Here is a 259,303-nt window from a genome sequence, read left to right as displayed (position 1 = left end):
GTTTCTTCACCAAAAATAGTTGTTAGATTTATAGGTGATTTTGTGTTTTTTTATTAGTAGGGTACACATAAAACCTGTATAAATTTGCTCTGGATGAATGAAAAGTTCTGATGAAGTGCAGCAAATAAAAATGCTTTTCCTTTCCTTTAATTAGAAGAAGTGCATGTACATATTTTGAGTTATGAAAGATCATTTCTGTTTCATACCAAAACTTTATTCAAAAATTTGTTAAAAGAATTCTCCCATTAATTTTAAATGTAAGCATCCAGTGTTAATAAAAAAATATTTGAAATCACATCCGAAAAAATTGTTTTCTTAGAAAAAAATCTTCTTGCTATATTTATTTTATCTTATGTATGTAAATAGAATCGTTATTATGTTTATGATACATGGTGAATTCTGTGATTGGTTAATTTTTTGTTGTTGTTTAGTTATTTTCCCTTATTTGATTTTTTTTATGTATATTCTTTTATTAATACTTTGAATTTTATTTGATGATTTATTGATTTTGTGTATTAGTGCTTTGTGATAATGGGAAGACTTCTTCATGTAAACAAGATTTGTGTGTAAATATTTGTTGTTCAGTGGTTTTGTGAAAATTTTAACCCATGAGGTCTGATTGAAATTAGACACAATTAGCAATTATAACATGTAATACAAATATTTATGTTGTTTATCAGTTTATTTTACAGTTAGTATAGTGCACAATATTAATCAGTTTGATAATTTTCAGACAGATCACTCTTTTATAACCCTGTTGTTTAAATCTGAGATAGAAATTTTAGAATAAGCTATTTAAAAAATTACTTATAATTTGTGAACTCTTGAGTATGTTGTAAATGAGATATATTCATTTTATTTTATAGAGGAGCTTTTCTTATCTTAGGTTAAAAATATTTGTCAGTTTGAAAATGTATGTTTTTTGGGTTAATTTTTTCAAAACAATATGTTTTATATACTGTTAATTCTGAAAATGTACATGTATTGTGTGATATTGAGGAATAGACAGCCTTAAGAGATTCATTTCAATTTCAGGAAAAGCTATTTAAAAAAATAATTAAAATTTTGCAAAATATATCACTTTGCAATTATTGCAGTATTAAAAACACAGCAAAAATTTCTGAATTAACAGCACTGTTGATTTTTGAAAGACATGCATGTATTTATCCATATACATGTAGATAGTCATGTAATGATGGAAAGTCATATTAATGTACAATATAAACTTTTGAAAATTATTTGTCTGGAAATTTGTATCAAAATTTATTTCAAAGTTACAAAGAATTACATTTCCTACTAAAAAAGTCTGTCATGATATTTCAAATTTTTCATTTATTGGTTACTAAGGAAACATGATTTTATTAGTCTATTGTTTCTTTGGATTACCTCCCCTGCACTGAAAGTTGGTAGTTTAATAAGCTTTGTCTGAAATGGCATGTAAACTGACTAACAATATGTCTTAGGTTCAAATGAATAACAAATATCTGCTTTATAAATATCAATTCACCTTTGTCTTAAGTCTTTTGGCCTTGGCCAATAAAACTACCATTGTATATGAAATGTTTAATATTTTAAAACATATGCATAAATGAAAAAAACCCATTTTATTCTAATTTTTATGCAAATCTAGAATTTTCAAAGCTTATGAAAAGAAGTAACTAACTCTGTTAAAATGATTGTATTTTTCGAAAATGTATATGCAAAATTTAAAATTTACAGAGCTTATGAAACCTTAATAGTGAAGGAAATAAGTTAGTGAAAATGACCTTATTTTAAAGAACAATTTTATTTGCATCTAAAAGCGAGAACAGTAATGTAAAACATGCCAAGTTTTTAAAACAATAATTTTCTCTTGTATGAATACACTAAGTATTGAAAATGATAGAAATATGTAACTGTGAAGAAATGGCTAAATGCGAAAAAAAAGTATCCTAAAAAATACTCTGGTTTACAATATGTTGATCATAAATCAGTTTATGAATTTTAAAGGTATTTTTAAATGCAGTGTAATGGTATCAATAGTAAAATATGTTTTCTTATCTAGTGGAGAATTGCCCAATATGGCATTGATTTTTCAGACTTCAAAAAAAGTTTTGTTAATTAATAGAGTATGTTAGCAAAGCATATCTAGAATTTATAGCAGGTTCACATAGTCTTTCTGTTTAATTAAATGTTTACAATGTCTTTCATAACAATAAACATTATTGCATATATCTACAGGTGTTTTTTTTATGCCTCCACCCATAGCAAAAGAGACATTTAGCTAAAAACTTGTCTTTCTGTAGATAGAACTATACAACTTTCCAGAAATTTGTGTTCAACTCTAAATTCAAGTATGTGTTAAAACAAATGTTATGATACTTATTACCAAAATACAAATATCAAGATCTTATTAGGGTAGCATCACTTTAACCATTCTCAAGTTATGTACCTTTACAAATGGATCAATACCTCAACTTGCCTTTTGGGATTAAGTTTCAAAGAAACTGACTTGCAATTTTTGGACACATTTGTCTTTTATTTATTTTAATTTATAAACATACTGACATACATATATTGTCTATCATCAGTATCTGCATCTTGTAAGGAGACATAGTTTTGAATTGTTATTAGATGATGATCTTGAGTTTTTTTTTGTATAGTTTATTTAACAGTGATGGCATTTTCCCTACCACTATCTATATGTTATGCCTTAATGTTAAAATGTGTATAAAGGGTAGAAAATAAACTTGAATTAAGGTCATTTCAAGTAGTAAAAATCATGATTTATAATTAACAGGCTTTAGTTCTGTTTTTTTAAAAATCAAAATTCATATCTTTGGTGATACATGTATGTAAACTTGCATATCACCAAAATGATATTTGAACCCCCTTATGATAAAATTTGGATGCATGCAATAACTTGATTCAAATTTTAATGTTGTTACTGATGAAAAAATTTGATATTGAAGATTTTCCATCTTGCTGTTGTGGAGTTATGATTCGTGATAGATTAAAAAAGCCCAGTGTGTATTGATTCTATGAAATACATTCTGAACTATATTCAGCCAATGCTTTTCAAATTGTAATATTAGGTTGCGGATGCAAAATGGAGTTGAATTTGAAATGATTTTTGTCAAGCCTGTGACTTTTGTCGCAGAAAGCTTGACATTGGGATAGTGATCTGGTAGCTGCGTTTTCTAACTTTCTAAAAGCTTTATATTTTAGAAAGTGGAAGATCTGCTTGCTTCATACTTTGTATATAGATGCCTTATGTTACGAAGTTTTGGTCTGTCAAAGGGCCAATGTCTTTGACCCCATTTTCATGGTTAAGGGACTAAAAAAAAGATATTATTTTTTGTAATGTTAATTTATCTCTTATTATTAGTAAGAGGATAACTATATTTGGTATGTGCATACCTTGCAAGCTCCTCATGCCCATTAGACAGTTTTCACTTGACCTCAGACAAATTTTATGGATCAGTCAGCAGGTTAAGTTTTGGTGGTCAAGTCCATATCTCAGATACTACAAGCAATAGGTCTAGTATATTTGGAATGATTGTAAGGTGTACATGTCCAACTGGCAGATGTTATCCGACCTTAACCTCATTTTCATGAATCTGTGGTTATAGTTTAATTTTTATGCCCCACCTACGATAGTAAGGGGGCATTATGTTTTCTGGTCTGTGCGTCCGTCCGTCTGTCCGTTCGTTCGTCCGTCTGTCCCGCTTCAGGTTAAAGTTTTTGGTCAAGGTAGTTTTTGATGAAGCTGAAGTCCAATCAACTTGAAACTTAGTACACATGTTCCTTATGATATGATCTGTCTAATTTTACAACCAAATTAAACTTTTGACCCCAATTTCACGGTCCACTGAACATAGAAAATGAAAGTGTGAGTTTCAGGTTAAAGTTTTTGGTCAAGGTAGTTTTTGATGAAGCTGAAGTCCAATCAACTTGAAACTTAGTACACATGTTCCTTATGATATGATCTTTCTAATTTTACAGCCAAGTTAAATTTTTTACCCCAATTTCACGGTCCACTGAACATAGAAAATTAAAGTGTGAGTTTCAGGTTAAAGTTTTTGGTCAAGGTAGTTTTTGATGAAGTTGTAGTCCAATCAACTTGAAACTTAGTACACATGTTCCCTATGGTGTGATCTTTCTAATTTAATGCCAAATTAGATTTTTTACCCAATTTCACGGTCTATTGAACATGTAAATTAATAGTGCAAGTGGGGCATCCATGTACTTTGGACACATTCTTGTTATACGATTGCAAAAATTGAAATTTTTTTCGTCGTATATTGCTATCCCGTTGGCGTCGTCGTATTCATCTTCGTCGTCGTCATCGTCTGAATACTTTTAGTTTTCGCACTCTGACTTTAGTAAAAGTGAATAGAAATCTATGAAATTTCAACACAAGGTTTATGACCACAAAAGGAAGGTTGGGATTGGTTTTTGGAATTTTGGTCCCAAAATTTTAGGAGTTAGGGGCCAAAAAGGGCCAAAATAAGCATTTTCTTGGTTTTGGCACTATAACTTTAGTTTAAGTATATAGAAATCTATGAAATTTTTAAACAAGGTTTATGACCACAAAAGGAAGGTTGGGATTAATTTTGGGAGTTTTGGTTCCAACAGTTTAGGAATTAGGGGCCAAAAAAGGGCCTAAATAAGCATTATTCTTGGTTTTCGCACAATAACTTTAGTATAAGTAAATAAAAATCAATGAAATGTAAACACAAGGTTTATGACCACAAAAGGAAGGTTGGGATTGATTTTGGGAGTTTTGTTCGTAACAGTTTAGGAATAAGGGGCCCAAAGGGCCCAAAATTAAACTTTGTTTGATTTCATCAAAAATTGAATAATTGGGGTTCTTTGATATGCCGAATCTAACTGTGTATGTAGATTCTTAATTTTTGGTCCCGTTTTCAAATTGGTCTACATTAAGGTCCAAAGGGTCCAAAATTAAACTTAGTTTGATTTTAACAAAAATTGAATCTTTGGGGTTCTTTGATATGCTGAATCTAAAAATGTACTTAGATTTTTGATTATTGGCCCAGTTTTCAAGTTGGTCCAAATCGGGGTCCAAAATTAAACTTTGTTTGATTTCATCAAAAATTGAATAATTGGGGTTCTTTAATATGCTTACTCTAACTGTGTATGTAGATTCTTAATTTTTGGTCCCGTTTTCAAATTGATCTACATTAAGGTCCAATGGGTCCAAAATTAAACTAAGTTTGATTTTAACAAAAATTGAATCCTTGGGGTTCTTTGATATGCTGAATCTAAACATGTACTTAGATTTTTGATTATTGGCCCAGTTTTAAAGTTGGTTCAAATCGGGGTAAAAAATTAAACTTTGTTTGATTTCAACAAAAATTGAATTCTTGGGGTTCTTTGATATGCTGAATGTAAACATGTACTTACATTTTTTTATAATGGGCCCAGTTTTCAAGTTGGTCCAAATTGTGGTCCAAAATTAAACTTTGTTTGATATCAACAAAAATTGAATTCTTGTGGTTCTTTAATATGCTGAATCTAAACATGTATTTAGATTTTTGATTATAGGCCCAGTTTTCAAATTGGTCCAAATTGGGGTCCAAAATTAAACTTTGTTTGATTTCAACAAAAATTGTATATTTAGGGTTTGCTTAATCTAACCATGTATTTAGATTTTTATACGACCGCAAAAATTTTAATTTTTTGGTCGTATATTGCTATCACGTTGGCGTCTTCGTCTGCGTCGTCATCGTCGTCGTCGTCGTCCGAATACTTCTAGTTTTCGCACTCTAACTTTAGTAAAAGTGAATAGAAATCAATGAAATTATAACACAAGGTTTATGACCACAAAAGGAAGGTTGGGATTGATTTTGGGAGTTTTGGTCCCAACATTTTAGGAATTAGGGGCCAAAAAGGGCCCAAATAAGCATTTTCTTGGTTTTCGCACTATAACTTTAGTTTAAGTGAATAGAAATCTATGAAATTTTGACACAAGGTTTATGACCACAAAAGGAAGGTTGGGATTGATTTTGGGAGTTTTGGTTCCAACAGTTTAGGAATTAAGGGCCAAAAAAGGGCCCAAATAAGCATTATTCTTAGTTTTCGCACAATAACTTTAGTATAAGTAAATAGAAATCAATGAAATTTTAACACAAGGTTTATGACCACAAAAGGAAGGTTGGGATTGATTTTTGGAGTTGAGGTCACAACAGTTTAGGAATTAGGGGCCAAAAAGGGGCCCAAATAAGCATTATTTTTGGTTTTTGCACCATAACTTTAGTATAAGTAAATAGAAATCTATGAAATTTAAACACAAGGTTTATGACCATGAAAGGAGGGTTGGGTTTGATTTTGGGAGTTTTGGTCCTAACAGTTTAGGAATAAGGGGCCCAAAGGGTCCAAAATTGAACTTTTTTTTTTGTGTGATTTCTTCAAAAATTGAATAATTGGGGTTCTTTGATATGCCGAATCTAACTATGTATGTAGATTCTTAATTTTTGGTCCCGTTTTCAAATTGGTCTACATTAAGGTCCAAAGGGTCCAAAATTAAACTTAGTTTGATTTTAACAAAAATTGAATCCTTGGGGTTCTTTGATATGCTGAATTTAAAAATGTACTTAGATTTTTAATTATTGGCCTAGTTTTCAAGTTGGTCCAAATGGGGGTCCAAAATTAAACTTTGTTTGATTTCATCAAAAATTGAATAAATGGGTTCTTTGATATGCCAAATCTAACTGTGTATGTAGATTCTTAATTTTTGGTCCAGTTTTCAATTTGGTCTACATTAAGGTCCAAAGCGTCCAAAATTAAACTAAGTTTGATTTTAACAAAAATTAAATTCTTGGGCTTATTTGATATGCTTTATCTAAATATGTACTTTGATTTTTGATTATGGGCCCAGTTTTCAAGTTGGTCCAAATCAGGATTCCATATCAAGTATTGTGCAATAGCAAGAAATTTTCAATTGCACAGTATTGCACAATAGCAAGAAATATCTAATTGCACAATATTGTGCAATAGCAATTAATTTTCAATTGGAGTTATCTTTCTTTGTATAGAATAGTAGTTGATAATATATGTTTGAAATTTGCCAGACATGACTATGATGTCATTTTCTATTTTTATTTGCCAATAACTTTATTTAAATAACTTCATTGGAAATTTGCCAATATAAAATGTTGCTGATGAAGCTTTTTTTCCTTATCTTATCTAAAATGTTTTTAGATAATGTATGTTGGACATTTGCCAGACATGACTATGATGTCATTTTCTATTTTTATTTGCCAATAACTTTATGTAAATAACTTCATTTGAAATTTGCCAATATAAAATGTTGCTGATGAAGTTTGTTTTATTGTTTTATACAATAAACAATGTATATTCACTTTTACTACCAACCAATCTTTACCATTCAGTGATAACAAGCACTTTATTTTACATTTTAATATTTTATGATGTATTTAAAAGAGTAGTTATTGTTGCAAACTCCATTAGAAATATGAATTGATATCAGTTTTGGAAAAAGGGAAACAGGGATGTGAAAAAAAAGGGGGGGGTAAATTTTTCTCATTTCAGATTTCATAAATAAAAAGAAAATTTCTTCAAACATTTTTTTGAGAGGATTAATATTCAACAGCATAGTGAATTGCTCAAAGGCAAAAAAAAAAAAGTTCATTAGACCACATTCATTCTGTGTCAGAAACCTATGCTGTGTCAACTATTGAATTTTAGATTTAAAAAGTTTGAAGAAGAAATCTTTAATTGATTTGTAAAATCTTGACATTTGTTTTGTGTGAAAAAAAACCATGTAATGTCAAAAATTTGATCACAATCCAAATTCAGAGCTGTATTACGCTTGAATGTTTTGTCCATACTTGCCCCAACTGTTCAGGGTTCGACCTCTGCGGTCGTATAAAGCTGCGCTCTGCGGAGCACCTGGTTCATGTTTGGGCCCGGTCATTAAATTGGTCCACATTGAGGTCTAAAGGGTCCAAAATTGAACTTTATTTGATTTCATAAAAAAATGAATTCTTGGGGTTCTTTGATATGCTGAATCTAACCATGTATTTGATTTTGATATTGGACCAAAATAGGTAATGTCCAATTTAAAATTTAAAGTTTTTAAGTTTAAGTTCTGAGACCACATTCACTATGTGTCAGAAACCTTTGTTGTGTCAACTATTTAATCAAAATCCAAATTCAGAACTGTATCAAGCGTGAATGTTGTGTCCATACTTGCCCCAATGTTCAGGGTTCGGACTCTGCGGTCGTATAAAGCTGCGCCCTGCGGAGCATCTGGTTCTGAAACTAGAAGCAATAGGTCAACTATATTTGTTTTATGAAAGAATTGTAAGCTGTACAAGTCTGCCAAGCATGGTTCATCTGATCTTTACTAAATTTTCATGGTTCGTTGGTCAATGTTTTGTTTTATTGGTTAAGTGTGTTTCTTAGAAACTAAAGCAATGGGTCAACTTTATTTAGTGTATTAAATGATTATTAGGTGTACATGTATTTTTCGTTTGGTTATGACCATGACCTCATTTTCTTGGATCATGTTAAGTTGAAGTGATAGTTTTAGTAAAGCTTTATATTTAGGACTATCAACATAAAATCAATGGTAAGTAAAGAAGGCGATACATTTCAGCGTGTACACTCTTGTTTCTTCATTTTCCTGTTCAGAACATATGATTCTTAATAGATTGGAAAAAGGGAAATAACGTTTGTTATGTAGATGTATAATCATGTATCAAGATTTGCAATGAGTTGTTTCATGGTAAACGGGGAATAGTTCCATTAAAATAAGTTCATCCTGAGATCCTTCATATATATAAATATATTTTGTTATTGACAATGGCAACACAACTCAGATGATTTGTTAAAATCTTAATGTGTACGTTATATATATAAACCATACAAATAAGGCAACAGTAGTATACCGCTGTTGAAAATTTATCAACCGATTGAGAAAAAAACCCAAATCCAGGTTGCAAACTAAAACAGAGGGGAACACATCAATATCAGCTTCAACAATATCAGCACTGTATAACAATATAAATGTTACAAAATGTTCATTATATGACCACCAGTTTTACTTGCAAATTTAATAGTACCCGAAGCCCCTGAATAAAATGTTGATAAGAACAAAGACCATTTTCCTTTCTCGTTGTGCGTTAACTAAACGAGAAGAAGATAACACTTTGTCAGAATGCGTCAAAACAATCAGGTCTGTGATAAAACGTCGCATTCATAAGTTGAAAAACTGTGAATGATCGACCAAAGTCCGTTTACAGAGAAAAAGAGGCTGTGAAATGTATATCATCTCTTCATATTAAGTATGTTGTTTAATATAACAATATTGTCTTTGTTTGTAAAAACCTATTACTACGAGTGTCTTGTGGCTTCATGGCTTCACTGAACAACCGGGTGCCACACTTGGAGCAGGATCTGCTTAACCTTCCGGAACACCTGCGATCGTCCCCAGTTTTTGGTGGGGATCGTGTTGCTTAGTTTAAACATATTTATTTTTAGTGGATTGGGAAACAAATTTTGCAACTTATATTAATCCCTTTCAACTTTGCGGGTTGCTGCTCACAAGGAATCTATTAAACCAAGAGTTCCAAATGGTGAAGTTGAAATCATTCCACCGTAAATTTTACGGACGCCATCACGAGTTGGTTGACCGTTACGGAATAACCGTTTCACAAATGATATCGGATATGTTCCTTACGTCGTAACTACAATCCCCTTCCCTTTCATGAATGCGACCTACCGAATTAGACTATTTACCGGATTTGTTATCACATAAGCAACACGACGGGTGCAACATGTGGAGCAGGATCTGCTTACCCTTCCGGAGCACCTGAGATCACCCCTAGTTTTTGGTGGGGTTCTTGTTGTTTATTCTTTAGTTTTCTATGTTGTGTTATGTGTAATATTGTTTGTCTGTTTGTCTTTTTTTATTTTCAGCCATGGCGTTGTCAGTTTATTTTAGAATTATGAGTTTGACTGTCCCCTTGGTATCTTCCGTCCCTCTTTTATAGCGGCATTAGCCTGCTCTTTTTCGAAATCTATAAGGGTGTTTTAAACGTGCAAGAGATATGACTCTCTCTTAACACGGATCAGCCATTTATCGTCCCCTTCCGACGGACTATCATCGTTTCCTCGAGACCATACTCGCAAATGGTGTCAAGGGAGAGCCGAAAATTCAGTTCCTGAAATTTTCATCCCAGACGGGAATCGAACCAGGAACCTTTGTGTTAGTAGTCCGATGCACTAACCACTACACCACGGCTCTCTCACGTGTTGCTTAGTCTTTAGTTTTCTATGTTGTGTCTTCTGTCCTGTTATTTGTCTGTTCGTCTTTTTATTTTTGGCCATGGCGTTGTCAGTTTGTTTTCGATCTATTGGTTTGACTGTCCCTTTGGTATCTTTCGTCCCTGTTGCATTGAACAACAAATCGGAAGACTTACCTCGTTTGTATTGGATACGATATACATGTTATAATAACATAACATTTTAAATATAATTGTAGACAAGACTACAAAGTATAAGTCATTCAAATGATTGTCATATAAATTTCATATCTGTGACGTATTTTACATATTTTCATAAATTAGACAATTGCTTTACATTCTTTGTTGACAATTACTGAACAAATTTAAAAACAGATGAATTTGTATAAAATACCTTTGAATATACAATTTGCTGGAAGTTATAGTTTGGACATTTTAAAATAAATGAAATTAATCATTATTATCGCCATGGTTACTTTAAATACATAATATTTAATTTAATGCTCTTGTTGTGAATCTGAAATTTTTAATATTTAAAACAGCTTGTGTGAAAAAAGTTTAAAATTTAATACATTGTGGAGATACGACTTTTGTCAAATAAAACTTAGGTTTGATCTACTTACCCTTCCGGATCACCCCTAGTTTTTGGTGGGGTTCGTGTTGTTTATTTTTTAATTTTCTATGTTGTGTCATATGTACTACTGTTTGTCTGTTTGTCTTTTTCATTTTTAGCCATGGCGTTGTCAGTTTGTTTTAGATTTATGGGTTTGACTGTCCCTTTTGGTATCTTTCGTCCTTCTCTTGGGACGGTTTCTAAAAGCTATCCTGTTTGGACTATCCAAGACCTCGCCTCAAACCTGACGTAGGTTGATCTTAGCAAAGAAACATGTCGCATGTTCTTTTAATTTAAACAAATAGTAACCTGGATTTATGGAAAATTCATGTAAATGTAGAATGTGTTTCCTATATATTACTAATTAATTAATATTTCAAATTTTCAAAGATGGCCTCAAAATATAGCAGTTTTACAAAATTGTGAAATAGTAATCTTTTAGTTATATATTGGAAAGTAGAATGCTTCTGCTACATAAGTATAGGCTGTTTTTTACAATACAATGAACATATATTGGATACTGGTATTATTAAGTCATGCTAAATTACTTAAATGTTCACAAATTTAGCATTCGCGTTTTCGCGTTTCCGACTTCGCGTTTTTGCGTTTTCGACTTCGCCCTTTCGCGTTTTCGCCCTATAGAATATGAAAGGCGAAAACGCGAACACGTGATATGGCCTCAACCGGCCACCATAGTATACCACCATTTCCCATGTGAAATTGAAAAATCGTCTAAAAGAAAGTTTCCCCAAGATATTAAAACATTTATCAAAAAAATAAATAAATACAATTACAAGGAAAGCATTCCGAATTTTTACCGACCTTCACACCTTTTAACATTTGAAGTTTACTCCTATTGCTGTTACACTTCAATCTAAAGTCTATAAACATTTTAAAGAAAACCTAGTAGATGTTTTGACTTCTAACTTAATAACTAACGTAATACATCCTTCCTTGTTATTTATGTATTATTGTCATTTTATTTATTTCCTATGCTTACATCTTCTGACATCAGACTCGGACGTCTCTTGAACTGAATTTTGAATGTGCGTATTGTTATGCGTTTATTTTTCTACATTGGCTAGAGGTATAGGGGAGGGTTGAGATCTCATAAACATGTTTAACCCCGCCGCATTTTGCGCCTGTCCCAAGTCAGGAGCATCTGGCCTTTGTTAGTCTTGTATTATTTTAATTTTAGTTTCTTGTGTACAATTTGGAAATTAGTATGGCGTTCATTATCACTGAACTAGTATATTTTTGTTTAGGGGCCAGCTGAAGGACGCCTCCGGGTGCGGGAATTTCTCGCTACATTGAAAACCTGTTGATGACCTTCTGCTGTTGTTTTTTCTATGGTCGGGTTGTTGTCTCTTTGACACATTCCCCATTTCCATTCTCAATTTTATTCAAAGTTCATTGAATTTCGGTCTCTAGTCGATGTTCTGCAGTTAAAATGGATATATTTGGTTTCAATTATTACAAATAACTGAACGTTTTGCTCCCTTGAATATCTTGATAGCTGAATTCTTTGTATGGTTCCAGAAAGACGCACATTTTAGGCTAGACATAAAATTGACTCTAACAAATACCACGAATTAACTGCAAACAAAGTCAGATGACATTTCATATTGTTGTTTGATGAATTATAAATCAATAATGAAATATTTCCTGTTTATATATATTTCCGAAAACTATTGTAATATATAACATGTATAAGTAGGAGTGTCACAGTGATCTCTAATGTCTGATTTATGACAGTGTTTTTAATGTATTGCATATTGTATATAGTAGTTTTCAATGACTAGGAAGGTAAGATAATCATCGTTACTTATTTGAATCTTTAAAATTTACTTATGGGAAAACAATTGATCCACCCACAAAAAGTCATATTCATACAAACAGATGACAAACTTTCTCCAAGTTAAAAATTCACAATATATTTAATTTTTAGTGACCAAAAGGTGGCTGATAACCTGAACATTAGCTTGATATGCTGTTGCTTCAACTGATACATCATTAAACATGATGATTATTAAATAAAGAAAACAGTAGTATACCGCTGTTCGAGAAAGTCATAAATCGATTGAAAGAAAACAAATTCCGGGTAACAAATTTAAACCGAGGGTAACACATCAACTTTAAGAGGAAAACAACGAAACAACAAAAACACTGAAGTGCAACAAAAATAACTAAACGTGGTTTTTGAATGAAATTCGAAGAGCTTGGATTCATAAGCCTGTTCGCCTCAATAAAAAGTCTTAAATAAATGATCTTATATTGCTTCTTTTGTATATGCTCTGATATATAAAAATAAACCGTCTTGTCAAGTCGATGTACGAATGTCGCTCTTTGATGAGGTAATGCGATTTCCTCAGTTTCGTTTGTTTGCTTGATTTGTCCTCTATATTTTCTTAATCAATTTATGAGATTTTAACATATGTTGTCAAAATTGATATGATGTGGAATACCAACACAAAAATCCATAGCAATTGAAATGTCTCACTTTCATCTTGCATTTTCAACAAAAAATTTGGTCTTACAAGTTCAGACCTAAATGTTCGTATGTTCTATTGTCACTGGTATTAAAGAGATAATAGTAACTGCAATTACGATTATCCCAATATGGCGACGGTAGATATAGGTAAAATCTTTACACTCATTTTTCTTAAATGTAGCATGCTTTTGTCAATAGTTACTCAGCTGCAAGGTTTATCTATACCAGTACATCATATTTGAATCGTAAAGGTGCACTGGATTAGTCTAAGCGCTTTGAAAATTGCCGTCGAAAAATTCGGGATGATAATCGTAACTCGGAAAAAAAGATAATCGTAATTATGGTATTTAAAAATGGAAAGATAATCGTAACTGGAAAGTGTTTTATTGATATTGACACTTAAAACATATATCTAATAGCATATAATGAAGTTATGTCGATGAATTATTTACGAAACGTTCCAACATCTTATGACATTTCTTTTTATGCATATATTATTAACAGTTCTTAGGAAAACCGCTACATATGTGTATTAATTTATGTTTTTTGATTGAGTTAAGTCTGCCAATTGATATTTTAACGTGTGTTTTTCTATGTTGTGATGTTATGCTATTTCTTTTTTCACTAGTAATTTTGGGGCCCTTTATAGCTTGTTGTTCGGTGTGAGCCAAGGCTCCGTGTTGAAGGCCGTACATTGACCTATAATGGTTTACCTTTTTATAAATTGTTATTTGGATAGAGAGTTGCATGTCTCATTGGCACTCACACCACATCTTCCTATATCTACATACTAGTATATCATAACATTTAGTTTTTTTAATAAATAATGCCGTTGGTTTTCTTGTCTAAAGTGTTTTACATTGTCATTTTAGAGCCTTTTATAGCTGTCTATGCCGTATGGGCTTTGCTCATAGTTGAAGGCCGTACGGTGACCTATTTTTGTGAATATCTGAGTCATGTTGGTCTCTTTTGGAAAGTTGCCTCGTTGTTAATCATACCATATTTTTTTCGCATTTTAGCTACTTCATGACTGTCATTGAAATTTTGATATCTCAGAAAATAACTATAAACAACACAAATTTAATTTTGAATTATAACAATATGACATCCTTTAAACAGTTAATGCTATATAAGAATAGAGAAAGGTTGGGATTTTTTGTGTATTATGAAATTAAGTAACGTGGAGTTCTTTGACAAACGTGGATTTGTGTTCTCTTATAGTTTGGCCAAAAGCCCGAAAATGAAGAATTGAAGTTGATGTGGCTTTAAATTGTCTTACAATGAATACTTATTCAAAGAATGACTGCAAAGTGGAAAATAAAATAACGCATATTCCGCAATATTAGAAACAAACTAATTCAAAAATTCATAAATACTCGGTATATGAAAAGTATGATGCATACATATGCATGGAAGATATTGTAGAGACAAATATTGAAGGTACTAAAATAGGAACATTTTTGTATTTGCATACTTGCCATACAATAAGTTATTTTCTATTAAATGAAAACAAAAATTAGCCTAACCTAATTGTCATGTATTTTTCTGAAGCACAAAATATTTGTTGTAAAATCTATAAAAATCTTTGTAATTAAACAAGTTCCGACTGTGATGATGTACATGTTATGCCTTCTGATGTAATTTATCAATATACATATTTGTGTGTGTTTTTTTCAGTCCGTCAAGTGCTTCGTATTAAGACTATAGGTAAGGCTAAAAAAAAACAAAAAAAAAAAGTAACTATAAACAAAAGTAACAATAAACAAAAGTAACAATAAACAATAGTAACAATAAACAATAGTAACAATAAACAATAGTAACAATAAACAATAGTAACAATAAACAAAAGTAACAATAAACAATAGTAACAATAAAATGTAACTATTTTAGATCTTTGTTTAAAGAAACGTCCTAAAATACATGGGTATTTGATCAAAACATTTGAAGTAAATTTTTAAAATCATATATTATATCAGGATAAACTTGAAAAAAGGGAATCAAAGGGGAAAAACTGGACGGCTATATTTATTGAATTATAAGGAAAAGGGAAATATGAACACTCATATCTACCGATAAAGGTATCAACTGTTAAATCCGATAATGCAGTTATAAAGTTATTGACGGAAACTTTTGTTCATTTCGCGCAGAATTTTAATATAAATGTGATATTGGAGGCAAAACATATATATGACATATGAAAATGTGGTATACGTGACTTTCATTTTGAGCAATGAATTGAAAGGATTGCACTTTTGGGATATGGGATATAGCTAATCCCCCCTCCCCCTCCCCCTAAAAAAAACCAAACAAAAACGGACTTAAACGCGCACACAACATTGAAACTTTGAAAAAAATCAAAATATCTACTTACCACAATAGCTGTCTCGACAGCTGCTTCATTTTCCGTATCTTTAACAGGTACATGTATATATCAAAAGGTTCACCAGCTAATAGAAATTTATTATAGGATATGCATGTCACTTGATGATCGCTGTATAACATCTCTTATATTATGTGATACCTCGAAAGCTTTTGATAGGGTATGGCATAGTGGCCTATTAATAAAACTAAAAGCGTATGGTATTGATGGAAATCTGTATAAATGGTTTGAAAGTTATATTTCAAATAGAAAACAAAGCGTTTTCGTTTCAAATGCCTATTCGCCTTTTGATAATACTAATGCAGGAGTTCCGCAAGGCTCTGTATTAGGTCCCCTACTATTTCTTATTTATGTAAATGACATAGCTGATAATTTGACAAGTCTAACTCGATTGTTTGCTGATGATACATCTCTTTCTTATTCCAGCAATAACCCTTACACTGTAGAGGATGTCTTAAACAGCGATTTAGAACAAATTTCAGTATGGTCTAAAGATTGGCTTATTAACTTTAACCCTAATAAGACAAAGGCTATAATATTCTCCTGCCATACTTCCCCAGATGATATTGAAATAGAATTTCAAAACCAATTAGTAGAATTTGTCTCCTGTCATAAACACTTAGGGATTACTTTTGATTCCAATGATAAATTCCATACACATATAGAAAATATTTTAAAGTGTGCAAGCACGAGATTAAATGTTCTTAAAAAATTGAAATATGTATTGAATAGAAATTATCTTGCTCGTATATATTTAACTTTTATAAGACCCGTTATGGAATATGCATATGAGTTATGGGATGGTTGTACTCAACAAGAAGCCGACAATTTAGAACATGTTCAGTTAGAAGCAGGGAGGTTAGTAACTGGGTTGCCCGTGTTTGCTAGTCGGGAAGCTATATATTTTGAAACTGGCTGGCAATTGCTTGTGAACAGAAGAAAATCCAGAATGCTCAATATGTTCTATTCTATACATAATGAGACTGCCTCTGATTATCTCTGTGATTTAATGCCCCCGCTTGTTGGTCAAGTATCTAACTACGATTTGCGAAACAGTAATAATTATGTAGTACCCGGTTATAGACTAGACATAACTAGAAAATCCTTTTTCCCATCCACTACTTTTGAATGGAATAGCCTTCCCCCCGACATACGTACGTCCAAAACATAAATATTTTTTAACGAAAGATGAAGTCCAAATTGATACAGCCACCTTCCTATTTTAGTTGTGGGGATAGAAAATTAATATCATTCATACTCGTTTGAGAAATATGTGCAGTTCTTTAAATTCAGATTTACATCGTGTTAATATTAAACCCAGTCCCGCATGCAGCTGTGGCCACCCTGTTGAGGATAGTATACACTATGTTTTACAGTGCGCTCTTCACAACGAAGCCAGAGAAATACTGTTTTCAAAATTAGAAAGTTATGCTATATCCATTGAGCTTCTTTTAGCTGGTGACGGTGACCTTTCTTTTCAGCAAAACAAAGACATTTTGAGTCCGTACAATCTTATATCAGAATAACACAAAGATTTAAAGCAGTCAATTAACATTCTAAATTTCTACTTTACAACCTTTCACTTCAGTCTAGTTGTTTCATTATTATTCCTTATTATATTGTATTTTTTTTTCTTTTTTCTTTTTATTTCTAATTTTTTTTTGAAGTATGTATTACATGCATTACTACTATGTTGTGTTTTTTTTTCGCCATTATCTAATGTACTTTGTGTTTATATTTATATTGGGAGAGGACGTCTCTAATGTTGTTATAACTTGTGTCCAATCCCTTTTGCTACTTTTGCAAGTAAAATATGTTTTATTAAACTAAAAGGTTATGCATATTGTTGTCAGTTATAAATAGATATACAAGTTGAAATGTCCTAGATATTAACCTGTAAGTTTCTTCATTTATTTTTATATATGCGTTTATGTCATCGTTAAACTTGACATTTGCATTTTTAACACACAAAATACCATTGAAATGCTGAAAGACACATTTATTATGTTTCAGTTACTATTATCCGATAAAGAAAATTACGATTATCAAAGAAGAAAAATACCATAGAGTTACGATTATCATACCGAATTTTTCAACGGCAATTTTCAAAGCGCTCAGACGATTCCAGTGTACCGTTTACGATTCAAATATGATGTAATGGTATAGATAAACCTTGCAGCTGAGTAACTATTGACAAAAGCATGCTACATTTAAGAAAAATGAGTGTAAAGATTTTACCTATATCTACCGTCGCCATATTGGGATAATCGTAATTGCAGTTACTATTATCTCTTTAATACCACTGTATGTCTAACTTAGATATAAGAAATGCGACTTTAAAGTCGATTAGTATCAAGTTATACGTGAACACATTTCAAGTTGTACCTGGAAAATGTTAAGTTGTAACTGAGAAATGTCAGGTTGTAACTGTGCAATATCAAGTTGTCCCTGAGAAATGTCAACATGGTAAGGTTGTACAGGAGAAATGTAAGGCTGATAATCAGAAATGTCAATTTGTAACTAAGTAATGTCAACTGGAAGTACAAAGTGCGAAATATCAACTTAGAAATTATAGTCAAATTGGAACTGAGAAACGTCTACTTTTAAATACAAAATTTAAGTTCGAAATGAAAATATTAAGCTACAGAATTTCACTGCTGGTATTTCATTTTTTTTTATTTCGTAGTACTCTCCTTATTCAAAATGAATAACACTAAATAAATGATATGTGTCTGAAAAAAGTAAAATCAATTCGGAAAGTCCATAATCACATGACAAAATCAAACAACAAAAACGCATCAAAAACGAATGGACAAGAACTGTCATATTCCTGACTTGGTACAGGCATTTTCAAATGTAGAAAATGAAGCATTTGTCTGGATTTACCTTCATCGGGAACGCTCATAATGCAAAATTGAAAGACAAGACAAATGGCAACATCCATATGACAAATTAAAGGATCTAAAATATTAGCCAAATCATCTCGAACATATCTTATTTTTGAGACACTGTTTCAAAATACAATTACATGTACTCTGAACATAAAACTTTTCCATGCTGTAGTGTAGATTTGCCAAGGGAATTGATAAGATCAATGACAATAAAACCACCACATTATAATATAAATGAGGTGTTGCTGTGTCAAAGTAGACAAACGCTATTTGTCCACGTTTATTGTTTACTGGCAATATAAAGCTATTTGCCAATCCCGTCAATTGACCCTGTTATTAGATATCCCTTTAAGTTGTCTCCCTTATGCCCGCGTCACACTGTCCCGATTTTTATATACGATGGACACCCGAATGCGAAAATTGTAAGTTCGTACGAAGTTGGTCCCGATCTCGTTAAAATACCCAAAAGTGACCGAAGCAAGTACGATGAATAACGAAGTCTATACGAGGGTGCCGAAAGTATATACGATACCAAAAGATGGACATACGAAGGTTAATCGAAGACGGTATTTAAGCTTCATATCTCAGCCGAAGTCTACAAGATGGATCACGAAGGCTACACGATGGATTACCATGATGGCGCGATGGCCATATGATGTCTTAAAGACGTCGTGTTCAGCTTACGATGCCTTTAAATTATATGCCGAAGGCATCACGCGTTTTAAATTGTTTGATCAATATTGAATATATATTATATGGGTATTTCCAGTTACTGAATAATTTGGTTGATTTCTAAAAAATAGTTTATGTATCAAATATGCGTATTCAATTTACCATTTTCTGCATGTGTTAATACAAATATAGTGTCCATATTTGTCCCCAATATGTTACATACGAGGGGATGCCACGCTCGGCATTCCCTTGTTTGAACTGTAAAATGTGTGCACTAGTCTGAATAATCACCCATAATTATGCCCATGTTTTACTGATCTATCTTAAAGGTAAGGTAAGGTAATGGGTTCGTTGATCCCTTTTATTCAAAAAGAGCTTTTTCCAGGAGAATATCATAATAATATAGACTAAAGGAAGGATGTGGGGAAAGCAACTAATGCGGCAAAATATGACATATAGAAAACAAAATGTTTATGGAGTAAACATTTGTGTGACAACAACTCAGACGATATATAAAAATCAGAATAATGAAGAAAAAATTGGTTTCCCTATATACGTGTACCTGCAGTGTTGGTATACGGAGGCGCGTTTATGATTTTTATTATGTTATTTGATATGAAAAATTGACAAAAAATAATATTTTATTTGTAAAAGTAAATCATGAGCATGTAATACCTGCTCTTCTTGTTCCATTTTAATTAATAGAAACAACGCTGTCGCCTTTCTTGTTCTCATAGAATCATATGATATGAGGTCCATGTTTTGTGAACGTCTTTCTTAACTGTCGTATTAGACTGACCAGTGCATATCGCGCATGGCACTTTGAATGTATTTAAGCGCGAAAATTAACTTACATTTAGCTGGATTTATTGCCGTCGTAGTTCCATCTTGTCACCTTCGTACTTTTATTCGATGGCATCACGACGGGATTAGGAGGTCTTCACGAAGCGTGTTGCCATCGTAAGGCCTTCGGTTAGCTTCGTGATTCATTCGTGTAGACATCGTAATGTCAAAACTGCCCGATGGAAACGATGGAAACACGAATGCAATACGATATTCAAAGATGCATTCCCGGTGACATTACGATGTTGAGGATGGTAATACGAACTCAATACGAACCCTAAGCATCGGACGCACCTTCGGGGATTTTTTAACATGTTAAAAAATTTAGAACCTCCCCGAAGTTGTCCCCGAAGGCTAGAAAAAGTGGCCGATGGTTAAAGATGGTTAAAGATGGCACTACGAATAGCCCGATCTGGATACGATCAGTCCCGATTTTGAAAATTTCCATAATCGTCTTGCCATCGGCGTAAAAATCGGGACAGTGTGACGCGGGCATTATGAGGGACATTCATTTTTATTTACAATGGGGAGCTAGCAGAAAGAGCAAATTTACCTGTGCGTAATGTGTGTAATCTTTAAGGTTTTCAAATCTTTTAATTGCATTAATTTGTTGTTACGGTAAATACATTTGACAACAGAAATTGTTTTTCTTAAAAAATAGTTGAACCGCCGATACACCACTTTCAATTTGCTTTGCTTTGCATTAGCAAAAGCCAATTTTGTCCGGTATGGAACCAGTCTACGATTCACAAAGGGAAGTAATTCTTTTAAAAAGTGTATAATATCAGAATCACATCGGGAATTGGCAAATGGACAATTGTCGTAACAAAGATTGACAAATGTCACACTAATTAAACAAATAGTTTAAAACCGATTGATTTGTCCAATTAAAACATTTTTCTTAAGTGTTATTTATCCCTATTGATGAATATGATAAAAGGGTACATGTTCAGCCTTTGTCACGAATTAATCTGATATTTTTGTGACGTATTATCCAAAGTATATGTACAAGAATAATAAAAACTTGTATAACATTTTTAAAAGTTTACATATACGGAAAAAGAAACAAGTGGGAAAATATATGATAATGTAAATCACATCTCTCAAAAGGAAATATCACTAATGGTCGGATATAAGTACTTATTCGATACGATCTTATAACAATTCGTTTAATCTCTAGGGAAAACGGTACTATTTATTCAGTCATAGACGACAATACTAACATTTTTTAAATTTACCACTTTTTTATAATAAAAACCTGGACAAAATAGTTATGTGTGGTCTTAGTACTTTATTATTCTGTTTAGAAAATGAAGCAAAATAGTATCATGACAACTTCCAACGGAGCTTGTTATCCATGCCCACCGTCATTTTTTACTAGATTTATAAAATCTTGGAAGTCTTTTTGAATAATTCTGTAGAAAATATTTCAATGGATTTCAGAATTTATATTGTAAATATACACACTGCAGTTATTCATAGATATATATATATATGGTTAAAGATGGCACTACGAATAGCCCGATCTGGATACGATCAGTCCCGATTTTGAAAATTTCCATAATCGTCTTGCCATCGGCGTAAAAATCGGGACAGTGTGACGCGGGCATTATGAGGGACATTCATTTTTATTTACAATGGGGAGCTAGCAGAAAGATCAAATTTACCTGTGCGTAATGTGTGTAATCTTTAAGGTTTTCAAATCTTTTAATTGCATTAATTTGTTGTTACGGTAAATACATTTGACAACAGAAATTGTTTTTCTTAAAAAATAGTTGAACCGCCGATACACCACTTTCAATTTGCTTTGCTTTGCATTAGCAAAAGCCAATTTTGTCCGGTATGGAACCAGTCTACGATTCACAAAGGGAAGTAATTCTTTTAAAAAGTGTATAATATCAGAATCACATCGGGAATTGGCAAATGGACAATTGTCGTAACAAAGATTGACAAATGTCACACTAATTAAACAAATAGTTTAAAACCGATTGATTTGTCCAATTAAAACATTTTTCTTAAGTGTTATTTATCCCTATTGATGAATATGATAAAAGGGTACATGTTCAGCCTTTGTCACGAATTAATCTGATATTTTTGTGACGTATTATCCAAAGTATATGTACAAGAAATAATAAAAACTTGTATAACATTTTTAAAAGTTTACATATACGGAAAAAGAAACAAGTGGGAAAATATATGATAATGTAAATCACATCTCTCAAAAGGAAATATCACTAATGGTCGGATATAAGTACTTATTCGATACGATCTTATAACAATTCGTTTAATCTTTAGACGAGTTGTATATATGTTCCAGACCATATGAGTATTTGGACCGTACGCGTACGGTCCGGACCGTATACGTATACTCGTACGGTCCGACCATACGCGTACGGTCCAGCTGATGTTTTGGGATCATATTGGTTAAATTTAAACAAATATTTATCAAAATCATTATTTTTAGTTATACAAATTGATTTTATTACATGTATATGGATGAAATGATTAAGCGAACAATTGAAATTAAATATGTGTTTATTTTTATATCCGTGATTCCTATTTTGGTACTCAAGGTGACACTGACTTCCACAAAGAACGTCATATTTTTTTTACAGTAACATAATTTGTTCATGAACGTTGCTTTGCATTCTTTTGTAAAGTTCCTTAATATTCTAAAACGATTGTCCTCCCACTCTAAGTTTACTTCCGATAACTTCAATTTTAATTAGCATACTTGGCTTCAATATATGAATTACTGACATGCTAAATACAGGAGATTAACAGACTAAATCAACGTGATTTTTTAAAATAGTTATAACATTATTTTGTTTTATTTCAATTACTATTGAACTTTTTACATTAATTTGAGATGTAAGCTATGTACATTTGCATCTGATAAACGTGACCAACTTCTTAATATTAGTCAGACCGTACGCGTACGGTCCGACCGTATGCGTATTTTGAAAATATACGCATACGGTCCAGACCGTACGCGTACGGTCCAAATACTCATACGGTCTGGAACATATATATATATATATATATATAAGTACGTCTGAGTCAGTGACAACCCTACAACAGATGTATCCATCGGATCGCCATCAATGATGGTGATACATGGCTGTGTACATAATGTATATACAACTCATCTAGAAACATCAACCCAACAATGTTAGATCTGTAAATTTGCTTTCGCAAATTTTTGGTTCTTCCCTCGCCGGGATTCGAACCCATGCTACTGTGATATCGTGACACCAATTCGCCTGCACTGCAGCCGTCCCGCTAGACCACACGACCACCTGGGCTCTCAAAAAAGAGCTTTCGGTGGGCATGTGTTACCTTTCCACGTCAGTTTTAATCTAGCGGCGTACTACAGTACATGATATATAAGGCATGAAGATGTTATTGTTACAGATCAGCTAAATTATCTATAGTAAAGGATCCTACAAATTAATGTAAGATACAGTCACAGAAAATAATTATATTCATAAGTACGTCTGAGTCAGTGACAACCCTACAACAGATGTATCCATCGGATCGCCATCAATGATGGTGATACATGGCTGTGTACATAATGTATATACAACTCATCTAGAAACATCAACCCAACAATGTTAGATCTGTAAATTTGCTTTCGCAAATTTTTGGTTCTTCCCTCGCCGGGATTCGAACCCATGCTACTGTGATATCGTGACACCAATTCGCCTGCACTGCAGCCGTCCCGCTAGACCACACGACCACCTGGGCTCTCAAAAAAGAGCTTTCGGTGGGCATGTGTTACCTTTCCACGTCAGTTTTAATCTAGCGGCGTACTACAGTACATGATATATAGGGCATGAAGATGTTATTGTTACAGATCAGCTAAATTATCTATAGTAAAGGATCCTACAAATTAATGTAAGATACAGTCACAGAAAATAATTATATTCATAAGTACGTCTGAGTCAGTGACAACCCTACAACAGATGTATCCATCGGATCGCCATCAATGATGGTGATACATGGCTGTGTACATAATGTATATACAACTCATCTAGAAACATCAACCCAACAATGTTAGATCTGTAAATTTGCTTTCGCAAATTTTTGGTTCTTCCCTCGCCGGGATTCGAACCCATGCTACTGTGATATCGTGACACCAATTCGCCTGCACTGCAGCCGTCCCGCTAGACCACACGACCACCTGGGCTCTCAAAAAAGAGCTTTCGGTGGGCATGTGTTACCTTTCCACGTCAGTTTTAATCTAGCGGCGTACTACAGTACATGATATATAAGGCATGAAGATGTTATTGTTACAGATCAGCTAAATTATCTATAGTAAAGGATCCTACAAATTAATGTAAGATACAGTCACAGAAAATAATTATATTAATAACTTATTAATATAATTATTTTCTGTGACTGTATCTTACATTAATTTGTAGGATCCTTTACTATAGATAATTTAGCTGATCTGTAACAATAACATCTTCATGCCTTATATATCATGTACTGTAGTACGCCGCTAGATTAAAACTGACGTGGAAAGGTAACACATGCCCACCGAAAGCTCTTTTTTGAGAGCCCAGGTGGTCGTGTGGTCTAGCGGGACGGCTGCAGTGCAGGCGAATTGGTGTCACGATATCACAGTAGCATGGGTTCGAATCCCGGCTAGGGAAGAACCAAAAATTTGCGAAAGCAAATTTACAGATCTAACATTGTTGGGTTGATGTTTCTAGATGAGTTGTATATATATATATATATATATACATATAATATATTGTACTCTTACGTCCAATCACAGCGCGCCTAAGTTGACATCCTTCATCTGCCTTGAATACACCAAAAGGCCAACCTAATGCTGGGAAAATGTAATAGTACTGTTTTCCCTCTATGTTTAACAGAGGATGTTATGTTTAGATATGTAAGAAGAATGTGCCCATTAAATGCATATATAGTTTTTAAATGATTTTTGAAAATTAAAACTTATTCAAAAGAATAAAACAATGACTTTTAAATAAATTTTATCCTTTAATAAAAAGGAAAAAATAAATCTAATTAAGTCTTCTTCTTATTTATATGCTAATACAAAAAGGATTCTAAGATTCTAAAAAATAATCGGCAATATAAATAATCAGTAATCACCTTCAAATAGATGACAAATCTGGAGGATTCCCATTACCATCACCCCTTGAAAAATTTAAATGCCAGGATGTCCGGATCTGAGAATCTGAAGCCGTTATAAATTTATTGTTTTCTTTTAAAACATTAAATTCAACGTTCTTGCTAGTACATATCGCATTTTGTGATATATATATATATATATATATATATTTGGTTTCACTCTGATGATAATAAAACTTCCTCTTCAGTTTCAACCAAATTTACATAAAACACTTGATACATTATTACTCTTAAAGGAATAACAAACATGGTGAAACATCCTGTTTCAAGGGCGTGTGGTATAGAGCCGTACAGAAGTTGAGTAAATGTCCACATTGGTCTCTAAAACTTTGGATTTTCAAATAATAGCTTGGTTGAAGATACTTTACAGGTAACATGGAACAACGTAACGAGGTAAGTGTCCTTAATTAAACGTGAATATTAAGAATGTATTGAGTTTTTACTGTTCCAAAATTTAAGATAGCTAAATAAGTTAACTTTTACACCCTTTATGTTTAAGAAAGAATATTTGCCTTTTTGTATTTCTTTTTGATGTTGCATCTTTTAAATTTTATGAAATACTTAGGCTTTTCTACCTCAGGAATAGATTACCTTAGCTGTATTTGGCAAAACTTTCAGGAATTTTGGTCCTCAATGCTCTTCAACTTCGTACTTTATTTGGCCTTTTTAACTTTTTTGTATTTAAGCGTCCCTGATGAGTCTTTTGTAGACGAAACGCGCGTCTTATGTTATAAAAACAAAACCCTGGTATCTATCACGTGTTTAAAGCTACACACTACACAAAGGGGCAGATATATTTGACCGCCTGAGTTTGAAAATCAAAAAGTATAACGAATCGTAGAAATATTTCCTTCTTGTGTTCTTCAAAAGCGTCTGGTAAACTCTGTTGCATTACATACTAGCTTTACTTTGAAAGGATGTATATGAACATGATTAAAAATAATGTTATTTCTTTTAAAATACCAGGTACGTAACACCAGACTGCATTATTTGATACAATTTTTCCAAAGGTTTGTTATACAATTACAACTAGTTTCCTGTTTTACGCTTTTTAATTGTGATTCACAAAACCGTTACAAATGACAAAAATATAAAAGAACTTATAATGGACAAGATCTACTTTGTTTTAACATACCTTTTTTTACAGAGGATTTGTTATATTACGAATGTCTGTACTTCTATACTATTTAAAAGTGATTGGTGACTACAGTTTGTTATCTCATAGGAACTTTTTCGGGCTGTAAAAGACGGAAGACTGCAAAGTGTCATTCGGTGTTTAAAATACGGAGCTGATATAAACTGCCAAACACAGGTAACGTTATATATGTTACAAACGCGAGAGAAAATTGAAGTACCTTGTACATGAAATTGAATGGAAAGACGTTTAATCCTACATGAGAGATGATTGATAGCAGTATTTTAACTTTCAACGTGTAACAGTATTTGAAACAATTTAAATACCATTGTTTACTAAAAGGATTAAATATATTATCCTTTCTAAGCGCACAGTTTATAGTTTAAGTACTAATTTATGAAGTTTAATTAGGAACCTGCTAAAAATATTTCAAGATAAAGATCGCAGCAGTTATCCAGGTTAAATCCAGGTGGGAGTATTCTACAAGGCATGTCTGATACTAATATATTGTAGATTTTTTTGCGCTTACCTACACCTACCAAAACTTGCTAACTCCATCTTTTGAGAAATACGTACTCTTTTCCGTTCAACAGTCACGTCGATACCATTTTAAGTTATCACGAATTTACCCCAAAAAAAGTGTTTATTCCAAGTAAAATTCTGTTATTCAATTACATTTTAATAAATTCTCAAGAAGTTCTTCCCAGTGACAAGCAGAGGCGTTCAATTTCACAAATAGCGTATTTTTATTCTTTGAGTGAAATTTTGCAATTCCAATTGGAGTCAATCAATTTTTTTTTATACTCCGATATATTAACTATATAGGTGCGAAATTGCCAATGGAGAAATCAAATACAACAAGTTAAAGGACCGAATAGAAGACGACAGAGGAACAGTCCACAAAACACTTTACCCAAAAAATTAAACACAAAACTAAAGATCGAGCAACACATATTCACATACCTGGGGTAAACTGAAGTGATCAAGAACTATGAACAGTTCCTGCTTCACTAGTGACACCCGTAGTGTTGATTATGAGAAATAATAGTTCGATGATAAATAAAGACAACAGAAGTAAACCGCTATTCGATAGTCATAAATCAATTAAGCGATTTTTCAAAAAAACAAATTATGCATTCAATCTCTCTAATGTTTAGCATTCTTTGAAAGCTACTGTCTTTATAACATCCAACCGAAATTCTTTCAAAATATAGTTTATGATTTGAATTCTACTAGTTCTAGAAGTGTTATTATTTAGAGCTTCAAATCAAGTTCATTTGCAAAAATTCTAAAATGTAATATGAACAGAAGCACTCATTTATTTTAGCCGAAGGGGTTTTAATATTTCTAAATTCTGTTTTCTTAATTTACCAATCAGTGGAAAAGGCAACGAAAATTATTAAATTTATTTATTGACACAGCTACAAAATCTATATGTCGATCGATAAAGGTTAAATTTTAGCCTTGCATTTCAGGATGGAGACTATCCTATACATATAGCCGCTGCTGAGGGATACACGGAAATAGTCCAGCTCCTATTGGATCGAGGCATTGATTGCAATCTAAAGGCCAGGGTCTGTTATTATTTGTTGTACAACGATAAAAATGGCATTGTCAATTAAACCATGTCCAATGCCAAAAATATTTTACCATAGCTAGTAAAATGCATATCTTACATCAAATAGTCATGGTAATTAGATAACAACATACCGTATTGCATTGTGGCAGTTCCTAAAATAAGGACGGAGAATAAATATTTCTCCCGAATGGGATAAAAAAAAAGTTCGTTACGAATCAATATTTTGATTTTAGGGTATACTCTTTAAAGCGCAATTGATTAGTTAAAAGGTAATTACTTTTAGGTAGCAATTTTTTGAAAAGTATTTTTGTTAATAAGACGAATCATTTGGACACTTTAGGGATTTCAGATGAAACAACAGTTTCTGGAAGAAAGGCGACAGATACCGAAGGGACACTCACACTCATAAGTAAAAAATCAACTGACAATCCCCATGGCTAAAAGAGGTAAAAAAAAACAACAGATAAACAATAGTACACAAAACCTAGTATAAAAAAAAACCTAAAATCTGAGCAACATAACCTCTTAAAAATCTGGGTATGATCTCAGGTGTTCCAGAATGGTAAGTATGTCATGCTCCACATGTGACACCCATCATGTTACTCCTATAAAATACGTTGATAATTTATATCAAGTTATTAAACATCACGCAAAAGCGGATTAATTATCGACTCTTATCTGATCCTAAGGCATCACCACGTTCTGAAAAACATTGGAAAAATGATTAACCAAAAGTTTCGTGTACTTATCTATTGTAATACGAATGCAATTTTGAATATGTTTCTGAAATCCAAAATTGAAATTATGTTTGTACCTATTTTGAACAGTATATTCAAACTGGCTACTATGTCCCTTGTGCTGATTGGTTCTCACATATGAAACTCGATGAAAAAGTACTTATCCCCTATTTTCATGATCTATGAAATTATAAAATGAATAGATCGAGTAAAACGCACGATTTAAAAGCAAACAGAAAGACCTAGTCAATGATATTTTTTTTCGAATGTCGCTTTCGTTTGTGGTAGTAAAATAATAAGTTCCAGTCATTTGTGATCACTTTTCAAAAGGACATTTCCATAAGCGATGTCATTTTGGATTTTTACAATATTTTCAAATGTTTTCTGAGTTGAAAAGCAAGCTTTTTCATTAGATCTTTCACAAAGTTTCACAAAAAAAGGCATAATTATTTTTATTACAGCATACAAAAAGCTCTCCATTACATTTAGCTGCTGAAAGAGGACACTTGAAAACAACAGAATTACTACTTATGGGAGGCGGTAATCCAAATAATAAAAATTGGGTATGTGACAACTTAATAAATATAACTTGTTCAAGCATTGATTTTCTCGATGTTCGTGCACATATTTTTTTGCTGAAAAGAGCTTTCTTTGCAACTTGCATACCATTGCAGTTACCCTTTCATGGGTCCTCCTCACTAGCTAAAGTATGATTTTAATATCAGTAGTTAGTGCTGCTAGCAATATGCGCTCAGTCATTCCAAACATCTGAATTGTTGACCTCGCATTACATGCAAATTCACATAATTTGTACAGCTTAAAGATGCATAAGAAATAAAATTATAACACATCATATTCGAAAATCATGAAAATATATCTGCTATCCTCAAATATTTATTTGGTTATTCCTAAATTAAGATGACGTAGTTTGGTCTGGGCATTACACAATATCTGTGTAAAATCGTCTTCATAAACAATACACGATGTTATTTTGCATGATTGATGATTTCATATAACCTGTGTAAATGAGGCCCTCCTTTGGGGGTGTCCAAGTAATCATATAACCACAATTATTGTGTCAATATAATCACATAATCATTAATTATTTTTCTATACAAGTTATCAAATAATCAAAAATACAGTTCTAAATTATCAAATAACCAAATAATCATGAAATATTTGGTCTGGTAATCAAATAATCACTATAAAAACGGCCAAGTAAGCAGATAATTATAATCCCTTTGAGGAGGCTTATAAATACTTTGGATCGTTCTCTGTAACTGTAAGCAGTCTTTAAAGAAGGAATAGTTTTTGTTTTTTTTTAATTGTACATGGTGTTCTTGTAGATTTACCAATAAACAAATAATTTGAGTTTAGGTTTTCCGTGTTCTGATTTTACTTTGAAAAGGAGATATATGTGATCTTAACAATTTATGTTATCCTTTTTACCGGGTCTGTTAACTGTGTTAGACCTTTAAAAAAAACCTATTTGATTCGTGAATTAATAAATAAGAAACAATTACAGATCTGCATTCAACACCCTGATCTTTAAATATCTTATGAATTATAGCATACGGCAACTACTCTCGAGATACCTGCCTTATGATAGCAACTTGAATAGGCAATTGGGTTTAACCATTTTTTTGTGCTTTCAACCTTCCCCGCTCTCAATTTCCCCCTCACTTCAATCAGTAGATTAGGAAAACAATACAAACCTGTACAAGAAAAGGACTAAGAAACCGGTGTGCTATATAATTAAAACATAAAATAAATAACAGGTTATACCGTATTAAAGAATGTCTACAGTTACCGAAACAAGCTCAACATAATTATTCAAGGATGTTCGTTCTGTTTCAAAATAACAAGATTGTTTGAAAGATTGTTTTAAATTGATTAAGAAATAATTCTTGCATGCCATGCTCTATGCTCATTTTAACATGGGTAGGCATTATATTTGTTAATATTTTTATACCGAGAGTTAGCGAGGTATTAAATGTTTACAAATATAATGCCTACCCATGTTAAAATGAGCATAGAGCATGGCATGATATAATTATTTCGATTCTAATAGAAATATTTTGAACTTTTGTACTTCGAAGCGGACCTATAGTAGACGCTCGAAATGTCGCAATTTTGATTTGATGAACAAAAACGTTATAGAAAAACAGTTTATCAATAAAAAAAGAAGAGAAACATTTAAACTTACTTTAAGAATGTTTTTATTAAATTTCCGAGCGAGCAACACCAAACAGTGTCCATTTTGATCTCTGGTGTTGTTCAAAATTCTTCTGACGTTGCAATTTCAATTGTGACGTCAATCACGTGCAGCCCATGTTCTTTTCGAATTAAAACATGGACTTGTACCCAAAGCTAAAGATGAACGCCATATTAAAATATTATATATATAACGGAACTTAAAAAGCAGAAAAAAATTAAAGATCCGTGTCTTTGTTTATTGAGAGAAAACCTTTTGAAAGTTTAGTGGAAAATGGGTCTCTCCAGATTTATCATGCATTTAACATTGGCATGTTTTTTCTTTCAAAATCTATGAACAAATAACAATGATTTTTTTAAGAATTTTAAACCATATGTAATAAAATCATGAAAAGATAAGTGTGGTAAATGGGCAAAATTGTTGTTGAAACTACAGGAATAAACTGTGAGGATTTTGATCATCTGACAAAAATTCTAAAACTGACAGATTTGAAAGATAATCCAAAAAGTTAATCGAATGATAATGTTGACCTCTAAATGTCTTTTAATTATCTATTTCGTAAAGACACATGTCCAAGTTGACCTTCTTTGATGTGTTTGTCTTTCAGTGACGTAATCCCGATTTTCATTGAAGTCGTATTTGAACATACATTTTTGAATATTACGCAGAACTCAAATTCCCTTTCATCTACCTTATAAACCTTACAAAATAAAAATATTTAACGAAACAATTTAAATATATCAATTATTGGTGTTTTTCTTATACGGTGTGTGGTTTGTTATTAATTGTTGAAGCTTTATTAATTTCTGTTAGGTTAATTAATTGTCGTTGTTTTAATATCCTTTGCCAAACAAAGTTTAAATCATCTTGTTACTGCTCCAGTTGTTTTGTTTTCGGAATTTACTGCGGCGTCCATTTTGATAAACTAGCATGCATTATTATTTAAGGGTCAACGGAAGCGGTATTTTCTTGCTGCGTTGAAGACACATTAGTAGCCTTGGGCTGTTTTTTGCTTTTTGATCGGTTTGTTGTCTCTTTGATACATACCATGTTTCAATTCTCTGACTCTTTTCCATTTGATGAATACATGTCTTATTGAATGTATTTATTGATTGATAAATTGACGCATACCTGGTTTAAAAGATGACTTAATATCTGTTTGTATGATGGGAGCATGAAGTAATTGCAGTGATGGGTTGAAATAGAACAACTAAATAAAAACTCAGCTTATTGATGTATGCTACTCTTGTTTTTGAATTTTTGTCAGACACTCGGAATCCTGTAGTTTTATTCACGATGTGATAAGTACAGTTTTGTCCATTAACCTCTACTTTTCTTTTCGTAATTTTGTTACACACAGTTAAAAAAAGCACTTTTTGAAAATCTTATAAAATCTTTGTACTTTTTTCATAGTTTTTGAATGAAATCTTACCAATGTTAAATGAACAATCTAAAGAAAAAAAAATTCCATTCAGATTTTTAATTGATTATATATATATATATGTATATAAAAAAAACAAGGACAAGGATCTTTTCTTTTTTTCGTTTGTTTTTAGGTCTGTTATACAAATTAACTATCAATATATAACAGTCATAACAAAACATCATTTATCATTATACCTTACGTATATTTCAAACAATTCTATTTGTTGAAACGTAATCACGTGACATGGAATAAATCAGTTAATTTTCATTCATGTGAGTACGTGGTGTAGTGGTTAAGACCGATGGCTATAGTGCTGAAGGTCCTGAGTTCGATTCTCACTTGGGGAGCTAAAAATATCAGTACATCAGAAGGGTAATTTTCAACCTCTCACATACATCTCTGGTACCCAGACCGGAGTTTAAACTAGAATGGGTACTTTGGGGGCCTCGGTTGTTCAAAGTTGTCCCCTACTTTGACATGGAGATCAATCTTCTGATATCTCTCTGGTTTGTCTGTTTCCACCGAGTGGCCCGGTGGTTCTCTCCGAGTAATTCGGCTTCCTCCACCATAATAACAGACTTCCCGGTGTCCTACACGCTCCCTTGGGCGGTGTTGGGTGGGGATTGTTCTAGTGGTGGGATAATATACACCTTATCGCTATTTGTCCGCCATTACTGAAAATCACATAGGTTCCCGTAAAATTTTAACGTCATAAAACAAAATATCTGACGCCACAATGGAAAAGTGATTGTTGTATGTGTAAAACGTTCAAGCGGTCGGGTAAGCCGGGTTTAGCGATAAGGTGTATTGTAAAGGACACTTCTCCATTAATCCCTAGGGAGTGTACATGGACCCGCTGTACCCTTGCAGTCAATCAAGGGGTGCGTCTAAATTGGCGGAATCTCGAAGTACATACAAACATTCAATTGCGAGGAAGGACGAATAACCCTATTATTCACCGGTGAATAACCTTTTGAGTTTATTTATTTGTACTTGAGTTGCCTCCCATGAAAATGACGTCACAGACGTAAATAAACAAAATGGCAGCGTTCACGTACACTGGAAGACCATCGAAACGAGGAAATATGGCATTGGACATAAATAGAGTTGAGAGTGCCAGCAGCCGATGATATTCTTCTAAACGGTCCTTTTCAGGGCCATCAATATTTGACAAAAAGGTTCTATTGTTGTTGTAAATTCGAGAAAATCGAACACAAATGTATTTTCAAAGGTGTGTTATGTTAGAATAGACTAGTAAGTGTTCGAAATGCCTTTCCACTGTAAGTTTGGTATAATAAAACAATTGTGGCCCGTTAGAATCGATGAATATCAAAAATTGTCAACCCTCAAAAGTTATTTCACTTCGGACTGCGCCCTCAATGAAATAACCTTCTCGTGTTGACAAATTTGGATATTCACCTCTTCAACGGGCCATGATTGTATAATGTTAACTTTATATTTTCCAGAGAGGAGAGTCACCATTACACAGACCTGCAGGTGATGGACACTTAAATGTCGTAGTATTGCTACTAGACGCAAACAGTGATCATAATATGGCAGCTAAGGTGTGTAAAGTGTGTCACCCGGTAACATCATAGTATTTTAAAAATCTCTACAGTAAAACAATATTTTTTACGTTTTTTATCCGCCAGTCAATATTCATTTTTATAATTTTTCTAAAATATAAAAAAATAAAGACAGCCTCATGTAGATAAACATGCAGTTTATACTGTAAAAATACAAATTAATTGATTTGTTTCTAATTATTTTGTATTACAGTATGGTAGAACCCCATTGTTTTATGCTGTTGAAAGTGGCAGACTAAACACAACATCAGTATTATTAGAGCGAGGCAGTGATTCAAATTTGAAGAACATAGTAAGATCTTTCGTGCTAGATTTTGTGTTCTAAACTTCTAAAATGGGGGTATGCGAGACTTGAACCAAACATCATCATGAAGCTAACACAACATACAACAATAACTTATTTAAAAAGCACAACTTCTCATGTAAGATTCGTGTTACTAGTAATTTGTAAACAAAAAATTGTCAAAATTGCTATCACTACCATATCGTGTTCTCTGATGACCTTCATTTTTTCTACGAGTTTTGTATCCTGAGTTTCTATATTTTGTATAAATACGTTCATTTAGATACCAATTACGGCGTTTACAAAGCACGATTAAAGCAGAAATTTGTTACCAATTGCGAGGAGTCGCTGTCTTGAGAGTGTTACATGGAAATCAACTGAAATTGACACTGCATCAGTTTCATTATCATCATCACGAATTGTTGGAATAATAAGATGTCTTAACTGACTATTGACATATTTTCGTGGTCTTAGATTTTTGGGAACAAGTCTGATCTGTGATTCTGCCGACTTGTTCTTAATCCTGATTGTGCCATTTGTACTGAATGTTTATTCGCATGGCGTTCATAGTGCGAAGCAGAAGAAGACTGATATCATTATTTGATATTTCCCATAAGTATGCCTTTTTATCCTTAATGTTGCGTTCTTATATGGTTGATTTGTTTCTTTTATTTTAACATTAGTTGTTTTGTGCTTTATACCGATCTATTTAGTTAAGACATTTGCAACAGTTTTTTTTTATAGTTTGTACTTATGTTGTGCTGTTACATCACGATCACGGATAGAAGGTAGGATTGAGCGATCCCAAACATGTGTAACCCCGCCACATTCTAGATGTGTCTGTTAGGATTCTACAATTCAGTGGTTGTCTTTAGTTCATGTCTGTGTTAGTTTTTCATAACCTGAACGTTTTAAATTTTGACCTTAATTTTTTTTTTTCATTTGTTTCATATTTTGTCATGTCGGGGATGATTGATTGTTGAAGACCACACAGTTTCAAATAATGGCTTACATTCACATTATATGAACTCTAGTGGATAGTTGTTTAATTGGTAATCATAAGAAAAGTTTTATATGATATCATATTCCCTTTTTTATTTTAAGACTAACACAAGCTTTTTATTTACCAGTTTGGTGATACTGTATTACATTTAGCTGCAGAGTGTAAACATCCGGATATATTCAGAATATTGTTGACTTCCGGAAGTGATCCAAGGATTAAAAATAAATCGGTATGTTTTTGTTGTTACTACGGTACACGATGATTTAATCTATATCTATATTTTTATCTATATCTACAAAAAGCAAACTAATAATATGTATACATGTATGTTAATATTCACAATGCATAATTATTTAATTTGATATTATATTAAGTTACATATTGGTAGTATAGTATATTTAGTAAAAATTCAGAAAGGATAAAACTGTATATCACATTATAAACACAATGTATTTTAAAGCCGGTGACTATTAAAATGTTTCACATTTTCATCGATAACACGTTTGTTGAGATAAAGGGAATGTTATTTCAAATTGATACGTATTTGCACACCTACAGGACGACTGGTATTTGTACTCATATACAACTTAATTCATAGAAAACATTGTAAAAGACAGAAAGAAAAAGCATCTTGCAAAGTTCTTTCATTTCACTTACAGATGTCAGAAAAATTGCCCGATTGCGGAATTCGAACTACTTATTATTTGCTTTAAAGGCTTCCATTGTTCCAAGTTCTATGAAAAAATATCACATAATCATATAGAAAGAAATATTTTTTTTTCGTGTTACAGTGGAAATTACATATGCGTGAAAAAAAAAAGAAATAGCTCTGATGCACTCTGACGTCTAACGGCTCAGCAAGCCTTTGAAAAGGCCGAAAAACGTCAGAGCAATAAAGCATACTTTGAAACGAAATATTGAAAATTATAAGATTCATGGGAAAACAAATTAAATTACAGGAAAAAACACAGAAGAGTAATAAAACTTTGAGGAAAAATTTATAACACGACAAGAAAACATTATCAACATTTTTTGTTTTACCAAAGACTAACAAAAATTAAAGATCGGCTGTCAACTGTATCACATAATTGTACAAAGTTAACAATGGACTGAGAAATATTAACCAAACTATAACGTGAAATCATTGAGATGCTCTGGAAATCTGGACAGTATATGGTCCCCTTGGAACATCCGTCGTAACGCTCATTACAATTAAAACTTCAACATAAACGACAACAGGTTGAATACTTTGAAATATGTCAATTCATGTAGTGTGTTACAGGGTGAGCCACCATATGATAGTTTTAAGAGAGTGTTTAGTGATTCAGTTGAGACTAGAAAACTAAATTTAACAGTGCTGGAAATGCTAGGACTAATACAGGTACATACCTTAGTTTCTGTTTTATTTTTATATTCATGCGTGATTGTTACACATTTGTCAATGAGAAAGTATGATTGCTAAAATCTGCTACTACAAATACTATGTTGAAACTGAAGCTGCCGCAAAACAACGCATACAGGGAAACATTTCAGAAAATACACTTTTTCTACAACAATTTTTCTACAACATTTTATTTATGTATAAGCTTGTTATTTCAGTTAAAACATAGCTGACAATAGGTGTGAAAAACCGTAATGTGGATTGAATTGATTTGGTTTTGATATGATCGTTATACGAGAAAAATTAGACTACACAAATATTGATTTAGACGTAAATTTTGATTAAAGAGAGACAACTCAATATGATTAGACCTTAAAATTACTCTTTTAATTTTTTACGTGTTTAAATACAGCGACAAACACATAATTTAATTATCCTTTATTATTTCGTTAATGGTACCAATTTGATGCAGAATTTAGTTATCTTCCCTTTCCCGCCAAACAATGGTTAATGCGTGTGAAATTCGTTGTCCGTATAATGTTTGGACATTATTTGTTCAGCCCCAAAAGGTGAACGATTAAAATTTGAGAAGATCGGCCATCTTAACAAGATCTTAGTCACATAATGTAACCAATGAATTAAAAGAAAATACGACTAAACCTTTTTTTCCAACGACAAGTTTGGCATAGGACAAAATTCTAGAATATAGCAAAAGAAAGACACAGAAGAAGAGCATGACATCGACTATGCAAATTATATTATGAATAACAATAACATTAAATTTGAATTGAAGGTATATTCGAAAATTCATCATTAATTGATATTGATTTAGATCCGAGCCATTATTTAATTTCATTGAATAAACAAATTGAAATGTTTTTATATTTTCTAAGGCAAAAGAAAGAGAAAAAGAAGAAGAAGGTAAATTTTATCTAAGTTACGCAACTCCGGCACTCCATTTCTGATCAACCTTCTAACAGCTAGAAATGTATTTTTTTTGTAATCTGACACATAATTTTCCTAACACATCTAGTTAACCTGTTGTTGTAAATACTGTGCCTATCTGTACAACTGATTTGTCAAGTTCTTTCTTCAATGTTCATGGAAATCATCTCGTCTCATTCGTTACTGATCTAAGTTTAATCTCACGTTAGGGGCAATATTTACCTTTGTCAGTATTGAACAATATTTCAATTTGTGTGTAGCGTTTTGTGGACTTATTATTTTTTTTTCGTTTTGGTCATAGTAATGTCTGCGTGTCTTCTTTGATTTTCCCAATCAATGTATTACAGGGTTGTTTGCATTGTCTATTATAATTTGCAGAAAAGATGTTGCATCAATTATAAAGATGAAATAAAAAATCTCTTTAAACGTTTGGAAGAGGCCGTCGTGATTATGAAGACCGATACAGAAAACTTTTAACACATATCATGCATGTTCCGTTTGTAATTCACTAAGGCGGTCTTTCTTTCCTTGTTATTGATCAAATACGACATTTCATCGTTTTTTGGGAATCAAAATCGATATGCAGATAGCATGATAACATCGATTGTCCTTTGTTCGTCGATTTATGGTTTCTGATTTTTGTCTTGGTGTATTCTTGAATTTTATAATCGTTGTCCATATGATTTACTTATTTTATATCTGTAAAACAATAAAGATAATTAACGCTTTCCGTTGATATTGATTTTTCTTTGCATGTATGATCCGATTGATTTTTAATTTAAAAGGAACAAATAACGAAAAAACCCACACCACAACTCAACTGCTAACGAGGATAAGTAAAGGATGACAAGAAGTGTTTTCAAATTTCGATTTAATCTATGGAATAAAGAACAATTATACATCATCATTCAAATGGTTTAAGTGCTACCAAATTGTGTAACAAAAATAATATATTTATTTAAGGATGTTGTCTCTCTGTGAAAGTGTTCTATATATATAAAAATTAATTTTCAACTTTTTCAATGGCGAGGATCTTGAAGGAATTGAGAGGACTTGGTTTGGAGACAGCTTCCGATATGCTGGAAGTTATCAAACTTGGTTATTATAAATGCTACTGGAATAGGGTGTATCTTGTCGGACCTTATTACTCAGGCAAGAGCTGTCTTGCAAAAATTCTAGTCGGTGAACCAATTCCAAAAGAACGAGAATCAACAGATGGAATATGGATATACATGGGAAAGGCTGGCATGGACATAGAAGAAACAAAATGGAAATGTTTCCCGAAAGGTAAGTATAATCAATTATATGGTTTAAAAATATCATGTTTCAAATAAATTTTTTGAAAGTAACCAAGGAGCAACAGTTTGAGAAATACAGTAGCATGGCGAAAAAGTAGAAAAGATGAAAGGTAAAACAGCGATCAACAAACATCAAACAAACAACTTTACATTCGCAACCAGTTCTTCTCCCCACCACCAAAATCCAGTGATAAATTAAGGTGTTGAGAAAAGGAATGGTTCTGATCTACTGATTGCACCCCTTTGTTGCTCATGTAAAGTTAAAAGTAGACAATCAGTCTTTGCTGTGCGATATGGGTTTTCTCATTGGAGACCGTAATGCGACCTATATTATTTAGTTAATTTCTGTGTCATTTAGTGAAAGTTGTCTCAATTACAATCATATCAATTATTAACAATTTACAATCATATTGTATTGTATTATGATACAACATGTACAAACATTTATACAATATTTAGTTTAAAACACACAAATGTTCCAAGACATTGACAAATTTTACCCATATTAATTATCATGTAGATCTATCAATAGTTACATTACATGTTTCATGTGTATGTTTCCTTAAGATCTATACTATTCGTTTGTTGACAGCAATCGTGACGCATTCCCGTATTAGATTGATATTTTTCAATAAAATACAGCATTAATGATAGCACGTGCTTCCCGTGAAAACGTCTTGTCAATACATAAGAAAGCACACACAGATTTGATATAATTCTTTATTTCATAGTTGTGGCATAATCATGTATTAATCAGTATTAGGAAGTCTTTTAATGGTATTACGTGTCAAATTAGGGGTTTCGATTGAAAATAAACACTAGTGTATTTAAGATATTTGATTGCAGGTGATGCTATTAAGGAAGTTCTGACGAGTATGCTAATGTCCATTTCTAAACCAGAAAATATAGAGGCGCCAGTGTCTCATTTCCATACTTCACAAACTGATTTAACATTGGTATCTACAATAGAAAGATGTAAAAAACATGTTACTAAAGTGGACATGGAATTTGAAGATAAAATAAGTCACATGAACCCGGTTGTTTTAAACAAATCATTTGACACCCCAATTTTGAAAAGCGATATTCAACATTTTCAAGATGATAAAAACAATATATCTGATTTCCCTTGTAACACAAGTTGTTGGTAGGATACCCAACCAATCACATCACCCGTTGATATAGACAGCACTGTCCACGAATGTTATGTTGCTTCGAAAATTATTGAACGAAACGATTTTGGAGGTTTACCAGTCAATCAAAATGCTTCCGATGATTTAAACAATGAAAAAAAGGAATATAGAGGATTACCTATCGACAAAATCAATACTTCCGATGTCTTAGACGAAGAACCAAATAATTTCGGGGGATTGCCATTCGACTGCAACGCTACCAATCTGATCGACAATTCACAATTAGATTTCGGAGGATTGTCAGTTGATTGCAGTGCTTCCCATGCCGTAGACAATGAACAAAAGAAATATGCAAGATTACCAGTCGACATTAGTGCTTCCCATATGCAAGCTGTAGACAATAAATCAAAGAATTTCGGGGAATTACCAGTCTACCACAATGCTTTCTATCATTCAAACGAAGAATCTAAGTTTAATGCTTCTTCATATAATTCTTTAGAAGAATCAAATATTAGTAATTTGGATATCAATGTGCAGGATAATTCTGCTAAAGAAAAATATATGCTAAAGGTTCCTGATGCTGTGAAAGGTAGTTTTATAGGAGTTCCTACTTCGGCAAGTAGTTTGTCAACGGCTACAAGTCAAACCAGAACACTACCCATTATACATCTTTCTGACAATGATCCAAATGATTTTCGAGAAGCACCAATCAACCACAGTGTGTCACGTGTTTCAACTGAGAAAAAGAGGTTGTCTTCTTCTTCAAATACATCAGAGTTTGTCCAATATAAAGAAAAATTAATGGAAAAGATAACAAGTGAATTGTCACACAAAAATATTCACCAACTGGTGGTCCAAGCTATCGCAGATGGGAAGTATAAACAAACTGTAATACCTATAGATATCTGGGATTTTGGTGGACAGAAAGACTATTATATGACCCATCAACTCTTTATAACAAGCAGAGGGATTTTTGTATTGATATTTAATGGTAGCATTGGTCTACATAAGACGAGAAGAGATTTAGCTTTTTTACCAGGACATTTTGGTAAACCTACAGTGGCAGGTTTGTTTTAGTTTTGTCTTTTATTAGCTCTTTTAACTTTTGTTTCCTTGTTCTTTATGTCAATGAAAGGATTTCAATAATACTCCAACAAAAGACTTATTTACAGATTTCGCTTACAGTAAATTGTTACTAACTAGTTAAATCGCCGTCAACTCTTTTTACAACCTAATTAATGTATAATATTATATAAATTCACACGGAAATGTTATCGAATAAAAGAGATGTTTCACCATGATGAAATGGAGAGTAGTTTAAATTTTTGTGAAAATCTTGTTGCTAATAATTGCTTGAACATGTTTAAAAAAACAAACAAAAATAGATATAGCCTTTTCAAATTTGAACATTGGTAGCAGGTCTCTAAAATTTATTCTTACACAAAATATATAGAGAATATGGAATGGATTTTTTTTATATTACTCATCGTATCAACCCTTTACCAATATAAATTCGGATTATATTGGAGTCTCAGGTTTATAAATGTATTTATAGTTTGTAGAATAAAAAAAAAAACATTGAAAATATGATATACCCGATATACATATTCTTGAATTCTTTTAGAATACACAAACTAAGAGAATGTCCATCAGACAATATGATGAAAGGGCAATAATTACTGCTTTGCATGTGTTAGTTGCCGTTTAACATGTTGAGTATAGATACTTTAGGATTTTTGTTGAAAGACGAAACAAAGGGCTCATTTAAACATGGTTTTCAGTGTTTGTGAATCTGTTGTTTTGAACTTTTGTTATATCTAGAATCACCATTTATATATAACCAAAAGGTGCTTATACATGTGTCATATTTCTGTTCTTTTCAGTTTATCTTATTCACTGGGTGAATTCCATATTAACATATTCCAAAAGATTAGACGAAGGATTTCCAAGAATACTTTTTGTAGCTACGCACAAGGATAAAATTTCAGAGGTATTTTTTACCGGATGATGTTGAAATCTGTATTTAATAGTACTATTACAGCCTTAATTTAATTATTAAATTGGTCATTTACTCACTATATAAGGCCTTACAGTGATCTAGGCCTTAATTTGCTTACTTCTACGTCCAGTTTTCATGTGGATAAATGTTACGTTTTCAATTTATACTACATCTTTTTGTCTTTTTTAATTCTTTTAATATTTTAAGTATTGAGGATAGAATCCGTGTGAATCATTTCTTTATTGCATAATCTTGTTTAAGTTTGACGCCAGTGTGTTACAATTAATAAAAATGTAAAGGGGCACTAGCTACGAGCAGCCAGTATGTTTCAATTTTGTCAATTTTAGAAGAAGCATTGATAATGAATTATATTCGTCTAAACTTCAATTCAACCTCTTACCTAGAAATGGATAACGCTTGCCATGCACGTACAAGTAAATATCAATCTATAATATGAAATTAAACAGACCTAGAAAATCAAATTTGTACGTGTTCACTTTGTATTTGAATTTGTATTTATATCTTTATTTATGTTTATATCGTTTATATGACCATCGCAGATCTTCGGAGGTCTACTCGATAGTAAATTAGATGGCGTCACGACTAAATAACACACGAAACGAAACTACATATTATCGAGCTTATGTCCTGTAAATTGTTTTTTTTAGACTTTCTATTATTTTGATAAATGTTTTTTCATGGTTAAAAAGTAAATATGAGAATTTGAGTCAAATTGGTTTGCATGAATTTGACAGCTAATGCCTCTTTAAAGATTACAATGTTAATATTTATCAGATTAGTAGGAATATAACTGTAAATTTTGTGAACGTTCCAAATATTAAATTTAGATATATTTCCAACTAGAATCTCCTAAACTTTATATTGGTATATTTGAATTTATATATGATTATATATTTCTGGATTAACTGTAATATCATGAAAATGATAGTACGGTTTGTAAATTAAAAAATAAATAAATAATCGAATGAATAATCGAATAAAACAAAATACAATTGGTTGTTCATAAGATAAACATGATATAAGTACTGTATATCAATGTTTGCATCGTTTACTCCTCTAACTGTAAAGTATTATTACCAAAAAGGGGAAATAACAAAAAGTAAAATAAAAAAATACCAAACTCTAAAATTCTAAATGAGAAGTCCGTAGTAAAATTGCAAAATCATAAGCTCAAACGCACCAAAACGAATGGATAACAACTTTCATATTCCTGACTTAGTACAGTCATTTGTTAATGTAGACAATGGTATATTTATAAACCTGCTTTTAAAACTCAGTATGGCTAAACTTCTCACTTGTATAACAGTCGCATAAAATTTCAATATATTGACAATGATGTATGAACGCAAAACAGACGTAATAGATAATATGTCAAACATAGGGGAACAGCAGTCTTTAACATTTAAAACATATAACTTAATAAAACATTGTAAAATTTGTGAATATTTTTTTAACAACGAATATAAATACATTTTTCTTTTATTCAATACTTCAGAAAAAACTTGAATCACACAGAAATAAACTTATGGATCAAATCGAGGATTTATTTAAATCGCATGCAGGTCGGGCACATCTTGAATTCAATCCACTTCTATTCATTAATGCTATAAATGAAATCGACCCCGAAATTGAAGCTCTCCGAATGCGTCTGATGAACAGAGCTGTTGAACATCCTCGATGGGGCGAACTAATGCCAACAACATGGGTTCCATTAGAATTGCAGCTTTTAATGGAGGTAGAAAACGGCGTAAATATTATGTCAAAAGCAAAGCTAAAAATGTTAAATTCACAAAATGAACCAATGGTACTTACCGAAAAGCAGTTGGAGACATTCCTCAGAGTTCAGCACTCTCTTGGAAAACTACTTTACTTTAATACGACAACGCTTCGTAACTATGTTATCATTAAACCAGCTTACCTAGTTGAAGTACTTCGATCAATTGTCACAGAAAAACAGTTTTGGATTAAAGGAAAACGGTTTTCTCGTGTCCTGCAAACTTTGAGGGATACAGGATTTATTGATCGATGGGATATCTATTCAATATGGAACCAGGTTTCGTTTAAACAAATTCTTCCATATAAAGTATTTATGATTGAGGTTTTGGTTCATCTCGACGTTTTAGTTGCTCCACAAACTGAAAATGAGGATCTACATCACAACATCGAACGCGTGTCAAGGTTTCTTGTTCCATGTATGATAACAAGGCATAATAAAACCAAGTACATGAAAAAATTTTGTACTTCAAAAACGTCTATTATTATGTCATATTCATTCATTGAAGAAGTGATTCCTCCAGCGCTGACATATAGATTTCTAGGGTCGTTCGTCACCATGTGGGGTGTAAAAAATTACAAAGGAAAAAAGAGAATGTTATTCAGCGATCTTGCCGTTGTAGAAGTGGATAAAAGTCACGATGTTGCAGTTCAGGCAATGCAAAATAGAGTGGTAGTTTATCTTATTCATTCAGAGAGGAAGGAACATATTGTACCAACACTAGCATCTTCCGTGCAAGAATGTTTGACTGCAGCAGTTTACAGAATTTCTGAATTTTATTCCACGCTTTCGGAGGACAGCAATATATTGCAACAGAAGTCTCATATGGTCATGCCATTTAATATCGAGTTTGGTGTTCATTGCCAAAAAACTTTATGCTTCTTCCAACCTAAAGATATGCCAGCATCCGGTCAGGATCAAGGATGGCGGTGCAGCTGCCACAACCAGAGTCATGATGTCAATTGTCTTAGATTGTGGTTTTCTGAAAAAGTACGTATTTTTTCTATGTTTTACCTAAGCTCTGATAGAGTGGATGAATCTATACTGTTTTACGTCCGTCCACGTTTAATTCCTACTGTTGGCCGCGTCTAATAAACTATTGACATCGCACTTTTTCTCAGGAACTTCACAGAAGAGCTCCCTTCAATTAAATAACACGCTTTATATGAGCTAAATTTTGTGTGATTCCTTAACGGATTCATCGCGGATCCATTTCCTGTTTACGGAATACATGCATTTATTCCTTCTCCTTATGCAACAGTTTGTCATCGTAAATACTCTGAACCTACACAACAGAATTTCATGAAATGCTGTAGATAATTAGAACATACTAGGTAGATATGTTACTCGCTTTTTTACAAAACTGTCCTCTGATCTTACTGGTCCATCATTTCATTTCTCAACACAGTACAATGATGTATAAATTTATCGCTAGAAACTAAGGATCGCACGTGCCGTTGTCTAGTTGTCAATGTAAAGATCAACGTCGTCATTGGCTAATTAGTGATAAACCGATCATCGTTGGTCATTTTAACTCAATTGCTTTTCTCACTTTCGCCGTATCGGATTAAGCGAAAAATCAATCCCGTTGTGATAACCAACAATTATCGACAGGAAATAATGATTAATTTTTTCCTATGAGTTATGCTCCTAAGAAGTTTTTTCTAAATTTGCAACTGCAACATTGATGCTCTGAAACCACATAATAAAATGTCATGAAACTCTGTAGAAACTAAGGACATAGTATGTAGATGTGCACATTCACCATTTATTTTATTAGCTGACCTTTATAGCAGTCTTTATAATTAGGAAACATGTTAGATTTTGTTTGCCGATTGATAATGTAGGGATGTGTGGTCTGTGAGTGTGCTCAAAAAAGTTCTTTGGTGTATTTGACTACCAAGCTATTTTGATATAAGCATAACTGCTGAATTTTGTGTAAAGGAAATGCACGTCTTGTATTTAAAACATAAGTCTAGTACCTATGATAAGTTTATATTTCTAACCTTCTCTTTTCAATATTTTACAGATTTATTGTGAGAGATGTGACGAGTCTTGCAATGGTAGGTTTGAAACCTTTAACCCGTTTTTCCATATGAAAATAAAAAGTTTACCAAACAAATTGACCAGATAAAATAGGCGGAAGATACCGAAGTGAAACCAAATGTATATGTCGGAAAGAAACCCGCAAAGCATTACAAATGTCCCCCCCCCCCGTAAACGATTAAAAGTCGGGAAAAAATCCGAAAAAATCTGCAATGAATACTTGAGACTAAGCAAAAAAATCCAATCAAACAAAACCGGGAGTGATTACAAGTTCTTCGTTTAAAGTTGATAAAGAAATGACAATCAATGCATATGACAATTAACAGTTATCTCTAAGTGTAAGAGCAATGTGTGAATGCATTTTATGTACATATATTTAAACAATGTTTTTTGATTCATCAGAACGACTATTTATTATACCTTTATTTGAAAGATCAAAAGAAATCGAACACAAAACATCAAAGATTAATGTCATGTACTCAATAAAGGCAACAGTAGTATACCGCTGTTCAAAACTCCATAAATCCATGGACAAAAAACAAAATCAAACCACGTTCAAATCAAATAATGTTTGAAATAAGATTTTGTTTTTCTGAAAACCGTATCTTTTTAAGACATATTCAAATGTAACACATTCTGAAATGTTACACTTATTTCGCAAAACAAAAGAAACATTAGCTCACAATTCATTATATCACAACAGGTCTTGGTGAAATAGAAATAGAGCAATGTCCCGAAGAAAAACACTTACGCAGATTGGTGGCAAGACTTACGCATGATTGTTGTCGTAAGCTCTTCATTGAACTGAAGATGGAAACCAGTATTTGGGAAGATATCAGTCAACAGTTCCAACATCTTCATCCTGACGATTTAAAATTCACTTCTTTAATAAGATGGAAAGAAGGAAGGGAAAATCCTACATTTCAAGATATTATTGATGCCTTAGGAAAATGCAACCTGGATAAACATCTACTTTGTCAGGTATGGAAAATAGCAGCTTAAATTGAAGAGAAGTACAAGTATAAGTAAAGATATTCAATTAGATTGTGCATTATTCGTTACATTCAGGTGATTATCTCCTTAGTGGGTAAAACAAAATACTTCTCCATGAATATTTGTTACGTTTTTTCGACAGGAGAGGATTGAATTCTGATTATAGATCAAGAAAAATTCTTGCAATTAGAATAATTATATTCATTCTAATATCTTTTCTTTTTAACTATTGATATCTGATTTCAGGTTTTTAGAGATGTAGTTCCGGTTACATCAGGCAAGTTTTTAATACCACTAATCACATAAGATATAACTAAGATGCAACGTCAGCAAAATTACTATATCTTCATTGTCTAGTTGTTTTTTGTTTTTTTATCTATCTCTCTCTCTCAAGAACACTATACGCACACTGCGAGAGACTTACATTGTAATGCCATTATCACAAATTTACACATTAAAAAAGAAACCCTGCAAATTAAAAAGATTATGTCTGTAGCATAATTGCCTAGCAGTAATTTTTTTTTTACAGTTAAAGCTGTTGGTAATACTGACAACGTGAAGTTAACGTTGATTCAACATGAAGTGAGAGTTTCGTATACGATTGGTCATGGCCGTATGGTTTTTTTTTTTTAATCTTTTAAGCTTATTTTCATCGACAATTCTTGTTCAATACTGAATCAACATTTATTTTGACCTCGGGCGTCACTGACATGACATTTATTGTCGAAAATCTCTCATGTTGCAGTAAATTTGTTGTCGTAATTGTTCTTTAGGAGGAACAGGGACTAAAGGTGACTGGTTTTTTCTCCAGGGTTACGACTTGTCCCCATAATATTTTCAGGGGACCAGTTGAAATTTGTATACTAATGAAATAAAGCTAAATGTTCTAACCTTGTTAGGTAATCCTATAAAAATTATGTAGTTTTCGATTCCGGTGAATATTTATCAGAAGAACTTAATACTATTTGGATTACAGAAATATATCTCAGATTTAACAATACTGATTTGAGTACATTTGATTTTCCCACTAATACTGTCTCCCTTCAATTTGAACATCTATAATACTAAAATTACGAGGTCCAATTTGTCAGCCGTCATCGGGTAAAAACGACAAATAAAAAAATTCAACTCTATATATAACTAATATAGGACAATGGTGTAGATTAAAAATTACACCACTCCAGACCCTTTTGTTTTCAGCATAATTAATATTGCCAATAATTAACAAGTTCCGGGTCGAATCCGATACCGATACAAATAGTATATTCAGCTATTACCTTATCTGTACGTTCCGCATTTGACAGGCGCACCACCAAACGGTGTATTTAGGATTTTGCTATATACACGGGTCATAATCAAAGGACTGACACTACTAAATTCAATAATTGTCAAATTGTTCCCTATTGTAGTTTTATTCAGCAATCAGCAAGACTTTCTAAGATAACTAATATAGGACAATGCTGTTGATTAAAAAATACTCCATTCCTGGACAGCCAGGACCTTTTGTTTTACAAATAATTAATATTTCCAATAACTGATAAGTTCCAGGTCGACGGGTTTTAACAGAAAGATTTGAAAGCAGAGAAAACTGTGTATCTTATTATCGACATGACTTATCAGATGACAATACCAATTACTAAAATAAGGTTTAGGCATAGTTATATACTTTAATTCAGTCACGGACCCGCGATATCACGGGTGTGTACTTGTCCTATTTATATTATATGGCTATTTCTATGAATTACTTGATGCTATTTCAAATCCAATCCATCATCTGATAGAGTTGATTTAATATATTATTCAATTACTTTTCATTAAAGATTGGATAGAAAAAATAGATATTTTTATATGTAATTCAAGATTTATAGTTTTTTTTTTTATTGAGGATTTTGTAAATATTGAAGCGTGGACAAGTTATCGTAAAATACGGACATTTAATGACTCCATGGACAACTAGAATGCATCTCTGAAGAAATGCAGATTCGACATTTTGGACGAAAACACTAACCAATAATAAAATAATCATAGAAGATTTAAAAGAGAGATAAAAACACATACGTGATTAGAGAAGGAGTATATGTCAAATCGTGACTTTGCATCGGTTATTGAAATGAACTTACTGGTTTCTGGAAATTCTCTACTTAGTTTTCCCACTTTGATTGACAATCAGGTTTCCGTTTAGGAATTGTTTTTTGTTTATATAGCAGGAGAAAAAGTAGAATGGGATACATTAAAAATATTTTACAGTCACCAGCTAGGTGATCAGGATCATAAAGTAAAATACTATATTCGCCCAAAGAGAAAATCGTGTCGCATTGGGCCACTAGGCGACCTCAAGTTTAGTCCCTACGGAATGATAAAAACGACTAAGTGTCTAGGATTAAAATCGCTACCTACCTGTCATCTATGTGTTATTTTGTATCAGTAATGATAAATGTGTAATCATACTATAATAGTAAAAATAATGTCATTCAACTCAACTGTATAAGAGAAAACTACCCTCATTTAATAAACGTTGTTTCTTTTGAACAAAAATGTGGGTCATGGCAATGTACGAGCCCAAAATGGAGAGATATTTTTTAAATATATCTTTATACTGTCCTTTAATAAGGCAACATGCAGTTAAAACCATTAGTTTTAAACGTGGATTCTAAACAATTCCGATGATTCAAATTTGAGTCAAAAATTATAAAAAAAAAATGGTTTATGTAACAAGCAATATTTGATGAATAAAATTGTTATGTAGTTAAAAAAAAAATTATAAAAAAATGAGAGAGACCCTTTAAAGTACTACTACTTATTCCCCCTCCCCCCAATGATAAGCACCAATGTGCGCATCAATTTTTGATTTTTTAGTATATGGCTTAACAGCTAGATTAAGGGTTATTTAAGTAAAATGAGACGTGGAAAGAATCGTCTATAATAAGGGGTTTTGTCAGACTTTTGATTTTGTTTGTGAAGGACCAATTGATAGAAATAACATTTACTGATAGTTCCCTTATAATCTGTTTATAAATGTTCATATAATCTACATGGGCATATACCTCCTTTTTAGGAATTCCAGATGATATCCTGATTCAAGTACCACCCTCTACTACATTGCAGTGTATATCAAACCATATCGGAAACAGCAGTATGCAGTTAGGTGTAGAACTTGGGCTGACCATGTCTGAGATACAGAACATACAGTACGAACACAAGGATAAGCTGTTGAATCAGACGAAGGAAATTTTACGGATCTGGCAGCAAAAGAAAGTCCCAAGATCAACAAATTTGTCACTGATCAAAGCCTTGCATAGGATTGGAAAAATCAACTGCATAAGCATGATAAGATGAATAACATTCTGAAACAGGCATACTGATGCAGATATGTGTACCATGTCATTTTACCTTGGGCTTTTTATGCCCCACCTACGATAGTAGAGGCACATTATGTTTTCTGGTCTGTGGCTCCGTTCGTTCGTTTGTTCGACTGTCCGTTCGTCTGTGCGTCCGCTCAGGTTAAAGTTTTTGGTCAAGGTAGTTTTTGATGAAGCTGCAGTCTAATCAACTTGAAACTTAGTACACTTATTGCTTATGATATGATCTTTCTAATTTTAAAGCCAAATTAGACTTTTGACCCAATTTTCACGGTCCACTAAACATAGAAAATGAAAGTGGGAGTTTCAGGTTAAAGTTTATGGTCAAGGTAGTTTTTGATGAAATTGAAGTCCAATCAACTTGAAACTTAGTACATATGTTCCCTATAGTATAATCTTTCTAATTTTAATGCCAAATTAGATTATTACCCAATTTCACGGTCCATGGAACATGGAAAATGATAGTGCGAGTGGGGCATCTGTGTACTTTAGACACATTCTTGTTTTGAATTGTAATTATTGTACATTTGTACATAACAAAATGTTGATAAATTTTCATTGAATAATTGTTTTTTTAACTTAATAAAAGCATACAGCAAGCAATTTGTATTTTAGTGAGAAAAACACCCCCGATAATAAATCTGTTGATAACCTGAATGATAATGTTATTAATTTGAAATAAGACAAATGCAGGTTTTGTAAAATATATAATTTACTAAATTTTTTTAAACCAAGAGTTCCAAATGGTGAAGTTGAAATCATCCCTTCGTAAATTTTACGGACGCCATCACGAGTTGGTTGACCGTTATGGAATAACCGTTTCACAAATGATATCGGACATGTTCCTTACGTCGTAACTACAATCCCCTTCCCTTTCATGGATGTAACCTACCAAATTGACTATTTACCGGATTTGTTATTACATAAGCAACACGACGGGTGCCACATGTGGAGCAGGATATGCTTACCCTTCCGGGGCACCTGAGATCACCCCTAGTTTTTGGTGTGGTTCGTGTTGTTTTATTCTTTAGTTTTCTATGTTGTGTCATGTGTACTATTCTTTGTCTGTTTGTCTTTTTCATTTTTTGCCATGGCGTTGTCAGTTTATTTTAGAGTTATGAGCTTGACTGTCCCTTTGGTATCTTTCGTCCCTCTTTTACTACCAATGGCATCAGTGTTTACAACATGTTAAGAGACAAAAATTGCAAGAGCGTCAATTCAATTAGAAAAAACCACCATTGATTACCAATGATGCTGTATTTTCAATCGGAATTTCTCTACACAGGGAATATTTTTCCTTGGTACCTTATTATGCGACAAATGCAAAACCAGAACACTCAACTCAAATCATTGTTTTGTAAAACAAAAATGACATGACAAAACGCATAGCTGTGTTATAGATCCGTAAGAATGTTTACTTAAAATAATCCAATCATACTCTTCACGGACGCCATCACTGGGTGACTGAACGTTATGGAATATCTTTTTCAAAGATGACAACGGAAACGTTTTAATAATCGTAACTGTAATTCAGTCTCATTTTCCCCGAATTTGACCTACTGAGTTAGATTTGTCATCGGATTTATACTTTTACTACCATGAGTAACACGACGGATCCCACGTGTGGTGCAGAATTTGTCAACACTCCCAAAGCACCTGTAATTACCCTTAGATTTTGTTGGGGTTCGTGTTACTCAGGTTTTTTTTCAATGTTGTGTCTTGAGACTGTTGTTTGTCTGTTGGTCTTTTGCATTTTAGTCCATTGTATTGTCAGTTTATTTTCGACTTATGATTATAAAAAAAAATGTCGTATGATTGCCAATGAAACAGTTCTCCACAAAAGAGTTTGAATGACCCTTCGGTATCTTTTGCATCTTTTTATCCACGTGCTACATGATGGGTGCCATAAGTGGATTAAGGTATGCTAACTTTTCTACGGCACTTGAGATCACTCAAGGTATAAGCGGAGTAATGCTCAATTTTATGTTTTCTATGAAGTGATTTTGGACTTGGTTGCCTTTTTATTTTTTGTTTTGAGCAATGTCAGGTTCTCATCGACTTAAAAAGTTTTTAATGTCTCCTTTAAATCTCCCGCCAATTTGTTAGACCCAAAGCACAAAAATGTGAACATATTAAGGTCAATGTACGGTCTTCAAAGATACCAAAGGGACTTTTAAATTGAAAAGTAGAATAAAAGCGACAACTCTATGGCATAAAAAAAAGACAGAAGGAAACAAATAGTTGTTTAGATATTTTAATTGGGTACCAACTCAAATTGAATTGTATCGAAAGAAGAAAAAAAAAGAAGAAAACATGCTGAAAATATCCTTTCTCCCAATGTGCAGATGTATGTACTAAGACGTGTTATGTGCATCTTGTTTTTAAAACTTTCTCATGCTTGTAGCACAGATATTACGCTAAGCCTTGCACACATTTTTTGGAGTTATTAAAATTCTTCTTAAGAACTGAATATTTAGAAATTGAATTGTGCAAACATGTGGATATTGTTTTCTTAAAGCCGCTTTCCATCGGTCTTTCTGGCATATTTGTGAAATATTCAATTATACTTCGTACCTGCAAATTTACCTACATCTGGGCAAATACCAGATTCAAAAAGTGCAACCGTTCATATCCATGTTTTCGATATAGACTAAGGGAGGGAAGAAACGGCTTAAAATCATTTTAAAAGATGTTTATGGATATCTAATGTTTTAAAATTTAAATTTAATATGAATTGAGGAATAATATCTTTAACTGTATAATTCATATGACACAATCAGACAACTATCACTTGAAACCAGGAATACAAAACGTCTCATTCTGTAATAAAAACTAATTCTGACAGAGAAAACCTTGCTTTGTGTGTAATGCTGGATGGATTTTTTCTCTGAGTTTCAACGGTATTTCGAATTCTAAATGTAATTAAAATAATACTATAAAATAAATAAAAAACAATAAATATCATTAAACTCGTTGCAACTGGCAATAAATATTCAGCAACTGGCATACGTAGTCGGCAACAGGCAATTCATAATCTGTTATTCATATAAGTCCCATGAAATTACCGTCTATTCCAGAAAGGGATAGACATCTCCCTTTTCTTGACTTTCCAACTGTAAATACAAAAAAAAATAACATATATTGGACGGTAGATTAATTGATTTATTGTTATTCAACGTCAAAGTTAGAAGTATTGGCTTCTATGTGGTAGTAAGTTTTTATTGATGTGGTCAACCGCTGTGACGTAGAGACCCAACCATCCCCGGCGGGAAAACTGACATTCATAGTCTATTCAAATAGAGTCTAACGCATCTGTCACGTTCAGGGTTAATAAACTCACATGTTCAGTGGTTAATGGCTTATGGAACAGTGAACGAACAACTAAGACTACTCGGTTACCTATACCCGACATAATTTGGATGATTCATGCAAAAGTGTATTTATATGTTTTCTTTTCTTTATTTCAGCAACAACATATATTTTTTGATGATATAGCATAATTATGTTTCACGTTCTTCGATTGGTCGATAATGAGAACACATTTCATTATTGAAATCAATTTAGACTCATCAGTGACAATCAGTTCAAAATAGAAAGAAAGCCAAACAGCTATAAAGGTGAACTGCCTTGAAGACCCAAAATTCCGAAAAAATGTGCTAAATACGGATAAGGTAATCTTAATGCCAGGGATAAGAAGCAATTCAGGTGGTTAAAGTAGAGATTTGGTTCTAATATGAATTCACAAAATGTTTCAAGTTAAGGGGGAACAGTATACCTAGAGGAGGAAACTCTTTAAAAAATTAGCTGATCGTTTTAATTACACACTATTAGAAAAGAGAAACCAGGCTACTAGCTCAATGATTAAACGGAGTGTTTTGAAAAAACTGTTATGTATCTATTGAAATTATTCCTTTGAATTGTGTGGTTCAATTTTAATGAATTTCATATTGTTGTCAACAGCTGCATGAAATCAAATATTTTGTCAAAATTTCATGTAAATTAAGTTAGTCAAATCTATTTTAGCTAAAGAGTTGGGGTACCCGTTTTAATGATAATCATACTCACACGTCAAGGGTATTCCGAAAGTAACCGTTTTCCTCCTACTTTTTAAGACAGTTTCATTTGGAAATGAGTTGTTTCTCTCTGACACTCCAGTTTTTATTGAATTATATTGCTGAATATAGTTCAGATCTTCTTCCTCTTCGTTTTTATTGGGTAACAGTAACAGTGCATCGTTACTTCCGCAGAGACTCGTTGCCGGCATCAATGATTCACTTCTCAGCCTCGTTCTCTGTATTCCAAGGTATGCATTCTCCTCTACAGTGTCTTCTCGTAGTAGTTCCGAAGTTGAACGCCATGTACTTTCTATGAAAAAAAAGCCAATTCGTTATATGAAGTATTTTAATTGCATAAGATTTAACTAAAACTAAAAACCAATAAAATTTGAAGGATGTTTTATTAAAGTGCTCAACTTTTGCTTAATTTTCGTATTTCCTGTGATAACATTAACGGTACCACATTCACTATACCAGATGCGCATTTCCAAAATGCAAGTACAAAGCCGGCTGATAAGCTCTGCCAACTATAGGTTACTGTACAGAGGCTTTTAATATTTTCTGGTCTTTTTAATAATCATGTAGTAAAAAATGAAATTTATTCATAGTTGTTTTGTTGTTATAAATCTTGGCTATCCAGAAATGTCTCGATCTAGCTATGTTTAACATTTATATATAAAGAAATAATAGTAACAAATATGGGTGTTTTCAAATAGGTCTCAATAATTATTCGACAGATGGTCGCATACTTACTGACTGGTAAGCCGAGTCGACCATGAACCGGTGTGTCTCGGCGAGGTTTTTTAATCGCAGAATCAAAGTCCTCCTCGTCGTTCCGTAAGTTAAAATAGGCTTCTCTGAACGAGTTGTTGATTGTGCATGTTGATGGCGTTTTCTTTCTGTGGACAATTATACTTGTTTTACGGGTATTTGGTGCTTTTACAGTAAATGCATTCTTCACAGAAGCTGAAAATATAAAGGGCTACAGTGTAGTGTACTTCTATTGAGACACATAATATAAAGGGCTACAGTGTAGTGTACTTCTATTGAGACACATAATATAAAGGGCTACAGTGTAGTGTACTTCTATTGAGACACATAATATCGAAATTATTGAAAAGTCTATCAGCTCAAAATATTAATATGTTAAGGGGTCTACATTTCAGTATTACAGCTTCAGACATTCTAGATTTAGACGGAAAAAAATCATTACTAACATGTAGTTTCATTCCTTTACTGTTTATATTATGCATAACATACAAAGAAATAGATTTGGAAAGTGTACGCACAAAATTTGCAAGCTACAACGAAAATCTTAGGACGATAACTGTGTCCTCGTACCAACTGCAGGATTAGCCTTCTGTAAAATACACACATATAATTATATATAATTGAATAATTTATATACTAGTAAGATAAAATTATACCAAGTGAAATTCTTTGACTGCTTGTCTCTGGACAGCTGTCATATCCAGCATCAACATTCGACTGTTTAATGAGAGATTCTAAAAATAGAAAAGGATAATTCACAGATCATGAAATGTTTTATCAAAATATGAAAACATGAGTCAGAAGGACGTCTTTAACCAACAACAAAATTTTATTGACTTTCAGATACAAGCATATTCATTTAATTGAACAGTGTTCCACGATGCATAACAAAAATAAAATTAAAATAATATAATATCTTTCGCCAAATATATATTTTCCGTTAAAGAACTACCAGTCCACCAGGAGTGGTATTAAACCGGTATTGTTATATGTTAAAGAGTTAAATCATGTCAATATAGTTCACATGCAATCATTATTAAACCAAAACATGCAACTGATTTTTTTTCATATAAATGTCAAAATCTCACTTTTTTCTGTTTTACTTTTTTGTCTTTCCTCCTTTTCTTCCGTTTTCTAAAAACAATAAAATTACAATCAATTTTGAATAAATAGTTTACGTATTATAGAAGCAAGCAGTCATTATGATCAACCAGGAAACACGAAATTCGAATATCTGATCATGATAATAGCATACTTTTACTGTGCGTATTGTTGTGCGTTTGTTTTTCTACATTGGTTAGAGGTATAGGGGGAGGGTTGAGATCTAAAAAAACATGTTTAAACCCGCCGCAATTTTGCGCCTGTCCAAAGTCAGGAGCCTCTTGCCTTTGTTAGTCTGGTATGATTTTTAATTTTAGTTTCTTGTGTATAATTCGGAGTTTAGTATGACGTCCATTATCACTGAACTAGCATGCATATTTGTTTAGGGGACAGCTGAAGGACGCCCCCGGGTGCGGGAGTTGCTCGCTACATTGAAGACCCATTGGTGGCCTTCGGCTGTTGTCTTCTCTATGGTCGGGTTGTTGTCGCTTTCACACATTCCCCATTTCCATTCTCATTTTTTTTCCATTCCGATATAAAAGCTATACAATCAGATTTATACCGAAAACTGGTACTCTCTTCAATACGTCTGTTTATCTTCGAGAGTGTGTTTAGACATACTATATCCCCACTTCTTACATTAGTTATGACAGCATTTTTAAAAAAAATCCATGTGACATTTCCATTAACTTATTTATACCGACATGCAATGTCAGAAAACTACTCTATACTCGCCACGTGTGAATATTTCAAACCCGTATTGAGAATGAAGTCAGCAATTAATGTTTTTTAAATAATTTGTGCTTGCATGGTCTAAGACATTAGGTAATAACTTGTGCGTTCTCTCTACTAATTTATACACAAATTGTGAAATCTTTAATCGACAATCATCGGCTAATTCCGGTACCATTCTTAAAATTCCGAATTGTGCCGATTGGGGTCGATTTGCACGTCTTGAATGGCTAAATATGGACCTATCTATGCCAACCTCGGCAAAGCTGTTATTAGATTGCTGTCTCTTTATCGTTTACCGAAAATTTCCTTTTCGTTTTAAACTATTTTGATAAATCGCTTGTAATACATAATTCTCCACGTTTAAGGAGGTAGACGTAAGGTAAGGGGAATAACTCATACACATAAATAAATTACATAAGTACCTGTATATATTTACGTAGTTCATATTCGTCATCTTCAGATATAATGGAATCATTGTCGATAGAGGCGCTAATCTCGAACTTTGAAAGTAATAAAAAAAAAAGTAATGTGTTATGACTGTGCATACTATTAGATATTGTTATTGATTATATATACGTTATTATGGATATCTAAAATGTCATTTACAGTTAGCAAAGATGTCAATCAATTTGAAAGTATTGATAAGCTAGCAAATCCAACTTAATTACGTTTAACATTTAGCGTTATGGACAATTATTTTCCTTTGCTTAACCTGTCTAACTTTGATTTAATTCAGTAACAATTTCCGTTGAAAAAAGTTATTTATCAAATACCTAAATTGTATCACAGTGTGGCTGTCTCATTGCTGTTTATAAATTTAACTTCAAACGTCAAATATATAGACAGGACGCTTTACGTCATTTCTGATTGGATAAAACAATATAGGTAATATTTTCAAAACCAGTTTACAAGCGTTTTGATTTGTCGCAGTGACACGTGAAACAATTGAATTTTTTGACGAATGATGGAATGTTTCTTTTTTTAACTTTTGTGTCTCATGAATTTGTCCACTATTCGATCTGATAAGGATTTTCTACCTAATAAATAGATTTGGCAATTTAGTAATTACCATTGTGGTATTTGAAAAAATCATTTGGATTTTTTGGTTCTCGATGCTCTTTAACTTCGTCCTTTATTTAAATATAATCTTTTTTTTTTATCGAACGTCACTTACAAGTCTTATGTAGACGAAACGCGTATCTGGTTTATAAAATTATAAACCTTGTATCTTTAATAAGTTTTTGTTTAAAATCTAAAATGACAATTGTTTTAAACCAGATACTAGGGAAAGAATTGAGATATTTACCTCATTTTTGTCTACTGTGCCTGTTAATGTCACATTTGCTAATAATGGGCTGTCTTCTTCAAGAATGCCATATATAGTTGTTACCCCTGTTTGTAATATTGGTGGCAGGCTCCTCGGTACTACAAGTATTGAACAATGATTGTTTTTTTTTCAAATGACGTCTAGTCTGCTTGAGGAAATTATATATGTTATAAATATATAAAATTATATCTGAATAAATAAAGCAGTTTCCTTTATAGGTGTAATACCACCATTGATTTCCCCCTATTAGTTATTGTCAAATTTGCACTTTTCAAAAAAATGTGCAGAATTTATCTTTGTTTCAAATAAAGAAATACTTGGCATGAGTAAAGTTTTATCATGTCCTGTACTATAGAAAACAATTCACATAAAATTTCATTGCATATAAGAAAATAATCATAACTGGAAGTTAACCAATCAATTTTCTCCCCTTAGTTAACATGTGTACAAGATTAAGTAACCATGAAACTTCAAGTTTACCAAATCTTCTATAGAAACCCCAAATAAAAAATAAAAAAAATAATGGTGCTTTGAAATACCCAAGACAAATGTTTATGACACAGAAATGTTTTACTGCAATAAAATATAGGATTAATTGCCTACAAAACTGTCAGATTCAAGGGAACATTTGTTTTTACCTATTTTCGTAATATAAGTTTACAGAGAAACAATAATTAATAGCCGTATCGAAAAAGACATTATTTTTTTTTCAATTATAATTCTCTGACATGAAGTTATGAACATTAGGCATGATTGCCAATGAGATAACAATCCACCAAATTTAAATAAAGTGGACACACGGAATTATCGGCGTTTTACGTTTCCGCAAATTGGCATTACTTTTCCGGAAAAAAAACATGACGTTTCCGCAAAAAAAAGTTTACGTTTCCGCAAATAAATATCTTACTTTTCCGGAAAAAAAATTACTTTTCCGGAAAAAAATAAATTATTACTTTTCCGCAAATAATTAAGGAATACCTGTTGATCGAAAGCAAAGCCATAATAAAAAATAAATATTTATTAAGTTAAAGGTCATCAAAGCATGCACATAAAATTCATTATAAAAATGTATGCAAACGTATGTTCAGCACTAATCAGATGTATCTTGATGTATAATAGTTTATAAGTCAGTTCTGGCAGAATACTTGTACCCAACACGTCTTACAAAGTCCACAGTAGTATATTGTCCGTTTGCAAGTTTTGAATTTTGCTCTAAAAGGAAGTCCATCTTTTCCTTTTCGTATTTGCGAACAGGTGCTTTGACAGTAAGAGTTCTCATCTTAATGTAAGATGTTGTTTGCAGTTTTAGTAAAACGTCGACAAAAACAAAAATGTTAGGATGGCTAGCATAAAACTGTTCGTTCAGGTGTGCATGAAAAGACTCAGCACCATTTGTCGTTCTCTTTTCCTCGGGATCAGGAGGTGATGCCCAAATGGTTGGTGGAAATCTGGAATTGCCATCTATGTAAAATTCCAAGATATAATCGGCAAACTTCATACATTTGTCGTCAGATGGAGCATCAGCTATTAACCCAACAAAGCATTCTTCGATCATGTCAGTTGACAAATAAGCCAAGCCAAAGAAATGTGTTAGCCATTTACCTAAATCCGAATCTTTGTCTTTGTAATCGGCACTTAGACCTAGCGACTGAATTTTTCTCCACCAACTTTGTCCTAAATGAAATCTACAACAACTGATTGTAGCAGCAGGAAATGTTTTCGTAATAGCAGTATGCATTACACATTCAAAGTCAATGTGAACTACCTCGGGCTGGAGAGTTAATCTTCGGGTAGTGCACACATCAATAAGCAGATCCCACATTTTGATGTAACATTCCTCGGATTTAAGTGGAAGTAACGCAAATACAAGAGGAATGTAGTTACCATTTTTACATCCATGTATCGAATACAGTTGGTAGAAGAATTTCGGACAGGATTTAAATGTGCCATCTATGAAAATATCAGTCATTTCATTACATAGACATTCCAAGTTGGCGAAACATGAAAAAATAACGATTCACGAATCCAAATCATTCACCAAAGTGAAACTTTCAGTTTTGCTAGTGTTCAAATCCATTTGTCGTAATGTCTCTTGAATTTCTAATCTACTTTTTGGTAACTTTGGAAACTGTTTTCGCCTTTCTCTGTATAAGGACATAGCAACATTTTTCAAGTCTTGATGATTTAATAGATTTTCGTCCATTTTCTGAAGCTCACCTCTAATCACTTGTGACGGTCGCTGGGAAATGTCACCAGAATTTTGTCGAACACGGACTCGAAGCTGACGTGTTTCTGCCTTGTGTTCATCTCTATCGTGGCTGTTGGTATTCTTGGTTTTCACAACAGCAGTACCTTCGGGATCAGTTGTTATAGATGCTGAGCAACCTTTAAGGGAACTACATCTGCAAAAAGAGAAAACAAATAAGAATATATCAATTCAGATTTATAATGCAATATACAATGACAATAGATTGATATGAGTGTCTGTTAACTGTCTTTCGTCCATATTTTCAATTAAGTTAGCAAACTTTAATGCAAGAATGCAGATAATAAATATGATTTTTCATTCCAAGGAACAAATTTATACAATTTTAACTTACAAATATTGATATTTTAAAAGCGTGAATTATATGTTTGCTTTTGTAAACGTTTTCAAATAAGCATTTTAAGGGGAGGTAACTCTAAAGTATTTTCTATTTTTCAATGAATCTTTCTCATATTATGCTTTTTTGCTAACCCGAATAATTCAGTCACTATATTTTCGGCTTATCTACGATTACTAAATTAACGTTTTGGCAAAGTATGAACAAATTCTACCATTTTTAATTGTATACACCCCTACAACATTAAATCAAATATTTACATTATTTTTTTCAGAGAAAAGTTAATATTTGTAGAAATGTACATACCTGTAAACTTTATCCCCATTCTTCAAAATATTTGACGATCTATAGGAAAATCCGTCGTAGATTATGCATTTTTTTCCTCTGTTCGTTTCTGTATGTACTAGGTCCATTTTTATGTGTGATCAAATGTTGAGTGTGATTACCTTTTTATGTCTACGGATAAGGTGAACACTTTTAAAACAAATAATTTTCATTGGGTTTCTCAATGAAGTTTAACTAATCCCTACCAGAGTCAACTAGTTATATCTAGTATATTGTAGATATAAGATAGATCAGAACCTTTTCTTTATTAAAAAAAATAATAATAATTTATCTTATATATGATATTCAAATATTTAAATATTTATAATTTACAATTTACCAGGTAAATTTGCGGAAAAGTAATAAATACAAATTGCGGAAACGTATACTTTAAATTTGCGGAAACGTAGTATTGGGATTTTGAAAAATTAGCGGAAATGCAATACGCCCGGAATTATAGGCAATCGAACAACCTTCGTCAATGAGTAAAATCAATACTGTATAGTCGGCTATAAAGACACAGACATGAGAAATACAAAAAACTCAATACTGTATAGTCGGCTATAAAAGACACAGACATGAGAAATACAAAATTATCAATACTGTATAGTCGGCTATAAAAGACACAGACATGAGAGATACAAAATAATCATTTAAAGAAAATGTACAGCCTATTTTATAACAAACAAAATAACAAAAAAAAAAAAAAAAAAAAAAATATGACGGACATGTACCAATTAGAACCACTGTCTGAACTACAGGCTCCTGACTTTGTTATTGATTGGTATGCTTGTCAGTTATTTTACTCAGATCTTCTTCTTCAAAATCGCACTGAACATGCATAAAATATTTGCCATTGGACATTAAGCAACCATAAATCAATAAAACATCATCATATCAAAATAATTATGAACATTATTTCCTGCTATTTTTTCGTATGTATGTATGGGTGTGTGTGCGTGTGTGCATCCATCATAATTCAAACTTTCATGTTTTTCAATAAATTAACCTTCACCTTTTCATTCATGGTGTTTCAGTAGATCCAAGGAGTGAACGTTTGACCTTCAAGTGTTAATTTCTCATTCCATTTATAAGTTTATATACTTTCAATGGAAGAAAATAGGAAAGTTATAAAAGAAAAGTCAATATCGTACGGAAGCGTATTAGGGACATAGAAAAAATTAAATTGGCAGTGAACTTTTTTTTCAAAGTCGAAATTTTGACTTTTCAAATCTCGAAATTTTGACTTTAACTTGAAATTTTGACTTTTCAAATCCCGAAATTTTGACTTAAACTTGAAATTTTGACTTTCTAAAATCTTGAAATTTCGACTTATTGAAAAGTCTAAATTTTGACTTTTTTTGAAACTCGAAATTTCGACTTATAAAAAGTCGAAATTTCCACTTTAAACTCGAAATTTCGACTTATTTAAAACTCGAAATGTCAAATTATTTTAAACTCAAAATTTAGACTTTTTTAACACTCGAAATTTTGACTTATTTTAAACTCGAAATTTCAACTTATTTTTAAACTCAAAATTTTGACTTTTTTAAAACTCGAAATTTCGACTTATTTTAAACTCGAAATTTCAACTTATTTTTAAACTCAAAATTTCGACTTTTTAAAACTCGAAATTTCGACTTATTTTAAACTCAAAATTTCAACTTATTTTAAACTCAAAATTTCAACTTTTTGTAAACTCAAAATTTCGACTTTTTTTTTAAATCGAAATTTCTAATTTTATCTCAAAATTTCGACTGTTGAAATCTCGAAATTTTGACTTTTTCTAGTACTTTTAAAACTTTGATGTTAGTATTCAAACACAGTTATTACAATTTTAGAAGGAGTAGACATGGACGCAAATTATTAAAGCGTCATCCACACATTTTGGCAATTCATATTTTGAAATTGGTTTTGTTCTTAAATTAATATATGGATTAGCATTTAATATTGAATTCGGAAAGAACATGCATGTTGACAGAAAATGAAATGTTTTCCCAAATTCCATGTTTTAGTTCCCACGACACTGTCATAGAATCGTCAGATCTGGGAACATTTAGCACCGCAGTTTTAAAGGCCTGTTTGGTTTCCCAATAGCAAGTCACTGACTTTACCTTGTTTAAACAATGGTAAATCAAGTAGCCAAAAATACAATGCATATTCAGGACAACAAATGAGCTGCTCGGTTTTCTAGTTTTGGAATTTTGAAATAATGGTTCTTTTTTCTGGAACATTGATTAAACTCCAAAAGTTTGCATTCTAATGACACAACTATTAACCCTTGTCTTTATATATTAGACTGTTGAATAAAAGTATGTCGAAATATAGGTGTGTCGGAATAATGGGGTTGTCTTGATACACATATCTGAAGTCCAGACTTGAAATATGTATTTGAACGCGAAACATATTTTATTTATTCAAGATTTTCTGTCGAAAATAAGCTTTTTAATTAAAATGGTTTAGTTTATTAAAATGTGCTTATTAAGTTTATGATGTATACGGTTCTCCGCTTGCTGAAATAAATGACTGTGAATGTGGTAATCGCAAACGTATAAATACATAGGAAAAGTCGAAATTTTGAGTTTAAACAAGTCGAAATTTTGAGTTTAAAAAAAGTCGAAATTTTGAGTTTTAAAGGAGTCGAAATTTCGAGTTTAGAAAAAGCCGAAATTTCGAGTTTTAAAAAAGTCGAAATTTCGACATTTTATAAAGGCAAAATTTCGAATTCTAAAAAAGTCAAAATTTCAACTTTTTGAAAAGTCGAAATTTCAAGATTTTAGAAAGTCAAAATTTCAAGATTTTAGAAAGTCAAAATTTCAAGATAAGAAAAGTTAAAATTTCGAGTTAAAGTGGAAATTTTAAGATTTGAAATGTCAAAATTTCGACTTTGAAAAAAAAGTACACTACTAATTTTATTTTTTCTATGTCCCTAATACGCTTCCGTAATATCGAATCTTAACTTTAGAGAGATGTTCTATTTAATCAACAACTGCCCTTCCTTTTATATAAAATATATGATCGTTGAATATTCAGATTATTGAACTTTGTGAAAAGCTCTTTGCGAGTAATGAAAAGAGTAATGTAACACAAATTCCGAACTCAATGAAAATTCAAAACATAAACATTCCTTTAGCCCAAGCAGTGGCGGATCCAGAGGGGGTTCCGGGGGTTGGACCCCCCCTTTTTTTTGGCCGATCAATGCATTTGAATGGGGACATATAGTTGGAACCCCCCCTTTATCCTGGGTTGGGACCCCCCCCCCTTTTTAAAATGGCTGGATCTGCCCCTGCCAAGCACATCAAACGAATGGAAAACAATTGTAATATTTCTATCTTGATACCATACAGTAAATCCAAAATCTTTCAAAACAAAATTAAACATTTATACTTACGCATTAACCTCTTGGCGTAGACTGCCACGTTCTAATGCATAACTATGTTTTCCGACAAATTCATATATCAGTAGATTAAAGACTAGAGTTTCAGAAGAGAGTAAAGGCATTGATAATAATAATAAGAAAAAAACACATTCCAAACGTTGACAGCTTTCACATTTTATCCCATGAATTATAATATTATTAATTACTAGTACCTTAGCTGTATTTGCCAAACATGCCAAAGCCTTTTGGGATTTTGGAATTATGGATGCGTAATATTAGCCAAAGCCTTTTGGAATTTTGGAATTTTGGATGCGTAATATTATAGCAGTACATGTACATGTATATATAACGAACATAATGAGACGTCATGACGTAGATCATAAAAGGAGTAGGTCCGGTAAGGGACGATTTTGGCCTCAAATTTCAAGCCCATCTCACAAAATATTTCGCACACATTTTAAACACTTAAGTGTCTATTTCAGTTGATTCAATAAGCTTATGTGAAAGATTTTAACTGATTTGCTCATTAAAAACGCTCCGATTCAAGCTTAAATACGCAAAATCTATCAAATATATATATATGCCAAAAAATGTCACTTTTCACATGGTTTTTGTCATACGTGAAAGTAGCCGCATCCGTGTTCCTCCTCGACGTTTATATATGTTATTTATTATCATCAAACAACTTACATTTCAATATTAAGAATGAACACAAAAGCGGCCACTTCCATTTAAGACGGAAACCGTCTAAAATTTTACTAAATTGCTAAAATTGTGACGATTTCAGTAATTAAGCAAGAATTTATGATGCTAGTACCCAATATAAGTGCATTGTATTGTCAAAAACAGCCCATATTTATGTAGCAGAAGCTTTCTCCTTTTAAATAAATAACTGAAAGTTTACATTTTAACAATTTTGTTAAAGTGCTATATTTTCGGGCCGAAAAGAGGTCTTACTAGACCTACTCTTTGTAGGTCGCTGTACGACCTTCATCAATGATTAAAACCATTAAAAAAATCCATGATAAAACGGAGAAAGGTGAGAGCGTACATTGTTGACGAACACCCCCGCTCTCGCTTTGAATCCGTCACAGCGTATCAACTACTATAGTACCTTGTTTTTGGATGCGCAGCTCTCCCCAATCCACAGATGGATCTTTAAGAACACCATGACTCTTTTTGATTGGTGAGATTTTACCATACGACGAGCTCGAGTTCTTTGTTACATCAATATTAATTTTCAAAATAGCTATGGGATTCGTTATGAAATCGCCATCGTCCGAGTTATAAATAGATCCCCTTAGTTGTATGTTGTACTTCCGCCTTTTTAAACTCAGTTTTTTGGTAATGGTGTGGATGTCAAACCAGGTACTCTGAAATGAAATGGAATTTGGTTAATTTTGAAATAAAAAAAGTTTCATACATAAAAAGAATATTGGACGTGGATGTATGTCATTTACAAAACCAGCCAAAACAAAAATAATCATAGAAAGCCATTCTGTGTAATATATATTTTTGGCTCATTTTCCCCTTTTCTTAATTGTTTTGGTAATTATTCTGTATTGCCCATCTAGATACTCAGATAAAGAGTAGATATTTGCCAGAAGACTCCTTCCTGTGCATGCAGTCTTTATGGTGGGGTTCATTGGGGTCTATGCGTTACGCGGGATGGGCCGATTTTTAAAAGCGTGACACGTGAAAGTCGAATAATTAAGCTTGAAAACGGGAAACGAAGTCCGGCGGGACACGGGAAATCACATGCGCTATTATGGCACCGAAATGCGGGATTCACACTAAACAATAAGCGGGATCCGAGATCTGATCCCCACCTCCCGAATGAGACCCACTTTTTGGAACCAGCACATTTGACAATAAGGCCTGTTTTTTAATATTAGTACGAAAACTAGTGACTGGTGTAAAGCAACCTTAAACATGTGTAAGCTTAAACCTTAAACATGTTAAAAGGGAGAAAAAATACCAAACGAAACAGTTGAGGAAAAATAACATTTAAGCTATAAACCACTTTGAAAATATCTAAAACATTTGTTTCCGGTTGAAATGGTCTAACCATTTAACCGCATAAGGGTTATGACCGACTTGTTAAATAATTGTTAACCATAAAAAGGTTTAAAACAAGCTTAATGGTTCAGAATAAAAGAAAAACAGGGCTTATTAATTGTATTACTTGTGAGTGGATTCCGCTTCGCATTTTCAATGCATTTATTATCAGAAAACTGACAGAAAAGACACACAGAAGAGAGGCAAAAATACCAAAGAGACATTCACACTCATAAGGATGGAACGTCATGACTGTCTTCTTATGTGGATTGTTCAATGTGTTTGGTGCTTTGTGCATTATGTTTAATAGTATTCATATTATGTTCAGTAGTTTTTTTTTCATATTATGTTCAAAACTACTGAACATAATGTCAAAGCTACTGAATATAATATCATGAAAACTACTGAACATAATATAAATACTACTTGTGTATAAAGCACTGAACATATTAAACATCAGAAGACAGTCATGGCGTTCCATACATAAGTCTAAAATAATTTAACAACGCCACATGTGATCAACAGACACACACAAACAACAATACACAAAACACAACACCGACAACTGAGACTGAGCAACACGATCCCAACCCAAAAGTGGGAGTGGTCTCAGGTGCTGTAGAAGGGTAGGCAGAGTATGACAAGTATGACACCTGTCATGTTTCTCATGTTAGTAAAAACCCGGTAATAATAAGTAGGTCAAAATCGGGGATTGTGGGACAGGGTTGTAGTTTATAAACCGACTCGTGATGGCTCTTGTAAAACAAAGGAAAGGATGACGTCAACTTCACGTAACTTGAAAGTCTTGGTTTAAAAGCTTTCTTGTCAGTAGCACGTTTATCAAGGAAACCATGATAGGAAATACAAGAACTGGAATATTGTATCAATTGGGAGCTATATACTCCATATGCAGGCGCTGCTGTTCGGAGAAAACAAAATCTTTTTAATGAAGAGTAATCCGTCTACTTTGTCCAGCTACGTAGTCAGCACTTTGTTGACATTGATTATCATTGATATAGTCATGCTTCTGAATTATTTGTTTACAAAATATATGTAATACAATTAAGGATTTTGTACTCCAGGAATAAATTACCTTTAGTTATCTGTATTTGCAATTATGGGTCCTGAATGTTAAATACTTCTTACTTTGTTCGTCCTTATAGTTTTTTTTTATTCGAGCGTCATTCGTGAGTCTTTTGTTGACGAAACGCTCGTTTGGCGTACACAATTGTAATCCTGGTACATGGTGTCTATGAGAAATGTATTCATTGAAACATCATTGACCATTATTTTATATAATAAGAAGTGTTTAATGTGATCATAATATTTTGGAAAATGTGTAGAAAAAACAAAAATGCATGAATAAATTTCATAAATGAATAAATTTAAAGATTATTACTCACAATCCTGTTTTCTGCAGTAGAATTTTTCAATGAGGAAATAGGAGGACTGGTTGCCTGTTGTACATCATTACCTTGAGAAACAGAAAGAGATATTGACTGATTAACATAGGCTAAAGCTACAATTTGATTTTTATTAGGGGACACTAGGTTGATTTTTTTCTTTAGATGTTATATCTGTTCTGCCTTTTTATTTTCACTTTATTTTTTATTAGATATCCTGACTTTGCACATAAATTGTACTCCTGTCTTTTTTTCTCAAAACTCCTGTGCTGCTTATTTTTCTTCAAATTTCATCCGAGACACACACCCTTCCAATAAAAATTAAATGACATCTCCCTAAGATATTTGTCACCACTATTTCCGACAACAACATTAAACAATAATAACAACAACGAGGCTCTTGACATTGGAAAACAGAAATCTCACTCAGAAATAATAAGTCACGTTAAGTTTCTTTTTGAAACCATTCGTTACACGGTACTTATTAACACACACATGCTACATTTTTTTATTATTCACAAACCAAATTGAATATGAGCTGAAAGTCGATGAATGGTGTAAACTTCTTATTTATATACTCTGTATAATACTATGGGAGTGCCTTTATATAACCGATAAACTCTGAAGGTAAATTAATAGTCATGGAAAGTGTAAATAGAAAAAAAAAATTCTTTTGTAAATGAGTGGCACTGTGGGAAAAATTGCAGCCGAATATCATATTTTTGTAAAGAAAAATAAGAAGAATTTTTCAGTAATATTAGAACAATTGTTTTTCCTTTTTAATGCTAGGATATATTTAACAAAAACTTTCAATGTTTTCGATGACACTTTAAGCCATAATTATACATATAATTTACTTAATACGTGTATGCGATATATTTTAGGTAGAATAGCGATATGTTTTCATTATGAAAAACTTATAAATGGAGTTTTTTTCCATATGGAAATATTGCAATATGCATGTCATACAAATAAGAAACATATACACGACATTTTAGATGGAAAAGCAAATAATGAAAACTAAGTAAACACAGCCATTTCTAACATGTCTTGATGTAAAATTAGGGCACTATCCTACAGAGTTCAAAATGACACGAACTTAAGCAGTTATAGGTCAATGATATCCCGTTTTTTTTAATAAGAATTCAACAGGTACAGCCACATTTCAAATTCAAATCTTTCTATTAATGAAAGAACTACCAGAATAACTATGAAAGTGTTTTAATTCCCCCAATTGTTAAGGAAACAAACAAACATTTCTTATGTAGAGTAGCGATATTTTCTAATATGAAATTGTAAATATGTGGACGCTTCATGATAAAAAAATGTATTCAGCAACGACTCTTTACGAACCACCGTCAGTACTAGAATTTACATGCAGTATTTTGATAAAAATAGAGATGCGAGGCAACTACTTTTCTTTTATTATTGAACGATGGCCTTAAAAATAAATTTGATAGTTAATATCCTATGAATAAATTATGATATTAATTATCTAGTAATTATTAATACCTAAATTCAGTCATCTGTACATAATTAAATGTTTCCTTATGTTTTTTAAGGTGTATATAGTTGTTAAAATTATACCCTATTGGTAGTGCTCCACCATTAATGGAGGCATATATATACAAGACACTGAACAGAACTGAACTGTTCGTTTGAAAGATTGATAGTTGTTTACAGTTTTCACCTTCATTCCTTCAAGTGGATAATAATTTTTTTTCTGAAAACACTCTTTATTCATAGTCATAGACACTTTCACAAAATGTTATATGATTTAAATTCAACTCACCGACAGAACTGCTGCAAGAACTGCCCATCTTCAAATAACATCTTTTTCAGTTACAGGTTTGATAACTTTACTTAATATGTTGCCATGGAAACGTTTAATTAACACTTGCTTTCAAACAAAAAGGTCACTTGACAATACCATCCATATTACGGAATAAAAATACATATTGTGTTAAATGCAATATGTATTGTGCGGCATTCAACTAGCAAAAATCGTCAGAAACATCTTCGTATACGTAGAAAACATGGTTTTTTTAAATTAAGATTTAGATTACGTATTGTCTAACCCTTTGGTCTTCTTATAAAAGACAGTTAATGTGTTTCTTCAAATTTCAATCTGTTTAATGTAAACAATATATATTCACATTGTGGCAAATAGCAGTCAGACACAAGCATCGTGTTAATATTTACTTAGGGAGCAACCATTAAAAGTTTAAAGGGAGAGGGAGGTTATGGTTTTTTGTTCGAATCTCATTTTTGGGGTGTTTTTCGACGCTATCAATCTTTTTTTTAAATTTTAAACAACAAGTTGTGGGGGAAATCTGGATTCAGAATATATTTTTTGGCCTTTTAATCAAATTGAATTGGAATCAGAATATTTGTTTAGGAAAAAACAAAAACCCCGTCTATTGAAGTTCATTAACAAGCCAAAGTAAGTCATGACAGCAAAGCAAATAAAGAGGAAAAATACAAATAATCAAGTCGAAAAGGGATTGCAAAAAAACATCTTGAAGTCCTTTATTTCCCTGTTTCTTTTTAATCATTTCTCATCTTTATATTTCAGCATACTATTTTCACTATCCTTTTTTTGCTTCTAAAAAGAAGTGAAAAAAATACTGGTGATCGAAATCGGATTTTAGCAGACCACCCCCCCTTTTTTGTGTGTAGAAAAATGGTTTATTTTGGGAATCACTTAAGCATGACTGTAGCGGGTCCCATCTTAGGCAGTCAGTAGCCCTCTTTATGATTTTTTTTGGATTCTCCACTGAAAGTATTGTTTAATCATCAGGACTGATCTAAATGTACGTGAATATTGCTAGTGAATCGATATGCATAACTAATAAAAGATAACCAATTTAAGGGTCAAATACTATATCAGAATAAGCAGATTTGGTATGATAGCCAATATGAAATTGACGTGCACACGGGGGGGGGGGGGTAACTTCGATATTTTTTTGGTAGGGGTGTGCCATTTTTGCCTCAAAAAACGTACCCATTTTAATATAACATTCAATGAAATTCAGTACCTATAGTTATATAAATATTTAAGAAAGAATGACCTATACTTATAAACAATATTTAAAATATGACCCATGCTTATCATAACCACTAACTCATCATCACTCATAATTCATAAATATACCAGCTACCCTTAAGTTTTTATATATGAATTGACATCGTTTAGTGCACATATATTTTATCGTTATATGCATCGAACTCGAAAGTTGTCTATTGGCTTTATTGTGGCGTTCAGTGTTATTTATATTAGCCGAGGAAGGCAGAATGCACGGAGAGAACCACTAACTCCCGCTTGGTTAGTACCTATATCCGCTGTACGATGATACATGGTGTAACACCTTCAGCGGGAAAACTATCAATCTTTGTCAAATTGGATTGGAGTCGAACGTAACTGCTACGTGTTGAATTCAAATTCACAACCGAAATGAGACTTTTTCCCAAAAAAACATTTTTTTTGGTACTCTTGAAAAATTTCAACATTTTGGTTCTTTTGTTGCATTCCTATGTTAGAAAAACAATTTATTAAAACTTGTTTGTGAATCATAGCTGTTACAGAAAAAAAGTAAAATCGCAAAAATACTGCACTACGTGAAAAGTCCCTAATCAAATGGCAAAATCAAAAGCTGAAACACGTCAAACGAAAGGATAACAACTGTCATATTCCTTTGAACTAGCTTTTAGTACCTGTGTACTCTCTGATAGTTCTTTTTATTGTGCTGTGAATCCTTTTGATGAGCTAACCGTTCTCTTCAACTGATTTCAATAGTTTGCTCTTATTTTGTCGTGTTACATATTTGTTCAAGCTTAGGTGGAGTTCGTCGTCAGCAAAACTGTTTAACACCACCATATTCTGTGTATACTGGTCTCTAAATCAGGATCCTGTAAAAAATAAAATAACAAAAATAACGAACTGCAAGGGAAACTCAAAACGAAATGTCCTTTAAAAAATGGAAAAATCGAAAGCTAAAACAAATCTATGGAATAGACATCATTTATCATATTCCTGACTTTGTGCAGGCATTTCCTTTTGTAAAACAATGGTTGACTAAATCAGGTTTTACAGCTAGCTAAACCTTTCCATTTGAATTGCATTATCCAAATGTATTTACAACACTATTGGAGCAAAACAACAAGACATATTAGGTAAAAACGTCAAAAAACGAGGATACAGAAGTCAACATTGTAATATAAACGTAATCACTAATTAACAAATACCTGTTTCAACAAGGAAACACAAAATTGGCCTATAGACAAACTACATAAGCAAAAATGAAAGACAATTATTCAAAATTGACCGTAGCACAATAACCCAATAGCGGGATGTATAAGTACCGAGCCACTTCATTTGTATATAATCAAAAATGGACTAAACAGTAAAGGTTAAAATATACAAGGAAAAATCAAGGACACCTCAACACGAATTAATATGACAAACAAGGTCAGTACGTATAATCTATACTTCAAGACCATCATGTATTATTTGTGAATTTAATACGGAATATTTATCAGCAAGGTCTTGGTATCTTCCAATGAACACTTTTAGACATTCTTCTACACAACCTTTGCCCATTTGCCTTCTGCTCAGACACAAGTGACGTTTACAAAGTCTGAGTAGCAGCTGCAAGCTCTTGAATACCGAATGAGTTGGGAAGTGTATATCACATATACAGATGAGTTGTTTCTAAGGTAGCCCACTGGAGGTAAACCAATAATTTTAAAAATAAAATCGTCTCGCTTGTCATCGATTCTGGTATTCAGATCGCTTATAACCAGTTCAAGGTATAAGTCTGAAAATAAGGCGGAGGAACCAATCTGCTTTATCATCCTCTCAGCTATGTGTTATTTAATTTACTATTATACTGAAAGTCCTATCGTTATTGTCTTTTACAGATTATTTTTTTCAAAAGTATTTTTAATTACATATAACAACGTTACGGGTATTAGAAAAAAAATATGGCAAGATGTTATTTTCTTTCATTTTCAGGACAGTCAAATAATAAAATCTGAGTCAGAACGTAGCACTTAAGCATTTTTTTTTAATTACTTGATGTAAATTCAATTCATTGTCCTTTAAATAATCGATTTTGGGTTGGTCTAGACTAGAGGGTGACATTAAAAAAAATTGTCACCCGCTCAGCCATGTGATAGAGTAAATTAACACCCTCGTTTAATCCAATCAAAATATGGCATTTTAACGTGAAGTATAATAAAAAAAAATGTAATATGGTATCATGCAGTGGCGGATTCAGAGGGGGCGTAGAGGGCGTAAAATGATTAATCAGACTAGACTTCGTGAACTTTGCCATTTCCCGTGTATTTAATTTTGATACTACAATTATTTACTTATAAAGATATTTTTCGCTGGTATTTACTGATTGTCAAAGTCATGTGATTTGCTATGGTGGCCTGAGTTGACCAGTGGGTTGAAAAACGTCACTCCAGTTTGAAATTCAAATTAGAGTAACAGATTGCTCAAGCTGAGGATGTCAAAAAGACGTCATGACAATCATGAAACCTTCAAAGCGACACAGGATTGAGCAAGAACGTATTGACTTCTATTTCACTATTCCACCAAACAGAAAGTAATAGTAAATACTCTATAGACTATTACACTCTTATGAAAAAAATGTTCCACAATATTATTTACCTACGAAAACATGTTTACCCCAAAATGTCCCAGCCTATTTTATAAATAATAAAGTTGAATAATGATCCCCAGTCAGTATAATCTCTAGAAAGATTTCAAGTCTCAGATACGAACCCTTTGATTTGAGGCAATCTGAGACATTTGAGAGAAAAAAAAAAGTTTGACTCTGATTCTTGCCTTAAACAAATATTCGGGCCGTATCTGGATTGAAAACAATAGTCTTGTCCACTTATTTGCTATTAGAAACGAAAATTTCCAACAAAATTATTTAGCATTAAATGAACATGATGAATAAAAACGGGCGTATTTTTTAGTGGCCGGGGTTTGCATGTCTGACCGGAATGTCTGTTTCGCCGGACTTATATATTGAATATTTTTTTCAAGACCAGACTCAGGACATTGCTTTGTTTTCTAGGGAAATTCGTTGTGGTGGAGGAATAGGAGCATTGTTTCTCTTTATTCTTTTGAGATCATAAGCATCCGATACAACATTCCTGTTCATGCCAATATAATCCTTTAATGGTGCAGTTACCTGCCTGCTGGGTGTGACCTTTATGTCTTCATTTGTCGACCGTCGTTCATAAATTCGTTGTCATTTCAGACTCTTTCGTAGCCTTTGGTTTATATGGAACCCCTCACTTCCCTTAGTTTTGTTGGGTGAAACATATCAACCACACATTTGGATAAAAACTTCTTGTTTGTCTTTATTAACTCGTGTCGGTCGTATTGTAAATTTCATCGAATAGCCCGGCGCATATCTTGTTTACAAAAAGAAATCTGTGAGGTTATGATAACTTAACTTGCAACAAACCGCGGCGAGAATTTCCACATCAAATATATCAGTACATAGCTTTGAATCCATACTATCATTTTATGATAGACAACTAATAGGGATAATACAGCATCAGACATGTCCAACCCTTACACTTTACAGCATCTATAGAACATACATGCACCACGCCAGGAACCGTTTAAATAGTGCATATTACACTTATTTTATGTTTTACTTTTAGCCAAAAGTGGTCCCTAAAAATTTTCGCCGCGCTCCGCTCGGCAAACTTTAAAACCTTCTCCCCTTTCCAAACTCCTGGATCCGCCCCTATCATGTCTCTTTCATAACAGGTTATGCACCCTCATCTCTAATAATTTGCCGTCTTTATTGTTGGTAATTAAACGGTGCATTTCTTTATTAAGGTAGCACAATACAAAGATTTTTCATCCCCAATCAGACATCTTTAAACTGATGTAATGCCACTCATCCTTCTTTAAGTTTTATAAATGATGTACCAAAAGAAAAAAGAATGAATATTCTTTCAAATTGTGATAATTTCATTATGACATAACTATTACATAATTAATTATTATGTAATTAGTTGCTATATTGTGATGTCCACACTTGAATGAATTTAGCTTCTTTGTTATTCAGAGCATCCCAAAATATTTTATAGATTCTTGCACAAAACAGTTTGACCTCCAAAACCGTGTCTCAGATTTTTCCTATTGTATTTCATTCTCTCATAAATCTTCAATGAAGTTTGCAACATCAATTCATAAGAGATCACTAAATTCTATTGGGTATAAAATTTGTTCTATTGCACGGCCGACACTCGGCTAACCGAGAGATTGGTCGGTTAATCTATATTGAGTATGCGGCTATATGGGCGATTGGTCTGTTAATCGGGTTGGTTATATACGTCTGTTAAGATTTAATGTTAAACTCTATTAAATATACAGATTTTTGGCATGTTATAAGAACCAAATCAAAAAAAAAAAAAGAAAAGTGTCTGACAAAATGATATCTATCATAGAACATTTTGCACTTGTAAAAACATTTCTTAGTCTGCGCAGTTTTCAGTAAAACTAAAAGGCGTCGCGCAAGTATGTAGTATTTATGCTTATACGCATAGCAATTTTTTTAATAAAAGGCGAAACAAACAAATTTAGATATCATTTAAAGGACAAAAAATAGTACTGTGGTTCTAAAAAATAAATTGACATTAATAAATATTTCATAATTGTAAAATAACGTGAATAATACGTTTTAGTGAACATTATAGGAATAAAGTCTGTTAATGGGTTGGACAATTGAAACTGTGTCAGTTAAGAGTTATTTAGCCACGACAATAATTTTGCTACCTTTATATTTTCCCCTTGAAAAATTTAAGAATGAGATGTTGCTGAGTAAACAAATATGACAATACGGTGCCACAGTATCCTAGAAAGAGTATTTTTATTTTGACTTTCTTTGCATTTTATTGAAGGGTGTGTCACTTCAATATAGCGTGATATGGATTGGCCTCTGGAATATGCATGAATTTTTTATTGACGTTTTCAATCAGCCTTAATTATTGTGTCTGTTTGAAGTAGCACGTTCTCAATTCCGACTGAAAGTGTCTTTTTTATACAACACAGGGTACATATAACGTGTTCTCGTTCACATATGACCATGATATTTGTCACTGGCCGTTAAACCCTAATTCGTCAGCATCATCTAATTGGTTCTTTTCTTCTATTACTTAATCATAAATTATGTTGTTTACAAATCACTAACGAAGTAAACGGAAAGGAGCGAATGCAGCTACATTTGGTTATTTTAAGTTTCAATTCATTTTATTCCGTTTAGTTCCTTTCTACATATGTGCAGAGGAGAACTACAGTTGTCTATGGTGGCCGGTGAAGTCCATTTCGCGTTTTCGCCTTTCATATTCTATAGGGCGAAAACGCGAAATCGCGAAAAGGCGAAATCGCGAAGTCGAAAATGCTAAAACGCGAAGTCGAAAACGAGAAATCGGTTTCGCGTTTTCGCCATATAGAATATGTAAGGCGAAAACGCTAAAGCGCTAAAACGCAAAATGGCATTAACCTGCCACCATAGTTGTCCGCATGTAAACTTCTAGAATTTGTCACCAATATAAGTACATCGCAATCCGTTACTGTTTCAACAGCCATCGGTGTTTCATGTGTGTATTCTTAAACAAGTATTATGTTTCTCTCGTTTTTAGCAATGTATCACTCTCTACTGTCCTTATATATTATTCTACATCATGTCTGCGTTTCCATCCAGATTCTCGTGTATACCATGAGGGTCCGGATTGGGGGTATTGTTTATTTCTGTATTCTTTAAATTGTTATGTAATTTTTTCCTACATTTTATTTATCTTACTCATTATTCTTTCTTTATTTTTCATAGTTTGTCATCCCAATATATTTTACTTACTGATGTTCAGTTACATTACGACGTTTATCTCTGATTTATATACTGGTTACTAATGTAGATGACAAATTTGTGTCATTCATGACAATTAAAGAAAATCAACATGATATATACGATCATTCTTTGATGAAATTAATATTACTTTAATATTACACTTTTTGAAACCATTTTTATCAATTTTCAATTTCATGTGTTGTTTCCGTATATGTTATGTTTCATTGCTCATGTGTTGCTTTCGCATATATTAGCCGCTCGTCTTGAGCATACTCATTTGATCCGATAACACCCCAAGCAATAAGATTATACTTTTATTGCCATTCATAACTCTTAACAGACCAATTAACAGACCGGGTTTATACATCCTAACCATTAACAGACCAGGTTTTAAATAAAAATTGATTTATGTCACCAAAAATACAGATTTTCGTGTAGATTTTTCACACAATGATATCAATATGGTTAACAAACATAATGCCTTTCTTTTTTCGATGTTCAAAATATTGAATGCAAGTAAATTTAACCAATATGTCATTTTGTGTACATTTTATGTGTGTAAAATGTCAGTGTATAAATTTATTGATGAGTAACCCGCCTTTTCATTTTATAGATCGTACATCGAAGCTAGAAAAATAATAATTTTATGCTTAACTTGGCATAAATAATTAAACAACAGTTCAAATTAATGATGTTCTATTCTTCAAAACACATCCATATCCAATCCTTACAATAAATCAAGAGAACAAGATAAACTAACATATCATACAAATACGGAATGCAATCCGCATATCAATACACCAAAGACTGGTTAAGGAGAGATAACTCTCATAAAAGTATGTTAACTTTACCAAACGACTTGACATACCAAACTGACATATAACAATAATTACACCACTGAATTCAGTACATTGAATTGTTTTGTTAGACATGAATACTTTTTATGATGAAAATATATTTAGAAAGTTATACAATGAAACATGCTGAACTTTCAATGATTTTCTCGATAACACCTGATTAACAGACTTTAGCCAACCCGATTAACAGACCAACCGCCGATATAGCCGCATACTCAATACAGATTAACCGACCAATCTCTCGGTTAGCCGAGTGTCGGCCGTGTATTGTGGCGTAATCAATTACATCTAAGATTTGATGGTCAGTTCTTAATCAATTTAATGATCTTTCATCTTGTTTAATGTGACACTTTATACGATACATTAGTTGCACAGTTGAACTGCAATAGCATTTACAAGTTTATCCAAAAAATCTAAGACCATTAAACATAAATTAAGAACATGTTTATAGCTCGATCTTGTGAGAAACTTTATGTATTGGTCAGACATATTAGAGTAGTAGCTTGAAGTAACATGTTGTTTTATATAACTGGAATTTAGTAACGTTTTGTATTGGAAGTTATAATTGTGAACCTTCAAATATATTATATATATACATGTACTTTTATAAGATTAAACATGTGAACATTAAGGAGACTTAGTTCAATTCTAACAGTGACTTTATGGTGGCATATATACAATAGCTAGTTCCCTATATTAACGGGCAAGATGGAGTTATCGTTCCCGGATTCATATTTCCGAAATAATGACTTGTAGTTAAAACACACACACACACAAGAAAGCCCCGTTATACTATTGATGTTTTTGGAAATCTGAGACACAGTTTTGGAGGTCAAGCTGTGTTGTACAAGAATCTATAAAATATTTTGGGATGCAATGAAGAACAAAGACGCTAAATTCATTCCAGTGTGGACATCACAATATGGCAACTAGTTACATAACAATTGATTATGTAATAATTATGTCATAATGAAATTATCACAATTTGAAAGATTAATCTTTCTTCTTTCTTTTGGTACCTCATTTATAAAATATAAAGAAGGATGAAATGAATTAAATCAGTTTAAAGTTGTCTGATTGGGAGTGAAAAAATCTTTGTATTGTGCTACCTTAAGTGTATCACTTTTACGACATATATTAGTCTATATAGTCCGATAATAAACTGGTTTATGTCAACAATTTTCGTATGGCTTTACCAAATCTGATTTACTGGGTCCAATGTATTTTTCATTGTTATTTGTTTTTGTCATTTGTAAAGGAGTCAAATGAAGAAAAGGGGACGGCTGGCTTCTACAAGGTACAATGACAAAATGATTTAGCACCAATTTAAATCTCTTTTCTTTTAAGTTCAAATTAATTTCAGGGTTTGTTTTTGTTTTCTATAAACCTCACACAGACCCTCATATAGAAAAGGGGACGGCTGGCTTCTACAAGGAACAATGAAAAAATGATTTAGCACCAATTTAAATCTCTATTCTTTTAAGTTCAAATTAATTTCAGGGTTTGTTTTTGTTTTCTATAAACCTCACACAGACCCTCATATACTAAAAATTATTCTCACTCAAAATTATGTGATTTACTCTATTTAATGGTTTGATCTAGGAAGACACGTGAGTTGGGTCATCATCTTTTCTAATGATTTTTCTTGCAATGGGATAGGACTAAATGAATCTGTTGTCGATTTTATTTTACTTCGACAAACTTAGATTACAGAAAACTACCGTAAAGGGGATTTCCAAGTAGAGGAGGGAAATGTTTCCATCAGTCTTAAATTCGCAAGGGTATGAATCAATAGCCGACAACAAGACTAATAAGTCGGTATATTAGTAGCGATTCTGCTGCAATAGGTGGACATCATTTGAAAGATTGAACCGATTTTTTTTTTGAATACATGATCGGTTGCCTCAACGTAAGCTACGCCAATTTTTAGCTTTACAAAAGTTATCTTCTACGAAACAATTTGAACATCACTTGTAAATTATTCAAAGAGTACAAAATTTTTAAGATAACGTATATGATGATCCGTTGTCCGCAACTGAGCGGATAATTTTAACCACACTTTTAAAATATTCAGCTGGGTATGTACACGAATATTAATAATTATAGTAAGTTTTGTCTTTTATCTTGAAAACTGCTATTTATATAGAGAAAATCAGTCAAGGACAGAAATGTTCTGAATATTATGATATTACTGATTATTACACACAGGCACTTGTCTCAATTTTTTTCCCTATATACCTATATAGGAATTTTTTTTTTAGACAAGTGTCTGTGTTATTACACCAAAACTGTCATACGATTTCCTTGTATAAGTAACTGCAATAAAATGACTATAATTTTCCAATGTTTTCCAAATCTTGCCTACTATTTAGAAACGATATTTGGCAAAAATGATCAACCAAACAAGTTCTACAAATGAGTTAAGGGAGCTACCATTTGATTTTTATGGGGGGCTAGGATGAAAAATTTTGTCCTGCATTTTTTTTTAACTGTAATCTCTGTCCTGCATTTTTATTTTTCACTCTAATCGGTCCTGCCTTTTTTTTTTAGTTTATCCTGACTTTTTTTTACCTAAATTGTCATCATGACTTTTTTTTTTGCAAGTTACACATCCTGCCTTTTTATTTACTCAAAACTCCTGTCCTGCCTATTTTTTTCAAATTTCATCCTAGCCCCCCCCCCCTAAAAATCAAATGGTAGCTCCCTAACATTACCAGAATCCTTGTTCGACTCCTGATTGAAGTAATCATTATCCCTTAATTAGCTATTTATTTTCATTTCTGCCTTTAATCTTGAAAACTATTATTCAATTAGAAAGACACATTTAATTTAAAACGCACGTGTTGCAACTATCTGTCACGGCTATATATCCATTTGAATAATAGTGCCATTAAATGCATATACTATATCATTTAATGTTTGAATCTCGTGATGGGAGCTGTGGATAGAGTCTAAAGTGGCGGAATCAAGGGTGGCGAAGAGGGCGTATCATTTATGTCTCATCTTTAATTTGATTGGAATATATATATTGTTAATTTATGTAAGATAAAATCGTGTTTCACCTCCCTAACTCACAAGTATTTCTGCAGTTTAATGGAGTTCTGTCTCCCTTTCAAAATACCTTAATCTGCCTCCGGTTGTTTTTTTAAAAGTATATGCAAGTATAGGTGCACATGCTGTTCAGTAATAAAGCCGTTTCAGTGTCGAACCACTAATCATTATTAAGTACACCATTTTGAAGCAGTTTGGGTGTTCAAGTTCAAGAAAACAATAAACAATTTATATAAAACATGACTTTCCACAAAATATAAATAGTCAGTGCGCATGCCTAAGATGAATATCCGAAATAGATACATGTAGATGACATTTCATTTAATCTACACGTATTTTGTGTTAGTCAAAAGCACAAAATGGCTTATTCATAGGATCGTTGACTTTTAAAGCTATAATTTACATTCCGCGTTTAAATATTTCATACAATCTGATGCCAGTCTATCATTGTTTACTAGCTTGTAACAAAAACAGATGTCATATTTCGAAAAAAACAAAACTTAAACTAATCCCCCTCGAACACTTCTCGAGTTTATTAACAGTTAAAAATGAATTATGTCCAAGAATACATATGGTTTGATTTTTCTTGTTTCTCATTGGTTTATTGGTCGTGTTTCCTAAAATATATTTTGTGTATTTCACGTTTTCATTCGCCCGTCAAAATTTTGACGGGAGTATCATGGTAATACACATGTACAAATGTCGTCTGTCCATCTGTCTGTCTGGCGTAAACATGTCGCACCGTAACTTGAGAACGACTTATCCAAGTTTCATGAAACTTAATATAGATGTTTCTTATAATGGTCAAATGATCTGTATACTTTTTGGTGAAAATAAGATTAAAACTTTTTGAAATACGGGACTTTGTAACTAAAACATGGGTGTGAGTTTTTTTCACATGTCGCGCCGTATCACAAAAACGATTTATGATTATTGCTTAAAACTGTACACACTTCTTAGTTACAATTATATAAAGATCTGTGTACTTTTTGGTGATGATTCAAATTTTATTTTTGAGTTATTGGGTATTTTGTAAAAAAGGGGAGTTTTTTTACATGTCGCGTCGTATCTAAAAAACGATTTATGATAATTGCATAAAACTTACACACAAGACGACGGGCGTATCATGTGCTCATGGCGCAGCTGTTTATTGATATATTGATTCGACGTCAATATTTGAGAAATGATAATGTCTCCATATTGACTAAACATACTTACATCGAGTCAATATCATTTCAAACTCACTTGTTTTACATATGTTATATACAAGTAAAGGACTTTAAATCAGTCAATACGTTATATGGCGACCTGTTAGATTAAATTGAACCTCAGACTTCGTACTCGGTCAATATAACCAGAACAGGTTCATAACGTTTTGAAACTTTCAAAATTTTATAATTGACAAATGCTGTTTAAATATATTTTGATATTTTTTTTGGACTTTTGTAATTTACAACACATATGCAGTAACGATGCATATGAATCAATTATCAATACTAGGTTAGGGGGAGGTTGGGATCTCGCTATCCCGCTAACATATTTAACCCCGCCACAATATTTATGTATGTGCCTGTCCCAAGTCAGGAGCCTGCAATTCAGTGGTTGTCGTTTGTTTATGTGTTACATATTTGTTTTTCGTTCATTTTTTTTTATATAAATAAGGCCGTTAGTTTTCTCGTTTGAATTGTTTTACATTATCGTATCGGGACCTTTTATAGCTGACTATGCGGTATGAGCTTTGCTCATTGTTGAAGGCCGTACGGTGACCTATAGTTGTTAATGTCTGTGTCATTTTGGTCTCTTGTGGACAGTTGTCTCATTGGCAATTATACCACATCTTCTTTTTTTTTTACACAAGATGAACATATAATGTTCTGCATTGAATGATTGCTGTCTCAAAACTAAATCAATTAAATACCATAAAAAAAATTAACAACACATTATTGAAGTCTTGAAAAAGTAACAACGACATAGTTCAATGGAAAATCATCAACTGTGCTCTAGTTTTTGAGATAGTGTTTGATGAAGATGATTTCAGAGTAAACAATCTTTGCATTAATTGTTTAAGGCCATACGCTGACCATTAATTGAATATACCTTCACTTATTTGAACTCTTTTTTTAATTGCCTATATTATTCAGATTAAACATAGAACTCATTCATCCTATTCAACTTTTTTCTTGTACTGATATCAAAGAAAAGAAAGGCTACGTCTCTTTTTTATTTTCATTTCTGTCAAGTCAATATTTCAAAACTTTTATTAGCTTAAAATGATATTTAAAAAACACAAAATTAAATAAACAGCTGCGCCATGAGCGCATGATACGCCCGTTGTCTTTTGTGTGAAAATTATGCAATAATCATAAAAAGTTTCTGACATACGGTGCGACATGTGAAAACCCCCCTTTTTTAACCATAAACTCAATAACTCTGAAATAAAATTTTGAATCATCATAAAAAATTATACAGATCTTTAGATTATTATAATATACATGTACCTACGAAGTGTGTAAAGTTTTAAGCAATAACCATAAATTGTTTTTGAGATACGGCGTGACATGCGAACCCCCCTTTTTTTTTACAAAAAAACTCAATATCTCTAAAACAAAATTTTGAATCAAATCCAAAAAGTATACAGATCTTTAGGATAATATAACTAAGAAGTGTGTAAAGTTTTAAATAATAATCATTAATCGTATTTGAGATACAGCGCGACATTTGAAAAAAAAACACACCCCTGTTTTAGTGAATCATCACCAAAAAGTATACAGATCTTTAGAATAATATAACTAAGAAGTGTGTAAAGTTGTCTAATTGGCATTCATACAACACCTTCTTTTTTATATTGACAACGCCATAGCTAAAAAAGAAAAAAGACAAACAAACTTGAATAATAGTACACAAGACACAACATAGAAAACTAAAGAATAAGCAACACGAACCAACCAGAAAGTGGGGTTGATCGCAGATGCTCCGAAAGGGTAAGCAGATCCGCTCTACATTTGGCACCCGTCGTGTTGCTCATATTATTACAATCCTGTAAATAGTCTATTTCGGTAGGTCACATTCTTGATAAGGGAACGGATTGTAGTTACGACATAAGGAACATATCCGATAGCATCTGCGAAACGGATATTCGAAAACAGTCAACAAACTTGTGATGGCGTCCGTAAAATTTAAGAAGTCATGATTTCAACCTCGCCATTTGGAACTCTTAGTTTAATAGCTTCCTTGTGAGAAGCAACCATCATCAAGGAAATCATGATCGGAAATACAAGTTCGGGAATATCGTATCAATTGGTAGATAAATAGTCCGTATGCAGGCGCATTTAAAATTATTTTAATCTAGGGCAACACATGACTATGTCCGCTTAAAATAATGTGAAAACAGACAGAAAAAAATGAAATTGAACAAGACTAAAATAAGCGTCCATAGAACACATGTACAATGTCCCACTGGGAATAACGCATGTCCATAGTGAAAATTTTCTTGATCAAAAGCAAAGAATAAAAATTATACTTAATTCACAATAGAACATTTTCAAAATGGCTGCAACCAACGACAACTACTGAATAACAGAAGCCTGATTGTGACAATTATTTTGTTGACCACCCAAAAGCGAGGCAAAAGACATAAAAGGACACTCAAAACCACAAGTCGAAAACAAATGGACAACAACATGGCAAAACACGAATAAGACGACCAATAGAAGAACAACACTATACAAAGACACTACATTGAAATCTAAAGACCCAGTAACACAAACCCCTTCAAATACCGGGAAAGATCTTAGATGCTAATCCTGCTCAACTATTATCGAACCATAAGACATCAAATTCATAAACCACATCGGTCATTTAAAGTTATAAACCCTGGAACTTACTAGTAACCGATGGTGGAATTTTGAAATTTAAACTACCTTTACTTGATAAAAAAGACTGTTACCGGTACATACATTTGTACAGAACATTCACTGAAAAAAATCTTAAGCACAATGAGCCACACTAAAACTAGAGCAACATCAACATGAGTGCCTAGCACTCGCACCCGCAAAGGTGGAAAGGGATAAATATAAGTTGCAAAACTTTTTTCCCAATTCACTGTAAATAAATATGTTTAAACTAAACTAAACTAATGGTGATCTCGGAAGGCTAAGAAGATCGATCCTTATTTTACACGTGGCACATGTCGTGATGCTCATGTGAGGATATGAGTGCGTTATATATGTATCAAATAGATCAAAACAGACGCTTCACTTTACCAAAAGATTTACTGCCACAACGAGAGACGTCCATAGATAACCACATTTCCATACATAAAATAACGATTTTGAAAATTTATCTCATAACCCTAACTGGAATACAGATTCCGAATTATTTGAGTTCTTATTTTGTATAAATAGTAGTATAAGTTGCAATCATGGATATTCGATATGGAATGAAATATAGCTGTAGCTTGCATTTGGAGCTAACATCATTGATATAACAGGATAATTCCTAAAAAAAATATCAACGCTCGTTCTTGATCACAAAGAAGGGGTTTATAGTTTTGTTACATAAAACACTGCACAAAAATTTCGAAATACTTATCTATTTAATAACCATTGCAGTATCATGTTGAAATTTAAGGGGAATATAACATTGAAACAACTGACTTTCCATTCAAGGAGAAATGATAAATATTGCCATCAATATTTACATTCAACGATTTGGTCTGATCTTGCTTATTTAGTATGACCACTGCGATTGTACCGTCAGGATTCTCGAACGCAACCGAACGTAAGCCGTCAACATTGTCAGTAGAGTCTATTCTCATTGATTGGGTCTGGGCTACTTTGGATAGGTGGCCGATGACGTAATACTCTACTTCTTTTCGGTAAATATTACTTCCACGTGGTACAGTGATTACTCCTCTACAGTTCTTACATCCAGAAACCTGAACTTGGGGTCCCCATTGGTCGTCAAGGGCTATATTCCAAAGAACGACTGATTTAACCCAGACTGTCGGTTGATGGATAAATAAAACGTCCAAATTCCATACTAAATTATCACGAAAATGAGGTGCGCTCGAAAAACCGGAGCATTCCGTAAAGTAATTATCAACGTTTGGAAATTTGGTGTGAAATGTAGCTGGCTCAGATTTGTCTCCTCCATAGCAAAGCCACACCGCTAATGTATTGGGCAGCATCATGGTCCTTTAAAATGTTTTCCGGATATGCATGAATGTCCCAATTATGGTCAAATATTAGAATTCTAGTATAAATATTATTACTGAGAAATAACGGTCCCATATGCCATTTAACTAAATCTCTTTGTATTTGCCAAGACATTGTCATGGTTGGGTAACCTGTCGTCTGGTAACCTGGTTCGTTTTGGATTGTAATGGCGTGAATATCTATACCCTCTGCTTTATACGCTTGAATGAATTTTACGAAATACAAGGATAACGCCTGTTGGTATTTTCCGTCATAATCCACATGAAAATCACCTCCGTAAAGTGAATTACTTGACTTCATCCAAGCTGGGGGACTCCAAGGAGATCCAAGTATTTTCAGTTTTGGATTAAGACTCAATGCCTCCTTGATGATAGGTATAAAGAACTCACGATCTTTGTCAACACTGAAATGGTCCATATTAAAATCTGTTTGGCCGTTAGGCATATCATCATAGGTGTACGGCGGTACAGCCTGTAGGTCAGATCCACCCATTGTTATTCGGACGAAAGATACTCCTGAAATAAAAACAAAATTGATATTGTTGTTAGTTATCCACCAGCATTTGAAAGAGACAGAAGACATCAAGGAGAAGTCCAGGAAGAAACAAAAAACACAAAAAAAAACCCCAACAAACTCTTAAGCCAACGAGATAATAAACAATTTCCCAAAACACTTCTAAAAAACGGCAGTCTAAGCAGCACGAACATGTGTGAAATGCTGGCATAAAAGTTATGACATAATCAAATTCATTTTGTTTGACGTTCAGAAGAATCATGACAGGTCTTTGTAAGTTTATTCTTATTTCAATTACAACTTACATTTACTATTTGTTATAAGCATAGTATATTGTATATAGACACTTGCGTCTTGTTGAATAAACTGTATCAATCAAAAATTTCTATTTTATAGGAAAAAATTAAAGTACACAGAAGTCATGCAGATGATTAAGGTGGTACCCAACACTTTCACTAAAATTAATTTGGCTCATTCAATTTGGATAAAATTTTGACAAAGTATTTACTTTGCCCATTTAACAAAAAATATAAAAATTTTAAAAATTTTGAACCAACCATTTTATCAGAAAAATTACACTGGTTATATAGCAGTTTGACAAACACCAATTTTGATCGGTATTCTGCAAATTCCATCCAGAACCATCAACTATGAAGGTTAAATAAAGGTCAATGCTATTGAACTGCTTTTGTTCACAACAGAAGTTCGGTTATTGTAAGATCGGTATGGGAATTTTGTACATTTCTTCATCAAGGAGTCACTGTTAATTTTTTAGGTAGTTTCGGGACAAAAAAGTTGCAAATAACATTTAAATTTCACTTAACAAGTTTGAGCAGGATATAATGAATCTGTTGAGTTATAGTCATTTCGCACTACCCCATTTCGTACTTTGACCATTTCGTTTCTCATGGAAAATTTATATTTATGCCATTTCGTACCTCATGATGCATAATTGCATTTCTGTTATATCTAAAAAAAACCATTAAAATCATGAAAAACTTTACATAAATATGATACGAAAAAGTTAACATGTATTAGTCCATGAGGTACGAAATGGTAAATGCATTTAGTCCATAGGGTACGAAATGGATATTATCGTGGGTACGAAATGGTAAATGTGGGTACGAAAAAGAAGAGATACGAAATGGTTAAGGTACGAAATTACTTGTTTCCAATCTGTTGATCCTACCTACATCAACTTAACATAGAAAAACATCTCCCCAATTCATTTTCTGAAAGGTGTTCAGTAAATATTTTGCGAATGACCTATAATTTCCATTTTAGATATTAAGAATCCAATAAGCAGTTTTATTTTGTGCAGATTACCTTCCAAAGAAATTGGGCTTAGTATGACAAGTCCTACCCGAGGAGTTCTAAATTTGGTTTAATCAAATATATGCAGTTTTTAGCTAGCCTTTTAAGGTGGTACCTAACACTACAGGGAGATAACTCTGTAAAAGCAGCTAAACGTTTTAATTACGTTGTGTTGTTAAGGGAATATTAAGCTTTTCAATTATCAAAATTAGCGTTTGTCAAACTACTATGTAACCATGTATTTTTTCTGATAAAATGGTTGGTTCAAATTTTTAGACATTTTTATATTTTTGTTAAAGGGTCAAAGTAAATACTTTGTCAAAAGTTTATGAAATTAAACGAGCCAAATTAATTTGAGTGAAGGTGTTTGGTACCACCTTCAAAATTGACAGTACTCTTCAATTTTCAGAGAAAAGCCAGGTAGATAGGGTAGGATTTGAGCAACACATGTTTTAATTCACTGAAATAAATCAAAGATGAGGAGATGTGATGAAAGAAAGTTTAACCTAACATATAATGATTGGTCTTTTCAAGTTAGGAATCTGGTTCATGGTTGTCCTATGTCATTTTCTATGATTTTGGTATTTTGAGGATATTTGTTGTTGAAGGCAGATCTTTGATTAGTTTCTGATTAGTTACCTGTAAAGACTCTGGATAGTTTATAGTTTAATATATTGTATAGACACCAAACTATAGTTGACGAATTGAATGCACGTTGTCTTCTAGATCACACAAGATTATTTAAGGGTTCCTCTAACTTTTGTTTAGTTGCTATTTCCTGGGAACAGTATATATGTAAAAACATATATATGTTCCTGCTATTTCATCAAAATATCATATATCAAATTAACTCCTATGATATCATGAATTCATTTATATAAATACTCTAGTTCTAGTTATGTTTGGTGAATTTTGTTTTTATTCATTTATATCAATAAAAATGTACCTATTCCGTCTGCTGGACTAAAAAGATCTCGCATAATCTCGTGTCTCTTTGGACTGTGATAAATGACGTAAGCGGCAGAGTTTGAGATCGCTGCACCAAAACCCTCCATTCTTTGATATTGTTTACTTTTGTCTACTACTATTTCCGGTCCGTTGCCATTAGTAGGACTTGGATGTAAGTCCGGTTCTTGAGACAGTAGTTTTGATTGGTCCCCTGTAGTAAGTAACACCTTTACTTTATGTTTTGTTTGAGCATCTACAAGAATCGTACATGCAGCACCAATAAAAAGCAGAAAGGCTAAAATAAATACGGTTGATTATTTTATTTATATTGAATACATATAATGAAGTTGTAAATATATATACACCGGTTTATGCGTCTAAATATGTGACACACATTTCCGACCTTCCCTGTATATACACAATATGGCTCACACTGAAACCTAAATACATCTCTTGAACATCTTTCCTTAATTGGATTTTACCAATGCTCCTCAGGCATCGTAGTAATACTGCATGCACTTTGAGCAGTTATAAAGTTTGTGCAGATTTTCATACACTGTGCAAATATTGTAGACACATATTGTATGTCAGTATACGGAAGTCTACAGAAACTATTTTTCCTCTTAAACCAGGAAAAGTATTTTTTGGGTTAAAATACATGCATGTAACCCTTCTAATTGATAGACAATGATAATATACATATCATAGGTTGATCATGACGCCAAAAGTGATAAACACTATTGCAACTAACAGTTTATAGATAAAAGAGGGATGAAAGATACCAGAGGGACATTCAAATTCATAAATCGCAAATAAACTGACAACGCCAGGATAAAAAAAAAACAAAGACAAACAAACAAACAACATAAAAAACTAAAGAGTAAGCAACACTAACCTCACCAAAAACTGGGGTGGTCTTAGGTAATCCGGAAAGGTAATCAGAACCTGCTTCAAATGTGACATCGGTCATGTTGCTCATTTCGGCATAATCTCGGTAACAAGTCTTATCCGGTAGTTCAAACTTGTGAAAAGGGGACGGAATTGTTCTGAGTAACGACATTGAGAAACTATCTGCTATAGTCTGTGAAACGGATATTTCATAACGATCAACCAACTCGTGATTGCGTCAGTAAAAGTTATGAAGGGATGAATTTAACTTCATTACTAGTATTTGGAACTCTTGGTTTTCAAATAAATTCCTTGTGCTTATGATAAAAGTGACTGCTTAATACTGCGTTGTAAATATAAGTAAATAAACTCATTATAGATGCCAGGATTAAAATTTTATATTTACGCCAGGCGCGCGTTTCGTCTACAAAAGACTCACCAGTGACGCTCGTATCAAAACATGCTTAAAAGGCCAAATAAAGTTCGAAGTTGAAGACTATTGAGGACCAACAATTCCTAAAAGTTTTGCCAATTACAATTATATGCTTAATCGTGCAATATCAGTCAACCATGATGCTACCAATATCAGTCACGGTTGTAAAAGCTTTGTTAAACGTCTTATATAAATCTTTATGACGTCACGTAATCTATATCTGTCACAGTTATAAGGGCTTTACAAAACCCTTTATATATGTTTAACGTCATGTCACGTGATAAAAATACATCTAAGTTAGTTTTACTTGATGTCCATGTATATAATAAAGTGTAAATGATATGGCTTTTTCAATATCACCCCTATATCAACCCGCAGCCAATACAATTTCTCGAGCAGAGCTCGCGGGATTATATTGACGTCGCGGGTTGATACAGTGATATTGAAAAGTCATATGAGATTCTTTATATTTTACAATACTTGTATCAGTCAATATAAGTGCAAAAAGGCTGAACGTCTTATTTTGCTAAATTTACGTAGTACGTTTATAAATGTGTGATCTCATGCTTTTTTAGGGGGCGGTGGTAATTTTCGTCTACGTCACTGTTTATGTTGATGTCTTCTTCGTTGTCCGCGTTTAACTAATGTAGACTTTATGCTTAATTTAAGAATTGAATGCTCTTTTTTGTAAATTTATTGGGGTGTAAAAGCGTTGACCGAAGTACATTTTGTATGAAGCGCGCGCTTCATACTTAAAATGTGCGTACGGTCAACGCTTTTACAACCCTATAAAGTTACAAAAAAAAGCATTCAATACTTATAATTACATTTTTACCTATAGGATCATGAAAACACGCCTTTTATCAAGTTTTATTTCATTTACCTGTGCACTTTATTGTGGGACCTCGTGTCATCATGAATGAGAAGTTTTATTGAGTGACACAACTGCTTAAGGAATAACACATGATGTGCAGTTAGCCAATCAGAATAACGTATTGTAATGAAACATACATCTAATGTAATTATAACCAAATAACATTACATTGTTTTGTCATATATACTATCAACTGCTCTGCCGGAGGGCATCACCAACCTAGTATTCAGCACTTCTGTGTTGACATGAATTGTAATGTTTATGGTCTTAATATAAATTAACTGTTAAGAAAGTAACAAATTGACAAAATTAAACGCTAGACTATTTCAACCAAGGAATTGAATGGGACACAACAGAATTACAGACTTAGTCCCTATATGTGTAAATATCAAAACTTTGAAACCATTATTCTGTTATCTAGCTATATAAACATGTTTAAACCACCATTTTGAAATGCAAAACGGAATATATCAGGTGTTTGATAGTGTTTGGTTTCGTAAGTTATAGTTATATAAATAAGAAGATGTGGTATGATTACCAATAAGACAACTTTGCACAAAAGACAACTTGACATTTTTGTTTTACGTTCATTATGTTGTGCATGTATAAATTAGGCCGTTAAATTTTTGTTTGAATTGTTTTACATCCGTCATTTCAGGGCCTTTTATAGCTGACTATAACGTCGTAACTCATTAGTGAATGTCGTACGGTGACGTATAATTGTTTAATTCTACGTCGTTTTGGTCTCTTTATTGCCTCAATGATAATCGTTTCACATCTTCTTATTTTTATATAGAATTTAATTGAAACTAATTGTTTACTTACTTAAAGTTTTTGAAGGGTCCATGTTCATGGTGTTAACTTCTAGAATTAATCCTATATCTTCACCTTGTTATCTAGACTATAAATTTTATAAATATTCACCGAGTTTATTAAGGACATTCAATCTATGATGATCAATGTATTTATCATAGTTTCGACTTTGATATATAAAGTTAGACAAAATCTTTAGAAAAATATATTATTTTCCATAAAACTCACCCAAAGGTGTAGATTCACGAATCAATAAAATTTCCAATAAAGTTTTTATATTTTTTGTTAAAAATCAGACCAAAATGTATAAAATTTTTATAAGAAGTATCGGTGATATTACAATTAATATTAAATAAATTCGTATGTCACCCCGCATTACCAATTCCAAAGATATGACCCCTTTATTATACAATGATCAATTTTGGTGCAATATTTTTATAATTTATACAAGATTGATAATAAATTACTATGGTCGACATCCCTTATCCAGGACATATTTATTTGTATGGATTCAATATTAACCTTGGCACATTTCTGTTACATATCATTTTGGATCGTAGGTTGCGGCAAAGGTTTCCATAAAGCATTTAGGTCTGAGAATGCACACAAATATCTACAAACAAAGGCAACCGCTGTTCGAAAGTCATAAATCGATTGAGAAAAAACAAATCCTGATTAAAAACTAAACCGATGGAAACACATCAACCATAAGGGGAAGACAACGAAACAACAGAAAAACTGAAGTGCAACAAAAAACGAAAAAACGACAATGCATCACACATAGAAACGAACTTTAAGATAACAAAATATGCCGAATTATGAGCCTTAAAAGTATCGTTATGAAAAAAATTGTTTTGTATAGAAGTAAGGTTTTTGAAATAGATCAATTTAAGATAAAGATTACGACCTTTTTCATATTTAATGGAATTCAGGGCATATTTTACCAAAAGTGAACCTTATCCTTTCCTGGAAACCTCATATAACCTGCATAACCTTCGAGATTTCCACGGTATTTTCTGGGGTCAATGTTCCTCATTCTTTATGTACTGTGTTGTTTTTTGAATACTTTTATTCGTCTTTATTAGTTCTTACCATGTATTTGTCGGTTGTCCTTTTATTTATGAATTTTGACTGTCCCTTTGGTGCTTTTACATAAATTGCACGTGAACAATTTGTTTAACTATATACACAAGGATCTTTTTTTAAGCATAACATTTTTATTCAGTAATTTATATTATACATGTAGATCCATGCGTGTAAGTTTATTATTATATTATTGCCTGATTCTTATCATATTAAAGGAATGACTGTAATATTTTTTCTGTCATTGAAGATATAACATAAAAAAAAATGTGGTGTACACTGAATAATGCGCGTAGCGGGTTATTTATCAGTGTGCACCACATTTTTTTTATGTTATTTCGAATAGACAGAAAAAATATTACAGTCATTTCTTATAATTTAATTCTAAATTCCATTTTAAACCGTAGAAAACCATTAAAAAACGTTGATGATGTCACGGTCACAAGACTAAATTATGTCTATAGGCTGATAACAAAATAACGTCAGCCAATCAGAAGACGCGTTACATCCAAAATTTAATTATTATCAAATATTATATATGTTTATGTAAGAAACTCAAATCAAGTTAACACACAAACAATGAAGGAATGACAGTATCTCCAAAAGGAGCCTATTTGGACGCATCAACAGCGTCAGCGTGTCCTGATATGCATGAATCATTCGCTATACGAACTCACACTACAGACCAGACTACTTATTATTTGCACATTTTCAATTATTACAGAACTTTGTCGTTACTTTGATATCGCGATATCTCAAATGTCAATGCTGTCTAAGCAAAATCCTTTTAACGGGAGTCGGTAAATATACCCCGATTGATACCATATGATGAGATATTGGTTAAAAAAACAACCATCGGTCAAACTATGAACAAGTTTATTTAGACAGTGGACAAGATATTCAAATATGAGTTAAATTTTTCGAATGATCAATTAAAAATGCCAGAGAAAAAATTCAGAATCGGAGTCAAAGTGTTACGGAAATAAACTCATCATATGTAACGGGATTAAATTTTGTAATTACGCCAGACGCGCGTTTCATCTACAAAAGACTACCAGTGACGTTCGAATCCAAAAAAGTTTAAAAGGAAAATAAAGTACGAAGTTGAAGATCACTGAGGACCAAAATTCCTAATAGTTTTGCCAATTACAGTTAAAGTAATCTATTCCTGAAATGGTCTTATATTAAGGTAGTTAAGGAGTAGAGAAAAAAATGACAGAATTTTCTTATACTTTGCCAAAATGAAGATTTAACTATTCTAGAAAAAAAAAATGATAAAAAGTAGGGGTCACCGTGCTTATTTTCAAGGTTCGAGTCGTTCAAAATTTCCCAAATTTGCTTTGATTGTTCATGAAAAAAAAAACAGATAATTGTGCATGCAAAGAAATCTATCAGACAAAATTTTGAAAATGAAAAATAGTGTCACTGAAATTGTTTTCTTGCTTCATGTACAAGTAAAAAATGAAAATTTCCCTACATTTCAAGTATAAATTTTGTACTAAAAGAGTTATCTCCTCTTAAATGACTTATTTGAAAAATGGTTACTATAAGTACAAATATTTAGTTTGTGTTAAAACATTTTCAATAATGCAATAACTAAGTTTTCTTTATATAAATAAACAGTGTAACCAATCAATTGCAAATCTGTATCTAAATTTGCAGATTTTGGCAAAGAACTAGACCAATTATTTACTGTGATTGTACATTTCAAGATGGAGGTATACCCCAAAACTACCTTAAGTTATCTTAATATGATAATTGTACTGAACCTTACTTAAAATGTAAATTGCCAACTAAATATAGGTGTGCTTTGCTAAATTTGGGTACGGTATTGCTCCCCTTATACATTTTATAATAGAAACAGGCATATATCATCCGATATGAAAGAATAGACATACATGAAAGAATATGTTTTATTTATAATAGTATTTAAGATGAGCTACATGTTTTATTAAAATGTACACTATACGAAGGTATTAGGCACATATTGTTCTATGAAGCTTCAAATTTTAATATGGAATTAACCGTTTTATGATACAATGAAAAATTAATTTTGTCATTAAATAAGGATGAAGTTTTTGAAAGAGACGTCATAATCTGCAAAACAATTTGATCAGAATTTTTTTAAGTGATATTCTTAATCAAATATTATACTATAAATGATATGTACATTATCAAATTGTTTTTCGATATTGTTTGTGAAGTCTCTCATAAATCGTTTAAGATTGGCACATACAATTTTTATTTTAAATTTCTTGTTATGCATGTATGTTTGATGTACCTGTTGAAATAAATAACTGTGTAAATATGTGTTGTTGTATGTCGTGAGACTATAATAAAATATTGAAAAAGTGAATCTGTATTTACAACATGTATAACATGATTGAAATATTAATCATCACGAAATCAATTCATGTTTTGATCTGCAAACTTTATTCTAACAATTATGAAATGAGTTTATTTTACAAGTTTTGCACACCTTTACTATTATTGATTGTGTTTAAACGAATTATTTAGTATCGTGTTTTAAAGGTTCGTCAGTATACATTTATGTGTATCATGTGATCTTTTTTCTTCCTTGTGAAAGAAGAATGGATGATTACCCCTGATTCTTTGAGCATTTTATTTAGGTAAGGCATACACAATCTTTAATATAGTTCAAATACTTTATACATAGGCTTAATGGAGAAATTTAAGACAGGTTTTTCATACATTATTTGTTTTCTTCCAAAGAATGTGTCTTAAATTTATCACCAAAATAACTAAATGAGAATAGGGTTATAACATGCCTTAAAAAATGGCACGAACAAAAAATCAAATAACCATTAAACTTACAACATTATTATATACCGGTACGCCTTATATATTTGTTTAAAACTAGGCCAAATTGATAATCATTTCAAAAGACATCTTTGTGAAAGTCGGTCAGAAATACTTTTGTGATAGTATGCTGACGAACTTTAAAAACACAACACAAGTTTTTGTGACATCAAAGCATGACTTATATTCATTGCATTGCCTATCATGCTTCCCGCACTCCTTTTTGCATAGAAAAATCAATACCTGAATTTCCTCAGACAATCAAACATAACAGAATTTTGACATCGCACGATCTTCTTGGAACGGAATAAGAAGCGCACAAATGATTTTTTTTGAAATTTTTTACTTCGTTTAACATTTCCTAGAGTTTATTGCCATGTTTAAATCAGTAATTAATTTTAATTTTCCTTTTTGTCACCACTGAGAAATGAAAATGGAAATTACATCGTTAGAAATTTACAGACAGTAGAAAAAGTGCAAGTTCTTTGAGAACAATTTCGCACTTCAAAATTACTTTTAAGTCCCTGATTGATAAGACCAGTAACGATGAGACAACCACAATGTTATTGCATACTACATAATTTAAACGTTCAGCATGTCGTAATCGATTCAACTGTTGAATTTGAAACTTACCTTAGACGACGAAGAAATTACCCATTTATCATATTTATATTGAATTTAATATTTTTTGCGTAATGTGTATCTAAAAACGAAAAATTAAAAAAAACCAACTTAATCGAGTGTTGCGTTTCTAAAGTTCGTCAATATATATAACTTGTATAAGGAGTCTTCGTAATGCGAGGCGATGTTGTCGTATGAGTGAGAAGTAAAAAAGTACAGGTTCCAGCCCCTCGGGGAGGAATTTAAGATTCAGGACTCCTCTATCATTGTTATGCAGTTAATAATATATATTTATATGTATTATGAAAAAATATGAGTCATGTATACTTAAAAACGTAGGTAATGCACCATTTAATAAGTAAAGAGTTTTTGCAAGTTGTTTTGCAAGATACCATTTTCAAGCAGTTTGGTTATTTAAACTAGCTAATTGAATATATCAAAAATAATTATTTACCCGTAACATAGATTATTTCCAGCTAAATTATAGAAAACGCCGAATTATTCACCAGGCGGGCGCACATAAGTGAGGTTTATTATTCCTTTTAAATTCAGGATTTGCCAAACAAAGTTGATGTATATTATGTAAAGTTTAAAAGCGAGTAAGAACAACTGTTTTTAAGGCTGACATGCTGAAGTATTCATTTATTTATGAAATTATATCATATACTGAATGCTGTGTAAGTCTTTTGGTTTGCATGATATATATGGTTCACTTCAAGAACTAGGATATCCAATTTTTCCCGCCGGATCGGAGATCAGTGGTTTTCTCTGGGTACTCTCGCTTCCCTAAAAATACAAATCAACCGCTACAATATAGAACATCTTTTATGCAATATCGAAGAAAAATCCGAATATCCATTTCCTATAGCTAGCTAATACGTTCTTATTGACACTGAAAACATATTACGTCTTATAAGTAAATATGTCGCTAGCACACTGTTTAACGCGTTTTTGAATTAAACATTTCCTAACGTAGGGCGTCTGTTTAAATGTGAGCGATGTATAAAGTTTCAACCATGAATTTCGAAGCATCTTGTAGTGACAATAACGAACTAATGATTGCAACATGTCTTATTTTACATTTGCATTAAAAAATATCCACTGTTCTTCTAGGTAATCCCATTCAAGACAACCTCCCGTATGTATTTATCAATTTGCTGCAGTCCATGATATGCATGAAATTGTTAATGTGTTTTGTCTTCTTTCAGAAAACCAAAATGGCAACTAACACCAGTATTTGTGGCATATGTTCACATCGACAAATAACACAAACATCTAACCACTGGTGCCCGCAATGTGAAGAAGCTCTTTGTAATGAGTGCAGAGAACATCATAAGTTACTAAAAGTCACGCGAAGTCATGAACCTATACCAATTTCGGATTACAAGTCGATTCTGTCATTTATAACTGACATACAGCAATCATGTACCTATCACGATGAACAATACCAACAGTATTGCGTTGACCATGCGTTAGCTATTTGTTTCAAATGCATCACTGACCATCGTACATGTCACGTCACTACTCTTGAGAAAGTCATCAATAACGTCAAGACCTCTGAGCAATTTCTAGACTTAGAATCAAGACTTGGCGACTTATTACAAAATATCGATCAAATCAAAAAGGACAGACATTCTAATGTGACAAAAATTGAAGAAACGAAAACGCGACTTGTTAAAGAAATTCGCCAGAAAAGAGCAGAAATTAACAAACGCTTAGACAATCTTGAGAAACAAATTATAAAAGATCTTGACGAAAAGGCAGGTCAAAATTGCAAGAGTATTCAGAAAGTTTTATCACCGGTCAAAGAGAAAGAAATAATTATCAGTAAATGTCAGGCAAATTTCCAAAAGATGAAAAAATACGCATCTGATCTTCAAACATTTCTCGTTATGAACGAAATTGAGGTCAAAGTTTATGAAAATGAACAATATCTGCAGTCATTGAAAGAAGCAAACAGTTTGGTTCAACTTGACCTAGTGTGGAAGGTTGACTCAGTTTTGGAACATATTTCAAACAGTTTAAAGAACTTTGGATCAATTGAAATGATAACTGAAACAAGCAGCCTCGAGTTCATTAGATCGAAAAACAAACAAGCACAGTTACAAGTAGTATCAACGAAGAAGACTGTTGACGATGTGAATTTGAATCTACAGATGAAGATTACAACAGACGGAAAAATAGTTAGAGGGTGTTGTATGTCAAAAGAGGGGGACCTTCTGTTCACTGATCATTGCGAAGGAAAATCGCTCACCGTATTTGCATCAGAAAATAAACTCAAATATAAAATTAAACTATTTTCTAGTATTGGGTTTGACTTAACACTGGTTGACGAAAAGACTGTTGCTATTACATCCGGGGACTCACGAGTGAAGGACGGTATTGATATCATAGATATGAAGAACAAACGCAAAATAAAGTTCATAGAACTTCCTGCTCGTCCATATGGAATCACAAGAGATCACGACTCGCTGTATGTCTGTGTAGAAGGACGCGGTATATACAAAATAAATATTTTGGACGGTACTACAGCTCGCGTGATCAGTTGTAATCTACCGATCTGTTCATACGTTTCTGTTTTCTCAGACAAGATATATTACACGAACTACGAATATAGCAGTGTAGTTTGTTGTGATAAAAACGGATCACGTGTTTGAATTTTTGAAAACAAACTTGTTTTGGATGAACCGGAAGGCATCTCTGTTGATAATAATGGTCACGTGTTTGTTGTTGGAGAAAAATCGTCAAATGTAGTCATAATATCGAACGATGGAAAGCATCACAAACAACTCTTGACCAAAGATGATGGCCTTCGTTCCCCATCTGCTATTTTCCTTGATAAAGAGAACCAGAAACTTCTTGTTGCAAATTCTTCGAAATCTGCTTTCGTTTACAATATTTTGTGAGAAATAAATTGAAAACGATGCATATCAATTTGTGTGTTATAAAAACGGGACTAATTGCATTGAGGAAGGAATGGAAACTAGCCGTTCATAAGAATGTTATGTAATTGAAAGTTGTTTGTTAAGTAATTTATTGATATTGAATTTGTGTGGAAATGAATTAAGACTGAAATATTAGCTGCCTTTTATACACATTATTTGTTCCATGAATTGGGCTTATTGAAGTGGAAATAGAAATTATGTAAAGTGTATACAGTCAGCTTTTCAGATATAGACTAAGCAACATGTATCTTATACTTTCTTTGGTATACTTACATCTTATTCAATACAATGAAATATACCCATGGGCGTTGATTATTTGTTTAAGTGTCAAAGGACGCAGATTTTACCCTTGTTAGTCATATTTACAAGAAGTTGAAACAACTTGATATTTTTAATTAAATTAATAACACTTTGCTGAAATGTTAGTATGAGGGAGAAACATTCAACTATTAGTTATCTACTTTGCCATATGTTGATTGGTTGATTGATGGTTGTTTAACTTCGAGTGGTAAATATGTTCAAGTTAATACCGTCTTCCAGCAATATAGAAAAAATATATATCAAAGTATTTGACATATGATTTTGTTCATTTGGTGTTTGAAAGAACAATATACAGCGTCAAACAATCTCTTCTACATTTAAACTGTTCGAACAAATTGAGAAATGGACAAGCAGGCGTAGTACTTATTGATTTTGTGTACAATATTGCTTTTGGAGAACTTTCCATTTTGTATTCTTGTAATGTATCATTCGGTAATGAAGACTTGCAAGGATAATTTATATTCACCTCTGATTTTTATTGTTGGTTTTAAGCGTTTTTGAAGCAAATAGTTTATTTTGAGCGTCCACGAAGCAGATTGTTGTTTTTGAGCGTCCACGAAGCAATATGTTGTTTTTGAGTGCTCCTGGCGCAGATTGTTTAAATTTGTATTTTAGACGCAGATTGGTGGTTGTAAACAGTAAAATGACAAAAATAACGCAGTCCTTGGAAAATTCAAAATGAAAAATCCGTAATCAAAAGGCAAAATCAAGATCTTAAACTCACCAAACGAAAGGTTAACAACTGTCCGTGACTTTGTAAAGGCATTTTCTTATGTAAATGGTTTAAGAATCCATGAGTGATAGATAGCAAAACCTCTTACTTGTACGATAGTCGCTTAAAACTCCATTATATTGACAACGATGTTGAACAAAACAAACATATGTCATAATATGTAAAAATGTCAAAATAAGACTATAGCAGTATACGTTGTGTTATAATCTTAATCCCTTTAAAACAAACTATTATGTAACAGAGAAACACAAAACCGCATACATACAAAGCACATTAGCGAAAATGAAACATAAGGATACAAAATTTTACCATAACACAATAACGCAATGACGGAATGTATAGGTATAGAGCAACATCATATATAACAAAAAAAAAAAAAAAAAAAAAAAAAAACCCAAAAAAAACCTATACGCAACAAGGTATATATACAAAGCACATTAGCCAATTAAAAAAAAACCAAGAATACAAAGGTTTTACCATAGAACAATATCACGTATAAGTACAAAGCCACGTCAAATTTATATCTCTAAAAACATACTTAACAGTACAGTTAAAGTAATGTTCGTAAAGACAAAGAAAAGAATACTTAAGTAACTCATCAAGATGATATACAACGTCAGTACTCATGATATATACTTCAAGATCTTCATGTATTATGTGTGAAGTTGATACGGAATATTTATCAACAAGGTTGTGGTACCTTCCGATGATTGTTTTTTTGAAAAAGGGCGAGATGCTCTTTGACATTCACCTGATTCATGAACCTTCTACTCAGCCACTGGTTCCTGAGGCAGATTGTTTGTTTTGGTCGTTTCTGCGGCAGTCTATTGATTTTGAGCATTTCTGACGCAGTCTGTTGATTTTGTGAATTTCTGACGCAGATTGTTATTTAAGCGCATTTCTGATTTATCGTTCCTTTAGCAAATTGTTGAGTTTGAGCGTTCATTCAGCTGAATGTTGTTTTGAACGTTCATGAATTGGATTGTTGATTTTAAGTGTTCTTAGCAGATAGTTGATTATGACCGTTCTAGGCGCTGATGTTTGATTTTGAGTGTTCCTTAAGGACATTCTTGCTTTAAATGTTTGTAATTCAGATTGTGAAATTTGAGCGTTCCTGGAGGAATTGGTGGATTCTGAGCATTCCTTGTACAGGCTGTCAGTGTTTTATAAAGCGGTTAACACTAAAAAATGATGCAAGCACACAGTCTTCGAATATTTCTGTCATATTTCCAAAACTATATGATACAGTCTAATAATGAGCATTGGTACTCAAACATTATAAGAACATAAAGAGACTTTTTATGGATATGAGCTGATTTATAGACAAAAAAGAATAAGAATTTAAAACATTCAGGTGTATATTTCCAATTTCAGGACAAAGAGCAGAGCACTAAATGTCAGGTTGTCATGAAGTATATATGTTTTAAATTTAAAGCATCAAACTGATACATTTTAGAAGATAAAGTTTTATCACCTGGTACAAAAAGGTATGTGTCCATAAACTTATAACGTGTAAAAAAAAATAAAAATATAGTTTGTACAAATTTAATACATCTTGTACACAACATATACAATAGATGAATTCGTCGTTTATTAATTTAACGTCATGTCCCTTTTGCCTTAGTCTTATGCAATAGCGTGGTCTATTTTTGTACACCTGTTTATTTCAAGTTTTTCTTTTTTTAAAAAGGCGTCGTTAGAAGTAAAAAGGTTTCTTTAGAACAATAAACATAGATGACGATCTTACACGTTCCTCATTAGATTGGTACTTTTCAATGCATACAATCACATTTAGATTTAATTGCAAAGAATCAGATACTTTCTATATATCAAAGAAAGGCGAGAGATTCCAAAGGGACATTCGAACTCATAAGTCGAACATAAACCGACAAAAAGAAAACTAAAGATGGAGCAAAAATTAAATATCAACAAGATATGAAGACGTGATGTGATTGCTTATGAAAAAATATACACCATACATGTACAGTATAAACGACAAAAGCTGGTCTAGACAGGAAAAATGCAAAAACAATTCACTATCCATAACTAAGGACCAAAATTAATAAACACGGGACTTGAGATAAGCACATAGAATACAAACGGTATAATCAGTTGAAATTATCTGTATTCAATAAAAAGGTAGAGGCACAAACATAAATAACGTTAAAACAGTAGAAACGTAAACATTAGGATACATTTTCCCGTTGTTGATAAGAAATCTGTAGTTACGACAACCTGTTTAAAAAAAATCTCTGTACCTATGAACGAGTTTGGTAAAGGTTTAATAAGTGAATGGTAACGAAATCCTTGACTAATTAACAATTTATCAGTTCTACATTTCATTAGGGAGAATAAAGGAAAGATACTACTGATATTCCGGGCAATTTGTACGAATAACGGACTTCATTAAAATTCAGTGCAAATTGTTTCTTTGATCTTCAGTATTCAAGACTACAACGGCAATGGTTCCAAACGGATTTTCGAACTCAACCGTTCGCAAACCATTCACGTTATCAGTTGAATCAGTTCTGACTGCTTGTGTCCTGACTTCCTTTTTCACATGACCTATGATGCAGTTTTCAACCTCCTTTTGGTGCTGGTCAGACCCTGAATACACTGTTTCCATACCTCTACAATATTTGCAACCTTGAACCTGGACCATAGGTCCGTGATTTTGATCAAGGGCAATATTCCAAAATAAACTGCTTTAGCCTATACTCTTGGTTGGTGAAGGAAAGAATGTCAAAATTCCAAACCATTAAAAGTCAGGAGAACCCGCAAAACCAGAACATTATGTAAACAATTGGTTAATGTTCGAAAATTTTGAATGATGTCTTTCCGGTTCTCATTTGTCTCCAGCGTAGCAATATCATGCCACGCCCCCTACATATTGTTTCGCATCATTGGCTCGAAGAATGTTTTTCCGGATAATCGTGAAGATCACAATTATGATCAAGAATTAGGATTTTAGTGGAAATATTATTTTGTCGAAATAATGGTCCCATATGCCACTTTATAAGATCCCTTTGTATCTGCCAAGACATTGGCATGGTCGGTTAACCACTTGTTTGTTGACGAGACTGATTTTGAATTGTTATTGAAGTCATGTCGATCCTTTCTGCTTTATATGCTTGAATACATGTTACAAAGTATAGAGATAAAGCCTGTTGGTATTTTCCGTCCAAATCTTGTTTAAAATCACCTCCGTATAAAGTATGTGTGCATTTCATCTACGCCGAAGAACTCATGGGTGTGGCTACTATTTTCAAAGACGGGTTAAGACTCAATGCTTCCTTTTTGATAGAAATAAAAAATTCGCGATCTTTTTGAATGCTGAAGTGATTCATTGTCCCTTGGATATTTCGTCGTATGTGCAGGTACAGCTTAAAGGTCAGATCCACCCATTGCTATCCTTATGTATGACACACTTACAAAGGAAAACCGCTGCAATAATTGTTCATAAACAGCAAAGTACTTAGCATATTGAGATTGTCAGCAAATTTCTTCAAGCACCATTCAAAACGTGGCATGCATATTTTGAGATTTCCTTTTTAACATTGATATTAAAATCAAAATGATTTTAACTTTGTATCTATTTTCGTTGGTTATGGCTTTCCTAGGTTTTGTGATTGTTTAATATGAAATATAATGAGATAGAAAGTAGTAGGTATTCTGATAATCCAAATACACTCTTCATGTTCTTTGACATCCGCCACGGTTGTCATAGAATAAGATATCAACGTTGATTATCTAAAATTAATATTATTTGATTCCAGTTGCTAGGATAATTAAAAGAACAAAATTATTGCATTTGTATTTAAATAATTTAAACACTTTTGAAAAACGAAACAAATAATGGATGAATGTGATATGAACTATTTTGCAGATATAAGGATTTTACATGTGATCCCTGGGCATTGTAAAACATCATGGTTGACCTTTTTGGTTCACGATTAAAAAAGTCAAGTTACGTCAATTAAGAAATAATTCTTTCATGCCATGCTCTATGCTCATTTTAACATGGGTAGGCATTAGATTTGTAAATATCTTAATACCGAGCGTTAGCGAGGTATTAAATGTTTACAAATATAATGCCTACCCATGTCAAAATGTGCATAGAGCATGGCATGATAGAATTATTTCGATTCTAATAGGAATATTTTGAATTTTTGTACTTCGAAGCGGACCTATAGTAGACGCTCGAAATGTCGCCATTTTGATTTGATGAACAAGAACGATATAGAAAAATCAACAGTTTGTCAATAAAAAAAGAACAGAAACATTTAAACTTACTCTTAGAATGTTTTTGTTTAATTTCCTAGCGAACAACACCAACAAAAATGTCTATTTTGATCTCTGGTGTTGTTCAATATTCATCTGACGTTGCAATTTCAATTGCGACGTCAATCACGTGCAGCCCTTGTTCTATTCTAATTAGAACATGGCTTTGTATCCAAAGCTAAAGAAGAACGTCATATTAGAATAGTAATTAGTCAAGTTTATAAAAGAGGGACGAAAGATACCAAAGGGACAGTCAAACTCATAAATCTAAAACAAACTGACAACGCCATGGCTAAAAATGAAAAAGACAAACAGAAAAACAATAGTACACATGACACAACATAGAAAACTAAAGAATAAACAACACGAACCCCATCAAAAACTAGGGGTGATCTCATGTGCTCCGGAAGGGTAAGCAGATCCTGCTCCACATGTGGCACCCGTCGTGTTGCTTATGTGATTACAAATCCGGTAAATAGTCTAATTCGGTAGGTCACATTCATGAAACCTATTCTGATTGGATAGAAAGGTATATAAGAACCGTGCATATCTAGAATAGTTTAGGAGTGAAGAACTTCTGTTTATATCATTGTTTAAAGCTAAGTGGTCAATTTTGTCACAAAATTGCTCTCAACCATTTTCAGAACAAAAGTTTGTCAACAATTTCAAAGGTCTTAATTCAAAAAGATCCGTTCAATAAAAGAATGGTATGCCCGAGAACAAAAGAGACGAATATACACAACTGTACAGGGGATGACCACACTTGGTTTACAGCAAGACCAAAATCAACAAATACAATAAAAAATGACACCTATTCCTTATTATGTGAATATTATGGGAGGGTCGTGGCACTTTGTGTTTGACAGTACACATACATGTATTTTCTCATAAGTACCATGAGAAAATATTTGATATTTTGAGACGCATCGCTGTTAGTATTTCTTAATCTTAAAATTAGTGAAGAGCAAAGATAAGAAATACTAACAGCGATGCGTCTCAAAATATCATAACGATTGACAGACAAGCAAGTACAGATTAATACTATGTTTGAACAAGTTTATGTTTGTAGTTATCGAACAGTTACTCGGTGGAACCCGATGTCACTTGGTTAAATGAAAACTTAAATGTGCCATTACCTTCAAGACGTAGTATATGACATTATCATTACGTCGGTTTTTTAATCAAATACTAAAGGATTAAAATGGATTCTAACAGGCGGTGTAAATGAATGGCCACCGAATTACAGGCTCCAGCGGGCTTTATAACACAGACACATACAGAATGATGCAGGGTATATTAGTATTAAAGCAGGCCAACCCATCCCTAACCTTTGACTAAGTGTACCTATACAAACAAAAAAATCAGTTAAAAAGGACTTAACTCGTCCAAAACAAAGAGGAAAAAAATCTAACAAAAACCCAAAGTGTACGTGGAGTGTAGTTATGCAATCTAGACAATACGATACTAAGAACAGATGTGAGAGTACTCGCAATATCTGAAAGCTAATTCAAAGGCAATAACAACTTGTAAAAAAAAACAGGTCTCTAATGTACAAATTACATATTGATTGATTTGTCCTGAACATGCATGCTATTTTTGCCACTGGACTATAAGAAAACAACAATCTAAAGCAAGTAGTCCAAAATATTAGGTGTCAACTCTTGTATGTCATATAAGTAAAAGGAGACTAATTCAGATTACATGTCTTTAAAACCACAATGCAGCAACAAAAAAAAAAAGAAAATATCATCGAGAGGGCAACATATATGTATAGTCTCTAACAGAAAAAAGGTGAATTATAAAAGCTATTATGTTGTAAATCGTACAGCCATTTACATCATAAATTTGTTTACATAAGATATATGGTAGGTCATGTCATTTATTTGTCACATATATGTAATGAGACGAGAATAAAATGTCAACGCCATGCAAAAAGAAAGAAAAAGAAAGAAAAAAAACCAAAAGACAAACATCTTAATACAAAACCAAAGAAAGACTGGGAAACACGGAACTCTTGACGGATGCTTGTGCAATCGATTCAATACCGATTACTCTAGTTTTTGTATGTAATCGATTGAAATTAATTACTTTATCAAAAATGATTACCTTAGTGGTCGATTATTGTCAATTACATGCTACACACTAATATGAAATAAATAAAGAACTTTAAACACAATTATGTTGCTCAACGTATTCGAAATATATAATGAGAATTTAGAACTTTACAACTACCTCTTTTACACAGATGTTTCTAGATAAGACTCAAACTCTTACCGAGGATCCGACCTATTGACAAATTATTGAGTGAGTGATTAAAAACATGCGAACATTTAAGAAGTGACAGCAGCCGTTAAATCACTCTTATACATTCTATTTTATCTGAACTTAAAAATGATGAATACAGGTAGTTATCATATTTGACTATTCTACTGAAGTTATTGAATTGTAATCCATAAGTATCTGATAATTACATCACAAGTTTTGCTGCAATCGATTAAATTACGATAACATGTAATCGAACAAATCGTAGACTACTGATTACTGTTGATCACTTCAGAATAACAATCTAATACAATCGATTCAATTAAAAATTATGATTACAGTACACTATTTCTGTTCCCGGTTGATTTTTACATTTATGATAGAAACATACCCAGAAAAACTCTACGAAAAAAGGAATATTATTTTCGATGCTTGTCTCAACTCCAACATCAACACTTGTGCTTTAAAAATGTAAATACTGCATCAAATATTCTGAAAATATCTTTTGTGAACAGTTGTCATTACATAAAAATATTCAATGTTGTCATGCCAACATGTATGAAGACATTTACAGATTTAGGTTGATGCTTACGTGGTTTCATACTTTTTGTCTTTTAACGACAATTTTAACGGTGATAATCAGCTTTGAAATATTGTTCCTCCACTACTTATTGAAGGTATCCTCACTATGTTTGGAATGAAAAACTGTTGATCAGAAATAAAAAAAGGGTCAATTTGCTATGGGAGTCATTAACCTCGAAAATTTATTATATTATGTTAAGCATTAAAGGTTTTTTTTAAAGAAGTTAGATTTGTGATAATTTGTTTATAAAATGAATATTTTCTTTTCGGAATTCGATGCGATGTATAAATTTGCAAATTGTATGGTAACATTCTATAACAAGTGACACTGTGAGCTTCTGCTCACTGATGATACCCCCGTCCAAATGTGTTCGGTAAACAGGAAGTTGTCGAGTGATGAATCTGAAAACGCATCACACGGTATAGCTGACTTATATCAAGTCTGAAACTAAATAGAATGAGATTCATAACAGTGTAGCTATGAGCATTCATTGACTGGGACAAATTAGGTGAATGTACGTCTGTAATGCCCATTGCTCACGACGTACTTATAAAAGACATTTAAACTGTGAGGTCACCAAAGGTTCTCAACGCCTAAATGAAATAATTAAAAATACTAATCAGGAATAACCTTTGTGATTTGAATATAAATAAAAATGGCCTTCAACACGGAGTATTGGCTCACACCGAACAGCAAGCTATAAAGGTTGAATACTTAAAATTCTTTACTTGATTTTTTGTTATGGTTTGACCATTAATTTTCCTAATATGATATCGCACGTTCTTTCAGATTATCTTTTTTACTATATTGGCTTTAAAAGTTACAATGCATGTTGTCGTCTGTTTATATAATTCATATGTGTTTTTCGTTTCTCGCTGGTTTTCCCGTTTGAATGGTTTTACACTAGTAGTTTTGGGGCCCTCTATAGCTTGCTGTTCGGTGTGAGCCTAGGCTCCGTGTTGCAGGTCGTACCTTGACCTATAAGGGTTTACTTTTATGAATTATTACTTGGAAGGAGAGTTGTCTCATTGGCACTCATACCACATCTTCCTATATCTATGTGTGGATTGATCATCTTTTTGCGGACGTCAAAGCGATTTAACAACTGCGGTTGTCGAATTAGGTCATCTTTAAACTTTTATCTGGTCTTAGTTTTATTTAAAACCGAGTGCATAATCCACCTTCAAAAGTTGTGCAAAAAAAAAATATAGACAGAATATACTTCTGCCCTATCTGCGTACTTGCAAGTTATTGGAAAGTCAAAAATCTATTTTGATTAAATCTTGTGAAATTTGAATTTACGTTAATGTATTGGTAATTGTATATAGAAAACTTGAAATTATTTTGTTATTTTTGTGTCATGAATTTGTATTGACGCCATCTCGTATGTTTTTTTTAATATGAATAAAGAGATAGTCAGTTTGTCCTATACGCAACGAGACACACAAAAAAAAAAAAAAAAAAATGAAAATAAATTAAAAAAAGGTGCAACATTTTTTCTTCTTCAACAAAAGAATACATCACAAGAATATAAGTTTTGTAAGAAACGTGAGAAATTGTGTTGGACTTGAAGATAAGGCAAAGTGACAAATATCTGAAAGAATGAATCGTTTTATGGTATTAAACAAAGAAATCAAATTATTTTTATAATTATCCAGAACTCTTCACAAACAAAACCCACATGTATATGCATTTAATAAATAGTAGGCCATTCTTAAATGATCACACCGTAGAAGTAGTTGTGCTCTTAATCAATGAGATATTTTGTGAATTAACCCCATCAACTTAATAGTTTTTTTTTACAATGGATAAACCAAGGATTTGTATATTTAGACTATACAAATCTTTGGATAAACCTTTTTTTTTATTATATTAAATGATATCTTCTCAGAACCTTATTATTCTTATAAATGACACGGTTGTATGTGATGATATAACAAATATTTAAAACAAATTCCTTTTAAGCTTTGTAAAAAGAAAGTTTCATTTTATGTATCGGAATGTGTAACAAGTGAATATTTCAATCCCCACTGGAAGGCCTCTGACAGACTGGGTGAGCATAAAATCATAGCCGTTGACAAACAAGTTACAACCTACAAACGTTTTACTGTCGACCACACTGTTATGAAATTAGTTCTATCAGAAATCCTGGTAGTGCAGTTCCTGAGAAAAATGTGACGAAAAATATTCCTGGGACGGACGGACTGACTGATAGACTGACGGACTGACGGAAGGACAGACAGAGGTAAAACAGTATACCGCCCTTTGTTTCAAAGGGGGATATAATTAAGGGTTCACAAAATTTGTTAAATTGTATCTCTTTCACGTACATTCCGAATCAATCGAAATGTGTCATTGTATTTTTTTAATTAACTTTTATTTGAGTAGCAAGTTATGTTGAGTTTTTACTTTCAAATAATGTTTGAAAAGTGTAGTGTACAAAAGCTATAAATATTCAGGACAATAAAGATTAAAGATGCATTCCATACTTGTTTATCAGATGTTTCCCACCCTATCTAAAGTTCAACATCAATCATATGATCAATCTATTCATACGGACGATAGTGTTAAAACGATCATCATATAGAGGTAACGTTTGCTCTATGTCTTCTATTTATTTTTATTTCTTATAATCTTTGATTCCAAAACATTCATTTTTTGTACATAAATTAGGCCGTTAGCTTTCTTGTTTGCATTGCTTTACATTTTTGTCTCATTGGCAATCATATCACACCTTTTTCTCTTATATTTACAGCTAAATTGTTACCTTTATTATATGTTTGCCACCAAATTACTTCAAAGATACTGCTCAAACTTTATAATTCCTGTGTTAAAGATTCAAACAGATAGCAAAGAGTGTTCAACTTGGATTCTTTTTATCTTGAAGCTGGTCATGGATAATAATACAAACTAACGTATACTGAACACCTTCAGGTAATGCACCATAAATTAAGTAAATTGATATTTTGCTAAACACATTTATTAACATCGGTAAATACTTCACTTGCTGATTACAAATTTAGACTACTAAAATTATTTTAACAAATCACCTACTCAGTACAGCAAACTGTAATTTGTTTAAACAGCAGACAAACACATTCTTTTAGTTAAGCTATGGTCATACCTTACCGGATAGCACAAATGGATGACTAACGGATGAAACAAAACTTTCTGTTGAAAATTTGTTATCCGTTGGTAGTCCGTGCATGTACTGACCAAATAAAACGGACGCATAACGAAAGTACAACGGACACACACATGATATAAAACGTACGAGAAACGAAAACGTACCGGACAGAACGGATTTCGAACGTACATCCAACGGACGAGTACCGCATAAAATGGACACCTAACCTATCTACTGGATAAAACGGACGAACAAGATATGTAGAAAAATAAAAAATGTAAGTCGCATAAATTTTCTAAAAGTTTCCGTTTAACTGGTTTTAATTTGTTTTTCAAGAAGCCTCCAAAGCTCATAGCTCTGGTCTGAAGAAGACCTACTTCATAGTGAAAACGTGCTCTTACTCTAAGATAATAATAAGCATTCATGACACTCAAGAAATCTAACATACCAATAATTTGCATTTCTGACGCGAAGTTTATCGGGATTTATCCGTTTCGCATTTGTTAATCATCAGTTTTATCCGCTATACGTCCGGAAGAAGTTCGTTTCACATCCGTTTATCCACATACGTCCGGTAGAAGTTCGTTGGTGAATTTTTCCACCGGACCACTAACGGATAAATAACGGACAAGTAACGGATACATATCAGAAACGGAGCGAGTACCGTAAAAGAACGGACGAGTACCGGATGTACAACGGTTACGTCATGAACATGCTCAATTTTTTCCATAGGACAGAACGGACATCAACGGATAAAACGAACGTTGAACGGACATGAAACGGAAATGAACGGACTTTTAACGGATGAGAACGTACATCTAACGGACATGAACTTATTGAAAAAAACATTATCAGTTAGGCGTCTGTTCGCGCTCTCCGTTAAGGTGTGACCGGGCTGACAGGACAAAATGCGTACAAAAATCACTTGAATATTCCAATTATTTGAAAAACGGAGAAACGGGCAAACAGTCGTAGTATTTATAGATTTGGTGTAGAAGAATATTTTTGTACAACTTAATGTCTTGTTTTCTCTCCCAGTGTTTGAATGTATCATTCAATAAATTCGATTCGCAAGGATATATTAACCTCTTACTTTTATTGTTGGTTTTTAACCTTTACCAAAGAAGACAGATAATTCATTTGAGCGTGAGGTAGAGTGCTGTTTTTGGTTCTTGAGTGATATGTTGATAGTAACACGTTCCTGGCGCAGATTGTTTGTTTTGATCGTTCCTAACACAGATTGTTGATTTTGAGCATTTCTGATGAACAATCTTGAATTTAAGCGTTCCTTTAGCAAATTTTTTTTTAAAGGTTCCTGAATCATATTGTTGATTTTGAGCGTTCTTTTAGCAGATTGTTGATTTTGAGCTTTTCTAAAGCAGATTGCAAGTGATAAGCATTCCTGAAGAAGATTGTATATTTTGAGCTTCCATGTCGATTACCCTTGATTTTTAACTTCCCTAAAGGAGATTGATTGATTTTGATCGTGCCTAACACATATTTTTTTTTTATTTAGAGCGTTCTTTTCAGAGATTTTTGCTTTGAGCTATCTTGAAGCATAATGTTTATTTTTGAGTGTTTTATGGCGCAAATTAATGATTTCGGGCGTTTCGGAAGCCGATTTTTAATTTTCAGCGATCATGACTACGATGAATTAAAAAAATCACGTCGATAATACACAGCATTGCTAAAGTGATAATATTTGGCATTATATAGCCAGGTCACAGAAGTACAAAAATGTATCAGTTAAAGTAACCATAATACACGTACTATCATTAAGTTTTTATCACAAAAAAAACCTAACATCGTTGCTAGATTGCAATTACATGTATATATATACAAAAGATGAATTATAGGTCGTTATTTATTTAACATAATGTCCCTTTTTTTGTATTTGTTTTAGACTTCTTAATTTCTAAGTGTTCCCTTAATTAAAAGGTATCGTAAGAAGCATCAAAGTCCGATAAACGTTGAACTCTGTGGCACATTGATCACAATATTACTTTCGTCATAAAAATTGCTTACTTTGAAATACATACATGTACAATGAAAGATTTAATATGGATTGCAAAGAATCAATGCTTTCAAAATATCAAAGGGAAGCGACAGATTTCAAAGGCACATTCTAACTTAAAAGTGGAAAGTAAACCGCAATAAAAAACAACAACTAAAGACGGAGTAAATAATAGCTATCAATAAAATATGAAGATGTGATGTGATTGACAATGAAAAGTATGCACCTTACAGTATAGTCGCAAATTACTGGCCCAGACATAAGAAATGAAAAAAAAATTAAAAAAACACAACTTAGCACATAATTTATAACAAAAGGCAAACATCACAAAAATACTGAACTTCAAGGAAAATTCAAAACGGAAAGCCCCAACCAAATGGCAGTTAACAATCAAACCTTATACGAAGTTAAAATTTGACGAAATGAATTAAAAAAAAACGGCAATTACTTGATTATAGGGTTTAAGAAAATGAGTGAATTATTCATTTTTTTCATTGATGCCCTCTCAGGAAACTGTCCTTAACTTTTAATCCAAAATGTTTCCCGAGCAAATCTGTCGGTCCTTGCCCATCCCACGTTGTGGTATTTTATAGTGATGGTAAGGATTTTGATTATTAAAAATAATTTGTACATTATCGAATTGGTTTTTTTTTAATATTGCTTGCTTATAAATCTTTTTTATATTTGCAAATACAGTCAGTTGATTTAAAAAAAATTGTTATGCATATATGTTTTAAGTACCTGTATGAATAAATAGCTGTGTAAATATATGTAACTGTATATCGTGAAACTATAATAAAACATTGAACCTGAAACTAAATTTACAACTTGTACAACATGATTGAAACATTAATTATCACGAAATCATTTCATTTTTTGATCTTCAAACTTTATTTAAACAATTATGAAATGATTATTTGTTTATTTTACAAGTTTTGCACACCTTTACTGGAATTGAAAAAATCTAAAATTTATTATCGTGTTTTTAAAGTCCGTCAGTATAAATCAATGTGCATCATGTGATCTTTTTTCTTCCTTTGTTAAAGAAAAAATGGATGATTACACCTGATTCGTTGGGCATTTTGTTTAGGTAAGACATACACAATGTTTAATATAGATCAACCATTTATACATACACTTTTTAAAGAAACTTGTGAGAGGGTCTTCATTCATTATGTTATTCCAAATAATGTGTTTTTCAAATTTATCTCACAGTTTACCCAAATGAATACAGGTCATAACATGCCGTAAAAAATGGTACGAAATAAAAAACAAAATAACCAATAAACCTACAAAATTATTCTATACCTGTACACTTTGTATATTTGTTTAAAATTATGCTCAATTTATAATCGCCTAAACAGACATTATCTTTCTAATTGTCGGTCAGAATTAATTATCTTGTGATAGTCTACTGACGACCTTTAAAAAGCAACACATATTTTGTTTATTTTTTCATTAAATCATCAATACCTTAATTTCCTTCGACAATCAAAAATCGCGGAATTTTAACGTTGCACGATCTTCTTTTTTTTGGTTAAGATCAGTTATAAATTGATGATCTTCCTTTTTGTCACGGCTGAGAGATGAAAATTGAAATTAAGTCATTAGAAATCATTTTCTTTGAGAACAATTTCGCGCTATAAAATTACTTTTAATTCCTTGAAGCTTCAGAGCAGGTACATGTAGTCATAACCCGTAAGTTAACTCATGTGACCACGGCCAACCTGCAGTTTCAGGTTACGTTATTTCAATCAAATTAGGCAACGTCATACAATGTATGCAGCACAGTATAACGTCTACAATGTCAGTTTTTTTTACCAAGTCGTTGGATGTCATGGTAGACAGATTAACATCAGCAATGATGTGTATATGCTAAAATGCTACATAATCAACTTAAGTATTGTAAGGTTTAACTGCGCACTACATTACTGCAAAAAACTGAAATGGGTATCATGGGTAAAATTAGAAGGAGGAAAACTTGAATTAAACTTTCCCAACATAATAATTTATCGTTCTGTATATCAATTAGGATGTTTTACATGTGTCTTTGCCTTTGATCATTGACATGACCAAAAATGATGTGAAAACCACGATTTTATTGCATACTGCATAATTTAAACGTTAATATAAAAAAAGATGTGGTATGATAGCCTACGAGATAACTCTCCACAAGAGACCAAAACGACACAGCGATTAACAACTATGGGTCACCGTACGGCCTTCAACGATGAGCAAAGCCCATACCGCATAGTCAGCTATAAAAGACACCGAAATGACAATGTAAAACAATTCAAAAGAGAAAACTAACGGCCTTATTTATGTACAAAAAATTAGCGAAAAACACACATGTAACACATAAACAAACGACAACCACTAAAGAACAGGCTCCTGACATGGGACAGGAACATACACATATAATGTGTCGGGGTTAAACATGTTAGCGGGATCCCAACCAAACCCCCTAACCTGGGACAGTGGTATAGCAGTACAGCATAAGAATGAACCACATGTATAAAAATCAGTTGAAAAGGGCTTAACTCATCAGTAGACAAAAATACAAATGGACTTAACAGGGGAATTGTATATCCCAACAACAAAAAGAACTGACAGCTAGTTCAGACCCCTAACAACTAAAAAACATGCATCTAAGACTAAATTATCAATCCGTACACATCTAACATCCAATGGATTTAGTGTAAAGAAGTCATAAATAAAGTCAGAAAAACATGACCTTGTTTGACGTAATCAATTCAACTATCGAATTTCAAACTTACCTTAGACGATGAAGAGATGACCAAATAGATATAAGAAGATGTGGTTTGGGTGCTAATGAGACAACTCTCCATACAAGTCAAAATGTATAAAAGTGAACCATTATAGGTCAGGTCAAGTATGGTTTTCAACACGGAGAATTCATTCATACCGAACAGCAAGCTATAAAGGGCCCAACCAGTTATATTGTGAAATCATTCAAACGGAAAAACCAACAGTCTAATCTATATTAAAAACGGGAAACGAGAAACACTCATGGGTCACATAAAAAACGACAACTATTGAACATCAGATTCCTGACTAAAGACAGGTGCAAACCAATTGCAGCTGTTTTAAACGCTTTAATAGAAACAAACCTTCACCCTTATCGGAAAAAATAGTGTAACATAACATCACAAAAAGACAAACTATAAAATATCAATTGAAATGGCTCGACTCAATCAAAAGACATATTAAAACACAAGTGAGCATACACTGAATGAAATGCATAGAAATGTGGTTATCTATTGGCGTCTCTCGTTATGGCATTTTAACTTTTGGTCCGTTTGGCTAAGCATGAAACACAATAACGCACTCATATATTCACATGAGCATGACGACAGTTCCTACATGTGTAGCTGAATCCATCTTCTTGCCCTCCCGGAGCTCATGAGATTTTCCGTAGTTTTGTTTAGGAGGGGCTTATATTAATCTTGCTTTAGTTATTAGTGTTGCTGGTTGTGCTTTAGATTTTTATCACTAGTAACAACAGATCAAATAAACAAGAAAGTACGATTCAAGAGTACTCGCAGTTACTGACAGGTAGTTAAAAGCCAAATACAATTAATAATAAAAATCATGCAAAACTAAAATCAACTATAACACATTTAGTATTTTAACGTCATGGCCAGTCAAGGAAGACATTTCAAATATATATGTATCGACAGGCAGTAGGATAGCTATATTCAATTCAATATTTAATTATTAATGTGTATTTTAAAATTAAAACGAAAAAAACTAATCGAGTGTTGCGTTTCTAAAGTCCGTCAGTATATTTATAAGTTTACAGGACAAAAAAGATGCAATATGGAAGAAAAATCGGAATATCTATTTCTTAATACGCGCTTATTGACACTGAAAATATATGAAGTAAATATGTCACTAGCACACTGTGTTACTAATAATGTCGTCTTATCAATACACCCCGAGTGTTGACGGCATAGAAAATTATCATTCCTCGCGTCTTTGAAGTAAAACATCTCCTAACATGGGACGTCTGTTTGGATGTGAGAAGAGTTTACATTTTAAACCATTGGCTGTCGGAAAGATATCGTTAAAGGCGAAGCCTCTTGAAGTGACAACAATGAACCGTTGATTGCAACAGTTCTTCTTTTGCATTTGCAATCAAAATTTCCAACGTTCTTCTAGGTAAACCTACTGAATATGCATGAAAAGTTGCCACTGGACGTTGATCAAACATAAATTAATCAATCAATCTTATTCAGCAAATTGTCTCAACTTTGTTAATCAATGTTGAGACTTGACAAATGGCCACTGATTTTAAGATTATGACGTCTCTATTTCGTATTATCTTGTATATTTATAGATAAAAGCTGCCGCGTTTTGCAAGCATTATGTCCATGAAAACTAGCAAGTAATATCTTTATATAGGAAACCAAGAAAACAAGTGGTAAGACAGGAGATATTAGAAAAGAAATGACCGTGTATTACCTCTTGCCCTATATGTAGTTGTACTATTACAAATATTACACACCATTATGATATAGTTACATGTAAACCACGCCATACATATATTTTTCTTTTATTCCGTAGAAATGGATAGATCAATAAAGGAATTGCGATTTATTCAAACTGTTTAATCAAGAGTTAAATATGGCACGAAGACAACCAGGCAATTGCTTTAAAGTCACAAACTCAATACACACAGCATCGGTTAAATCACTGACATTTCCGTCGTTGATACAACAAATACCGGTCGGCATTTGATGCATATAGTTAAGAAACTTGCCATAAACAAGTCAATCTCTAAACATACAAAACTTTAACAAAATAAGGTAACAAAACAGAACAGCAATTTACAATTTAAAAGTAATGTATACACTTACAAAACAACGACTATCAAAGGGCTTTCGAAAGCCGGTACACAAATTTGTAAATAGAACAAATAAGAGTGGAGCAAGGTACTTGATAAAAATTGGAAAACAATGAAATAGTAATTTTTATATGTTTTGTTCTTTCAGACATCCAAAATGGCCACTAACACCAATATATGTGGCATATGTTCACTTCGACAGATCACCCAAACATCTAACCATTGGTGCCCGCAATGTGAAGAAACTCTTTGTGATGAGTGCAGAGATTATCATAAATTACTAAAATTTACGCGAAGTCATAAACCCATACCAATATCGGATTACAAGTCAATTCCGTCATTTATAACTGACATACAGCAATCATGTATCTATCACAGTGAACAATATCAACAGTATTGCGTTGAACATGCGTTACCTATTTGTTACAAATGTATCACTGACCATCGTGAATGTAACGTAACAACTCTTGAGAAAGTCATCGATAACGTCAAGACCTCTGAGCAATTTATAGACTTAGAATCAAGGATTGAGGACTTATTACAAAATATCGATCAAATTAAAATAGACAGAAATTATAATTTGACAAAAATTGAAGAAACGAAAACGCGACTTGTTCAAGATATTAAACAGAAAAGAGCAGAAATAAACAAACGCTTAGACAATCTTGAGAAACAAATTATAAAAGATCTTGACGAAAAGGCATGTCAAAACTGCGAGAGTATTCAGAAAGTTTTATCACCGGTCAAGGAAACAGAAATCATTATCAGTAAATGTCAGCAAAATTTCCAAAAGATGAAACAATACGCATCTGATCTTCAAACATTTCTCGGAATGAACGAAATTAAGGTAAAAATTTATGAAAATGAACAATATCTGCATTCATTGAAAGATGCACAAAGTTTGGAGCGGATTGACCTCGGGTGGATGGTAGACCCATTTTTGAAAACAATTTTAAACAGTTTAATGAACTTTGGTTCCATTGAAGTTAAAACTCAAGCAAGCAACATTGAGTTTATTAGAGCGAAAGATAAACAAGCACAGTTACACATAGCTACGACGAAAAAAACTATTCACGATGTGAAGTTGATTCTACAGAGAAAAATTACAACAGTAACAACAGACATAACCGATATTCGGGGTTGTTGTATTTCAGAAGAGGGGGATATTTTATACACCGATTATCAAATCAAAAAAGCATCGCTTACGGTAATTGCATCAGATAATAAACCCAAAAATAAAATGTCACTATATCCTAGTTGGGGGTTTGACCTAACACTCATTGACGGCAACAGCGTTGCTATTACAACTGGAGGTTCAAGAGTGAATATGGGTGTGGATATCATAGATATCAAGAATCGAAGCAAACAAAAGTTCATTAGTCTGCCAGGTTATCCATTTGGAATCACTAGAAATCACGATTCGCTGTTTGTTTGTGTAAAAGATCATGGTATATACAAAATAAATATTTCGGACTTTACTGTATCTCACGTAATCATTTGTGATTTACCGTATCGTTCATACGTTTCTGTATTCACAGATAATATATATTACACTAACTATGATGACCATAGTGTAGTTTGTTGTGATTGTAATGGATCACGTGTTTGGTCCTTTGAAGATAAAGATGAATGGGTATTGAATAGACCGGTAGGCATCGCTGTTGATAATAATGGAAACTTGTATGTTGTTGGAGAAAAATCGTCGAATGTAGTCATTATATCAAACGATGGAAAGCAATACAAACAAATCCTGACAGAAAATGATGGTCTACTTTTTCCATCGGCTATTTTCTTTGATAAAGAGAACAACAAACTTATTGTTTCAAATGCATCGAACACTGCTTTCGTTTACAATATTTCATAATAATGATTAAGAACTTTTCATTTAATGTAATGTAACAAATAGAACCGTAATACTTATATTTATAGAGATAGAAAACCAAGCGATTCTCAACAATGTTAAAAAAAAGAAATTAGATTCAATAAAATCACTTGACTCTAATCTGTTTGTTGAGTTATTTACTCAATGTTTCATGTATTTGGAATCAGTTTAGCCTCAATTTCTAAAACCATTTTGATTCACTTGTTTTGAATATGAAGTAGGCAAATTGAAGCAATACAGAGACATATGTTCTTAGTGTTTGGAGCACATCATATTTAATGTCTAAAACAACCAAAACACACAGGACCATTAATATATATGTCCTATCTTCATTTCTGTGCAGATTCAATCTGTTCTAAATCTACTTTCGTCATATTTTACACGCTTAAAAACACCTTTTGACAGTTGATTATTTTTGTATGATCAAAATACGTAGACTGCACTTTTGCCAGTCATATCTACAAACAGCCGGAACAAATTTTTGACTTTCACATTAGTTGTGGTTATTATGAGAAAGAAAGATTCAAATATTGGTAACCTGCTGTGTCATGTGTTCACGTTGATTCATTGGTGGTTGATAAACTTCTAGTGCAAACATTTTATGCATGTTCATGACAATATATTAGTTTAATTTGCGCTGATATAGTTATACAATGAAGTATTATAAAGGTATCTTAGTGATGTTATTTGATCATAATAAACAGGTAAAAACACATTTTCATTCTTACCTAGGGAACAAATGGAGAAATGGGAAGTCACTAGTGGCACTTACTGATATTGTGTAAAAAAATGTTCATTTAAATAATTTTGTTTTCTTTACAGGTATCAGTCGGTCATAAAGACCCTCGGGGAATTATTCACTTTTCAATTTCACAGAGTTTCTGCCTTTTATAATCCTGGTACCTTTGATAACTGTTTACATATTGTTAATTCCAATCACTTCGGCGTTGTCGTGCTGAAAGACTGAAACTCTTGTTCCTTGTGGAATATATCCGTTCACGATAGTTTGGACACGTATTCCTTATGAAAAAATTGAAAAGGCAAAATATTATAATTTCACTTTAATTCACTATGTTGAAACATGTATAATTATAATCATCATAGAGAAGAAAAAAGCTTTTTTTTTTTTTAAAGTAAAAGCTGATGATTGAGGTATTTGATTGTAGATGCGAACCTATTGCTTAAAAAAAAGTGTTGCACATCTTGAATAGGAAAAATGAAAACGTGCATTTTGTTAGTTAAAAACATCTGCTAAATAGACGACGACGACGACGACGATGACAATGACAATATATATATCGATGACGATGAAGACGATGATGATGACCATGACCATGAAGATAATGATGAGAATAACAATGATGATGGGCCGACCAGTATTTTATCTTACTTTTATTTATGTAGAGCATATACCATATATATCTAATAGCAGAAAATACAAATTTTTGCTAGTCTTTGATTTACCGAGTTATGCATTGATGTCACGATCTCAGCAGCATTTACGCTTTCGCTATACCACTAACATGTAATGACATTAATTTAGTATTTATGTTCTAAAGACAGCGGTTTTGCTCTTTATTTGAACGAATGAGATCAATTTTCCCCTACGGTTTTAACAAGTTAATTTGGACTTTATAAGAAACATAGATCATATCATACCACCGTACCTTGTTCTGTCTTATATTCAAAGCTGGAAACAAATCAAGTTTCAATAAGTTACATCGGGGAATGAGGTGAAAGCTACCATAAGATTTGTTGATGACTTCATGGCTTCAATGGTCGTGTACAACTGAGTTGTCAACAACCTTTCGCCAATATTTTAATGTCATATAAATGAAAACAAACTACTTTTAACTTTTAGCCAGTATCCAAAGAACAGCATATAATTTATTAATGCATTAAGGTTATTACTGACCAGTAGGTATTTGCTCACTTGATCTGTTTTTTCTCGAATAAAACATGTTTGTCGTAAAATGTCATATGGACTAACAAGGTCGTTGTATTTATACGGCCGAATACATTGTCTGGATTAAGAAAATGTAAGGACTTTCCATATATTATTTAGTAACACCTAAATTCTGTTTACCATTTCAAGGATCAAAACAGCGATCAGTCATTGTAAGTGACCAACAGAATGTAGATTTAGGAATGAATTTTCAAACTTTAAGAGAATAGACAAAACATTTAAACTTTCAAATCTAGGGGGACATAATACATTTGAATAACGTATTATTATCTTTCATAAAACAGAGAGTGTTTTGTGTATTCCCAATGGAGACATGTAATTAGGACATAATACATTCGAACAACATATCATTGCCTTTCATAAAACGAAGAGGTTTTTTGTGTATCCCCAAATGAGAAATGCAAATAGAAAAGTTCTTAAAAACAGCAAAGTAGGCAAACATAAAATTTTAGAAATAATCGTGTCCATGAACCAGTCTTTTAAAAGCAAAACCTACTAATATTTTTGCCTTTAGGATATTTTATTTCTTGTCCGTATCGAATTTTTATAATTATTGTCCATGTATCGCTGTGGATAAGTTTATATACAATTTTATTTGCATTTAACTGTTTGTCTTCAATAACAGATTTATTCTGGTGATTCATATATACAGCATGTTTCGCTTATACATATTTACTATAAATTATATTTATATTTTTAACTGTTAACACCTGATTTTACATTTCTCGGTAGATTGTTCTGTGGTATTTTGTAAAATTATACACATCCATTTATATGAAAGGATTTTCTAAACGTGAATGATCTGTGGTAATCAACTGGTCGTCTTTGAATTTCTTTAATTGATGATATTACACCTTGTGTTTCGGATATCATTTAGGTCAAGTTCGAACAAGGCCGTTCATCCTCGTCAGGTGCCCTTGTCTATTTTATTTTAATTTGCTAAAACATTTGAATATAATTATGTTTAATTGTTATCAATATGTTTCTCTCGTGTAACGTATCAAATACAGTTACATTTTAGGGCACTACACCTGGTGAATCTGTAAAAACGTGATTATTTTTATGTCCTTTCTTATTTAATTATACTTGTATTATTTACAGTGGTTATAATTTTGCGAAGGTCAAGTACTCCTTCACGTTCTTATGATTCCGATAAGCAATTATATGCGGTTCGGGAAATAGATTTCTAGCAATTGTGTCATTTTAAATCAACGACCATTGTTTTCTTATTCGTCTTCCCAATCGTTTGAACGATCTATTCTTTCTATTAGACATTCTTGACGGTTAAGTCTATCCTGTACAATTTATTTTATATGTGTAACGTCGAACGTTTGTGTTCATACGAATAGGTTAAAATTGAGATGACTGTGAAGATGAGATCCAGATTGATATTAAGTTGCTGATAACCTCTCTTCTATAATGAATTTCTTTAAAATATAAAACAATCTCCTTTATTAGAAGTTTTTATTCCAATTACGATAAAAGCCTTCTTCGAGATGATATCTTTCGGTATGTCTATTCAGAATAAAATGATTGTGAATAAATCTCCTTTTAATTTTTTGAAGTTTTTTTTCTATTGCGATAAAGACCTTCTTAGATATGATATCTATTGGTATATTTATTCAGTATATTATGATTGTGAATCAATCTCACTACAAACCATTAAAGTCTGAAATGGCCTATATCTGTACTCGACTGTACTGATTTTTACTCGACCTGTCTGAATTGGTCTGACTTTTACTTGACATTACTCGACCCGAGTCTGAACCATACTTGACTGTACTGAATCGTACTTGACCCTTATCTTTGCCGTTGAAAATAGTCTGAACTATTACTCGACCAGTCTGAAACAGTCTTAACCCATTCTCGACATGTACTCGACCTATTTTTCCAGTCTAAACCATACTTAACCAAAGGTCTGAACAATACTCGACCAGTCTGAACCATACTAGACCAAAAAACCTGTACTTTTTTAACTGTTAAAATAAATTTCTTTTTAACTGACATATATAACAGCCAACAAAATTTATAAAAAAAAACTGTTAACCTTATAAAAGAAATATATCTCTGATTATATTTAGGATAAAAAAAAATATTATATATTAATTATATCAAAAAGGGATAAAATTAAATAAATAAATAAAATTGTTTTTCTGATTAGTGGTGAAATATAAAGTATAACCTCTGCTTGGGGGCAAACTCATAAATAAGATCACACCTGGTCAGAGGTATTAAATTCTAAATAACATTGATTCAAAATTGCAACATCCTGTTTAAATTAAATAACAAGGCCTTTCGAATATACATGTATGTACTAGATAAGTAATACACGAATTTAAGAAAATAGGGCTGTCTTTTTATCTGTAAAACACACATGTACTGAGGTAATTAGAACATATTAAAGTGCTTTATGCATGCCATGTTAATTTGACAAAAAAATACTTAAATTGATAGAATTTTTTTTACTGTTACTTTGGAATACATAAATTCCTTTTTTAAAAAGGTTATCAAGGATTGCTATGGAAATTCTATTATCATGATTATATTAAATTCTTGGTTTAATAAAACAAAACAATTAGGCTCTCATTTTTTAAAAATCTATTAAGTTGTTTTATATACTATTTTATATATATATCTTAATAAAAAAACATTCACTGCATTATTACCTGAACTCAACTGACACCATAAATCTATACTAGGCTTAAGTTAATGGTGAAAATAGTCCAGTTACCATAAAATACTATCGAAATATTCATAAAATTTTGAATAATATTGAAAATATTAGTCACAATTAATTTTTTTATATTATTTGATCAGCTTGTTTTATTTATATTTTAAAAGTTGATACATATTATTATCATGATTATGAAAGTGTTGATTAATATTGAGTTGAAGTTATATTATGATTGATTATTGTAAAATTTTATTTAAATACTGTATTGAATACATTTTTAATTTCAAGTTGTTGTTCAAATTTCATTTTTATTAAAAAAAAAATCCTAAATTGATCAAATTCAGTTGATAGATACAAAGAATAGGTCTAGGTTGGTTAAGACTTGGTCGAGTATGGTTCAGACTAGGTCGAGTACGGTTCAGACTAGGTCAAGTACGGTTCAGACTCGTATAAAATGGTTAATTTCTGGTCAGTACACATTCAGACTGTTAAGTATGGTTCAGACTACAGTCGAGTATTATCAAGTAAATCTCAGACGAATTCAGACTGGTCGAGTAAAAATCAGTACAGTCGAGTACAGATATAGGCCATTTCAGACTTTTAATGGTTTGTAGTGTCTACTATAAATTTTTAGAAGTTTTTATCTAATTGCGAAAAAAAGCCTTCTCAGAGATGATATCTTCAAGTATGTCTATTAGGTAGATGATGATAGTAAATCAATCTCCTTTTTTAGAAGTTTTTTTTCCAGTTACGAAAATAAATCCTCTCAGAGATTGTCTAAAACCAGTAACCTTGTCTATCTGCAATCTGTTAGGCACTATTAGCAAACTAAAGGTGACAAGAAACATGCGGTAATGTGTTTTGTCGTGATTGGCATGATTGGTTGAAAGAAAATAGGCGTAATTCGTAGAAAGACCAAACCTGGTTACGATTGAATTATGTATAAGCATCATATGTTGACCCGATGTACGTCATCAAGTATATGACGAGATTTCGATACTCAATTTATTTGTCTATTCATATAACAAGAGAATATATTTACTAAAACTTGTGATATTAGTCCTTTACTTGCTTCTTAATGGGTAGTTAAGTTACGTCCATGTGGTATCAGCAAAGATAGTGGTCATGATAAGTGAATGTTTAAGCGTTGTCTTGATAAATAAAAGGTTTCTGATTATTTGTTTTAGAACAATGGAAATTTCCTATAAGGTTTCACAGATTCCAATTAAGGTTGCACCCTTCAGTGAAAATACATTTGATACGTTGTTATGATAGTTGTAGAGAACCGTGCACGTGTATTGTTTGACTCGTGTAATAAATCGGACAGTTATTCTAATAGAATTTTAAGTAAACTAATTTATTCTTTTCAAATCCACATTTCTTGACTTTGTATTGGTTATCCAGCATATGATTTTCAAACAGTACTTTTCAATTTTTCTTAATGTAGAATATTCGAGTTCATTCGTGTTATATTAAATTATAAATGTGATTATTAATCTGGCAGTTTCGGCATAGAATTTGTATTCTCTTAGTCTGGAATGACTTGAGCTAAAGAGTGCAATATCAATGAAAGGACAAAAATGAAAGTAGGTCTACTAGGAGATTACCAATGATTACCAAGATTAACAAAATCAAGGCAATTCGGAGGTTGGACAACATGTGAAGCAAAGACTTCGAACATACATTTTATAAATAATTGTGTCCATGAACCGATCGTAGCAAAACCTACTAATACTTTTTGCCTATAGGATATCTTATTTCTTGTCCGTATCGAATTTTTATGATTATTTTCCATGTATCGCTGTGGATACGTTATATAGAAATTTATTTGCATTTAACTGTTTGTCTTCAATAACAGATTAATTCTGATGATTCATATATATACAACATTTTCGCTTATATATATTAACTTTTTAATTATTTATTATCATCTTTAACTGTCAACACCTGAATATACCTCTTCGCGGTAGATTGTTCTGTGATAATTTGTAAAATTTTACACATCTATTTATATGAATGCATTTTCCCAACATAAATGATCTGTGGTAATCAGCTGGTCGTCTATGAATTTCTTTAATTTGATGGTATTACACGTGGCGTTTGGGATATCATTTAGGTCAAGTTCGACCAAGGCCGTTCATCTTCGTCAGCTGCCCTAACCTAATTTATTTTAATTTACTAAAACATTTCATTATTATTAAAAAAAATTTTGCATAACTTTACTTGTATTAAAAAGAATAATCTTGTGTAGCGTTTTAAAGGTTCATCAGTATAAATGAATATTTATCATGTGACTTTTTTCTCCCTTGTTAAAGAATAACGGATGATTACACCTCATTGTGTGTTTGTGTATTTAATTAAGGTAAGTCGTACACAATATAAATACATTAAATACCTGTTATGCATATTGCATTTAAAAAAAGGAAATTCTCGTGACAGGTATTTCATTTCAATCAAACGATTTTGTCTCTTAATTTATCTTAATGAATACTACAAAAATGGGTCATAATAATGTCATAGAAATGGCACGAAATAAAAGAACATTTACAAAATCATTGATACTTTTATGCATTTTATTCATTCTTTATTTCTCTACAACAATACCCAGTTTATAAAGGTTATCTCATATATTATCTTTGAGAAAGTCGGTCAGATATAATGTTGTGATCCTATATACATGAGTCATATAATTATACTAAACTTCGCAAGTAATGCACACCTAAATTAGTACATATTAGTTTTTTTTGCAGTATGCTTTTGTTAAGCAGTTTGGTTAATTTAAATTGGCTGGTCAAAATGATAAAAAATACTTATTATCACCCCTAGTTTTTGGTGGGGTTCGTGTTCTTTATTCTTTGGGTTTCTATGTTGTGTCATGTGTACTATTGTTTTTCTGTTTGTCTTTTTCATTTTTAGCCATGGCGTTGTCAGTTTGTTTAGATTTATGAGTTTGACTGTCCCTTTGGTATCTTTCGTCCCTCTTTTATTAAGCCTTTACATAGTTCCTTGTCAGATGGATTATAGAAAAAATCGATTTCTTCATCAGGCCAGCGCACTTAGGTGAGGTTTATAATTCATTCAAAGTTGGAAGGCAAGTAAGTGCAACTATCCACGATTTCCCTTGATTACTTGTTTTTCGGAATTAAAAAAAGGTTTCTAACGTAGGGCGTCCGTTTGGATGTTGGTGTTTGGTCATTTTTCAAGTACATGTATGTCGAGTCGGAAAGTTTGAGTAGTGGCAATAACGGAACATTTATTGCAACACTTGCTATTTTTTATTGCCAGTCTTTGTTTTCTATTCTTTATCTATAGCATCCCACCCTTGACAGCCTACCTACAATATATATCAACATAATCCAGTTCTGGATGAGCAATAATGTGGTTGTCACTGGATGCTTATGCCAATTTATCCATCGATCTGGTAAATCAACCCATCATGTTTTCTGAAATTAAGTTTACTTTATAAAAGGATTTAAAAAAACACAAACATATTTGAGTTCCATGTCGACAAGGAACAGTATTATGTGGAAAAGATTCAAATTGTAGACTATTTTAGTGAATAAATCTATAGATACATCTGGTCTAATTAAATTTAAAGTTATGTTTATATCCGGATAATAAATATGAAAGTCGAAAGTCGTCGAATTTTTTTTCGATGATTAATTAGATGACAACTGCACATTAAAAAATTGAAAACAACACGTTTAAAAATGAGACAAATGTATTCATGTGTATTTATGAATAAAAACTGCCGCTTTTTGCAAACGATACTGTTCGTGAAATCAAATTATTTATCTCCTTATCTGCAAATGATGCCAGGAAAACTAAAGTGGTCACACAGGAGATATTAGAAAAAAAATCACAGTACTATACGAGGTTATACCCCTTTAAAGACGTATATGTAGTTGTCTTAAAAAATATTTTACACAATAATGTTATTATATAATTACATGTATCCTATACATATGCTTTTCTATCATTCTGTAGAAATGGATAGATCAATATACGAATTGCGATTTATTCAAAATTTTAAACTAGAGTTAAATATGCTATGAATCAAAGGACTTCCGAAAGCCGGTAAACAAATTTGTAATTGGAACAAATATGAGTGGAGCAGGATACTTGATAAAAAGTGGAAAACAATAGGATAGTAATTTTGATGTGTTTTCTCTTTCTTTCAGACATCCAAAATGTCCACTAACACCAGTATATGTGGCATATGTTTACTTCGACAGATAACACAAACATCTAACCACTGGTGCCTGCAATGTGAAGAAGCTCTTTGTGATGAGTGCAGAGATCATCATAAATTACTAAAAGTCACGCGAAGTCATGAACCTATACCAATTTCTGATTACAATTCAATTCCGTCATCTATAACTGACATACAGCAATCATGTGTCTACCACAATGAACAATATCAACAGTATTGCGTTGAACATGCGTTACCTATTTGTTTCAAATGTATCAATGACCATCGTAAATGTAACGTCACAACTCTTGAGAAAGTCATCGATAACGTCAAGACCTCTGAGGAATTTCTAGACTTAGAATCAAGGATTGAGGACTTATTACAAAATATCGATCAAATTAAAAAGGAATGTGACAAAAATTGAAGAAACAAAAACGCCACTTGTTCAAGAAATTCGACAGAAAAGAGCAGAAATAAACAAACGCTTAGACAGTCTTGAGAAACAAATTATAAAAGATCTTGACGAAAAGGCATGTCAAAATTGCAAGAGTATTCAGAAAGTTTTATCACCGGTCAAGGAAAACGAAATCATTATCAGTAAATGTCAGGCAAATTTCCAAAAGATGAAACAATACGCATCTGATCTTCAAACATTTCTCGGAATGAACGAAATTGAGGTAAAAATTTATGAAAATGAACAATATCTGCATTTATTAAAAGAGGCAAAAAGTTTGGAGCAGCTTGACCTAGTGTGGAAGGTAGACCCATTTGTGGAAATTATTTTGAACAGTGTAAAGAACTTTGGATCAATTGAAATGAGAACTCATACAAGCAGCATTGAGTTTACTAGAACGAAAAATAAGCAAGCGCAGTTACAAGTAGTAACAACGAAGAAGACTATTGACGATGTGAAGTTGATTCTACAGAAAGAAATTAAAACAGACGGAATTGACATTAGAGGTTGTTGTATGTCAGCAGAGGGGGACATGTTATACACTGATTATCAATTCCAGATAATCCAGGGTTCATCGCTTACTGTAATTGCATCAGATAATAAACTCAAATATAAAATGTCACTAAATCCTAGGTTAGGGTTTGACATAACACTAATTGATGAAAAAAGTGTTGCTATATCTGAAGAATCAAGGGAAAAGGTCGGTATTGATATCATAGACATTAAGAAACTAAGCAAAACAAAGTTCATAAAACTACCTAGTAGTCCATATGGAATCGCACGAGATCACAACTCGCTGTTTGTTTATGTAGAAGGACGTGGTATATACAAAATTAATATTTTGGACGGTACTACATATTGCGTGATCAGTTGTATTTTACCGGCATATTCATACGTAGCTGTATACACAGACAGGATATACTACACTAACTACGAAGACGACAGCGTAGTATGTTGTGATCGTAATGGATCACGTGTTTGGACTTTTAAAGATGACTTGGTTTTGAATGAACCGGAAGGCATCGCTGTTGATAATAATGGAAACGTGTATGTTGTTGGAGTAAAATCGTCCAATGTTGTCATTTTATCAAACGATGGAAAGCACCACAAAGAACTTCTGACCGCAGATGATGGTCTAAATTCTCCATCGGCTATTTTCCTTGATAGAGAGAACAGAAAGTTGCTTGTTGTAAATACCAAGCAAACTGCTTTTCTTTACAATATTTCGTTAGAGTAACTAGAAAAAAATGCACATACGATTTGTGTGTTAAACTGAACCGTTCTTAATTTTTTGATAGTGATTTGAAACCAGCGGTTCACAACAATGTTACAAAATTGAAAGTAGAATGAAGTAAATTTAATGTAAGCTGTTTGTTAAGTAATTAATTCGATGTTGTATTTGTGTGAAATGAAAAAGGACCTCAAATATCAGCAACCTTTGAATATAGTCTATGTGTTCAATGAATTAAGCTTAATGAAGAAGTTATAGAAATTATTTAAAGTGTATAGAGTCAGCTGTTTAGATACAGACTAATCACGACGTATCTAATACTTACATTTTGTACATTGGTATACTTACATCTTATTCAATACAATGCCTAAAATACCAATGTAAATTGATTATTTGCGTAAGGATTAAAAGACGCAGATTGTAGTCTTGTCAGTGATATGTACATGAATATGAAACAATTTTATACTGTTCATTATATTTCTGCTGAAAAGTTAACAATAGCATGAGGCAGAAACATTTAAAGTTTTGTAGCAAATATTTCATGCATGTTCAGGACGATGTTCAATTTGATACCGTCTTTCAGCAATATAGAAAAAAATATCAAAGTATTTGACATATTATTTGATGTTTGAAAGAACAATATACCGCGTCATAAAATCCCTTCTACATTCCATGTGTCCAAACAATTGGAGAGATGGACAAACAGGCGTAGTACTTATAGATTTGGTGTACAAGATTGTTTTTTTAAAACTTTCCTTTTTGTATTCTTGTTATGAATCATTCGGTAATGAAAGATAATTTATATCCACCTCTGACTTTCATAGTTCGTTTTAAGCGTTTTTAAAGCAGATCGTTGATTTTGAGGGTCCACGAAGCAGATTGTTGTTTTTGAATGTTGCTGACGCAGATTGTTTGAATTTGTATTCTTGACGCAGATTGTTGGTTGTAAAAAGTAAAATAACAAAAAAAAAAACGCACTTCTTGGGAAATTTAAAAGGGAGAGTCAGTAATCAAAAGGCAAAATTTAAAGCTCAAACTCATCAAACGAATGGTTAACAACTGTCCTATTCCTGACTTTGGCATTTTTCTCATGCCAACAATGGTAGAAGAACCCAGGTGTGATCGATAGCAAAACTTCTAACTTGTACGATAGTCGCTTAAAACTCCATTATATTGACAACGATGTTGAACAAAACAAACATATGTCGTAATATGTAAAAATGTCAAAATAAGGCTACAGCAGACAACGTTGTGTTATAATCTTAATCACGTTAAAACAAAACCAATCATGTGACAAAAAAACACAAAACCGCCTACATACAAAGCACATCAGCAGAAATGAAACATAAAATACAATTTTCACCATAACACAATAACGCAATGACGGGATGTTTAGGTAAGTATAGAGCAACATCATATATAACAACAATAAAAAACCGCATACACGCAACAAGGTATATATACAAAGCAAATTAGCAAAAATAAAAAAAAGAATACAAAGGTTTTACCATAGAACAATACCACAATGCCGTGATGTATAAGTACAAAGCCACGTCAAAAGTATATCACTAAAATCATACTAAACAGTAAAAGTAATATTCATAAAGACAAATAAAAAAATACTTTAAACAAGATGATAAACAACGTCATTACTCATGATATATACTTCAAGACCCTCATGTATTATTTGTGAAGTTGATACGGAATATTTACCAACAAGGTTTTGGTACCTTCCGATAAACTTTTTTGAAAAAAAGGGCGAGACGTTCTTTGAAATTCAACTTATTCATCAACCTTTTACTCAGACACTGGTTCCTGCGGCATATTGTTGGTTTTTTTGTTTGTTTTTTTTTTGTCGTTTCTGACCCAGTCTTTTGATTTGGAGCATTTCTGACGCAGATTGTTGACTTTGATCGTTCCTTTAGCACATGGTTGAGTTTGAACGTTCATGAATTGGATTGTTGATTTGAGTGTTCTAGACGCTGATGTTTGATTTTGAGTGTTCCTTAAGGACATTCTTGCTTTGAATGTTCCTAAATCAGATAGTTAATTGTGAGAGTTCCTTGAGCAGATGGTTGATTCTGAGCATTCCTAACGCAGATGGTTTATTTTTAGCGTTCCTAAAGCAGGTTATTGATTATGAGTGTTTCTGTAGCAGATCGTAGATTTTGAGCGTTCATAACGCTGTTTGTTGCTAGTTTGCAATTACATGTATATATATATATGTTGTGTACAAATTTTATTGTTGTACAAGTTGTCAGTGTTTTATGAACCGGTTAACACAACAAATTGATGCAAGCACACAGTCTTTTGTTTGGCATATTCCTGTCAAATTTCAAAAACTATATGATACAGTCTAATAATGAGCATTGATACTAAAATATTATAAGAACATAAAAAGTATTTTTTTTATGAATATGTGCTTGGAATATACAGATTTTTTTTTTTTAGAATTTAAACAATTCAGGTGTTTTCATTTCCAATTTGAGGACAAAGAGCAAGGCACTAAATGTTAGGTTAAATTTAAGACATCAAACTGATACATTTTAGAAGATAAAGTTATAGACCTGATGCAAGAAGGTATGTGTCAACAAACTTATAACATGTATACAAAATCTCTGTACAAATTACAGTTTTTACAAACTTACATCTTGTACACAACATATACAATAGATGAATTCGTCGTTTATTAATTTAGATTTAATTACAAAGAATCAGATGCTTTCTATATATCAAAGAGAGGCGAACGATTCCAAAGGGACATTCGAACTCATAAGTCGAACATAAACCGACAAAAAGAAAACTAAAGACGGAGCAAAAATTTACTATCAATAAAATATGAAGATGTGGTGTGATTGCTTATGAAAAAAATATACCATACAGTATAGACGACAAAAGCTGGTCTAGACATATAAAATGTATAACCAACTCAATAGACATGACTAAGGACATAATTTTTAACAAAACATTGGACTTGAGATAAGCACTTAGAATTCAAACGGTAAAATCAGTTAAAATTAGCAGTATTCAATAAAAAAGGTAGAGGCACAAGCATCAATAACGTTAAAACAGTAGAAACATAAAATTTAGGATACAATATCCCGTTTTCGACAAAGTGCTTAGTGGTAACGAAATCCTTGACTAATTAACAATGTATCAATTCTACATTTTATTAGGGAGAATAAAGGAAAGATACAACTGACTTTCCGGGCAAATTGTACGAATAACGGACTCCATTAAAATTCAGTGCAAATTGTTTGCTTTGATCTTGAGTATTCAAGACTACAACGGCAATGGTTCCAAGCGGATTTTCGAACGCAACCGATCGCAAACCATTCACGTTATCAGTTGAATCGATTCTGACTGCTTGTGTCTTGACTACCTTTGACAAATGCCCTATGATGAAGTATTCAACCTCTTTTTGGTACCGGTCAGACCCGGAATAAACTGTTACCACACCTCTACAATCTTTGCAACCTTGAACCTGGACCATAGGTCCGTGATTTTGATCAAGGGCAATATTCCAGAATAAAACTGCTTTAGCCCATACTCTTGGTTGGTGAAGGAAAAGATTGTCAAAATTCCAAACCAAGTTGCCTTTAAAATCAGGTGAAGCCGCAAAACCAGAACATTCTGTAAAATACTGGTCAATATTTGAAAATTTTGAATGAAGTCTTTCCGGTTCAGATTTGTCCCCAGCGTAGCAATGCCATGCCACGCCCCCAACATATTGTTTCGCATCATTGTCTCGAAGAATGTTTTCCGGATACTCGTGAAGATCCCAGTTATGGTCAAGAATTAGAATTTTAGTGTTAATATTATTTTGTCGAAACAGTGGTCCCATATGCCATTTAATAAGATCTCTTTGTATCTGCCAAGACATTGTCATGGTTGGGTAACCACTTGTTTGATAACGAGGCTCATTTTGAATTGTAATTGCAGTTATATCTATCCCTTCTGCTTTGTATGCTTGAATAAATTTTACAAAGTATAGAGATAAAGCCTGTTGGTATTTTCCGTCCCAATCTTGATGAAAATCGCCGCCGTATAAAGTATTGGTCGATTTCATCCATGCCGGAGGACTCCAAGGTGTAGCAACTATTTTCATAGACGGATTAAGACTCAATGCTTCCTTTATGATAGGAATAAAGAATTCGCGATCTTTTTGAATACTGAAGTGATTCATCTGGAAATCTGTTTGTCCATTGGGTATATCATTGTATGTATATGGAGGGACAGCTTGAAAGTCAGATCCGCCCATTGTTATCCTTATGTATGACACACCTACAAAAGAAAACAGCAATACTTTTACATATACAATAAAATACTAAGAACATTATGGTTAATATCAATTTTATGAAAGCAGTAATAAAAACGTGGCACACATATTTTGTGATTTGCTTGAAATTGTGTTTGTTATTACGGATAATTATCGCTACTTTAGAAATTTGTCTTTTATCTTAATAACTGATAATTTCCTTTCATATCATGGTAGAGTTAAATGAAAAATTTTCACTGGAAACTATGGCGCACACGCCGTTGTCAATGCAAACGGCGTCATAGGTAAATTAGCGATAAAAATATTATCATTTGTCATCTAAAGTGTATTGCTTTCTCTATTTCGTCGTACCGCCTTAAAGGTAGAAAATCAATTGAATTTTACTATTTAAAAGGCGAGGCTTGCCGGGCTTTTTAAATAATCTAAATGTAACTGTTGAGACTGACGATATATCGTAATACACGAGTTATCATGTTGAAATCTGTTTCTTTAAGAATTTTTATCCCTCCTTTTTAAAGGTTTGAAGACAGTTTGTATGTGACGTCATCAGGTATGGTTGCCACTTTTTATAATGTCACAATAGGACAATTCAGATAAAAAACCAAGAAAATTTCGACCAATCATTTGCAGAGATCCAATTTTTCACTAGTGAGGAGAAATATTTTTATCACACCGATCAAGAAATGTAAAAATAGCGAAAAATTAGAGAAAAGTATTTTCACACTCGGTGTAAATGTCGAACTACAGTTAATAATCATAAATGATAATACATAGTAATTGAACTTTTTTGAGTGTATACTGTAAGAAATAAGAGAAAACAGTGGTTTTCTATATGCCTTTTTTTCTGCTTCTTTGTTACATTTTTGTTTGTTGTTTAGTATTATTAAGATTATAACTATAACACAATCATGTTGACTGCTGTACACCTATATTTGATATCTATTATGTCTGTTTGCTTTGTTCACACATTGTTATCAATCTCATGGAATAGTATTCGACTGGCGTACAAGTGAGAGATTTGGCTAGCTATAAAACCAGGTTTAACCTACTATTTTATATTAAGAAACTAATTGTACCAAGTCAGGAATATTAAACTGGTTATCCATTCGGTGTGTTGTGTTTGAGCTTTTGATTATACCATATGATTAGGGACTTTACGTTTTAAATATTCTTCGGAGCTCAGTATTTTTTGTGATTTTACCTTTAACCGATAACAAAAACATGGTAAATTTGTTTTACAAATTAGAAATAAGAGACAAAAACTGTGGGTATCGCATACACTCAAAACCGAAGAAGACTTATCATATCCACAGGTTTAACGTCCGTGATATTAAAGGCCTAGCCCACCGTGTGGATGTAGTCTTAGTAAACTATACTGAAGAGAAAAATAATACTCACCAATTCCATCTGTAGGGCTAAAAAGTTGTCTCATAATTTCATGTCTTTTTGGACTGTGGTAGATTACAGAGGCAGCTGAGTTCGACAAACCGGCGCCAAAACCCTCCATCGTCTGATAACGCTGGTTCTTGTTGATATTTATTTGAGGCAAATTATTATTGTCATGCAAGGGATACAGATCTGCTTCTTGTGATAACTTCTTCGACTGGTCACCAGTAGTAAGAAGCACTTGCACCTTCGCTCTGTCCAGCGTACTGAATAGGAACGAATCGACAAAAGTGACAAAGAGAAAGGAAACTGAAATCAAAACATCAATAGATTAATGTATTACACTATTAGTTGCTTCTTTATATTATGCTACAAAAAAAAAAAAAATCAAAAATGTATTAATTCGTGTTGGCTTGTTTTAACTCATCGGTTACCTCTATTCTTTATTTTTTTCAAATAAGCTGTACTTAATTTAAAACTAAACAATCGTATAATTAAAGCGATTCATTTGACGTACGTCAATATTAGTCTCACATTTTTATTACATATATATATTTATTTTCGGAATAGATTCATTGTGATTTTGTACATACTTGACCAATAATTTTAATTTTCTCTTCCAAACTATAGGTGCCATCGAAAATCTTTAAAACTTAATTGTAATTGTAAAATACATGTGAATACAATATACATTCTCCTTTTAATGTCAACTTACAACAAATTTGTCGTCCTTCCATCTTTGTTTTATAAATGTATGTGTGTTCCTTCTTATTGACTTTTCCTTCATAGTATTGGTATATATAGTCTGAGATGTTATCTTCTACAGATGTAGGCCATACCTATTTATGTATTTGTTTAACGTCTACGTAAATTGTTAGCTTACTAGCCTATAACGCTATACTCACTATTAACCTCCATTTGGCACTTTAAGTTATTTTGATAAAAAGAAATGTGTTCAATAATTAGCTTAGCAAAACTAGAATAACACATACGATTGTTCATATTGGATATTGGATATTTCGAACCAAGTAACGATATATAGGACAAATCTTATCAAAATAACGATATCTGACTTAGATGAGAACACGAGTAAGGCTATATCTAAATTTTAATCAGATTGCATATGAATAAATTTAAAATGTCACTTTCAAGATCTTATTGTGAAACTTCAACAAATTTTCTTATTTTTTTTTTGGTTTGTGATTAATCTAAGACCATCCAAAAATTACGGGAAAACTAAGAAGAATTACAGTGTCCAGTATTTGTCGTTGGTTCATGATCATAGGACTCAACATAACAGAAGTATATATCAAATATGATTCGATTGCAAAGATCAACCACCAAAATTGGAGCTGATAAAAAATAAAATGCATCCGGTTATTGCATACATGAAACATGAAACATAACATAAAAATATAAGCAGACGTAGAATGATTGCCAATAACTCATCGTTAGATACCAAATGAATAAGAAGCTAACAAATATTGGTCACCGTACGGCCTTCATCAAATGAACAAAATGCATACCAAATAGACAAATATAAAAAAAAAACGCGAATAATAACAGCCTGATTTATTTATGAAACAATGAAAACTATATTTTTTATTAAAGCAAAATTACACCAAAAAAAAAGGCCAAAGGCATGAAAATTAACTGTATTAATAACAATGATGACATTAAAATTTACATAAAAAAAACCAAATATGATATTATAGCAACAAATCAATCACTGAATGGCTTCTAACTTGGAACATGTTCATTACTAACATAAAAGAGTAAAAAAAATATAAAGTTTACAATATTTGTTTTATTAGGAGGCATTCAGGTTTGTTTTTGGTGTTGGTTTTTTTTTTGGAGGGGACAAAATTCTATTTACATTTATTTCCATGAACATTTTCTTTTTTGTGGGGAACATATAATTTGCTAAAAAGTAAAGAATACAGAAATAAAGCACTTCTATTCAGACCCCTCTTTATGGCGGTAAGCATACGCGTGTCTTTATAAGAAATACTGTAAACTTACATTATTATATTTGCGTATGGTCATATTGCACATATTGTGTTTCGTACTGAATATGCATGAAATATTTGCAACTGAACAATAAGCAAACACCAATCAATAGTAAGTGATCCTGTATTTTAAAAGAAGTCGATCAGTTTTTTTCCTGATGAATACAAGGAGATGTTGAGAAAACATAAATGAGACAGCAACCCAACTACAAAATATAATCAAAAGTTATCTAGAGGGCAACATACATGTACATGCTAAGTCTTCAACACTCAATAGTGTCTTATTCATGCAAGCATTTTGTAAATCGTCAAGAGTCGTTAAAAGTTCAAAAATGTTGACTGAAACAATCAAACTGAGAGCTCTTTCATCCACACACAGTTGTCCTAATAGAAAAACAAAGGGACTAAACTTTTTTTTTAAATTTGATAAACTGAGAATTAGCATGAATACCATACATTGTAATACCCTTGGCCTATCTATTATAGGTCATTTGTCTACTTTTTGAAATACCTTTAGTTCTTAAACTTGTAATCTCTACATAGAAAGTGTGAGAAGTATAACGAAAAGGATAAAATATTATTTTAGAGTGCATCCGGTTCAAGTCACGGATAATGTACACACGATATTCAGATATTATACATGTAGTTGCATATTAAATAAAATATTTTTTGATAATTTTTTTAAGTTATATATTTTCAAAAAGAAAACGATAGTATCTACGTTGCGTGTACGTTAATTATAAAACGATTTCAAATGTTGATTATGCCATATTTAGCTTTTAAGGGGTCATCTGAAAGATGCCTCCGGGTGCAGGAGTTTTTCGCTGCATTGAAGACATATAATTTGTGGCCTTCGGCTGTCGTCTGCTCATCATGGTCGAGTTGTTGTCTCTTTGACACATTCTCCATTTCCGTTCTCAATTTTATTTGGGTAGACACTACATCTGTTAAGTGCATATATGAAACATTATATGTCAATAAAAAAAAGAAAGAAGGCTAAAGTGTCCAATGTGTGTTAACTTGTTTTATGCGCCTGAAATATTTGCCGCTGGACTTTAAGTAAACAGCCTTCAATGGTGACTGGCACGGAATCAATAGGAGTCGGGTATTCTATTTCATATATATCAAAATGCATGTTATTGAGCCTACTGTTCGGCAAAAAAAAATTAAACCGGCACAAAAATGTAAACCGCAAGGTCAATAATGGTGAATGCATTGACAAAAACAATCAAATCACCCAAATTCTAAACCCAATTTTCGAAAAAAGCGAAAAAAAAAACCAAAAAAAAAAAACCAACACCTGTGGTAACTTATTAAGCTCTTTTAAAAATACAAGATAAGGAGACGTGACATGATTACTGATGGGGTAACTAATCACAAGAGACCATACAACGTAAATTTTACATGTTACAACCGTAAGTCACCGTACGGCATTCAACACTTATCAGGAAGGCAATATATCATATACCAACTAGTAAGCCTGACTACCGGCCAATCTAGACTGTGTCTACTCTTCGATATAGGACTTCAACTTGCATTCACTACATAGCAGATAGAAGTAAGATGGAAATTATAAAATATTATTAATGTGCATCCTGTTCAAGTCACGGATAGTATACACACGGGGTTAAAATATCCAAGTTACATAAACGACATGTGTTTAAATGTTTTGTTTTTTTTACTTTTGAGTGAAGTTGTATAAACGTTTAAATTTTATGTACGTCACGTTTAGGTCAAATATGAAACGATTACAACTTGGGATCACTGAATTTAGAGCTATGAATTAGTAGTAGGGATATTATAATTATGATGCACTTCCCATTTGGTTAAGGTGTTGATAACTTTAATTGAAGTTCAAAAACACAAAATCATTAACATTTGACTGAGACATAACATATTATTTAGTAATCGAATTTACGTACATGAAGATTAAGTCTTTGTTTGATAGTTGTTTCATTTCAATACAAACGAAGTTGTTATCCGTTATTTTGCATTACATATTTATTGGTTACCTCTCTTTTCCTGTAAACATTTCAAATGACATTAAACTGATTTTCTAGCATAGTTTAAAAAATACAGGATAACACGTAGATAAAATGATTAATTAAGAAGAAAATGAGAAGGAAAAAACATCACAATAAATAAATACACAAAATTAATCAAAAGAATGAACAACAATTATAAGTCTAAAGAGCAAATCGGCACGCCAACAAAATACTATTTTTTTATCACACAATGGAGAAACAATACACTTGAACCAAAAATGAAGAAAAGAGAAGCAAAGGACAAGATACGAAGTGAAAATAAAAAAAATAGGTCGAAAAATGACACAGTCACATAACAATGAATATTGGTACAAAGAAAAAGTAGATGGACTTCCAACTGTCAACAATACACTTCATATACATCATTTGTGTTCATTGACATTCGTCTGTGTATATGTTTTGTTTGTTAAGAATACTTAACACATGACATGGGCAAAATCTCTTTGTTCTTACTGTACTATAATCTGGATAATGCACAGCAAATGTGTGCATTAACTACCTCAGATATACTGCACAGTTCAAATCTATTTTTACCTTTAGGGGCGGTTCCTAGATGTTGACAGGGGCGTTATTCTATCAAATTAAAAAAATATATCACCGAGTGTAGCGAGACTAAACAATATTGACGATTTTAAGGCAAAACACGATACTTTGTCCAATCCTAGGGTGAACGATATGTTCGTCCCCACCCCCGAATCCGACTTCTGCCTTGAAATCGCGACAAAAGGAGTAGGTCCGGTAAGGACCAATTTTGGCCTCAAATTTCAGGTTCATCTGACGAAAGATTTTGACCACTTTTTAAACACTTAAGTGTCTATTTCTTTTGAATCAATTAGTTTATGCGAAAGATTTTAACTGATTTAGTCATTAATAACGACCCGATTCAAGCTCAAATATGAAAAATCTACCAAATATGCCGAAAAATGTCAATTTTCAGATGTTTTTTGTCAAAAATGAAAGTGGCCGCATCCGTGTTCATTCTCAACCTTTATATATGTTATGTATTATCATAAAATACAAGTTACATTTCAATATTAAGGATGAACACGAATGCGGCCACTTTCGTTTTACACGAAAACCGTGTAAAATTTAACTAAAATACTAGAATTGTGAAGATTTCAGTAATTTAGCATTACTTTATGGTGCTAGTATCCGATATATATGCGTTGTATTGTCAAAAACAGCCCATATTTATGTAGCAGAAGCATTCTACTGTCCAATGAATAACTAAAAGTTAACATTTTAACAATTTTGTAAAACTGCAATATTTTGGGGCCAAAAAGGGGTCTTACTGGACCTACTCCTTTAACTTTGTACAAACATCGTAGTTTCAAAATAGGAAAAAAGAAAGGTTTCTCATGCGGTTTTTTTTTATCTTAGCTTGAACATAAATTTTTTATTATATTTTGCGTACAACATAAATCTAAAGTCAGAAAGAGAGTTAAAACAATGTTAGGTCATTTCCGCCAAAAAATAAATGTATCTAAGAATATCCGAATAAAAGAAATCTGATTTGGATTAGTTTTAGACTCAATGGAATTTAATATAACGACTTTTTCAATATCTATTCCCCATATTTTTGGATCGAATTTAAAGGGGTCATATTTAAGTTTGTTTTAAAACAAGGAGATTAGCTGGAGATCAATCGGACTTCATTTAGATGGACGTGTCTTAAAAATAATACAGTAGATACAAAGAAATTTGGGGGAGGGGGAGGAAAAGATTGGAAAGAGAAACGTATTTTCTGTTTATTCAACATTTAAAATTTAGGTAATATAACATCTTCCTCGGTTTATCTTTTTCTATTAAAGCACATGATCGAAAGATATTCAAAATCAATTAATATAAACTCCATAACCCTTTCAGTTATGATTTTTTTTTCATACAACGATTTGAAGGTACTCAAATTGTCAAAGTCTTAATCGTCACTTATTAAATAAATAAAATGGGAATAGATTAAACAGAAACATTAAGAAAAAATCTACCATTAAATCGCAATTTTACAAAAAGTCTAAACCCCAAAAAAGTTGTCAATTTAAAACTCACCAATGAAAGTCGTATTTCCCCCTTTCTTTGGATCCGTGGATTGCGGAAAATCGTCCTCATCTAAAACGTTCACGTAAATTAATGACGTCATGTGTTAAAACAGTTATTGGCCAATCAAATCGGTATAATATTCCTAGGTAAAGGAATTTAAAGACATCTAAAACTGATTTTTATTTAATACTCTATACAATATCTTGCAATCTAAAATAGCACAACATACAACTATCATCTGAATTAGGCAAACTGTAAAAAAAAGTTTGGCTAAAATGTACCCGAATCGGTAAAAATAGTTCTACGTAAAATTGTTCAAAATTTACTAATTTAACAAAGAGTCGTTTATCAGGTCATTCAACATCATTCATCGTGGTTGTTTCCTTGCAACGTTATCTATAATTTGTTTTATGTTTAGTTCCAAACTGTAGTGCACATGCGTCAACGCAAGTCCGTTTAAACGTTGTTCTCAGGTAAGTTTTTAAAAGTGATAACTCACTGTTGGAGCGCTCACATTTGCAACTCGTCACTCCCATGGTAGCTATGATTTTTAAGATAACAGAAATATTTGGAAAGTCTGTTTTGCAACATACTTTCAGAGCACTGGCTACAGTTTCTGGTTTTGAAAGCATTGACTCGCAAGTCTTTTCTAGTCGGCATTCTAGATGGACTCGGCAAATCAGTATGGTAAAAGTCTACAAAATGTTTAATTTCATCAAATGTTGCGCTTTGTACAAATGCCGGTACCAACTTCAGCGCTTGAATTGCTGTTGATGTAAGGCGCGAAAATCTTGCTTCCGTGCCACTCAGTACATCGTCAAGATTGGGATACCGATGACACGTCTGTAGTAAAGGAGAAGGTCCAGTAAGACCCCTTTTTGGCCCCAAAATATAGCAGTTTTACAAAATTGTTAAAATGTAAACTTTTAGTTATTTATTGGACAGTTGAATGCTTCTGCTACATAAATATGGGCTGTTTTTGACAAAACAATGCACATATGTCGGGTTCTAGTACCATTAAGTCATGCTAAATTACTGAAATCTTCACAATTCTAGCATTTTAGTTAAATTTTAGACAGTTTTCGTGTGAAACGAAAGTGGCCGCATTCGTGTTCATCCATAATATTGAAAAGTAAGTTGTATTTTATGATAATACATAACATATATAAAGGTTGAGGATGAACACGGATGCGGCCACTTTCATTTTTGACTAAAATCATCTGAAAAGTGACATTTTTCGGCATATTTGGTAGATTTTTTCATATTTGAGCTTGAATCGGGTTGTTTTTAATGACTAAATCAGTTAAAATCTTTCACGTAAATTAATTGATTCAAATGAAATAGACACTTAAGTGTTTAAAAAGAGGTCAAAATCTTTCGTAAGATGAACCTGAAATTTGAGGCCAAAATCGGTCCTTACCGGACCTACTCCTTTGTAGTGTGTCTGCAGGACAATTTTCCCGTTGGGTTTGTCGACCGCACCGTCTAGGTATTGAGGGCTCTACAGCGACGGTCTTTGCAAGTTCTTCGGTCTCTGCAAACCATTTATTAAACTGTTCGTCGATAGTTTTGCGTACATCGGTTAGAGCTTTTTTTACAACTGAGACAGATTTATAAGCTGCTACGATGTCTAAAGTCCGTACAGTTTTTCACTACGACCAGTGTAATCAAAAATTGAAAGTTAGTTATTGAGGCATGTAATGTTGAGGACTCGGATGACGTCTCTCTGTTGAAATTTTGCGACGACATCATTTCGGAGCTGTTTTGACAATCTAATTACATGTATACAGGTGAAACGCATTGATCCGTATTCTATCATTGTGACACCTCCAGGTATCCAGGTAATCCATAACCAATTAGTGCGATGACAGGATTAATCTTTAAGTGTTAATTTGTTAATTAGCTAGTTATTGAAAAAATAGACACCTTAAAAAAATGTGAGGTCCGTCATGGGGGTGGTCCGGTGCGCCGTGGGACCACCCCCTGGATCCGCCACTGTTATATAGATTTTAATCTGCACGCGCTCAGGATGACCCTTTAGCCCGAACTCCTACGTCGTTCGGGTTAATAATGGTCACCTGAGCTGTGCAGATTAAATTCTATATACCGACTTGCTTTGACCCTTTAACCCGAACTCCTACGTCGCTCGGGTTAATAAGGGTCACCTGAGCTGTGCAGATTAAATTCTATATACCGACTTGCTTTGTCAATAACTATAACTTATAATTTTGTTATCTTTGTCAATGTGTTTGGCGCGTTGCTTTAGCGCGAAAATAAAACCATGTTTGCGCGACAATACGCATGTCATTAAATGCATGTTTCGATAGGTTTCGTGTTTTAGTGTCATGAAACTTTAAAGGGCAGTACTTTGGAATGAGTTAACACTGGTATACCGTATATAAACAAGTGAAACTGCGAGCTTCTGTTCATAGTGTAAACATGTGTAAGTGTTCGGTAAACAGGAATTTGTTGAGTAATAAATCTGAAAACGCATCACACAGTATAGCTGACATATATAAACCCTGAAACCAAATTTCAGAAACCCTTGTATTGAAGTTCCAGACGAGAATGCGCTGAAAAATATTCATGTGACTGACAGACTGACGGATGGATTGACAGACAGGGGTTAAACAGTATACCCCCACTTTTTTTTTAAAGCGGGGGTATAATACAATAATTAACCAACTTGTTATGTGAAGATTCTATTTATAGTTTCAGGTTCAGGGTTCAAAATAAGAATAACACTTTTTGAATTTGATGCGCCTGAAGGACTTTTCTAAACTAACTTTCATCAGCAAGGTTCAAAGCCGAATAATTGAAAGACAAATATGTATGATCCGTCATACGTGTAGATCATATGTGTATATTCAGCCAGGATCATAAAATCATACTATATTTCTATACCTAAGTAACTACATAATATGGAGGAATGGAAGAGGGTCCCTATTTCCCACTTCCATTACTACAGTCAGTCTCCCCATCCAATTTGATTCCGTTCCATAATCTCATCCTCCTTTATCCCTGTATACTCCTTCTTATATTATCATATGCCTTTTTTAATCATTTGAAAGGATTAACGAAGTGCACCCATTTGATGTTTTCAATAGCTACATAAAATTTTGTGAAATTCAATGCTTGTTATAATGTCGTAATTTTATCTCCATAAAGTATTATAATTCTTTAATATACCAATACCTGTAGCTTTCCTATGTTGATTGCAAGTGAAGGAAATGTAGTCAAACCCTTTTTTTATTGTAAAAATATGTTCAATTGATATTTACGACGTCACTCTATATGTTCAGATACAATTAATGTCATCTAGTGCATAGCACCTATCAACCTTATTAAGTAACAACGAACAAACAGAAGAAAGAATCAGGGTGTAGGTGGGGGATAGAAGAATGGTCGATTTAACTTAACTCAAATATTCTGTAAATTAATGAACTTTTTCATACCTTTGAAACTTGCATTAGGTTTTGCACTCCTATTTTTTTTTAGACGAGTGAGATGTTAAACGTACGTAAGTGTCTGTTTACAATGAGGCATTCAGGGGCGGATCCAGCCATTTTAAAAAGGGGGGTTCCCAACCCAGTACAAAAGGGGGGTTCCAACTATATGTCCCCATTCAAATGCATTGATCAGCCAAAAAAAGGGGGTGTTCCAACCCCCGGACCTGAACATGTTTAAAACCAGAAATGTTAAGATCCAGAACACCATAATAGATATCAACCAAAAGGTCAAAGGACAACAATGATAAAATGTTATAAGTTTATTAAAACTACATCTTTTTTAAATATAATATTCGGTTGCGTGGGAGGAGAGTTGGTGTCGACCATTTGATATTCGGTGGAGAGGGTTCAGAAGATCAAAATAAGCCGCTTAACTGGAGATGTACTAGACTGCTATACAACATCTATAAAACAATCGAACAAAAATGGCCAGAACGAGGTCTATATGACATCGTCTATACAATAGCAATGCTGTATTATACTTCAAGTAAATCTCAAAGTCGTCCTGAGTCTAAAAAGGACATAAAAGGTTGAACTGTTACTAGATGCTTCAAATATTCACCATCAGCACCAAGTTATTCCAAATAACAAAAACATTAAGGTTATATTACGTACATACATTGTATGTCAAACAACCAATGATCATTAATCTAACAAGGTTCCGAACTAGAGCATTATCGCTAGCCATGATCCATGAGTTATATTATACTTTATTTGAACTTGAAAGGGAATGTGTGTACTATTAGTTACATGGTGTGTTAGCGACCTAGTACAATTTATATGTGGTCAGTAAATTTCATGAGGGATAAACCAGGCATTATAGGTAAAAAACGGTCTTCAATACGGAGCTTTGGATCACACCGACCAGAAAGCTATTAGAGGCCCAACAATTATTAGTGGTAAACAATTCAAACTGTAAAACCAAAGGCCTAATCTTTAAAAAAAATAAAAAGGAGAAACCAGAAACACTTATGAACCACATCAACACACGACAACTACTGAATATCAGATTCATAACATGTTGCAAACAAATGTGGCGGCTTCAAACGTTTTAACTTACATACATTTGTACATGTATAAGTGTGCACTTTCGATTAAAGTGTGGAATTGGAAAGGAAAGACTTTTAGTTATAAAATGGATGAATGCTCTATGATTGCCAACTCTATTAGAGTAGCATTTTTCCATGTCATCTACGTATAAAAGCAAGTGCAATAAACTTAATGAATATTCAGCAATAAACTTAATGAATATTCAATTATCACAGAACTAATACACATTTTTGTTTATGGACCAGCTGAAACACGACTCCGTATAGTTTGTCGCTGTATTGAAGTATCATTGATGGCCTTCAGCTGTTTTCTGTCTCATAGTCGGATTGTTGTTTATTTGACACATTTGTCGCTGTATTGAAGTATCATTGATGGCCTTCGGCTGTTTTCTGCCTCATAGTCGGATTGTTGTTTATTTGACACATTTGTCGCTGTATTGAAGTATCATTGATGGCCTTCGGCTGTTTTCTGCCTCATAGTCGGATTGTTGTTTATTTGACACATTCCCCATTCCCCATTTCTATTTTCAATTTCAACTATTTTGTCCGAAATAGAAATAACAAATATGAAACAGTAATACTATGAATTTGAGTGAAGATGCAAAGACATCGAAAAATCGCTCATATTATTAAAATAAAAATCTGCCTGTTGACATTTTTCTATGCGCACATAGTCAATCATTGGACTGCCTATAGTAATCCGTTAGTGTCAGTACGTCACAAATACTAGTAGCTTCCGCTCTCTAACATTTAAACACTTTAGAGGTATCGCGTACACAGAAGAAAATCCGATATTGAAAGTCGTAGTTAAAGCAAAGTCCAGCTTACCCTTGAATTTTAGACATGTACATGTATTCACATAAAGAATTTTTGTCGAGTGTATAAAGTGGTGAACATGTAAGTTGAATGTATTCTACAAGAATCACCAGTCCTTCACTTTCATTCGATAAATCAAAATATATTTTTCATAGTTTGATATTTTTACCTATGAGCAGGAGCTATTTTGATTAATACTTTTTTTACCGAGCTTGATTTGGTGTTACATCTTATAAAGTTAATCCACATTATTTTTGCAAAGAACTCCACTCAAAATGCAAGTTGATGCTAGGGACAGTCTCAAACCTGTGGTGAGGTGAGATTGCTTTGTTTTTTTGCTCAGTGTTGATGGTCTTTGTGATGAAGGACAAATACATAATTTGTTACTTTGCAGTTTGTGTAATTTTCGCTCTGCATATATTTGATTCTGTGTCATGGGTGGATATTTGATACCCTTTGTTTTTCTTTAAGACTACCCTTAAGTATACATGTTCATTTAATAATCCCAAAAGGCTCACTGTGATGTATTCCACCAATATCTTCTAGTTATATGCTTAAATCAAATTGCATTTTTATTTAATGCTACGCATAAACAACAAGTCAAAAACTAGCTTCAACATTTTAACTATCTATTTACCATTCTCGACATTGCATTTATCCCGAAAAAAGGATCAGATGCCACAATATAAAACAAATATTGGTTACACTATGTTTGATATCGTAACCATGTACAAGTGTGGGGAACTTTTTTATAAAGCCATTTATCACATGCAACCTTTAATGTTATGCACAATTCATATAAAAAACCTGTCGTGGAAGCCAACTTTCATGTAGACTTTTCATATGTATAGCATGTATATACTCTCCATGTTAAATTACTTTTCATGCTTAGCCGTGTTTGGTGTCTAGCAATCTTTCATTCTTAACCACTTTTCATTTTAGTCAACTTTCGTGTTAGCACAGTTTCATGTTTAATCATATGATGGTCAGCAACCTTTCATGTGTTCCCAAGGTTCACGTTAAGTTATCTTTGAGGTATGACCACATTTCATGTTCAGCCATTATTTATGTTTAGTCAACTCTTATGTTAAGAAACCATTCATGATTATAAGCAACTTTCTTGTATAAATATCTTTGGAGTTTGGCCACCTTAAATGATTAGTCACCTTTGATGGTTAGCCACCGTTGATGCTTAGCCAAATTTGACGTCTAGCACTGTTTTATGCTGAACCACCTTTAGTGTCGAGTCACCTTTTATGTGAGCCATATTTTATGTTTGGAAATCTTTTATGTTGAGTTATCTTTCATGTTCAGTCACCTTTAATGTTGCTGTTTAATCATATATATTTGTTAGTTAGTCACCTGTCATATTAAGCCGTTTTTAAGCTTAGCAAAATATTTAACGATGCAACCCCGGCTGTGGTGAACGTCCAGGAAGTTACTATTGTTGTCATGGTTTTCATGGTAACATTGATACTGGCAATGATATAAAGATTTTACTGTAACTTGTAGATGAATAGCAGCAATTTTTAATGTGTGTCTATACAAGAGAGTGTAAAAAAATAGTATCATTAATTGGTCATATTATCCATAACAGTTTATTCTCCAACATTTATTCAAAATGGGGCTTTGGTGGTCGAGTGGACAACGCAGTTTTGCAATAGTATCACTAGCGTGTCAACACTGAGTTTGCAAGTTCAAACCCCTCAGCGATCTTAAATTCTACGATTGACAGTTTTCCTACCTAATGTCGGTGGCTCTCTCCTGGTACTTCGGATCCCTCTACGAATAAAACTACTCACCAAGCGTGATAGACTTTTTGTACATTTCCTGTTTACAAATCTTTGAAGTTTTCGAATTTAAAACTAAAGATTTTCTTATCCCAGACATAGATTACCTTAGCCGTATTTGGCACAACTTTTTGGAATTTTGGATATAAATATTTGATATGAGCGTCACTGATGATTCTTTGTAGACGAAACGCGCGTCTGGCGTACTAAATTATAATCCTGGTACCTTTGATAACTAAATGACTAAGAGGGTTAAGATGGCTGTTTTACCCCAACTATTAATCGACATCAATATAACATAATAAAAGCAAGTCACTGTTTTCCGGAGTTTTATACTAACTTTAATGAAAAACATTTTACAGAGATGAGCGAAAGGTTAATGAAAACATAAATACTGAAAATTGTACAAAATGAGTAAAGCAAAACTGAAATGGAATGACATTTGTTGTCTAAAACATAAGTCAATCCCTGCGATTTGTTTAATTGCCAAAACCTTCATATTTTGCAAACGAAAACAACATAGTTCTTTTGCGATCAATTCTTTACTAAACTTTGAGAAATATTACTTAGGTCGAAAATAAATGACTGATATTAAAAAATCAGTTAATAAATTAATGATACGAAACTTAAATATTGAACTTATACATATTTGTTATGTTGATTCTCAGTTATTAAATTGTAAAACTGAATTACATTGTTTATAGCATTCTAAATGAAGGTTTTAAATATGACAATTATAACATTTGAATAATATCAATTTTTACTCAGAAATTTTAACATATTCCCATAAACTCGCACACGTGGGAATATTATGTTTGTAAACACCAACGCTTTAACAAGTTATTGAATTAGCAAAATCTAATTTTGGACAATTGTTTTATTTTAATGACTGTTTCTAATGTATTAAAAGATATAAATGTATATTTTGGAAATTTGATAATATGTTTTAATTACTTAATATGTGTTATGTCAGTTTATGTAAAATTGCGAATGGAAAGTGTGTTTACCTTTTTTCAAATTGTTATTACATATTTTGTAAGATAAACATGATTGTACTTAGTAGATTGTACCTCTGTGTCAGAACACAAAATGGAATGATTTGTTCTTTTAAATATGCAAAAAATAATTATAAGTATATTCAGCTATTACATACAGAAAAAAAAACATACCAACAGTAGTGTACTCATTGCATCTGGGCATAACAAATACAATTTCTTATGGCTTTGTCAAATTTAAACATATAATTTGAATTTCAACATTATAGTAATGGTTTCAAATACAATTTTAATTATTAACAAAATATAAATGCATGACAGTCAAATTATATAAGTCTATGCAGTAAATTTGAAGCAAATAAATATAATTTCAGGAGATATATGCTGCCAACCAGGGCTATAAAACTGTTTATGGTGATTCAAATGAAGATATGTTAAATCCGGAATTTCTTTTCCAGATTCGTTTCATTTTTACACTACCGCATAAGCTTCCGTAAGAGTTCCTGATAACTTACTGACCCGTCATCTAAAAATATAAAATATAATGATGAGATAACTAATTTAAGTGAGAGGTTTAGCTAAATGTAGCTATAAAATCAGGTTTAATCCACCATTTTCTACAATGGAAAAGGTATGTTCCAAGTCAAGCATGTGACAGTTGTTATCAATTCATTTGATGTGTTTGAGCTCTTGATTTTGCCATTGATTAAGGGACTTTTCATTTTTGAATTTTCGTCGGAGTAAATAATTATAAACAACAGACAACGTATTTTTAGAAAAAGAGACTTTATGGCCTGTTACTTCGAGAAGAACCAGTTTGACACGTTTCATTGGTTTTTTTTTCTAAGTTTTTCAGTAAAACAACTTATAGGAAACCAAGACACTTAGGCGAACCGTGATCACGTAACATGTACTATGGCGACTTTATCAAAATAATATCAAATACGGCGGGCTGTCGACAAATTGATATTTGTGTTTGTCTTGTTTTATGTATAGGTATATGGAGTATAGATAATACTAATATTTTCTCGCGGTTCGAAGTAAAGCGGGAAAATATTGTATTGACGTTATGGGTAATATGCGTAAGGTCCAATCAGAGGGGTTGATTTAGATCCGGGTATGTAGGTATGTTTGATTTGTTTGTCACTTTCTAGCCGTCGTTCGTACGTGCATGACTTAAACTTAAGTCATAATGTATATATATATATATATATTTTGAAGTATTTTATTTTTGTTCAAAATAGTTTGTTTGTCATCATCGAAAAATATTACAGCCCGTCGTACGTGATGGACGCCAGATATAATTGTATAATAAATCTATAATCGTGACACATAAATCAGTAATCAAATTGCATTTTCATTTACCAATCATTTCAGTATGTACAAACCACAGCAAAATATTGTATACTGTACGTTTGATAAAATTACCCCTCATTGATAGCCAAGGCCGACCAGGAAAAACCGTATTACGGAAACCTGTGCCCGAATCAATGCTCGAGCCTATCTCAGGATAATGAACGTCGGACCCCGTCATTTAAAAAAACAGTTTTCGAAAATCAACATTTTTGTTATAATGTACAAACAGATAAATATCATCATTTAGAAAAATGTAGTTTACACGGTCAATACGACGGCTAGAAGTGAAGCTACCACAGAAAAAACACCTTATATATGACCACAACTCAGTCCTCTGATTGGCTAAATTTCTTCGGCCTACCGAAAATTGACGATTCCCATATCGAGAATACAACATTTTCCAGCTATACTGATCGAAACGCGGGAAAATATTAGTATTCTCTATACTACAGACAACAGACACACAAATGACACCCTTTTCTGCCATTGACAGCACACTAACAATACCTTCTTTGTACACATGGCAGTAAAAGAAATAAAACTCAAACACAAATTCAAATTTGTCGACAGCCCGTCGTACGTGATAGAAAACCAAAGAAAGGGGTAATCTATAGGCCTAATACCTTAGATATCTTCAAACGTTTCTCAGTGGAATCTACTATGTAACCGTCTTTACTAGAGTCAGACTTCCATCTACCGTGCTTCTTTAAGCATCTGTCACTAACATCGGCGTTTGCCGCCATTGTGGCCCCGCCGGATCTGAATAAATGAAGACCTATGTTTCCCTCTGGACAAATTGTTCGAATTCTCTTTAGAATGGACTCTCTAGCCGCCGTGTAACTTAGCTTTTTATCTTTAGTAATAAGCTTGCATGTATTACGAGATCTATAAGTAGGCCGAAACAAATAAAAATTTTGCTGGCAAGAATCGCTGAAACCTGCTAACTTAGTGTACCTTAGAAACATTGTGAAAGGACAAGCAGATGAATTACCCTTAGAAATCAAGACTTCAGAACTTTGCCTATATTGGTCTGTTTTGCTTTTTTCGATACACAAAATTAAATGAGATTCGTGTACTTTTACATCACAAAAGCGTAACGAACTGACCTCATCATATCTGAGAAATCCTGAAAAACTCAAAATCATCATTGCCAAATCCCTTATAACAAGTAAATCTAAAGAATTTTTAAACATATCACATAGTTCGATTAAAGTTTCCGGAGTAATTGGATCTTTCTTTTCTGTCTTTTTTGGTGCTACTCTTTTAGATGCTTCAAGAATTGATGTTACAAAAGTGTTTGATGTAGGATCGTTTAGACCATTTGTCTCATGTGCCCATTTTATACCGTACACTGCGTTCGAAATAGGGTGACAAGTAGAATTATTGTTCAATAAATGTGTTAGATACAGTGCAACATGAACTGGCTGAGCTGGCAAAGATTTGTGTCCTGGTAAAGTAATGATACGTTCCCATCGTTTGTAAGAATTAAAATATGATTTAACAGTATTGTCACTTTTAGAGTTTATCAACAGTTCACACATCTTCGGATAAAGCTCGTACATATAACTGCCAACTTCTATACCACTGTCCTCGACTGCCTCCTTCACTGTGTTGTCTAATGTAATCCCTGTTGAAATAAATAACGTCATAAGTATATTGAAAACTAAAAATCTATTCTTAAAGCAATCAATCTAAATTTGAAACACTGTTGTCCAAATATCCCGCACTGCCCTCTGCCTCTTTTAGTCAGATTTTCACCTTGAAAAAACTTTCTGTCAACTATGAAATCCTTAAAATTTCCAAATTGATCCACCAACATAGGCCAAAATGGTGCCGATGTCCATTCCGGGATGACTAAAGTGCCATTGCATTTTTCTATTGTAATCTTATTAATAACCTTTGGAATCAAACTTGGTGGTGGAACTATCCAATTATTATATCCACCCCATACTACTGTAAACGAGTCTATCCCAGCAGTCCCGGGGCACCAAAACATTGAGTTAAAATGCTTGCACTTGGCATTGTAATCATGCGCGAACCTATCTATGTCATGTGGACCCCAAACGTGATTAAGATACAGAAAAATCTCATCTTGTATTTCCCAATCATCACAATCTGTTACCCTACTTAAAGTGTCTGCATACTGGTTTGATTCTCTAGGTAACCAAACCAAACTCAACTTAATTGCATTCTCTCTGCAAAATTCATCAACGAACAAAGCGTTCTTGTGCAAAACCATCTTCCTACTACCAATATTAAGTATATGTGTGATATTCAGATTATCTGTGAAAACTCTGATAGTCTTACCAGAGAGGATATTGACAAAATTTATCAATAATCTTTTTACAGCCTCGGGCTCTCTCCAGGTCGAACTTTCGGCCTGTTCAGCCACTGACCAACTACCAAACATTTCCAAAGGTTCGTCCTCTGAACCAGTGGTAACAAAACCACCGAAACCTGTACCAGATGCATCACTGAACACATAATAATCTTGTGGTACATTATAAGTCAACTGACTTAACCGAGATCCTATCTCGTTAAAGCTTTCAACTTTATGTTCCCAAAAAATGCACTCCTCGAATGCGTCCGTACTAACTAGTACTTTGGCGTTCCAACTTGCCCTTTGCAATATACATTGGTACAAATACCTTGTTCTTAAACGTGCCTGATCTCCTAATACAGGCTGCATTGATATGATCTGTCCTACAATACTTGCAATAAATTTCACCCGAAAAAGCCTAATTCCGTAGTGAAATTGTATCCTGAAAACTTCCAAGATTCTTAAAAGCTTCTCTATTCTTTTTTCGGTTATTCTTATAACCCCTTCTATCATATCCCAATGAAAACCCAACCAGTCTAGACCTTGAATAGGAACTCAATTGCACTTCTCTGATGCAAGAACAAACCCAAATTTCTCCAAATCGGAATGGATTTTTTCGCTCGCTAACATAGCCTCTTTCATGTTTTTGCCCCCGCCGAGCCCATCGTCTAGATACACGACAATTTTTAGACCCGTACTTCTCCAATATTTTATAACTTCCCTGACTACCTTTGTGAAAATATATCCGCTGGTTGACAACCCAAAAGGCAAAACAATATACACATAATATGCATGCTCCCATTTAAAACCTAAATATGTAGTATCTGTTTCAAAAATGCTTATATGATGATATGCGCTTTTTAAATCGTAAGAAAATACAAAATCTCCTTGATCATATAATTGTCTAGCAGGTTTTGCATCTTCATATTTGTGTTTAAATCTAACTACATGTGGATTGATATGTCTTGCATCTAACACTAATCTGAGTTTTGAACCTCTATTATGAGCTACTGTTAGAGGATTAACTACATATGGCTTACGAGACACTTGAGTAATACATCCTTTTTCTAGCAAGTTTTCAATCTCGCTCTTAACAAATTCGGGATTGTCTCTTGCTGATTTGTTATTTTGTAATTCAACCATGCATGGAATGGTACTGAAAGGAATTTTATACCCGTTTGCTATAATATCCAATACAAAATCCGTGGCACCTATTCTCTTCCATTCGCCCAAGCTCTCTTTTAAATGACCTACACCTGTACCGTTATTATTTACTATAGTAGTAGTATGTGTATTGCTCATTGACTGGACATCACGTGATGTCTGTGTTATTGACTCAACATTCCTCATTGAATAGAGTTCACCCGATGCTAGATCTGTTTTGGGTGAGTATACATTTCTACTTTATCAATTTTACATATACTATTAGTATCAATACTTATCTTATGTTTTTGCTCAGCAGCAGACTTTGGACAATTCCTAATCCACTGCCCGTACTCATTACAATAGAAACATCTACCGGGTCGTACATCAGACCTGGATCCACCACTAACGTTTACAGGGATCGAATTTGTTGTTTTTGCTGGGGCCTGTTGTGTGTATGGCATGCTCTTGCGGTCTGGGCGTCTTTTTAACTTTTCCTTTTTCAGCTTGCTTTCTGCTCTACTCTGCGCTTTATACATCTTCTTCTCGTCTTCGGAATCTTCAGCGAGTGGATGGGTAACGTATTCTTCTACCACGCGCCAACCCGCGTCTGAAGAATCGGCTAGTTTAATAAGTTTTTGACGATTTTTAATCAGGTCCATACCTTCTGAAATTTTTCTTTTGGCGCTGTTAATATTTGACTGCGTCAAGTTGTCTGTCTCAAATTCTGCATGTACTTCTCTGATTTTGGCGTACACTTTCTGGTTGTGTTTGTGTTGTTCTTCGTTCCCCCTCTTTCGGAATTTGTAACTGTCGGTCAAAGATTCGTCCATCCTAGCTATTTGTGTGTCCGACAGCATTTTCTGGTTGTCCTGTATCCTTCTTTGGAACCCTTCTAAGCGAGAATCCAGTAACGTCGTCATACTGTTCAACATCTGGTCCTGTGTGGATTGAACGGCATTCTGTACTTCTGTCTGGATAACTTGCTGTAAATCGGCGTCCATTAGTTTACACGGTCAATACGACGGCTAGGAGTGAAGCTACCACAGAAAAAACACCTTATATATGACCACAACTCAGTCCTCTGATTGGCTAAATATCTTCGGCCTACCAAAAATTGACGATTCCCATATCGAGAATACAACATTTTCCCGCTATACTGATCGAAACGCGGGAAAATATTAGTATCGCATACACTCAAAACGGAAGAAGACTGATCGTATCCATAGGTTTAACGTCCGTGATATAAAGGCCTAGCCCACCGTGTGGATGTAGTCTTAGTAAACTAAACTGAAGAGAAAAATAATACTCACCAATTCAATCTGTAGGGCTAAAAAGTTGTCTCATAGTTTCATGTCTTTTTGGACTGTGGTAGATTACAGAGGCAGCTGAGTTCGACAAACCGGCGCCAAAACCCTCCATCGTCTGATAACGCTGGTTCTTGTTGATATTTATTTGAGGCAAATTATTATTGTCATGCAAAGGGTACAGATCTGCTTCCTGTGATAACTTCTTCGACTGGTCACCAGTAGTAAGAAGCACTTGCACCTTCGCTCTGTCCAGCGTACTGAATAGGAACGAATCGACAAAAGTGATAAAGAGAAAGGAAACTGAAATCAAAACATCAATAGATTAATGTATTACGTTATTAGCTGCATTATATTATGCTACAAAAAAATCAATTAAAAATGTATTAATTCGTGTTGGCTTTTTTTTAACTCATCGGTGACCTATTTTTTTTTTCTTTTTTCAAATAAGCTGTACTTACTTTTAAACTAAACAATCGTAAAATTAAAGCGATTCATTTGACGTACGTCAATATTAGTCTCACATTTTATTACATATATATATTTATTTTCGGAATAGATTCATTGTGATTTTGTACATACTTGACCAATAATTTTAATTTTCTCTTCCAAACTATAGGTGCCATCGAAAACTTTAAAACTTAATTGTAATTGTAAAATACATTGGAATACAATATACATTCTCCTTTTAATGTCAACTTACAACAAATTTGTCGTCCTTCCATCTTTGTTTATATGTGTGTTCCTTCTTATTGACTTTTCCCTCATAGTATTGGTATATATAGTCTGAGATGTTATCTTCTACAGATGTAGGCCATACCTATTTATGTATTTGTTTAACGTCTACATAAATTTTTAACTTACTAGCCTATAAAGCTATACTCACAATTAACCTCCATTTCGCGCTTTAAGTTATTTTGATAAAAAAAAATGTGTTTAATAATTTGCTTAGCAAAACTACAATAACACATACGATTGTTCATATTGGAATTGGATATTTCGAACCAAGTAACGATATATAGGACAAATCTAAATCAAAATAACGATATCTGACTTAGATGAGAACACGAGTAAGGATACATGTACATGTATATCTAATAAAATTGAGAATGAAAATGGGGAATGTGCCAAAGAGACAACAACCCGACCATAGAAAAAACAACAGCAGAAGGTCACCAACAGGTCTTCAATGTAGCGAGAAATTCTCGCACCCGGAGGCGTCCTTCAACTGGCCCCTAAACAAATATATACTAGTTCAGTGATAATGAACGCCATACTAATTTCCAAATTGTACACAAGAAACTAAAATTAAAATAATACAAGACTAACAAAGGCCAGAGGCTCCTGACTTGGGACAGGCGCAAACATGCGGCGGGGTTAAACAAGTTTGTTTTATCTCAACCCTCCCCCTATACCTCTAGCCAATGTAGAAAAGTAAATTTTATTCAGATTGCATATGAATTAATCTAAAATGTCACTTTGAATGCAAGATCTTATTGTGAAACTTCAACAAATCTTCTTAATTTTTTTGGTTTGTGTTTAATCTAAGACCATCCAAAAATTACGGGAAAACTAAGAAGCATTACAGTGTCCAGTATTTGTCGTTGGTTCATGATCATAGGACTCAACTTCACAGAAGTATATATCAAATATGATTCGATTGCAAAGATCAATCATCAAAATTGGAGCTGATAAAAAATAAAATGCGTCCGGTTATTGCTTACATTAAACATGAAACATAACATAAAAATATAAGCAGACGTGGAATGATTGCCAATAACTCATCATTAGAGACCAAATGAATGAGAAGCTAACAAATATTGGTCACCGTACGGCCTTCAACAAATGAACAAAAGGCATACCAAATAGACAAATATAAAAAAAAAAAAAAGAACGAGAATAATAACAGCCTGATTTATTTATGAAACAATGAAAACTATATTTTTTATTAAAGCAAAATTACACCTATAAAATGGTCAAAGACAATACAATTAACTGTATTAATAACAATATAATGATGACATTACAATTTACATAAAAAAAAAAAAAAATGATATTACAGCAACAAATCAATCACTGAATGGCTCCTAACTTGGAACATGTTCATTACTAACATAAAAGAGTAAACAAATATATAAAGTTTACAATATTTGTTTTATTAGGATGCATTCAGGTTTGTTTTTGATGTTGTTTGGAGGGGACACAATTCTATTTACGTTTATTTCCATGAATATTTCCTTTTTTATTGGGAAAATATAATTTGCTAAAAAGTAAAGAATACAGAAATAAAGCACTTCTATTCAGACCCGTCTTTATGGCGGTGAGCATATGCATGTCTTTATAAAGAAATACTGTAAACTTACATTATTATATTTGCGTATGGTCATATTGCACATATTGTGTTTCGTCCTGAATATCAATGAAATATTTGCCACTGAACAATAAGCAAACACCAATCAATAGTAAGTGATCCTGTATCTTAAAAGAAGTCGATCAGTTTTTTTCCCTGATGAATACAAGGAGATGTGGAGAAAACATAAATGAGACAGCAAACCAACTACAAAAAATTATCAAAAGTCATCTAGAGGGCAACATACATGTAAATGTACATTTTTAGTCTTTAACACTCAATAGTGTCTTATTCATGCAATTCAATTCAAAAGCTTTTGCAAGCATTTTATAAATCGTCAAGAATCGTTATAAGTTCAAAAAAGTTGACTGAAACAATCAAACTGAAAGTTCTTTCATCCACACACTGTTGTCCTAATAGAAAAACAAAGGGACTAAACTTTTTTTTTAAATTTGATAAACTGAGAATTAGCATGAATACCATACATTGTAATACCCTTGGCCTATCTATTATAGGTCATTTGTCTACTTTTTGAAATACCTTTAGTTCTTAAACTTGTAATCTCTACATAGAAAGTGTGAGAAGTATAACGAAAAGGATAAAATATTATTTTAGAGTGCATCCGGTTCAAGTCACGGATAATGTACACACGATATTCAGATATTATACATGAAGTTGCATATTAAATAAAATATTTTTTGATAATTTTTTTAAGTTATATATTTTCAAAAAGAAAACGATAGTATCTACGTTGCGTGTACGTTAATTATAAAACGATTTCAAATGTTGATTATGCCATATTTAGCTTTTAAGGGGTCATCTGAAAGATGCCTCCGGGTGCAGGAGTTTTTCGCTGCATTGAAGACATATAATTTGTGGCCTTCGGCTGTCGTCTGCTCATCATGGTCGAGTTCTTGTCTCTTTGACACATTCTCCATTTCCGTTCTCAATTTTATTTGGTTAGACACTACATCTGTTAAGTGCATATATGAAACATTATATGTCAATAAAAAAAAGAAAGAAAGCTAAAGTGTCCAATGTGTGATAACTTGTTTTATGCGCCTGAAATATTTGCCACTGGACTTTAAGTAAACAGCCTTCAATGGTGACTGGCACGGAATCAATAGGAGTCGGATATTCTATTTCATATACATCAAAATGCATGTTATTGAGCCTACTGTTCGGCAAAAAAAAAATTAAACCGGCTCAAAAATGTAAACCGCAAGGTCAATAATAGTGAGTGCATTGACAAAAACAATCAAATCACCCAAATTCTAAACCCAATTTTCGAAAAAAAACCACAAGAAAACCCCAACACCAGGGGTAACTAATTAAGCTCTTTTTAAAATACAAGATAAGGAGACGTGACATGATTACTAATGGGGTAACTAGTCACAAGAGACCATACAACGTAAATTTTACATGTTACAACCGTAAGTCACCGTACGGCCTTCAACACTTACCAGGAAGGCAATATATCCTATACTAACTAGTAAGCCTGATTATCTGTGTCTACTCTTCGATATAGGACTTCAACTTGCATTCACTACATAGCACTAAGCAGATAGAAGTAAGATGGAAAGTATAAAATAGTATTAATGTGCATCCGGTTCAAGTCACGGATAGTATACACACGGGGTTAAAATATCCAAGTTACATACACGACATGTGTTTGAATGTTTTGTTTTTTACTTTTGAGTGAAGTTGTATAAACTCTTAAATTTTATCTACGTCACGTTTAGGTCAAATATGAAACGGTTACAACTTGGGAAGACTGAACTTAGAGCTATGAATTAGTAGTAGGGATATTATAATTATGATGCACTTCCCATTTGGTTAAAGTGGGGATAACTTTAATTGATGTTCAAAAAACACAAGATCATTAACATTTGACTGAGGCATAAAATATTTTGTAGTAATCGAATTTACGTACACGAAGATTAACTTTTTGTTTGATAGTTGTTTCTTAAATAAGAGAGCAATTTAAATGAATTTCCATGACATACAAACGAAGTTGTTATCCGTTATTTTGCATTAAATATTTATTGGTTACCTCTCTTTTCCTGTAAACATTTCAAATGACATTAAACTGATTTTCTAGCAGAGTTTAAAAAATACAGGATAACACGTTGATAAAATGATTATTATGAAGAAAATAAGAAGGAAAAAACATCACAAAAAATAAATACACAAAATTAATCAAAAGAATGAACAACAATTATAAGTCTAAAGAGCAAATCGGCACGCCAACAAAATACTATTTTTTTATCACACAATGGAGACACAATACACTTGAACCAAAAATGAATAAAAGAGAAGCAAAGGACAAGATACGAAGTGAAATAAAAAAAATAGGTCGAAAAATGACACACATAACAATGAATATTGGTACAAAGAAAAAGTAGATGGACTTCCAACTGTCAACAATACACATCATATACATCATTTGTGTTCATTGACAGTCGTCTGTGTATATGTTTTGTTTGTTAAGAATACTTAACACATGACATGGGCAAAATCTCTTTGTTCTTACTGTACTATAATCTGGATAATGCACAGCAAATGTGTGCATTAACTACCTCAGATATACTACACAGTTCAAATCTATTTTTACCTTTAGGGGCGGTTCCTAGATGTTGACAGGGGCGTTATTCTATCAAATTAAAAAAATATATCACCGAGTGTAGCGAGACTAAACAATATTGACGATTTTAAGGCAAAACACGATACTTTGTCCAATCCTAGGGTGAACGATATGTTCGTTTCCACCCCCGAATCCGACTTCTGCCTTGAAATCCGAGTGAAATGGAGTAGGTCCGGTAAGGACCAATTTTGGCCTCAAATTTCAGGTTCATCTGACGAAAGATTTTGACCACTTTTTAAACACTTAAGTGTCTATTTCTTTTGAATCAATTAGTTTATGCGAAAGATTTTAACTGATTTAGTCATTAATAACGACCCGATTCAAGCTCAAATATGAAAAATCTACCAAATATGCCGAAAAATTGTTTTTTGTCAAAAATGAAAGTGGCCGCATCCGTGTTCATTCTCAACCTTTATATATGTTATGTATTATCATAAAATACAAGTTACATTTCAATATTAAGGATGAACACGAATGCGGCCACTTTCGTTTTACACGAAAACCGTGTAAAATTTAACTAAAATACTAGAATTGTGAAGATTTCAGTAATTTAGCATTACTTTATGGTGCTAGTATCCGATATATATGCGTTGTATTGTCAAAAACAGCCCATATTTATGTAGCAGAAGCATTCTACTGTCCAATGAATAACTAAAAGTTAACATTTTAACAATTTTGTAAAACTGCAATATTTTGGGGCCAAAAAGGGGTCTTACTGGACCTACTCCTTTAACTTTGTACAAACATCGTAGTTTCAAAATAGGAAAAAAGAAAGGTTTCTCATGCCTTTTTTTTTTTTTTTTATCTTACTAGCTTGAACATAAATTTTTTATTATATTTTGCGTACAACATAAATCTAAAGTCAGAAAGAGAGTTAAAACAATGTTAGGTCATTTCCGCCAAAAAATAAATGTATCTAAGAATATCCGAATAAAAGAAATCTGATTTGGATTAGTTTTAGACTCAATGGAATTTAATATAACGACTTTTTCAATATCTATTCCCCATATTTTTGGATCGAATTTAAAGGGGTCATATTTAAGTTTGTTTTAAAACAAGGAGATTAGCTGGAGATCAATCGGACTTCATTTAGATGGACGTGTCTTAAAAATTAATACAGTAGATACAAATAAATTTGGGGGAGGGGGAGGAAAAGATTGGAAAGAGAAACGTATTTTCTGTTTATTCAACATTTAAAATTTAGGTAATATAACATCTTCCTCGGTTTATCTTTTTCTATTAAAGCACATGGTGGAAAGATATTCAAAATCAATTAATATAAACTCCATAACCCTTTCAGTTATGATTTTTTTTTTCATACAACGATTTGAAGGTACTCAAATTGTCAAAGTCTTAATCGTCACTTATTAAATAAATAAAATGGGAATAGATTAAACAGAAACATTAAGAAAAAATCTACCATTAAATCGCAATTTTACAAAAAGTCTAAACCCCCAAAAAGTTGTCAATTTAAACTCACCAATGAAAGTCGTATTTCCCCCTTTCTTTGGATCCGTGGATTGCGGAAAATCGTCCTCATCTAAAACGTTCACGTAAATTAATGACGTCATGTGTTAAAACAGTTATTGGCCAATCAAATCGGTATATAGATTTTAATCTGCACGCGCTCAGGATGACCCTTTAACCCGAACTCCTACGTCGTTCGGGTTAATAAGGGTCACCTGAGCTGTGCAGATTAAATTCTATATACCGACTTGCTTTGACCCTTTAACCCGAACTCCTACGTCGCTCGGGTTAATAAGGGTCACCTGAGCTGTGCAGATTAAATTCTATATACCGACTTGCTTTGTCAATAACTATAACTTATAATTTTGTTATCTTTGTCAATGTGTTTGGCGCGTTGCTTTTGCGCGAAAATAAAACCATGTTTGCGCGACAATACGCATGTCATTAAATGCATGTTTCGATAGGTTTCGTGTTTTAGTGTCATGAAACTTTAAAGGGCAGTACTTTGGAATGAGTTAACACTGGTATACCGTATATAAACAAGTGAAACTGCGAGCTTCTGTTCATAGTGTAAACATGTGTAAGTGTTCGGTAAACAGGAAGTTGTTGAGTAATAAATCTGAAAACGCATCACACAGTATAGCTGACATATATAAACCCTGAAACCAAATTTCAGAAACCCTTGTATTGAAGTTCCAGACGAGAATGCGCTGAAAAATATTCATGGGACAGACAGACTGACGGATGGATTGACAGACAGGGGTTAAACAGTATACCCCCACTTTTTTTTTAAAGCGGGGGTATAATACAATAATTAACCAACTTGTTATGTGAAGATTCTATTTATAGTTTCAGGTTCAGGGTTCAAAATAAGAATAACACTTTTTGAATTTGATGCGCCTGAAGGACTTTTCTAAACTAACTTTCATCAGCAAGGTTCAAAGCCGAATAATTGAAAGACAAATATGTATGATCCGTCATACGTGTAGATCATATGTGTATATTCAGCCAGGATCATAAAATCATACTATATTTCTATACCTAAGTAACTGCATAATATGGAGGAATGGAAGAGGGTCCCTATTTCCCACTTCCATTACTACAGTCAGTCTCCCCATCCAACTTGATTCCGTTCCATAATCTCATCCTCCTTTATCCCTGTATACTCCTTCTTATATTATCATATGCCTTTTTTAATCATTTGAAAGGATTAACGAAGTGCACCCATTTGATGTTTTCAATAGCTACATAAAATTTTGTGAAATTCAATGCTTGTTATAATGTCGTAATTTTATCTCCATAAAGAATTATAATTCTTTAATATACCAATACCTGTAGCTTTCCTATGTTGATTGCAAGTGAAGGAAATGTAGTCAAACCCTTTTTTTATTGTAAAAATATGTTCAATTGATATTTACGACGTCACTCTATATGTTCAGATACAATTAATGTCATCTAGTGCATAGCACTTATCAACCTTATTAAGTAACAACGAACAAACAAAAGAAAGAATCAGGGTGTAGGTGGGGGATAGAAGAATGGTTGATTTCAACTAAACTCAAATATTAATGAACTTTTTCATACCTTTCATACCAAACTGGCATTAGGTTTTGCACTCCTATTTTTTAGACGAGTGAGAGGTTAAACGTACATAAGTGTCTGTTTACAATGAGGCATTCAGGGGCGGATCCAACGATTTTAAAAGGGGGGGGGGGTCCCAACCCTGGACCAATGAGGAGGGGTCCAACTATATATCTCCATTCAAATGCATTGATCAGCAAAAAAAAAAGGGGGTGTTTTAACCCCCGGACCCCCCCCCCCCCTGGGTCAGCCAATGTCATTAAATGAGTTTGCATAGTCTCTGAACACAGATATGACAATGTTTATTTATTAACGTCACTCGTAGTAATTTACCTGCCAACATCTCTGTTACAGGATTCTCAGATCTCAGATTAGTTTTTAATTTCGAGGAACCTCAATTAATGATATGAAATAATATAAATCAACCAAAAGGTCAAAGGACAACTATGATAAAATGTTATAAGTTTATTAAAACTACATCTTTTTTAAATATAATATTCGGTTGCGTGGGAGGAGAGTTGGTGTCGACCATTTGATATTCGGTTGAGAGGGTTCAGAAGATCAAAATAAGCCGCTTAACTGGCGATGTAGACTGCTATACAACAACTATAAAACAATCGAACAAAAATGGCCAAAAAGAAGTCTAGATGACATCGTCTATACAATAGCAATGCTGTTTTATACTTCTTGTCAATCTCAAAGTCGTCCTGAGTCTAAAAAGGGCATAAAAGGTTGAACTGTTACTAGATGCTTCAAATATTCACCATCAGCACCAAGTTATTCCAAATAACAAAAACATTAAGGTTATATTACGTACATATTTCAAACAACCAATGATCATTAATTTATAACAAGGTTCCGAACTAGAGCATTATCGCTAGCCATGATCCATGATCCAGTCCCATTCTCCAGCCGACTGGATCGCAACCCTTGGCTAGCACAAATGGGACTAGAGAAAGGCTTATAGATAAGTGCCGATATGTAACTTTCTGATTTCATCCTTCCCCTTCATCTTTTTTATATTAAATTATAAACTATACAAAGTCATATAATGTTAAAAAGAAATGTAATTTGTTTATAATTGATAACAAACACGGCTTTGTTGATTTGACTTTTTTTTTACACTTTTTAGGCTTGATACCAGTTTGATATTGGAAGGAAGCACATGATTAACATGATTAATAACCAATAATAAAAATATTATTATGCATACACATGTGCCCTCTGCTTTCACATGCTTTGGTCAACATAAATTACAGAGTTCCGAAGTTGACTAAAACGGATTTACGGCACTTTTTGGTCATATAGCTCTTCATGTGGTTCTGTTCTATTTACTGCGTCCATCTCAGTACCAGAGTCTGGGACAAACGACACAAATTAAAACTCATACAATATCCAAAAAATTGTAGCTTACAGACTTCGGAGTAAAAAATATGATAATCCGTGGTTTTTACCAAAGAAAAATTCGTCTGGTTCTCAAAAAGGTTCATCGGAAGGTATCAAGACTTAACAGAAAAATATTCAGTGTCGACTTCACAAATAACACAGGATGGTCCTTAAATTCTAGGGGTTGACGTTTTTTTGTTGTTTATTTGCTATGCAGTTTATCACTTATTTTTCTTTGTTATACTGTTACTTTCTTTTTGGTCGTATGACTCTTACCATGGTTAGGTATTTATGCATCCGTGTTTTTATTTGCTTGTGACTATTCTGATCCGGAGGGTTCAGAGATGCGACGAGAATGCATTGTTTTATATTATCATTTTCATTTGTATACATTTGTAGTTATATTTTACTTTATTTGAACTTTAAAGGGAATGTGTGTACTATTAGTTACATGGTGTGTTAGCGACCAAGTACAATATATATGTGGTCAGTAAATTCCATAAGGGATAAACCAGGCATTATAGGTAAAATACGGTCTTCAATACGGAGCTTTGGCTCACACCGACCAGAAAGCTATTAGAGGCCCAAAAATTATTAGTGGTAAACAATTCAAACTGTAAAACCAAAGGCCTAATCTTTTTAAAAAAAGGAGAAACGAGAAACACTTATGAACCACATCAACAAACGACAACTACTGAATATCAGATTCATAACCTGGTTCAAACAAATGTGGCGGCTTGAAACGTTTTAACTTACATACATGTATAAGTGTGCACTTTCGATTAAAATGTGGAATTGGAAAGGAAAGACTTTTAGTTATAAAATGGATGAATGCTCTATGATTGCCAACTCTATTAGAGTAGCATTTTTTCATGTCATCTACGTATAAAAGCAAGTGCAATAAACTTAATGAATATTCAATTATCACAGAACGAAAAAGTGCAATAAACTTAATGAATATTCAATTATCACAGAACTAAAAAGTGCAATAAACTTAATGAATATTCAATTATCACAGAACTAATAAGTGCAATAAACTTAATGAATATTCAATTATCACAGAACTAATACACATTTTTGTTTAAGGACCAGCTGAAACACAACTCCGTATAGTTTGTCGCTGTATTGAAGTATCATTGATGGCCTTCGGCTGTTTTCTGCCTCATAGTCGGATTGTTGTTTATTTGACACATTCCCCATTTCCATTTTCAATTTCAACTATTTTGTCCGAAATAGAAATAACAAATATACAACAGTAATACTATGAATTTGAGTGAAGATGCAAAGACATCGAAAAATCGCTCATATTATTAAAATAAAAATCTGCCTGTTGATATTTTTCTATGCGCACATAATTAAGGCTGATTAGACTGCCTATAGTAATCCGTTTTCAGTACGTCACAAATACTAGTAGCTTCTGCTCTCTAACATTTAAACACTTCAGGGGTATCGCGTACACAGAAGAAAATCCTATATTGAAAGTAGTAGTTAAAGCAAAGTCCAGCTTACCCTTGAATTTTAGACATGTACATGTATTCACATAAAGAATTTTTGTCGAGTGTATAAAGTGGTGAACATGTAACTTGAATGTATTCTACAAGAATCACCAGTCCATCACTTTCATTCGATAAACCAAAATATATTTTTCATAGTTTGATATTTTTACCTATGAGCAGGAGTACATGTATTTTGATTAATACTTTTTGACCGCGCTTGATTTGGTGTTACATCTTATAAAGTTAATCCGCATTATTTTTGCAAAGATCTCCACTCAAAATGCAAGTTGATGCTAGGGACAGTCTCAAACCTGTAGTGAGGTACGCTTGCTTTGTTTTTTTGCTCAGTGTTGATGGTCTTTGAGATGAAGGACAAATACATAATTTGTTCCTTTGCAGTTTGTGTAATTTTCGCTCTGCATATATTTGATTCTGTGTCATGTGTGGATATTTGATACCCTTTGTTTTTCTACCCTGTAAGTATACATGTTCATTTAATAATCCCAAAAGGCTCACTGTCATGTCTTCCACCAATATCTTCTAGTTATATGCTTAAATCAAATTGCATTTTTATTTAATGCTACGCATAAACAACCAGTCAAAAACTAGCTTCAACATTTTAACTATTTATTTACCATTCTCGACATTGCATTTATCCCGAAAAAAGGATCAGATGCCACAATATAAAACAAATATTGGATACATTATATTTGATATCGTAACCATGTACAAGTGTGGAAAAATCGCGCATAGCAAAACATTTTAATTACTTTTTATGAAGCCATTTATCAGATGCAACCTTTAATGTTATGCACAATTCATATAAAAAACCTTTCGTGGAAGCCAACTTTCATGTAGACTTTTGTATAGCATGTATATACTTTCCATGTTAAATTACTTTTCATGATTATCCGTGTTTGGTGTCTAGCAATCTTTCATTCTTAACCACTTTTCATTTAAGTCAACTTTCGTGTTAGCACAGTTTCATGTTTAGTCAGATGATGGTCAGCAACCTTTCATGTGTTCCCAAGGTTCACGTTTAGTTATCTTTTGAGGTTTGACCACATTTCATGTTCAGCCATTATTTATGTTTAGTCAACTCTTATGTTAAGAAATCATTCATGATTATAAGCAACTTTCTTGTATAAACATCTTTGGCGTTTGGCCACCTTTAATGATTAGTCACCTTTGATGGTTAGCCACCGTTGATGCTTAGCCAAATTTGACGTTTAGCATTGTTTTATGCTGAACCACCTTTAGTGTTGAGTCACCTTTTATGTGAGCCATATTTTATGTTTGGAAATCTTTTATGTTGAGTTATCTTTCATGTTCAGTCACCTTTAATGTTGCTGTTTAATCATATATATTTGTTAGTTAGTCACCTGTCATATTAAGCCGTTTTTAAGCTTAGCAAAATATTTTACGATGAAACCGCGGCTGTGGTGAACGTCCAGGAAGTTACTATTGTTGTCATGGTTTTCATGGTAACATTGATACTGGCAATGATATAAAGACCTTACTGTAACTTGTAGATGAATAGCAGCAATTTTTAATGTGTGTCTATACAAGAGAGTGTAAAAAAATAGTACCATTAATTGGTCATATTATCCATAACAATTTTTTCTCCAACATTTATTCAAAATGGGGCTTTGGTGGTCGAGTGGACAACGCAGTTTTGCAATAGTATCACTAGCGTGTCAACACTGAGTTTGCAAGTTCAAATCCCTCAGTGATCTTAAATTCTACGATTGACAGTTGTCCTACCTAATGTCGGTGGCTCTCTCTTGGTACTTCGGATCCCTCTACGAATAAAACTACTCACCAAGCGTGATAGACTTTTTGTACATTTCCTGTTTACAAATCTTTGAAGTTTTCGAATTTAAAACTAAAGATTTTCTTATCCAAGACATAGATTACCTTAGCCGTATTTTGCACAACTTTTTGGAATTTTGGATCCTCAATGCTCTTCAACTTTGTACTTGTTTTGGCTTTATAAATATTTGATATGAGCGTCACTGATGAGTCTTTGTAGACGAAACGCGCGTCTGGCGTACTAAATTATAATCCTGGTACCTTTGATAACTAAATGACTAAGAGGGTTAAGATGGCTTTTTTACCCCAACTATTAGTCGACATCAACATAACATAATAAAAGCAAGTCACTGTTTTCCGGAGTTTTATACTAACTTTAATGAAAAACATTTTACAGAGATGAGCGAAAGGTTAATGAAAACTTAAATACTGAAAATTGTACAAAATGAGTAAAGCAAAACTTAAATAAAATGATATTTAGTGTCCGAAACAAAGATCAATCTCCGTGATGTGTTTAATTGCTTAACCTTCAGACTTGCAACCGACAGCTAACTAATTCTGTTGCGATCAATTCTTCATTTACATTTTGTAACTTTGAAAATTATTCTTTTGGTCGAAAATAAATGACTAATATTAAAAAATCAGTTTTAATAAATAAATTATACGAAACTTAAATATTGAATTTAACATATTTATTATGTTGCTTCTCAGTTATTGAATTGTAAAACTGAATTAAATTTTCATAGTTTATAGCATTCTAAATGAAGGTTTTAAGTATGACAATTATAAAATTTCAATAATATCAATTTTTACTGATAAATTTTAACATACTATCATAAACTCGTACACGTGGGAATACTATGTTTGTTAACACCAACGCTTTAACAAGTTATTGAATTAGCAAAATCTAATTTTGGACAGTAATTTTAGTTTAAAGACTGTTTCTAATGTATTAACAGATATAAATGTATATTTTGGAAATTTGATAATATTTTTGAATTGCTTAATATGTGTTATATCAGTTTATATACAATTGAGAATGGAAAGTGTGTTTTTTTTCAAATTATTATTGCATATTTCGTGAGATAAACATATACAAAATAGATTTTACCTCTGTGTCTGAATATCTAACGAAATGATTTTTTTTTTTAAATATGCAAATAATAAGTATATTCAATTATAAAATACAGGAAAAACATACCAACAGTTGAATACTCATTGCATCTGGGAATAACAAATACAATTTCTTATAGCTTCGTCAAATGTAAATATATAATATGAATTCCAACATTATAGTAATGGTTTCAAACACAATTTTAATTAGTAACAAAACATAAATGCATGATAGTCAAATTATTTTAGTCTATGCAGTAAATTTGAAGCAAATAAATATAATTTCAGGAGATATATGCTGCCAACCAGGGCTATAAAACTGTTAATGTTGATTCAAATGAAGATATGTTAAATCCGGAATTTCTTTTCCAGATTCGTTTCATTTTTACACTACCGCATAAGCTTCCGTAAGAGTTCTTGATAACTGACTGACCCGTCATCTAAAAGTATAAATTATAATGGTGTGTTAACTTATTAAAGTGTGAGGTTTAGGTACATGTAGCAATTAATCAGGTTAAACATATTTAATCTTCAATTGTTTACAGTGGAAAAGGTCTGTACCAAGTCAAGAATGTGACAGTTGTTATCTATCCATTTGAATGTTTGATGTGCTAGAGCTTCTGATTTAAGCCATTTGATTAGAGACTTTTCTTTTTTGAATTTTCTTCGGAGTTCAGTATTTTTGTGAGTTTACCTTTGATACTACTAAATATGTACATAGAGTTTTATTTTAACACGAGATAGAGTTTTGAGTACATACTGTATTTCCTGGTCAAGATAATATATACTACCTAGGAATGGTATTCTAGCATGTCACAGTTGGTATCAATTTAAGTAGATATATATTGAAATAAACAGCAGAAAAAAGCATTTATGGCCAGCTGTTATTTCGAGAGACATATTGTTTTTTATTCCAGTAGAAGAGATACCTTCAGGGAACCACAACACTCTGACGAACCGTGATCCTTAGACATGTAAGATGGGGGCTGTGTTAATCTTTCGTTTAAGAAACGTAGCGGAAAGGATATGATCTAAGAGTAACTTTTTGAAAAATCAATTTAATTTAATACCTATTTAGCTTCTTTTAATTTAAAATTGTTTCGTAAAAATTGGCCTTATAAATAAAAAGCGATGGGATATAAAATAAATACTACTACTTGATGTTAAAACATATTGTTGCGTTTTGCAATGTTTTATATAAGAATTCCATTTGTATCTCCCTCTAGTAGCTGGATTGTATCCTTTTTTATTTTTTACATAAAGTAGATTTTCAAGGCTTTTATTTCATCATTTGAAACAAAAAATAATCGTTAGATGTTAGATAAAATTGAAACCTACAACCTTTCTTCCTCCTTTCCTCCAGCGATATTGATACTTAAAGTTAATTTTGAGCAATATTTGTTTTAAATTATCTGTTTTTATCATTTGTCAACCAACAAATTGAAAACGCTGTGATTTGTTTATTGGAGAACGCACCGCAATCTACTGCATGCGACATTGATTCGCCATAAATCATGTCCGTGAGCTATTAATCTCCAATCACATACAGAGTTAGCAGTAATTTCCTTTCCATATTATTTTCGTATCGACATTTTAATCACAACTGTAAGGTTAATTAGTTACCTGTTTGATCGATGATAAAAACTGACAACTGAATCGTTTCTGTATAAAGTGAAATATGAATAAAATTTACAAAACATAACATTTCTTCCGTGTAATTAAAATTTTACATTTTACTGAGAGGTCATTATGGTTTAATTCGGTTTCAATTAATAGGGCACATATATTGCCAAAGGTAAATCCTACCGTAAAAGGCTACTGCTCATTAATTTTATTTCATTTTAGTTGTTTAATAGGACGGGTTATATCCTATGGACCATTTATAATCGTCGGAACATATCGGATATTCTTTTATCAACATCCATGAGAGGTAGTCTGAATACGAATATATTTTTTTACCTCATTGATTCCATTAAATTGTTTAAAGGATGTGTGTTTTTAATTCTTCTATGCGACAGCAGATTCCCGACACAAAAAATAGTATATTGCCGCATCGAAGAAGCAAAGATATTGGTGGCAGTAATCTGTAAATAATTATTTTTTCGAAACCACTTATTTTGCAATCCCAAATTACAGGATCAACATGACATGCACATATGTAATTTGAATTTGTTGCGACTGTCATACAAGTTAGAGGTTTAGCTAGCTTTAAAACCAGTTCAATCCACCATTTCCTACATAAGAATATGCATGTAACAAGTAAAAAATATGACTGTTGTTATCCATTTGTTTGCTGTATTTGAGCTTTTTATTTTGCCATTTGATTAAGGACTTTCCTTTTTGAATTTACCTCGGAGTTCAGTATTATTGTGATTTTACTATTTGCAAAAGAAAACATTCAATTGTCACATCCAGCTTTAAACACACTGTGTGTGCCACTCGCTGCGCATATACAGGGACAGAAGTTCGTCTTTGACTATTTGATAGCTTTTAACACCACCATGTTGGCGCCATTTATAACATTTTCTGACGTCAGACACACAAATCAATGAATGGGTTTGTAGATAGATGTTTCTGTGTTCTGTTAAATTGTTTCTTTAAAAATTGTCATACGATGATGACTGATGTACCCATATTTTGACTATTTTATTTAAATTGTCTGTTTAGTTAACGCACCAATGTAAATATAACGAAATTTGATGAGACTGTCATCAAAGTGAGAGGGTTAGCGCTATAAAACCAGGTTTAATCCACCATTTTCTACATTTGAAAATGCCTGTACCAAGTCAGGAATACGACAGTTCTTGTCCATTCGTTTTTTTATGCATTTTGTTATTTGATTTTGCCACATGTTTATGGACTTTCCGAATTGATTTTCCTCTAAGTTCAGTATTTTTGTAATTTTACTTTTTTCCACTGCTGGTGGACGTTTCGTCCCCGAGGTTATCACCAGTATAGTAGTCAACACGTCGGTGTTGACATGAATATCAATGATATGGTCATTTTTTTAATTTTCCTGCTTACAAAACAAAGGATTTTCTTATCGCAGGTAAGAGTACCTTAGCCGTATTTGGCACAGCATTTTGGAATTTTGGGTCCTTAATACTCTTTAACTTTGCACATGTTTTGCTCTGTAACTGTTTTGATCTGAGCGTCACTGATGAGTCTTATGTAGACGAAACGCGCAACTAGCATATAAAATTATACTCCTGGTACCTTTGATAACTTTTATCATGGGTTCTATTATACATACCATTGATATCAATAAATTTTCGTACTATGGCATCAGCTAACACTTCACTTTGCATAATATGTCGTACCAAATCTTCTACTGTCATTAAATCACTGAAAAAAATATAAAACATAAATAAACAGTCTATATTTATTAAATAATAGGAAGATGCGGTATTAGTGCCAATAAGACAACTATTTATCTGTATAAAAAAAACGAAAAACAATCATGTACCACATCAATATTCAACAAACAATGAACAAAAGTTTCGTGACTAAGGACAGGTGCCATTAGCGAGTTTAAATATTAAGTATTAGAGCGACATTGACTTTGACCGACCTGAACATTGCCTACAAAAGAAATCAATCATTCAGACTTCTAATACGTTCAGGTATTTCACATCCAATTTTTTATGGAAATATTCTTTATAAAGCACAAAGGTGTCAGTATTCACCTCAGAAACTTACAAAACCGTTGAATAGACTTATCAAGAAGGGATATAATTACGATACTGTTGTCAAGTCATTAAAGATTGCATATTTTGGCGTTAATATTGAGTCACTGATAAGGTCTTTGCATCGGAACTAAACACATTTATTCTAAACACAGTTGTTGGCATGACACGGGTTATGTTCTTCTCATATATGTTATGATGGTATGATACTAAACCCCTAACGGGAAGAATTGTGCCTGATGTTCATATGATGAAATCATAATCTTTCAGTCAGTTTAATTGAAGTCTGGAGCTGGCATGTCAGTTAACTGCTAGTAGTCTGTTGTTATTTATGTATTATTGTCATTTTGTTTATTTTCTTTGGTTACATCTTCTGACATCAGACTCGGACTTCTCTTGAACTGAATTTTAATGTGCGTATTGTTATGGGTTTACTTTTCTACATTGGTTAGAGGTATAGGGGGAGGGTTGAGATCTCACAAACATGTTTAACCCCGCCGCATGTTTGCGCCTGTCCCAAGTCAGGAGTCTCTGGCCTTTGTTAGTCTTGTATTATTTTAGTTTTAGTTTCTTGTGTACAATTTGGAAATTAGTATGGCGTTCATTATCACGGGACTAGTATATATTTGTTTAGGGGCCAGCTGAAGGACGCCTCCGGGTGTGGGAATTTCTCGCTACATTGAAGACCTGTTGGTGACCCTCTGCTGTTGTTTTTTATTTGGTCGGGTTGTTGTCTCTTTGACACATTCCCCATTTCCATTCTCAATTTTATTGAAAGTATTTCAAAGAATAACTGACAACATACATATTTTAGTTTTTTTTTCGATCTTGTACTTAAAAATGTTTCATTAGTAAAAAAGAAATGATGCATTTCTATGATTAAATTTCTTTTATTTTTATTCCGTCCTTAATTTAAAAGTTTTAGAAAATTTTGTCCTTCGAACGCAATTATAATCAGTTGAAAATGTTTCAAACTAAAATGATTATCGTTGAACGCCGTACGGTGACCTATAGCTATTAATAAATGTGTCATTTAGTCTTTTGTGGAGTGTTGTTTCGTTGGAAATCATACCCTTTTTAAAAAAAAATATACATGAAAAAAGAGAATCCTATCTGAGTTACATTAATGCAGTATCAGTCGATTTCAAGGCGAAGAGCTACAGTTCATTTAGAAAATTGAGACAAGCCTTTGGAATAATTTAGCCATTTCGTCATGAAATATTTATAACAATTAAATATTAATAACCAATATTGCATTTAGATTCTCAGCATGAGCAAATTTTATTAATTATTAATTCCAATCAAAAATATAAATGAAAATAATATGCAGATTTGTACAGATATAGCTTTTGATATATAATCATTCCGAAAACCTCAAATATATTTCTCTGTGTAATATAAATACATGAAAATGTTTAAATACAAGCTGTATAATTCAACCCGTTTTTATCTGTTTTATGTGATTCTCATAACCTGTAGCAGTTATGTACAAAATATGCTAAGTAGATTATCAAACAATGTAAATAAAAAAATAACACACAAACGAAATGAATTATAAATAACAAAGAGTAAAATCACAAAATATGCTGAATTTCGAGGAAAATTGAAAACGGAAAGTCCATAACCAAGTGGCAAAATCAAATAATAAAACATTTCAAACGAATGGGCAACAACTGTCATATTCCTAACTTTATAAACTAATTCAATTGAGAACTTATGTAAAAATATCCTTTTCCTTACCCTATGAATAATTTTGATGTCAATGTTCATTCAAACTAACCAACAAGTTTGCAAAAATGAAACTTACTGCGAAAGAAAAAGATAATATGACCATTTTGTGACAGAATTTACTTGTCCATGAGTTTTGCATTTGATATTGGTGCATAGTGTACTTATGACATGCAGAAATTCGTGGTCTGATTATCTCTCATATTCAACCAACTATCGGGGGATTCACCTATTGTTTTCGACTTTCATAGAGATAACTATTACACTCCTATAACAGATAACAGATATCAGAAAGAACGCAATTGATTCTCTTACATCCAAATATAATTAACTGCGTGTTTAGGTGTCAAGAAGTGAACATCAATACATAGGTTTAATTCTAATGTACAGAATGAAACAATATAGAGCCACTATGGACATCATTATAAAAACACATTGCTTAAGGTGGTATATAACACTTTCACTAAAATTAATTTGGCTCGTTTAATTTTGATAAAATTTTGACAAAGTATTGACTTTGACCCTTTAACAAAAACATAAAAATTTCAAAAATTTTGAACCAACCGTTTTGTCAGAAAAATTACACTGGTTATATAGCAGTTTGACAAACTCTTATTTTGATCATTGAGAAGCTTAATATTCCCTTAACAACACAACGTAATTAAAACGTTTAGTTGATTTTACAGAGTAATCGCCCTGTAGTGTTAGGTACCACCTTTATCTACTACTTTGTGCAAGCCTTTCAAAAATGACATATCAAAGCAATCAACGACAACCAAACAATGGATGTTACATATTAGTGGAAACTGAACTAGTAAGAGTTGAATTCAAGTATCATACTAACTTATCATTGCTAAAAATGAATAATATTGGCGATAACAATCATAATGTTTTACGGTAGCATCAATTTAGATATAACGTTCTATAAATAATAGTGTCAAAGTTACAAAATGTTTGAAAAATCATATGTGAAGCCGTCAAGTGTATTTGGCTGTCCTTCACGACAAAAGCAACAGTAGTATACCACTGTTCGAAAGTCATAAATCGATTGAGAAAAAAAAAAAATCCGGGTCACAAAGTATCTTATCAGACCCCTGTAATAAAATGGGGAATGCGCCTTTTTCAAGGGCCTTATTTCTAAATATTTCTGAACTATAAAATTATACCTTTTACTTGAGTACATGTAAAACGTTGTCTATTTTTTATGAGTAAATTTTAACACAAAAATATAGATTTTAAAAGAAATTAAGAATAAGTTATTCAAGAGAAGATGCTTAAACCACGACTTCATAGATACACTGTAAATAAGTTCCTAATTTTAACCAAACTTAGAATTGATGACATTAGCACTAGCCACACTTTTTTTAAAATTATGTTAATTTTAATATAAACAGCTTTATTACAGTGTAGACATATTTTGAATTCAGCCCTTTTGTAAGTCAAGAGGGCTTTGTTTTGAATTTTAAATATTTGCGTTAAAACACACATCTATATAACGATTAAGCGATACAAAATGTTAACGCCACCGCTTTAACCGAAAAAAATATTTATTTCCAATTACAAAAATGAATTAAAGAACTTAAGCTGTTGAATAATTTTCCAGGTGTCAACATATTATAAAGCTCTTAACCTATTGTAATCATATTAAAACAGAGTATAACATTCCAACAACTTAATATTACCCTGGAGATTTCATAAAGAGATTCTGACATGATTAAACAGGCGATTGTTTTCAGAATCTCAATCATCGCGCGCTACTAAGGATAAAGCCAATAAAGATAATATTATAACAAAACATCCCAGTGATCAGTTTATGACTTAAAACGTACAAATGATCAGATTAAAGCGTCCAACTGATCAATTTTATGACTTTCCGATAGAGATTGACACAATGTAATGAAACGATTATTTAGTTAATGTCGTTTATGGTAGTAAGAAAGTGTAACAGTAAACAAAATAGTTATTCGATATGTGGGAGATGAGGCAAGAAACCATATAAGAAATACATATATTCTAACAGCCAAAACAGCTTTTTGATATGTGGGAGATATGGGATATACAAAATAAACTTGATGACGGTTTTTTCTTATTCTAACCGCACCACACAATGTGTTTCCCCAAAATAATGTCATCTTACCAAGTCGTAAGCAATATATTGAAGTGCTTCTGTACGTATTAATTGATTCATGTAGTTCAAATGAGTTTTTTTTATCACATTATATATCGTATACAAATTATAGGGTTAAAGTTAATTAGGTTTATCAAGCTTTAAATTGTATGAAGTCTGATAGAAACAATAAATAGACACTTTCATTGATATCCTTTCTTTTGATGTGTTTGAGCTTTTGATTTTGCCATTTGATAACGGAATTTCTGTTTTGAATTTTTCTCAAAATTTTAATATTGTTGTTGTTTTACTTGTTGTTTTCAAAGATATGTACACAACACCACAGACAGAGAAAAAGAAAAAAAAAAGTAAAAAAAAAAAATACAATTGGTATTCCAGTGTGAATGTTGAATTCCTCTGTTTTAATATGTTGCAATAGGCGTAATGATAATAGTATTACATAATTGCTGTCAATAAAGATATTCAGCCGGGTTTTTTTTCAAATATTTAGCAGTGCATAATAATAGAAAGCATGATACTTTCCTAATAATATTTCTTACTTAGACTGATTGTCAGGTGGAGTACATGAGTTCAATCCTTGTTTTTGTTGTGTTCATATTGCCTTATGTTTAGTTACTTGTATAATAATCTGTTAACAGTTATATTTTTTTCATTTAACCAAGTTGTTTTTAGTTTCTTCACCGACCTTTGTTTAATTGCACATTTAGTATTAAGCAGTTATGAGTTAAATATTACAAAATCTGAACGTGTAAGGGGTAAGAGTTATTTTTACATCTAGTCACTTTTCTCTGATATTGGTTACTGCTTCAGCCAGAAAACGAACACTATCAACGGACTGGTTATACTACCACGAATTTGGCGCGCCTATCAACTAAAATGATATTCATTCTTCCCCTTTTTAGTCTTTTTTTCAGACTTTTAATTTAACCATACCAACCGCATATATATTTTGTAAAAATCATTAAAACTCGCTTAGTTAACATTCTCTTAAATTTCAATCTAAACTATGATGGCAATTTATGTAAATGCCAAAGTAATTGTTAATGTCAAATATTATAACCGAGAAGTAACTAATTCCATCACGTCTTAGTGGGCTAAATAAACATTTTTGATTGAAAACTCAATTCGAGGTTTACAATTCATCAAATCACATCATACATCATGATCACATTCACCAAGAAGCTTGATTTTGACGCCCTAGTGACCAAGCACGGATAACTATACCCAATCAATAAACGTTACAATGACCGTGATGAAAACGAAATGAAGACAATGACGGAGGAGACTTGTTACTGTCAGTGTACCCTAGAGATCACATCCGGTGATAAATAAAACAAAATGTACAAGTTTCATCCCCATTAATAGATATTGAGCTTAATTTCCACATTATTTAATAAATATGTTCGAAATTTGATGATGACATGTTTTTCGTCACAGAATTAACTATTAATCCCAACGTATTCAATGAGTCAATTTATTCCCCACCACACTTCAGTGAACCCAGTTTGGTTTATTTAATGTACAAAAATATTTCAAGAAGACGCGCTAATGGACAGTTATTGATGAAATGGAAATGGAAATTAAAGCTGACGATGTGAAACTGTAAAACTAAAAAACAAACTACCGTTGTTACAAACGATGGGTATTTTTTTTTAAATGAATACGCAATAAAATATAAATGCAAGGCTTTTAAAACCCCAAAGAGAATCCTGCTATATTTAATGTATTATTTGCTGTATTTCTATTTTCTATGTATTATCATTGTTTTTTTTTATGTTATTTTCAGTGTTGAATGGGTTGTTGCATTTACAAACTTAAATAATTTGTGGGATGTAGTAGTGTCTTTACATTTCAATCGGCAATAAAACGATAAATTACGTCTCAATAGAGATTTTCCATGTATTATTTCCTGAATAAAATACACTTGTTATTAATAATGAAATACCTCTCTATTGGCACATAATGCCTTAAATCATTGTGATATCATCTTTTTTAATACAAAGTTTTTTTATGATTTGTTTGTCATGTATTGTACGGTAAAATCAGCAAATGCATAATAACATATGTCTCGTAATCTCTTTGTACTTTTATACCCTACGGTTCAGAAAAAAATGAAAATGCATCCACGTTGACAATTGAACACGTGACGAATTCTGTTTTTGCAAGGGATATTAAAATGTTATCCCAATTATGTTCTTTTAGAATCTAAAGAAATATTGGGAATATAATACCTGGAACCTATTGAAAAATGAAAATATCCTCTCGCTGCAAGTTTTGCTTTTCAACAAACAACAATATTTCTATAGACTGAAACACTAATACACACAATACATTTGAATCTGAAATGGTGAATTAGCTTCTTAATTTTGTTTCGTTTCATAATATTGAGGGTCAATATTAGTTTCGCTTTTCACACCTACGAAACTTGTTATAAGTTACGGGAATTATAACAAAATGATGCGAAGTCAGGCCTAAATGTTTTAAATTTTGAAGTAAGCTATTGCAAGTTATTAAATACTATTAAATTATAATCCTGGTACCTTTGATAACTCTTTACACCACTGGGTCGATGCCATTGCTGGTGGACGTTTTTTTTTACATTTTTAACTATTGTGTCTGTTTGTTTTGTTCAAGCATCGGTGACAATATAATGGAATGTGATACACTGTCATACAAGTGAGAGGTTTAGCTAGCTATAAAACCAGGTTCAATCCACCATTTTCTACATTTGAAAATGCCTGTACCAAGTCAGGAATATGATTTTGCCATGTGATTATGGACTTTCCGAATTGATTTTCCTCTGAGTTCAGTATTTTTGTGATTTTACTTTTTTTCGTACCCGAGGGTATCACCAGCCCAGTAGCCAACACTTCGGTGTTGACATGAATATCAATTATGTGGTCATTTTTACAAATTTCCTTTTTACAAAACTTTGAATTTTACGAAAAACTAAGGATTTTCTTATCCCAGGCAGAGATTACCTTAGCCGTATTTGGCACAACTTTTTTGAACTTTGGATCCTCAATGCTCTTCAACTTTTGATGAGTCCTTTGTAGACGAAACGCGCGTCTGGCGTACTAAATTATAATCCTGGTACCTTTGATAACTAATTAAAATGGTTGTTTGAAAAGCAATTTTGGAGTTTAGGATGGCGTTCATTTTCACTGAACTAGTATATATATTTGTTTAGGGGCTAGCTGAAGGACGCCTACTGGTGCGGGAATTGCTTACTGCATTAAAGCCCTGTTGGTGACCTTCTGTTGTTGTCTATTCTATGGTCGAGTTGTTGTCTCTTTAGCACATTCCTCATATCCATTCTCAATTTTAACTTTATATTTGTAAGCAATAAGATAAAAGATTCAATAAGAGACGAAAGCAGAGCATGGACTATGGTGTGTTGAAATTCTAATCTGCTAAATTAAATGTAATTTAGTATACTCGTATTTGCTATAGCATATTGCCATGTTTTATGGTTAAAATCAAAGGTCCGAAAAGAAGATCTAATTACAAAAATGAAAATATTGGTAATCGTTTACAATATCCTAGTAAGTGCTTACCAGATACCACCTCATTGTATAAAATTTCTATGAACATGCTCAAAGTTCAAAGTGGTGAAATAGAGAAAGATTAATACATATTGACTCAAAACATAACGAGTGAATTAAATTAAATCTCATATCAACAATTATCATATTGATGGAAAATATTTAATTAAATGTCAGAAACAGTTATTTTCTTTTCAATTAAATACAGAAATTTTGTAAAACAAATATGGGGGAGTACATAAAATGTTCTGTTAAACGATTTATCTTTTTTTTCTTTTGAAGTAAAACAAAATGGAATACCATTAAATGATATTTTTTAAACCGTTAAATAAATAAATAAAATGTCACGGCACCAAGTTAACAATGAGTATGATAACTAGTGAACAAAATCAATTTGAAAAGTTTCTGAATATACAAATTATAAAAGATTATCTGTAACCACTCTAAAATAACCTTTAAAAATTCGATGACTAGGAAAATCAAAACGTACCAGAGAAAAATTGAGCAAAATCTGTAATGATATTTCTGTCATATGAAATCTCAACAACGATACCAGGGTTTTAGTTTTGTATGCCAATGTGCGTTTTTTTTTAAATATCAAAGGACTCATCAGTGACTAAGTTCGTAACAAAAAAGTCAAGAGTCCAAATCAAGTACGAAATCGAAGTGCATTAAAGACACGAAAATTTCCAAAGGTTTTACCACAAATAGTTTACGTAATCTATTCCTAGAGATGTTAAAAATTTATCAACGAGATAGCAAAATAGCCAAAACAAGAATGTGTCCATAGTACACGGATGCCCCTCTCGCACTATCATTTTCTGTGTTCTGTGGACCGTGAAATGGGGATACAAAAATAATTTGACCTTTAAATTGGAAAGATCATATCATAGGGAACATTTACACTAAGTTTCAAGTTGATTGGGCTTTAACTTCATCAAAAACGTTAACCTGAAGCGGAACAGACGGACGAACGGACGAACAGATGAACGGGCGAACAGACGAACAGACGAAAGGACCCACAGACCAGAAAACATAATGCCCCTCTACTATCGTAGATGGGGCATAAAAATATCAAGAATTCTAATTGTCATTTTACGGTTCTCAACAGTAGACGGATGTCTAATTTTACTGCTTTAAACTTTAAATATCTTATAGAACAAAGAAAACCGAATACAATCAACGGAGGTTCTCAAAGCCTTCACTGTAATAATGCAAAATTTCATTTTCAATTTTGAGTTAGTTCTGTAGAATTTGAGGCTTTTATGAAGTTTTGATATATTTGATTACATTTATAAAATAAGTCAACATTTAGAACTAGTTTCGAACATTCTAATAAAAGTTCACAACTGTCAAAGACCCTAACACAACATAATCTTAAAACAGTGGACTGATATCGCAAAGGAAGGTGTGCATTTGCAGACAAGATGAAAAAAAATTGTATATTATATTCATTACTGTTCAACGTATCTTTTAGGTTGATCTTGATGGCTGATATCCCTATTTCTTTAACCGTAACCGTTCATTTTTACGTTAGACGGAGATATCTTAATGCAATCAATATGGATGTTACACTATAGTATAATGCATTGCCAATATCCAGTTTTCAGGTCTATAGTAAACAATAAGGTAGTTAAAATTTTTTTAAAAAAGGTCTTCACCAGTAAAACAATCCTCATTTAAATGTCGAGTTGTATTCCACGATTAAGCCATGACACAAACGAATTCACAGTTATGCAATGAAATTATAAAGTAACCTATTATATCAGCCAATACGGTAATAGGTAAATTTGGTATAAATTGACCGTGAAGAATTGTTACAATTTTCAGAAATCAGCAGAACATTTGGTAATTGAATAAGGTGAATATCATTCTCAAATCAGAGAAAGGGAAGATGTTGAAAAATAATATTGAAAACTGATTAAAGGATGCTATGCCATGCGTTATTTTCTAGAAAAAAAATGTTTAAATATATGTACACGATTTTGTAATCAATTAGATGATATATGATAATGTGGGATGAAGTTACTGAAATACACAGAACAAGGAAATACATGCCAGTAAATACATATCTGTAACATTAGCTCGATATTGTTAATTATCTGTACATGTATATCACCATTTGATATGATTACAGTTCAGCAGTAATTAAAGTTACATGTATACATGATGAGGGGTTTCCTACTCAAACATAGATTTACTAGCTATGAAACGAGGTTCCACAAATCATCTGTTTCAGTAAATGCCTTTTACCAAGTCAGAAATATGAGCCTTATGAGTCTTATGGTTTAAACACAAACTTTCAATCCTGGTAACTATGATGAGTTTACCTCCACTAATTTCGTTGGTTTATAACGTTTGGTTATGTCAATTTTTATGGACTTAATCTCTTGAAGTTAACATCAGAGTTCGATATTTGGTATACTCTGACATCAGACTCGGACTTCATTGGCTAGAGGTATAGGAGGAGGGTTGAGATCTCATAAATATGTTTAACCCCGCCGCAGTTTTGCGCCTGTCCCAAGTCAGGGGTCTCTGGCCTTTGTTAGTCTTGTATTATTTCAATTTTAGTTTCGTGTGTACAATTTGGAAGTTAGTATGGCGTTCATTATCACTGAACTAGTATATATTTGTTTAGGGGCCAGCTGAAGGACGCCTTCGGGTGCGGGAATTTCTCCTACATTGAGGACCTGTTGGTGACCTTCTGCTGTTGTTTTATTCTATAGTCGGATTGTTATCTCTTTGACCCATTCCCCATTTCCATTCTCAATTTTATTTATCTTTTATGTGTTTGTGTTCTCCTAAACACTGGCAATGATTTAATATATACTTGTATGTAATCATGGTTTGTTGTTATTTATGGCCACTGTAATCTCTGTTTATATTGCTTATGGAATTTTGAATGACTTCTTTATAACTTGTTAAAATTCACAAGTATAGTACAACATGTACAAGCTATCAATCATTGATAACAGTGAATTTCATGGATTCATAATTAAATTATGCAAAGGATTTTGGCAGCGCTAGTATTTGTTCCTCAACCATAAATGAAAAGCTGCTAATATTGTTTTTAGGGGTACAGTTTTCACAGCCAAATCTATCAAGTTTGAGAAGATATACATCGGAAATATTTATTACGAATACAAATTATATCTTAGCATTTGTTTGTTACATTTGTTTTCTTTACTTGTGGAAAGGCTAAGTAATATAATTCAGAAACCAAAAATAAAGGAATCTAAATATATATCTGTTATATCATTCTTTCACAAAACTTTTATTTTACATATACGTTTATAATATGTCTTGTTTATTATCATATGGTGGGCATTTGCAGATATTATTTGAATGCTACGTTTTATTTATTTATGTATGACTGGTATCGATGCTACTATTTCCTCTAATTGTATATTCAGTATCACAGTATTACAGTCTTTGATAATTGCCCATTAATGCAAACCTCAATTCTTCTGCATGCGTTATGACAACACATTAATAATCTCTTTTGACCATGTGTATGCATATATTTTGAAAGGACACTACGTTTCGTCTAGGAATTTAGTATCGAAAGTGTCAAAGTCATATCATAGACAAATTGTAGACAGTACTGGAAGAGATAAGAAGATTCAAGGTTCGAGATTTATTATCATACGTTTAAAATTCCAGACTTAATTGCCTCGCGTATGGCTTTTTCAAAAAGGGCTCATAATAAAATATATAACTAATTATCTTGCTGCATTAAAGACCTGTTGGTGACCTTCTGCTGTTGTCTGCTCTATGGTCGGTTTGTTGTCTATTAACACATTCCCCATTTCCATTTTCAATTTTATTTCATTATGAATTAGCTCTACCACTGAGTAAGGTAGAGCACTGCGATTCTCAACCGAAGACAGTTGAGTCGTCAAAATAAAACTCGAGCATATTGAACGTTTTGATTATTTGGAGAGGTTAGACTTATCAACCTGCATACGAACGATTTATGGAGTTATATTTCGAAAGAAAAATTGTGAACGTTCTATGAAACGTCATCAGACATGGTTGCCTTTTCCGGAATGTCAGAAAAGTCAAAATAAATTACACTTTAATTGAATTTTGATCGACAGTGAACTCAGAATAAAAATACTTTAATTGATTCAATATTCATTAAATCAATAAAAGCTGTACTTTTAAATTCGCACTTAGACATAAATCCTCATTTAGTTCCTAAGTTGACATGTGCCATGTATTTGACAATTTGACAATCTTTTCTATAAAAAACGGGTTAATGGGTATTTAAATTTTAATACATTTATTAATATTTATGTTGTTAGTAAGATGAAAAGTACTTGTTTCAAATATAATCATTAAACAAGCAAACCCCTTGGGTAAAATTACAATCATTCAGTCTATTTATTGTTTTTGTCCATCTCTTTTATCTCTGATTGTCAATTTCGAATTAACTTTTGACAACCACTCTGATATAAAAAAAAAAAGAAGATGTGGTATAATTGCCAATGAGATAACTGTCCACAAGAGACCAAAATGACAAGATGTGGTATAATTGCCAATGAGATAACTGTCCACAAGAGACCAAAATGACACAAACATTAACAACTATAGGTCAACGTACGGCCTTCAACAACGAGCAAAGCCCATACTGCATAGTCAGCTATAATAGGCCCCTAAATGACAATGTAAAACAATTCAAAAGAGAAAACTAACGGCCTCATTTATATTAAAAAAAAAAAAACGATAAACAAATATGTAACACATAAACAAACGACAACCACTGAATTACAGGCTCCTGACTTGGGACAGGCACATACATAAATAATGTGGCGGGATTAAACATGTTAGCGGGACCTAAACCCTCCCCGTAACCTGGGACAGTGGTATAACAGTACAACATAAGAACAAATTCAATTGTCGATGCATTAAAATTATCTATCAATCGTTGTTTTAAATACTTTCTGAAAATATTCAATGTGCATCTTGTTACTATAACGATTCAAGCATCCAGTTTGTAAGTAAAATGAAATCCGAGCATTTTAAGCGGTACCCATCACTTTGATTAAAATAGATTTGGCTGGTTTGTTTTTCTTCAAATTTTGACAAAATATTGAATTATGACCTTTGATACTTCAAATGGAGATTTTTGAACGTGGCGTATTCTAGAAACATATTCCTCTTTCTGTCAAAAAAAGCGGTTAAGATATGATTTCTACTACACTTTTGTACGTCTAGACAATCTTTGCATTATCTAACATGTAAATTTCTCGAAAATGATATCTGATTCCAATGGATTTTTATATTGAAATGAATTTGAATTTAACAAATACAGAAATGCACCATTAAAGTTGATTCTCGAATTTCACATACAAATGTGATTTTCTTTGCACACGGAGGAAAGTCATGATTTCGAACAAAATTATCTATATGTAGTGTTACGTCAATATTACAAAAGTTGTTCATACAAAATTAGAAGGTTATGAAGAACAACATTAATAAAATCAAAATCAGGAATAATCACAAAACTTGATTGTACGATTTCGTTGATTGGGTCTGTAGCCATATTATAAGCAGTAAACAGAATATGACATCACAGTTGTAATATATCATAATACAGGTATTTCCTTTTATGCTTTGACAAACAATCTTACTAAACAACAGAGATAACAAAGGAATTCATCAAAGTTACCAGGCCTTTAACATGTTTAATGTAAGACACATGTTTCGACTAAATAAGGTTCATCAGTGACGATCGAACCAAAACAGTATAAAGCCAAATGAAATTCGATGAAGAACAGCATTTCTAAACCAAAAAAAAAGATTTAAAAGAAAAGTGAAATAAGGCTATGACAATGTGTATCCTGGGATAGAAAATCCTTAGAGTTTATTATAATTCAACGTCACTTTTAAAGGGGAAATGAGCATTAAGACAATTGGAAGAATAAAAGTAGTACAGAATTGTACTTCATAATAGTATTTATTTGCTATTTAAAAACTTATTATTTACAATTAACAAACACTTTAATTACGTCAGTCTTTTATAGTATGTATAACTGGTAGAATGGGGGTGTCTGGTTCATACTGGATCACTCGACTTCACGTTTACTTTTTAGTCAATTCAGTACCGTTCATTGGCCATTCAGATAATTCAGTATATTTACGGATAGAAATCGACCTTATGCAAGTGCTTGTATACTGGTATATCTATGATTGATTTTGAAACATTTTGTGGTTGATATTGGAACAATCAAATACAGACAAGAGTTAAATGTTGTAAGGGTCTTGTAACAGTTCAATTTTCAAACAGTATCAGGTTTCCCATTCGGAAGTTTTCAATCCGGAATAGGAAATCAGATGTATTGACTGAATTGCATACATCTGATTTGCATACGGTCTATTTTTATCAGACGCAGCTCTGCTGGTAGAGATCTATTTCCCCGAGGGTATCACCAGCCCAGTAGTCAGCACTTTTTGTGCTGACATGAATTATCGTTGATATGGTTATATTTATAAATTAACTGTTAACAAAATTTTAAATTTTTGAAATACTAAGGCTGTTCTACCTCAGGCATAGATTACCTTAGCTGAATTTGGCAAAACTTTTAAGAATTTTGGTCCTTAATGCTCTTCAACTACGTACTTTATTTGGTCTTTCAAACATTTTTTTGATTCGAGCGTCACTGATGAGTCTTTTGTAGACGAAACGCGTGTCTGGCGTATATACATAATTTAGTCCTGATATCTATGATGAGTTTATCTACTACTACAGATCTTCATTTCGCATATCTTCACCGGAATTTAGCACATGACTCTTAAATAATTGGTGCAATCATAAAAAAGGTTAAGCCAATCAAACAAATAGCAGAACATACATGTCTTTTAATAAGCAACACAAAAACGAACGCTGAAAAACACCAAAACGTTTCATACGTTTGAAGCGTGTTTTATTTTTATTTACTTTCATTTTGAATGCTCGAAACCGAATATTTAGAAGCGAAGGATGTATAAGAATCCTAACTATTGAAAAGTTATATGATTAAAAAAAAGGACATAAAAAATTAATGCAAAAATATCATAAAAAGCTATCATCTAAGTATCATAGTAGTTTAAGTTAAATATAAGAGTAATGGTATACATAGTATTCCGATAACGTTTGTAACAGAAGACCTATCAACCTTCAAGTCCCTGATTTCTTTAATAAAAACGTATCCTTAAGATATCTATTAATTTCTATTAAGATCTATTTTAAAAGTAATTAAGAAGAAGCTTGTTTATATCGATTTTAACATTTTTAATGAAAAATAGTTTGCACTTTAGGATATTTTTGCTTCTCGCTGTAGTATATTGTAGAATAAGACAGTTGTTCATCATATAAACTTGTAATATAATCTGCTTGGCATAAAAAGAACAAGTTCACATTAAATCAACATGACAACTCAGTTTTCACCTCGATTTAAAAAATTATTATATAATGTTCATCTAAATCCGTACCTGTTCTTTCATTTCTAGTAGCTTGATGCATAAACATTTAATTAACACAAATCTCAACAGTAACACATGTTAAAAGCTAGAAGAAAGTAAACCATTAAGTCAAAAGGACCTACTCAGAAAAATAGATATTCTGAGAGCATTTCGCAACATTTTTTTTTTGTAATCAAATCATTCTTACTACCGAAAATTTTGAATAGAATATATCTGTAGTACGTGACTCTTACACATCGTTGGCTTATAAATTTTCGACTATGAGCTTTCTTAATGAAGGTAGATTACATGTATGAAAAAAAACCTTTGGGTGTATGAAATTGTTTTCAAATTGTTTTCATTTTTACTAGACAATCATGGTAGTGAGTAGCTCCTCAATATGTATTCTCTATTTTATTTGGTACTAATCGGTATTAATTTCCAAGTGGAGTGATGGTTGCATGCAAACCCTGAGTGCAGGATGTGGGGTGCTTTATTCCAGACCGGGTCAAAGCTAAGACTTATAAATAATTAATAATTTTCCTCCTTAGAGTTTCATATTCATTTATGGAATGACTGTAATATTTTTTTCTGTCTATGAAGAAATAACAAAAAAATGTGGTGACGGGTTATTACGAGTGTGCACCACATTTTTATCTTATTTCAAACAAACTGACAAAATATTACAGTCATTTCTTATAATATAATTCTTAATTACATTTAAAACCAGAGTAACTCTTGAAAAAACGTCGATGACGTCACGGTCACATGACAAAATTGTGTCTATGGAGTGATTAACAAAACGACGTCAGCCAATCAAAAGACGCGTTACATCCAACGTGAAATTATATCGCAATAGTGTTATATTTTTTTTAATATACTGTTGACTTTGAACACAAATCCAACGATGCATGATTCCTTAATTTGTGTGTTCACAGATTGTCTGTCATGTCTGTCATTTTTTTTTTGCAAATTGTTTTATAGGCGGTTAATTTTAAATTCTTACATTTGTCATTTGGGTTCTTTCATAGATGACTATGAAGTATGGGTTTTACTCATTCTTGAAGGTCGTAAGATGACATATAGTTGTTAACTTCTATGTTAATTGTCATAAGTGTCCAATTGTCTCATTGGCAACCATAACATCTCTTCTGTTTTTCATAATAGCCAGTAGCAGCGAAAACAACTTAGTTTACATATACTGAATGAAGAAATAGTAGTTTATCGTTGTTAAAAAGTAATAAATCGATAGAAAGAAAACAAATCGGGGTTACAAACTAAAACCGAGTGAAACACATAAACTATTATTAATAGGAAAACAAAGGAACATTAGGGACACCGAAGTGCAACAAAAGCAGATGCCAACATACATAGAAACGAACTATTTGATCGCAACAGCCATATTACTAAATAAACATGTTTTAACTATTTAAAGAATCATATGGTTTGTCTTGATATATGTTATTTCTTTTTATTTGGTGATTCTACATAATATCACGTGTAGTTGTAGTTTTCGTAATGTGTCCCAAAGTTGCGAGTTTACATGTCCTTAAATGCTTGAACGATATTCTATTGAGTTCAATTGCCTTCGGGATCGATTATAAATAATATAACCTTTTTAACTCTAATTATCATCAGAATAACCAGGAGAATAATTTTGTCCCAATGATCTTTTTGTATCGAACTTTAAATGGTAACCGTTGTTTTCTATGTGATTACTTTTATTATATAGGTCATGAGAAACACAATAGTAATCTTAAATGCGGTGCTGTGCATCATCTAGGTCAAGGTAAATCCAATGATATTTTTAAACGCGGTGTAGTGTATTGCTAGGGTAAGGTAAATCGAACGCTATTTCTAAACTTTGAAGAGTGTATTTTTTAACAGATAGGTTAATGGCGACTGAAATTCAGTTGTAAATGCGGTAGAAAGTACAAAAGAGGAACGAAAGATACCAGACGGACAGTAAAACTCATAAGTTGAAAGTACACGCCATGGCTAAAATACAAAAGACAAACAAACAAACAATAGTATACAACATAGAAAACTAAAGAATAAACAACACGAACAAGTGGCGACAGGGTTATTTCTACTCAACTCTGATCAATGTCACGTTATACGTAAAATTTCTACAATACGATACATTAAAAAAGCAGTAAGTTTAGAAGTAATCTTTAATTTATTGATACATTTGACGTATGGTAACAAGACAACAAAACAAAAAAAAAAAAAACAAAAAAAAGCCAAATCACTTTGCGCATTTAAAAAACTGTCAACATTATTTCTAAGTTACTTACTCTTTATCAACGTCATCTACATAGCTTGAAAGTATTGGGTCTGTTCGTTTACCAAAACCATGTCCCATTCGATCATGTACTCCGGCTAGAAATCCTCGTTTATGCCGACTAAGTGCAGGCGAACTGTCAACAATCACAATAGATACACTAATTAAGGCAAGCAGTCCACACAATCTCATGTCGAATTTTCTTTGTATGTATATCTGAAATAAAAAAAAGGAAGTTAAATTTTGAATATTCGACTCCGGGTGCGGGATTTTCTCGCTGTGTTAACGACACATTTGGTGTCAGGCATACGGTTGTTTTCTGCTCTCTGGTAATGTTGTAATCTATTTGACGCATGCCCTATGTTTATTCCCAGTTTTATCATCTACATTATTGAAAATCGTAAATTTAGTCTGATACCTCGACATACAAGCGCTAAACTCGAAATTTAATGTTAAATAATAAAAGCAACGACATTCCCCCTTCCATTTTCAAACAAAAATAAATAAATAAAACACTTATTTTGATCTGCAAATGAAAAAAAAAATAATACAGCAACACCAAATGTTTCTCCTTACTCTGCATGGAATATATCTAATTGCCAATCATCAGTTAATCCTATCAAAGTAAACAAACATCCGTATTTTTCTCCATAAGTGTCATGAAAACAAGTTTCTGAATGAACTCAATATTAATCATACCCAACTATAACATTTCAACTCATTCTGGAAAATATACGATATTAATTCCCCCTAAGCCAGTACGTATCAGAAGATCAAAGTCAATATATAAGATTAAATAAAATATTAACTTTTTTATATGGATACATAACATATTTGATATACATAAATACATATCTATTTTTAAAGTTAACTATAAACTATTCTATTATGTTTTTATAAATGTACGATGAAGATTTTTAGTCACAAACTTGTTTTCAGTTTTAAATTGTTTTTTTTGGGGGGGGGTTTATTTTGTCGTTGGTCAGTATTTTTGTGGTACATAACTTTCAAAATTCGCATTTATTTATTCCTTTACTTTGAAAGCTATTTAACGACACTTAGATACAGAAAGTTCTGTGTATATTCAATTTGTAATTCCGGTATTGGTCTTTTGGTCTTTGAAACAGCAACTGAATAGAATAAAATTATTAAAAATACCTTGAAGCTTGAAAAATCACAATTAAATATATTTAAGTCTACGAAGCTTAAATAAAGGCAACAATAGTATACCGCTGTTTTAAACTCATAAATCTATGAACAAAAAACAAAATCGGGGTAACAAACTAAAACTGAGGGAACCGCATTAAATATTAGAGGAGAACAACGACACAACATTAAAATGTAACACACACAGCAACGGACTAAGCATTAGACAACATCCGATTAGAACAACCAATATAACATCAAAACCAAATACATGAATTTGGGATAGAAAAGTACCGTGACACGTCTTATAGTAATGTGAATGCACACTCAAAAATAGGAGAAAACAAACGACACAACGGAAACACAACGTAAAAATGTTACACACACAGAAACGAACTATGATATAACAATGGCCATTTTCCTGACTTGGTACAGGACAGTTTTAAAGAAAAAAATGGTGGGTTGAACCTGGTTTTGTGGCATGCCAAACCTCGCACTTTGATGGCATTGTTAAATATAACATTTAAATGACAACATAATAATACAGGACTACAATACAAATAAATAGCAGAACGTATTAGGCATAGAAACACATGAATAATAGATAACAAAAGGCATCAGGTTTAAAATTCATTACGTCAAAAACGCGCCTCGTACAAACAAGACTTACCAGTGACGCCCAGGTATAAAAGTTCGAAAGTCAAAAAAAGGGGGACAAAGTTGTACAGCTCTGAGGATCAAAAGTTGAAAAAGGTTGTGCCAAATACGGCTAGGGTTTTTTGCTTGTGATAAGAACATTCTTATTATATAGAACAATTTATGCTGTTGCAAACAGTAAATTTTATCAAATGAATATAAAAGATTTACATGATCAAACTGACATTAACTAATTACAGAAAACAAAACCCTAATACATAATGCATTGAAGACCAACACAGAAAATAGACACACCCGACTCAGTGACAAACCAGGCCTGAACGCAAAAAGTCATAACCATGACGTCACATACGAAGTGTTGAAAATCACATAAGTTCACATCGGCAGATTCCGTAACAACGACAGGGGCAGCGGATTCGCCCGATGTTTGCCGATTGCACATAAATTATAACTGAATATTTACCAAACATTTACTTTTATACCATCAGGGTAAATTATTAATATTGTGGCAAATTTTTCATTACATTATGTCAATAAGTATTATAACTGGTCGTACAGAACAAAACCATAAAAAATTTGCAAATTAAAAGCAAACAATTCTCACCGTGTGACTCAGTCATAGTTTTCACTCCCAAGTTATTTAACATTAATTTTAATTGGTGGGAAAACATAACGATTATCCATATTATCTATAATTATATTATTATTATCTCATACCGTATCTTTCAAGGTGAAGTGTGGGTGTAAAAACACTTGTTTTCTCTAATGTAGGTGTTAAGAGTAGAGGTGCTCTATTAGCCAAAAGTATGGCATAATTACATGTACTTTAACCTGAATAATTCAATCACTCTCCGTCATTGACTCTCCCTTTTGCAATGTTAATGTAGTCATCGTAGTGCAGTTGAATGTAATGATTGAATTATTTGGGTGTCATGTACTTTTGATTGTGGTTACTTTTCTTACTTGGGAGAAAAATATTTCTGCAGAGTTTTTTCATGTTGTTTATTCTATATTATTTAACATTTTCAATTTTAAGTTAAGGGGGTAGACCTTGGTTCAGGAAGATAACTCTTTAAATCATTTAAGCGTTTGTAAAAGTCAAGTTCATCAATGTATTTTAAGCATTTACCTGAAACAGATTGAAAATAATCTATGTAACCTAGAAGCTTAGAATATATTCTTAAAAAACGGTTGACACAAACGTACTGATGATTTTAAGAGTTACTTCCCTTAACCTAGGTATACCTCCTTAAGGGTTAAATAACCAGGACATATATATGTGATTGACAATTATTTGAAATAAAGACGTTATTTTTTTAACGGTAAACACAGTGACTTTTTTAATGATTTGAGTTATCTGTAGTTACGTTTTCACAATTATTGTTTAGAGTCCTATTTAAAGAATGAACAATTATTTAAAGAGTAGCTATACAGATTTTGTTTTTAATATATAATCACATGTTTTGTGTATCTCATTTTTCAATTTAAATCTTGCAACAGTATCGAAAGTAAGTAATATCGTTTTTTGTCCTTTTGATTTTAAGAAAACCTTTTCTCTCCATCAGGTTAAAACAGCTTATCCTTGCTTTGAACTGTTACACTACGGTCACTGTTTAGGGTTATAAATATTGAGAGCTCACAAACGAATTTAGGTACACAACATTCTGTATGTGCTTGTCCGAAGTCAGTATCCTGTAAATCAGTGATTGTCGCTGGTTACTGTATGCCGCTTTTACGTTTAGCTTGGTTATTTGTTATTGGTTTAAGGTGTCAATTTAGACAGAAAGCCTACTCGTACAAAAAATAGTGCATTTGATGTCATTGTTTACTTTTAAAAACTAACCAACAAATTTGCAGAAATGAAGCTTTTGGTGAAAGAGAGATATATTTAGACCATTTTGAGCCAAAATTCACTTGTCTATGAGTTTGCATTAAAAACTCAGAATTAATGGGCTACATAGTACACTAATTTAAGATTTAAGAGTTATTTTGGTAGTACCTGTGTTTTCAAGATCAGAAATTTCTTGTAAGACTTTAAACAATGGTTGAAAATTGGCATGTTGAAAGATGATACATGTACAATTCAGGATATACCTGGTTTCCTTGAAGTTAAACTTAAGGTAAAATATTTAGAAAGCTGTGAAAATTGCAAAATTTGGTTGAACAGAGAGGGATTTTTAATTGGTGGTCCGACACCTTAAGGTCATACGGATTCCTATAGTTGGTTGAATCCACAACTTCCGGATTCTGTTTGATAGTTGACCCATTGGCAATCATAAAACTGTTGACCCTTATTAAATATTGAAATTATAAATATAACCATGCATTTCAAACAGTAAAGATTTGTTGTAAGTTTTTATTTACAAATATGCATTTCAGAGCGTCTTCGTCTGTGTTTTCTTCACGATTAAAGCTACTTTCTCTATTTTATATTTCTCTCATATATTGTGTAGTATTATTATTTGTACTATTGTATAATATTCGTTACTCTACAAACTCGTACTTACCCTGATGTAAGTTTGACATTTACCTTAGTCCGAGAAGTTTAATTAAAATCAAAATTATAGATCTGTTATTTATTTCAGTTGCTTATCTTAGCACTTTATTATAGAATATGGGGCTATAATGATAAATATCTGTAAGAGAAATTCAGCGAATTTATTTTCATAATTCATATAAAAAAAGAGATAGAATAAAACATAAACATAAAAAATACATAAAAAACATGTGTTTGATAAGAAATAAAAACAAAAATATTAATAAGTCATATAAATCTTGAACTAAAGGTTACATGAAATAGATCACATTGACATTTAAAAAATATGAAATTGCTGAACAAAATAAAAAAAATTATCTAATACAATAACGGGGAGAATGATTATAAAACAGATGAAACAAAATAACACAGAGAGGGCATAGACAAAACAAGATACCCCCATACATATCCTATAAACAAACTAAAGACGGAGCAACGAGAATCCCACAAAAAGTGGTGCTCCTGAATGAGAACGATAGGCATATGTTAGTGTTCGTATGTACCTGGTATAGGGAAGTTTATAAACTGCCATCTCACACAAATTAAACGAGACAGATAAACAGATTGTGTGTAATTTTTTCCTATAATTCAACATGTTCAAATAACGTGTTAATTTTAACAATATGCTGTCAATGGGGAAATCAATATACATAGAGATTTGTGAGGACATGCGAGCGTCATGTGAATAGCAGAACATTTTACAAATTGAGGGGTAAATGACTAATTCGATGAAATTCCCTCCACTTAGCAAAATATGCCTTCAATGAATGATTTAATTGGAAAAAATTGCTTTCAATGGTGTAAAACAAGTTAGTGTTATCTAACTATTACTTATTGTTTGAAATGAACTTGCTAAACGATGGTGACTGCATAGTGGTGTACTACTGAAAAATGCACTTTAACAATTATGTTCAACGTTTTTAAATGTCTTCTTAATTTTTTTTATTCATCCCCGTTAAAAAAAAATCTAAAATAGTTTAAATCATGCTTTCCTTTTAACTGATACGGACTAGCTTTAAAATTTCGATCAGATTTATCTATCGAAAAATCAACATTTTCACCTTTCAGTGAAATATGCAATTTTGTGATTAAAATTTAAATTTTTAATTACGGTTATTTGATCCGCTATTTTTTATTTAATAGATATTCGATATCAATTAAATAAATTATACAATGTAAACGTGAAGTTTGATCACAATTCTTTCATTTAAGGGGGAAATGCAATGCCACGAATCAAATGTATGTGTCCGTGTAGGATGACATGACGTCGTGCGCGAAATAACTATCTGTTGCACGTGCAAAATTACGTTGGCCTCATACAAATACGGGTTCATAATTATTTCTAATACAATAGCCTGTTCTCATTTTAAAAAAATAGTACGCATTTAACTTGTCACTGGACGTTGAATAAGTCCATCATCATCATCTTTCATTTTCAGTCTGCGTGTAAGACGTGCTCAAGAGAATTTCATCTAAAGTATAAATGTACAGAGGCAATAACATTAAGAAACATTCGCATTGTTTGACGAACTTGGATACTGACAGCCTCGTTTTCAATTTTATCATTATGTCCCAGATTATAACATGAGTGTCATTAAACGAAATACTTTAACTACTGAAATTTAGGGATACAAAGAAACTAAAACACATTACTCTGATTCTTTATTGCACTTTCTTTAATGAATGTGAGTTTGAAGAGCAAACAAATGGGTCTAAATGGGGCTTATAGAATAGAAAATAATGGACAAAACTAGCAGAATAGAACACCTTTCTCCCTGAAAAAATAGAAAGAAAATCAGGGCAAACAAAACACAGAATAGAGAATAAAGAAGTATTAAAGTATACAATAGAGTAAACAATCATCGGACCACGAAAGATCTCCTAACCATACCCTCTTTAAGAGCACAAAAAGCAAACCAACAAATGATAAATTAAGGGATAACAAAAATCCGATAAAACACGAACAATACAAAATAGCCTTTAGGTTTACCCAATGTACGAACTAAATGAGTTGTTTTTATTACATTTTAACGTGCCTAAAGATTCCCCGGAGTGTACCGGAGATTTACTTGTACTACAATCATGGCGGTGTTAATTCTACCACAATGGAATGAAGGTAAAGGAAGAAAGAAAGGATTTAACTTTTCTAGTGAAATCTTTGTGTTTATTATAATCATGGCGGTGTTCTATCACAAATGTAACGACAACGGAGTAAAGTTAAAGTAAGGGAGAAACTATTTAGCGATTCCAGTGTAAATATAAAAAAGAAGAGGTGGTATGATTGCCAATGAGACAACTATCCACAAAAGACCAAAATGAAACAGACATTAACAACTATAGGTCACCGTACGGCCTTCAACAATGAACAAAGCCCATACCGCATAGTCAGCTATAAAAGACCCCGATAAGACAATGTAAAACAATTCAAACAAGAAAACTAACGGCCTCATTTATGTAAAAAAAAATGAACGAAAAAGCATTGATAATCTAAAATGAAAAAAAGTTATGGTTTTGTATTTGCCTGTGTTAAACAGATTGATTGTATTGTTGCTTAACGTCCAGTGGCAAATATTTCCTGCACGATCAAGACGACCCCTTGTAAACACTACATAATTTCTATATTACTTTCAAACATCTTAAAACGTCATTTCAATTGTGGGTTAAACATAGAAGATAAATTCCTCCTACTGACTGGATTTTTTTTATATATTTTAGGATTTTTAAGTCAATTAGGTTTAAAAAGTTCAACACAAAATTACGTACAATTTTTAAAGTACCTACACTTTATTCAATGGGTTTCTCCTATATACTAATTAATTCAACATCAAGTTATTTATTTATACTGCATGTCATCAACACAATGATCAACGGCCTCAATCAGAGACACATGAAAAGAAAAATTTGAATCACGCTAATAGTGCCGTCACATTCAGATGAATAAAATGCAGATTTAACAAAATGTAAAAAAATTAAAGAAAGTTAACGTTAAATTAGTGGTTTAATGACAATATGTATTACATTTTTCTGATAAAACTCACATTAAATTTATAAAGTAAGAACTAAATACTTTGGTATACCAAGTATTCATTTCATTGTGTTATAATTATTTACTACAATTTGAGGAAACACACGAACTTCATGATACATAAACTTCATCTTTCAATTAAATTCTGCATACAGGTTATTACAGAAAATTTAGTCTTGGATGCATGAATTTATTTTATAAGTTGTTAGTGGCTTTAAACTAGCTGTCAGATATTTTGAAAACAAAATCATATACTTTTGAAGTGGGCCGATTTTGACCCTTTTTTGTCACTACTCATTTGCCAGGCAGGCGAGCGTGTCCGTGTTTATATAGCACGGAATTAAACAGAGGACGTCTTCTTGAAATTGAGTTATCAAGTAACTATTACAGAAACAAAATAAAAAAAAAGAAGTTTGAAACCAATTCGTTGTATTTTCCCTTTATCGAACATTTCATTCACAAACGTTAAAAAAAAGAAAATAGGCACACCAATCAAAAAAGAAATAGGGGACTCTTATTTTGAATATCCTTTAGATGTAAGAAGACGTGGCATGAGCGCCAATCAGACAACTCCCCGTCTCAGTCATTATTTATCAAAGTATGGTCTTTAACACAGATCCTTCAATTGGCTCACATCGTACAGCAAGCTATAAAGGGCCCAAAAAATGACTTTTGTCAAACCATTCAAACGGGAAAACCAACCGTCTAATATATATAAAAATCGAGAATCACTTCTGAACCACAACAACAAACGACAAGTACTGAACATCATTTTCCTGACTTAGGACAGGTGCAACCAAATACACGTTTGCTATCGTCGTTTGCTCATCTTTCAATAAAAAAAAAATGTAGCTCGATCCTTTACATTATACTAATTTGAATTCCTCTTGATCACAAAAATCATGCATGTTATTCATATAAATTTTTCAATAGACTTGTCTACAGTATCAAATTTTCTATGAATCAATTCAAATGTTCCAACAACAAGGTCAAACAAAAAAGTACCAAGAGAGCTCAATAATTCAAAATGAATAATAAAAGAGAATTTCTATTCGCCGTGAAAGCTTGTGACTGTTAGCACTAGTAACATAACACCAAGTACTAATATGCTTTTAAAGTGCATACAAATATCAGAGCATAAGTTTGACGGAAGGCAAACGTCTAAAGTTACAAAATTCACAAGAGAATTGTTCTATATTTATTGATAAAGCGTCTAACTATTTACAACATAATTAAATAAAATTCATTCAATGCATTCCATATGAATAATGCAATTTTACTGTTGCAAGTACATTTACCCATCCAATGTTGCACATATTTGCATTGCAATCTTCAAACGGTTTTTGCTTTAACTCTCTTATTAGATGACAGATTATATTACTCACTGCTGTAGATTTAATCTTTGTTGTTTGTCTATGCGTCTGATTTTGTTTGTTCATGCGCGTGTTTCGTTACCTGAACTTCCTTTCGAGTATTGCGCTGTTGATTTGTATTCCAATGCAGGTTTTACTCATTGTATGATTAAAAAAGTGATAGGGGGTCTATCAAAAGACTTCTTTATTACATTGTAACTTACAATTTTGTATTACTTGTTAAACTTATAATTTGTTATGTTTTTATTTTAAATTGTCAGCATAGCTTTAGAAACTATTTCTCAATTCCTAGAACAATTCGTACTTATAGGAAGTGCTAGAATTTTCCGTTTTTAAGTACAAATGCTTACTTACAACATTCGGCGAAATTCAGACCCGAGCTTTCCTTTATTGGCAAGCCACAGGATTATGTGCCTATCACAAACTAAAGACCTAGTCTTTTTAGTTAACTTAAAAAAGCTATTCGTTTTTTCAATAGTTTGGTTTCAATGGCTAATCTTCGATTATTTCTGATAAATCCTATGCATCCTAGATACAAATGTAGTTATTATAGCTTGGCATAGCATAAACAATAATGCAGTTTGTACCCATATAGACTGTTGATATTTTTTTTGCAAAAACGTCCTCCAAACGTAACAAATATGTTCTCAACAAAAATATCTAGCATTCTGAAGATGCCAGTTTCATAGAAATATTTGTTGAATAGAACATTTAAAAATGAGCGTTTGAAATTCAATAAATTGCTTGATTATACTTTAATTCCTTTTTTATCGAATATTATAAGTACAAATCAGCATGCTTTTGGGTGGAATTAATTCAATTTGAAAATTTCTAGCAAATTTATCAAATTGTTGAAAAATTGAACACGCAAACTAATTAGGTTTTAGAAAAAACATATTAAATCGTCATAAAGTATCTTGTATGTAGTCTCAATTACAATGGTAGAACCTTTAGTGACTGTATGAAAACAAATTAGATTCCGTTAAGGAGTGGAATTTGCAAAATTGTTGACAATATTAATTTTCCAAATAAAAGTTCTAGAACAGAACTGTTCGAATAGATTTAAGACTCTTCTGTAATCTGTTTACCCTTCCTGGATCATCCCGTATTTTGTTTTTTAGGGGGTTATTTTTGTAAGATACTATAAATTCGCCATTTCTCATTTGGACGTGTTGTAGTCATCTTGGAGTTTACTACGACTGGTATTTTTTGGTCCCTACTTGGTATCTGCTGCATTTTTGTTTGCGCGGGAAAACTGTAACCTAACTGTTATTATAGTTATTTGAGCTATAATTAAAATTGGCAATACGAAGCAATAATTTAATCTTCTTATAAAGTTCAATGGAGTTATTTGTGCATGTACCATGTATCCAAATTATGAGCCTACAGTGCAGAGTTTGTCGTCGGTTGCTGTCTGTTATATTTGTTTTACGTTAAGATGGTTTTGTTATAAATCTGTTTGTTTGGTTTCTTGTCGTTTGAATTTTTCCGATTTTGTCAAGTCGGAACCTTTTATGGCTTACTATCGTGTATTTGTTTTGCTTCTTGTTGAGGGAAATATTATGACCATATTTATAGAAAAGAAGATGTAGTACGATTGCCAATGATAACACAAGAAACAAAATTACACGTAAATTGACAGCTTTAGATCACTATACGGCTATTAACAAAGAACAAAGCCCATACCACATAGTCAGCTATAAAAGGTCCCGAAATCACAAATGTAAAACAGTTCAAAGAGAAAACGACCAGCCTAATTAATGTACAAAAAAGAAACGAACAAAAAATATGTTACACAGCAACAAACGACAACCACTGAATTACCGGCTCCTGACTTCGGAAAATAGTTACTTAAATCCATATTATTCGTACTCTGGTACATAGAAGATTGTCGTACGTCATTGAACACAAAAAGAACAATTGCCTATTAATTGTAATATCAAAGTTAGTTACTAAGTTAAAGTTCATAATGATAGAATGTTTGTAAGGACACCAATGAAAGTTAATTATTAACGTTAATTTCCTTCAGGTTAATAAGATAATGTGCATCTATTGCACTAAGGGACACTTTAACAGATTAGGAATACACTTTTGTTTGATTAAATGATATATAATGTATAGTCATCATAGGTGATATAATTAACGAGTTAGTGGATAAATCACGAGATCGATTAGCTTCCGAATGAACATTATATTAAACAAGAACGTGTCGACCTGCTCTGTCGGTGGCTTGGCTTTACTACCGGCCGAGAGGACATTATATCAAATAAGAACGTGTCGACCTGCTCTGTCGGTGACTTGGCTTTACTACCGGCCGAGAGGACATTATATCAAATAAGAACGTGTCGATCTGCATGTCGGTTGACTTGGCTTCACTTCCGATCGGGTGAACATTCTATCAAATAAGAACGTGTTGACCTGCCCTGTCGGCGTACTTGGCATGACTATCAGCACTAAGCGTTACGCCATTTAAATTCAAGAGTTATTAATTTACAAGTCGTATGTTTTTCAATGATATACTACTATCTTGGTTTATTGTTTTGAGGTTCTTGTGGTGTAATGTCTTAAGATTTCCGACATTTCTTTTAAATCGTAATAGAGTCACACCGGTACACCTCTAGTCTCGATGTCTTTCAATGTTACTGGTGTTAATCGATTGTTGCTTGAATAACGTCCAGTGGACAATATTTCATATATGTTATATATATAGAATATTTTTTCAAAAATTCAAGAGGTTGGTCCTGTAATATAGACCGTCACGGATGAACGTCGATTCAAGTTGGACAGATATTGTAAAATGAGGGTATATTGGATATAAACACAATTATTGTGTTAAAAAAGGCCACAAACGGACCCCATAAATAGTTGTTGTACAGTTTCTTAACGTTCATAACGTGCAAAGAGAGCATTACTCTCTTTACACAAGGCATATGATTGAAGGTTCACATTTTGACCGGAAGTGGATGCGAATTTGTACAGCGACCCCCTTCTCCCTTAAAAAAGAAGATGATTAAGATATTTTATGTTATCTATTTTTGGTATACATGATGTATTAATGTTTTTCGTTATTTCGAGAATTGGTTGTTCACAGATATATTTCTGTTCTATTTTTAACTTTTATAAACATTAGACAATTGCATACTAGACAATTTTGATCTGAGCGTCACTGATGAGTCTTATGTAGACGCAACGTGCGTCTGACGTATTAAAATATAATCCTGGTACCTTTGATAACTATTGTGTACTTTTAAAAACTGTGTGCAGCCTTTAGATTACCTGTTCAAAATACAATCCTAACAATTGATACCTGTACCAAATCAGGAATATGACAGTTGTTATCGGTTCGTTTGGTGTGTTAGAGCTTTAGATTTTGCCAATTGATAAGGGATTTTCCGTTTTGATATTTTCTCGGAGTAAAGTATTTTTGTGATTTAACTTTTTGATATAAAAACACATTTGCACATACCATTAGGCTATTAAAATGAATTTAGAGTTGTCATTATGTCTTAGGCCTACAAAATTTCATGACGAAAAATCTAAAACGTCGTATAGAATGCTACCTTATGCAATAAACATCAATGTATCTGTTAACCTATTTCGAGTTGAAAAAAGTCTCTATGCAAATCTATAACTGCTTAAAAAATTAACTAAATTTGTAATAAAAGTGCAAATGGTAAAACTATACTTAACGTACGGAAACTAAGCTTAAATCTATATCTAATTGAGAACTGTATGTTGTTTATATCGTTAATGGCCGATAAACGAAGAGTCAAATGTATTAAGGATACTATTTTGCGGAATCGCATTTCCTTAATCATTAAATTACTAGAAAGTAGTTCTGGTTACAAGTTATATATATGTGTAAAGAGCATTCATAGATACGATCTCGTTTGGAGACAAATTTATTATTTGTCAGAAATTTAGTATTGTTTCTACACTGATCCCCAGAAACAATATCCATTGTTCATTGAACAAGAACAAGTGAAAAGTTGGTATTAACCGATATAAGCTTGAAAACTAGCACCAGTAGATACAAAACTGAAATTTGTCTGTAGTCTTCTAATCTGTAATTTTTACCGATTGTGTCCTATCTTCCATTGTCACCTTTTGGTATAGCGTGTACAATATGCATAAATACGCTTATCATATCGACACACCTGGCCTTAGAGTCATTAACATTTGGAGTGCGACTTTTTTCACATATGCAGACTCAGACATAAAAAAAATAATTGAATTGTTTTTTAGAGCTCAAAATTTGAGTACTGAGTAAGTTTTAGAATCGTAAGCCGCTACATGTATATCGCTTCTTTTTGCGTCTACGCGATTTCCTCAGATTGTTTGGGTTTTTTTCCCCTCAACTTGTCTTCTTGGGAGATTCGTGATATTTGTACATCAATAAACTAATTTTGTCTTAATTTACAACGGGAATCTACTTTTACTTGATTATGCATTAAAAAGTAAAAAGAATCTGTCAAAAATCGCCATATCGCAAATAAGCAATTTGAAACACTGACTAAAAAATTAACTACAGAATGACAATCATTGTATTGTCGACAATATTCGATTCACAAATCGCTCATTGAAATTGTTTGCAACATTGTTATTACTGTACTTATGACATCTTTTATCAGCATGTGTCATCATATTTGCCAAATGTAAACTGAAGGCCTATAATAATTACTCAACAAAATGAGTGAATGGTATGGTCTGGTACCAACTTGTAAAGTACTTAAGGATTTTGTTATTTAAAAATATTTGAAGGTGAATACACCAGGTTATGCTTACGCGTTGTGTTATTCAGGGGACTATCGATCTAAATGATAAGCCAGGTGGGTAATGTTCAACAATCAAGCCGTATTCACTAAATCAAAAAACAAAACAACAAAGAAAACTAAAGAATTGACCAAATACGGAAGTAGCTAAACATCGGATACAAACTTAAATGTGACGTATTTCCGAAATGATAAATAACAGGTTTGACTTTTAGACATTATCAAGAATTCGATTCAATAAAAGTAGCATGACGAAAAACGCTTAATCATAATTAAGGGATTAAGGCAACACAAATGATTGTGGTACGTATTATAAGTACCATTGATGGATGAAACTTGTCATACATATTTTGTGTCGCATTTGATATGATAATTCGAAGTTGTTTAATTCTTTTTAATATCAAATTCAAAAAGAATTACAAATACATTAGGTGAAAAAGGATTACTTACAAAACAAACTGTTCTTTATAAAGTTCGATATCAGTTTAAAACTATTATCAGCTTAAACAGTGATCGAATTCTAAGTCTAGGAACTTGTTTAGTTTAACAACAAAAACTCTTGAACACTTTTTTTTTTATTTAAACGCATATAACGCTTTATAAATAAATTGCGCTTAAGGGTTGTTGTTTCTTCTTCTATATTTGCTTTCATCAGAAACGCTAAAACCCGAACATTCATATAATAAGGATGTTTCAATGTACCGAAACGTTAAGATCATCATGACCAATAAGGGACATACAAAAATAGCTAAGAATAAAATAAATCAAAATTAATAACATTTTCAGGTCATTTAGAGATTTAAAAGCGCTTCTCTTGATTTACCTTTATCGGGAAAAGTCTTACAGAAAACTTTCGAAAGCATGAGATATATAAAAACGTAGAACATTTGAGAACTTTATAACTAAAAGGAGTAGCCAAGTAAAATAAATTAGTGAGATTCTCAAGAACTAATCTGCTAGAATCAATTTAAGAATATATAAAAATTATCTTGCCGCGAGTAATTGTGAGTATGAATAGATAACAAATATCAAAATAGACTTACCACGAGTAAATGTGAGTATGAATATATGTGTAAATCTCAATCTGTAGTTTGTAGTTCTGGGCAACGTTGTCTCAATTATACAATAAATTAAATTGTAATGTAAACTATCACTTTAAACACAATGTAAATGATTCAGTGTTAAATTTCATTGTCGTAAAATTTCATTTTCATACACATTTTGAAAATTAATTATTTAAATAACTTAATTGCTAACTCTCCACGTGGTATCCCGGTAAAACTTTTATGTATGAATGTTAAATAAATGTTTGCAAAAATACTTTTAACTCTTTTTCCAAATCAATATTTCTAAACAAAAGTTTCTACGCTTTTTCTGTGTTGTAGTGCGTTCGCAGAAACTGTATAAGATACTATTGGTTGAATGTTTTGCGTTTTTTTTTATTGATTCGGGTAGGAGTGGCTGTAGTAAAATTATAACAATTTAATACAGTGTAATATAGCCTGCCTTCTAGATATTTGAGGACAATTATATCTGATAGAATATTTATGTATATTGATATAATATAATACGAGTTTTTATTCATTGACAAAGATATTTTGGAAAAAGAAAATTTAGATAGCATGTTTTATCTAAAGTAGTATAGACTGATCGAAAATTTAAATGTGTATCTATTAAAGGTTTTTAATTAATGTTTTTATTTTAATTTTTATTAATTATTTTCAAACAACATAGTTTTATGATGTTTGCATAATTTATTTACTTCTATAGTTCTTTTTTAATTTTCTTCTCTTTCATTTTGAGATGAAACCATATGCATTGATAAATTTTTTAATTTTAAAGGTTAAAGTTCGGTTCTGCTCATAATGATTTAGCGAAAAGTATAAAATTACGCCTGCTCATTGAATAAGAACCAACCAAAGAATTCAGTCGTAAAGTGGGGGTAATTGCGTTAACACAATCCAACGAGTACACAAGAATTAGATACGTTTTTATCTAGATTCAATCCCAATAATAGTTAGCGTAGGTTAAAAGTGATAAAAAAAAAGAAATGTTGATCAATAACACATTTTTACTCTCTCGAAAACTACATTAACTTTAAAATTGTCAATGATTTAATAATGACTTATTTATATGTCAATGACGTCTTTAAATGAGAGATAAGCATTGATACTTTTTTTTTCCGAAAAATTCAACTGGTTTAAAAAAAATTGCCAGAGTATAAATTTCATATAAGAAAGAACCACTTAAAAAATGAAAGAATCACCAAGATAACAACCCAAAGAAAAAAAAAAAGAAAACGATTTTGAATATTCAATGTCGTGATAGAATTCGTCAAGGTTATAAACACCACCTTAAATTCAATCAATAAATATCTGATGTAAAAGAGAGGCGAAAAATACCAAAGGGACATTCAAAGTTATAAGTCTTAACAAGTGATAACTCAAAGACAGATCCATTCATTGGATCACCAGTGAGGGTGATACACGGCCGAACAAAAACATATCATATTCATGATTACTCTTAATATCAACTCTACAATTATGTTAAACTTGTTCTTCCTCCGCCGGGATTCGAACTTATTTTATTGAGATATCGAAACAACACCGCCTGAACTGTGTCTATCATTCTAGACCACTCGACTACATGTACGTATCTATTTGGACTGAGTGGTTTAGAGCGATGGACAGAATGCAGGCGGCGTTGTCCCGATATCCCAATAGCAGTAGTTCGAATCCTATTTCTGAAAATTGACGTAAAAAAGGGATTACAGTTACATTTATAAATTAATACTTTGTATACCATTCGGACCAAAGCAATAGTTATAAAGGGTTTAAGATAAAACTTTTATTATTAATTTCGTGCTTCAGAAGCTCTTTTCTGGATTGAACTTAGATTACCCCCGGTCTTTGGTGGGGTTTGTGATTACTTTTCTATGTTGTGTTTTCTTTTTACTTTAATGTGTCGTTTAATTTTTGCCAAACGAAGAGCTACACAATTTAAAGGGACACTCGAATACTTAAAAGTGATAATTGCATGTGCCTATGATTACAATACATAGGTCGACAACAGTTTTTCTATCCTTTCTGAGGCCCCTCATGGGGGGGGGGGGGTCCTAGTAATCACATAATCACCATTTTTTTGCCAATATAATCACATAATCATTAAATATTTGCTTATCTTTAGTAATCAAATAATCATAAACTAAAAATACAGTCCTAGGTAATCAAATAATCATGAAATATTTGGCTTAATAATCAAATAATCATTAAAAAAAACGGCCAAGCAATCACATAATCAAAAACCCCATGAGGGCCCTCCTTTCTCTATCTGGTTTATTTATTGTTGATTTAATTGTAAATATGTAATGGTAGTTACCCTTCAAATGTTAAACATCAAAATACAAACTGTCATGGAATGTTTGAGTTTGTACATAAACCGAGGAAATATTATCAATCAACGTTTCACTGAAATTTTGATTTTAGCACAGTTTGGTACTCAACCAAACGGTTGTGACAGTAATTGATTTGTGTCATAGAAAATTAAAATTGATTAATATTGTAATTACAGAAATGCATTAACATATTGAGCCGCCGACGGATTGTCATGTCAGTTTCAACATTCTGTAATTTCAACAACTTCCGGTACCGCTAATAATGGCGATACAAGCGAATTTTGTTTGATTTTTTTTGAATGAGTGGAATTTACTTTAATCAACCACTTTCTAATTCAATACTACATTTTGGAATAGGTTTTATACACTGAAGGACAAGTATTTATCGGATTTAATAAGCCTCAGTAAATATTTGCATTGCAATAAATGAATAGTGTGGCATTTTAACAAAAATCCAATGGCAGAAATTGACAAGTTCCACCTTAGTAATTTCAAGTGTCAAAATTTCTAGTTTTTTATTTGGTTTAATTATTTATAGTAAGCGATGAACAAAAACTTGCAGTTTGTTTACATAATTGCTTTCAAACAGGATCAAATGAAGCAGATCGAAATAAATTATTTCAGTTCTATCACCTGCCAATCACCTGTAAATCACGGAATGTACTTTATGTTGGTTGAATTGTGCAAAAAGTGCAAAAGTTTTTAAATGCAGTTTCTCGTATTATATCAAACTATATAATTAAATAAAACAATTCTGTGTTGTTTGTTGTTGTCCATTCGTTTGACATGTTTGAGCTTTTAATTTTACAATTTGATTAGGGACTTTTCGTTTTGAATTTTCCACTGAGTTCAGTACTTTTTTGATCTTTCTCTTTGATAGCATGTTTAAAAGGTAACACCCAACTGCCTTTCAATCAAAAGTTTCAAGTGTTTAGTATAGCTTGAAAAAAAAAAAAATCTTGTGAGAGACCAATCTGAAACTGTTAGCTAAATTGATTAGGAAAACAGTTTTGAGAAAAACAGTTCCAGTTTAACGTATATATGTACCAGAATATTACTTAACATCTTATACCATATACCCACTTTCAACATGGAATGTTAATGTTTACGTAAAACCATCTTAATGAATGTTAAAATCAGATACAACACCTTACTAATTTTCCGTTTTTGTACATAAAGTACGAGATCGAAGAGCATTGAGGACCAAACATTCCTAAAAGTTTTGTCCAATACAGCTAAGGTAATAAGATAACCCTCGTTTTGGTGAGTTTTAAAATCTAAATTTCATAGCAAATACATCTTTCAAAGATATTGTTTTTTATTGTGTTTTTATTGTAAAACTTCATCCTGGTGTTGTAACGGTTGCAATTAAAATGTGTGAATAATGAGATATGAATACAATTAAATAAAAAAGTTATATAAAACGAAACTTATGATTGTGCAAATATTAATATTGTAACAAGACATATGAGTAATGAGAAAAATACAAAATCGAAATACAAAGGACATTGATTTTTTTACAGCTTCATAATTTTATGGTTGGTTTATGCATTATCTAATAAATTGTCAGCGCAATAGTTTGCAAGATTAATATAAGTTAATATTTACATTTGAAACGTATTACTATATCGACAGTTTTGTTTGTCTAAACTGATGACATATCTATCGAAATCTGAACCGTGGTTAAGGTTAAGTATTAACATTGTCGACATTTGTCATTCTTTAGCAACGATTTACACGATTCTGTATTAAAGAGTTGTAAAGATACATAATTCAATATCATGTCCAGACGGGAATGGACTTCTGATGTTATACAAGCTATTATCGTAACGCTTCGCCTCTGCAGTAAGTAGGTGACATTATTTAAATGAAGCGATCAGTAGAATTTCTTAGATTCTCATTAAACAGTGACACCTGATTAAACCGAACCCTAAATAAACCGGAAACCTGTATAATCCAAAATTGTTCTGAAGACCAATCATATCACATTTTATGCATTGTGAACCTGATGAAAACGAATACCTGCCAAAACCGAACAAAATTGCATGTCCCGAAAGAGTTCGGTTTAGTCAGGTTTTACTGTAGATACCTGGCTTGAAATACATGCGAGTCATTCGAATGTAAATAATAAGAATAATAAGAATAATGATAATAAATTCTTTATTTTGAAGATGGTAAATTAATAAGAACTAGCCTACTTTTCATTGAGGTTCTAAGGCAAAACACATATGTATACAGTTAACATTTATATATCAAAACACAATAGATGTAAAAAACAACTTCGCAAATATATATATTTGATAAAAAATTTTTGATGTACGATTTGATAATTTGGGAAAATTGAAAAATCAAAATTTCGAAGTACTTAGCCAAAACTAATAGATTAAACACCAAGTGATAAATTTTAGAATACCAAACTATTATCAGCTGCTACAGTTTACGCTGTCATACATATTAAACAGTGTTATTGTTACTTAATTCGGAAATGTTTTAAACAATTGTCATCAAAATAAAACCAGCTTTTCACAAGAGTACTGACATTTTTCAACAACTTGTATTTTTCAGCTATTTGCAGAACACGATTGAATACTTTCACATTTGGACGATACGTTAGTGTGAGTGATTTTAGTGGATTGCAGACTATTGTAATTGACTGACATAGAGCTGAATTTAATTACAGCGGGTCGTGTTCTTTGATGTCTATACAATAAAACGGATAACTGCGTCATTAAGACTTTCCATACAAACGCATACTAGTTTTTGTCACTGCGATAGATTTCAAATTTCAGCCTTTCTATCTTTGCAATAAGTTGATGGGAAAATGTTAAGAGATCGAATACATTCAATTTTGTTAAATACTGTTTTTTATTTCATATTCACCTTTTTAAAAATTTCTTTCGGTTTTAATTTTAATTTATACATGGCACTTTAATAATGTTTGGAATTTTCAGAAATCATATTGATTTTACCACCAGTGGGGGTATATTATTGTATTGTTGTTTTATTTGTATCTCTCGAAGGACAGGACAATCCGTTTCAAAATGTAAATTAAGAGTACATAATCGGCCATGTCATCATATCGGACGTCACTTTAGCATATTTCTTGAATACATGCATTCGAGTAATATCAGTATGAAATAGAAAATAGCAACAATCATTAGTTTTATAATTAATTAAACTTGACAAATGATTGGTATTTGCATTTACGCAACGGCTTTTAAACTAATTATTTGTGTGACGTCATTCAATAACTGATTTCATGGTCATTTTTATTTTAATAGTTTGCAATTTTAAAATTACATAACGATTTATATGATAAGAATCTTACATTCTTTGTGGTTTTGGTTATCAATATATCTATCTGTATAATTTTAATGAAATATATGCCGAAATGGATATGTAGGGTAGATATCAATATACACCAACGCAACGTCAATATCAAGCATAAACTCATCAAGGATACTAGGCTTAGAAGACTGTTCAGGGGTGAAAGTACTCAAACAGTATGAACAAATAGTAAAGTCTAAAAAAAAAACTGAACCCCTCTAGAAAAACTTAAAAAGAAAAGTCCTTGAAGTTTCTGAGAATTGGAAAGTAGAAACAAAGACAAGTTCAGAATAAACTCATCAACGATTTACTAGGTACAAGTATTGTGTACGCCAGATGCGCGAAATCATTCAAAGGTCAACACTAGTCCTCCAATGGTAAACATGCATCAATATCTGCATCACGATGATTAACGAAATGTTTGAATTTGATAGAGGGATTAGCAGAATGACGTGGTTTACTAATGGTTAATTTATGTATGCCAAGGATTCACCCAAAACATCAAAACGAAAAACACCAAAAACCATCTTTAAAAAAGAAGGGGATACTAAACTTACTAAAAGAGAAAGCAGGTAAAAGGATGGAAGTCTTTTAATAACACGCTAAAAAAGTTTACAAACATTTTTTGAATTTTGAATTATGACAGTTCTAGAACATTTTTCATTAATCTAAATCAGGTTTTGATTTTTACTTAGCAACGATTGATCGCTATAGAATAAATGTCTATTTTATTTATACATTTATATACAAATACTCATTAATACTCTAAAATAATAAACACATGACTTCATTGTATCAAAAATATCAAACATATATAACGAACAGGATATTTAAACAAATTGCAAGACAATCATAGTAAAATAACTTTTACATGTCAAAACATCTCTTCATACACTCCGATACGTTGACAAAAATGAAAGTGTTCTTTGAATAACTTATCAAATATACGAGGATTAAATGTACACCTAATGCAAAATAAGTCTACAACTGACTAGTCAATGAAGTGTCATTGAGGACCCAAAATCCTTTCAATATATTAGGGAACCAGAACATTTTGTCTGGTTCCGTATTAAAAAAAAATATGGGGTTTGAGTTCACAATATAAAGATGTCTAACTTTAGAAAATGGACAACGCTTTTTAAACTAGAATTTACTATTTTCATTTATTCCTAATCATTGCTTTATTTATGACCATACCCTTAATACTAAAATTCCGACTAATAACTATACTGAGAAACAATAAATTATACATTAGGAAATCGAGGCTTAATCAGATATCCGAAACGGAAGCAGGTCATATTGTTCCGGAAATACTTATTCCGATATTGATTTAAGATGGTTGTATTTAATGTACACAATAATTATTTAAACGACACTAAAATCTTTGATGCTTCTAGCAATTAATAATATAATAATTCTAATTGGCCTCTACGGAACTCGTGCTGTAAAACCATTAATTACACATGACAGATGCTTTTCACTGTTTTCTTTGTAACCTTTGATTAAACGTTATTACGACGCATATTTATACTTAGTTTCGGATTATTTTCGGGGACTGATTATTTATTTTCGTAGTTGATTGCGCTGTCATAATTTTGAAAATAAAACAATATTTCCCCGCAGCGGGACCATCGATTGGATAAACAGAGATTAAAAATTTCATTTCTGTGTATTGACGAATGTTATTTCTATGGCTATGAATTATTTAATAACATTAGTATGATTACAACAATACCTGGTATCGTATCTCAAATTTCTATCATTTTATGACTAGACTACTACTACTTAAAAGTAATAAAATATATTCAATTCGATGCAAAATAATAGAAATTGTCTAGGCTTGGAATTTGTATTGTATTATTTACTTTTATTAGTAGTAGAAAACAAAGTTTACGATCTGAAAATTAAATTAGATATTGAAAAATGATTAATCGGTCAATAAAAAAACAACTTCAACGTTTTATAAATCATTAACCGAAATGTGTTTCCTGTTGTTCAATTTTACAGTTTTACTCATGTACGAATTCAATATAGTATGATTTGTCAAATTTCCGTATATGTCCTGTCCATTGAAACTTATTGTTGAGTGTTAATTATAAATTTCTGTAATGAAGTCATAAGTTTGTATACACAAGCAAGCAATTCAATTAAATACTTAGAAAGACATTTTATACCATTTAAATTTTGACCAATTCCAAGAAAAAATGACAACGAAATTATTTTCCACACTTGTCGCCTTGATTAAAGAAGCACATTTTATTTTTAAGGGATAAATCATGATTTTAATGAAGGTAAACGCCACTCCCTGATCGACTCTAACAAAGCCATCTAAACCAGACAAATCAAACCTAAATAAAAGAACTAAACAGTTGAATCGCACCAACAAAACAAGCAAAACAAAAGCAAATAATAAAAAGTTACAAAAAACCAGAAAGAGTAGTAGGGAGACCACACAAAACAACAAAAATAAACCAACAAAGCAAATCAAACAATTAAATTGTTTATTATTTTTTTTTCACTTTAAATTTAAGAATCGACATTTGAAAAACGATTTGAACACAATCATATATTACCATTAAATACAACTGTTTAAGTTGTCCGTGTATACACATTTTCGAAAGTTAACATGTTATTCAGTGTTACACGTGACAATAATTACATTAGATGCATGTTTCATTATGATACTTTTTCTGATTGGCTAACTGCACATCACGTGTTATTCCTATTGCATTGCTCAATAAAACTTTTCATTCATGATAACACGTGGTCTCACAATAAAGTGCACAGGTGAATTAAATAAAACAATAATAAAATTCGTGTTTTCATGGTCATTGCTAAAAAAATGTAATTATAAGTATTGAATGCTTCTTTTTGTATTTTCATAGGGGCGTAAAAGCGTTGACCGTGCGCACATTTTTAGTATTAAGCACTTCCGCGCTTCATACAAAATGTACTTCGGTCAAGGCTTTTACACCCCAATGAAGTTACAGAAAGAAGCATTCCATTCTTAAATATGGCAAATATTGTAAGTATTTGTATAGATTTAATTTTTTTTTCGAAGAACAGCTTGTTTTACCAGAATGAATTGATTTATATTAGAACTCCAATATACAAAAAAAATAATTTACAATATTTAGAATGTCTTTTATGAAATCATTGGTTATAAATTAGTTTTACTACAGAATAAACCATCACGCATCGAGTTTATGACATAGAATTAAAATAAGGACATGTAGTGAGATTGCTAGTGATACATTCAGCCGTCAAAAACCATAAAACCAAGATTTGAAAGCGAACAAATGCATGTTTGATGCTTTTGATTTTGCCATTTGATTATGGACTTTCCGTTGAAATTTTGATTAGGAACTTTCCGTTTTGAATTTTTGTTTAGGAACTTTCCGTTGATTTTTTCGCGGAGTTCAGTATTTTTGTGATTTTACTTTTCACAGGTCATCTATAATAAGCATAACTCGTACCATATAGAAATGTATGAAAGGATCCGTTTTGAAAGAATGAAACAACATCGGAAAACATGATCCTGGTATAGGATAAATCATATGTCAATGCAACGCCAATGGTATATTAGTAATGCTAAGCTCTAATATGCGATGGTTGTTTATTTTTTCTTTTTCGTTCATAATGCAAAAAATGTGCATTGTGATGCCTAAGGTGATGTTTACTGATTTTTTTATCATTTTATAATTTCTAGTTGACACGATTTATTTGGCGAAATTACAGCCAGTTCGGACAACATCATGAAGGACATATATAGTTTGCGGTTATTTATTCATGTCTGTGATTACTTGCTTCTCTTTATCAATAATTGTGAAGCATTACATTAGAACGTATAGTAACTCTACATGTATATATGTTACATCTTCTGATATCAGACTAGGACTTCTCTTGAACTAAATTGTAATGTGCATATCGTTATGCGTTTACTTTTCTACATTGTCTAGAGTAATAGGGGAGGGTTGTGATCTCATAAACATGTTTTACCCCGCCGTCATTTTGCGCCTGTCCAAAGTCTTGGGCTCTGACCTTTGTTAGTTTTGTATGATTTTTAATTTTAGTTTCTTAGTTTTATTTGGAGTTTAGTATGACGTCCATTATCAATGTACTAGTATACATATTTTTAAGGGACCAGCTGAAGACCACCTCAGGGTGCGGGAGTTTCTTGCTACATTGAAGACCAATTGGTGGCTTTCGGCTGTTGTCTGCTCTATGGTCGAGTTATTGTCGCTTTGACACATTCCTCACTTCCTTTCTCAATTTTATACTATATAAACGGTTGAAGGTTATAATTTACTTTTTCTAATCGTGCACAATGAAAGATATTTTCTACTTTTTCCCATATTATATTTGTATATTTTCAGATATTTTAGTCTTCATTGAACACAAGTTCATTCGCCAGTATCAAATTTCAGTCACTTATTAAATTCAATTGTCTAGTGTACAGACATTTGTTCTAAATACAAAATATATATTACCCTAGGGATAAATAATCTGTATTTTGAAAAAAAAACCTTCTGGTCTGTTTGGTCACCAATACTCTTAGGCTTTCTTAAATTTGTTCATTCGCGCGGCTTTGGTGAGCCTTTTGAAAAGGAAACATGCGCCTGGTAAAGTGTAATACCTGGTATCTATGTTGAGCTTATCAAACAAACATGTAACTATATTAAAATGCAAACAGTGCTACATACTCGTGAAAAAAAAATGTCACAGGTTAATATGGCCACTTGATATTTGAAAATAGGGAGTTGAATATGTGACGAAATATAATGTTGCAAACCCTTTATTTCACACTGAAAGTAGGGAAAAAGTTATGTGTCCCTTATGTAGCGTGCGTGCTAAAATGTGTGAAACTCGCATTAGTACGAGTTCACCGTATATATAGTGCTAGAAAAAGTGGCGGGGTTGCATGCATAATAACTTCGTGCAGAGTAGTATATAGAATAAAGTCTTTTTCTAACTGTCCGTCAATGAATGAATGAATGTATGAATGAACGTAGTAAATATATAGTACACACAAAATATAGTGTAGTACTAGTATATAACTGTGTGACAAAAAGAACCAACGTATTTAGTTCGACTTAAGATATCAAAACCTAAGCGTTCAGTTAAATCCACCTTATTAACGCACAAACAATCAGTATCAGAAGATAGTTTACTCCATTGAACTTGAGTTAAGCAATAAATTAGAAAATATATCAGCTGTCAGTGAAAACTACACATACAGCTTATTACGTTTACCATTTGCATTGTGGGATCTGCTTATCCTTATGGTTTTGATGTATTCCGCAATGTTACTTTTTATATAGTGTTTTGTGGCTTATTGTTTGCTTTACGTTTGCTCATTGTATTGCCTGTCTTACTAGTACTACGACTTGTTGCAAATTGATCGTTCGCTTCTTTGTTTCTTTTCCCTGTTTACTAAAACAAATCTTCAGAGAACAAAGTAACATCGAAAAGGCATGAAAGACATTTAAAAGTATAACTTGTTTGATATTCAAATAACACTGGTAACGTGTATTTAATATACGTGTTTTCAGTTAATAAGTACCACACATTTTTAGAACTTATTGCGGAAGTGCTAATTGCTAGTGTAGGTGAACCGTCTACCGCGCAGTGAGTTGTTATTGCCAGCAAAAGGTGAAGATTACAAATGAGATGGAAATTACTTGATAATGATAAAATTGATGAAAAAATATATAAATGCAACCATAAGGGAAATTGTAAATAAAATACAGTTGCGATTGACACATAAACAATGCACCAAAAATAACTCCTCCATTTAATACTCATAGTTTTGGGAAAGGCACATGCACGACGTCGCCGCACTGTATATGTTTGCAAGCTATAACCTATGAAAACGATGTGACACCAGACTGCAAGAGATTAAGAGTATGTTCAGTAAGAAAGAGCTTAATTGATCAAATTACCAGTCAGTACACATTCAATAGATTAAGTACAAATGCGTCTACACATCATTGACTTTCTGAGAATAGTATGACTTTGTACAATGCACAAAAACAGGTATCAACAGGATTTTGGACCGTACATTTAAGTGTTTAGCAGTGAAAAACATTACATATTTAGTTTTGTTTGGATTGAATTAAACCAAAAGTTAGTACCTATGATGCCAATATTCAAACATCTTACTAGAGCTAAATTGATAACCTTTAAGCGTAATTTTAATCAAAGTATCAATATGTTTACACGAACAAATCGTATTTAAATTCACGTTCTCTTTTAACCATATCATCAAACAAATTATGACGTGGTAAATTGATAATGGTTAACTGAAGTCAATGTCTTCTATGTATGATATATTATATCAATAACAAAAAGAGAAACAAGATACCAAAAAAGTATTATCAGAATCTAACACCACCATGGTAAGTGAATATCAGTCCCGCTATATTTACCATGTCTTGTTGGTTATTGTTTGCCTTTTTTAAGGTCAATTTTTTCTGACGAGGTTACAGAAGGTAGTTTGCCTGACATATTGTTTTTCATTTTATTTTTTAATAATTCATGTTTTCCTTTCATAGTATAATAGAACTTATGTAAAACCATTGAGTTTTTGTTATGTAAACCTCTTGCATCTTTATATTGCTAAAAATCATTTTTATGAATAAAAACGAAAAAAATCTAACGATTGCACTGACGTTACTTATTATATATCCATTACCGGAACAGGTACATTTTGAAACAACCTTTCATTAAAAACTATCTGATATGTTTAGTTATCTGCACTTAATTACTCGAAAATCTGATATGTTGGTGTATGGAAGATTGTAATTATATACTAAATTTCACAAACTTTACTAAAAATAAAATGACCTACCTCCAATTATTATGAAATTAAAGATGCAAGTAAAAGTATGTTCCGTCTTTTGTTCTTTATTTTACAATCATTCATTTCATCTCCGTCTATCCTGCGTTTTGTTCATTATTACTATGTGGGTGTTTTGAAGACAAATGGTAAAATGAGCTAAAATATATAGTAGATTGAAAGGATAAATGACCTATGAACTTGTTGTAAGGGGATTATTTCATATCACTGATCACGTGTAGATATTATACATAATTCTGTAAATGGTTTATGTTATGAAAACTCCAATACGTACAACTGGATTGGTTTGAGCTTTTAAAGTGCAATAACCGAACGAACTTTTATCTAAAGACACAAATTGATATAATTGACAAGTTATAAAACAAATTAACGTCCATTTATATTTGAGATGTGAAGATACAGTTAGAAAATCCTACATTTTTGTAGAATCCTAGAAAATGCACAGTAACTAAGTTGTAATTTGACCGGACACTAAAAAACAGGAATATTTCACATCTCTCAGATCTCTGAGTCGACATTTGTTTGTGAAATATATTTCTTTCTTTTATTCGCCTTATTTTTACATACAAAAATAAACACAAAAGAATCTGATGATCATTTATTGTTTTATATTTTATATTGTTAAATGCAATATAAGATCTACTTTTATTAAATCAATTCTACTGTATAATATAACGGATATGGCGTATTCTTCAAATACAAATGTGCTTATTGTTTTTAAATAAACACAAATAGATTTGAATTTTACTTTATTCTTTATATACTATACGTATTTTTAATGTGGAATGATTAATATAAAATAGATTTAAACGCGTTTTAACATAAACAAAATGTAGTGTTCAAATAATATATTTCTTTTCTTTTCACCTTAAAATAGAAAAATTAAATAATAATGATTATGTATACAGTTCGAATTTTAATTAATAAAAAAAAAATAAAGCTCTCCATATTTTTATTGGAGATCAAATTATTCCTTTCTTCTATAATCGATCAACTAATTCGTTATTGTGTGTATTTCTTTGATGTCTACGGTAATGTGATGAGCAATCTCTTTGTTAGGTTAGTGAGGGTAAATCAACAAAACATCAGCTGCAATCAACATACTTGGGAGTGTTGTATTAAGTTGAGATAGTACGGCACAGAATGAAAAGGTCAAAGGTTACCATTGACACTTTTACATAACACTGACAAAAGGTTACATTTTTTTGGGATTCAATTAAAAATTTGGAAAAGTTTTCGTGATACAATAGTATGTCTCTAAATACCATTATTTTAAATCTATTTGTTTCTTCTTTTGTGGTTTTTTTTATTGACTCGAGTATCGACTTTTTGTGTCCCTTTTAACTTTTTCATACTAAGATAATATGAGTTTACAAAGGGTATATAGATTGATTTACATTGTTGGTGTTTGTTCATGTGTCATGCATTGTTAAAACAAGCATTTAGAGACGGAGGTGTGTTAAGATTGAGAAAGGTACAACTTCTAACGTAACACCTACTGAAAAGGATGAACCTTGGTAAACAATGAGGTTCTCATCTTGTTGTTTCTAAATAGATATAGAAAAATAGTTTGTCTTTTTTTTTACACGTGTCATTGTTTGCACGTTTCTTTTGTCATATAAACTGCGTTCATATATGTGTAAATATAGAAAAACCTAACGAGTGCTGATCTTTAAATAAACCAGGACCAATTGATAAGTTATAAATTAATTTTAAAAATAATATGTGAAATTTCCTAAAATGATGATATTCAATATCTATCAGTGACGTTTATTTTTCTACTATTTTAATTTCATTGTGTACAATATCCTGACGTCATTGAAATGTTTCAGGGCAAACGTGCTGGTATTTATTTTAACGAATCATTGATGAATAAAGGCATCGACATTGTAACATTTGAAAAAAATAATCGCTTAACAAAACAACTAAATTTTGCAATTATGACGTTATCAATTTTCCAATGATATTATCAAAAGGATTTAAGACGATATCAACAGCAACTACAATGTATATGTGTCCCGGATATTAGCCATATTTGTTTTCTCTTAAACATTGTTAAATGCTTTAAAAATAAATCCGGTCACTGCTTTTTTATTAATTGCTGCACAATTTATCATGGGGCGGCCTTTCAAAGCTGACTGAACAGTATAGGTTTTAATCATTGTTGAAGGTCGTGCAATGACCTCTCGTTGTTTTCATCATCATCCAAATATGGTCACTTGTCGATAGTTATTTTACTTTTTAGTTAAACACTATCTTTTATTTATGCTGTTTTTGCTTCAAACAAATACTTATTAAAGATTGTAGATTGTTATAAGTCTTAAAGTCTTGTGATATTTTTAACCAGTTATGTATATATTCAAAAATGGGAACTTCGTAAATTTTAAGATATGGAAAATATTGGGTAAATTGGATCATTGCAAAGTACAAGAAAAATCACCGTGCTGATCATCCTAGATGACATAATAGATATAAGAAAACCGTATAGAAGATGTGGTGTGAGCGCCATTGAGACAACTCTCCATCCATTAGATATAGGAAGATGTGGTGTGAGCGCCAATAAGACAACTCTCCATCCAAATAGATATAGGAAGATGTGGTGTGAGCGCCATTGAGACAACTCTCCATCCAATAGATATAGGAAGATGTGGTGTGAGCGCCAATGAGACAACTCTCCATCCAATAGATATAGGAAGATATGGTGTGAGCGCCATTGAGACAACTCTCCATCCAATAGATGTAGGAAGATGTGGTGTGAGCGCCATTGAGACAACTCTCCATCCAAATAACAATTTGAAAAAAGTAAACCATTATAGGTCAATGTACGGCCACTTTTGAACATGAACTATTTATCTTTCCGTACTATTTTTGTATGTTTGTGTTTTGAATTAATCAATCTATTGAGATATCTGCCTGTATTATGCTACATGTAAAAGATTTATAACAATATATAGCTCTGAATATAATATACAGAATTTCGAAAATAGACGCCGTTACATGTATGTACCTTGTTCTTAAACTTGCAAGTTATTCTTGAAACTGGAAACGAAATTTTGAAATCATAAAAAAATGCGAACATCAGAATTGTTAGAACTTTCATGAAAGACTTAATTTGTGTAAAAACAACAACATCTGCTAAAAATCAAATGACAAAAGTATCGAATTTCAGCATCACATTAACAGATTTTCTTTAAACATTTATGTACTATAATATTGTGCATTGATTTATGACTGTTACATGCTGATTAACGAATATTGCATCTATATTCATTTGATGTTTTACACTTCTATTTTATGTTAGGGTGAAGGTTGGCAAATAATAAATGTTTAAACCCATTGCATTTGATTGCATCTGTCTTTAATCAGGAACTGTTGTTCAGTGATTGTTGTATGTTGATGCGGTTTATAAGTGTTTCTCATTTCTTGTTTTTTATAGATTACACCGTTGATTTTCCTGTTTGATTGCTTTACACTAGTCATTTTGAGACTCTTTATATGTTTCTGCTCGATGTGATTCAAAGCTCCGTGTTAAATGTCGTACTTTAAAACATTATTGTTAAGTTTTTATACATTGTGACTAAGATGGAGAGTTGTCTCATTAGCAATCATTCCACATGTTTTTATTTCTATATTTGGTCCAGGGACAGGAAATATGTGTGCGCTATACCATCTTCATTAGAACACACCAATCACTATGATGAATTGTGCATAAACAAAATCATCATAGATACCACTGGCAGGATTAAATTCTATATTTACGCCAGACGCGCGTTATGTCTAAAAAAAGACCCACCAGTGACGCTCGAATCCAAAACAGTTTAAAAGGTCAATAAAGGTACGAAGTTGAAGAGCATTTAGGACCAAAAGTAATAAACGTTTTGCCAAATACATCAAAGGTATTGCCAAATACATCAAAGGTAATCTATTCCTGGGGTAAAAAAGCCTTAATATTTAAAATTCCAAGGTTTTGTAATCAGTTCATTTATAAGTATGACCATATCAATGATTATTTATGACAGCACAGAAGTGCGGACTACTGAGCTGGTGATACCCTCGGGGATTTAAAACTCAGTGGAAACGACCCAGTGGTTGTAAATACACTCATCATAGATACCAGGATTGAATTTTGTATTGATGCCAGACGCGCGTTTCGTCTACAAAAGACGCATACGTATATTTTAGTAATAGAAGGTGTAGAAGGTGTATCGGCACAGATTAAATGGATAAGAATGCAAAAACTCTGTTAAAATGTTTTTTTTTAAATTAAGAAAGTTATACCCATAACAACAACAATTTAGGTATTTATATCGTTGCTATTGTCTTTTTTTTAAATGTGCTTCTTTTTATTTTCGTTCTTATAAAATGAGTCAAAACATCCCAAATGATGTTTAAAAGTTGTTCTTTTAAAAAATCATGTTGAGCTTCTACACCACTGTCCTAGATTAGAGTATGGGGGCTCTTAAATATGTTGAAAACCCCAACCCCATTCTCAATGCGTCCAACTGAAGACAGTAACGTGTTATTGAAGGCCGTACGGTGACCTATAGTTGTTAATGTCTTTGTCATTTTGGTCTTTTGTGGATAGTTGTCTCATTGGCAATCATACCACATCTTCTTTTTTATATTGAGTTGTCGTGTTGGTTGCTGTCGTAGTGATTTTTCATTTTGTTATGCATGCTTATTGGTTGATAAATTCCCCCACCCCCTTGTATTGCAAAACGCGTTCATTACCACTGAACTAGTATATATATTTGTGTAGGGGTCAGCTGATGGACGCCTCTTGGCGCGGGAATTTCTCGCTGCATTGAAGACCTATTGGTGACCTTCTGCTGTTCTATGGTCGGGTTGTTGCCTCTTTGACACATTCACCATTTCCATTCTCAATTTTATTGTATTACAGAATACTCATTGTAGTCCCGTCTTTTCAAAATTGTTTTCAGTTCTTGCCAAGCCAGTATATTAATCGTTAAAACCCACCTGTCATTACCCTTTAATCATGAAAATTTAATAGTCTCCCCTAACTATCCCTCTGATACTTGCAATGTATATTATCATTGATTGAAATTAGTTATCTTTAATTTTATATTTTTTAGTCGATTTAATTTATAAAATATTAATTCAAAACTCATCGCTCAATGCACCTGGCGTTACTGATCACTCAATTTAACGATATAGCTTAATTCAAATTTGAAAATGGAATTAAAGTGCTCTTAATTTACGCAAATGTAATGCATATTAAAATGCTTCTGACAAAAACTGATAAATCAAAAGCCTGGCTCTGGGTTATATGTTAGTTCCTGATTGGTTGAATTGTGGTTTTTACTGGAAGTTTACTGTTTACTTTCATTGTATTAATAACGAGTCCCAGTTTGAAAATAAACTAGTTGTTATGTTGTCATTTTAATTATACTAAAATTAAACAATAACTATAATTTAATACACTTTATTATATTGTCTAGAAAATAAATCATGTTGAATACTGTTGTACATAGGGACAAAACAAAATTGATGCTTTGAGATTTTACAGTGTTATGTTTGTTATAAACATTGAATATATTTGGCTCAAACAGACATAGGAAAAAAACGGGTTTCTCGGATACCCGTATGTGGAAAGGACGAGAATCAGCATAAGTATAAGCTATATCCAATACATGCATTTGTATTATTGCATGGTAGAAGTTAAAATAACAAATGAAAAAAAAGGCAACAGTAGTATACCGCTGTTCAAACTCATAAATCCATAGACAAAAAAATCGGCGTAACAAACTAAAACTGAGGCAAACGCATTAAATATAAGAGGAGAACAACGACACAACAGTAAAAAAACGATCTTCAAGAATTCTAAACGGAAAATGGCAAATGGCAAAACCAAAAGCCCAAACATGGATAAAATCGACAACAATTCTCATAATCCTGACTTGGTTCAGGCATTTTTCTAAGGTTGAAAATGCTGGATTGAACTTGGTTTTATAGCTAGCTAATCCTCTGGCATGTATGACAGTCGCATATACCTCCATTCTCATGACAACAAAGTGTGAACAGAACAAATATTCATAATCACTTTATAAACAAACAAATATGTAACATGGAAAAACAAAAGGCATATAGACAAAGCACATTAGCGAAAGCATACACACACAATATAGAAGATGTTCTGTTTGATGTGACCGGAACAACTATGTACGACAACAGCTTTATACAATAGAACGTTGCTTTAAGTCCTTCGATAAGGAATGACCATTTAAACCTGAGGAGGGTTGGAGTTTCAGACATTTATTTCGTATCACGAAAGAATCGAATTTGTGTGATGAACAGTTACTTAGCATTATATCAAATGGCAAATACTCTCTTTAACTGTCGTATACCGATCACTTATGTAATACATTAAAAGATAGTATATTTTAAACTTAGCTGAAATGAAAAATATTATCTTGAATCACAATCAATTGTACTTTGTTTGTGTTTGCGTTATTGTGCCAAAGATTATTTACATATCTGTTTGTTTTTATAGTGATTAAAAGATAGTATCACCTTGGTGATTGTTGTACCCCTATTTTGACTTATTTACCTTTTATGCCTGATTGGTTTGTTCACTCACCATTGTCAATATATAGAAATTTTATGCGACTGTCATATAAGTGAGCGGTTTAGCTAGCTATAAAACCAGGTTTAATCCACATGATTTATCAGCGAAAAAGTCAGATTGTGGCATTTAAACCAGATATAAATAACATAATACAGAGATTTTGTCATACAAAATCAGTTGAAAAGTTTTAATTGGATACTAGAAAGTTCTAAACTTAAAGAAAATGATACTTTTCCTGTTTTCCTTAAAACTCATTGTTCTTATTAATCAAATGTAATCCATACTGCCAGTTATATACAGATCTCTCGTATAATTTATATTTAGCATTGTTTATAAACTTTATTGGTTAGCTATATATAGAGCTTTACAACTTGCTATTTCATGAATCCCATGGTTTTTTTTGTACATTTTGGCTATTTACATGACATCGTATCTTTAAGAAATAGTGGTGACGGATTTGCAAATGAGTGTTTTGTAAAATCGTGTCACGTGTTTCGACTCGATACATTTAATTTAAACCCTATTACCTTATCTAATTACAAAGCATCAAATGAAAAGAAAGCAATTTTATTCCTTTGTTCTGAAAGTACAGACCTTGATTTCACGTTAAAAAATTAGTTTCTCTTTTCCGGGTAATAAACACTCGCCCAATGTGAATTCGATATGACTTAAATTAATAAAATTGTCATTGTATTTTAAAGCAGTTGCGATAAAATATTAACGTTTTAATTTCAATTTAAATACCCATTGCAGATTATTATAAATATCAAATTTTGTGGTAAGTAATGATTTCTTTTTAAAGTGGGAATATTGTTTAAAATATTCAAAACAATAACGTTCAGAAAACTGTAAACAAAAGCAACAGTAGAACCGCTTTCAAAAGTCATAAATCAATTGAGATAAACAAATCCGGATTAACAAAAAATAACCGAATAATAAAACACAACAACTATAACAAGAAACAACGGAATAACAGAAACAAAGAGGTGCAACAAAAACAAACGCCAATGCAACATACATAGGAACAAACTTTTGATAACAACTGCCATACTCCTGACTTCATTTTAAGAACAAAATGTGTGTTGAACAAGTTCCGATCGTTCTGAATTATGACCAGGAATCAAACTCCTTGTATTTGAAAGATGAGTAAATTGTGTTAGTATTGTCTTAATTTTCTTTTCTATGCTTTTGAGTACATCTTTAAGATTTGATATCTAAAGTGATAACGAAAATCAAACAAACACAAAAGTCTACTACTTTTATCAGAACAATACGTTCTAGTGAAATACCCACAAGTAGGTGCTCATGCGTCCGCCTTTTTTTAAAAATTAACTAGTTTTTCTTTTTTTATATAATCCGGCTCTCTCCTAGAGAGTACAAAACTAAGGGAACCTAAACATGAATACAGAACTTGTAAGGTTAACTTTGTCTGAGAGATGCAACCTTAGCTATTACAGCGTAATTATAAATATTTCATGAACTGATTATTTGCAGACAGAATGTATCATATGAATCTTGCCGATACCGGAGCACCTTCACCAATCAAATTGATTAATTGATAAACGTTACAAGATATGCACCAGCACTACGTTTACTCGTACTTGATAAACGAGAACGAGGTTAAAATTTTGTAATGATGCTTAAATCTAAAATTGGAAGTAACGAATAGACCCAGATTTTCTAATCTGTACTGTCACGATTAACGATTATTATGGTTAATATTACATCAAGCAGTGAAAATTAAACCGTAGTTTCGTACTCACAATTTAAATTTGTCAATCTTTTTTCATCGCTGAATGTCATTGCTAAGAAAACAAATATTGAAAATTGTACAAGTGATTACAGATTCAATTAAACTTGTGTCAGAATGTTCCGATATAAAATGATTGAGAATTTTATAATTATTTACATAAGTATTTGTCAGGTGTTTCTTTAAGGAGTGTTTCTTCAGTATTTTTTTTCTGAGTACTACTAAATCATTAAGTTGTCAAAGTTGAAATTTGTTCTTTTCATTTTGATCTTTAAAGACAGACTATTCTGTATTTGCTGTTCAATAAAAGACATTTTAAACGGATATGTGTAGGGTTTGTGGTCGATAACAGAATGTCTCGGAAATATGAACTGAATTTTCTCGTCGGAAATTTAAACACTTCTGAGTCCAGAAAGAGATTTTCTCTTATAATGTGTGTGTCTTCGAAAAAACTGTTTTGGTGATAAAAAAAATCTAAACCGAAACAAAAATACGAACATACTGATGTATTTTAGCCGTCTTAATCGTTTCCAGGATACAATGTTGTTTTTCTTGCATTTATTTTGAAACTATAATTTGATTTGTTTTATACAGATTATACACTATTAACGTTTGGAATCATTCTTCTTGATATATCAAATACGTATACGAGGTCCAAGAATTTCCGAACTCTTAAACTATGCCTATTTTTCTTCATTTATGACATTTTTCCTCATTTTTTGGTTCATATTTCTTTATTTTGTATGTCGTCGCACCTCATCAAGACACTAAGTTATAAATGTTAAACTCACTCTATTGTTTGGTTTAGAAGTTAAAATCGAATGATGATAATTTTATAATAAAAAAAAATATTTCTGCAACCGTCAATTCACATATTACAACGACTGAAATTGAATATAAAATTTCCATATGTTTCAAAGCTTAAAGTGTATCTATACATTACTTTTGGAGTCCCTCAGTGGCCGAGTGGTCTAAGTAAAAAAGCAATTATTTCACTAGCCTGTCAACACTGAGGTTGTGAGTAGTTGGAATCCCGCACTTGGAAGCTGCACTCGACTCCTATCTTTATTGACTAAGTTGTTAGTTTCCCTACCGAGGTCGTCAGTTCTCTCCGTGAACTCCGACTTTCCCCATCAATAAAAAATTGACCGAATAGCACAATAGTGCTGAAACTAGCATTTACATGTCACAACAATCAATCAATCAATCAATCAATATTTAAAAAAATAATATAGTTTACTAAAACTTAAAATGACAGCGATCCTCGGTTAGACTCCCTCATTTTAGAAGAACTAGTGACATGAAAGTGTACTAATATAATACTATAGTCGCTTATTAGCACGTGCTATAAATTAAATAACTTCAAATGTTTCAAAAGCTATTCTACACTAATTAACAAAGTAGAGAGGAAAAGAATGATAGACAATAACATTTAATTTACTAAGAAATTGCAACAAATAGTAATTTCAACGGTTAATATTATGATACAAAAGCGATACTATAGTAATAAAATGATGCAGCATTTGAATGCTTAGTTAATTATTAACGTATATTGTCCCGTATATTATGCAAATAAAGCTATTAGAAAAGTCAATGAAATTTTAGAATGCTCATTTCTGTCCCTCTAGATTTTATATCAAATATTTTAATCAAACCTGCTTTAAAAGGCATCGCGGAGATTTTAATCAAGTTTTTAACTGTTAAATTGGAATTGATGGATAGAATTTACAGAAAAGAGAATACATGTTGGGCAAAAAATACAAAATGGAGAACAAAAATGAAATGAAAGAGAAAAATATAGACGTTTATATTAACCTAATATCACTGATGCTGCAAAATCAACACAGAAACATTTACACAAGAGACAAACATGTTGATATACTGATTGCTTATGGGTTTGTCGTCTCATTTTTAATTCAAGAAATAACCTGTTTATTATCTACTTAAGGGAGCAAAACTTTTTAAAGTTCCCCATCGTAATGCTAGTCAACAATATGTGTTAATAAAAAATAAAAGGACACACACACACACGCACACACAAAAACACCAACCCACACGACACCTAAAAGTCAACATATACAGTATGTTTTACAGAACATCGGTATACTCAAATTGTAATTGTTCGTTTGACTGATTTTGAAATTTATGTAGGTACGAAATCTACTTGTTTAGAAGTCTTCAACATTTCACAGTGTTAATTTCTGTCGATGAAATTTGCATTGCTATACTGAATGGAAACTGAATATACATGTACATGTTTATACCCTGCATACCCAAAAGACGCTACGTGTTAGTGTTGGTGGGAATTTTTTTATCAAATTAACATGCATTTTTAACACCTTATACATTTGTTATGTTTACAATATTTAATAGTGTGTACCAATTCGCGATTGACATATTTGACCTAGATACGACAAAGCTCATGATGGCTGTTCAAAACCCCTCCCTCTGAAAAATCCACATTGCCAGTCGTTTTCTTGTAAACAAACAAAAACCAAGGCGGTCCATGGATTAACCTGCTAAAATGCTCTACACCTAAACAGATAAATACATCGATCATAGAAATGACCTTAATTGACCTTATCAGAATCGAAATAATTGATGCATGCTATCAATATCGCTCGTGCAAAAATAATCACTAATATAATGCCTACCCATGTTAAAACTACAATAAAATATAGCTTGTATCAATTATTTCTTAAATGTACAGATTTGGTTTTGAAGTTTGGTTGTACCCGTACAAAACTTATTTATGTAACTGTAAATTTAGAAAAAAACAATAAACCCATTATGACATGAGTTGTACATCTTTACTGAAATCAATGTTGATTTGTAATTCTATTGAATGAACCAAATAAATAAATTCATATCATTCAAGCGGTTCTCTTCAATGTTCATGTTTTCTCGATATAATAAAAAGGCTATTTTACTGTTTGGAAAATGCATTAATCCTCTACGAAAATCATCCCTATGGTTGTTAAATTCCCATTAATCAAAATTAAACGCCAAATCACAGAACAAAATTTAAAAACACCACCAAAATTAATTAAACTAACATTCAAGTGTTCTGTACTCTTGAACGATTTATAATTTGGTGTCGAAAATAAAACCTAAACGTTTAGATTTGAAGTCAAATTTTAGCATTTCTCAAGCTGTCTGCTATTTTAAAGATATTTATTCTGATTAAGTCGATTAGATTTTTGAAAGACGATGTGTTTTGTGTTACAATACCCATAAACAGAATTAATGTATTGACTTATAGTATCAAACCTTTATCATTATCATTGTGACTTCCGTTTTAACTAATGGGAAAAGCCAACGACGATTGCAAGCACCAATGAAGAATAAATACATCAATATATGACCAAGATTCCTGTAATTACTATTGTTTTTAAACAGTTTTCTTGTACCCATGTGTTGTTGTTCAAGTGTTGTTTTTTTTTTGGCACTTGTCTACCACTGTATCAGCAGTTGTCCCGTACATCTGTCACTGGTCGTTGTACGATCGAACAGTGTACTTGTACACATGTGTTGTTGCACAAGCAGTTTTTCTATACATGTTTTTCGCTGTACCTGCTGATTTCCCATAATTACTATCGCCTTTTAAGGATGTACTTATGTGAGGTTTTGGAATTTGTGTCAAATGTTCGGACTCCTTGGTGTTTTTCCATAGAATACAATGTAAAATATTTTGCCCCATAATACCCATTTATTTTTTCATATAAGACTTAATAGCTCATGAAAGGTAATTTATCAAAATTTTAGAAGATTCTTGATTTTCTTTCATTTGTTCTGAGACCCAAATAATACCAATGCAAATATAAGGTAAAAGTCTGAGTCAGCCTTTTCCCGCCATATTTTAAATCTCAAATATCTCGAAAAGGAGGTCCATGACCTATCAATATTTTTAGGTTATCTTTATCCTTAATTGATGCTCTACAGGCTTATAGTATCAATTTTAATTTCTTAATTTCTTAATTTTTACCTAACCTCACCTAAGTACATCCTTAAGCAGTTTTCTTTTACACGTAGGTGTTTGTTACATGTCTATCGATGTACAATCAGTTTTCCCATGCAACTATCGGTGTACGAGCAATTATCTTGTATACTTGTATCGTTGGTATATGTGTTTTGTTGTACAAGAAGTGTTTTGTTATATATTCTGTTAGCAGTATTCCGGACATGTGTGTCATAAAGAAAATGCAGTTTTCAAATACATTTGTCTCGTTGTTCATGCAGTTTTTCCGTATATATGTATACAAATTATTTTTCGCAACTTTTGCGAGAAGAAAATTAACGCAAAGATAAATCGTCGTGAACATTTTAAACTAAGATGCTTTGTTTTCTTATTACATCGATTGAATTTAAAAATCGTGAAATTTAATCGCTGCGAAATGGACCAGAAAGGGCTAAATGCGAAATAAAGTATCCGCGAAAATAAGTTGGTTTACAATATCTGTAAATTTGTTCATGTTGGTTTCCCATGCATTCATTTAACATGAAGTTGTTTCGTATATCTGACTCGCTGCACAAACAGTTTTCCTTCCGAATATATTACTATTGGTTCAATTTTTTTCCATATACCTCACTCGTTGAACAACCAGGATGTCCATGCACATGTCTAGCGTTACAGGTAGTTTTTGAAGCATCTATGATTTTAATCATGCAACTTTCCTTATATATCCAGTGCATTATTGTCTGTCTTGTTTTAAACGTACATTTTGGCTCATTTGTCTCGTTGAACATACAATTGTTCCGTATATCTGACTCGCTGTAAAAAGTTTTTCCGTACAAGATTTTTTTTAAATAGATTAGACCGTTGGTTGTCCCGTTTGAATGGTTTTACACTAGTTATTTTGGGGCCCTTTATAGCTTGTTGTTCGGTGTGAGCCAAGGCTCCGTGTTGAAGGCCGTACATTGACCTATAATGGTTTACTTTTATAAATTGTTATTTGGATGGAGAGTTGTCTCATTGGCACTCACACCACATCGTTCTATATCTATATATTAATCAGTTTCTATTGATATCAGTATTCTGTTGAAGGAAACATTATTTAGGGAATCACTAAAACATGGGTCAACAGTGATCTGATACAATGCAGCGTTCCGTTCAACTATCTGTTTTTACCTTTCGGGATTCTCTGGTTTTCTCATAATTAGAAACACTTTCAAATTTGAAATGTATTTAACAATTAGAACAGAACATTAAACGAAAGGTTGTCAGATACTCGTATAAGGCAAAGCATGAAAGCATGGGCACATGATTTGTATTTCAAACAAAATGACTAAGTTGAAAATACCAGCCTTACTGTGAATGGGAATAACAATATTGCGCATCAGATTGTTACCATATATACATGTAATTTCATTAATGAAGACCTGTTGGAACACTGTAACACACATATATGCCAGTATTTAACGGTTAACTTGCATTGATGGTTTGCTGTACAGCTTGACGCTTACACAATATTTTTTTTTTCATGCGTAAAACTACTATGTTTTTGTTTACATTCCGAAAAGACCAACACGGAGCTTCGATCAATTTTCTTGCTCGTAATCTTTCTTTTAATCATCTGAAAAGTAAAGGCATTAAGCTTTGATGAAAAGACAGATTACATCAAAAAATCATCTATCTGTGTCTTAAGACAAACACTATAGGATTGCACTGATATCTATCGAGTTTTTCTTCTCACTGTCTCGTTTATTGTTTTTGTTATAGTACTTTTAGGGAAAAACGATAATTAACTGTCTTAACAAATGGCGGCAAAGACGGAAAATAATCTCCAAAACAAAGTAAATAATTTTATTGTAAATTTTATTTTACTTAAAACCGGGAATACGTTGCAAATATTCTGCAAAAGTTTAGAGAGTTCAATATTAACATTACCTTGCTGTGCGTTTGATTGACTGTACCTTGTTTGTTTAGACGTTCAGTGGCGAATATTAAAGGGAGGAAATGAACCTAGCCCTGATATAAAGGTTTTGCAAAAGAGTCTACAGGAGTGAAAGGGAATTTTTTTTATAGTAAAACATAAATCCATTGCAACCTAATAAACACGAATTAAATTTATTGTTGTGCAAAAAGTCTAAATATTAATCTTTTATGAATTAATAGACTTGTGTAGTGCTCTCTCGTTGTCCGCCGTCAGTGACGAAGGATGATACATCGTAAAAAACAGTATGATCTATCAATTACTTAATTACCTTCATAGAAACTCATTCCTGTTGTCATCAACTCCGCACGAAATAGCCCTGCGTGTGTTTAAAATGTACGTGAACGTTAATACATATATAGGAATCTGGATGGAAATTGACCACTCATAAAGAATAACGTTTTTACAATGTCAGACTTCAACTTTGTAACAACGTTTATTTCATGTCAGACTTCAACGTTGTTACAACGTCTGACTTCAACCTTTTTTTCAACGTTTATTTCGTGTCAGACTTCAACGTTGTTATAACGTCTGACTTCAACCTTGTTACAACGTTTAGTTCGTTTCAGACTTCAACGTTGTTATAACGTCTGATTTCAACCTTGTTACAACGATTATTTCGTGTCAGACTTCAACGTTGTTACAAGTCTGACTTCAACCTTGTTACAACATTTAGTTAGTGTCTGACTTCAACGTTAATACAACGTCAGACTTCAACCTTGTTACAACGTTTAGTTAGTGTCAGACTTCAACGTTGTTACAACGTTTATTTCGTGTCAGGCTTCAGCGTTGTTACATTGTTGATCCAATGTCACACTTCAACATTGTTACCACATCAGAGGTCAACCATGTTACAAGGTTGATCCAACGTCAGACTTCAACATTGTTACAACTTTGTTACAACGTCAGACTTCGACCTTGTTACAACGTTGTTCCAATGTCAAACTTCAACGTTGTTACAACATCAGACTTCAACCTTGTTACAACGTTTATTTAGTGTCAGACTTCAACGTTGTTACAACATCAGACTTCAACCTTGTTACAACGTTTGTTTAGTGTCAGACTTCAACGTTGTTACAACGTCTGACTTCAACCTTGTTACAACGTTTATTTAGTGTCAAACTTCAACGTTGTTACAACATCAGACTTCAACCTTGTTACAACGTTTATTTAGTGTCAAACTTCAACGTTGTTACAACATCAGACTTCAACCTTGTTACAACGTTTATTTAGTGTCAGACTTCAACGTTGTTACAACGTCTGACTTCAACCTTGTTACAACGTTTATTTCGTGTCAGACTTCAACGTTGTTATAACGTCTAACTTCAACGTTGTTTCAAAGTTTATTTCGTGTCAAACTTCAACGATGTTACAATGTTGATCCAATGTCAGACTTCAACGTTGTTACAACATCAGAATTCAATGTTGTTACAACGTTGATCCAGTGTCAGACTACTACGTTGTTACAACATTGTTTTACAGTTATTGTTAAACACGTAAATATATTAATTGCCTTTCCTGAATATGTATATATATATTAACCGCTGAGTAAACATTTACATTTGATGAATTTGAATTTGATTTTGTTAAAGTGTATGAAAATCAGTATAGTATATCATTAGACTCTATAATGTTAAAATATTTCTTTCGGGAAACAATCTGAAAAATTTGTGATACGCTTATAAATGGCGGCCTGCACTATTTGTTTTATTATCTGCAACACACATTTTTCCATCAATACTATTTTGTACTTAAGTCAAGTATGTATGACCGCAATTATATTACGGAATCCTAGTAAATTGCCAGACTGAAGTAGTTTTAACATGCTCTTGACATTTGATAATTAGGTAATGAGTCCTCCACTGGGGGGTAAGCTAACCGATGTCAAGGTCACGTCATTATGGTTTTACTCTGATTCCCCATATCAGGTCAATGTCACGTGTACCTTATGATCTGCCAAGTCACGTTATCATTGAAACAAGGTTGTGAATATTGATTCGTAATTTGACGGAAGTTAACGAATTTGAACGAGTTTCATTAACGTAAAATGTGCCTAGAATATTCAGTGTTTAGGTATACATTGAAGACAAAAGATACCAGAGGAATATTCAGACTAAAAATTCATAAACAAACTGATTTTTTGTTCATTTTTGTTTTATATATAAATAAGGCCGTTAGTTTTCCTGTTTGAATTGTTTTACATTGTCTTATCAGGGCCTTTTATAGCTGACTATGCGGTATGGGATTTGCTCATTGTTGAAGGCCGTACGGTGACCTATAGTTGTTAATGTCTGTGTCATTTTGGTCTCTTGTGGACAGTTGTCTCATTGGCAAGCATACCACATGTTCTTTTTTATATGACAAAGCTATGGCAAATTAAAAAAACAAACATCAAAGAAAACCAAATCATAACACAAAAAACTTCATAGAAAACTACATTTTATAAACACTAAACAAAACGTACCCCACAAAAACGGTGAGTGATCGCAGGTGCTCCGAAAAGTAAACCGATCGTGTCTCGCATGTGGCATCCGTTGCGTTGCTCATACAAGTACAAATCACGTGATAAAATTGAGAATGGAAATGGGGAATGTGTCAAAGAGACAACAACCCGCCCAAATAAAAAACAACAGCAGAGGGTCACCAACAGGTCTTCAATGTAGCGAGAAATTCCCGCACCCGGAGGCGTCCTTCAGCTGGCCCCTAAACAAATATATACTAGTCCAGTGATAATGAACGCCATACTAATTTCCAAATTGTACATTTAATTTGATAGGTCATGTTTGAGGAAAAAAGGACGGCATTTTGATTACGACAATTAAAAAATGTTCATCGTCATCTCCTCAGGAACATATATTCTATAACGAACAACCAACTTGCGACTATTTTTTTTTACATTATTTTCATATTTTGACTATTATAAATACTACTTGCTCTGGTTAAAAGAGAATCGCATGATTAAAAGTATTTAATTCCCATTCAATTTCTTAATGTGCTGACCCGAGTCATGAGTCTCTAATCCAGTTGGTTCCTCTGGTTGGTGTTTTCATATTTGATGTTGGTGTATTATATTTTCATAGCGCAGGCCTTTGATTTTCAGATAGTATCAACAAAAAGACATATATGAAAATATGTGAAACATGTGTATGTTTAAATTCAAGATCACAAATCTATACAAAATAACGCCCCACTGTTGAAAATGCTTTTCGAAACAGCAATAACAAATGGATGCTTGGTATTAAGTCAAGTTTTGTATTCTTGACTTTTAAACGCACTGAGCTACTGAAACTATTTTGAATTATTTAGCTTGTGCTTTATGATCTCACAACAATACGAAAACAAAATACTGTAAAATGCATTTAGTGACAAAGCTTTGAAACGAGGGCAATGCATTATTACTAGAAAATATTGTTTGAAATACTAAGATTTGATATTTACAACCGTCCTGTTGACATTGACGTAAAAAAATTGAAAGCCAACATACTTTAAAATTTCTACCTACTTTTATAATTTGTTTTTATGTTGTACGTGCGTGAACCGGTGACAAAATATTATCGCCCCTGTAAACAGTGGGCTCTTCTGACTAGAGGTAATCGGTAAAGAACAGCGGAAAGTGGTGTACATTGTTTACGAGCTTGAAATGAGCTAACACAGACGAACTGAGACGTGTCAACGTAATATGAATATGATAATGCACCAGGTAAATTATTAATTGTTAAGTTTATCACATCATCGTATCTTCATATGATAGGTAAATAAGTGAATTTTCGATTTTAAGTGTCGTCAGGGTTCAAACCTGGAATCATGCCAACCTTTCATTATTTTTTTTTTAATACTAACCTATAGTCGGAACATCTTGATTTTCTCCCAATTTGTAAAGTTAATTATGCTGCTTGACATATATTTTTTTTGGGAAAAAAAATTGATATGCAGTCAAATGTGGCAGTTTTTAATATTTGTTGCTATGTGAAATAAAGGGAAGTAAATTAAAGTAAAAGAAGGCGCGCTTTTTCAAAAAGTAAACAATTTAATTCAGATGCATAGTATTTTGTCAAATGATAAAGAATATCGTAGAAACTTGCTAGAAATTCATCTAATTTATAAAAGATATACAACATGACATACTGAAATCTGAAAAGGGGTAATACCACCATACCTTGAACAAATTCAGTTAAAAAAAGGGGGGGGGGGTGGTAAAATGCTACGAAATTTAGATTTTATTTATTTTTTGTCGACAGCCAAAAGATGATTTGACATGTAACTAACTACTTTTTCAATTTCATTGTAAAGTAAAATTGGCTTTTGTTGGGGTCTCTGTTTATTGTGGTCTGATGTTTTCAGGTTCTCTTTGGATTGCCAAATAATATTATAATCATCTAATTGAATGTTCAAATTATTTTGCAGCGATGGTGTGTATGGAAGGAAGACTGTCATAAAACCCAACAGTTCCGGATGGCCCTTTAAATAATTGCTTAACATCAATAGCGATGTAAGATTCAAGTGTTTGATTTTGCACAAGTTTAGCCAGGTTTTCCTTGTAATTGTGGCAGAAAAACCACTAGACAGTGTCATGCATTGAAAGGATATCAAACGGATATTTTATGGAATGATTCTCGTACATATAAAATCATATGCATAGGAATGTGGAGCTAGTGTCTTTCATGCAGCAATTTTTAATTTCCAATATAAACTCTGAAAAGACAAGAGCATAGAAATGTATACCAATGAGAAACATTCTTTGTGAATAAAATCATTCCAAAACTTAAATGTGTCATTAGTGTTGCATTATTTATCAGTAGAGATAATCAGATTCCGGTAAGATTGTCCAACTGATGGTTTTTGTTTGTAATCGTTTTTGTAAATCTTAGTTGTTTTGACAATCCGGGCTGTGCATGTTGCCCGGCTGACCCTTTCAGTGTGAGACAATATTTTGTTTATGATAAACAAAATCACTGATTCAAGACTGGAGCGGACCCCTTTTAGGCAGTTAGTGCGAATCCTTTAGGTTTAAACCATTACATGCAATACGGGGGGAGGGGGAAGATTTTTTTTACCGAGTCAAACATTTTTCCTAATTATAATACATTGAGATTTAATATATACTTTGCTGTATGTAGTGTGTATATTAAAGTATTGCCAACAAAATTCATCAAATTTGGGATCATAATATTGTTTAAGAAAAACCCTTACCCCCTGTACATCATAAAAGTTCATAATCTTCTGTAGCACACGTGCATGGTTAATTCGGATCAAATATTTTCTATTCCGATGTTATAAGAATTCGAAGGTTCATATCATTTACAATATCATTCAAAAAATTTCTGGGATTTTTTTTTACTATCAACGTTGAACCTCGAGGTTACATTGTAGTAAAAAAAATCCAATAAAAACGTTGAATGTAAATGATATGCACCTTTAAATCTTATATTGTAAGACTCATGTTGTTCAAACATAATGTGTTCATCAATTATGTTATGATGATTTTGATAAACTTCACATTAGGTAATCTTTCACGTATATTGATTACATTATATCGAGTTGTCCCAACGATATACTTGTCGGTGTGCTCGATCATACGAATTTACCGACATTCATATAGACAAAATGACACAACTTTGAAAAATTCTTGTGACGAAACTACATTTCGGAACACGTTAAAAATTGGACACCCAGAAAGCTACATTATTAAGGTTTGATATATATTTTTTTCAAAAAAAAAGAAAAATATGCAGTCAAATGTGGCAGTTTTTTACACACCCCTATGTTGAACAATAGGTTGTTCAATTAACAGCATGTTTGGCAATTTAAAAATCATATATTAACACATTTAGCTTTAACATATACTTTATTTATAGTGGTTGTATAAAAGTTATATAATGGTTTTGTGTTTTGAGAGATATTCATCCCTATGCATATCGGGTTTTATGCGTAAAATGTCTCTCCTGTTCTTAGACCTTTTCTATCTCTTTCATAAGAAGAGTGACTTTTCTATTGTTCTAGTGTCACTGGAAATCCCACTGTACAGTACCATGTTAGAAGGAGTGTTGGTGTGCCTAAAAACCAGAAATGGTATACTACATGTTTGTACTTTTTCCGCTAAGGATATTGATAAGTAGTTAGATAAATATTCTCGTTTAATGTTTTTTAAATAGATTAGACCGTTGGTTTTCCTGTTTGAATTGTTTTACACTTAGTCATATTAAACCTTTTCAACATCTCTCGACACCGACTAATGACACCTACAGTTTACAGGTAAAATGGATGGGTCGTCTCAAAGACAAAAATCATCATGATTATCATCACGTAACATATTGGATTGGCGGTTTTATACTGTTTTGACTATATAGTTTAAGAATATATATCAACCAAATAAATAAATAAATATATGTATGGTGGCCGGATGCGGCCATTTATTTCGCCTTTTCGCGTTTTCGTGAATTCTCCGTTCATTTTGCAAACGCGAAATTGGGAATTCGAGAAATCAAGAAATTGAGAAAATCGGGAAATCGGGAAATCGAGAAATCAAGAAAGCAAAAACGCCAAAACACGAAAGAGGAAACACGAAAACGCTAAAACGCGAAATGAATTCTCGATTTTGCGTTTTTGCTTTCTCTATTTCTCGATTTCCCGATTTCTCAATTTCTTGATTTCCCTTTCTCGATTTCTGGATTTCCCCGAAAGGGGAAACGTCTACCATACATATGTCTCTGTCATATAATATTCTTATTTCGTATGTATTTGCACGACATTTCATGTTGAATTGATTAAACAAATATTCCAATCATTCAGAATCCTAACCCATTTTCTATTCACTTTTGTGATGATGTGAGTCTTTCGCCAAATATTTGCCGCATGCCAATAACGATTTAATTTGTTGGTGTAAAAGCTTTTATGATGTTTTTCAAAAATGAAAAAGAATACTGGTCCGTCCGTATCACACTTGTAAACACGACCAACTATGTATTTTTACCCCGATCTTCACCTCAGTCGATGTACATTTTCAATTTTTATATAATTACATATTGATGTTTTAGGTCGAAGGAAAAGATCACGTTTTTTTTTATTATTATTATTATCAACGACGGTCTTCTCCGCTTCAAGATATCTTGTTCGAGGTAAAGTTTTTCCTTGATGAATTTTGAAAAAGAAATATAATTGACCCCTCGTTTCAATGCTACAACATTTAAGCGATGGGTGAATACAGAATTCAACTGGAACACCAAATTGGTGAATTGAAATGATACAAAGTATTGAGTACATTATGGAGGCATCCAAGGCCAAAACTAACAGACATGTGCCGCCCTTGTAAACCAACATAATCATTGTTTAATTTTAAAATATCAACTACAATAGAACATGATTTGTTCTTTTCGTTTTCCAAATTCAACCAGGACAGCTAGAAGATAAATGTCTAAAAGATGAAATGTGACTTAAAGTCTATCATTTTCTTTATAACAAATTAAAAAAAAACATGTCATTTGGACTCTGTATGAAAGTTTTATCATTGTCAATGATTGAAAGCAATAAAATCAATAATGATCTCATTTATTTTTTTATTTTTGAGACGACCCTTCACATTTTACCTGTCGTAGTCGTTCTCAACTGTAGGTGTCGAGAGATGTTGAAAAGGTCTATTAGGACCCTTTATAATTTGCTGATCTGTACGATCACAGGCTTTGTGTTGAAGGCCATATTTTCTATAATGGTTTCTTTAAACAGTTTGACTTATATTGATAGTTAATTATTTCATTGTCACTCGTACCATATCTTCTTATTTTTATTGACCTCGCTACATTCTGTATGTGTCTGACCTGGACAGCAGCCTGTATAAATTTGGTAGTTGTTCACCGTCTGTAATGGGGGGTTTCTTATCGGACAGCATGCAACATATTCTTAATTTTATCTTAACCCTAAAAAGGAAATGCATTTTACATCTTTTATATAAAAAAAAAAAGAAAATGAGAAATTATTTAGTTGAATAAAAATGTCGCAAACATCAGTGTCAAAATAATATCATGCTAGCACACATGTGAAACTATCGGAAGACGTGTTATAGTAGATCTAAATGTATACATTGCATCATCAGAATGTTTTTTTTTTGTAATAAGACGGACAAACCTTGGAATATTTTACTAACCAATGGCGGATCCAGAAATTTTCATAAGTGGGGGCCCACTGACTGACCTAAGAGGGGGCCCGCTCAAGTCACGCTTCAATGATTCCCTATATAAGCAACCAATTTTTTTCTAAATCCGCCTATGCTAACTATGTTATACTTTTAGTATTATAGTTCCAAGACAAACAAGAAAAGAGACACAAAACACACGAAAGAAGATGTGAATATACAATTAAGGGGGATCAACTAAATATCCAATTAAATGAATCATGTCGAACTGTTTTTCATCCACCCACGCATTTAATACATTTGTTTTGTTTAACCTCAGAACTTCCTTGTAGAAAAACATATAATTGTTTTGTTAACACACCATACGTCGAGTATGCAACCCTAACCTTCAAATGAGAATCCAATTTCAAGGAGATTTCCAAGGTTTCAGATATCCTATGAAAGAGACTTTAGAGAATTAGCAAAACTTGAACAATCAATTGGAATGTTTCTTATCCTTTCGATAGGACTTGAGAAAAATCAAACGTATAAACAACATTTTGGAATGTCTCAGATTTCATCAACGACCCTTGCTTTACCTTTAAATCCCCTTCAAACCCGATCATACTGCTGATCCTTTAAGTCATGACAATGAATTACCGAGTGGATTATTTCCCTTTGATGCAGGACAAATAAATGATTGGAAAGGTCAAACGTCATTATCACAATGATTACATACATGAAGTATGGGTTTAGTGAGGTACGTTCTAGCTGTTACTATTAAAGTCAAACAATATAAAATTTGTAAAAAAAAAAAAAAAAAATTAAAAAAAAAAATTGCGCCATTAAAAGTCATTATAGTCCATTAAAAAATTTCTTGTACAAATAGAATTCTGAAATAAATATTTTTTTGAAGATTTTGTAAGAATTAAGTAAACCTTAGAGTTTGCAACTTTGTTTTGCTGAACTTGAACTTGAAATCGAAAAATGCATTTATCTCTTTTATTTGCTGAAATATAATGGTCAGTGTAACACTTACCAATTCAAAGTTTTAAAAAAAATTGAAATTTTACATTTTTACATTTTTGAAATTTGATCAAAGTTTAAAAATATCAAAATCCAAAAATGTGTAAAAGTTTTGAAATTTTGAAATTTTAACCAAATGCTTAAAATATTACAATTTTAAATACCGTTTTTAAATTTGATAGTTTACAAATTTGATCAAACTTTAAACATAATTATTAAACCTTACGTGCAATTTTGATAATTTCACTTTTTGAGAGTTGGATTTTTTAAATTTTTGATTAAATATAAAAAAAAAAAAAAACTAGAAAAGGGGCGAAAAGAGGGGTACCTGTAAACACGGCTCTGATTATAATCGTTCTTAGTTAGGAATAATTAGCTCGAAATATATCAAATCATTTTTTACAAAATAAATAGTTAAAAGAAGAAGTCTTTTTTTCATAAAACATATTAGCCATCACATGGGATAACAGTGTCCAGAAATTTTTAGGTTGTGCATCTATCTATAAAAGAATATTCAAACCTATTTAAACTGGCATCAAATAAGCTGATTTAAATCTGTAATATAAGGTGAGAGTTTGAGATAAATAATTCAGAGCTATTTGGTGTCCCCAGTGCCAAACATTTAGAAGCAACTCTCAGTAGGCCCAATAGTTTTATTCGCCTTTTTGACGTTCCTGATGAAGGTAGATCCAGAAAAAGCGCTTCAGTCGCATGCAACTTTGAACGTTTTGTTTTCTTTTTCATCAATTACATTGCCTTTTATGATTGATTTCTGTTCCAAGTAATGATACGGAAGGAATACTAAATTTATGATGTTGCAATCGAAACGTTGTGTTAGACCTGCTACAGCTGGTACCTAGACAAATACTGGTTCAGCAATAATAAACGTCCTATTAAACTCCGAAATATAACAATGACCTCAAATTAATATCCTACAAAACTTAAACATGTTTGTTTAGGTTACAACCTTGCCCCTCTAACTCTAACCATTGCAGAATAAACAAACACACAGCAATACGCACAGTAAAGCGCACTTTAAAAGAAATCCAAGTCCTATGTCAGAATAGGAAACAGAAGAAACTAATCAAAAAGACAATGATAATAAATTACAAAGAACTATATTTTATGTACTTTATATAAAGCTAACAGTTACTGACATATTTCAGCTCGCAGACATCAATTAAACTAATCGAAAGATAATGTCTTCATCATATGATTAATAAGCACGATCCCTCTCTGTTGTATTTATTGCTAATTTGTTCCTGAACTTTCGTGAAATATTTGTCACTGGCAACCAAAAATCGATAATTTAAAATAGGTTGTTTACATACAAATTACAAAGAAACTTAGGATTCAACTCCCTCAGGAAAAGTAGCCCTTATAGATGGATTTTGATATGTTTAACTTTACTTTGGCCAAACACCGCTTCAATTATTTTGGTTCTTGTATTTACTTGACTTTTAAATATCCAGTTTTTAGCGTTCCATAGGTTTACTTAAAATTCCACGTTTTACATTGTACAGGTTTTTCGAGAGCAACATTGGCTAATGGCCCAAAATGAAAAAAATCCATTATGCAGCTGACAGCGTGGCACTCTTTTTACACGCCCCATTCTGACTGGACGTACTTGTGTTCTTTTACTTTGCTCAAAGTTGATTGCCGTACGATAACGTAAAAATGCACAAATAACAAAAATACGGAACAATGATATTCCTTAATACAAAAAAAAAATCCCTTTTCCTTGCATTTGCTATTCATAAACAGTGGTTGATTTAGGGCCCCTAATGGAGCTACGTAACTATATGATAAATGCATATACCTTTTACAAGCATCATTCGGAATGTTGTCTAAGGGAGCAACTTCAAAAATGGGGATATGCTTGTTATGTCGAAGTAAAAAAAAAAAAAAAAAGAATTTCGCACTAAGCGCTTATAATTTTATTCAGTTTTTCATCGCTATTAATCAAACGATTGAGTTCAAAATTTAACACTATAAGGCATGGGAAAAATCTGGATTCAAAATAAAATTTGTTGTCCTCTGCTTGCACATGCAAAATATTTTTCTCATCAAATTGGGGATAAGTACGGAAGCGTATTAGCGCCACACATTTTTTTTTTTTTTTTTTTTTTTTTTTATTTTTCTTCCTATGTTTGCGTTAAACGCAAACCTTTGCGATGTCCGTTTGTCATTCATTTCGGATGTGATTTACTAGTAGATAAAAAAAGAAACATACATACAAGGCCAAATCATTATAATAAATATGCATAGGAATAATGGAATACTTGAAGTGCAATTATACATAAATTAAGACTGATTTGTGCATCAGAAAAGTATATAATTTAACAAGAAAATAGATATAGTTTAGTATAAAGTCATATTTAAATTGAAAGTTCAAAAATAATGTCATACAATTGTGAAACCTCCAAGTCAAATAGACAAAATGATCTTTCTGCTTTAAAATGAATTATTAATAAGGAAACATTTTTTTTTAAATCTCAGAATATGATCAAGATTCTTTGATAGAAAGTCATTGAATTTTCATTTCAATATAATGAAGTATTTTTAAGATGCTTGGGTAGCAATTTGAATAGAGAGAACATAATTTTATTAATAAAACATCTTCATTCTATCCATTTATTGTCAAAGGGTAGCTTGTTTGAATCTAAACTACTTTACACAGTTCTCAAACGAGAGCTTACTTTGGAAGTATATTTATATTCGGTTATAGCTATATTAGCAGGGTTGATTTTTTTTCTTAGGTATATTAACCTCAATTTACTGAATTTTCTTTGTAATATATATACTAATAGTAACATGGATATCGTTTTGGGGGGCCTTTATAGTTTGTTGTTCAGTGTGAGCCAATGCTCCGTGTTGAAGACCGTTCTTTGGCCTATGATGGTTTACTTTTACGAATAGTAACTTAGATGGAGAGTTTTCTTATTGGCACTCATACCACATCTTCTTATATTATTCTGCTCATTATTAGTCAATGATATGATATAATCATTCAAGCATTTTACTATGCAATGACTACAAATGTGATAAATTTTACTATATACAGCCTCCTCCATTAATAACTACTGTTTCCTTTGAATCTAAAATAAGAAATAAGATAAAACAAATGTTTGCGAAAAAAAAAAAAAAAAAAAAAAAAAAATGTGTGGCGCTAATACGCTTCCGTAGATAAGATTGTTTAATGTACCATTATTGAAGCCCCTCGTGGAAGTTAAAAAAAAAAGTGCCACCTTAGTGACAATATTTATATATCAGATTCCCAAAAAGATTACCACGCTGATTTAAACTTTTGAAAATATTTTTAAAAATGCCGACACCTACAAATGGATAGATTGGCGCTTAATGTACAGCGGCAACTATTACATAAGTCTTTTGAAGAAAAAAACGCGCGTCTGGCTCAAATACAAAATTTACATCCTGTTATCTATCTATAATGAGTTAATGTAGATACCTTATAACCGTATCCTAGCTAATATTTGATCCCACTCTTAATTTCAGCGTAAAAAAAGATATCAAAAACCTCCCACGTTCAAGACTAGCAGAGACGTTACGCACGATATTGGTGTCACTCAACGTTAGACGACGTTCCTAATAAAACGACGATTTTGACGTTGTTTCACGGAAAGTTTCAAACACTTAAAGTACAGAGATTTTCGAAGTTGCTTCTTTCTATAGTTTTATTTTTTTCAAGCCGGTGCAAATGCAAAATTCCATTGAATTAAAACAAAATTTTAAATACATGAACAATTATTTATTTTTGCGAAGAATTTTCTGCAACAATAACACAAAATAACAATTTGATGTCTTGTTAAATGATTTCATTACAATATATAAAAAAGATATATGATTGCCAATGAGACAACTCTCCACAAGAGACCAAAATGACACAGAAATTAACAACTATAGGTCACTGTACGGCCTTCAACAATGAACAAAGCCCATACCCCTTAGTCTACTATAAAAGGCCCGAATTGACAATGTAAAACAATTCAGACGAGAAAACTAACTGCTTAATTATGTAAAAAAAAATGAACGAAAAAAGTCTGTTTTGTATATTTTTTTTTTTTTTTGCCTGTTTTATCTTCAAAATGATTTAAAACTTTAAAACTTATTTTGATACTATGAGTGAAACAAATGCAGAACAAATCTGAGGCTAACCTCTTTACTGTAAGGACGAGCGTGCTTACAACATATATCACATTGGCTGTCTTTGCTAATAACCCTCGATGTCTTATTTTCTTCTCTTTTTTTGACTATTTGTGTATTACCAGTTTCTTCTATTTCTTAAAATTAAGCAATGTTCTCTCTGTGAGAAGACGTCTCCTATCTTTGCAAGTACAATTGTAAATATTTCGTTTCTTCTTTCTGTCTCTTTTCCCCAGTTACACGTTTATATTTGTTAGTTGTAATTTGGTAATTTCGCTACCTCAATTTACGTTAATATTCAAATGCTTCTTGATTTGTCTTTGATTATGTGAAGATGTAGGTAGTGTATTGCTCATCAAGTTTGAAAAAGAAATAAGTGCTCTTATGCTGCCGTTGACAACGTTCAATGATTAAAGTTGGTCGGGGTCTAAATTATTTATTTGAAAAGAAAATGTTTTCATTGATTAGGCCACACCAATTTAATTTCTTGTTCTACGGATTTTTGGACTCCAAAATTTGGGGCGAGCGAGCGATTTGAAAATTTTAATAAAAAAATATTTAATTTGCAAATTTTTGAGGCGAAGCTTGAAAAGTAAAGGCGAGCGATTATAATTTTTTTTTTTTGTAAACATAAAATAATAGGTTTTGACAATATTAAAACTTGAATTATCACTTGTACTTTGACATTTCTTTAATTTCTGAAGTTTTTTTTCCCTGTTCACCAAGAAATAATTAAATCTGGTCTATGTATGTGTGACTGACAATGAGACAATTCTCCATCCAAATCATAATCAGTTTGGGGGCAAACCCTTAATATTATAAATATCCCTTTTACATGTTTTATGAGGGATCAATATAAGTTATAATATATTTGTTTGTACAAAAGGGCTCATATTTTCTCATAGAACTATTATATATCTTTCTGGTATTAAATGGTCAAAACATGTCCAAGAATTTAGTAATATTCCTGGACTTTAACCATGTTAACACATTTACTTTAACAGTTTAATATTATTCAAAATAAGTGGACCCCTCTTTTAGAAAAAAAATTTTAAAATATGATGTAACTCTCCTCTTTTTGAGTACAAAATTCTAAGTGTTCAAAGGTTTTGTATAGAAGAACTATACAAATCCTTGGTATTTCTATTTTCTTTTCTACATCAGTAAAATGACCCCTTGTCTGAGGGAGGGTTGTTCTCAACCTGATAACAAACACAGGTCAAAGTACGGCCTTTTACACAGGGCTTTGATACAGACCAAACAGCAAGCTATAAAGGACCCCAGAATTATTAGCGTTCACAGTTCGAACAGGAAAACCAACGATCTAATTTATATATCCAAACGGGAAAATACCAATGAACAACATCAACAAACGATCTCTGCTGAACGACATGCTCCTGAATCAACCAGGACAGGTACATAAACATGCAGCGGCTATGGGTAGTTTTGTTTCGCCAGCATACAATATAATTGCAGTTAAAGGCAAATCCTTCAGAAGTTCTTTGTACTTTATTCTAACAACGAACATTTTTTGATAGGGAATATAAGTAAGGGGGAAAGAAACCAATTTTTTTGTTCTTCACGGAAATACCCGCTGTTATAACTTTTTATCGGAGCACTCCAGGTTTCATGCTGAAACAAATATTCTCACAGATATTTACACAGTGCGGTGCGGTGCTTTTATGTTTAAAATCGTTATATACAGGTTAGACTGTGATTTAACAAATGTTGATATCTTTTTACAATATTTACAAAAAAAAAAAAAAAAACGGTGCGGGAAATGGACATAATTACAATTCCGGATGCGGGAAGCGGGAATATAAAAAAAATAAAAAAATTCTGTTTTGAAAAAAATAAGTGCGGGCGGGTCCGTCGAACAAGGGATCAAATTGGTGTGGCCTTACAATTTTTATATCAGGATTGTTTTACCAGGCAAATAAAGTTAAGAAAAATAATGTTGTGTAGGAATTTACACATATTGTACATAAATCAGGCCGTTAGTTTTCTCATTTGTTTTACATTTGTCATTTCGGGGCCTTTTATAGCTGACTATAAGGTAAGGGTTTTGCTCATTGATGATTGCAATATAGAGTGACCTATAGATATTATTAATTTGATGGAAGTTTCAATTGTCTCGTTGGCAATCATTACGACCGCATCTTCTTACTTTATTATGAAAATGAGAACGGTGATTCTGTATTATTTTGTTTTTGCTTTCGGAAACATATTTTATGAGCTATTCTTTCAGCTGGTATTTTTTTTCACAAACTTAAGCTTCAAAAAATGGTCGGCGATCAATACTTTTTATAATGTTTGAAATTATAGAATTTGCAAAAGTATGGAAAACTCTTACACGGACCAATACTTACCTCGCAGACTACCAGCAGGTCGAAATCCGATTTTGAATAATACAACTATTTTTATTTTACTAGATGTGTATTTTTAAGTAATTGCTATATGTGCATGTTCACGTGGATCAATGTTTTCTCAAGCGAACAACTATGGACTGCAGGGATGATTCTACTATATAGTTTAGGGCCGCTTGGCGGCCCTAAAATCGTCCAGCGGCCCCCAAAAAATATTTATGAATATAAATTCCCAATTCATGAAAATAAAATAAGAATTGGTATTTCCGGAAAAGTTTAGAACTTTATTCGTTATAGTTTGAAAAATATAGGCAAAGTATAGATGTTTATGAAGTGTCTTATATTTTGACTTTAGTGGACGATTTGATTATGTCATAGATATCTATGATTATGTTAACATGTGGTAAACAATTTTAGAAGCCGGATTCAATTAATTAAAATGTTATGGGATTATTTGATCTCGTAAAGTAGATCGCCTAGCAGGTTGATCAAAAACATGTTTGTCAAAATTGGTGTGAAAGCAGACCTCGGCTAAGAGCAAATTCAAATTTTGATATAATATTGATGAATCCATTTTAATGGGCGCCGATCTCGCAAAAGCAGATCGCCCAGAAGAGCTGCATGGTTATATAATTTGATGAAAATAAATTATTTTATATTTTGCTCTATTTCTTCAAAAGACAAAAGTTTGAGCGTTTTTGAAAAATAATGTTGATGATTAGACCATTCATGAAATACGATATGTCACCATTTAATATGGAACTGTTTCAAAAGTTATTAAAATGATCCTTTCTTCTTGTTTAGAATACCATCACCTTTTTGAGAATTACTTTCCGGCGCATGCATAAATCGTTTTAAGTTAATTTCAAATATTCTTTTATTTATTTATGAAATCTACAATTTTTCCAAATAATTTTAATAAGTTCACTGGTCAATTGCTTTAAATATCTTATCTATTAAGCATATAAACTTTTGTAATTGTCTTTCTGAATACGACAATGGACCAATTTGAAATCCATTTTAATCAAGGTAAACTTATAAAGATGACCTGTTGAAAAAATACCAAATGGATGATTTTTTTTCATTGGTTTATATGGCAAGCCATTTTGCTATTTAATTTAATTTCAAGATATCTTATACACTTTATAAGATATCTTGTATAGTCTATAAGATATTATATGAAATATCTTACAGATTATATAAGATATCTTATAAAGTTTATGAAATTTACAATTTTTAAAAGAATTTCATAAAATATAAGCGATATCTAATAATTTATATAACATATCTTATAGATTATATAAGATATCTTATAAACTATATGAGATATCTTATTAACTATATCAGATATTTTATAAACTATGTATTGTGTATAAGATATCTTATATGAAAGATATTCATAAGATATCTTAATAATTTTAGGAGATATTTTATAAAATATATAGTTTATAAGATATCTTATATAATTTTCTTTATAAGATATCCCATAAACTATATAAGATATCTTAAAGATATCTTAAAAGCTATCTTATAATCTATATAAGATATCTTATAAACTATCTTATAAACTTGATAAGATATCTTAATAACTTTAGGAGATATCTTATCAAGTATATAAGATATATTATAAAATATATAGTTTATAAGATATCTTATATAATTTTCTTTATCTTGTAAATTATAAAAGATATCTTGTAAATTATAAAAGATATCTTGTAAATTATAAAAGATATTTATAAGATATCTCATATACTTTATTAGATCTCTAATAAACTTATGAGATATTTTATATAATATATAAGATATATCATATAATATATAAGACATCTTATGTAAATGAAACTATAGAAGATATCTTATATATTAATTGAGATATCTTACATATTACATGAGCTATCTTGACATTTGATTAAATAGTAAAACGGTTTGCCATAGATTTATGTTAGCTGGTATATACGTTTATGTATATGTAATATGCCTAGGTTAGTTCGAAGTAAGGCGTCAAAGAAAAAAAAATGTAATAGCATTTCAAGACATCATAATTATTTGGACTAGTGCATCATGTGTAATGGTATTCATGTATGAATACAACTTCCCTTGTCTCAATCCAATAACTTTCAAGTAATCTGGTGATCATATCTATGAGATCAGAATCATATATATCATAATCAGTAGCCCATCCATAATTATTCAAAATGTTACAACTTCTTAAATCAGTGTAGAGGTTAAACTTAATATATATTTTCCGTTTTACAGGAAAATGATATGATTTTGTCTTAGATTTTATCCATAAAAAATTCCCAATTTGATGTTCAAGGGACCCATTTGAAAACACCTGGAATCATCCCTTGGACTTTTTATACTGTTGATTATTTTTGGTTCAGAGCTTCTATTTTCAACATATAACAGAGTATCGGTTTACACTATATCTTCTTTGACTTTTTTATAAAACCGTTTCCAAACTGATTATTTTAATGTTTTCAGTTTCAATCTTTTTGGTTTCGTTTTTACATTGTTTTACAAGTATAATCAAAGTAATGAAATACTGAACATCGGTAATCCGCAAGTTCTTGTGGGTGGGCACAAGCACTTGTCTCAGAAAACAAAATCACATTTCTATGCCTGAAACTGAGGTTTATGTACAGAGATATATTTTTTTCTGAGACAAGTTCGTACGTGAATGATAAATAAATGACAAGGAATTCAACCTCACTGCTTTAATATCAATTATATTGTGGTGATACAAATCAGTATACTCTGGTATGTTGTTATATATTATATTAATATTTGTATATAGCAGTTACATGTTTGTATAATTTACTGACTGTATTGTATATCATTATATTCTACTTTTCTAATAAAAGTGGAGTACACGTGCATAGTGGACACTCTTCTATCACAATTCGAATTTTCCAATAGATTGTATTTTAGTAGACATTCATATATCCCCACAAAACTTTCTTGTGATATTCTTCCGCATGCGTTAACACAATTTTTCTCTACGTGTGCAAAGATTACAATGCATGTACATACTTCTTACGACAAAATATTTTCGTATTAATAATTTCTGTTCTTATGAGTATTCATAGAAGAAATGAATTATAACAAATACATAATTATACAAATCAAGTTTTTCTTTTAGTGGTCCAAAAGTGTGGAATTCACTGTCCAGTGAAATTAAAAAATCAAAAAGTATATCTGCATTCAAAAAACTCTTACAAATCATTTTATTTTAAAACCACAATGTATACCATAGGTGTTTTTGTTAACGTTGTTGTTGTTGTATTACTTTATATACATCTATTGTTTACATGTGTGTAATAGTAGATTAATTGTGTTTTATTCATATTGTTAACATTGTATGTAGAGAGCCTTAGTTATTGAAAATTAGTTTAATCCAAATGAGTTACTTTCTTTAAATAAAGATATTGTTATTATTATCATCATCACGGCTGGTAATCTACACACGCAGAACATTCGGTTCTGCAATGAAAACCGTGAGAGGATTTTCCGGTTGTGGTTGAGTGTAGTAATTGTCACCGCTTCAAAATGTATGTACATTTCTAAATCTTAATTTTCTTATTCAGCTGATCAAAATATTGAAAATCATAGAATGCTATGGTGTGGTGAATACTTTAACGAAGAGATACATGTATCATTTACTGTTATACTTAGAGTTGAACTCCTACAAAATCAGTTGCCCCACGAGAAATTGCCTAAAAAAGTGACATTTCAATTTTGAAATGGTTTTATTTACAGACCTACAAGTTCAAATTTAGTTTTTTTAGGGCAATGGGTATGAATGTTGTTTTTGGCGGCGTGTACGCTGTCCGGTGTTGATAGACGTCTTAATAATTTCAAAAACTACATTTTTTTCATTAAGTCATGCGTGAGGGGATCGCTTCTGATTGAGGACATCGTGAATGTGTGAGAATGGTGAGAGGAAGTACAAATCATATCTTTATATTCAACCTTTGAGTCGCTGAAACTTACCTAAATAAGGCTATATTGTTCATTATTATGTGTGCCTAGAAAAATTTATGAGGTCGAATTATGAAATAAATTGTGGGAACCTAGGTTTAATAATATGTTTCACGAAGAATAAAAAGAAAAAATGTTGTCAACGATAACCAAAAATACTGCAGAGATGTTGGTGAGTATCTCATTCGTCTGGATTCGTCCTTTTCAAACTACTCAACAATGTCCAAAAACAGGTCGAATGCAATGTTGTTTAAAAGGAAAACGTCCACTCTGTACTAATGAAACAAATCAAAAATCTTTCCCTTTTCCCTACGTCTGAGAGTTTATCTAAAGCACTTTGAAAAGCTTTATATTCTTCCTCAAGGTCTTCCATGTGGTCTTTCTCGTGGTCTACTACGTGGTCTTCTTCTATGTATTCTTTGTTGTCTAATACATGCTCTTCCTTATGGTCTTCCTCGAGATTATCTTGGCTTTCATCGATGTTCGTGAATAATAAATTAACACTGGACACTTTTAATTTGCAAAACACTCATTTGCAAATCCGCCGCCGCCTCAAACAAGAGCTACAATATCATGTATATAACCAAAATGTGCAGAATTACATGGGATTCAATAATTTCATTAGTTTTCTACAGTTACTTTCATATTTATTTTGCAATTTGAATTATAAAAACATGGGATTTTCAATATCCCATGGGACAGGGCAAAATCCCATGGGATTTACCATTATCCCATGGGATTTTGGTTAAATCCCATGGGATTTTTTTTTGTCCCATGGGATTATTGTAGTCCCATGGGATATTTGTTGTCCCATGGGACAAAAAAAATCCCATGGGATTTTTATTATCCCATGGGATTTTTAATATCCCATGGGACAAATTAAAATCCTATGGGATTCTAATTGTAAATATATAGATATAAATAAACAGTAATGTGTATGTTACAATGTTTTCTATTTGGTAGTAAATTATTATAAGATGAATCTTTTTAATTGAATATCTTTTTTTCTTGGGAAATGTTAATTTAGCATATTGTTCTTTAACTATTCAAAACTAAACTTTTAAACAACAAAGCAGATAATGTAAGTATCAATATATGTTTATTCATGAATTATAGAATACTTTCTTGAAACACAATTATTTGCCATTTGAAATCAATAAAAACTCTATTGTTAGGCTTAACATACTAGTAGCTATTTAAGTAAATCTATTTTTTTCACAATATCCCTCAACACAAAACATTAATAGTTTCTTATCATCCAGCATTGTTTGATGGTATAGTCCACTTTTTGGACATTCAGCACAGAACTTTGACATTATTGTGGTTTCAATATTTTTTTGAATTTAAAAGAACTTCAAATCATTGACTGAGTGATGAAAATAATAACTGATCCAACTTTTGTCTTTGAATTTATTCTGGTCTTGTTTTTATGTTTTCTCCATTTATTCTAGGTGGTGAATTTCAATCCTTCTGAAAAAGAACCAATAAAATCTAAAGTAATGGATTATACAAAATTGTTTTCATACATGTAGCAATAATATGATTTTCAATAAAAATAGCTATGCGATATGGATTTTACTGATTGTTAAAGGTTGTCCAGTGTCATCAGTTGCTAACGGCCTACATCCTTTGGTCTCTGATGGAGGGTTGTCAAATTAGCAATATACCACATCTTCCTATTCTAATACCATATAACAATCAATTAATTTATTCTTCTTTATAACATTTGGGTATTTTCCCAAGTTATATACATAATATATATATATACTGTAAATTCGGAATTAATGCGAGTTTTTTTTTATTGCGAAAAATGCAACGGAGTTGTAAACGCAATAATTTAAACTCGCATTATGAAATATTTTATATGGATTAAACAGGATTCTTCTCAAAACCGTAAAATTTAAAATCGCATTTAAGTCTAAAATGACAGAATCGCAATAATAAATGCACGCAATAATTTATGAATTTACAGTATAAAGATCAATGTTAAAACTTTAGACAACTATAATAACATTCCATTATTCACAAGAATTTGCAATATATTATACAAAATGCAGACAACAGAAACAATATTTCTTTAAGCTTTTGAAGTTCAGACAGATTTCAATTTGTGTTTTATTTCAATGAAAAAATACCTTGAACATATTGGAAATTATAACATTGATACAAAAAAATATGTATGTTTTATCCTTATTTTTTGTGTTGTTGGCTTGCTGTTTCATTTTAATATACATTTAAACATACATCAATAATCTTCTTCTTTATTAAAAGTAAAAATGGGATATTTTTGATTTTGATATCCCAAAACATTATAGTTCTATCAAACACCAATGTGTTTGATATTAATTTTAAGACATGTATAAATGTTCCAGACCATATCAGTATTCGGATGTTACTTTTACGGTCCAGAACTTACAGTCCCACCATATGTGTACAGTCAGACCATTTAAGTATATTTGTACTGTCTGGTACCAGCTCGACCAAACCTGTGTTTTTATTTTAACTGCAATTAAACTTTTTGTATTAATCTATTAAAGATTTCAGTTATGTTGATCTGTACTGTACATTTGTTTGTAATAAACTTGACCAACTTCTTAAAATTGGGCAAGCGTACAGTCCAAATACTTGTTTGTTCTGGAACATAAACATGATTAACAAGCATTTGGCAGGATGTCATGCTAAAATCCCATTAATATTAGTACTAAATTTTGAGTATATACATGTAAATCCACAAGTTACTTACTGAAATTCATGGTGAACACTCACCAAAAACTTACAATTTAGAGGAAAGACTGGAAAGATGAATGCACTAACACTATCAAAACAGAGCATAAAACTTACCGAAAAACAAGATGTTTTACATTTATCCAGGAGCAGGATAATTGAAAAGTTGTTTTTTTCTTTCTCTGCTGTCCATCATATAACCTTTGATTTCATTCATGCAAAATATGAAAATCTGCAAAGGTAAGACCTAGAACCTCAACTTATCCACATTTTGAATTTTGAACTGCATACTTGTCCTTTTCATCTTGCTGACAACCTAAACATAAAAAAATGATAAAAACATAATTCTAGATTGACTTTGTGTTTTTATTTTTGTTGGTACATGTACAAACAATTTTCCCAACTTTAAAAGGAAAACATCATCACCAAAGAGGAGGTCATACTAACCTCCAAAATATTTAAACAAACCGAAATTATTACTTGATTAAGATCTTGTCGTAAATTAATGGCATAGATACTCTTATTTTTGAAAACTTGATGTCTATTGCATACTTATATTCCTTTGTACGAGAGTATGCATATTAAGATGGACTCCATGGACTTTAATGTTAGCATGATTAATTTTACAGTCACTGACAGTTTTTCAGCTCTATGTGTACATTTTGAGAGAATCTTGCAATACTGTATATTCTGATATTCAGAACTTATTGTGAGGTTTTTATTAATACAACTGAAAGCTGTATCTCGTTTTCATTTCTGATACATATTTATGAGCTGAAGACCAGTGCCGAATTTTTCTCACTGCATTGAAGACCCATAGGTGACCTTCGGCCGTTGTCTGCTCTTTGATTGGGTTGTTGTCTCTTTGTCAAATTCCCAGTTTCCACTTCCCATTTTATATCATGTATGCTGATTTTTCTTAAATTACAATATTCAATCATGCAATTTTGTCCATTATTGAAAATACGATAAGCAACAAGTGAAACTGCGAGCTACTGCTCACTGATGATACCCCCGCCGCAAGTGGATAATATTAATAGTGTAAAAATATGCAAGTGTTCAGTAAACAGGAAGTTGTCGAGTGATGAATCTGAAAATGCATCACACGGTATAGCTGACTTATAAAAATCCTGAAACCAAATTTCAGAAATCCTTGTATTGTAGTTCCTCAGAAAAATGTGACGAAAATTTTCAACTTGGCTATCATGTGTAAAATCATACAAGTGTTCGGTAAACAGGAAGTTGTCGAGCGATGAATCTGAAAACGCATCACACGGTATAGCTGACTTATATAAATCCTGAAACCAAATTTCAGAAATCCTTGTATTGTAGTTCCTGAGAAAAATGTGACAAAAATTTTCAACTTGGCTATCATGTGTAAAATCAGACAAGTGTTCGGTAAACAGGAAGTTGACAAGTGATGAATCTGAAAACGCATCACACGGTATGGCTGACATATATAAATGTTGATACCAAATTACAGAAAGGGTGGATGTGTAGTTCCTGAGAAAAATGTGACGAAAGTTTCATGGGACGGACTGACTGACGGACTGACGGACGGACTGACAGACAGAGGTAAAACAGTATACCCCCCTTTTTTAAAGCGGGGGTATAAAAATAAATGGATGTGTAGTTCCTGAGAAAAATGTGACGAAAGTTTCATGGGACGGACTGACTGACGGACTGACGGACTGACGGACTGATGGACGGACGGACTGACGGACGGACTGACAGACAGAGGTAAAACAGTATACCCCCCCTTTTTTAAAGCGGGGGTATAAAAATAAATGCACAAAAAATTTAACATTGTTATATATGTAAAAGACTTTTTTTTAAATTCAAAACAGTTGCCTACACTGTTAATTTCCTTGTTTGATTTCATATTTTTAAAGCCTTTATAGCTAGCTAGATGGTATGCCGGGGCGGATTCAGCCATTTTAAAAAAGGGGGTTCCCAACCCAAGACAAAGGGGATGATCCTATATTCATTTGATTTGTTTTATTGTCTCATACAAGAATATATATGGTTTGACGGTGGGGATCAGGGATCCTGAAATTTTTTCACCTAACCACTGGATGACAGGGGATCTCAACCATTTAAAAGTTTCTCAAACATGTGGGGGTGGGGGTGAACCCCATGGACTCTCCCTATATTTCCTTTTATTTGTTTTATTGTTCTATACAAGAATATATAAATATGGTTTAGGGGTGGGGATCTTGACCGTTTACAAGTTTTCAAACTAGAGGGGGTGGGACTTCACTTTTATTTTATTTCATTATTAATTTTATTGTCCCCGACAAGAATATATATGGTTTAGGGGTGGGGATCTGGATCGTTCACAAGATAATAGCACATTCTCAAATTGAACAGAGTGGTGAAACCCCCAAAGACCTCCTTTTAATTTCATTTGATTTGTTTTATCGTCCCATTCAAGAATATATATGGTTTAGGGATGGGGATCTGGACCGTTTACAAGATAATAGCATATTCTCAAATTGAAAGGGGTGGGGATTACCTCCCATGGACTCACCCTCCCTTCTTTCTTCCCCCCCGAAATACCTTTTAATAAGCCCCAATGCACAGATAGTTCACAGTATTTTCCCTTGATTTACACTAAAGAATATACACTATACAGGTGTAATTTTTGTTTAAAAAGATAATACAACTGAAGACCACCCTGACCACAGTGGTGGATCCAGAATTTTTCATAAGTGGGGTCCACCGACTGCCTAAGAGGGGCCTGCTCCTGCCATGACTCAGTGATTCCATATATAATCAACCAATTCTTTTCCCAAACAGGGGGCCCTGAACTCCTGATCCCCCCTTTTTTTCCTCATTTCAATCACCCTGATATAAATTTAGTTTTATCACTTACAATAGGAATGGTTTGAATTCCCCAATAATTCTTATATACCATTAATATCAACATATTTCATTTTTGATAAATGAAAGGCAAAAGTTTTCTATGGGTAGAAATGGATAGTGGGAAGCTTTCAGATTCACACCGGTGGCTGTGTTCAAAGTGCTGGGTTTTTATTACCCTCGTTGTTTGCGGACTAACTATTTAGGCCAGTGGTGGATAATAGTGTGCGTGCATTAATCTTCTATACCTTCTTAATCAATGTATTCAAATACTGACGGCAAGTGTGTGTTGTAATGATGTATCAATGTCTTTTTGAAAATCACCGTGCTATTTACATGTGGGATCGAGAATGCAGGGGAAGGAAACTTGTCAATTATGTTTATTTCTAAGCCAAAATAAAATGAGCCGCCGTAAAATTAACCTTGGGTAATAACAGTGCATGTAAGGCTCGTCTCGGAGGGGTGTCTTTTTTTCTGTCTTCTTTTTTTAGTTATATTTTTAATAACTTACACTTTTTTCCATTATTCTCTTTCTTTCACTATTCTTTATTCCTTTTTTTTTCTTTGTCCTTTGTTCTCTATTCTGTTAATTCACATCCATACCCTCTTATGTGTATGTGGACTTACTGTAGTTTAATTTTTAGTTCTGGCAGAGATATTAGATACAATATATATGTCTCTGGTTCTGGTATTATACGATAAGTCAATTTCTTTTTCATGCAGTGTCATGAAATATAAATGGTTTTATGCATATCAGCCAAGATTGTGCGCAACATTTTAATAAACAATTCAACACTATATACACGTTTAATGTGAATTTTATTAAAATCGATGAAGAACATGAATTTGGCAGCTAGTGCCCCTTAAACAGGTAAAGTTCAATTAACAAATTCTGATCTACTGGCATTCAACACCAAATTACTTACTTGCTGTATATTGATAAATGTGATTGTATATTGTCAATGCCTCAACATCGAGAATACGTCATGTGAAGTGTTGGTCGCTACGTTTGATACGGGGTCAAAGGTTGCGGCTTCGAGACAGAGAAAAACATCCAGGTAAAAAGTGTAGAATTTTGTTTTTGAAAATTTGAGTTGTAAATTTTCCTAAAAAGTACTTAATTCCGTTCATCTAGTTGTAAATTTTCCTAAAATAAGTACTTATTTCCGTTCATCTATTATGGGTATAAACTAAACTGAACAAGAAAAGTATTAGTAAACAGACAGAAAGTCCGACGTTGAATTAATTATTTTACAATTAATTGTTTAAATATATGAGAGAATGTTTTAGGCGAATTTTTATATGAGAGAATGTTTTAGGCGAATTTTCTTTAATTACAGATAAATGTATTTTAGGTTCAGGAAATGATTTATTCTTCGGGTACGTCTAAACAACCGCTCAGGACATACAAAGTGCACTCAGGACCCATTACCGTAATCATATCTGCACACATGATGGATGTTTATATTCTTTATACGCTTCTTATTTTAGAGTTAAATTTTGGTAGAAGTTGAAATCACAGGGGCGGATCCAGCCATTTTAAAAAGGGGGGGTCCTAACCCAGGGCAAAAAAAGGGGGGTTCAACTACATGTCCCCATTCAAATGCATTGATTGGCCAAAAAAAGGGGGGGTTCCAACCCCCCCGGAACCCCCTCCCCCCTCTGGATCCGCGCCTGAATCGAACTTAGATAGATATGTTAATTCTTATAAAATAATGAGGGCACGTGTCACTGATTACACAACTACTGAGCCATGAATTATCCAATCAACAAAATTGATTGGATTATCTTTATTGTTTTTTAGGAATTGTATTGTTTAGTTCAGTTTTACCTTTAACATGAATTTGCATATAGAAAAAATAAAATATATATCTCATTCGATGTGCTTTTTCAGTTTATATTTCATGATGACGGGTAAATTAATTTGTTGTGTTTTGCAGTTCACGAATAAAGAAAATTATTTTATAGTTTTTTTTCTGTAACAAGTTCGATTTTTGTTTTTCAGTGTGATTCTTTTCTCTCTCTCTATCTAAATCAAGTTTTTAAACAAACACAATGTTGACTGAATATCAAATTTTATTACATTTGTATATCTTTATTCTCAACAAACCATTATACAAGAGAAGACAATTATGTACAATATTCAGTTTAACCTTAACGGAAATCTGTGCAC

At 32.2% G+C, this 259,303-nt stretch overlaps 6 protein-coding genes and 4 long non-coding RNA genes across 13 annotated transcripts; 4 read left to right on the top strand and 6 right to left on the bottom strand.

The window, feature by feature from the left end:
• The first annotated feature begins 26,480 nt into the window (after positions 1-26,480).
• LOC143059458 (uncharacterized) lies at positions 26,481-37,634 on the top strand. Its single transcript, XM_076232959.1, has 8 exons — positions 26,481-26,636; positions 27,935-28,033; positions 29,237-29,338; positions 33,883-33,981; positions 34,196-34,294; positions 35,416-35,517; positions 36,571-36,669; positions 37,563-37,634. The coding sequence occupies exons 3-8, from the start codon at positions 29,306-29,308 to the stop codon at positions 37,632-37,634; spliced, it is 504 nt and encodes a 167-aa protein (XP_076089074.1). The 5' UTR covers positions 26,481-26,636; positions 27,935-28,033; positions 29,237-29,305.
• Positions 37,635-40,312: 2,678 nt separating this feature from the next.
• LOC143058673 (uncharacterized) lies at positions 40,313-50,347 on the top strand. The gene is made up of 7 exons (XM_076232136.1): positions 40,313-41,108; positions 41,926-42,032; positions 43,558-44,826; positions 45,866-45,899; positions 46,586-46,863; positions 47,122-47,152; positions 49,931-50,347. The coding sequence occupies exons 1-7, from the start codon at positions 40,427-40,429 to the stop codon at positions 50,209-50,211; spliced, it is 2,682 nt and encodes an 893-aa protein (XP_076088251.1). The 5' UTR covers positions 40,313-40,426; the 3' UTR covers positions 50,212-50,347.
• Positions 50,348-52,968: 2,621 nt separating this feature from the next.
• On the bottom strand, positions 52,969-69,932 carry LOC143058442 (uncharacterized). Its single transcript, XM_076231934.1, has 10 exons — positions 69,783-69,932; positions 67,991-68,061; positions 65,644-65,902; positions 58,203-58,321; positions 57,319-57,396; positions 56,149-56,194; positions 55,717-55,794; positions 55,043-55,255; positions 54,300-54,599; positions 52,969-53,347 (listed from the first exon to the last, which is right to left on the bottom strand). The coding sequence occupies exons 1-10, from the start codon at positions 69,808-69,810 to the stop codon at positions 53,277-53,279; spliced, it is 1,263 nt and encodes a 420-aa protein (XP_076088049.1). The 5' UTR covers positions 69,811-69,932; the 3' UTR covers positions 52,969-53,276.
• Positions 69,933-85,358: 15,426 nt separating this feature from the next.
• On the bottom strand, positions 85,359-91,893 carry LOC143059785 (uncharacterized). The gene is made up of 3 exons (XM_076233349.1): positions 91,795-91,893; positions 88,773-89,069; positions 85,359-86,514 (listed from the first exon to the last, which is right to left on the bottom strand). Exons 1-3 carry the CDS (start codon positions 91,820-91,822, stop codon positions 85,919-85,921), a joined length of 921 nt encoding a protein of 306 aa, XP_076089464.1. The 5' UTR covers positions 91,823-91,893; the 3' UTR covers positions 85,359-85,918.
• Positions 91,894-95,426: 3,533 nt separating this feature from the next.
• Positions 95,427-99,458, top strand: LOC143058371 (uncharacterized). Its single transcript, XR_012973033.1, has 2 exons — positions 95,427-95,495; positions 97,515-99,458. It is a non-coding gene; the product is annotated as an uncharacterized LOC143058371 (long non-coding RNA).
• A 33,536-nt stretch (positions 99,459-132,994) lies between these two features.
• LOC143059759 (uncharacterized) lies at positions 132,995-136,282 on the bottom strand. Its single transcript, XM_076233314.1, has 3 exons — positions 136,219-136,282; positions 135,516-135,812; positions 132,995-134,122 (listed from the first exon to the last, which is right to left on the bottom strand). The coding sequence occupies exons 1-3, from the start codon at positions 136,238-136,240 to the stop codon at positions 133,011-133,013; spliced, it is 1,431 nt and encodes a 476-aa protein (XP_076089429.1). The 5' UTR covers positions 136,241-136,282; the 3' UTR covers positions 132,995-133,010.
• A 12,794-nt stretch (positions 136,283-149,076) lies between these two features.
• On the bottom strand, positions 149,077-156,671 carry LOC143058274 (uncharacterized). The gene is made up of 3 exons (XR_012972978.1): positions 156,583-156,671; positions 155,886-156,182; positions 149,077-150,279 (listed from the first exon to the last, which is right to left on the bottom strand). It is a non-coding gene; the product is annotated as an uncharacterized LOC143058274 (long non-coding RNA).
• Positions 156,672-168,968: 12,297 nt separating this feature from the next.
• Positions 168,969-217,771, bottom strand: LOC143058273 (uncharacterized). Of its 2 annotated transcripts, none has more exons than XM_076231747.1 (4): positions 217,626-217,771; positions 190,559-190,761; positions 172,982-173,073; positions 168,969-170,168 (listed from the first exon to the last, which is right to left on the bottom strand). In XM_076231747.1, exons 2-4 carry the CDS (start codon positions 190,735-190,737, stop codon positions 170,119-170,121), a joined length of 321 nt encoding a protein of 106 aa, XP_076087862.1. In that variant the 5' UTR covers positions 190,738-190,761; positions 217,626-217,771; the 3' UTR covers positions 168,969-170,118. The 2 variants fall into 2 exon arrangements, with proteins under 2 accessions (XP_076087862.1, XP_076087863.1); XM_076231748.1 differs by lacking the exon at positions 217,626-217,771 and adding an exon at positions 205,098-205,350.
• Positions 217,772-235,437: 17,666 nt separating this feature from the next.
• LOC143058473 (uncharacterized) lies at positions 235,438-236,670 on the top strand. Its single transcript, XR_012973078.1, has 2 exons — positions 235,438-235,603; positions 236,308-236,670. It is a non-coding gene; the product is annotated as an uncharacterized LOC143058473 (long non-coding RNA).
• Positions 236,671-252,624: 15,954 nt separating this feature from the next.
• Positions 252,625-257,762, bottom strand: LOC143058278 (uncharacterized). 3 transcript variants are annotated; one of them, XR_012972983.1, is made up of 3 exons: positions 257,642-257,762; positions 254,386-254,584; positions 252,625-253,014 (listed from the first exon to the last, which is right to left on the bottom strand). It is a non-coding gene; the product is annotated as an uncharacterized LOC143058278 (long non-coding RNA). The 3 variants fall into 3 exon arrangements; XR_012972982.1 differs by having other exon boundaries at positions 257,379-257,754; XR_012972981.1 differs by having other exon boundaries at positions 257,408-257,754.
• Between the last annotated feature and the right edge of the window lie 1,541 nt (positions 257,763-259,303).

This window comes from Mytilus galloprovincialis, chromosome 14, assembly GCF_965363235.1.
Source record: "Mytilus galloprovincialis chromosome 14, xbMytGall1.hap1.1, whole genome shotgun sequence".
In the NCBI taxonomy this organism is placed as follows: domain Eukaryota; kingdom Metazoa; phylum Mollusca; class Bivalvia; order Mytilida; family Mytilidae; genus Mytilus; species Mytilus galloprovincialis.
This window is presented reverse-complemented; position numbering and strand designations above follow the sequence as displayed.

What these genes read in the sequence shown, in the direction of transcription:
- LOC143059785 (XM_076233349.1), bottom strand. Translation starts at nt 91,822, where the DNA reads ATGAACATGGACCCTTCAAAAACTTTAA. An exon ending in GGACCCTTCAAAAACTTTAA is followed by an intron (nt 89,070 to 91,794) that starts GTAAGTAAACAA and finishes TATTTATTTTAG; the next exon opens with CCTTTCTGCTTTTTATTGGT. An exon ending in TAGTCCAGCAGACGGAATAG is followed by an intron (nt 86,515 to 88,772) that starts GTACATTTTTAT and finishes TTTTTATTTCAG; the next exon opens with GAGTATCTTTCGTCCGAATA.
- LOC143059759 (XM_076233314.1), bottom strand. Translation starts at nt 136,240, where the DNA reads ATGGAAGGACGACAAATTTGTT. An exon ending in GGAAGGACGACAAATTTGTT is followed by an intron (nt 135,813 to 136,218) that starts GTAAGTTGACAT and finishes TTTTGATTTCAG; the next exon opens with TTTCCTTTCTCTTTGTCACT. An exon ending in TAGCCCTACAGATGGAATTG is followed by an intron (nt 134,123 to 135,515) that starts GTGAGTATTATT and finishes TTTCTTTTGTAG; the next exon opens with GTGTGTCATACATAAGGATA.
- LOC143058273 (XM_076231747.1), bottom strand. Translation starts at nt 190,737, where the DNA reads ATGAGATTGTGTGGACTGCTTGCCTTAATTAGTGTATCTATTGTGATT. An exon ending in GTAGATGACGTTGATAAAGA is followed by an intron (nt 173,074 to 190,558) that starts GTAAGTAACTTA and finishes TATTTTTTTCAG; the next exon opens with TGATTTAATGACAGTAGAAG. An exon ending in AAAATTTATTGATATCAATG is followed by an intron (nt 170,169 to 172,981) that starts GTATGTATAATA and finishes TTATACTTTTAG; the next exon opens with ATGACGGGTCAGTCAGTTAT.
- LOC143058673 (XM_076232136.1), top strand. Translation starts at nt 40,427, where the DNA reads ATGCAAGCTGTAGACAATAAATCAAAGAATTTCGGGGAATTACCAGTC. An exon ending in ACAAGGATAAAATTTCAGAG is followed by an intron (nt 42,033 to 43,557) that starts GTATTTTTTACC and finishes TCAATACTTCAG; the next exon opens with AAAAAACTTGAATCACACAG. An exon ending in ATGTGACGAGTCTTGCAATG is followed by an intron (nt 45,900 to 46,585) that starts GTAGGTTTGAAA and finishes ATATCACAACAG; the next exon opens with GTCTTGGTGAAATAGAAATA.
- LOC143059458 (XM_076232959.1), top strand. Translation starts at nt 29,306, where the DNA reads ATGGGAGGCGGTAATCCAAATAATAAAAATTGG. An exon ending in ATTCAAATTTGAAGAACATA is followed by an intron (nt 34,295 to 35,415) that starts GTAAGATCTTTC and finishes TTTATTTACCAG; the next exon opens with TTTGGTGATACTGTATTACA. An exon ending in CAAGGATTAAAAATAAATCG is followed by an intron (nt 35,518 to 36,570) that starts GTATGTTTTTGT and finishes AGTGTGTTACAG; the next exon opens with GGTGAGCCACCATATGATAG.
- LOC143058442 (XM_076231934.1), bottom strand. Translation starts at nt 69,810, where the DNA reads ATGGGCAGTTCTTGCAGCAGTTCTGTCG. An exon ending in GCTGCGCATCCAAAAACAAG is followed by an intron (nt 58,322 to 65,643) that starts GTACTATAGTAG and finishes CAATACTTGTAG; the next exon opens with TACCGAGGAGCCTGCCACCA. An exon ending in TTTCGGAATACCCTTGACGT is followed by an intron (nt 53,348 to 54,299) that starts GTGAGTATGATT and finishes TTGTATTTACAG; the next exon opens with TTGGAAAGTCAAGAAAAGGG.